This window comes from Labrus bergylta, chromosome 10 (assembly GCF_963930695.1).
Source record: "Labrus bergylta chromosome 10, fLabBer1.1, whole genome shotgun sequence".
Classification (NCBI taxonomy): Eukaryota; Metazoa; Chordata; class Actinopteri; order Labriformes; family Labridae; genus Labrus; species Labrus bergylta.
The window spans coordinates 20,275,633-20,561,273 of NC_089204.1; the positions used below are offsets into that span (position 1 = coordinate 20,275,633).

The window sequence follows — 285,641 nt, forward strand, 5'->3', positions numbered from 1 at the left end:
AGCCATCCTCAAAAGGTTTCATATCTTTAAACGAATGGGCTGAGACTAAGGTTTAAATAAAAACGAGAGACAGTCGCTTATGAAAGCAGCCATCTTGGCCCTGTCAAAGCAGGGGAAAGGGGTCTGTGTGGTATGGGAACCAATGTGGGTGAAATACAGTGATTCACAGTTGTAATTCTGCCCTCTACAGGAATCTGGATAAATCAAAGAGGTCAAGCTGCCACTGATATGATGTAGTAAGGAAGCATTAGAGATGGGTTATGCTGCTATGTGTGTGTACTAGTATGTGTGTTACTGAGACCTGCAGCTATGAAATGGAAAAGACAGATCAACAGTAGTGCAACTAGTCCCTGAATATTACAGGCAAGTTTTCATTGTCCCTCAACCTTTTGCATTCAGTGAACCTGAAGCCCCCCATGTGCCCCCTATAAATACTCACATTAACCTGCACAAGAAATGTAGTGGGGGCCTCTTTTTGCAGCTTTAAGGGGTCCCCTAGTAAAGACTACAAGGTCTCCACCTGGTCAAGGTGAGCTTGAATGAAACCAACCAATTGTCAGCACAAAAGCCACCCAGATCAATATGGTTGGAGGAGGAGGGGGTTAGTTGGGAAAGATGAGGACCGTCCTGTTTAATAGAAACAAATTGCTCTCCACTTCCCGGTGACACAGATAGCGGACCATTTGTACCTGCTGGCCTTTGTTGAGAACAACAGAAAGGAAATGTACTCATCCTGGCCAGGGATAAAGTTCGGGGGCTTTTTGTTACACGCCAGTCACCTTAGCCTCCATGCCCACCCCCTCGAACAAGCACAGCGGTTAAGTAGTTCAGGTGCCTGCTACATTCTGTTAGATTAAAGGTCCCTGCTTCTGGTCTGAGTTGAATTGCCTCAGCTGCAGTTGAAGGGAGAGGAGGGGGAGGGGGTAGGTGGGGAGGGGCGAAGTTGTAGGACCATGGGGCATGAATGGACGTCTTGTGCATGCTCACAGAGGCGAAACGCTTTTGGACAGCGGAGCGGCATCTCTCTACACCGAGAACCTGAAAGAAAGTCTGTCTGGTGGGTTAGTGAGTTGGAGTGTGTGCGGGGGGGGGGGGGGGGGGGGGGTTACCCCATCCCCTATTCAACCTGTCTTCTTTTGCTCCCTCTATATGTTCGCCGACATTTCCCCCAGGTTAGTGGAAAGCTGTACATTTGTCTGCACCAAGGACTTGTGCAGGTGGGTAGTGGGTAGGATCTCAAAGGCCCTTTTGAAACACGCTGTTGCCCCAATGGAACATAGCCCTAAAGAAAATGGACACAATGCACATACAGGACATGAGGGAGGGGGTCTATGTAACTGTGCGCCAGTGTGCACCTGTGCAACCCTTTCACTTACACAGAGCAGCAGTGGGTGCAGGGGTCTTAGAGAAGAGGGTAAAAGCCCTGAGGACAAAGAACAAAGGGTGATTGACATCTGACACATAGCAAGTGTAACTTACTTGCCAATTATTGATTGACAGTTGTGTGTTCGATTACTTTAAATTCAGCTGTGTTTACAGACAGCCCTTTGGAGGTGAATGTTCCACTATCAATTGCAGAATCATATCTGCTGTGGACTGACTCAATCATATAATGTGTGCTGTTAGGGTGTTTCCCTGTTGTCAGTTATTAAATCTATATTACTCCATCACACACTTCTACTACCATCTCTCTCCAGCCAGGTCCAACAGATCAACCTGAGATCGGTCAAGCAGAGAGGCATAACAGAGGTTGAGCATGTCTGACTTGGACAAGCTCATTCCCAAGGTATGGGGTCAAGTACAAGAGTCAAAGGTGAAGGATTGGGTTACAGTCTGTTGAGAAGTACTACACACATTTTTCAGTGAGTACATCGGCAGAAGAAGGATTAATCCCACCGGTCCAAGGTTCTATGTCGAGATATACAGTACAAGCTTACAAGTTGGATAACTAGTAAATTGTTTGATTTATAGACATTGTCATAGTCATTGATAAATATGTAATGCTTTCTCAACTAATTGGTGAAAAGCTGCACCAAGCAATTCTGCTTTCAATACAGATCTAAAAAGACAATAACATCCCAATCAAAAGAATGACAAGTGCATCCCTTCCCTTTGGAGAGTTCTATCGTGTGTCTGGGCTAAAAGAAGATCAGGGTGCTGTATCACTTAATAGAACAAACCACATGCCTCCATCTGTGTGACATGAAGTAAATGTTCAGTAATCCACATCGTAATCTTGTGCCGTGCTCAGCGCAGCTTAAAGAAACCGATACTCCTGTGACTACTTTAGCGGCTGATTGTGTTACCTTTACAATTCGGCTTCTTCTCCTTCCTGTTTTGTACCCTTGGAATGCCCGATAAAAGTATCCCCACTGTGGCTTTCCACCTGCATAAGAGAGGATATGCCAATGGTCTGGGGTCAGAATTAATATGCAGCCCCATGGGGAATCTACACAGTTTTACCCTCTAACGAGGATTGGAGTACTTGTCATTGAAGCTTTGGGTAGACTGTAACATTAAATAGGTTGCACAGATATAATTATAACTAAAATATATGTGACTGGCATAAACAAGTACAATGAAAAATAATGCTCCAGTATTAGTATAGTATTAGTATAAGTGGTCCTTTGTATATGTGGACTTCAGATTTATAAACATATCATTTTAAATAAATCAAACAAAACAAGTGTTGTGGCATCTGACACATTTTGTACACAATTCTAGAAAACATAAATCGAGGAAACATTAAAAACAAATCACTTTTTTGTTGTGATGTGCAGTACATGTCTTGTGTTACTTTCTATACAATGACAAGTATTCATATGCAAAGACTGTGGTTGTGGTTGTCAGCAGACGGTAACATATTTCTTTTCTTCCTCTAAATTCTGTTTCATTCTGTGCAGGGGGGAGGCAATTTATCTGTCATGGCTTCCAAAAGAGGCAGATCACTTAGCCCCCCTCCTCCCATTTATACTGACAGCAGTCTTATTAGCCACAAGGGAAACCGGCCGCCACATGAATTCAGCCACTGTTCACCTCAGGGGCCAGGGCAAGCCTCTTTTTACAATAGTGCCAATGACGCTGAGATTTTCTTTTCAGTTATTAATTTGATAAATATATTAATTATGACCTGGGGATGACAGTCCAATCAGATCGTTGGGCGCCCAGTCGTGACCCCCACCCCCCACTTTGGTGATAAGTTCTCTCAGGTTTCTAGAGCTGTCATCCACTGGGCTTGGACTTCTTATCAGCACTGGGCCCATTCTAGGGATAATTTCCTGTGTCATAATTAAATGGTGGGTCTTTGATGGCCAGGGGCGCCACTTTTAAAGAAGGAAACCTCTTAACTTTTGTTTCTGTGGGGATGAGTAAGGATCGGGCAAACCTTTGATGGGGTCAACATGATGAAAGTTTTATGTGTGAACAAACCCCTAAAAGATTGTTGAGAATCAGTCCTTTGTGAGATATGTGCCTTTGAAATCTGTTTGGTAGTATTTTATTGGTATTAATATCATTATTATTATTATTATTATTATTATTGGTTTAGAATTGTTCTTCCAAATAAGAAGACTACTGTTGGATCTATTGATAAAGAAGATGTTTGTTTACTGTTGAATATTGACAGGCAGTAATGCAAATGTAACTTTTCAAAGGGAGTTTCCAAACATGTCCTCACACAGAATAACATACAAGCAACAGAGTATTGGCATCACTAAGAGGGAAAATCCCTGCAAAGAGTTGTGCAAGTCAGTGTGACTAAACATTAACAGGCAGAAAACCCTAGGAGAGTGTTTAAGAAGGATGAACATATTTATTGAGGGCTCCAAAAATGGGTGGGACATTTACCCTTTAAGATGATAACCCAAAGTGACTTGGTGACAAGCCATTAAAGCTTTCCCAACAGATTCACTGGGGGTGTGGAGGTCAAGTCATTGTTTAGACACCAAGGAATAGGAATCAAGAATCTAAATTGAATCTGGATGCAAGACTGCATGCAACTCTGGTTAGCGGTCCAGAGAGAAGATTGAGGGGATGCTACTAATAAGCTCTAGTAGGAGCATGACAGCAGGAAATGCCCAAAAAACCCAAATGCAGACTCACAATGGTAATAACGAAATCCCTTTTCACACATGTAAAACAACTGGAAAATTTCCCTAACATTTTTGGGATGGGCTTCATACAATATATGAACCAAAATTAACACATTTTTATCACAACATATTCATATTTTCCCCCAATCCCAATGTTAAATGCTGCAAGTAGTCGATGATGACTGGTGTAATTGTAGTGAAACTGCTGCATTCTCTGCTATTCTGCAGGCCAGCATGTTCTTTTCCACTCATTTCTTGATACTAGGTCCAATTACATGTAGTATTAATATAAAGGCAAAAACTGTCATGATAGCGTCGGGCCCTGTTGCTTCATCCGCCCCCTCCCGTCCAATCAGACAGGGAATATGGCTGGCCCGCTGCAAGGAGGAACGTGTGTAAAAAAGCAACTCAGGAAGATTTCAGGATTAGGCTCCGTGAAACTGAGCCCTTTTTTACTTTTTCAGTACATGTATAAAAGGGCTAAACAGAGAAACACTTGCAAAGGGTGCAAATGAAGGCAGATGAAGACAGTTCATACAAAATCAGAAACACTCCAAAGTACACTAGGACTTTAAAAAAAGAAAGGGAAGTGAAAATGATGTGTTGTAGGCATAACCATGACATAAACCAGACTTTGAATTGCCTTTTTGCTTAAATGTGCTTTATAAATAAACTTGACTTGCCGTGCATGGTGACCAGATATTCTGGTTGTCCAGAAAATTAGTTAGGTTAATGCAAAGCATCAGTCAAATATAAAACATTCCTGATGCAGGTAGCAGGTTTGTGATGCTGTGCAGTACTAGGGGAGATGTGAGACTGAGCTTTTCATATTTAGTAGCCCCTTGCTGGAACCATCTTCCCTGTGCCACTGGACCTTGTCTGACAGCCGTCTGGACTTTAAAAAGGGGTGATAACTTAATTTCTACTCATGTCAACACTACCTCAGGGGCCAAGGGGAAACTGTGGGCCTATTGTGTGTCAGTCATATCATGCTGCATTTTGTGGCCCCAAGAATGAAAAATATTTAAGTGGCTTTGATGTTCTGTACGTATCTTGTTGAACTGCTCTGATGGTTTGAAAGCATCGGGGTCCTGTTTTCCTTGGTGCTCATCTCCCTTGTATCTTATCCTTTATTCACAAAATTATCAAAAATGTTTGTGGTCACTCTTTGCATGTTGTTTATGCAACTTCAGCTCAGCATGGAGATATTTGCACACAGCCAGCAATACTTCCATGTAGCCTCGCTGAGGCTAACACAAGTGCAGGGCTTATACTGGAACAACCCTGAGCTTAAGGGCGTTGACAGCAGTGTCTATCTGCCAATCTCCCTGTGGATATTGTTGCAGTACTGGCAGACAGACAGCCAGGGCTTGTGGGCCGACAGATCCCCTCTGTCAGCAGGTTATCATTTCCAATTAAACCCTTTCATCTAAACGTACAGTCAACTCCTTGGCAAGCCAAAAAATGACCCAAATAAGACATTATTAGTCTATTTCATCAGGTACTCTTTTTTTTTCAACCTCCGCCCTGTAACAGGAGGGGGTTGGGCAATCTTTTAAAGCATTACGGTTCTAGATTCTTCAGCTATCTTGATCCAAATAGCTCTGAACTTCAGCCGTCTGCGGTGGTCACTTTGTGTTAAGAGATAAACTTTCAAAATTGCATTGGATTGACACACCGGCATGTCCTCTCTAACATGTGTACCAGCACAAGGGCCTTTTTGTTTAGCTTTGTTCTGTGGGGACCCACTGTGGACAGCGCTGTCCACCATGCAGGATACACAAAGGAATGCATGCAGAGCTCAGTGACTGTCTGTTGAAAAAGGACTCACAACGTCTCATTTCCTTTAATAAGATGGCCTCTAAGGCATCCGGATGGGCCGACTAAATACAGATTAACCTTCAGCATCATCAGCAGTTACTCAATCAACATGACCGACTCACTCACGCATGTGTGTGTAAAACATGCATACAACATACACTCATATATACATTCAATAAGAGATTTTCTATTTGGTTGACTTTAAAACACAACATAGGCTTTTTTCTAGTGTCCCAAAGTACACATTATGTTAATTACTCAACAGTAAGTTGGATGTTTTATAAAAACTCTTGAGACATCTAATATTCTTCACCTGAAGAGTGTAGTTTAGGTGAGATGCATGTTTCACCCATTATTTGCGAGTCTTTTAAGTATTCCTACCGCCCAATAAAGCCACACTGTGACAAAGAAGAACCCTAACCCTAACCCATCAAGAGGTCAACTAAAAAATAATATGATGATTTTTTAAAAACCAATGCCACTGTTTATAAAGTTCTAGCTTTGCACAATAAGGGTGTATAAGGTTAGGGGGAGATCATGGTTAACGCTAATGATCATCATACATGTCTGTACAAGTCTTGAGGTCTCACACTCTACAAGGGAAGTGTGTAAATAGCAGACTAAATGATTAAACATAATCAACGATTTATAATTGTATCAATTCAGACCCGCAATCGAGGTTAAATGTTGTGTGTAAGCAGCTGCCAGCCCAGGGCAGTAGTTCCTGTTAATGGCTCACACGATACTGCCATAATGCTCTACTACCTGGATGTAAACCAGCACAGTGGATGGATGGCATATCGCAGAGCAGTTTGGTATTATTATTATTATTTTATTTTTTAAACTGAGATAAAAATGCATGTAGGCTGTGTTAGGTTAAACTAGTGTATAACCACTCGATGGGAGCATGACCTAGTCAGCACAGGCATGTTGACGTCAACTTGCAAGGAGGACCGAATACTGGCTGTGCTAGCACTGCTAACGTTAGCCACACTTGACAAACCAATTTGACATTGTTTACCGACAGTCGCTGAGATCCGCTGTTTTGAATAAATTGTTTTTAATTTTTGAGTGTTTTCTTTACCTTTAGATCAGTTCACTAGTCATAATTTGAATTTGTGTGAAATTAGTCATTAGGAACATCCCTACGCTCTACACTTGCATTCCCTCACTCCAACCTCCTGCTTATTAATTCCTGCTACTATATATCATAGCTTTGCCATGTGTTGTATTCTAGTGTGATGCAAATACAACAAATATGGACGTTATTCCTAGAGCAATAAAAAGGCTGTTTATATATACACAGTACCGTTACCATTCACACCCCCTTGTGAAAAATGTAAATATCCATTCATACAATTTCAACCGATTCTCAAAATCAGAATTGGCTGATTTTTACCTTTAAGATTTGACCCCTGTTGGTTTGCTGATTTAAGCAAGTAAAAATGTGCCCTCCTAAAGCTTCAGGGCAAAACAAGCTTCAGTACAGCTTTGTTGTAACCCCTACACCTACCTGTAGATCCTAGCCAAGTCTGCTGGCATGAGGGTCTGCTTTGCGCTTCGTCTAGTTTTACAAAGAGGGGTTTTAAGTGCAATTCAATTCACAATTTCCTCTTTTTAGCTCTATAGTAAGGTACACTTACAATGCGAAATGTAGCCCTCTAACCCACACCAACTTCCTGCTCAGAGACACAGAAGTGTACACTTTGACCGCAGTCAAGAATTCAGATAAGTGCCGAATTAAACTCAATTTCAGATTGACTCCCTTTCCATCTGCTTAAGCTGCTTTAATCGGACAATAATACTTTATTTATCCAGAGTGGGAGATAGAGTTGTCCATTTGAGAGATGGAGTGGTTTCAATTTTAAGAATTAAGATAACATAGAAAGTAATCCTTGAAGAGACACAAGGTTGAGGAAGGGGAATATACTGTTGAGAAAATAGGATAAAGAAAGTGAAAAAACCAAGTGGGAAAGACAGAGACTGAGAAGAAGGGGGAGAGAAAGAGAGCGGGGAAAAGAGGTAGAGTGTTATCAGGGCACCTGTATCTGAGGTAAAGAAACACTCTCAGAAATACTAGGATAATCCTCTTGGTTTTAATGGTTTTGAAATGCTATGAAAGATTAGGTAAACAGTGCATTTCATTAATGGGAAAAGAAGTCAATTGGCCATGGAGCGTGAAGCTGCACACAAAGCTCCTTTTATATCCCCGGTGCTTCAGAGAGCAGAGATGGTCACAGGGCTGTCTTGGCATGGACATGATTTTGTAAATACCTTTCTTGGAAAGACTACAGTCTCACACGTTTTCAAGTTTTGGAAACTTGAGTGAGCATGAGGAAGGAGTGATGTTTAACACACACAAACGGAGAAGTTTAAGTGGATAAGGAAATGAACCTGGAGTGATTAGGGATGATACCATTCCGGTTCTGATGACAGGATTTCTTGCAATGCTAAATGATTCACTTACTGATCCCTGAAGTTTTGAAACAGACTCCTGACAAACTGGATCTCTGTGCCACCACCCCCCCCCCCCCCCCCAAAAAAAAAACCCTCACCCCCACCGCCCCTGATCCCTCTCCGTTTCCTCTCTCCAGGTAAAGGTCAGCTACCCCAGGTGCTTGCCCTCCACTTGACTCCTTTCCAGCAGACTGTGGCTAAAGCAGATTCTGCAGTGACCCATTCCAACTCAATGTCATCTATGCATGATCAAATCCCCCCAAAACAGCTTAGCTGGGCCCAGCCTACGCCTCGGGTCGGGGGCATTAGTCATATGGTAGTTCAAACTGATCAGGAGGGGAAGATAGAGGAACATGTAAGTGTAGTTATATAAAAGACTTTGTTTAAATCTTAAAATTAATACAAAGAAACAGATATTTTTGTACGGAAGCCTTCAGCAGACATGCATCAAAACATTTTATTTTCTCTTTTTTTCCACGTGATAATGTGAAAGAAATTACTATTATCACAGGAAAATTGAGTGAATTAAAAGTATGGATGCATGTTTGCCTATGGACTTCTGTATTCTGCAAGTCAGGGGTGGGATGAAAATGAACAAGCACAGTTGTCAAAGTCAGCCAGGCACAAGAAAAAGACAAAATCATTTATTTTCTTCACCAACTGCTCTTGTTCCCTGTAAAGCACTTTGGTCAGCTGTTGCTGTTTTTAAATGTGCTTACAGAGAAGCTAAGTGACCTGTTGGTCTTTGTATTATTTCATCTTTACCCTCTTCTCTCTTTCCTTTTGTCTGTGTTACCTTCTTCATAATTTCTATATCACATTCACTCACTTCCTAAATTCCCTTTGGTGAAGCTTAGGGACGCCACGCTTTAACGTCACTTAAAGTGCCTATTTAAAATGTTTTAGAGATAATTGCTGCAAACAGTAAACAGTTAGACTTGTTTGGTTTGTTAGAACTCTTGACCTTAACCTGAGGCACATTCTTCACTGATGAGATCTGAAGGAGGAAAAAGCTGCTGATGCATTAACCACTGAATGACCTTGACCACTTGTTTTTTTAAGTTTGTACATTTAGAAGACAGGAGGGCTCCATATTATGGGACAAACAACCTCATCATAGCTCATTTTAGAGGCTAAGTTGTTGTTTTTTACACATATTTTGATATGAAAAGAGTTAAACAGCTATGACACAACATGCTTTTGGATACCAGAGAGGCCAATAGCCACTAATCCTCTCATCCATAGCCAGAGGCAGCACAAGGCAGCATAAGCTCTCCTGTCTTCCCTGCTATCACCTGCCTATTTTACTGCCATGCCATCCCTGCGGCGCTTTCAGCCACTCTCCTTCTCTTTCTCCTTTCCTCTATTTCCACACGCTAATCCTCTTTAAGGACATTACCTGCTAATATATCCAGTCACAAGGTATAAAAGCCCCGGCTATCTCTTTACTGCCATCGGCGGTACGCTAAATAGGCCATTAATGGAGGGAGGCAAATGGGGGATATTGTGGTTTTGACCCCAAATACCATTCAGATCCTGGTCTATCTGAGTGGCTGTCTGTGGTGCAGCATGTGTTGGGTCATAAGGAGCTCAGGGAGAGGAAGGGACAGTGGTATAAAAGCTAAAGTGATGTTGGCCTTCAGTATTTGAGACATTTCAGACGTTTAAAGGTTTTCTGTGTCAAACATGGGGGTTATTTAAAAGCACTCAGAATCTATAGTAACTAGCCATAACAGCATTTTTTGTTATAAATATATATATATATATATATGTGTGTGTGTATTTTTTTTTTTTTTTACCAATGCTTACATATTATATGTTTGAGCCACATCTTGCGTCATTGCACACTTGTGCCCCCAGATGGCAGACAGAGGTAACTGCTTGAAACGTTTGGACTACATATACGTAGATTTCATGTAAACTAACTAATGTGAGTAAGTTGCACACAGCACCAATTCATTTGTAGTTCATCCTTGTCTTAAATAAAAAGTGGCTCATTCAGTTCAAATATTTGTGATATCATCTCTTTCCTAATCAAATACTGTATATTTTGTATTCTTTGCCCAAATAATACCATTCATAAAAGTAATTAAAACCTGCAACATGGAATCAAATTGATCTTTTTTGAGGTTTATAAGGAACATCTTGCCTTTGCTTGGTTTGATACTTTAATTGCTGTCTTGTATCCGTCTGTATAATACATCATCCTGCTTGAACACTTGAAACAAGAACACAAAAGGTGTTTTACTGTTTGCCGTGATATTGGACCAATAGTAGAGGGACAGCATGAGTCTCAAATGTCTAACTTTACTAAATCTTTGATCTTGGTGCCCCCTGTGGACAAAGTGGGGCCTCTTTGCTGATCCTGTCTTGTACATGCATAAGTAGTGATTTCTAATTATAATGTTACTCTGTTGTCTGTTCTTTACCTTTTGCAACATTTTTCTCCTGAATCCATAATAACTAATCTGAGGGTAGCTGATAGACAGCTTCAGCTTCACCTGACTGCATCAACATGCTGTGAAAACACGGCCATTGTACCCAGCTCTCCTTCCTGTTGGTAAAAAGAATGCATGCTGATGGAAAAAGCATTGCTCGTTTATGTAAAATATGTTGTTGTTTTTTTATCGGGATGAATTACAGATGGTAACTAATGCTCATATTTCAATGACAATGAAATTGTGATTTATTTTTTGGTCAGAAGTATCCTGAGTCTTAGTCATGGTAAATGTAAACAAAGGTTGTTTTGTGATTCACTGATAATCATCCTGGCCTATGGCCCAAACCTGGTGGAGCATGCACAATTATTTAATAGAAATAGTCTTGTAGCTGATGGTCTGATTTATAAAGGGTGTTGTACAGAAACATCAGTATCATTTTTAGTCTGTTTCATAAACTCCTCACAGGACCTTGAAGTAAAATGACCTAAATTTGAGTTTATTCCTTATTAAAGTCATGATTTAAGAGTTTGATTTGACCTACAGCTTAACAGCTTTGCAGACCTGATAGAAAATAAAAATTAGAGTATTTTCTTCTTATTTTTCTGACAGCAGTCTAACCTGCACACCTCCCTCACTAACAAACCAACAAAGTCCACTTGTTGACTGTGCAGAGCAGCTGCTGATTTTACTGCTAATGCCTCGCCACTGACATCTCTTTAATGAAACGGCACAAATGAGCGCTGACAGCTCTCACTGCACCGCACCAGCTCACCTCCTCCAGGTTCAGCAGGGACAGTGATCAGAGGGCAGAGAGCGCCCTCTTTTGGCCAAATCAGGAAATGACAACCACGAAGGCCAGAGGTGCTCTAACAAATAGGTCCCCCTGTCATTTCCCGTCTCTGTCACCTGTTGATGTGAAAACCATAAAATGTGTTACTCGGTGTATGTAGCCTAGTCCGTAATATTAAGAAGTATTGAACATGAAAACCGATTTGTTTAATGACTAAAACAAAAACCAATCAAGTGACTATAACCTTACAGATAAATACAATCTTTAGCTCACATTTACAATAACAAATAACCCTAAAGAATTGTATGAATTAAATCATAATACTGAAAGGTCTCAAATAATAACAACAGCAAGGCCCCTTTAGAAGCAATATGTTTTTTTATGATTTAATGATTTCCTGACCACTAGAGGGAGGCACTGTATCAGTGTTCATAAAGCGGGATAAAGACTTTGCAAGGTCACTTTTTTCAGTAACTATCTAATATTCAAATTAAATCAATTACTTCAGTTTATGATCTTGTCATTTTTCTTTTGAAAAGTGACTCCTCAAGTGCTACCTTATTATATTTACAAATATGTCAAAAACCCAGCATCAGGGTGTGCTCAAACAGCTGTACTGTATGGTGAGTGTAGTGATTTGTAGCAGAAGCAGTCAGGGAGGAGCAGTGGACAAACACGAGCACATCCATCCACCCACCCACCCATCCAACCACCCACACCACAGACAGGACGGTGGTAATGATCGCTGCCACTGCTGCATGACAAAAGAGGCTTCTTATCAAAGCGAAAACGCAAAGAAACACGACAGATCCCACTTTCATCTTTACCCACAAAGGATCTCAGTATCTTCCTCTGAACACCACACTGAGGCTTTTTAACTTTTTTGTTACTGATCTGATATCAGTCATAGCAGCGTCATTCAGACAGCCAATCATACAGCCAATCAGACAGCTCCCTTTACTCCTCTTAACTAAAGCTTTTAAGGTCAGAGGAAAAGATAATGAGTTATATATCAATGTATCAATGTTTCGACAGCCTGCAAAAGAAACGTAACCAAGGTTCAGATTTGTATTCCTTGATTTTTTTTATTTGTCAATCTACCTGTATACAGCTAAATAAACATTCTGCATATAAATAATTTTCCTTCCCATTTTCATCACTTACTTCTGATGCTGTGTACACTGCATATATTAAGTAGAGAACATATATTATTATCTAGCATCAGCTCAAACAAAGATCTAACACAGAATATATGCCTCTCAAAAGACTTGCCCTGTCATGTGAGAAAGAGAAATATCCTTTCACTTTAGGCCTTTAAAATGTAAAATCTTTGGAAGGAGGTAGTAACAAGTAAATAAAGGACAAGACTTTGATTGTTCTGATCGCTGAAAGTAAGTGCTTATCAACTATAACACCTTACACCTTGTTATCAGAGATCGCAGCTCCTGTGGAGATGGAGCCGGCTTAGACAGAGAAGGAAAGGTTGTTGTTTTTTATTACCGGTAACTTAAGGCTCAGGAGCCTGCCAGTCCTTCAATGTAGAGGTGTTTGTCTTTTATGTAACAAGTGTGAAATGAACAATGCTATTCTAACAGTGTTACAGCCCAGGAGCTTTAAAGAAAGGAACGGTGCAATGATCAAATTAGGCTAAGACAAGCTAAATTATAATTCAGAAAAAAATAACGTTCAGCAAAACTACTTATCAGCCAATTAAGAATTGAGTGTGGCAAAAAGGATGTGATGAATGTGAAAAACTAACATTTTATCTCATCTTCCTCAAATGTATTGGTTGTTTTATTGATTAACTGATAGGTTTCTTTGTGTATAAATTGTTCAAATGTCTTACTTGGTCAGTTTTTTCAGTGTGGAATGAAAAAAAAACAGGAGAATATTAACTTGATAAAGGCTAGAACAGGCAAATTTTTACATAAAGGCTTTATATGCGATTTTTTTGATCCAGCAGATGTCGCCCTTGAGCACCAGCATGAAACCAAAACAACTCGCACTGTATCGTTGTGTAAGCATGCTAATGCTAGCGATCTTTATTATGCTCGTATCTTCACACTTCATGTAAATTTACCCGAAATGACCGTGATTTAGAAACGCTTACATGACATTCAATTAAGCAGTGAGTACAGTATGTTATTCTTCTTTTTTCTAGTCCCTCAATTAAATAACTTTTATATGCGAGGGGATGAGCCGGCCGGCAGTCCCGGCGATGTAAACAAACTGAAGATAGGACTCGGAAAACTCGGAAAAAAACTTCACAGACAGTGGGACTCTGGTGTTACACCCATTGTAGACAGTCATGACTCACAGAGTTATTTTCAGAGGATATACTTGTTTCTATTATATTTAAGTGTGAAAAATTGCATATAAAGCCTTCAAATTGACATTTTAAAAAAAAGTTCTAGATATTTGTGCAGTTCTTGGATGTAAGATACTACATAACAGACCCTGCATATAGCCCTTCATTTTTGTTTTTTTAATTACTCAGCACATCCAATTAATCAAAATATTTGCAACCAGTTATTAGAAATACTTTGCTTGCTAACTCGAGTTTTTGACCTTCATGGATTGTGCATGTACAACCGAAGCATCCCCTCCAGAGAATGCACATTCACAAACATACTTGCACACTTATGATTTAGCTGTTGCTCTTCTGAGTCACCAAACCGGCGTATGATTATGATAGTATGAATCATGACAGGGACAAGCAGTCTGGCCGTGCATGTGGATGTGAATCGCACTCCACAGAAGTGAGACAGCTGTCCAAGCACAAACAAACAGAATAATATGAAAAGACAGCTTCGAATATTTTTGCACGAGCCAGTTGGGGCTGCAGCCAGGCGTATGTTTATTCTGCCACAGGCATTGTCATCTACTGCTCTGCATCATGCATACTGTAAGGCACGTGTTTTTCTATGCTTATGAGGACATTTCAATATCTAACTTGTTAGCCGATGGGCATCTTTGAAGAAAATATTAATATGTCTATCCTGGAAACTTGTAATTCCCACAATAATTGAAGGTGAGGCGCACACACACATTTACACAGATCTGTAGCTAGCAGCAGCTGACAGAAAAGCCTGGAATACAGCGCAAAGTATAATGTGTCACACACACAATTAAAGATGAACCATACACCTAGTGCATGAAGGTTCTGACATGCACCATCATGACCTCTCATTAAGCATTCTTGCTTCATTTTTTTTTTTTTTAAACTGGGTGCTGAATCCTGTCATGCTCGCATGCAGCAATGTCACACTCATTACCAGAGAAAAGACATCAAAGCAGATGGGCGAGCACGATTAACTGAGCCTGGAAAGGCTGTGAGAATGTATGTACAGCCAAGATACAACCCGCCAACTGAGGTTCAGTGAGAAGAAAAAAACAGAACACAGCTTTCAGAGCGACAGGAAATTCAAAATAAACATGATCCAATAGGAGGAGAGCACTGAGTGTATACAGGAAGCTATGTTTACAGTGACTCTCTTAAATGCCGATGAGAGATACAAACTGTCGACTCGAGCACCTTTCACACATGAACTTCACTCCTGAAGTTTTGCCGAGATTGTCTGGCTGGGGTGCATGTCAGAACCCATTCGATTAAATCTGCTCACCCAACTAAGTGCTAACTTTTTCCCTTCCTGGCCACCAGTGTAATGTCAGCACAAAGTCAGGATGAGCTGGTGTGTGAATGCAGCAGGTAATGGTCTAAAACATTCACAACAAGTGAGTGAACTGGGTGATTCATTCATGTTGAGTGGAGTTTAACTGCTTTATATTTGTTACTGCTCATGTCAGTTGTCCATATTATGTTTTCTATTATTATGTTTGTATTACGGAAATTTACTTTAACTTGTTGTAGTCCTATTAACCCAGAAACAGTCCCCATTATAGAAGACTGCTCCAACTTATGCATGAGTTTCATAGGCATGTTAGTCAGCCAGAGTATTTTGTGATGTGGGAGAGAATCTGAGAAATCCCTTGGAGGAACATATGTGAAAGTTGGTTCCAGAAAATCTAGAAAATATTAAGAGTTGAGTTTTTTCCCCACAGGATGACTGTATACCTGTTGCAGGGATGGTGGTGTTAGGTGACATAAGACATACCATCAGGCATCTCTCTGTGCCTTTGATACCTGTAGAGCATGTGTCCCTCGAGCAGCTTCTGAAACGTCTATAATAGAGGAGAGATCATTTGCTAGTTTACAGATGGTGATCATATATGGATAAAAATAGGAAAAATGCTAAGACAGTCAGCAGATATACCTGGACAGCCTGCTCTGGTAACGTCTATCTCAGGAAAAAACTGTAGTGCATGTATGAAATACATCATACATACAGTATAAAATACATATTGGGCTCAGTTGGTAGAGTCGTCGTCTCTCAACCGGAAGGTCGAGGGTCAATCCCTGGCTCCTGCAGCCACATGACCGATGTGTCCTTGGGCAAGACACTTAACCCTAAATTACTCCCGTGGCGTATGAATACCTATGAATGGATTAGTTACTTCTGATGGTCTCACTACACAGCAACCTCTATCATCAGTATGTGAATGTTTGTGAATGGGTAGGTGTGACATGTGGTGTAAAACCGCTTTGAGTAGTCAACTACGATGGCGAAGGAGACACTAGTCTGAGTCGTCTTTTCAAACGAACAGTTTCAAGGTCTTGAGGTGCTGCTAATACCAGGACATGACTCCTTTACATTGGAGTCAATGTTAAGCACACAGAGCTCCCTAAAACCCACCTAACTGACATTACAGAGGAAGCGTACTTTCATAACCTATCAACAATAAGCGCTGGTGAGAAGTGTTCTGTAATGGAGGTTGTGTGCGCTGTCAGTGTAAAAAGTGCTGTCTGTGGACACAGGCCCTAATATTGCTTTATTTTTATTTCTTATTTTAACAATTGCATCTTTCAAATTACATTTTGATTGTAAATCAAATGTATTTACTTCGTAAATTTGTGAAATTCAAGTGTTACGTTGAGCCCATTAGTTGGTGTTAACTAGGCTCATCACTTGTGCTACAGACAGTCTTTCTGAGCTGTATGTTGTACATGATATACCTTTAAAATCACACACACAGGCTTTAACAGCAAAAACAAAAAATTATATTTCAAATGAATATTTAAAAAATTAAATGAAAGCAAGAATGGTTAATTGAATAGAAGTTACTTTTGCCTTGCAGAAGTAATGTTCTTTAGTTATGATACTGATTATGATGATACTGCCATGAAGAAGAGTTTTGAGAAATAGGATGATGGATATTCATTTTCAGTTACTTCTGGGTTTGATCATTTCAAATATATGATATATTTGTAAAATGTAGAGAAAAGAAATATAACGGTCTGCAGAAATGTATTGAGAATTCTGTTAATGGCCTAATGTAGTAGTTACCTTTCACCTCATTTACTCATACACTGAGGAAAGTGAGAATGACTTTAGGGGAGCACTGCAGAGACTTGATTCAGTGACAAACCAGCCAATGTAGTTTCACCATCTGTTCCTTCACTAGGTGGAAATTGCAGGAGTGAAAAACTTCTCTCTCCATGGAATTAATTAGAAACTCTGCACAGACACTTTTGTCAATTTGTCATTACAGATTATTTATGGGATGGCTGGACAGCTGCACGTGTGTGTGTGAGCTGTTATAATACATAGACGAGATTCTCTTATCCTTGTATCCAGATACAAGAGAAATCTCTTTCAATTAAACACTATAGATCACTTTCATGCTTTAAATTCTGCTCCTGGAACTAATATGTGGAAATAATTTTCTGTTAATGAGTAATTTGAACTTTAATCATTACTAAGGCTGCCTCAGTGAGCTTGTTAATTTAGATTTTCAACAGGCTCAGATGTATGGTGGTCTGTGACAGATGTAAATGAAGAAGAGTTGAAAAGTATAAACTGCTGTATGATTCATATTCATATTATAGAATTTATCATTATCATTTATCATCTCATTCTATTGGTTCTTTTTAGTTTACGTTGTATATCCCACCATGAACTACCATAAAACTTAAAACAGTGACAACAGAATGATGGGGGTCAGTACAACCCTTGTTGTCTCGCCTTTCTGCTACTAAATCAAAGTTTGTTCTGATCTAGTGGTGGTTCAATACATTTAAAATGTTCAGATTATGGCTTTGAAATAAAATCCTATTACAGCATCAAATGCTTTCTTTACAATGTAGAAACTTTCTGGCAGAATCTGTAAGTCTCACACTGCTTGCATACTTGTTTACAGGCTATTAAATTCCCTTGAGAAACTTTGGCTTGAGACTGCTTCTACACACCCCTAAATCTGTCTGGTCCCTCGTGGAATGAGACTGAAATCCATTATCTGAAGGACAATTGGCAAAAGGAGGGGACAACAAATCTCCTCCAAAACACAGTTTGGGGGAAAAAGCTGAAAAACTCTATGGAACAATGCTCTTGTTCTGTTGTTAAAAGAATTTCCCCCCAAACTTGTTATTTACAGAAGCCCTGTACAGATAAGTAACCAAGCATTTCCGATTGTTTTATCAACATCTTCCCTTACGTATCTCGTTTCCCCAGAGCTGCAAACACAAATGTAGAATTAGGCTTATCTTACCTTACCATGTCAGCATGGCATGTCGGGGTCTGGCCGTATTTTGTTTTCTAGATCCCCAGAAAATGATCCTGCCATCAAAAACTTGTGAAATGGAGATAATGACATACATTAATCCTTCATAATGAGAGAATCCCTCTGCACCTTTAAGAAAAAGCTAAAGACCCATCTCTTTCATGAATACCTACTAACTTAATGATGATGGTCTCGATATTATTGATGATGATGATGGTTGTGACGATGGTTTTTGTTTGATAGCTACGACTTATAAGATGGTTTCTATTAGAGCTCTCAAGAACTGCCGTCAATGTTGTGCTTTGCCTCTGTGCAATGCCTGTCAGCACCTGTGTGTCCAATCGGACTCAAAGCTGATCGTCTGCTCTTACTGACATTGTTCCCTTTTTTCTAGATCCTTGCTTGTGTTGTACTTACTCTCTGATGTACGTCGCTTTGGATAAAAGCGTCTGCTAAGTGAATTGTAGATTGTAGAATAAGCTAAGTCAAGATAATGAGGAAATAACTTAAATTAACAGACTATCACAGGAAAACAAGAGTTGTTATTTCGAGACATTAAGATAAGTATGCGGAGGCCTCCAGAAAAGAACTGGAAATTACTCGTTATCGCAGGACAGTATAGTCAATCAAATGTTTGTGCACATATCAACCCAATTCTTCCATAGTTATTAATAATATGTTGAGAAAAGTCTTTTCTACAGGTATTCACTGCTAGGGTTAGCAATAGCATTGTCTATTACAAGATGTAGAGACTCCAGCTGAATATCACCTCTGGCAGTTTGCACTTTTGTAATTTGTGCTAAACAGAATTTTCTCATTACAGGAAACAATTAAAATATCTTTCATCTTAAAGCTCCTGTGAGGAGTTTCAAAGTGGTTATGGAAAAGACTGAAAATCATTCTGATAACACTTTATGACCTACAAAAGCAAAAGAGCTCATCAGGGACAAAAGTGATTATTATTTAGTTTCTTTAAATATCATTAACTGCTGCCATGGGGTAGGTGCTACAGCTTTTTATTTACACTATTCACAGAAAGTATGCACAATGTAAGAAATGTTTTAATGGTAAAAGGAATGAAGGCAAGATGTTTCTTCAGGAATCACATCTTTAACAATTGCACAGAGCTGAGTTCTCTTTATAAAGCAGATCAGTATGAAGTCTGTTTAAAGCATCCTGAACCACATCTGACTTATCAGCAAAATTACACTGAAGGGTATGAAACATTGAAGTTCAATTAAAGCCACTCTTGTTGATGGATGTAACATTTTTAAAAAAATTAAAAAGAATACATTTCCTCTTTTCCTCCTACCTGCGTTTTCAACCCTGATTAAAAAAAAAGGCACAACTCTCAAACCGGCATGTTTACATTAAACTCCAAGTTTGTTTCCTCAAAAGGTGTGGGTGAAAGCCAGGTATAGAGTCCCATCAGGTAAAGAAATCCAGGGGACAGGCAGAGAATCATCAGTCTGTGGTTCAGGCAGAGGGTCAGACAGGCAGAATAAAAGCTTGAGAGCCCAATGGATGCACACATTGTAGCACGAAGGTCGAGTCATCACTAGATTTTTGGATTTTTGATTGTATTCACCTATCCTTAAACAGTACTCAGCATCACCTGTTGAATGATGATAAATCGTTTTAAGTGCACTTTGTGTTCTCCAGGTGAAGTACATAAATCGGGCCGGACAGGAGACGCATCGCCTGAGGTTGATTTTGAAGGTCATTCACGACAACACTGCCTTCCTGATATTCTCTGCTTTTAATCAGTTCACATAAGGAGAAGTCAAGTTTTAGGCAACATCCTCCTGACGGAAAAGGACTCCAACGTCCTTACTGATGTTGATAGACAAACAAATACATTTTACACTAATGTCAACCTCACATTTGTAAGTAGTGATACTTTTATTTTAATAGTGAGCCATGATTTGTCTGTAAATGCATCAGGATTTTCTGCATGCTGATAATCTGCTTTATGTAGCTGATGGTATGTTTTTGTTCCTGCCTGATCTGAGTGAATTTTACAATGTAGAATACAACAGATGACAGGATGATCAAATATCAAATATTTTCTTCTAACTTCATTGACGTCAACAATTTGCACTTATCCGGTTATGGATACTATTCTAGTTTATTGAGTGCAGATATTCATGCAGTCCAGTCCAGACAACTTAGAAATAATCAATATTTCTAAGTATAGTTGAAGTAAAAACGAATTCCTGGCTAAAGCACATAATGCTCTCTCTGCAAAGTTGGAGGCTTTGGAGGCTCATCATGTCCCAAAAAATGTGCTACTGCTGTACTATGGAATAACTCTCTGTATATATTATGTAGTTATAAACTGCATATAAATGCATATAAATCGACATAAAGCGCCATACTTTAAGCATTGAACTGATGATCTGGGTTTTCATCTATCGCAATGATGTCTGGAGATGTGCGAAACTGTGTGCTGCTGAGAAATCCTTAATGAGTTACTATGGTGATGTGATTCAATTTTTCCAGACACTGACTTAGAGCAAAAAACGTATAACATAATTTCTATTTTGATCTTCACGAACTGGATCTACGTCTCTATTAGCACAGCACATCTCATTAGCGGGACTGCTGTGGTCAACGTGATGCTCATGACATCAGCCTCACCAACAGCCACGCAATCGTGCGTCGTGCTTCTATTTTTACACCTGAAAGCTATTTATGAACAGGGGGTGTACACGTGCTTTAGAGATGGATGATAATTCAATATAAGAAGCTGCAGAGATTGACAACTTGAATTATTTTAATATCCTCTTCAAAGCTGACAGCATGTCAGCGCGCAATTGCGCAGCCAGGAAAGCCTGAGCGGAGACCTACTGGGCTGCTTGAAAACTACCGCAGCGCGTCACCAGAAGAAACCTCCTGTTGTCACTACATTCCCATGAAACGGAATCCCAAATGTACGCATGCTTATCTGGGGAAGGTTCTCTCTATGATTTCGCTTTGACCTAATCGAGGACGCCGTTCGAGCTAGGTTCATGGAAAACATTTGATTCTAGGAGAAAGTGTGCGTTGCAGTATATGGGAATGTACTGGCTGCAACTCACGATGACAGTTTGCATCAGGACTGCGGATGCACTCGTCAAAAGTGTGGATATTTAAGACGGGGCACCATGGACGCAGCAGACGTAGCCGCTTCCGTGTTGGTTTTGGGAATTATAATCGTGTCGCTGCTGTCCAACGTTGTGGTGCTGATCTGCTTTCTGTACAACCCGGAGATCCGCAAACAGGTACCCGGTCTTTTCATCCTCAACTTGACATTTTGCAACTTGTTGCTAAGCGTGTCCAACATGCCTCTAACTCTCGTCGGGCTCATCACCACGGGCCACCCTGGAGGCAGCGTCTTTTGTCAGATAGTGGGATTCCTCGACACTTTTCTCACCACAAACTCAATGCTCAGCATGGCAGCTCTCAGCATCGATAGGTGGGTGGCGGTGGTGTTCCCGCTGAGCTACCACTCCAGGATTCGGCACCGGGATGCAGTGATCGCGCTCGGATACACGTGGATACACTCTCTTTGCTTCTCAGTGGTGGCCACCTGCCGCTCCTGGGTCGGGTACCACCACCTTTACGCATCGTGCACCCTCTGCAATGTGAGGGCGAAGGGAGCAGGGATGCAGTTTATCCTTTTCACCGTGGCTCTGCACTCTCTCACTTTCCTCCTCACGCTCATCGTGTTGTGTGTAACCTATCTTAAAGTGTTGAAAGTTGCGAGGTTTCACTGTAAACGCATCGACGTGATCACGATGCAGACGTTGGTGCTGCTTGTGGATATTCACCCCAGGTAAACAACCATTACAGATAGCTTACGTTTATTTCGAGCCATTTGTCCTTAATTGCAATTTCTGTGTCTGTTCCGTTTGTTTGTTTTTTTCTCTTAAAGTAGTTTAGTGGGAGCATTTTGATCATTTGACAAAGCATTGAAGGTTAAAACGTTCTGTGTGGAAAGATGATATAATACCTGCTCATCACATCTTTATCATCATTTATAGAGGATCAACAGGAGATTATGGGGGATTTTCTGTTCTTCGCATTGCCCAAACAGTGCTGAATCAATGAGATGATGTCAAACCATTTTCTGGCATTTGCTGCTGTTATTTGTTTTGTGTCATTTAACATTTACTATTTGAGGACAGGATTGAACAAGTACAACAATATAAAAAATTTGAAAACACTTTAAAAATATGAACTTGGATAATGGCCTATGATTCATATTTTTTTACAATTCATTTTCAAGTTATTCAGTTAATTGAGAAAAATGGATTTTAAGATCAAATGGAAGTTGTTAGAAACATGTTCAACTTTAATTTAAAAACATACAAAACACAAAGTTTTGGGGCATCCCTCTAAATGATTACAGGTGACTGGGAAGTCATAATGTTTGATCTCTCATCAGGGCAAGAGAGGCCTTTTAAAATGCTTCTTTAAATTAGTTTTCTGTCTTCATTGAGACAAATAATAAGCCCTAACTTTCAATTTCTGTCAATTTACAATACTAACATTTGTTCACGAAAAAACCTGCATATTAATCCTCAGAGTTTTGGCGCACAGTTCACTGCTTCCTCTACATCCAATCCACATGTTTTCTCTGTGGGCCGCTCCATATTGTCTGCGTGCCTGTGATGCTGCCTCCAGGGTAGATAACGCTACCTGTGTGCTTTGGCAGTGTGCGGCAGAAATGCTTGGATGAACAGAAGCGGAGGAGGCTGAGGGCCACCAAGAAGATCAGCACGTTCATCGGCACATTTGTGGTGTGCTTCAGCCCTTATGTCATTACAAGGTGAGAAGACGATAATGGTAATGTATATAGTTTTGTTTGTGTGTGTGGGGGTGGGGGGTATTTGTGAAATATTTAACAACATATATTATCAAAACATGTGAAAAATGGGTGCTTTGTTTTTAAAGTCTTTTAGTTTGAATCCTACAGCGATATTTCAGTTTAATTCTGCACATCTAGTCTCTGCCATGCACAAAAAAAGGTGACATCTTCCTCGTTCAGATGAACAGGTAGAGCTGCTCTGCCAACACTATTTGACAGAGTTATTCTGGGCTTTCACTTACCTTCCTGTGGCTGCTAATGCGGTTTGTCTTAGCTTATCGCCCCTCATATCGACAACAATCTTTTTTTTCTACAATGCTGCCTTGGCAGGCTACACATTCATACTGTAGATGTTTAACCGCTCCCTTCTCCTGTGTCATAACTAATTGTTTCTACACACAGCTGTAATCCTTGTCACTGAGCCTCAACGACTCGGGTGAAGAGAGTGAGAGGGACAGAGACGGAGGGAGATAACAAATGAGTCAGTGATGCTATCACTGGCTCTCATTAGTATAAGCCCCAGTATTAGTGGTGGCATCCTGTCAGAAGCTGTTAGAATAGGGGGTTTGGAAATGGAAAGAAAGCACAGTAGGAGCTGTGTGGTGTGGAGACCTGTTGGAATTAAGGATTTCACATTCATTATATCATGAACAGCAAAAGAATGCCGTCTCTTTGTCTTTGATTCAATTTGATGTAAAGAAAAATGATTTGTCTTAAAACTAAAAAAAGGCCTGAAGCAAAAAAAGAATGCCACCCATGAGTTCACATTCAGCAGCACAGTGGTGACATTTCAGTGAAGTGAAATGATGACATTTTTACAGTATAACAGCACTGGGGGAGGGCCGCTTGCTTTACATTTCTTCTACTCTAATTACACCGATCTAAGAATTGGCTCTTTTTCTTTTTTTCATGCAATGTGTGTGACTTTTTGTTCTCCTTTTTGCTTTATTTGAGGTAGAATCGTCGAGCTCTTTGCTCCAGGGCCCATAAGCCCTCACTGGTGCGTGCTGTCCAAATGCTTGGCCTACAGCAAGGCAGCAAGCGACCCATTTGTCTACTCGCTGCTCCGTCACCAGTACAGGAAGACGTGCAGCCTGCTGGCTAACAAAGTCCTCAAGAGGAGTCAGCTCAACTCATCCTCCCTCAGGATTGAGAGCAACGCAGGGAGGAGCAGCAACAACGCAAACACAACCAACAACATCCAACCGCCCACCAACAAGCCAGCCGGACAGTGAAGGATGCTTTAAGAGACAATCAGGGTAATTTCTCTGCTGAAAGTTCTGATTTTACATCTGACGCTCATGAGAAAAGGGGTGTGCTATACGTAAACTCTGTTTGATGGCGTCACATCAGGGTGAACAAGCCTAATTGTTGAAGGACAAGACTGGCAATATCCTGTATTTTTTTTACTGTAAAAACAAAAACCATGAAAGACCAAAACCAAAATCCTAACATATTCCCTTCCTGCCCGTGGCACTCATGCCCAAGAATAGCTGATCCTACTGTGGGGACATAAAAGAACAAATATCAACACTCATTAAAAATAGGTAAAAAAAAAATGTTATAACAGCTGGGTACTGTAGTTTATTTACAAACGTTTCTTACAAAGTAGAATAGGTGAATTTTTCAGCTGCAGATCTGGTACATCAGGGTTCATGGGATTAGCTTAAAAAAACATGGCCGTGTTCATAGTGATAAAGGAACATGTCACCCATTCAAACAGTGTGTGACTTATAGATGTCATTTTCATCTTTTGCGATGAACACTGAGGAATATCATACATTCAGTTGTATACATTCAATGAGAGATAGACTATCAACAGCCTTATTTTAAATTGAATTGTATAGGTTTTGTGTGTATTTTGAAGTATGCTACAGTTTTTTTTATCTGTAAAGACAGATATGCTCTAATGAAGGTTTTTGTAGCAGACTGGTTTGGTTCAATTTGGTTCAATTGTTTCATCAGTGTCTGAAATTCCAATGAAGACTAAAACAATATATTAAAACAATGTAATAAAACAAACCCCTGCTCCAAAAATGAGAACCCAGGAGCCTTTTATGACGACACTCTCTGCACCGAATATGCGACCACACAGGTCGGCTGTGCATTGATTTATTATGACCCCTAATTTAGAGTTACATGCCATTTTATGTGGGCCATAATAGTTAAGACGTGAGAAAAAATCCAAAGTAATTGGGTTTAACTTGTATAGCGTTTTTCTAGTCTACTACTAGACTACTCCAGCCCTTTTTGCACCACAGATCACACTTACCCACAGATCACACTTACCCATTAACACCACATTCACACACTGAAGGCAGAGGCTGCTGTGGAAGTCAGGTGACATTTAAAAGTGATACAGTGATAAAGTCCATCAGATTTAGCGGTCAGAGGAATGGAAGTGTAATCAAACACAAGATTTACACCCAAGGGTCCAGTTACATGTCTTTTTTCTGTGTGACAGTTTTCCAAAAACTTGCCTAACAAAATGTAAGGTAGACTGGACTCTCTTTATATTTGTACAGTGCATCCCGATAGACAGACACTAATTAAGCACTATTTTGTTTTCACTGAGACTCTGCAGGGTTATTTTTCAATAACTGCCAAGAATTTAAGTTGTGCCACTAAACCATTCACTGAAATGTCCCACCAGAACCAAACAGTTATAATTCTATATCAATATTCAATCATAACTTCTGACCTCAATATTAATGTGTTGGCCTTTAAAAAACAGTATAAGTGTTATGTAGGGAAATAAATGATTTGGATAGTCATATTGTATCAAGAGAAGTGCACTGCACTGATGTTGTAGCTATGAGGCCAGAGTTCTTAAGTGCCTTTTACACTTTGAGCTCTCTGATTCAATCAACACTCATCAGAGGAAACGACTGACATCATGTTCATTTCTTGGTAATCTGTGTTGTGGTTGAGCGTGACGATAGAGCCTTTTCATGCAGTGAGGTAAAACTTAGGAGTAGTGTTTATTGTGTGATATCACAGAGTATTGTTGCATAGGGAAAAACAGGTTGAACTATAATTTGAATGTGGTAGCAACTGTTCTATGATGTGTTGTTAACACTCCAGGCCATGTGAGCACGGCTGTGTGTTTTATGGGTTGTACAACTTATTCATTTGGAAATCTTTTCTATTTACTTTATTGTGAAAGTATGCAGCCTTTAAAAGGCATACAAAGTATTTATTTTTGTCAGAACTGTATTTGATTTTTGCTAACAATGTTTGTGATTTTATTGCAATAAATGCTGTGCATTTTGACATTTTAAGAACTTACAAGGTATCTTCTCAAACACTTTTTAATGTCTGTATGCATTGTTATATCATTTTAAAGGATACATGAACAGAACATTTATGCCTGAACAATCTTCTACCAAAAGACAAGCCTGCCAAATCTTAACACCTTTATTCTCCCACGCTAATTAAGTCAAAGAGAAGGAATAATTAATTTGAGAAATCATTTTAGATGTGATCCACCCACCACTGCTGCTGTTGTTGTGGCAGCAGAACAAAGAATTTTTACAAAAGCATCAGGGCTGAGAGTTAAAGGCTTACTTAATTGCAGAGCTTCTAGAAGGAGTGGGAAAAGAAGAAGAGGAGGTGAGAAACAGAGAAGGAAGTAGGCACTAAGTCACCAAGTTGAGGCAGCTGTGGCAGTGCAAAGAGATTCTGCAACACTGCACCCTCCATCCTCCTAACCCTATCAAACCTGGCAAACTCTGTGTGCTAAAAAAAATTCCATTCTGTCTCTGATAAAAATAATTGTGCTTTCAATGGGTTTTATTTCTCCAATCATCACAAGGCCAAAATCTCCGTTTATTGGATCCATGCATTCACAGCTCACCAACCAAGGCCAATTAGTTAAATCTATTCTGAAAGTTTGGAAGAATCCCCAGTCTGGAGGTGTGTGTAATCTCCCTGGGAGACTTAGTGAGTGGGTGAGAGGCAGACACAATTCTGCCATAAACGAAACCCTATGTGCAGACCTTGTGATTATTCCTCAGCATGTAGGAAGTACAAGAGAATGAAGCAGGAAGGCAGGGGAGATGAGCGCGGTGGCTGACCTCAAACAAACATCAAAGACATGAGTTGTTCTCCCAGTCTTACAAAGCAGAAGTCCTCTGCATAAAATATGATCAAACACCGTTTAAGGTATAATTTCTCATTGGAAATGCATTTTTTGACGCCTCAAAATAACACAAAGATACACAAGGTACCCTTCTGGGAAACACCGGGCTCTATACAAACTGTAATGTAACCCTTTCATGAAAATATTAGACACTCAAGCTGCTAATAGAAATGAAGTAGAAATACAGGTAAAACCATCTCACTGCAGAGGAGATGGACAATGAACGGGCCAATCATCACTGAGCTTCTGACCAGAAATAGGGATCAAGCCCTGTCTGAAATGTTGTTTTTTTTAAACACATTTCAAAATGTTTGCCCTAACCTTGACGGTGTTTTGTTTTTAAATGTTACCAAATGCACTTTTGTTATGTATGGGAAATGACAGACCCTTCCTTGAGAGTCCGTAGGTGCTGTAAAACGATACATGGTACGTCTGAATGGTACACCAAAGGCTTTGATATTTGACGATCTGGCAATCGAGCGTATTTGACCAGTGAATAGACAGTGGTGAATTTTCCCTTGTTTTAAACAAATTTTTTAAAGCATGTGCCTAATAAATCAGGACCAATCATTTATGAAGCAAAGAGAAATGGAGATTAATTAATTGGCAGTTTACTGAAGTAAAGAAACAACTGCCATATTGTCCTGATAGTCAACAATTTCTGATGTCACCCATCCATAATTGCTTCATATGGTCAGAAGCAGAAACACTGAGTTACATGAGAAATGAATGATTTATCACACTGAGAAAGCTTAACTGAGTGTCTAATTTTCCATTTGCCATCAAGAGAGCGAAACGTGTTTACTGAATCACCCTTGTTAGCTCATTAATCATAATGATGGATAGTAGGTGAATCTTGATCACAGGCAAAAACATGACAGACCTCGATACTTATGTACTGCATAGTAGGCTTAATGTTGTTTTTTTATCGTCTCATTTAATCTCAACCCGTTTCTTTAACAGCAGCCAGACAGGCTTGTTCCAGCTTTTCAACACAGGGAGCACAGTAAAGAACTCTCTACTGGTATTGATGTTCTGTGAATCATGGGAAAGTTTGGACTACATGTCATGGTATTCCCCATGCCCTCAAGCAAACAGCCTACACTGGGCGGGGGGGGGGGGGGGGGGGTGAAAAAAGACCATCTATTTCTGTCCAGGAATGCTGTGTTTTTTAAACTCTGAACTAAAAAAAAAAAATTTCAGCACAGTCTTAAGAAAGGAAATCTTGTCCCTCTAATAGAGAGGTTAGTGGACCTTTAAGGACTTGAGTCTGGACTAAAGTATTTTAATTGCATACAATGGTTTCAAGGGCAAAAATACTAATGAAGACGAACAGTCAGCAGTCCAATTCTCACCGAATGTCCAGACAGTCAGGTCCTGTTATTTTTTAGACTTCCCATTTAACTTTATGTCCCCCTAGAGATTTGTGTAGGACATGTAACTATTGGAAATACTCAGTTTTGGCTGGGAGAGGCTTGGAGGAGCTTAAAGGAGGAGGAGGAGGAGTCTCTCATGATGGTCGCTCTTTCTGGGTCAATATCAATGTGGTATGTGAAAGCACAGCAATACAAACCCACAGCAGTAAACATTACACAGACAGTAAAAAGTATAAAGCAGAGAAACTCCACTCTTTGTGAACAACGTTATCAACACACCAAGCTTGATGTGAAAGAAGTACCTGGTGAGTTCTCACACCCGCTAACCCAGACTTAATGTGAACTTGTACTAGTGTGCTGGCAGGAAAAGTCCAGAGAAACAATTTGTCGTTTTGTTTTGTGACATGCAGCCCAACGTCGCAATGTCAGGAAATATTCAAGAATGCATTGTGTATGAGAAAGTAGCTTCTGACCTTTTTCACTACCAATATCTTGGGGAGAAAAAACAACGTGTAACCATAAAAACTTGTGAAAAGCTCAATGTCTCTAAAGAAGGAGTCAGTAGCTTTCTCCTCAAAGATAAAATATAGACTTCTACAAAATGAAAGCCCGCTTGGGGGACTTCATCCTCCATACATGGGGCGTGCGCCCTAACCAATGCGCCACCAGCGCCCCTGTCTCATTATTGATTTAGATTTTTTGTTTGACTCTGCTACTCAAGCTGGCAAATATAATGAATGTGGACCTAGTGGCAAAGAAGAGAAAATATCATCATAGTGTGGCAAAACGCCATGCAGATAAAGCATGTTCCAAAAAAGGGTGGACCTTGGGTTGGCTTTCACCCAAGCAGCTTGCCTTCCCTCTGTTGGACTGGCAGGTGCTAAACACCAGCAGATAGCTTGCTAAACTATAAGCATTTCCATTACAACAAATGTAACAACCTCAGGTAGCTTGCAGTGTAGGTACAGTCAATGTACACGCTAAGTCCATGCTAAGAGGGCGATTAAACAAACGTTAAGGTTGGGCTGCACATTTCGGATTATCACATGTTCTATTGTGTTGCAGATGAGTAAAGGAAATGTCAGTCCAAATATGATCAGCCATGCCTCCACAGTCTTGAGAAAAGGTTTAAGAAGCAAAAGTAGCTCTTTTTGGACCGGTTATTCTCCTTGTTATAAATGACTTGGATCATCTTTTTGTAAATGTTTGACAGGCCTTTCAGCTTTGACATTATATAGGCCTCTGCATTTTACAATTTAATATCCTTAAAGTCTGCAGTTAAAAAAATGTACCTTTTGTAATATGTTGCATTTTATGTATGGTACTATGTGAAGGTTGCTTTTTTTCAATTCCACTTTTGGCAATCCATTAATTTGAATCTATTCATATGCCATTTAGAGATGAAATGAAATCAGATTCCTCCCATTCTCCATCCACGCACCAATCATCACGTGCTGGTTTTCACCTCAGCAAAAATAGATAATCACCTGGCTGCACTCTGCGCATGTCATTGTTCACCGCTCAAAGCAATAAAAGGTACTTATTACTTAACCCAATCTGACCTTTACCTGAATAGATTACACAGATGTTCAGCTATACGATCTGAAGAGAAACCACTCCAGCATTAGCTGCAGAATAATAAACAGATGGGTTTAAATATATGTATGTGAAATGACATGTTCTGTCGTGATGACACCTTTCACACATTTCACATTGTGCCTCCATGTTAAAGATTGTCTTCTTCATATTTAGGCAACTTTTCTGTACATGTCTGATATATTATGCATGAATGCGGTATAAAGAGAAAAAAAGACAGATATTTTAATAGTAAAGAAAAGATCAGGCTTATTTGGGAGATATAAAAAATGATTCTTGCATTACTCCTGCAGCTGCATCATATCTTTCAGTAAGCAGAAACCCAGGCTTCTCCTCGCTGCGTGTGTGAGTCACATCCACAGCTGAGTAATGCTGCCCTGAATCAAACAACAGCATAACTTCAGGGCAGGGAATGCTGCTTCACTTTGTGCTTAAAAATAGATCAGAGGATCATCAAAATTCAGGAACAGAAAGCAGGCACATTAAGGTGTACCCACAAGGCTTTTATTAGCATTTGAATACAAAGTAAAACGGCTTTTTATCATCAGGAATCAGGAGTATTTTCAAAAGTGTTGTCAATAGTATCCTCCACTGCCTCACTTACTATGCCTGGTGTGGATGCAGCAATGTTTTGGTGACTTGGCTCCTAAAGCTGCTCTGCATGCTGACAGTGAGTGTGAAACGTGACTGGCTTCAGTCTTCAGAGTGCGTCATTCAACCTGCAGCTGTTGTAGTGATCAGATTACTACAGCTGGAGATAGTGTGGAATTTAAGGTGAGATGGTTCAAAGGGAAACTCTTAGTTGATTTTAAAAATCATTAAAACACCATGAGAGAAAGTCAGGATTTTTTAAAATGAATGTTTATTTCAGTGTATTTTTCAGTGAATATGATGGGTTTCAAGAACAGAGTAAACAATAGACTGCTGAAGTGAAATTTAGATCCCATGTAGAAAATAAGCCGTAGGATTTGATTTATCTAAGTTGATTTTGCAGGGCTTGTGTGGGAGGCAGTGAGATAAATATTCTGCTGCAGCATGTCATATACAGGGAGACAGATAACTGTACTTTAGATTCAAATATGGTTTGGTAAAGTGTGAGAAATGCCTGTTCAAACAAGATCTGTTTGTGTAAGACCAGTTCTAAAACAACTAAAACCAAACAGAAAATGCAGCCCAGAAATTTAATAAGAACTGGTCTAAAGAGTCCTGATATATCACCAATAAGGCCAAACAGATATTTGCAATTGAAGTGCACCAAATGATGTCTGGTGTTGTCAGAGTCTTTTTCTACCTTCTTGTCTCCAGTTAGCATGCAGTCCATGTTTAAGAGTGCTGCACAAGGCACATATTCACACAGCTGCCTCCCACTTCATTGATGGAGCCATGCACGCAGAATACCAACTTAAAGAAAAAAATCGATGAGCTGGACTCGACAGTGTTTCAATTTAAATGAATCACTGCTGAGTCATTTCTTTCGCCTTGTTTGAGCATACAAATGTGTTTTTTTCTATAAGAATTGTTTTTGATCTCCAATCCATTTACAGCTACTTTGCTTAGTTCCCCAATATCAAGCGAACAGTGTGCGCCTTTGCCCTGGGTCATTTTGCAATCAAACCCTGAGATAAACCTCAGGCTATAGTGCTGATGCTTTGAAATACATCTGACAGGTGATTCCACCTTTTTCATTACCCTGCTGTCAGCCACAGTGAAGGCCATGTGTGATAAAAGAAAATGTGCCAAAAAGATCCCCTCTGACATGAGATACCATTAGAAATCCCATCGGACAATAACTGAGAACGGTCACATATAAACTGACACTTTCTTTTTAAAGGTGTGTTTGAGTTAAGAGAAGAGGAAAGGTAAAGACTCCTCTCAGGGTTGTGTTTTATTCTAAAGGATGTTGTGCAGAGTTTAGTGACCAGGGAGAAAAAGACAGAATATCTGCTAATGCTGAGCGGCACAATGTGTTGAGGAAAGGATGCACCAGGATGTGACAGATTATGTTCAACTCATTCAATACTTTCAGCCACAGAGGAAATCTAACAGAGAAATGCAGGGTGATTGTCATTATAGAACATGGAGAAAATCCAATGGGAGGGATTGGGAATCTATCAAAAGGATAGAGAACACAAATGATCCTCGCAATTATTGTTTCAGCCAGATAAGAGCCTGTGGCTTAGGCAAAAAAAAATCCATCAAGTTATTTCATTGGAAGAGAAAAGAGTTGCGGACAAAGGAGCCACTTTTGTGGAGAACGATGGTTACACGTGAATAAGCCGTTCTTACAGAGGTCAAATGAGCAAGACAGCTCCTGTCCTGTGAATATAATTACTGTCAAAAGAAAACGCAGATAACAATTACAAAGAGGGATCTATTATTGCAGATTCCTCTCTTGTAATATCACTGATGTAAGAGCTTTAAGAAAAATATCAAACCAAAAAGAGAGAGGACCTGAATTTTAGACAACTCAGTTTAAAAGACACTATTTTAGAATACATTATAGTCACGTTGTTATTGCTCAATTTAGTGAAGAAATGATGCTAAGAGCCTGTTGATGTAGCTGCTGAGTGCAACTTTTAATGTTGTCAACACTGGTGGAGCGGTGCAGTAATAAGCGATGTCACTGCCCCCTGAGTGTCTGCAGGATTCTGTCTGAGTGCCCCGGCTTCCGCTCACAGCTCAAACACATGTGGGTCAGAAGAACTGAAAACGGTGGGTGTGATTGCGTTGTCTATGTGTCACACTTATTAGACTGCTGACAGGTTCAGAGTAAACACTGCCTCGACCCTGACCAGGGTAAGTGGGCACAAATAATAGGAAAATGGAACCACTTCAGAGTTTGAAAATGTCACCCTTTGCCTTTATCTGTGCGTTTTGGCCTTTCATACACACGCAAACTGCATTTGAGATCACAATGCTGTCACTTTTTGTTTACTTGAGATTAGGGTATTTGCAGACGCAACCAAACTAGTGCTAATGTTAACGTTGCTAACTGGACTTTTTACAAGCCTATGAATACATGACACAGATGCTCTCCAGCTGTGTTGACAAGCAGAGGCGCCTGAATGGACAACTTTGTAAAAAAAAAAAAAAAAAAAGGTCATTGCAGAGGAACGGTGAGAAAATGTTCGCATGTCATCGTTTTTGACTTGGCATTTTTATGACAGCTGTAACAGTGGGTTTTGTGTTTTCATGGGAAAAGATGTTTTTGAGATCTTAGCATGCGTGGATGGGATTATTTTTTTTAAACGGAGGAAAAATACCTGCCTTCATGTGGACTTGGTGTAAGAGAAGGAGGATAACCTAAATTCTTCTGGAGTTCCATACAAAATTGTACATATTTGTTTTTTAGAAAATGATGTTGGCATCTATTGTATTTGGTAACAAATATTCATCGTCATCAGAGGGGGAATTTGGACAGCATTGATGGTCAGTTTTACTTTAGTGCCACGGGTAGATAAAATCATCCTGCATGATTTCTAGACTGTTTATCCCTTCACGTTGTCTCCAGTATCACCACAAGGCTGACACTGGTTTTTGAAAATAATGTTTCAACAACTTTGGGATGAATTGTCTTAAAATATCATGTGTATATGAAGTGTTCATTTTCATCCTGAAGTCGGAAATTCAGAGTTGCCAGTCAAATACGTCATCACGAACAAACCCCTGATCCGGAATTCTGGCTCCAAAACTCGGAGGAACTTCAGTTCAAATTCATCATGGCTGCTATGTGTATCCCCAGACTTTCGACCACCAACTATCATATGTGTGATGTTAAAACAGATACTCATGAGGCGATCATGGAAAAACACAAAATACTGCATGTATGTCTTCACAAGATTTTTTTTTGAGTACTAGATCTTTAAAGTCCTGCAGCATTTTAATCCACATTGTTTTGAAGTCAGAAGTCAGATATCTTTGCAAGAGCAAAATGTAAAAATCTGAATGCAACAGTGACTTAATAAAAACATCTATTAAGAAATTAATTATTTCACACAACTTTTACAAAAAAATGATCAATATTATTGCAGCTTACATAATCCACTTTCAATGCATTATAAATTTGATTTGATTATAATTTGGGACAATCTAGATGATTGAGTCAGAGATGATAAAAGCAGATACGATCCTTACACACACACAGTGCTATGGTGAAAAGGCTGACTGTGGCTCAGGAGGTAGAGCGAGTCTTCCTCTGCTCTCACAGAAAGTAGTTTGATCCGGTTTCCTCATGTCCACGAGAGAAAGTGCAAAACAAAGAACCCCAGTAGCTGCTCACCGATACCAATGTCTGTTTGCAAAATGTGTAACAAATACGTATTTGGCCTTTTACACAAAGGTAAAGTGTGCTGTCCTGCACAACCTAAGAATAAAACATAACCTGAGTTGCCATGGTTACCCATGGTGACATGTAGGTGTACCAAAGGAGAGGTGCAAATTTGAATAACTACTGTTGTGTTAGAAATCAGAGTAAAAAAAACGACGCCAAATCTTTAAAGAAAATGTGAGAAGCAGCCAGGCAACTGTATGAGTTTGAGATATGATTCATATTGTTCGGTATTTTTTAACCGAGAAATCATTTTTAGAAAGGACAGCAAGGATTCAGAGCTTGTTACCTGGTGTACTTCTTATGCTTAGCACATTGATGAAGAAGAGTGACTATGAGGAAAGTGAAAGTGACAAATCAAAAGTTAATCACACTGACACATCTTACAAAACTTAATTCCACATAGTTGTGATTTTAGGATTTCTTAATGAAAATGTTCCGTTCTGTTAGTGTGCAACATTGTGGATATTGTGTTGCTCACTATATGGTGGACACATGTAGCTTTTAGCACATCAGTATTTACAAAGAGGAGGACGTATTTCTTTGTAACACTGAAAGGGAAAATGTTCCTACACAAAAAGTAGAACTTCTAAATGTTTCCAGGATGAAATAAACAACAGTGTTTCTCTCGATTGTGCATTCAAATGAGGCAGCAGGATGAGTTTCCTCTTGTTAAAATTGAAGTCATAGCACAGTTGAACCATGACTGATTGTGTTTGCTCATGCCCAGTTGTACACCGACATCACATTATCTCCATCACACTTTAACTTTGTGTGTCCCTGCTGGTTTAGAACCAGACATGACACCTCTTGATGTCGCTAACTGTTGCTGCTGAGGGGAGGGGATGTGGAAAGACATCCAAGTAGAGTCAGGCCTCTGCTAAAAAAAAAAAAAAAAAAAAAAAAAAAAAAAAAAGGCTGCTTCAACCGAGCACTAGATGTTTGTGTTTTTTTCGGAGTGAAAAAAACAAACAACTTGACATGTTATAAGTATAGCATGATTTTTAATTTTCAAACTCATGATAATCTCTTATTATGAAGAACAGAGAGAAACAATGTATGAATCCTTTTTCTGAATCAGGTTTAACCACTCCTTCACACTTTGACAGCACCATTATGAGATTTTCACTTAATCAATTGTAAATGTTAAATGTAATACTGGGATTAGTGTAAATCATATGTATCTCTTTACAGACAGTCCTTTCCTTTACTCCCCTTTTATGTGGACTAATATGTTAAAATCATCTACACTCAGACATTTCAGATACATCATGCAGCAACGTTTTCAAATTCAAGATGTGTGTATTTGATGTTCTGGCTATACTATCTAAGTCAAATATATAGAAGTTCAAACTGGCTGGATGGCTTTAATGAGTGTTCACTAGCAGGCTGCTGCTTGTTGAGTCAAAGAAAATAAAATGGACTTTAGTTAGCCTCTGGAGTCAGTTTGTAATGAAGAATGAATTAACAAAGGCTAAAATACATGCAGCATGAACATCATCATTTTATGTCTTAAAGCTTTAACTCCCACCAATATATTTTACCTGTATTTCCTTTTTCCTTTTTTTGGGTGGAAAGGACTAGACTATGTCTGGTATGTTGTAGGTTCAAGTGGATGGACACTAACTGTTTTTTTTCTCATCCAGAAAACCTCTATTTGTTTTGCGAATCTAAACTTATATGAAAAAGCTAATTTACAAACATAACCAACTTACATATTCATCCAAACTATTTTCCAGAATCTAACCAAGTCATGTGTCTCAACCCTCCTTAATTGTATCAAACAGTGATGTCACCAACTGGTGTTATGAGGCCCAACAATGGTGGTGGCGTTATTTATTTATTTATCTATTTATTTGTTTATTTGACATGAACATACAGTAACATTGGTGCTGTAACATTTAATGCACAAGTCCTAGATGCACTGGTGTTTTTATCAAAATGCCTATTTTGCAACACTTGTCCACGGGAGGCTTATAGGAATAACTAAAAGTATGAGATAAGTATAATGATAAGATTAAATCTCCACAAAACTTTCAATCAATCCTGTAACAAACAAAGAGGTGCAGTTTCTTCAAGCCCTTAGCCTCCTGGCAACCAGCTCACCTGTCAGTTAACTCAGCCACGCACCCCTTGTTATTTAAATGTGTAAATCCTAGCATTATTATAATCAAAACATGTGAGTAATAGAAGTGTACAGTTAAACCAATAAAGAAGTTAGCTATATGGACTAAACCAGTTGTTGTACCAGACTGTGAACAGCTTCTTTTTCTTTTTTTTTAAATTGACATTTTCATATGGCTCTTAGAGATCCCTTGAGTGGAGGTACAGAAGCATTTGGCACCCATGCTTCTTTTTTCAATACAAGAGGTTTCTGCTTTTCTCTACATATGTTATTCTGAAAAAAAATATCTTTTGAGAGTTATGACAGTTGAGCTAACCTGTCAAATAGATGAAGGACCAATCTATGACACAATTAGGCAGAATATGAACTTGAAACAAACTTTGCTACAAATTTAAATTGAATAAATAACACTTCAAAACTCTCTCTTAAGAATGGACCCATCCATTCAAAAACAACTCAGAGTGTTTGTGGCATAACAATAATGAGAGTGATTCAGAATCAGGGCTAATTCTGTCTGGTTAGAGTACAGGTGAATAGTCATATAATTGATTAATTGGCATGAGCGCTGAATCATAATTCCAGATGTCTGCAATTTACTGTTCCCAGTAGAGCTTCTGTTGTTGTGAAATTGCAGATGCTGCATGCAGGACATAAAGTGCTTGCTAAAATATGACCTTATTGCACATCATAATTGTGGTTAGAAATGTCTTAATTACTTTCTATTTTTATCATAATGCACATCGTTATTGTTCCCTTGCTGAAACAAGACTTGGTTTTCTTGGTATTTTGTGCACGCCAACAGCTGCTGCAGTAAACTTATGAAAATGGCGTAACAATTTTTCCGTGAAGAGCAAACATTGTAGCTTGCAGCGGCAACACGTCACATAAAAACATAACAGAGTAAGACATGACAATAGTTAGGATGGTTTCCTGTGTGTGTGTGTGTGTGTGTGTGTGTGTGTGTGAAATTTTTCCCTTTTCATTTCTATTACAGTTTGCTCTTGTCATACCCTCAAGGCCAGCCAGTTTTAATTAATCTTTGCTCTTATTTTGACCATGTGTCGTCGGTGTACTTCCGAGGAGAATAATTGGAAATAACGTTAATTGGCATTAAATTAATATCAACACTGAAGCTCACTGAAGTAATTCAAAACTGCTTTAATGTCCGGGCATTGAAACTTTCAAATCACTCGTCTAGCTGAACCTTTTGACAGTGCAACCCCTTGCTTCAAGAAGAAAGTCTGGAAGGGAACTAATTGTGAATTATGTTTATAATGAATACAGTGATTTAATTTTCTAGATATGTGTCAGGCCAGTTCAAAAAATGACTTATTTGTGAAGGGTTAAATCCTTGTTTAATAATAAAAACACAACCCTGCTGGGAAATCTGTGCACCTCAAGTTGTTGCATGAAGACAATATTCAACATGACTGTGAGAGAAAGCATCAAGGTTTTTACTTTTCTTATAATATCTTTAAAGATGCTCCTTCTCCCTCGTCTTCCATTATGTCTTTGTCTCCGTCTGTAGCTTTAAGCTTTTGGGGGCCAAAGTTAACGATTTTGATTCATTGTGTTCTATATTGATTCACTAATCAATGATCTTAAGATGCTCCGAAGCTTCAATTGTTTTTTTATTTTCCAGCAATTTCACAAGGATAATCTCATGAGCCACACAGAATGCTAAACACAATCCAGTAGGGAAATTCTCAAATCGTCACATAATTCCCGGGAAATGTCAATTTCCACCTTTCAAAGTTCCTATAAATTTCCCCCCAAAAAAACCCCTAATTTAAAAATTAAAACAATTTTAAAAGACTTTCCCGAAAAGAGTGATAAAAGCTACTTAAAACGCTTTGAGAAACACTAAAAGAGTTTAGCATCCGAATCAAATGAATTCTCTGTTGACCCCTTTTCAGTATTGACTCAGTGTTTCCAGAAAACTTGAGTTCAGAATCGAACACTGTTCCCATGTATTTATATGAGATGCTGATGATGATGATGATGAAGTTGATGATGATGATTGCAAAGATTATGATGACAGTTCCCAGGTGTTAGTTAAAACTGTGAGACAGTGTGTGAAGAGGAATGATGCCGCTCAAAGGTATGTGTGGGTGCTCAGTTAACTGATCAGTCAAGCTTCTTTTACCCATCCCCACACACATGCACATTCACACACTCTTAAACACGCACAATATGTCCTTGCCAATCAGAGGAATGTCAACCTGTAAAACCTGCACAAGATTACAGGATTACCATTGATATCACATGAAGAGGGCAATCAGCTCATCCTGACTACCTTTCTATTACAGCCTGCTGCTCATGGAGCTTTGTCAAGAGACCAATCACATTGTAAATGAATATAATCAAAACAGCTAAACGAGGAGATATCTGTCGCAAGCCCTCTTTGATCTCCTGTCTCTGATTGTTTGTTGACAATAAATCTGTGTATGTGTAATGGCATAGGAAAAACGTCACCTGTTTGAACTGGATCAAAAAGAATCAGTAGCCATGAAATGGTGAGCACTTTATTTTATTTAAAATAATTACATGATTGAAGAAAATATTTTATCTGTGAAACACGCCATGTAAGGTTTCAGTTTAGGCACAAGGTCTGATGAGGTTTCCTACGCTTAATGGAACAAAATGAAATATCACCTTTGTTACAAACTGAAGGCAAAGAAGTCCCTGAATCAATTTAATGTAGATTAATATAAACCATTATATTTTATTTTTCTGATTTAAACTGATGGGGATCACAAAAAGATTAACCTAAAAGTTTCCATTTCTCCCCTTTTTTCAGCACTTCTTTGTATCTTCTTTGCAACTCTATAACTCTTTGTGACATTTTCAACCCAGTCTGTTGGTATTTGAATCAACGTGTTTTTTTTTATGCAGGGCCTGGGGCCGGTACTCAGAGAAGATATAAAAGTCCCAGAATCCACTCCTCCTCTTCTCAGCCTGCAACGGTGACCTCTCTTTATCTTTGTTAAGCTTTTCCTTTAAACTGCAATAAAAACTAATACCTGCAAACTTCTTTATTTTCTTTTTTTTAAGAAACTATTAGAGATTTTGAGCTTTTGCAAATATTATTCCTGATATTTTTCTGTTGTGACGGTACCAAAGGGTACGTTTTAGTTTCTATTTATTACAAATCTCAGTTTAATGTGTTTCATCTTATATAATACAAACATATATCATCACATCACGTTCGATTAAAACAATGTAATGTTTTTTTTATATTTCACCAGTTAGTTAAAACACTTAAACATATCCAAAAGGGAAATCCCTTAACAAAAGAAAATCAGTTTAGTTCAAGGGATCCCACACATACAAATAACAAATGGTTATTCAGTGCATTATTGCACATTTATACCCTCATCTGATACAGGTTCATGTTGTAGTGGACATATTGTTGTTTTACTGTTCAACCTCATCCAGAAGGATTTTTAATTTCTCAGTTTGGTGAATTGAAAATGTAAACAGTAGACATCATTTTATTCAAAGATATGACGGGAGTGCTGATTACTCAGAGGTTAGTTTATAATTTATATTTGTGTTATTTTCCATGTTAATACTTGCGACTGATTAGAGAAACATATCACGATCACTGAGAGGAATGTGATTGTGGGGGTTAGAGACAGGTCAGCAGGGACTTCATCATCTGGTCTGATTGTAACCTTTTATGTTTATGATGTCACCATTAGGGTTTGGTTTTGAAGTTCTTGTTATGTTGAACCATAAAAACATTCTAAGTTTTATTTTTGCAATGATTGAGAATTTTAAAGACATTATGTGTCCCAATCAGCCTTTAATCACAGCCATATGAGTCAGTACAGGATGCTTTAAAATATAATGCTATCTATCTGTGACCGTACTGTATCTCTTTAATATTAATGTTAATTTATCACAGAAACAGCAGCTGGAGTGGGTGGTTAGATGCTGAGTTAGTTAAGATGGGTTCTAGTGCCCTCTTGTGGTTTACTCTCCACATGAGCACGGCGTCACTCAAACTCCTGAGACTTGTATAAAAACCTCTTATATGTCTTAGTTTTATTAATTTGTAGTCAACTCCTGATCATCCAGTTTCTTCTACAGTTTCCACTCATGTATCTTTAACTATTTTGTCATCTTGATTCCACGGCAAAGGAAAATCATGAACTTTGTATTCTTCATATTTCCAGAATCAATTGAAGCTATTAGTAAATGTTTACTTAAGAGACCATATATTTATGACTACTTTTCACTAAAAGCATGGCTATACTTTAAATCTACGTGTAACTATAGCCCCTTAACCTTCTAACTGAGCATGACATTACTGGTATCATTTAGAACCTTTGACGCAGAACTTTTTTTAACTACCAATAATTTGGATTGCTTTTATTTTGAGGTGTTTTACTTTTCCTGCAAACATTTTGATTTTAATTTAATTTTACATAATGTTTTAATCCCTGAGGGATATTCTGGTTTACACTATTCTGGTTATTGAGAGACATGCTTCTCACAGGCCCGAAATACACACATGCACAAACGAGACCTGTGGACATGCATTAGTTCAGAGATTTCAGAGTGGGGCTGCTTCACAGGGAGCGCACCAGAGCTGTTGGGGGTTCAGTGCCTTGCTCAAGGGCACCTCGACAGAACCGAGGGAGTGCCCTGGCATCTCTCCAGCTATCAGGCCAACTTCCATATTTTGGTCCGCAACCGGACATAAACCAGAGACCCTCCAATTCCCAACCCGAGTCCCAACAGAATGAGCTCCTGCCACTTTTGTGGACAAAGTAAGATTTTCATAACTCAACAATTGGCATAAATATATATGAAATATTTTACTGTACAAATGGGATGTTTGTGCTTACAAACCAAGTTCATATTATATTATAACCACAATAAATTCAAGCCAAATGAAAGCAAATGAAAATGTATGAAGAAATGTAGTTCTGAAGTTGTGTGGTCCTTAATACAGCAGCACAGGAATCACTTTAGAACACTGGAGAAGCATCAGAAACACAAACTCAGTATATTTTAATATCATCTCAACTTGATCATTCTTCCACATCACTGCAAAAGCAAATAAATATCACAGTCAAAACCAAAAATGTCCTCAGATTCATATAATTCCACAGTTAATATACATCTGGAAATAAGTTCTCCCACTGTAAATGAATGATATCAGTAGGCATTCCTGCTTTAGCTTCCTGCTCTGGTTGTTCATCCACATTGTGTCCATGCTCATGTCCCATCAGGAGCTGCTCCAGAGAAAGGCCTTGTTGTCCAGCACACTGGCCAGTTTCTGGTTTAAAGGCTGGTGAAATTCCCTGAGGAGGTCTCTGGTTGCTGGACGCATCGGGCCCAGGTTTCTGTCGGCCGCCCGCCGGGTGTTAGACATGGCTCGTTTGGTCAGTGCTGCCTCCAGCTGCTCCGACAGAGGACCTGCAGGAGGGGGAGGTTGATTTTACCTTTAATACTGACATGAAGGCCGAAGAAAGAAATAACCACACAAAGACACGGCCAAACAGATATCAATAGTGTTTTTAGATACGTACCTAAACTGAGAAAATCAAAGACTTGCTTTATTGTCACTTTCAGGTTAGCTGCGTAGTCCTCAAGTCGGAGAACAAGAATCTGCTCCCTTTGGAAAACTGTCAGCCAGTCCAATAAGAAGATGATGTACATCCCCAAGTTTAGCCTTACCTGTGTGGAAAAATAATTAAACACACACAAGACGTCCTGATAGTGAGTGAGTGAATATATTTTTTGAAGGATAACAATGGCCTAACAAATATATTAACCAAAAGAAAGGAAGGTATTGCACAACAATTGTCTGTAAATGCAAATCCTGCTGACCCACATTGTTGCCCAGGGTGATACTTGAGTTCATTTGCAGTCAACACTCTAACGTTGAGGTAAAAGAGATGCTAAAAAACATGTGTGTGCTCTCCTTCAGTGTAATGGCAGAACAAATATTTATAGAAGCTCATTACCTGCATAAAAAAAAAAGTTGTGTTTTTTTTGTTTAAGCAAGTGCACGGTCAAAAGTGTTAAAAAAACATAACTAATAAAATTAATAGAATAATTGCTTAGATTTATAAAGCGCCTTTCAAGGGAACCCTGTACACTTTACATGAGAACAAAACGATGAACATACAAAGAGAAGATACAACAATGGTAAATAGATCGAAGAAATAAAGAGTGGTAGTGATGTTTGCAGGGGATAAGTGTCAGCCATACTGGTTTTTTTTTTCAATAACAGAAATCATAAGTTAAGACAAAACAACAAGAAACATTTGTGTGAAGAAAAAGTTATGTAACCCTGATTTTATAGCCATTTGGGGACATTTCTGTTTGAATCCATCATGAGCAAAGTGTTTCAACTGCAGTTTCCTTAATGGTGAAATAATTATCAGTTTTAATCCAGATGCACTGACATGTTATGTCCTCAGGGGGGCAGCAATGTCTAACACCACCAGCTAACACTAATCTATTGAACCTGTGTTCACAACCTCCTCAAACTTCAACAGACTTGAAAGTGAAAACCTTCATCACATCTATAATCACACATCACATCTGTTATTTGAGATGGGTTGTGTTCAATCAATCAATCAATCAATCAATTTTTATTTGTATAGCGTCAACTCATAACAAGTGTTATCTCGAGACACTTTACAAAAAGCAGGTAAAATACCTTTCTCTTTGTCTTTTAACATTACAAAAGAGCAGGTAATAAGACCATACTCATTGTTATGTTACAAAAAGCAGGTAAAATACCTGTTCCTGTTCCAGTTGCTCACTTTTGATACTTGAGGTTTTGCTGTTGTACTGAATATCAGCACTCTAAGACCGAATCAAAGCCGTGCTCATATTAAAGTACAACAGCACTGCCACCTCCCATGTGTTATTGCTTTGACAACCCCTTTAAAGGTAGGAGGAAGTTCTGAAAGAAGAAGTTAGATATCTGTTGTTACATTTACTCATTTGAACTAATAATCCTTCAAATGTAAGACGACCATGTCAGCCTACCGGCATTGCGTTGGACAGGCTGGTGTTGTAGACGCAGGACCGAAGCGTCCCCTCAGACAAACAGGACTGAAATAAGTGAACAGAGTCGATGACCTTCTGATGGAAGTCTTCTGCTGATTTGTTGGCCATCTTAAAGTACAGGTAGTCAGAATAGAGCCTGGGAAGAGACAGAAACAGTCAGTTGGAACTATTACAAGGTATGTTGCTGGATGTTATATCAAGTCACTCCATGATTTCATTTACTACTGTACCTCTCTACTGGATCTCTCAGCATGATGATGATTTTGGCACCAGGCTGAACTGTGTGGATGAAATCCTGGACCAAGAACGGAGGCTCTGTCACCTCCTTCTCTCCGTCAAGATAGCTCCACGCTTGGTTGTCCCACATAGTCGATGCACTGGCTTCACCTGTCAAGACATTCACAATCACAGCGACACCATGGGTGACTACTTTAATGGAGGGAGTCGTGCAGACAGTTAGGAAAAATGAGCCACAATACAAACACCTTTATGAACTTTATACATAATGCCTCTCCGGAAATTGTTTGCCTGCAGAGCTGCAAAATATTTTGATTAGAAAATGAACTTTTACATTTTATTGGTGACTATGCAAAATTCAAATACGTGAGGTTACTTTTGTCTCCATAAAAGCAGCAAAGTAAGCTTCATCGCCCTGTCCAGACATTAAAGCTTACTTACAAGACCAGGATACTTTTAATACATAAGATTCATACACAAATGTTTCTTTAATTCATCATTTATTGCATGATGATTTGCTTTCATAGGGCGGCAAGGTTTCGGTCAACTTTGTTTTTAACCTCAGAGATACACACAGAACAAGAAAAGTCAGATGTGATGGCAAACAGAGGCATTTGAGGTTCCTTGTTTACTTTTAAATGCCGCTGTAGTTGTCCTGAGGTCAGAGCCACTTGACTAACAGCATAACAATAAAGGATAAAAGAGAGCTGGATTTTGAATCATAGTCAGGATTCCATTGTCCAGCTGTTCATAGGAACCTCACAAAACACTGCGCATAAAAGCAAAAGGAAGAGAAATTCTTCCATGTGACGCACAATGGACGCTAACAATACCAAATCCTTTACGCAGCCACATCACACAAACACTTTCACATGTGCTCACCTGTTATGAGCTGGAGTGCTCGGTGGTCTCCAGATGAATTTCCACTGATTACTTCTTGGAGTTTGTGGGCTGCCAAGTCAAACAGATCCAGGTAATCTTCCACAGGAAAATTTTCCTGGAAGCCATCTTTGAAACGTATATAACCTGCACCCGGAGGAACACCCAAAGACAACTCATTATTAACTCTTCTATCGACTTCTGCGCCATTAAAGTCATTTATTGGGTTTCTAAGCTTGAATCTGGTTGAGCAGTTTCAACAAAAAAATACTGTAGTCTTTTGCAGGCAAACATGCGGACAACAAACACATGGTGCAAGATAGCACAATACATCATTTTTCTTTTTGGACAACAACTATTGGTGCTGTTGATTAAAGCACTTCCTGCAAGAGGATGATAATTAATAAAGCATTTGATGATCATGTACTGCACTAGTTTGTCTCCAGATTTGGACATTCACATAAAATTTGATAAAAATTGAAAGAGAAGTCTAGCAGGGGAAAAAACTGACCCAGAGACAAATGAAATATGGACATATCAATATATAGACTTTTCACTGTCTGGAGATTTCACATCCCCAAAACCCTAAAGATCCCTGTTAACAGACACTTGACACTTTTTTCAATTAAATTGTCCAGGATTGTTTTAACTTGAAGTAAAACTTTAAAAATTGATGAGCAACAGAGATGCTGCGATTAGTTTTCTTTTGTTCCAGTAATTAGTTAATAAATAAAAAGAAGGGGCTCTTTTCAATATCAGAGTATGTTCATCCACCTGTTCATTTTCTTTGGATTGAGAAACTCATTTATATCTGTCAATCATCAAGTTTCCCCAAACTTTTTCCTCAACCATTACAAACGTTAAGAAAACACCATCCAACACCTGGTGACTCACCAAAGCGTTTCCTGGTCCACCAGTGAGGCTCCTTCATGGTGTTGAACTTGACCTCTGGATGCAGCAGCAGCCTGTGGAACAAGTCGGTCGTTCCGCACTTTGGTTGGCCGATGATGTAAAAGAACGGCAGGCAACGTAGACGAAACAGTTTGCCGTCTCTGTGGTGTAAGTGCTGTTGAAAGTTTGTCCTCAGGTGGTCGCAGATGGTTTTGAAGCTCTTTGAGCGCAGGGTGAAGAGGTTCCTCCTGTATGGATCAGAGCTGAGTTCACCCGAAAACTCCTCGTACCAGCAAGGGCTTTTCATGTTGGGAAGGAAATGGCGAGGAATCACAGAGAACAGCTGCAACAAAAAAAAAAAAAGAACACAGACAACATGAAGCAATATAGAGGGGGGACAGAATGACAGAAAAAAATGTATGGGGCAGCACAGGCCTCTGGAACGTTGTGATGACAATGACGAATTATCTTTTGTTGTTAGTTTGTGATGTGAGTACAGCGGAAGTCCTTCTGCAATGTGCACTGTGAACATACAGCATCTGGAGCTGGAAATAGAGTGAAAGAATATGCAAGGTTCTACTTTCACAGAGAACAGCTGCAACTTTACATGATACATACTAGATGGTTGCAAATTCTAATGACATAAAAATGATCTCAAGATCTATTTTAGGGGCTTCTTATGCCTTTTATTTTAGAGATAGGACAGTGGATTGAGTCAGAAACAGGGGCGAAAGAGAGAGTGGGGAATATGTGCTGGACAGGAGATACAGGTCAGATTTGAACCCGGGATGCCCGCCCTCGAGGACTTGAGCCTCTGTACATGGGGGGCGCGCAATAACAGTCAAGCTACTGACGCGGTGCCCCAACATGAAAAGTATTAAAACATCTATACTGGGGCACATGACATTATTTTTTAGCTTAGCAACTAATACATCCCCACATACAATTTTGGCCACTTTCTACAGATGTCAGTGGAATGATGTTGCTTAATAACCTGCATGGCTGCAGCTCAGAGAAAGAGATGGTTATCTATTAGAAGAGATTGGTGGTGTAGCTTTTGTGTATGCATTTGCATGAATGTTAACTGAAATAAGACCCCTTTTATTTTGCTGGAGCCTGACCGATTAATCGGCCAGCTGCTAATGTCTTTGGTGCAGCAGTGTAGGAATGCGTGAGAGGCTGAATGCTTTCTGGAACCCATCACCTAAAGTCTGACAACAATTTGACTTCTGGGACCAACGGCAAACTTCTTAGGGCTTCCGTAGTATCGAACAGTTAGATAAATGACTTCCTACCAAGACTTCCTTTTCTCAGAATTTGTAAATCCAGATAAGCGTTAGTGTGACATGTAGTGTACAGCTCTTTTTTCCTTTTTACCATTCATATTTTTAACACACACCACTAATGGATATTCACCTTACTGAGCTCATGGTGCCGCATCTGTAATTATAGAATTTAAAGTAAAACGGTCAGAACCACCAGGTGTGTAACTCTTCAAAATGACATTGGGTAAGGTAAAGATGACAACAAACACCAACCACAAGAATATTTAGTACATTATCAAATTGTAAGAGCAGTCAGTAGGGCCTTAACAACACATAGCAAGACATGTAACCTGCTATTAACTGAACAGCCTTACAAACATGGTGTTGAATCATCACCTATGTCAGCCTCTATACAAACACCAGTTATTATGAGCTTCAGTAAACAGGCATTTACTGTAGCTGTGCCAGTAATGAGTTTGTTGTTTGTCAGCTTCTACAAATCCCTTTTGTCATAAAAAATATATAGGAACCATAGTGGTCATTTGCAACCCTGTTTTTGTTATTGCTGGGTCAAAACATTGCATTATTGCAGCCTGAAAGTGTAACAACAACAACCTATATCTTTGCTGGTCAATTGATGTACATAAAAAATGAGTCAGAGTGTCTTTGTTATTTTCAAAGACTTACATGGGAGTCTCTTTCAATGACATCCTTTTCATCCGGCACCTTCCTGGGTGTGTATTCCAGTTTGGAGCGGATGCTCTTCACCAGCAGTTTTATGTCCTTTGAGGTGTTTTCAGAGGAAACGTCAGCGACTGCCGTGCATGTCGGAACAAACACAGGTCTGATCTGATCGGGTGAGGGGGTCAACAGAAGTCCTTTCTTGTCCCATGTCAGGGTGTAGGAAGCCATGATGAGGAACATAAGCGTCAGGCCCATCAGGAAGCTCACCACTTTGACTTTTGAGATGCTCCGCAGGTTAGTCAGCAACACCAGAGGAGACCACTTTGTATCGAGATTTTCAGGCGGGTTAGTGTGCCGAAAGTCAAAAAAAGTTCTGACAGGTCTTTTCCCATAGTTCTCACCGATGAGCAAGGTGTGAATGTGATTATAGTCCGTTTGTGTTATGTTCCTATATTTGTAGTCTGATAGTGACATACTGGAGGCATGTAGAAAAAGGACGCAGGAAACTATTTTTCTGTCAAAGCAGCACCCATAGGAGTGTGTGTGTCCTGATGTGTCCATCCGTCATAGTTTTTCAAACTGCAAGTCATCATTTGTCTTCAGCTAGCTGCCTTGTCTTCAGCAGGGCCTCCTGCGAATGAGAAACAGTTGTTAAAACACGTTACATGTTTTTCTTGTCACCAAAAAAATAAGTTTTTCTCTCCTCTTTGAAGTATTTCAGGCCCATGATTCCAAGAGAGGTGCTGAGAACACTTTTAATATCAGGGTATTTTAGGAAGCTTTATTCCCCATCTCGGGCTTCACTATATGAATTTTAACTCTACAACCCTTAATAGCACATTTCACCTCTAAAATGTTTGAGGTCAGCTGCAGAGTGTGTGTGGCCTGCTCGGTGGAGATCCTCACTTTATGATGAGGGCCTTAAAGCACACGCAAAGACAAGCTCCCCCAAGAGACTCTCAAGGTCAGAATAATAGTTACTCTGTAATTCAAAACCAAAAACACACCATTAACCCCCGTTTGAGAAAAGCCCACTGAGAGCTCTGTTTTGTTAACCTGGAAATAGTATTTTCAAGTTCGAGTTTTCACTCAGAAAACCAAGTTAGGTATTGATACAGGTGGACACTCAGTGTGGCGAGAGCACGCATTTTGTTTTCTTTTACCGCCACATGTATAATAAGAGTCATTATTATTTCAGGTCCAGTGATCAGAATTTCCAGCTTTGTAACTGTGAAACGTTCTATAAACACTCTGACACTTCCTCAGCCAGTAGTGTATTTCTTATCGTTTGTTGCAGAGTGTTTGATTTAAAGTCCCACTGGAGCAGGAAATGAAATGCTGCACCAGTCTTTTAGGGAACTACATGAAGCACTCTCTTATTTTACAGCGTTTAATGCACAACAGGGGCCTGTTAAAGAACAAGCACAAAACAAGATGTGTCTCCACAGGCGGCAACTAAAATCTTTAGAGGTGCAATTTACAGAATATGATATCAATAAATGTCCCTTAAGCTCAGATAAGTGAGGCTGCATTACTTGATTTTGTTCCATGAAAAAAAATAAACAAATTCTTCAATAGACATAAAAAAAAAGATTTCAAAAACCATGCAGCCACCCACAGAAGTAACTGGCAGGATGCCAACATAACTCAAAGACAAACCTATCCTACTGCAGCTTTAACTGAGAGCACATTCTTATTTTATTGGACAATGCTGTGAACTAGAGAGGAGTCTAGGGTTGATGTTTTTTTTTTAAGAATACTGGATGAGTTGATGGAGAGCATCTCTTGGATAGCGTGGCCTAAACTCAGATTTATTATGGTACCTAACTGTCTCTTTTTTAAAGTACAAGAAGAGTAATTAAATGTGTGCAATAGAGCACAAGAAGAAAACAATGAAATGTTGTCCAGTCAGATTAAAGGGGCCCTGCAGAGATTTTATACATCAAGTTTTGTTATTATAAGGATTGAATAAGTCGAATCATATTATGTAGACTACACCTAATCTCTGCAGTAAAGTTGTAACAGGTGTGTACATTTTTGGTTATTCAAACAAAGTTTTCATCAGTATGGACTTGCTGAATGTATCAGGCTGGCCTCAGCAAGTCCAAGAAAAAAACTCTCAGACAAACGTATAAAGACTGCGTTTATTGACACTGTCTCCTTTTAGAGGAGTTACTGGCCTCATATAATAAATATCAGTATACATACTTTGTTTTTTAAATGCTAATGATGCATATTGTTAAATGAAATCCATCCACAGAAATTGAAGTTGACAGAAGTTTGGGTTAAAGGGATTTTTTTTCCTGTTTCTGCAAGAAATCCTTCTCCTCGCCTCACCTCTAAATGTCTTAAACGTCTATGTTTTATGTTTATAACCCTTTTAATGATGTGAATGTTTGAATCCCTTTCAAGCTCTTTTTTGGAAAAAGCATATCAATGAACACTACTGTTATCCAGTCTTATTTTATTCATGCCTCTGCATATCTATATTTCGACAAATCTCTGTAATTGCTATCCCCTCTGATCTCTGTAACTAGCCATTTTTTTTCTCCCCTTTAAAGATTCATGTGTGGTTCGTGCAAAATTCAAAATGTGGCAGAAAAGAGATCCAGAATGTGACAGAGTACAAAGAGGACAGTGAGAGAGTCAAGGGTAAAGTACAGAGTGGAGAAGTAAAGCAGCGAAGATGAGCAACAGCAGCGTGAGGAAGAGCATGAGAGACAGCTTTTAGACCCCTTCGGTGTAAAAATCGATTCGTGGCAGAAAGCAAACAGCAGGTGGGATCGACTGAGGTGAAAACACATCATCGAAATCCTGCTGACTCAAAATAAAAGGCAGAATCAATTTTAACATCAGATGCTTTTGTTGTCAAAAGAGCACAAATGTCAAGTCTGATCTGTTATGAAAGCCCAAATAGTGCAGGGTTGTTTACACCATGAATCTGTGTATTTAAAATCGGGTAGACTTAAGATTGCATTCTGACATCATTTTCACCCAAGAGAGCTTACACAGTACAGTAAATACAAACAACATATATCTGATATATTACAGGTTCTGCATATCTGTGCAGCTGTTCAGGAGACAGTAATCATATAATATCGTGGGACAGCCAACGATTCCCAGCCCTAATTGAGACGCTTAACCCAGATGCCAAAATGTTCATTCTTTTAGAGATCTAGAGAGTAAAGTTCAGGGGATTGTGGTGTAATTAATATTTATACAAAAGATCATAAAAATAATATTTGCCATTCATAATACAGCTGTTGCGATATTTCAGTTTGGACCCACTGACAGACTGGTAATACCATCAGTGCAACCAACAAGGCTTAAACCCCACAAAGTTATCCTCATATGCAGGCACATTTGTTTTTCTTTTCTGCAGTAAAATGAGATCCAGCTGATAGTGGCGTGTAATGATGCTGATGTTGTTGAGACAGTTGTTCAGTCCGTCAACACAGATCGATATCTGCATGCTGGATTTGAGTTGAATTGGTCTCCAGAGAATAAGTTCTGATCTCTTTGCTAAGCCCCTGACCTTCGCATGAGTGTGCCATGATCAGGCCAAGATTCCCTATTTGTAGAGAAATGTTGAAATTAAATGGCAGACAGCCATGGAATTCAGAGAGCATAGCTATGCTCTCACGGGATTTTCAACACAGAGTATTCCTCTTTCCTCATCTGCAAGGTCAAAATATCAACTTGAAATAATTTGCTGCCTACCGTGAGATGTGGTGAATCAAACCAGGCTGTGTGAGTAAAACCATTTGGTTAAAACCAACTATCGGGTCAAGAACGCAAGAGCTGCAATTATTTTAAACTAAGGTCTCAACTCTCTAAAAAACAACAACTAATATGCTATTTCATCCCAATCTGCTTTTGTTTACATAAACTGTCGAGCCCTGATTTTCTTTTAACCAAAGAACTCCAACTGAACATCAAACCCAGTATGTCTGGACTCCTCTACAGACTAAACCTCTGAGCTCCAGCTAAATGGATAAAATACAAGTTTAAGTAAGATGTTATTGAAACGTTATACTCTTCAGGGAGTAAAATGCTTTACTCTTCAAAAATCAGTGATAAGAACACAAAAATACACCAACTATGAGAATGTTATAAGTTTTGCAGTTCCGGCACCTGATGAGGGCACTAAGTGAAAGACAAGGCAGTTGAAGGGACGATGATGTTTCTCCTCAAGTCAACCAATCGTTGGCACGATATTTTACAGTATAAATGTAAATGTATGTGAATGTATGTGCGTGGAAATCACTTTGATCAACCACTATTCATTGTGTTAGGTACTCTGTATATATGAAAGTGTTAAAAATAGATTCTCGAGGTTATCTCAAAGCAACAATATGTAACTTTTCAACCTTAAAATATTTGCTTGTAAGTCCGTCTAACAGCGTAATCACGTTCAACAGGAATAATGATGTCTCTCCCAACGTCCGCACAGCAGCTCGCTGCCTCAATACTCCACTATGTAACTTTCGCGCTCATCTCACGAGAGGTACATACTGCTTTACGGCACTAGTTTACAAGTCTTCGGAGTTAGCCGAGACTTTAAATATTAGGAGTAAGCCCGTCTCTGTACTGCTTGATGCAGGCTAAGAGGAAAAGCATGTTGACGGATGAAGCTAGGAATAAAATAAAGAATAAAGAGAGAGTGACCGAAAAAGAGACCGGACTAGAGTAAATATTGGAGAGGCTTTTACACGTTGGAGAGCTTCGGGGAACGATGGGCTGCAAGTCCGATACCGAGCTGGCACTGCTGCTGTTGAACTGGTGAGTAATTTCTTTGCATCATGGTTATCAGTTGTTTCAACACAAACCCATTCAGTTTATATCATATAACTACCAGAATGTCAGAATAACGTTACTGTCCCCTGATGATGAGTTAGCGAGGCATGCTAACCTAATATGTCAGACTTTGACTGATGCACGGCGAGAAAAGTTGTCGACACATTAGCGGGTGGTTGAAAGCCAAGTCAGCTCATTTCTGCAGAAGTTTAGCCCGTAGCATGTTAATATAGACAGCATATTGTCCCGGGTTCAGGTTACGATAGTTCCGGCTGCTAATTATCTGAGCAGCGCGTATGCAAAGTTGAAACCAACATTACTAAAAATACTCTGCACAGTTGTATCAAGCAGCATAATGACTTCGAACTTTATTCCAGCTTTCTAAAAAGGCGATCAGTAGCATCTCCAGCAACAAATGCAGCCTACAACCCTGCCAGAGTCTTACAGTCAGACCGCAACAGGTATGTTTTCATGGAGTAACGTTATCTAAAAAAATACTGTCATTGAATGGTAAGATGTAAGATTCTACTTGTCTTTTGATTCGGGAATGATGTGTTTGCTGTCAAAGGTGTTAAGCTACTGAATAAGGAAGAGGAGGAGGCTGATGTCTTGTAATCCAGGCAAATTTTACTTACATCTCAAACACACAAATATATATTTTGCAGATCACCTTCCAGTAATGCCTTCCCAACTTGTATCTAAGAAAGGCTGAGCCCCCCCTCCCAAGGACCCACACAATAATATCAATACATATAATCACAACAATCAAACTATTGGCCCGTGTGCTTAACCTTCCAGTCCTACCTGATTCAGACAAAAGACATGGTGAGAATATATTAAAACTTGATTGCATTTCAGTGTTCAAATTAGCATGTATTCACCTCCTTGATTCATTCACTGACATTCCTTTTTAGGGTTTTAAAGACTTGATCCTTACACACCATCTTCCTGTCTAACACCCTCTAATTTTTCCCTCACTACTTATTTGTGAGATAATGATGCCAATCAGCCGCAACCAAATCTGTGCCTCGTGTGCGAGGATATCAACTAAACAGCGAATGAAAATCTGCCTCCCTGCAAAGCTCTTCCAGAAAGGGAATAATACATGTTGTATGCACTCTGTTCAGTGCCAAAATTACAAAATATTAGCATGAAATAGCTAAGATCACCTTGAAATTAGTCAGTTCAGTTCTAAGAACCAGTGCTTGGTACACACACATGTTCTTGCCTCTCCTTTAACATATTTAATCATGTCTTCATGTTTAGTACTGTGTAAACACATCCTGACCTTGTACAGAGCACTTTGTGACTGAGACTTGGCTTAATCCCAATGGGAGGCACAAAACAAACCAATGCCACAAAAGGAAATAGGAAAGCCTCCCTGTTGATGAGAGAGTCAAGCAAAGACAGATGAGATACCAAACTGAAGAAATAATGACACTTTCTCTCCCTAAATGAAAAAGAAATCAGAAGTCAGAGCAATTTGAAGGACAGAAAACAACAAATACACCCTACTAGGAGAAACTAAGAAATATATTTATTTTTTCCCCTGGCCATTTTCACAGTCAGATAAAACCCTGACAGGAAATCCAACAGCTCCCAGAGAGCACAAATGTCTCAGGAAGGGGACTTCATCGCTCTCTTCATCATGAATTAGTCCTCCCTTTCCTTTTCACTTTCCGCTAAGAGTACAGATGAACTGGCCGATTTGCTGTCACTGATGAACGATGTTTGCCTTCACAGGAATCTGAATCCTTAATCTGTTAAACAAGCAGGCTCCTGAAGAAATAGTACAGTCTAAACAAAGCAAGCGCCTGAAGAAAAGCACGTCAAATGTTAAACCTCTTGTTAAACAGTGTCTGACTTGATCAGCCAGTTCACCACAGTCCATCTTGACATCTGGAGTGCAGATGTGGTCCTCAGCTAAACTAAGTGTTTGCCCATGCATGCAAGTGTATATATTAGCATGCATGTGTTTTTTTTCTCAAAGCAGCAGGCTGTTTGCTTAAGCAGCACATTCAAACCAATGTGACGTTAATAAGCAGAGAACACCTGAAACATCTGTCCTACTGTTTATTGAGTTTTGAGGAAGAAGGAGTGAGGAGTCCCGAAGACAAAAGGTAGATCTAAGGTCAACCTATATGTAGATGGGCAGTGCAGCCTTTGTCACTTGGAAGGTTATTTATTGTGAAATTTGGGACTTATTTTCAGAGCTACGCCCACTGTTCTTTCCAGTGTGCTTAATTAGAACGATTGATTGGATCAGGAGTCCTTGAAAGTGGACAGGTCAAGAAACAGATTTTCTGACCATTGAACAACGCTTTTGTAATCTCACTTAAAGCATTTCTCTATTTGGTTGGGATTGAACCCAAAATGCTCTAATGTACACTTGAACAGGACATCCGACATGGCAATATTAAGAGAACTTGACATAACCATCCATTTCAATGAATGTGCCCAGGCAAAAAAGTATCCCTCAAACTTCTGCATTTTTTAAAACTATAACCTGTATATAAATATGGACAGCTTGTCTCCATCTCCTTATTTTGTACACCGCGATGGTTACTGACACAATGCGCTGGAGATGTCTTTTGAGATAAGACATGCACAGAAAAGATCTCGCAGGTGAGGAAGTGACGGCAAAGATCCCTGAGATCAGCACACGCTAACAGCAGAACATTTTCTTGTGTCTGTTTGAAGCAGACACTCATGGCTATAGAAAGTTCAATGACTCTTGGGTTGTGGGATTACATTTCCTCTCTTTCCTTCTTAGAGAACGCTGCAGGATTGGCGTTTGGCAACAGAGTTGTAAGTCATGTCATTACAGCCACTGTTTTTCACATCAAATAACTCATTCAAACTAAACTTCTCAGACAAGTGAAAACTTGGACATGTATTAGCATGTTAAGAACTATTATGACAGCAACCATGTCAAAGAAAAAATTATTGGACATGTGTTTTAATTTTAAAATACACGTCAAATGTGTTGACATGGACAAGGTGGGGTTTATGACCTATACTGCAGCCAGGCAGCAGGTGGTGCTCCAATGTTTTTTGGCTTCACTTCTGCCCTGCTGTTATGCTGTCCATTCTTTATACAGTCTATGTTTTTAACTCACAGAGTTTGCACATCAAAGATCTGAGCTGAGTCACTTCCTGTACATACACATATTAATCCCACTTTGGAATAATTGACGCGTATCGGTATTCAAGACTTGGAACTAATTGTGATAAAATAAAGAATCCCTTCCAACTTTCTGATGAATAGTCTTTTTTTAGACAGATGGGTTGGGCTTGGCAATAAAACAATCTCCATCCAAGGTTGTGATCAAATGAATGTCTTTAACGATGAAAAACTCTGAAGTTTTGTAGTGTAGTGTAGCAGTAGGCCTACTGAGATACAATAAATATGTTTCTGGTTCCATATAACATGCCATGACCCATAGCAGATATGATTCAGAAGCAAACACTTAACCAATGACTTTATTTTATACTGATGCAATAGCTGAATAATCTTGGTTGTTACTCAATATTCCAACATGATGTCCCTCTGTCAATTTTTAGTAGACTTTCCCAAATGAGATTTAAAGTTGTACTTGGTCTGATCAGGTCATATTGAAATGAGTCTGAATGTAAGAGGGGACGAGATGTATCTGCCAAAGAAAATAAAAGATAACAGATTTGTTCCAATACAAAAAGAAACCAAGTCCAAAATACTAAACAATAACTCCTACCTGACACTTGTATCTTCATTTATTGGAACCAGGAGTGCTTTGGGCTGCCAATGGAACACTGATGGAAAACGCTTTAAGACAGATCCTGTCAGTACTGTTCAACTGCCGCAGCTTTTGATTTTGTGTGTGACTACCCACTATAGTAAATCCTATTTGCACATACAAAACATTGCCACACAACATGTAGCGGCTTGATCGTGCTCATTATAGCTCTTGCGAACCCAAAGCTTCTCACACTTTCAATGTGCATTTCAAAGGCTGGGAGTGGTGAAACTAGACTTGTACCTGTGAAATAAATCACTCCAGATCCAATCTATGAAACTCTTCTTGATTTGGCATGTACATATTCATTAACTTAATAATCACTAATGACTTCTATACCTTTCACTTTGAGTACTGCCCAGATTATAATGCTTTATTCATTCAGGGAAAATATTTGTCTTGGCTGGTGACCAAGACTGGATCTGATTAAGGGCTACAGCATGTAAGCAGCTTAATAAAGCCATTTCTGGTCTGTTGCATTTCATGAACTTTTACTGTTGATTTTAGCTATTTGAAGATGGAAGGCGGTTGGTGGGTTTAAAATTAAATACATTATGGGCTTGTGTAATTTTATATTGTATGGCCTTAGATTTTGACATTGAACATAAAACAGTGCATGTTATAGCTTTAAGTCCTAAAGAACCAGTAAGGAGTCTTGAAGTCTGCCAGCAAGTGACCAGTCAACACTATTTAATGCCCTCCCAATTAAAGCAGTGAACCATGCCTGATGTACAATATGACCATGTACATCGGAATGGATCCATTTATTAATTATTTCATGCTGAAAGAAAGTTTCTGTTGCTGTGTGAATGTAAATTCAATCAAAAGCTTTATCTTCAAAGAGAAAGCTTTCTGGTACAACTGTAAAAAATGTTAAAACAACACTTCATCGGAAAGGAAAGAGAAACAAAAGAAGACAAGTTCCAGTGAATAACATCATTTATCTTGAAAATTACTCAGCAGGACAGCTCAAGCAGAAAAAACAAGGGAGTGACAGATGCAGATCAGAGTTTGACTACATTGACTCATCCTTTCTCCTCCAACTGAATTCATGTTTGATATAATACAAAGCCAATCGTGCATTACTGAGAATTGTTGTCATCTCGAGCTTAAAACTACCAGCGCCTGAAATAGAAAGTGGGAGCTGTTGCCAGAGCACTTAAGGATCATGCAATCCTCCCACATTCCTAATGTGATCTGTTACAGAATCGTTTCCTTCCATTTGTGTTGGACCCCCAGAGTCCAGTCTAAACAATCTGATACAGTGCAACTCTCTCCCTCTCCCCTCTCATACTTGCAGCATTACCTAAGACGTTCAACATTAGTCCTTGCCAAAAGAGACATGGCTCTGACATCTTGGAGGCTACACACATTTGTTCCACAAACTCAGGGGGCAACCTAAAACCTTCCTGTGCAGTTGACCTGACAGACAGCAGGGCTGGGAGCAGAAACCAGTGAGGTTTAGTTTGAGTGTGTGCAGAATTATGGGGTGTGAAGAGGTGCTTCAACCAACTTTATCCTCCTTCGCTCACACTCAACTCCCACTCCTTCTGCCTAATTAACAACAAAATACAACTGCAGTGATTTAGAACTGCTCTGTCCACTGAGGCGGGTTTGTCCAAAGGTCATCTGCCTACCTGTCAGGACCTCCGCTCTGCGCTCTGAGCAGAGCAGCAGCCCCTTCAATACACAAGAATAGAGAAAATGTCAAGCAGCTGGATGTAGTTTATATATTTTACATTTCATTTTAATAGAGATATTTTTCTAGCCTGCTGCCAATTCTGATACTTATAGAGTTGAGTATTGGCAGATAGCCTATATCCCTATAATACCACGTGATAGCCTAAATAACTTTTTTAAATGTAGGACTATATTACTTTTTAACAGCTTTGTCAAACTTACTCAATGATGGAATTGCAATCAATTTTGTTTTGCCTGGCCCAGTATATTGAAGGAATAATAGTCTAAAATGTGGCAATCTACAAACCAGCTTGTGGCCACTCGGCTAGCAGCATCTAATGACTTCATGTGTCTGATAAAGAGTGTCAAAGAAACTCTGTTTTAAAAGCTAAAACTGTTGTCTTTTGTTTTTAAAATTGAATACTTTTCGTACTTTTAATTTAAAAAAAAAAAAATCTTAAAATGCATTTGTGGGAAACATTGCTAATAAATTGCTAGCTAACTCAACTTTTCACAAAATGCAGCGAATACTTTCAATGTTGTATAATGTTAGGCTAATATTTTATGTATCGTATTTAAGCGGCAACCTCCGGTGTTGAAAATGAAGCCGGTGCGGAAGTGCAAAAACCTGAGCAACGAAAGTCATGAAGTAGAGATAGAGAGTAGAGAAGTAGGTTACAGCCTGGTTTGAAAATCTTCGAGAGCTGGTTTCCTTGAATGTTTTTAAAGGTCGTCTTAATGATCTGGAGGCAGAAATATCTGACTGTAGATGTTTTAGCTAACTCGTTTTGCCCTTTTTGATCGCTTTTTTGCTGATGACTTATGACAGATTCTGATGAATGGTTCTTTTTGTGATTCCTGTATTTATGTTAATTATTGTTAAGTGTTTTATGTCTGAAACCCTGTAATTGTGCTGCTGCCTGTCTTGGCCAGGACGCTCTTGTAAAAGAGATTTTTAATCTCAATGAGACTTTTTCCTGGTTAAATAAAGGTTAAATAAAAAATTTAAAAAAAACGAAACAGGTCTGATTAGCTCATTTCTCGATCGGCACACACTGTACGAGGTTGAATTTTTTGATAACATCTGTTTTGATTTTATGAAGCATAAGCGTTATTCAGAATAAGATGCGTAGCTGACCCAATTTTCAAGAGGGCTTAAAATCCACCTCAGCTCCAGCACTTAGCCTGTCGTTAAATTGACTGAAAGATTGAGGAAACATTTCCTGCATGGCAACCGCCATCGATGGGACTCCAAAGACCCCTGCAGTAACAGATGGTTGACGCATCTCAGGCTTCTTCCATTATTGTTCATAGTCTATGATTGTATTTTATGTTAGTATGCTGCATTGAGTGGAGTAGCCTATTGCCGATAGTGCTCTTTAAGTTTTTCTTGTTTGTTTGTTTTTTTTCTTTACTCATGTCAGAATAAATCTTTCCAACACATCACCACCTAGCACTATAATCAAAGCCAATAATGAACATGAGTCATTTTATAGCTTGTTTGTCATGAAGCGTGAGAGAAACCATTGAAGCATGATGAAAGGAATTAATCAGGAGAAAACTGACAAACAACTTGATGTAGGCAGAACGCTCCAGTTTGTTATGTTACAGTAAACACAGACAAATAATTACAAGGCAAGTGAACATCATGGGGAGCACGTGTACAAATGTTTACTGCAGTTTATCTTTGCCTCATAACGCTTTTCTGTTTGTGGTTCAGACTCAAAAAAGAAAAAAGGACCAGTCTATAACCCCCAGTGACATGACACTGAGATGTTCTGCAGCTGTTCAGCAAAGGAGGAAATAGAACCAGGAGGATAATAGTTTGAACTTTAACAAAACCTGTGGGGGACTTTTTATTTCATTTTGGGATATTTATTGTTTTAAAGTAGCTTTTATTCCCCAGCCCCATATTTAAGATACATTCCGTCTCCTACTAATGTTACTTCCGTCCATTGAAAGACACATCTATAGTACTGTAAACTACTCGGCTCCAAAATAACCAAAACGTTTCCTTTAACATTGATGGGTCATGATGAGGGGAACTTTTGCAATCTCTAAATCTCTATTTTGCCCTTCCCCTTTCCCAAATCAGAATCTGATCATCAAGATACTCACACTGGAGTTGAGTCGGCTTCACGCGCCTCTCGTGAAGCCGCTCACGAGCCACGACGACCACCAATCAAGCTGATGAATCAAACGAGTTGACAGGTGTCTGTGGGGGTCTTTTGGTGAAATAAGTGCGTGTGTATCCTCAGCATCTCTCGTGCTCATGTTGACAGACACCGGCTGGGTTTTGTCGAGGAAATGAGCGACTTTCCGGAGTCTCCATCTGACTGAGCTCCCCCGCGCGCAACAGCGAGTGAAGAGGAGGGAGAGGAGAGGAGAGGAGAGGAGAGGAGGGGAGAGGAAGGGAGGGGAGGGGAGAGGATGGGAGAGGAGAGGAGGGGGAGGAGGGAGAGGAGGGGAGAGGAAGGGAGGGGAGGGGACATTACATTGTGATGAATGAATTACAATTTAAAAAGCAGATCATAGTAAGTTTCTCCTACAAATGTACCTGATTTTGATGCGCCGAGGGGAAAAGAGTTCACCTGTTACCTTATTAAAAGTTATTCTTACACACTCATCTGTAAAATGAGCCGTATTAACTGAGCTATTATTTCACGCACTGATTTATTGTTATAGGACATTAGCTCAATACATTGTTTTCGATTGGGCCTGATTTTAATTAAAAGAACTAACTATATGATCATGTTTTATATCCACGTAATAATCCGGAAGTTTAACTCTAAGTTTAACAGCTGTTAGCTAGCAGGAGTTTGCTCTTTTCCCATAGCGATGAAAAATGATTTTACTTTACCGTAGAGTTTTTGCTTTTAGTCCAAGTGTTTTGTGCATCAGCAGGTGATTTTGGTTGTCCTTGGCATTTTGAATGTTACTTTCTTGGCACCTTTGTTTTGTTCAGTATTAATGTGTTGAGGTAGGCCTACTTGTGCCTGCTTTGTATGTTACGTAAAGAACATGTTAGTTTTAAACACAAGATAATTGAAGTACCTGCTACAAACAATTCCCAATCCTCATTTCTCCCCAAGAAACATTTTAAGCACCTCATTGCCCCTGACTGAAGTTTTCTGCTTTTTAAAATTGTAAAGCCCTTTCAGTTACATTTTATGTAAGAATGTGCTATGAAGGATATTAATAGAGTCAAAATTCTGTTCACAATGCCCCAGTGAGCTCATGAAATCGGTAACATACAATAAGATGTGCACAATCTTCTTCAAATGGTGCCTTTTATTTACTTTGGCTAAAATATAAAAGGTTCATTTCTATGAACAAACCAGACTGTTTGAATGCAGCGTAGCACTTCAAGCCTTGAAATAATCCCCACTTCATTATTTAATCTCTGTGTGGATGTTCAGCCTTTGTCCACCTGGAAAAAGAGATGAAAAGGTATTGAAGCAAAGCACAGTATGGCCTTGAGCTAAATAGTGAATAGGTGTCTTTGAAGCTAACTCTCTATAGTCCTTGTGATACTTTAATTCATTAAAGGTCCCATATTATGCTTTTTCTGGTTTTATATGCCCTTCAGTGTGTTTTCCAAGTGTCCTGTGCATGTTTAGGCAAATTTATGTGCAAAAGTTCAAAGTCTGCGGAAACGCGGCTTCTCCTACGACCTCCTGTTAGCTGTAGCATTAGCCGCATGTAACGCTCGGTTCTAGCCCCCCTCGATAAAAATGTGTCAGTCCGACGTCATTGTCAGTGTGAGATCACTGATCTAAGCCCATTGGCTCGTTGTGGCAAGCCCAGCAGCTCATGTTTAAATTTCCGAGAAGCGTGCTGAGCAACTGACCAATAACGACAGAGCGGATCGGCAGACCAATCAGAGCAGACTTGGCCCACGTGGGGTCTAACAGTGTGGGCTCAACAGAGTGCAGCTGACGGACTCAGAGCAGAGAGGGAGCAAGGAGGAGCAGTACATGAAAACAGACACTTTTTTCGGACTTTAGCTATTGTGAACGTACAAAAGTAGGTACATAGATTAAATATACGAACCCCAAAAAGGGCAGAATATGGGCTCTTTAAGACATTGTGTTTGGTAGCTGACAAATGCAGGTGTTTGTTTTAAACAATATAATGTAATCAAGGTTATGCAATGTTTACAGTTAGTATGACTGTAACAGCTGTGCATGCACGTGCAGGTGAATATCACTAGCTTTTGATTGAGGTTGTGTTGTTTCAAGCTAATGGAGAATGTTTTCTTCATTAGTTGTTATGACTCATTCAGTGAGTGGGAGTCAGCAGGGGTGTTTCACAACCTCATGCTAAGAGTAATGATAACAAACTACAAGTTCTGCTGAGCAAAGACTGAAGTGCCAGTCCACAATAATATGGCAGAGTGGTATTCATTCTTTTATTTACTGAATAAAGGCAAGTCTTTTTTTTTTCTTCAATTTAATTAATGATGAACACCTGTGACAGTTAATGTTTTTCTATCTCAGGAAGAGGAATCATGTATGTGGTGCTCAGAATAACCTGGAAGTTATCAGGTTATTCTTGACCATCTGTTATCAGTTAAGATGTGCAAGCAGCAAGCCAACCAATCATATTCTGTATGGTGTCTGTCTGGAATCACCTCATTGTGCATAAACATAATATACATGTCTCATATGTTATTATCATTTGAAACACTATTTGTTAAAAGGACCGGTATCGACACTGGCAACAGGTTTATTTTTCCTCTCCAGTTGATGCCTGTGACTCACGCCAGGTTCACAATGTCCTGTCTCGTCAGCAGTCAGACATTTATTGAATGATTTTTATATACTTGAAATGTTTTTACTCTTTTAAACTGCATTGAAAAAGCTCTGTAAATTTGAAATGTGACATCACATATACAGTATATACCTATTTTGCAAACGCTGCTGTATAGGATTGCTGCAAACAAAGTTTTGTTGTGTTCTTTTTACAATGACGATAATGAGTCTGCCTATCTGTCACTTTGGGAAAATTGTTATTAAATTCAAACAAGACAACTCAACACAAAAACACCATGTCCAAAAACGTAAAGTTTATTGTCAGTAACAGTCCAAATTGACATGGATGGGTTCACCATGATGAATCATGAAGTAATAATATACAGTACTTAGAGCATATACAGTAAATAATAGAGCATTCTCTATAAACCCTGCCCCCCGACATGTTTCCTCCTCCTTACAGGAAGGACTTTCACTATGTTGTTGAGAGCGATCTCCCTCGACATTCGTCATGACATCTGTTTCTTGCAGGAAATAAACACACAAAGAGTAAGAGAAATGAAATAAAATGTTGAGGGCTGCCATGATGTTCATCTTTGGGGCTCCCACCGGTAGCAACTTATACAACGTGAGATGGTTCATTTCTGACAAGTGAAAGAGGCAGCCTGTGGAAACTGATGCTGCTGTATAAAGATAAAGTCTCATTTGAATAACCTGCCTTCCCTTCAGAGCATTTCCATATGCATGAGACTCTGAGTCTAATTGCGGATAATTCCTGTTAAATTGTTTGTGATTTATTCACATCTCTCAGAGAAGCATGAGCTGTGTGTGAGCGTCTAACAAAATGATTTCCCCACTGAGTCACCTGAACCAGTTCTCATCAGTTCAAGTATAACAAATGTGTATGTTAATCAATGTACTCACGTTCATAAAACTAACTTTTAAAAACTTTAGGTCATTTTCTCGGGGTAGCAATTTAATTCTATTCAATTCAATTTATTTTGTATAGCGTCAACTCAAGTGTTATCTCAAGACACTTTACAAAAAGCAGGTAAAATACCTTACTCTTTGTCTGTTAACATTACAAAAATGCCAGTTTGTCATGCCTGCATAATTACCAACCAAATACCTGCATAAGATATCCACTACATCCTCAGCTTTACTTGTTGAGTGCTGACTTACACTAACGTGTCACTTTCAGCAGTGAACAAGGGGACTATTACAGTACACCATCACAGTACAGTAATGTTGTCATTTTGACCATGTTAGCATAATCATGTTTGACAATAGTTTTCTTAAATGCACAAAATATCACTTGTTTAAGAGAATTCACACAATATTTCCTCTACTGCACTAGCACTGGTTTAGCAGAGGAAAGTTTCCTTTTAGTTTCTTTATTTAGATTTTCACAATGACACTGTTTTGACTTAAATGTCAACGTGAAAGGAGTAGTATTCTCTAATATGAAGCTCATCATAGCCAAGGAGAGCTTAATTAAGGTGATAATACTTCCAGCTCAACCTGTTTTCTTAACAGGTTTGACTGCCAGGCCACTGCAGCTAGTGTCTGATCCCCCAGCACCTCTCTTCACACCCCCACCTCCCCTGACGACAACACCACCCATACTGCCACCAGGACAAAGACAACACCTCCCCCTCCCTCCACACTCAGGGACTGTTCACCACCTTTAACCCCCTCCCTCCCACCATTACCAAGGAGCAGGTGAGCAGAGAGCTGAAAAGACTCCGTCCCAGCAAGGCAGCAGGCCCGGGCAGGGTGTGTCCAAGGATGCTCAAGGCTTGTTCTGCCGAACTGGGGGAGCCGCTTCAGCATGTCTTCAACATGAGCTTGCGGCTTGGGAAGGTCCCTGTGCTCTGGAAGACTTCGTGCCTCACCCCGGTCCCCAAGAAAAAAAACACCCGGTGAGCCAGGCGACTTCAGGCCAATTGCACTGACATCCCACGTCATGAAGACCTTTGAGCGGCTGCTGCTCCATCTCCTCAGACCCCAGATCCGTGATAGTTGGTTGTGTCAGGGATGGACAGGAGGAGGAGTACAGGAGCCTGGTAGGGGACTTTGTGACGTGGTGCAGTTCAAACCACCTGCAGCTGAACACCTCCTAGACCAAGGAGATGGTGGTGGACTTCCGAAGGAAGAAGCCACATCCCTTACTTGTTTCCATCGGGGGGGTCGACGTGGAGGTGGTCAGGACCTACGGGTACCCGGGGCTGCAGTTGGACGACAGGCTGGACTGGGACAGAGCCGTCTGTACTTCCTGAGAAGGCTGGGGTCCTTCAACATCTGTAAAAAGCTGCTGCAGATGTTTTACCAGTCTGTGGTGGCCAGTGTCCTCTTCTATGCTGTGGTGTGCTGGGGAGGAAGCAGCAAGAAGAGGGATGCAGCACGGCTGGACAGACTGGTGAGGAAGGCTGGCTCTGTGGTGGGCGCAGAGCTGGACACTCTAGTGACGGTGGCAGAGAGAAGGACCCTGAACAGAATGCTCTCCATCATGGACAACACCCACCACCCTCTGCACAGCACCTTCAGCAGGCAGAGGAGTGTGTTCAGTGGCAGACTGCTGTCACAATCTTGTTCCACAGACAGACTCAAGAACTCTTTTGTCCCCCTGGCCATACGTCTGTACAACACCTCACTTGGACTAAATCTTCCTTTTTCCATTTCCCATCTGCACAGCTGTCCCAAGAGTCAGCCTCTAGTTGGACACTTTAATGAGCCCCTCAATTACTTAAATAGCACCTTTAATTTAATGTTTGCACTGCCTGTTATTTAATATCTGTTTTTGATAACTCTTTTTGATAACTCAGCACTATCTGCTTTTTAAAACATTGCTGTACATATATAAACAACACAACTCAGAAGGTCAACACTTCTAATTACAGATTTCTTCCTCAACTGTTTATAGGTTCTTGTTTAAATTGCACATATATTTTTATCCCTGCACGGGTTGTGTACATTTCTTGTATAATCTATTTTTAATTGCACAGATTAAGTTTGTTTCATCTAGGGGTATTCTTTAAATCTTTTTACGGGTTAATATATATGTATGGGAGGGGGGGCATCGGCTTTGCGGTTTAATTTGTAACAAATGTTTCATGTCATGTACGTCTTTGTAACCTGCTACTGGATGCTTTGAATTTCCCTCGGGAACAATAAAGTATCTATCTATCTCTATCTATTTGGTAGCTTTATCAATACACTACAAAGTTTGGTTAGACTGGAAGAAAGCTTCTGCCAAGATGTCCCCCAAAAATGAAAATGAAATATTATTAGCTTTCTGCCTGCTCAGTTGGGACCTCATTTCACTTTAACCTTTTTAAAAGTTGTTAATAAACATGAAACTATAGTATATGGTACCTAACTTAAATTATACCTCTTTAAATTATCTCTCTTATAAGGCCATGTTTGACTACAGGAAGTTTTTTCTTACCACTTTAACTTTGCTAAATGTTATCAAGTGCTATGATGGATTGATGTTGGGTCTTTGTAATATAACAATGAGTAAGGTCTTTTACCTGTTCTTTGGTAAACTGTCTTGAAATAACACTTGTTATGAATTGGCGCTCTCTATACAAATACAGATTGATTGATTGATTGATTGATTGATTGATTGATTGATTGATTGATTGATTGATTGATTGATTGATTGATTGATTGATTGATTGATTGATTGATTGATTGAAAAAACTGGACACATCACTGCACAGGTCTTTAGCAACAAAAAAAAGAGCTCTAAAATGCCCCCTGTACGCGTCTTGTTAAGCACCAAACAGCTAAACTAGCTGGAACACAGTGGAGTATTTACTGTGTCTGTTAAAAAGCCAGATATGATATTCTAGGGTTGGTGGCAAAAAAGAGCTAATAAAGTAAATATTTGACGAAATGTTTACAGAGTGAACACAAACAGGACTCCAAATGAATTCTTATTTATCTTTCTCTGTAACTGCTGTTTGTGTAAATGTACTGTTCAACCATTTCTCCATCTTACCTCAAAAAGAGACATGTCAGTGAGATATGTCAAACTTGTTTCTCTAAAGGAACACAGCATTCAGTTATTGAAGCATCAACTTTCACCTTTTAAACTATAAATCACGACTTGACCTTTTTTGTTGTTGCTTTAAGTGTTTTACATGTGGCTGTTTTTACAGTCTATGGTTTAAACTAAGACTCATTCTGTGCTTGTTCTTAGGTCCACTTGAGGACAAATACTCCTCAGCGGCTAATGAAGCAGATGCAAAGACATGCATTTCTTATCTTGTGAACTACAACCAAACAACAAAGGCCCGGAAGCCTCCTCTGTCATCCCTGGAAAATGACACCTCTCCTGAAAAGCCTAAAGAAGTAATCCACAAGGTAAAACATCGTTTCTAATACTGTTATGTCATTGGAGATGCTTGAGGGAAACATGGCTCGTTAAGAAATCAGACATTTTGCTCTCTGCACACTGCACCTCTACTTCTCAAGCATTAAGTTTCTGATGTCAGCTCACCGAGATATACAGGTTTCAACACTTAACCTCTGGTAAGAAGTTGTGCTTTTCAGTATGAGTGCATGCATGAGAGGTATAAGAGGCGGACAATCTGTTGGAACTCTTTTTAAAATCTAACAGCAACAACAGAGTGCATTACTCTGTCGTTAGTTCACTCTGCAGCCATACAGAGATAATACCGTCTAATGAGCGTGTTGGCTGTGTTTGTGTGTGTGTTTGTTTGTGTGTGTGTGAGGGAGGATGAGCTCTCTTGCAGCACTGCGGTCTTTGACTTTGAGACAGGCTGTAATTAACAGCGCGCTTCACTCTTCTGTGTTATTAGCACTGCTGACCTTTGAATGCATCAGATGAGTGAAACGACACATCTGGTGAAGCCGCAGTGTTTGGGGAGCAGCGAGGTGAAGAGAATTTTAAACAGAGATCTTCAATGAAAACAAGTTTTGGAAATGATTTCAGCACAAACTATTGTTGCACCTTCTTTTCAGGTCTCATCAGTACCCAGAGTTTGCTCGAGCATCATTTTTTTTTTTTTAGAATCTTCATCATTAATCCTCATTGAAATCCATTATATAAGAGCTCATACACAATTTATCACAGAACTTTTTTTATACAGCGCGGATTCACCAGAGGATTTACTTAATGATGTCTCTGTCACAGGCCCAAGCTGATCACACAGTAGGATGGTTTTGTGCGAAAAGGCCGATGTTATGAAGAGCAGCCGGTTTTAGGAGTGACGATTGGAAACACACTCCTGTCCAAACTGCTTGGGATCAGCCCAGAGTTCGAGTTGATTCAAGGGTCTGGAATCCCCCCTCATTTTGACTCGTGATTAAATCACATAACGCTCATTTCCCAAGCCACAAATCCTTTTACTTGGAAAATCTTTTTTCCTCCAGCCCTTGGCTTCCGTGCCAATGGTCTTGTAATCACATCAGCGGCCCAGTGCGCAAAGATTAGAACTTGTAGTGAGAAGATTTTTTTAAGGGGGGGGGGAAAGATGGTCCAGATGAGATTCATCGACGTACCCCTGCCAGAGATTTAGCCAAGACATCGCTCACACACTGGCATGCCATTTCCGGACTGTTTCGAGCAAAAATCCAAACTGGGAAGTTCTCCAAAATGTTCCCCAGAAGTCAGGTCTGAAGTCTTGCTCTAAATCGTGATTGCTGCTGTTTTAGCTCAGTGGGGTTGCTTTAATTGTTTCGCCACACACAGCTTTTTCTGTTTTTCGAAGTCCTCCTGTATAGAAATTCCTTAATCAAAACCAGCATGTTCACCATAGCAAGGACAAATCAATGATTATGAGAGGAAAAACAATCTGCAGGAGACAAAATACTGACTTTCTCTGAAAATCTGAATGCACCACACTTCCTCGGACTATCCCAAAGACAACAAAAGGAAACTCTGATTTAATGTCGAATATGGAAAAGAGAATACTTACTGGCTCTAAACACTTGGAAATTTATTTTCATCACAATATTTCCTTCTGGTGGTTAACAGCTGGAGAAAGCAGAATTAATGACCTCAGACTTGAAGCAGACAGAAGGAAGTGTTTGGATTGTCAAGCATTTGGCTGTTTCTCTTTCAAACAGAAGCTGTCTGACGTCTGGGTATTTTGTGTTGAGGATTTAGACAGACATACAGCTGGTGTGACAAACAGAATGTAAATATTCTGGCATGTGGTGTAAAATCGTTTTGCAAAGAAGTTTTAACGGGATTTATTCTTGGTAATGGTGCTGTTTAAGTTTTTATGACTTTCAAGGTTAGGCATTGAAATCCAAAGAAGGTAGCAAGCCCTCAACCTCTACTGACTCCCCCCCCCCCCCCCCCCCCCCCCGCCCCCCCCTCCCCCCACACTTATTTAAACCTTCACCTGACTTTCACTTGCTACAGCTGATTAAAAGACCATTATTAAAAGTTGGCTGCTTTTGCCACCCGACTGCCGTTCGGTGCTGAAGAAATCAGTTTTTATCTCTTTCTGCCTTTGCCCGTGTCCCTGCTGTGCTGAATGATGCAGCTGAAATACAAAATAATATCTCTGAGAGATGTCGAGCAGAACTCTTCCAACTCAAGCACAACTCTCCAGGACCGGCTTATTTTTCTGCTTATCCTCATTATTTCTTGGCGTGCATAATATGCACTGCTAAGCAGTGATGCTCCCATCAGGTTGAGAGATACAGTTACAGTTTGTAAAGGTACTTGATTCTACTGTATGACACTCCTCGATATATAATGTTGGTGAAGTTGGTTTTTAAATTAATTTTACAAAAGCCAGAGAGGTAGAGTTTGAGTGACGATCCGCTGCCAGCACCGAGGGGAGAGACAGTTAAATATTGATCGTTAAATAGCAGTTAAATATTGATAACAAAAAACAAGGGCAGTGTTCAAAAGTTGATTCTAACTCGGATTCTTGAAAGTTTATTTTTTTACAGGCACACTCCTCAGATTTTACAGAAATGAGCTCGGATCAGGTTTGATCAGATTTTCTATCTGTTGAATTGACTTCCCTAATTTATTCTGAGGCACATTGAGGAAAATACTTTAAAAAATATATATTCTCAGAGCAGTATACGGCCCACATGCTTTCCTCAGAACACCCCGCTGTAATAAAAATGTAAGATGTTCATAGAAGAAGAAGCAGAGTTTTGAAAATGTGGTGTTTTTATGTGTAGGTTGCAAATTTGATCTGCTGCCATATTGGCTTATAAATAAACCAGCTTTTGGATTCTCACTACCACTGAAGAAGCTGCTCTGCATATTGACAGAAAGATAGCCTACAAGAATACACTGCTGTGTTGCTTAAATGATGCCAAGCATTTGTAATGCTTTAAATGTACAACGTAGGTTTCTCATACTATTTCTTTGTTAAATAGTAAACCATCTTCAATGTTAAAAAAAAATGTACTAAGAGGGATGTAAGTCGTTTCTATGACAACCTATTAAAATGAATCTGCTCCATTAAAACACCAGAAAAAAGCTGGTCAGAGGACATGGAGGTTTATCTGTGTGTGGGTTAAGTGGGTTTGTGTGTGTGTGTGTGTGTGTGTGCGTGTGTGTGTGTGTGTGTGTGTGTGTGTGTGTGTGTGCGTGCGTGTGTGTGTGTGCGTGCGTGCGTGCGTGTGTGTGTGTGTGTGTGTGTGTGTGTGTGTGTGTGTGTGTGTGTGGGTGGGTGGGGGGGGGGTTAGTTAATCCTAAATCTTTTGATGTCTAGTTTTTGAGCATGTTTTGTTTTGGTTTCACTGCGAGGGACTTAAATATACTGTAAGATTTAGTCTCACTGCTATTATGAGGATTGTTTTTTTGGAAGAAGTTTTCAGTGAAAAACTCTAATAAAACCTCTAAACCTACCCAGCTAGTGGACAAAGTTGAGCATTTAACTATCATGTATTTGCACTACTTTGTGGAGGCCAAAAACACAAAACTCAAACTTTAACCAAGATCTTGCTCTTTGTTTGGTGGATGGATAAAAAGGCAGCTCTTTGCACAATAGTTCACCATATTTACTTTTAATCTAGATAAGCTTGTGTTAATGCTGATTTAAGATTTGAAATGCAAATAAGCAATCAAGGCATATTGCTAATAAACGTCTAATATAAGTAAGCAATTATTAATAAATATAACTTCTGGAATGTTCCTCCTTGAATCCTCTTCTTTCTGTGTTGCTGTGTCTCTTTTTACCACCCAGCCCACAGCCGGCTCATCCCATCTGACCTGTGAACCTCAGTGAGAACGATACCAGTCCCTGTGGGCCACCATAGCTGAAGATAACACACACACACACACACACACACACACTTTCTCTCTCTCACACACACACACTTTCTCTCTCACACACACACACACTTTCTCTCTCACACACACACACACACACACATACCAGGAAATCCTCAGCAGCATTTTATTTATTCAAGCCTCCTACTCCTTTCTCTGCAAAAGATAAGTAGAGCGAACAGGGGCTGTAGATGGAATTTTCTCCCCATATCACACCTCACACACACACACACTTGCACACACATGCACACATGCATACAGACATGAAAGCAATGCTGTTACTATTAACATCTGACCTTGCCCCAAAGCATTTCCTAACATGAATTTTAAACATGCGTCCTCTTTCCCTGGACATAAATGACCCTCTCAGATACCTTGCAAAATTATTCATCACATTGTCATATAACTTTCGCCTCAAGCCAAAATACGGAATGGGCTCCTTATGCCGGATTTTCCTGAGTATTGATCAAAACTGTCAAATTCTTCCGCTGCATGCTAGGCCTTGTTGGAATGAAAAATATCTCTGAACCAAAGTGCGGGACATTCATATACGCCAGTCAGAACAAACAAATCCAAAAGCACATATTCCAGCATGTGCGTATGTGGGTGGGGGGGGGGGGGAAGGGGGTAGAATGCTAAAAACAACAGTTGCAGCTACACAAGGACTGCAGCGACAGGTTGGCATTAGCTGGGGTTTGACAGCAGCAAGAAAATACCATCTAATTGAAGGATGCTTGTCAGCCCTTGAGCCGTCAAACTTATGTCAGGAGAAAATTGCCAACCAGTCATTCTCAGGCTGCTCCTCTCCTGTCTCTTCCTACAGCTGCACACTGTCTGCAGATATACAGCCGGAAGCTGCTTATATACCTGGACACTGTATGTCTAAGTAAAGCATAACACGCTCCTGTGAGATGTCAATTAATGAAATTGGCTTAGCAGTGTTTCAATGACTTCTATTCCAGTATGGTGTTGTACCAAATCTAAATTTTTTCTTCTTCTTTCTGCTGGCTGGTTACTACTTTGGCTTTGATTAGCTAGCGTAGCATGACACTTCTAATCAGTCATGCACACCTGTTGCACATGGAAGCAGAAATTGATGTTAATGAAGAAGAATGGAAGAATGTATTCTCCATCCTACAGGAGTCACGACAATGGTGCATTGATGTGACAGCAGGACTGCAATGAACTGTGACTGTACATTCATGTTGGTATAAGTTCTCTCTGTATGTTTTGTCTCTGCACAAAATGTCTAACTAATTTTAATATATTTGCCATTTCTTCTTCATGTAATTAGTTTAACTTACATGCAGAAATTAAAGAATATTTTATATTTTACCCCAAGTCAGCAGGGACAGGCCTCACCAATTAAATATTTGGAGAATTATTTTAATAAAGCAAAAACAGTTGAGTCAGTTTTAACAGGTGACATTATTATGTGCCTCAGACAGTAAGTGTGCAATACAAATCCTCAAATATCTTTCTGCATGTAAACTTAAAGTATGTCGAAATAAAGGAAACAGTGACACTTAGTGGATGTCTTGTGTAAGTGAAGATAAATACAGAATAACCATGCTGGAGGAAGCTTATTGAGTGTTAAGCACTCCATTTAAGTCTTTTATTTAAACGTTTACTCAAATTTAGAAAATACATTTAAAGTGAATTTTCATAAAGACTCTTTATACTAATACATTGATTTGTTCCATTTTAAATACAATACTTAAATACCTTACTTAACCTTATAAAATAGTCATGAATTGATGACTAATGCCTAATACAACTATTATTAACCATCAGTTGGTCAAACTTTTGGCTGCCAGCTTGTGAATCATCCTGCAGCCAGAAACGTTTTCACTTGTGAACTTTTGCTTTTCACTTTTTGTTAAGTTCAGTTACAAATGTTTTCAAGTCATTAGTACATGTTGTCTCAATTTCTCAGACACGAGTGGAAGTTAGTAGGTGCCCTACAATCAAGTCTACATATTTAAATCTGTTAATAAATCACTGGTTTACTCCTTCTCCATGCAAAATGCTGTTGAACGGGTTGTCCTTGGGTCACCCCTCCAGCCCCACCCACACCCCAAGACAAAGTAATAAACTAGCTGTGAATATGTGTGCTACTTAAGTAACTAGGAGATGTGTATTGGACTCATCCGATGTACACAGTCACAACCGGTAATGAAGTGAATGTTCTTTGTCTGCTTGATAAATTCATCAGCGGCTCATAACTGATTCATTAACTTTGGGTAATTGTTTTGTTACTCATTGTCAGATGTATTTTTTAAAGCTTACAAACCTTAAAAACAGTGTATGTATTATAAAGTGCCATGGCTAGCGTAACACTGTGCATTGTACAAAATCAAAGTGTAAAGTAACTTCAGTTGGAAATACTCATGTTTTCAAGCTGCTCAGACTTCAAATTTCAATCGCTAACTGAATTTGTTGCTGTGCAAAAGTTGAATAATATATACTTGATGTCTTGTGTCTCTTTGCGCTATAAGCTCAGCTTTGTTGCCAGAAGTTAATGGCACTTGAGTCTCATTTACTGGTCCCATTAACAGGAACATTATCTATCACGATTACAAACCTATTACTGATGTCACCATTAGCCACGTTAATGTTAAGAGGAATGCAAAATGTCTCGCAATCCATCCTCATTGAAGTGCTTTTGCTTTATAATACAGGAGCCACACACAGATGTTTTATGTTTTTTTAATTAACTTACACTGGTAATATTGTATAAATGGCAACAGACATAAGCTGTGCAGAAGCACAGTTGGCTGCTGGATGGTTGCACACAGTTTGAGGTGTAGAATCCATACACAGAGGCAGATAATGATACAGTATGAGCTGTCAAACACACAATGTGAGCAGGTGTTTCAACCAACATGATGATCAGTGCATAGGGGTGCAGTCTCTGACAAATTGTAAATAGTTATTTGGCTCGGTCACATTTGGCCTTTAGTTACGGGGTTCAAGTTCCGGATGACTTGGTTCCATGACAAAACATTGAACACTGACAACCTCCAACCTGGAAGTTTTAAACTCCTTTATTGTACTGCCATCTTTTCTTCTCAGTTTGAGGAACATGATGTATCGTTAAAGCAACAGTTACAATAAATCTGGATGGTAAAGTTTGAATTGTTTGTTTGCCGTAAAGATCTGTCCAGATGTATCACCAGCTGCACAATTCAGTCTTGGCTTCTTTCATAGATGTGGATTAAAATAAGTTGGCTGGATGAAACCACTGGATATAAAGGGATGCAGGAGCCCTCCAGTGGATGAAAGTGGAACTGCACCGGCTGTGTGGAAGATCACATTCCCAGAACTGAAGTTGGGGAAAGTTTGATGATAGCTGGATGGGCTTGACACACATGTGGGCGGGTTTGGACTGAGGTTGACCAGAGGGTTGGATCCGCCGGGCTGCAAGGTGCTGTCCGCCCCGGGGTTCTGTTTTTTCCATTTGGTTCTCCTGTTCTGAAACCAAATTTTCACCTGCGTCTCGGTCAGACTCAGAGACAGCGCCAGGTTGAGTCTCTCGCACACGGACAGGTACCGAGTTGTGCGGAATTTGTTTTCCAGGGCAACAAGTTGCTCGTAGGTGAAGGCGGTTCTGGCGCGCCTGGGTTTGGCACAGGCCTGGTCCTGTCGCCGTCGTTTGTGTGGGGGAGGGTCCTGCAGGGTGACCACTGACTCCTCATCGTCCTGATCCCCCGGGAGACAGGACTCTGGTTCAGCTTGTGTTGAGAGCAGAAGGGGGTTGGTGACAACAGCATGATGCCTTGAGGCTGGAGAGGGTTCATCTCCTTGTTCTTCCCCTGTGAAGAAAAAAGAAGAATTAGGTCAGATCCAGCAAAACTCTTCAGCAAACCCAGCTCCAAAGGGAAATTTTAGGGAATCTCTAGGTTTGAATAAAATTAATGTTTCATTCGAGCACTGAATATTAAGTTGCTAAGACACTTATGAGCTATTTAGAGTGAGATTCAAAGCAACATCAACACGATCCTTCTTGGATCTCAAATTGTAAATGAAAAATGAACTGAATATCCAATAGACTGAAGTGTAAATACAGGCTACATAACAACTACTGTATACAATGGAAGAGGGAGCTTTTGACATTGATGTGTCTGTGTTTTCACTATTAAGCAAAAGGCCTCAAAAATCCTGACTGAGTTTCTGTGGTGCTGAAAAGACAGCTCCTGACAAGACAAGTCAATATCATCTCTCGAATCTGAAAGCGCACACCTGTCTAAGAAATGCATCTTCATTGTTCAGGGTTGTTTCTCTTTGTCCTGTTGTGGCTGCAGTTTAAATAGCAAACACAGGAGGCCTGAAGTTGACATCTGTAAAGTGTTTGATTAGGATCCTGAGGTCGCTCGAGCGGATCGGAGCATAGATTCAGAGCAGAGAGGGGAGACTCGGTCACTAATCCTTAAATAATTTATAAAGCACACAGCGCCTCAAATGTCATGTTGCGGAAAAGAAATCCCGTCTAAATCCAGCTCCGCCACCTCAGCCGTGACGTGCTAATGGAGTTTCATATTTGCGGGCGGGTCGATAAATGTCATCTATTTAAAGGGAAGTTTTAATCGAACGATATTTAGGATCAGACATGGATGGGGTGTGAAGTTTGTACCTGCAAGGTGCTGGAGGGAGATATGCAGGATGCAGTAATGGGATATCGATCAAAGCGCGCGGAGGCATCCTCAATGGGACGATTTAAACAATTATCTGGCCTGCCTGTCCCAGTGCCAATCACACACCGGGGCTCTGGGAGCACAAGCCTTTGTGGCTTTCTTGAAAGGAAACGCAGCCTTGGAAATTAAAGGAAGGTCATACAGAGATGACAATAACTATGATAGGAAATCGCGTCCTTCTTGCTGTTTTTTTTTTTTGTTTGTTTGTTTGTTTTTTCAACTAAAAGAAGAAAGTTGTATTTAATATTATAATAAATACTTTTACTCTTGATTCATGTTCTATTTTTACAACATTTTGATGTGGCAGCAGACTAGGATATATGGGTACACATTTGTTATTGACTCCCCATGTTTAAAAAAAAAAACATTGCAGGATATATCATACGTAAATGTTTCACCCATTGTCTGAATAATACACAAACATTGTCTGATTTCTTTACCTGCTTTCGTGCGCTCAGCTCTCAAGTCTCCGCCTGCTCCGCTGTTGTCCGACTCCACACTTGCTCCCTCTGTATTTTGCGCAGGAAACTTCTCCTCCACGAGGGAAAGTTCGTTTACGCGTTTGCTGTTGAATTTGTTCGGATCCAATATATCGATAATAGAAAAGGAAATCTTATGAGTGGACGTCATTGTCACTCCACAGTCCTTGGGGTCCAGCATCCTTTTTACAGAGCGTTAGAGATGAAACAGGGACGTGCGTAATTACGCGCGTGGAGAGGAACTTCTCATCGTTAAACCTACTTCTTGTTTTCAAGCCTCATCTCACCGGATAAGCGGTGCAGATCCCTCCGAGTGTAGACTCTGCTCCTCTGCTTCAGTCTGTTTTGTCGGCGTGAATGACATGACCAGCGCGCGCTCTTTAAATCGTCTGTCCGCCCCGTCTCTCAACCAGACACGTGACACAAACACTATTAGTGTTTCACACGACCACCTAATGGGCTCAACGCATTCGTCGATAATCACCCATATCATTAAATTCAATAATCCAACGAGCTGAAAGGAAATTGGGCACAGATGGCACTTGGTCTGTATCAGAGATCACCCTGTCTCCCCAAATCGGACTCTTTTAAAAGAGGTACAGTGAAGAGCTGCAGGAAAACTTTTTCTTTGTCTCAACCAAACTAACTTTGTGTTTAAACTAACGCCTTTTCATAAATGTTTGAATTCCAACTCATTATGGTGCATTAATCAGAAGAAAAAGTGCCTTTTGTAATAAATTGTTAAAATATGAACACATCTAAATTTGACTTTCTCTTTCACTAACGAAGGCAACAGTGATCATTGGGCCGATTTTAGCAATCGACAAATCTGATATTTACTTGTTTACTTAAATATTTAAGCGCACACATATTGTGATTACTTCAGGTATTTTTGATATGTAGTGTTTGATTAATCTTTAGACTTAGTGACAACTCAAACTTTCATCAAATAAAGACTAAACTGTTAATGCAACTCCTAGAATCACTCGTATTTATAGGACAGAGGACTCCATTCTTTGGAATTATTGTATATTCATAATTTCAGGCACCTTGTGTTATGATTTCACATGGTAGCAAAACACTGAAAACTGGCTTAAATTCCTAAAAGCATGTCAAGCAGCCTTTGTTTTACCTCCCTTTCCCCTGCAGGGATGAGCATGCACTTTAATGACAGAAAATACCCCTTGAATAAAACGCTTTGTGTTGTAGAAAATGGCTTATGCCCTATTTGCTTGTATTTGTATGTTAAGAATCTATACCAAATGACACACTCTAAAATAACACTAAATGAGAATGTGTGTTTAGTACAGACTCTAAGAATCCATTTAGAATCACTATTTCTCCTCTTTAAAGCTTTTAAAACTAAATTGCAGTCCTACAATGAACACGGCTGATTGTTTTCTCACCTAAGCTGATAGATTTATATTCACAATCAGTCGTCTCCCTGGTCTTGGCTATTAGTATTCAATATATAGTGACATGAGGTTGTTTAAAGCTTGATGCCGGCTGATGGCTAAAATGGTGAAACCAGCACCGGATCAATATTCTCAGCAGGTGTCCAATACAGATAAAACCTGATGGCTACAGACAGTCGGTTTGGATACTGGAAGGCCAAACCAGTAACTGAAGCAGCTCACGGGGGCTTCTTTGAGTTTCTTTTAAGCCTTCAGTCCTTGAATGACCTAAATGTTTCCTCTTAAAGTTACTCCTCCTGTTTTATTTCTTCAAATGAATCTTTTTACAGAATCAGAATTTGTGTTAAAAGCGGCATTTTCTCCTTCACCTTTGCTGAAGTATCTGTTTTTATGTTTTCTTCTTGTTCGCTCCATACGTTTTTTGCATTAACATATTTTCACATGTAAGCCTGTGAGGTCTGCATTGTGTGCAGATGAGACAGAAGGCACAAGGGCCGGACCTCTGTCTGTACTTCAGTCTGGTGTGAGTGACGTGGGGGGATCTGGTCATGTTTACACACTGTTTCCTCTCTACACAATTTCCTGTGTTACTCCTACAGTTCAGGGTGATTACTTGGCTACATGGAGGTTTCATTGCTGCCTCTGTCATAGTCTGGCAGACTGACATGGTCCACAGAAGTTACATAGTCAAACATTTGTTAAAGCCGCCCCTACAGGGTGTCTGCGTGTCGGCATTTGCATGTGTATAGCACTTGCACAGCCATTACTGTAGTCCCTCCATATGAATAGAGCCCGCTGCACACTGGAGGTTTACAACTTCCTACGAGAAGGCCCAGTGGCTGCACATCTGTTTGTGTGTGACAGGAGGACAAAAGGGACAAGCCCTGAGGACAAAGACGGCCTCAGGTGGATCTTAGAGAGCGGGAAGAGTCTGTACGGAACCAGAGCAAGGACTCGGAGAGGAGGAGAGTTCCCTGTTAGACACAGCAGGGGGGCCAGAGAGACACACTTCCATTCAAGACCCCCCTCCAGGGTCAATAAAGTCATCACTTCACGGGGAGGCTGCCCCCAGTCTGCTAAGCGTCAGATAATTTGTCTAATGGCAGGAGCAGCATTATGAGCTGCAGCGCCACTCAAAGACTGTAGTGTCTATTGTTTTCTCTAAAGTCCTCCACTGCCTCCCAAACGCTCCTGTAAAGACACACTCATACAAAAGAACAGCAAGTGTCCGGTGAACCATTAAGTGAGGCCGTTAGATCCTCTGTGACAGATTCCTCAACTGTTTAGTTCACTTGGTTTCTAAGATACAGAATAACTAAGTCACAAAGCAGCAGCAGTGAAACAGTCTGAAAATTTGACCCGTAGGATTTGTGTACAAACATGAGCTCTCCATTTTTTGTTCCTGGAAGTTGCACGAATCCTTCAGGGTGTTTTTTCAGAAGGTTCTCCCTTTCTCACATTAGACCATTTTTTGTCTTCCGTGAACCAGAAGTCAACTTTGAAACATTATTTTGGCTCAAACTAGATTGTTTCCCCACAAACTGAACCCAGGAGTTTTTGGGCCTGTTACGTTTTCTTTTCACAACTTTAACTTCACATAAGCACTTCTGAAAATGTCGAGAGAATTTCAGGAGTACCAGAAAATATATATTTATTTAGAGATCCCAAAAGTCCCATGCATACAGTTTATGACTAAACTCATTGTTTAGGTTTAGAGAAAGATCAGGGTTTCAGTTGAAATAAGCTACTGTAAAGTGAAGTCAAGCTCTGTTTAAAGTGGTTATTGCTGATTTTAAAAAGTCTACTTTGACTTATGTTGTCACACAGGACACGGGTACTGGACACCTGGTTTCTGTCTGCCTTTATGGTTTGACTTTCAGAAGGAAAACTTGATGCAGGCATGGAATAAACTCTTAAACTACTACCTACCTTATGACTAGTTTACACATTTGTGAAACTTCGTTTTACAGATACATCTAGATCGCTGAAGAACACACTGATGGTTCTCCTGTTTTAGCCCATTTCTGTTTGTTGGTTCATAATAGAACTGGATTCCTGTTTCTGACACCTCACCCTCCATGTTTTTATTGTAGTAGTTTTTTACTCTTTATAATCTGCCGTTGATTAGGATGTTGTGCATGATTGACAGCTGATTTGCGATTCCTGAGCATTTCACTTGTAACTAATCAATGTTCTTGACCAAAACAGAGACCACTAAATGAAGTTAATATGATTCCTACAAAGTTTTGGTCCCTGGTTGATTTTCTGTGTTGATATGTAATCAACCGTTTTAAACTACAGTTTCCGTTTGTTTCTCAGAATTTGTCAGCAGTAACACGTATGAAATTTGTCCTCAATGGTTTCATCACCTCCAGTTTAGACATCTGTATGCTGTGTTTAACAAGTAAGGCTATTCTTTTTGTATACTAAGCAGAACTATATGCCTTCTAATTTTGCGCTCAGATGCAGTTTGAATTGATGTTTGCTGGTTTAGATTAATACAGAACGATCTTACTTCAAGATTCCCTCGTTTTGCCAAGACTCCAGGACGTGGGTTCAGCTTCCAGGCCGCTTTTCAGTCAGACCTCTGTGTTTGTTTGACTCTCTCTAACAACAAGGTCAGTGGCATTGCCCAGTAATTGTCCTAACGGCCTGTATACCTGTTGGGTGGAGGCGAGTAATGAGAGTTTTTCATTATGGGCGGGACGGGTGAGTGCGCCTGGCAGATGCTGACAGGCAGCAGATGTGTAAAGTTGGGGGGTGATTTGTAAAGGGGTCAACTGCAGCACAGAGGAGATGCGGGGCGATGTGGTGCGGATGTGGGGGGAGTAACCAGGGGGGTAAATTATGCTGAGGGACGTTGTCTGTCATACTGAGCCCCTGTCACAACAAGGTAAAGGTCAGTTCATACGTTGATGTCGTCAACTCACAGCAAAGTGTGGTCATGTCTGCAAACTTTCTACCACCGTTCTGACCAGGGATGTTTCACTTAGAGGTTGTTGAATTCTTAAAGCCTTTGTTTTGCAATTTCTGCGTATAATAATCCTCTTTTTAGCATGATGAACATGTTAAAAACTTTAGCGTTCAATTTTATTTATACATTAAAGAGTAAAAGCAAGTTACTTTTGCAGCCCCTGTGGACAAAACAGCACATCCTATCTCTGTGTGATCCTTTCCTTTACATGCATGTATACAATTATCTGGCTAAAAACATCCTCCTACTCTCTCTCTCTAATGTATTATTCACTGTGTAATTGTGACACATGAAATATAAAGACAATTGATTTGACGGACCACAACATGGACAACAAAAGTCTTGATCCCCGGTTGTGGGTGACGGAGCAAGAATCAGAAATCGTAAATTTCCCTTCTAAAAGGCCCTCTCTTTTGAATGTATACCAGCACAGATCAATGATTCAAAGCAGGTCAAACCATAAATAGTAATAGTTCAGATCACTCTTTCCTATACAGTAACGTGACGCAGCATCATTTTGTCTTCCAGGAGAAGCAAGCTAAACTACCTTGGCCAAACACCCTGGTTAAGCCTTCCAGATTTACAATCTGTAATTTCAGCTACACAGACGTCTTGGCTGGCTTTTTCCTCTCTACACAAAACTGCAAAGCAGCCAGAGTGTTGTGGTGTCTTAAGGAGAGTGTACAAATTGGTAAACACCAAGAGAAAACAGACTGAAGTGCTGTAGATTTCCATTTTCTGCAGCCACGAGGCCTGCTAGTAATGGTTCGGTGGTCCCTGGCATGTGCACGGAGCGCACTGTCACTCAACGTGAGCATTGATTAGCTATTGTTCTGAGAAGGTCACATCATAATTCATTAACAATAATTAGTCCCGCAATGCCACCTGCACTCCTTCTCCGGATTGGCCTGTTAAATTACGAGCGGCCATCACTGTTCACACGTGGAACAATGAAGATGTATCCACAACGTAAAGGCAAGAGCTATTAGTTACATTATTTAAATGGACCCGTTTAAACCTGGGAGCTGTCTTTATGAAGGGCAATTAGGCTCTAACCGTAATTGATAATTCGTGCTAATTACGATTAGGAAATATAAATAGTGGGTGTGGAATTTATCATCATTGGCGTCGCGGTGCAGGCGGCAGGGTAGGTGTGATGGAAGGCAATGGATTATGCCCCATTCATCTCCATCTAGTGCAGAAACAGCTTGTGTTTGTCCCTTTATATTTCTCCATTGACCATTATCTCCTTTTTGTTTCTGTGCCCTTGCCAAATAGTCCATGAGGCAGTGAGAGTGCGAGGCTGTAGTTAGTGGGAAGCAGAGTGAGGGCGCAGTGGGTCTGGAACAGTAGATGTTACTGGGAGTACTGGTGTCTTTTCATGCATCCCCAGCCTGAAAATAATGACAGCAAAGGCAAACACAGGAGCTCGGCTAGATAATGAGAAAGGCCCTTGCAGAATTGTATTTCCAAATTTGAAATATTCTTTATTCTTTATTTCTACATGTTTATTAGTTCAGTATGCATTTGGTTGTTTTGATTTAACATGAATTGTAATTTTTTTCCTTTGTACTTCACACATTTGATTAAGGAATAGATTCTGATAACATTTTGTATAATTGATCCTAAATATCCCAAATTGGAAATGTCGTTGTAAATATGATAATGGCTCTTGAGTTGCTCTCCGTTTGGACGGGAGTGAGTGGTGATCATACAAGACACAAACATACCGAGAGAAAAGAGCCAGAATGTCTTCTCCCAATTATTTAATATTTGTTTTGTTGCCTTTATTAATTAGGACAGCTGAAGAGAGACAGAAAATATTTTGAGGAGAGAGAGTGGGGAATGACATGCAGCAAATGGCCGAGGTCACTGTGACAAGGACTATAGCCTCTGTACATGGGATGTGTGACATAACCACGATAGGCTGTCTGGCACTCCAACTTTATATATATGACTCTTTATTCTTAATTGTTTTGATTTGCTTCTTCCGTAATGATTTGTATTTCATATATTTCAAACTCATTGCAATGAAATAATGTGCATCTTTGTTTTTGTTGAGTTCCTTGTTTTTCGGCGCAGTCTAATAACAGATTCAGACAATACTTTGTGAACCCCAGGTCACTTCTCAGATGAAATCGCTGCCCTTCACCTCTTAGATGGAGGTTTTCCCAAGGTCACCTCATACGACCTTTCCCCTTGATATTTCAACCACAGGGATGAAAATGTACTCTGTAATCCAGAGTATTCACTCCCAATGCCTGACGTGATGAGAGGTTACCATTTATCTCTCCTTAAGACTTTCAGGTTACATTTTGTATTTTCGGTATGCAGCTGTTACATTTAAACTACATACAGTGTACCACCATAGAGCATGTAAAGCCACCCACGCATGTGACAGTCTACTGCATTGATCAATCAACCTACATATCAGTTGCCTTACAGCGTCTTTGATCTGAGCAGAGACAGCAGTGTGATTTAAATATAAATACTGAGCTGTCTTAGCTGAGCAAACAGACCAATGGAACAATCAAACCAGCCTCCGTGGTAGGTGTGTGTGTGTGGGCATGTTGACTCAGATGTGCCCCCATTAGACTTTATTGCTTTATTCACCAGGGATTTGAATTAATCATTGTTGTGTGTGTGTGTGTGTGTGTGTGTGTGTGTGTGTGTGTGTGTGTGTGTGTGTGTGTGTTTGCCATTGACAAAAAGAGAAAGATTTCTTTTTATCCTACACAGTCATATGCTGATCCCAGGGTGCTTTGCTGCATGTTTAGCTGTGAGGCCAGAAGTTTTCTAGTGAAACAAATGAAATAGATATATACAAGCAAATCCAACCCAAATTAGTGATGATTAGTTCTTTTGCTTACTTTTAATATAAGAATAGCCAAAGGCTAACACTCTTGCTTGTTCGTTTGTCAAATAAAGTGCTGAAATGTTTCCCGAGCTCCCGTCTTTCACATTGAGGTCTTCAAACCGAGAAGCCCCCACCGGCTGGAGGTAATTGCTACAGTGAGGGTTTGATCGCTGGAGCTGCTCTAATCAATAAAGTCTTCATCAGCCATTTCCCCTGATGATTCTCCCTCATTTCTCCCTTAATTGTTCTTTTTCATCAAACAACGTCTGTGCCGTGACTGTGTGTTAATGTGTGTGTCTTTGTGTGTGTGTGTCTTTGTATGTTTGTGTGCTCCCGGGAGCTAGAGCTCTCTCTCGATGGACTGCAGCTAACAGATTGCTAATGGAAGTTTTGCTGAAAACATGCAGGGGGGAACCTTTGCCTTCTTTAACTAGACTGTGACCTCCATGGGAGGAGGATTACTGTTGATCCAGGCTCAGGCTTCCCCAGAGCAGCTCCAGGCCTGACACTGAGCAGGACCACTGACTGAAATAAAGACCTCAGTATGCTGAGGCTACAGCTCAGCTTGATTGTCACCACATATAGATTTGAAGTGCTTTCTGAAACATACTTTAACACAGAGCCTCTCACGTGTTATTTCTTCATTTAAAAAATAGAATTTCAATTTTGTTCTATTTATTCTATTATTATAAAAGAAAAAACTTATGTCCTGTCTTTTATTTGGCTGGCCTGTATGAAGCACTTTGAAAGTCAGACTTTAAAAGGTGAATGTTTTAATCATATTATATTTATAAATATACACTGGCATAAGTGTTATCTGATGTTGATTACTATTAACCTCAAAGTTCAGTAACATTAATCCCTTAAAGAAGCAAATTTAACAATGGGGTTTTACTTAAGAACTAAAAAAGAGATTTAAAAAATGTGATTAGCCGTTTTCACATATGCACTCCGGATAATATCCAGATAATTACAGGAGGACCGCTCCGGAGATTCTCCTGAACTAGCCGTTCACATATGCTCCTCACAGCGGGGGACTTTCCCTGTCAGATGTGACGTAAATAAACAACGCGGAAGTAGCGGCCAAAGCAACAGAGTCCGCTACACAATGTTATAATGAGAATATTTGCCTTTGTATCAATGATATGTGTAATCCAATGCATGACAACATCCACAAAAGAGTGGAGAACAACATACTGACGAACAGAAAACATAATGCAGCCGTTTAATTACATGCACGGAGATCGTAGAGGTCGCGGACAGACCCTTTAGGCAGTCACTGTATATACACATCATTCTCTTTCTATTATTATTATATTATTATTATCTATTTCTCGAATTGAAAATATCCGGAGTATATTCGGCCGCGTTCAGACATCAGCTCCTCTGGATTATCTGCGGAAAAAATACTAGGGGTCTGGCAGGATAAACTCCGGGTAATATCGGAGTAAAGAATTTGGCTGTTGCGTTCACACACCTCCTGGAAATCTCCGGAGTTTTTCAGGAGATTTCCGTATGTGTGAAAAGGGTTTATGAAACGTCCTCAATGCGTCTGCTGCCCTGTAGCCTTCATCCTCCTCTCTTTTTCTCCCCCCATGACGGCCAAAGAATCAGGGAAAGATTGGGGTATAATTGTTGTCCTTTAGCATTTATTGCCCTTCTGTGCCATAACCATGCAGCTCCTCTCCAACCCCGGGGGGAGGAGTCGGTGTCTTTCATTAGGCGTCCTTCCATCCTGAATATCAGGCTGTGCAGGCTTTGCTGCCCATGTGGCGCATCGAGCCGTTAAAGCACTGGCCCTGGTTCAGAAGAGAGGGGGGGGTTCTCAGTTGAAATGGCACTTGTGTGTCTTTCAGGTAAATGAAGATAATTGCAATGACACTGACTTCTTACATTATGAAATCTTTTTTTTTTTTTTTGCTGTATTGTAAAAACTTTAATCCAGATTTCAACAGTACAATTTGTCCTTTATGTTATTACTAAATTGAACCGAGAAGCTGATGAGCTACTAGAAACGAGTGAGGAGTTTTCTTATTTTTAAAGTCAATTCTCATTAAGAATTCCTCACTAAATATTCAAATTAGCTGTCACAGATAAACAATTCTTGCGAGTTGAAATGGGAATCGGCATCTGCAGGGGAGAGGGGGAGGGGGAGGCTGCAGGTCATTAAGTGCTCATTATAAGATAAAATCAGACATTTTCTCAAAATTAAACCCAACTGCCATCTCTTTAACCTTATTGATTTCACATTTTCAGCAAAGAAAATAGAATAAAGCTTCAAGTTCACAAGTCTCTTTTTGTGTGTCATTTTATGCAATAGATTCTGAATCATTATTAATTCCACATATTTACCCTCAAAGATCAGTCCCTGAGTTGTTTTTTTTAAATATTGTGTTATTGTTTCAGTTCTTATAAATCTGACACGTATCCACTCAACACTTAAACACATCAGCTAATTAAGGGATCACATGGTTTAAAAAAAAAAAAAAAAACACTTTAAATACAAATAGATTCCTTATATTTTTTAACATCAATTATTTTCCTGTCAGTTTTTTTTTAATCTGTTTTCTCTTTTACAGTAAAAAACAACAATTTTAAGTAAAACTACCCAAGCCTTCATTAAAACCAGATCATAGTTTATTGGACTTTAAATTAACTGTGACACTGTTTTCAAATTAAAATGTGAATAGAAATGGACATCTTGGGGTGCCTGATAGCTTAGTGGTTATGTCATGCGGCAAATGTACGGAGGTTGTAGTCCTTGTTGCAGTGGTTGTGGGAATTCAAATCCGACCATGTCACTTTGCTGCATGTCATCCCCATCTCTTCAGCTGTCCTATCTAATAACAGTAAAAGGCTCAAAAATGTAACTTAAAAAAAAAGAAACTTGACGTCTTAATTAAGTGCAGAGTTAGAATATCTTAATATGTGTATGAGACGATGTACATGACTTGAGAAAACAGCTTATTTGCTCATTAGAACAAACATAGTGAAAGAATTAGTGCTCTCTTGGCGCTCTGCCGTAGCAATAAATACAGTCCTGATGAATCTGTCTGTATTATGACTTATGGAGCCTTTAGGGTCGTTGACTTACAGGCCTTTATGTAGAAAATTAGATTTGAGTTGTCTAACAGCCGGGCCACTCATCTCCTCAGTAAACTGCTGTAGATTGTGCCGCCGAGGGTTTTATCGACATTTCCCATTACTGAACTCTTCAAGTTTTATCACCATTTCCATAAATCCAGCCTGGGACAATCTCCGCTCTCGGTGGGGCTGATGGAAAGACCATCTCAGGGGCTGTCGTTTGACGCTTCAGCACCCTCACATACACACACTCACACACTGGTTTATATGTAATATGAGCTGTGGGTCTCTATCTCAAGATCAGAGATGCCCCGCTCGCTCTGTGATGGAAATCATTCAGACTCTCCCAGACATCAGGGCAGAGGACGCACCGAGTGTTGAATGAGTTTACAGATGATGAGAGTCTAAGTTCAGGTCAATCTGTATTTACAGCTCAATCACTTAACAGAGCGGGCCTCTCTATTAGACCTCTATCTATCTGCCAGGGTGACACTCAGCAGTGAACAGGGCAGTAAAAGGACCAGGAGGGCAACTGATAAGACCTCAGGGAGTCAGAGAGCACTCTCAGGGGGGTTTCACTCCGCTCTCCTCCCATCCCCACTCCACTGTTAATCCATTTATGGCCAACATTAGGTTGATGATCAATTATAGGCAATGGCTTTAATTAAAAAGGATGGCTTGGTATGGCTCAATTGTCCTTTTAGCCAAAAAAGTTTAGAAAAAACTGCCAAATGATATCCCGGCTGGGTCCAGTAATCTCTGTTAATTCAACATAATAAAATATTGACACATACATATGGACTTTTATGGTATAATGTTGGTTCACTTGAACCAAACCTTGTAAATCAGTACAGCATTTTTTTAAAGAGAAAATTAAAAACATCTAAAAACGTCTAAAATATACACATGGAAACTACAAAAAATAAATCAGTCCAGATCCTTGTTATGGTTTGAATCAGCCCCCTGATCCGAACATCAAACATTTTATTTCCTTCTTGTTCTTTGTTTCCAATGGTTTCTATGCAGATTGTTGGCTCCACCGTGGAGGTCCTGTTTTCTATGACATTTGTTTGTTTGGATAGCAGAACAACTACAGGCCTGAATTTCATAAAAATGTGTTGGAGAATGTATCATGGGAAGAATAGGCAAGCTCTAAACAGACTTATACTGTGAATTGAAATACAGTTTTTTTGTACTTCCTACAAAAGAATAGAAACTCATCTCAAATATTTCTAATTTGGAATTCCTTGATAGATTGATAGAAAAGATTCTGATGCCTCAGAAAGAGATATAAATATTCATATAATCTTAAGGTGCATGACAGGTAACTAGAAGCTTCTTCTAATTTGGTCATTGTTATTGTGGTAAATCATTAATTTAGTTGCTTTGCAATGAAAATAATTGTTAAAAAATATGCCATATTGAGCTAAGGTTATCTCCAAGAAAACAGATCTTAGACCCTGAGTAAAAAAAAAAAAAAAACAGTTTCAAAACTATCTGGGAGGCTAGATACATCAAGATGTCATTGGGAAGAGGTATCAGTGGATGAAAGATTGAACTCTTAAGGTCATATATCTCTTTTCTTCAGATGATCGATTGTTTGAATCCTGAAGTGCTGAGGCTCCACTGCAGAAAATAACAGAATGTAAAGACACTAGTTGTGCTAATGCGAATGCTTCACTGTCCTGCACAGTCCTAGTATTGATAAATGTGAGCATTTGGTTCAAATCTGAATTGATCTGCTTTTGTTAAAGGCATACAGCAGAGTAAAATCACACTCATATCAAATATTTTATTTCTGACCCTACTCTCAATGTTGCTCTTATTGACTTGAATTCTCAACTTTTATTTTTATCCCAGCCAATTTGATATATATTTCTTACAAAAAAGGCACATCCTCCGTGTCACATTATTAACTTCTCCATCAGTGCGAGTGAACTGCAATATGTTCTGTGTCAGAAGAGGGAGCAGTGAACTCAGAAAACGGCACCATGAGCTTTCATCACAGGAGTTTCTCTGGAAGTCTGCATGCATGTGTTTAATGAGGAATAAGGAACAGGACTGATTCATTAATACATTATGGTGACATTATGTTTATGATTGTAACATTAAGCAAGCCAAGATAAAATTCTATTCAAAACAACAACAAAACTCTCACTTTTAAGATAGCTGTATAAAGTCACTAATTTCAGACACAGTCACTCTGCTAAATAATCTTATTAGGAATCTGTTTTTACATAAAACTGCTGAATCGAATTGTGTATTTAATTTAAATTCTTTGGACAGAACCATGAATCCAATATCTCTGCACATGTTATAGTGAAATGGTGCCACCTGCTGGCTATGCACTGTAATGACATGCAGGTGTGTTGGCTGATGTTTGTTCCAGCCAACAGGTTCACGTGATTTTTGTGATTGCCTTTAATTATTCTGGTCATTGGATTTAGCCTGAACATGTTCTGTGTTACTCACTCTCTTTAAACTATCCAAGCCCTAAAAATGCCAGAACACGAAGTGGTTTGTACACTCATGTTTGCGTGTGTGTGTGTGTGTGTGTGTGTGTGTGTGTGCGTGCGTGCGTGCGTGCGTGCGTGTGTGTGTGTGTGTGTGTGTGTGTGTGTGTGTGTGTGTGTCCATTTGTGTGTGTGCATCTTTCTAGCCCTTGATAACCTCATCCTGACCTTTCTATCAGAGGCTCATCTAATAGTCCTTGTCAGGGGCCGGTAATCATTTCACACATTGTTACTTTTACACACACGCACGCACACACACACACACACACACACAAATACACACACACACACACACACACACACACACACACACACACACACACACACACACACACACACACACACACACACACACACACATACACACACACACTAACACCCTGTCAGCTGTGTTTGTTTACATCTGCAGCATTATTCTGGGTCATTTAGAATTCACACACATACCTTCCTACATCACCAACAGAGGACAATCACTTGACCAGGGAGCTGTATTGAAGGCCATTTTGTTTAAACAAAAGGAGAATAGAAACATTTCCTTTTCATGTCTTTTTTCATCATTCTACTGCAAGACTTCATTGTTTATCCCATAAAAAGGATAATTTAGCATTAACGATATAAACATATAATATAATAATAATATAATCACATTGAATGATAAATAATAATACACTTCACTTTTTCTGCAAATCAGCAGGAACTTGGGATTTATTTCATATTTCCTTTAGTTGTACCAAAATATAATTTTATTTTTTCTGTGTTGTTGGTGGTAACTTTAAGCATAACACACACACACACACACACACACACACACACACACACACACACACACACACACACACACACACACACAGCTGCCATGATGAAGTCGGAGCCATGTTGCTCCATCTATTTGCTCCCACGAAGGCCCCGCTCAGGTTCAAAGCCACAAGGATCGTTCCACTGCATATCCCTGACAGCTGCCTCTCGCCCGGCGTGTTGAATAATCATCTCTGGGCTTATTGGTTTGGTTATGGCTTCTCAAATTTCCTGTCCTTCTGCTTGATAGACATCTAGTCTAGATGGCTTTCCCTGGAGCACAGTGTAATAGGGTGACATTCCAGGTACAGCTTTTATATTAGTTGTAAATATGGTGTGCCTCTCTATTGCATTAACATTGTACTAGAGGTGAGTTTTTTTGTTGGTTAAAGGCCAGATTCAAAAGCTTTGGAGTACAGCATGATTAGTTTTGTGCTGCCTAACCCAAACCTGTTTTTGCCCCGTTGTAGTTTTCCAGCTGTGAACTGCTCTCTCAATTACCATCAGTGTGTGTACCAACCCTGCAGGGCCAGAGCCACTGATTAGTGTGCAGTATTTCACTAAATCAGGAATTTAAAAGCAACCTCAGTTGTCTCCCTATTTGCAGAATGTATTTGCTTGTTTTAGAGTATCAAATGGTGTAACCACTTTCCAAAGTGAAAGCAAATCATGGGGGATTATGAGGGAGATCTTAAGGTGGACAAATTTGCTGAACCATCTCTGTATTTGATTACCTGATGATCAGGGGGCTTTGGGATGGACTGACCTCAATCTTTTAGTTGTTCTGAGTTAAAGCCTTGTCCATATGTGAATTTCAGGGGCAAACAGTTCATTTTGGGGGTGTTGCTGCTCCAGTATTGTTTGACATGTGTGACCTGTTAACTCTCTCTCTCTCAATATTTTTCTTATTTGTGCTTGAACATCAGCCATACTGGGACCTTGTGATTTGTAACTCTTTGGCTCAAGTAAGTGAAACTGGAAAAACAAGGAATTGTTGGATTGACAGCTGTACACAGAGATGAAATCGAAAAGTTAAAAGAGAATACAACTTCCAAAATATGTCACAAGGATCATCAGCATGACTGTTTTCCCCGGTGGAGTGACTTCAAGTTTATCCATCTGTCGCTGGATGTTTACCAGAGTTATTTTTTAAAAAGTTGCAAAAGACGAAGCAAATTTAACAGATTGTATTATCCCAGAGGAGCTCAGATGGAGTTCAGATTTATTCAAGATTTCCTAAGGAGGTTTTCTGAGCAAGATAAACAGCTTGAAACATTTTTGTTTTCACTTCAATTTCTGAGTTTTTATTTGACAACAAATTTTTTCCTTCTTATACCCAAACTTGAGTTTCATACAAATTGCTTTAACAACCAAGCATAATATCCGTCTGGTGTGTGCCCTAATTTATCATTGCAGTATGATTCTACAATTCTAAAATTCACTTAGTAGACGCTTTTATCCAAAGCGACGTACATTAGAGAGTAAATGCAACACAAGCAAGAGTCTAGAAAGGAGACAACAACGTTAGTAAATGCAAAGGAAAAGCTTTAAGTCTGATCGGACACACAGGTGCTGAGAGGCAGTGCACAGAGGCAAAGCACAACTGTTCTTGAGATTTCCAATCAAATTATCGAACAAAGCCATCATCAAAATCATCACCATCAATATTATTAAGTGCGTAGGTGTTCATAAAAGAGCTGGGTCTTTAGCTTTTTCTTAAAGGCGCAAAGGGACTGCAGATCGGGAGTGTTTGGTAGTTTGTGACACCACCAGGGGGCGACAGAGGAGAGGAGTCTAGTAAGAGACTTTGGGCCCTGTTGTGAAGGTTGGATCAGACTCCGTTTTGCAGTAATGATTGTTATATTCTAGCTTAATCCTCTTCACATAACTTCATCAGCATTACACTACCAGAATTATTAACGACAGAGGAGTTACACTTATTTTAACAAACCAGCAGACTTCAAGATTTTATTTTTGTGACTGTCTCTCTGTTGGAAAATTAAATCTGTTATAAAACTTCATATTTAGATGCAATCCTTAAACAGTGGAAAACTACTGCTACTGCTTAAATGTGTTACTTTCACAATATGTGGATGTTTATGTGTAACCTCGGGGTTAATTTAACATGAAATATTCTGTGGTGAAGCATTTGTGTGTTTTGTTACAGGAAAGGCAGACACTGAAGCACGAATTACAGTAAACTTGTGTTGTGTTTTTTTTTTTTTTCAGTTGTCTCATTAGATTTAGCTGTACTCTGGATGATACTCATCAGCAACCCCTCTTGCATGGCATCATCAGGAAAACAGCCAACCAACAGTCAGTATAAACGCCAACATCCTCTGGACCTTGACACCCTCACCCTGCAGACTGCATCCATCACAGTTTCCCACATGTCCTGCACCAAGACTGTTTTCAGTTCTTTTGATTTGTAATTGCACAATGATGACATTTATTTGAAAAGTTTTATGAAAAAAACCTGCATGGTTCTGAACTCTGTGCCCTTGTCCTCCTCCTCAGATACATGCTGGCTTCTTATAATGTTTTGCCTGCCTTCCAGGGTCACTCTGTCAATTAGACCGCACACAAGCAACCACATGAATACAGAAACACAGAGTGAGGGATGTTGAGAGCCAGACAGTAAAAATATGGTAGTATGTTTTTGTATTCTTCCACCAACATCATCACCAAAAAAAAAAAGATTTAAACCTCTGCCTTAGGTGTGGGACAAAATATCACTGTAACAATATATCATCATCCTTAATCTTTTGATACAATTATTGAGTTGCTGGTGTCACCTTTTTGACATTTTCATTAAAAAAAACCACTGTGCTCAACAGATTTCTCTGCCAGTTTAACTCACCACGTCATCACATGATGACTCCTCACCGAGGAACTTGTGAAATTAATGAGGCAAATGTGAATGGAAGTTAACTGCCTAAAGAAGAACTTGAAGAAGAAGAGTGATAAGAGGTGAAACTGACACCGACTGACCAGGGAATTTTTATTATTATTTAGTAAGTCAGATATCATGATGCATCATGATATGATTTTCATATAATATAAATATCATCGCAGAACTACTGTAATAACATTACGGGGGGCAGTAATTTCATATATTGTATTGTACTGGCAGTGTTTCAGGTATCATATGGTATTGTAGCGGTTGTATCGTATCGAGTTCTTTGTATAGTATTGTAATGTATCGTATTGTAGCCGTTTTATTGTATTCTAAGCTTGATCCAAAGATTTTAAAGACGTTTCACCTCTCCTCAGAAAGGCTTCTTCAGTTCTAAACTATGGAACCTACAAATATAAGCCTCTGTGTATCATTAGCATGCTAATGATTAAGGGTAACTCACATCATTCAAGATCTTCAACCAGCCCAGTTGCCTTTGGATCAAGCTTCAAATTTACCATGACCTGGATGACTGAGAACCTACACAGACATTTGTATCGTGTTGTATTGTTTGTATGGTATCATATCGCATTGCGTTGCATCACATCGTTTCCCATCACAATGCATCGCATCGCAACGCAACGTATCATTTCTTAAGCTGCAATCACCAGCCTTACTTTGCATGCCATGAATTATTTCAATACACGTAATCAGGGAAGATTATACACACAGTGTGTCTACAACAGTAACTCTGAAGGTAAGCTTGAGAGTGAAAATGTTATTTTGTATCCATTTAGATGGAAACTTTCTGTGCCATTCTTTTATTTATTCTCCATCTGAACTGTTTTATGTTTTCATATATGTGTCAATCTGCCTAATTATGTTCACATTACAGCTCACAATCGGTCTATGAAAAGAAAAGTTGCCTGCATACACATACTTGTCATCAGTTGCCTGTTAAGACAGGGGTTTGTCTGGTTGATAATGACAGCCCTGTGGCTGCAGGGAACACAGACAGCCAGACAGACAGTGGCAGAACTAGATTCTGTGGCGTTGTTTCTCAATGGCTGTTATGGGCGCCTGCCAAAAGTGAAGCATGTGAACACAAAGTGATGGAAAAAACACAATCTCAGGCTAACACGATCATAGCTGTGTGTAATATCACAGCACATGATATACACACAGTAAACATTCTCAGGCGAAGGTCATACATATGCACACACACACGTATACGCACACATCTACTGTACACAAAGATGTGCAGTGAACATGATGTTACCACAGGGATTTACATGTCATGTGTCGTCTCTGTCAGTCTTTGTTTTGTTAGCAGAGGCCAAGTTATTCCCTTCAGGGAACAGGACGTGAGTTCAGTTTGTCAAAGCATGAAAACCTGACTTTAGGAAACTTCACCTTTGAACACAACTTACATCAATGCTAGACTTTCTTCATTCCTTAAAACTCCCTTATGTTCAGCAGAATTATACCGAGGTTTCATCCTTTGTATCGACTCGTTCTCATTGCGTAACTCATCCCTGTGACCCCTTCAAGTCTCGCCTATAACCCCTTTATCTCATTTCTTCACCCCTTCTCCCACAGTCAGACCTTGACTCATGCATCCCAGGGGCCACCCAATGTCAAAAGGCAGACGGCCCATCCCCACATCTACTCGCTCATGACCCCTTAAGACCACAACAGGAACCACATTCTTTCCTTTGTGGCTGGTCTTTCATCCTTCTCCACCACCGGAGCACCAGGAATAAACTGCAAGGAGCATTGTATGGTCAAAAAACGGGAACCTTTTGTTCAGGCCGCGCCACAACATGCTGATAGAGTAAACACACCACGCTCCTGCTTTCTTTGTGTGTCTCTAAATACATAAGTGTGTTTGCTAAAATGCCTTTTATTGCTCATGTGTGGGAGTGACAGCTGAAGCTGGAATACTTTCGCCAAGGATATGCCCTTTAAGAAATGTTATACTGATTTATAGGTATGTGTGCGTAGGGAGTGTCAGTGTGTCTTTCTGTTACCTTGAAACGAAGATAATTGTGTGTATTAAGCACACATAGTCTCATAGTTTCTCTGCAGTTTGCATGTGGCTGAAACATGAAAGAGTGCTGCAACAGATAGGATTCGTTCAAGACAATTAAAGCTAATCCTGTTAGCGATTTCAAAAGTCAGGTATGCCTCTCTTGTTGATCCAGAGGCAGCAGCAGCAGCAGTCAGGCAGAGTGAGACAGGATCTGACAGGAGAAGACAGTACGAGGTGCGGTGTGTTTATCTTTTAGGCTTCCTTCATTACGCACGCACTTCCTGCATTACAGATAATGGAAGTGTGGTAAACAGAGTCCTATTTTTGCTCTGTGGTTTGTATCACGGTGTACCCTTTAAAGTTGCCATTTGAACAGATACAAAGTTTGACATTTAGAAAAATTATTCTTTGCTTTCTAGCAAATTGATAGATGAAAAGATCAATGGAACACTCATATTGGTCAATTGAGTATGGCTACATCCCAATCTCCACTTTAAAGACTTTAATGACGTCATGCATGCAGTCAGTGAGGAATTGGGATGGTGTTAAATGGGACACACTATCAATACATCATACATGCCCAACATTTATGTTTCTTCCAAATTTATTGAAAACCATCAAAGGTCAGAAAATCATCAACCACAAAAGTGATCCATTACATGCCACCATTATTTTAACTTATTTTCAGTTTACCCTTCATATCCATGCCTTTTCTGGTTATATGTATTTTTTTTTTTTTTGTAAACTTTTTTAATAGTACTGCAATACACAAAACTCTGTTCACATTTATTGGGGAAGCTGAACAATGACATCCTTCACTTCATAGAGCTCACAATTAATTCTGAATTAGTCTCAAAGGAAAGTGGAAAGTCTACAAAAATGCAGACCCATGAAAAGTGGGCAATAAAGTCTGCATCAGCACCCTCACACACTTGATGATTTGACAATTGGATAGCCCTAAATACTCGCAAAATTACCGGGAACCTGAGTCCCTGAGTCCTTCAGATCTGACTTTTGGATTGGGCCTGTGAGGCTACAGCTAGAGGGCAGTTAGCTTAACTTAGCAGAAAGACTTGACACAGTGAAACGGCTTGCTAGAGATCGCAAAATCCCTCTGCCTCCTGCGCTTTATAGAGCACATTCTTTTGGTTAAATCTATACAAAACATACTTATTTATTTATTTATTGAAAAATGACCAATTTATAATGTTGTCTATGTTAAAATATGTCTTGTAGTTACGATACATACTTAACCTATTTGTGACAAACTTAACCTATCTGTGACCCTTTCCAACATCATGCAAAAGATTTGATTCTTTGTCACATCCTCTTTGAGTGACATTGTTTCTGTGGTGCCCATGACAGACTGCTATTTGGCGTAGGGAAGTCATGGTCATTCCAACTCTGAGATCAGGTTGACTTTGTTAAAACTGAAGAGGTCTATTGGAGGTGAAAAAGCTTCCAAAAATGTAACTAAGTCCAGTTCTGTTTTGGATCAAGCTTTGACTCGACCTTTGACTGATTCCAAACAGTACATCTCAGAATTGGAAAGTCAGACGTAATTGTGCTTGTCATTATAACGTTTGGGCTTTATTCTAATAGAATTATGACCTTTTGCATTTAAATTACATTAAATAACTGAGACTCCTCTAAAAATCTCGTGTTTAATGCAAATCATCATTTGAAATAATAGGAGATTAGAGTCATGCATTCCAGCAGAGGGATGGCAGAAACTTAACTCCAGTCTGAAAACAAGTACAAGAAGAGTAGAATTCATCTGACCAATTTGATCCAGCATGTTACTTTTAATCTGTCCTCATCAGCTCTGTATTCATGAGGAAGATACGGTTATGATTGCCTTGCTGCAATCTTTCACCGACACATGACGGTTGAAAGTTATGCAGATGGAACCTTCCCCTCAGGATTTCACAAATGAAGGAAGACTGATGTTTGTTTTGCATGTCAGATCACTCCCTCTTTCATAAACCCACAATTTCCATGTCAGCCCTGAGTGTCTTTCTCTGTCTGACACTCTCTGTTGGACAAACACTTTGAGTAATCCAGCAGGCTTGGTGCCAGTATTAAACAGTGTTCAGGTTATTCCAAATAAAACATACAGCACAGGGTTAGCAGCAGGCCTACAAGGAAAGTATCCATGTAAGAACAAACAACTGTGTCACAAGCCTGGAGTCCATCTAGTCTGGGAATCATTGACAAAATCCGACAAATCCAATCATAAAAACAGATTTTTTTTTTTTTCAATAATTTAATCAAGATGAAATTCAGCTCTGGATTTATTTTGTTAGCTTTAACGCAGAGAGTAGTGTGCGCCATACAAACCTTCACTAAATATCCCCCGACACAACAGTGTGAGGCGTCACTAAGTGTTGACACAGTGAGTCAAATTGGTAGGAACATCTGTTAACAGCGCAGTACTTTTAATTTATGGAAATACTGGTATTTGGCACCAGCAATATGAATATTCTATCATACGAGTCAGGACAATAATTTATATAACATTATCGATATTTTGTCCTTTTACCTACTCATAAACTAAAAAGCCTGATGAATTTGAAATAAAAGTCATATTGGAGCATTTTGCAGCAAGAGTGGAGACATTTGATTGAAAAATATTACAAAACATCCATCAGATGTATAGACTTGGATCCTTAAACTAATGCTAATGCTGCTACTTGTCTGCTGGGCGTGTAAGTAAGAAACTGTATGCTAACATGTTCTCTAAAACAACCTAGAAAGTTAATAACATATTAACATTGAGTACATTTTTTCTGTCAGCTAATGACCAAAAAAAAAAAAAGATTGCAAATTTAAAAGTCATGTGTTATACTCCTTTTCAACAAGTTTAAATGAGTCTCAGAGCTCCCCAAAATATGTCTGAGAAGTTTCTTATTAGAAGTCCACTCTGATCCTGTATTTGATCATGCCTATAAACCTCCTTATTTTAAAGAACAGGCTTTAAATGCAAATGAGCTAGGGCTCTCTCGCTCCATGCCCCATTGTTTTACTGTGGAAAGGTGGACTCAGAGGATAGAATGAACGCCTAGCTGTGGGAGTGTCACTTACATAGTGGAGGGAAATTTGGAAATTTCCAAATGGCCCGTTTGAGAACACGTTTTCTAAAAAGGGGAGCAAGCAAAAGACTGACAGGCTACGAACACAAATTTGTTTTTTTCGAAAACCATGGTTGAGCGTTTCTTGCATAATATGTGACCTTTAAAGTTTGTTTCATTCCTTCATAAAAGCTACTGTAAGGAACTTTGAATCATTTGCTGATATTGGCGCCCCCTGTGGACAAACAGTTTCTTTGATCTCTTTGCTGATCCCATCCTGTACTACATTTTTAAAACAGAAAATGAAATTGTTTCCTCTACAGTCAAAGGTCAGTCATTGTAATTCTGTGCTGTGGAACATACTATATACAACGGTTGTTTCGATGGCACTGTAAATCCCCTCTTCTGTAAAAGCCATTAAAAATTGTTTTATAGAAATATTCAAGCTTGTCACTTATGGTCTGGTTTACTTTTTAGGTCATATAAGCCGTTTTCACAGAAGCACTCTTGAAAACATCTAGATAATTTCAGGAGGACTGCTACTGATATTCTCCTGCAAATCGTGGCGTCAAAAAAAACCATGCAGAAGTAGCAGACGAAGCAACAGGGTCCACTATACGATGCTTTAATGAGAATATTTGCCTTCAGCTCACTCGGAGTTGCTGCGGAAAAAATAAATACTAAGGGTCTGGCAGGAGAATCTCCGGGTGAAGTCCGAGCGATAAATTTGTCTTTTTTGCATTTCCACTTACAGTTCCTCACTTGAAAACTAGAAAACACTATAAAACTCCACACTAGAACTTTAAATAAAATACACAGAATGGTGACTAATAGCATCAACAGCCTGTATCTTAACATCGGCCTAGATGCAGCTTGATGGCTCACATCCTCACAGGATTACCTGCCACAATAATCGCTTCAATGATTGGCCGCCCTCCAAAATATGATGCATGGCCTTCTGTTCTGCCCATGATATCGTCTGAATTGGAGGAAGCTTTTAGTAAATATTTAGACACAGCTAAATTACAAATATGTTAAGATCAGAAACAGATTAATAGTGTTTATATGTTCATCTGTCAAAAAAAAAAAGTGCATGTTGTTGAAAATCCAGTGTCATTCTGCCTTCATGTTACTGTGGTTGTAGTTTTTTAAGTGGTGAGACAGACCATATGACACAGATTTTAAAGCACTTTGTGGCCGCTTTGGCAGCTGGAAATGCCACTATAGCTTCCATGGTATGCACCAGGGGAAAGATAAAATGGAAGAAAGACGGAAATTGCTTTAAATGAAACCTCCCTTTTTTTCTGCAGGGAGTCTTTGAGTCCACACAGAGCTGTAGATGGCTCCATGTTGGCTTAGATTGGTGAATTTATGTTTGCAATTCGTCCCAAGCAGAGTTAATTAGAGACCTGGAAAACAGAACCAGATAATCTCACTCCACAAAGATAAAGCAGGATCTCTGGGTTAGTGGAGAAGGATGTAAAAACCCAAAATTCTAATGTTGACTAATTTGACTGCCTTATGAATCTTCAAACAATGTATTTTTCTCTTCCTGCTGCACAGCTATTACTTACACTCAATCAACACGTGAGATTTTCCTTTTTTTCTTTCTTAGATTTATAACAAGAGAAAGAAGAGAGGTTAGTGGGAAACAGAAAGAAGTAATAGTGACTAATGCTGAAAAAAGAAAGTGGGGCTCAAAGCTCATAAAGCTCCTTCCTCCCACCCTCCTGACACCCAATCAATCTGCTCCTGACGTCCTGCTCTCTGCACAGGTCCACCCATGAATACAAGCCTTTGCACATGGTAACCATTTTGTTCTGTCCAGGTTACGTAACAGTTTGCTATAACACAGGGACTGGATGTCACAAGAACTTTGATGGTTAACATTGTGCACATATAGCAACGTCAGTGTGATTTGACGTCAGTGTAATTAGCTAGTATGGAAGTTTTATCCGAGGCCGTATGACCACTATAATCAGCATAGTCAGCATTGAACAGCTGTTACCCTTTCTTTTTCATTCCCATTTATTATTATGAGTGGAAAACTCAATGTGAAAAGGCCTTCAGGCTGTAGTTTTATGCCATGCACTACATCAAAAAACATCATGCCAGTGCTTTAAAGTATGTATTCATTCAACAGATATTTACAACAGGAGCCCTAGTAATTGTAAATTGATTTCCTACCTTACACACAAATGTGACCTATACTGCATGCCGAAAATTCACGTGAATTGTCTCACATATATTTAGCCTTACACTGAGGTTGGTTAAAAAAATGTCTTCTTCGTGTTTATTGTTGTGTTTTCATTGGCTTAAAGTGTGAATTGAAGCAGGGACCACTTTAGGATGTCATCCTTTTTAATACAAGATACATTATATCCAGAATGTCAGGGAAAGTAAAGTTTGATGCTAAGATGTTAGTTTTTGCCTTTACATGAACGCTATATGTTATTGGAAGTATCAACAGGTAGAACTAAAAAGTGTCTGAAGAGTATGAAGATGCTGCATTATGTGTACAATGCTTGCACAGTTCACTCGCTGGTTGCATGATGTAAACATCATCACCCCTCATGCGGTGACATTTCCTGACTTTAACATGCTGCCTTCACACAGAAACTGAACCTGGGGGTTGGCAGGAAAAAGTCGAGGTGAAAGCTTTGGTTTGAGTTAACACATGCAGCTCATCCTCAAATTTTTTAGATTTTTTTTGACTGTCTTCAATAAACCTTCAAAACCAAAAGTCAATCCTAATAAATCACTTAAAATGTCCTTATTTACAAATAAAAGGGTCATAGGTTACTGTGACTGTTCTTCCCGCCCACTCATACAACAAAATGATCCTTTTTTTAGTTCTCATAGTTTTGATGAGATAAACACCAAAGTGTCCACAGTCATTTTAAAGTTCAATCTGAGTTCTTGGCTTCCTGCTCTGTGTAGCTCTCTGCAGTGGCCCTGCATCGTTTGATCAAAAGTTCAATAATAACAGATAAAAATATCAGAAATGATATGGCATTTTCTCTTTTTACAGTAGGAAACTGAACAGTGCAGTAGAGTTTGTCATGGGATATTAACATTCAGGTAGAAATCTGTTAAAAGCAGTCATCTTTTTAATACTGAGCATGTTATTATAACCTAATGGGCAGAATAATGCAACTGCATCATTTCCTAAAGTCCTCCTTAACTTGTCTGCTTGCAAGCCCATAAAACAAATGTCCTCCTACTTGTGACATGTCACGACACATACAGAGGCCAATTCAACATAACCCATTTTTCCTTTCAGAGTTGTTTGAATCCTTCTATTTATTTTATTTTTTTTGAGTAAGGTTTTTTGGCACAACTTCATAAACTAGGGTGAATGGAGAGTGAAGCATGGAAATGGAAATCAACTTTATTAACTTCATTAGACCGACAAGTTTTGGCGTGTGGCCTTCACCGGGGTCTTTCAAATTGTACCTGAACTGGTTAAAATACACATTCACAAGAAAACGTGAAGACTGCTGAAGCTGTATTTTGTGCAGCAGAAACTATTTTTGCACGATTTTCTTGGACTGTGACACTGAAGTTTATCTTGTGACTTTTTTTTATTGGGGTCTGACTTACAGGCTTCAAACTCACTAACCTCTAAATTAATAAATTCAGAAATGTCTTCTCTGCAGCTGTCGTGCAGTTTAAATGAATGTGTGCTTAAAGTCAGTCAAAGTCTTCATGCGTGCCCATGTGTCTGGAAACTAGCCTTTGTCGCCTGCATGTGTTTTCTGTCTGCATGTCTGGCAGCAGCACCAATAATCGAGCCTGTGACTTGTCTCTCACGCCTTGTGCCAAGATATGTTTTGCCTGCTGACTGTTTTCCTCTTCCCTCCTTCGCCTCCTCTATTGCGCCTGTGTTTTTCTTCTTTCATGTCTCTGTTTGTTTACATTCTCAGTGGATGAAAATCACAGACACAGAAAGATGCAGCCAGGAACAAGGCCGCTCTCTCCCTTTCTATGTCCTTTTTCTTCCTCGCTGAAAAAGCAGGCGATCTCACTAGCTCGAGGTTTCAAAACAAGCGTCTGCGTTTGAGGGGGATCCCTGGAGAGGAGCCCCGCTATAATAGCCGGGTGGAGTGGCCTGGTGAGGGCACGGGGAGGGAAAATTAGTGCTATGGGGCTTTCCAAACGCTAAACTCCCTACAAGGCCTTTGTGAATGACACTGTGCTGAATGTATCCGTATTTCACAAACCATGTGATGAAAGAAAAAGGTTGAAAAATGTTTTGTGGCCAGTTTGGCTTTCTCACACTCATGTTTAGAAGAAAAAAGCTGCAGTCAGGCTCGTAACACTGTGAATTTGCAGAAGAGAGCTTGTTTAAATCTGTGCTGTTTGTGCCTCTTTACTATATTTCACAACTCATACCCTGTTTCCTCTTTTCTCACTTTCTGTAAGAACATAAATGCTGACATGATTTGAGCGCCTGTAGTATGTGTGCATGTCATTGCTTATGCGTTTCTGCACTTAACGTGTGTGCATTACTCTTCAGAGCAGCCTGTGGATTCTCATGCAGAGGAGTCGACCGTGCTACGGCTGAAAATCTTAAAAGGAAGCAGATAAATTGGAGCACCCAGTGACAGCTCTGACTTCCTTCCCCTCAGAACCGACTTTGCTCCTTAACCTTGAAGAAAGAACTGCCACGTGCTCCACAGAGGAGGGATCAGACAACTCTGTGATGGAGCACAGTGAAGAAGAAGGAAAAAAACAGAGGAAGAAGAAGACCCCCCTGGCTTTTCTCCCTCCTTTGACACTCCTCCCTCCTCTTCATCTCCCTGATTATGAGTGTGTATCAAAGGAAGGGAGAAGTGATAAAAAAAAAGAGCCAAAACAGGAGGAAACTTCCAGAGCTCATCCACTGACTCATCCTGTACGATACACACTAAAACACAGACTGACGTCTACGCAGACAACCGCATTGTTTGATCGCCCAAAGACATACACAGACATGTACACAAACAGGGCAGAAGTAGGGTACACACTTGGAAAACACACACAGTGCAAACATGGGAAGGCCTTCCTCTTTTGTCACGGACATGCAAGCCTCCAGGGAGACAGAACAACAGACATCAGCCCTGCCTTTGCTTGGAGCATTGTCTCTCTGTCTTTCCCATTTACTCATATCTCTAGAAGTATAAAGACACCAACCGTTTGCACTTGGTCACCCTGCAGGGCTTTTTACACAATGGCTTGCTCTAAGGCCGGGATTGTAAGGGGAAGTGAAATCACAGGGATGCAGACACAACGAGTTTCTACAAAGAAAGTCAAAGCCATCCACAGAAAAAAAGCTTCTTAAGGATGACTGTATACATACAGTAATCCTACCTATCTTGCTCTTTTGTCAAGTACAGGTGTAGCCTTTCATAGATTAAAAGAGCCACTTCCGTTTTATCCTCTGCATCCTGGAACAAAAGTCAAATGAGCATGATACACGATGTACTTCTTCAGCAGCGATAACACAGAGCTGCTGACGTTTTACCAAGGATTTTTCTCCTATTCTCTCTCTTCCCTGCTAGATCAAACAGTTCTATCCATGGCCATCCTTGACAGAGACCCACACCATAGCAACAACAACGGAATCGCACAGATTGGTAATCTGTCAGCACTCTGTGGGAACGCTGAAACGCTGAAAGCAGCAGCACCAAGCATCAGCGTCAAGCGTATCTTCTCCCACAGGGTTTGATGGCACTCCAAGATCCTGTTTTTGTTCCTCCTCCCTTCAGATTTTAGGGGGAAAAATTCAGACATTAGTCAAATTGAATCCATTCATCCCACAGCAGATACAGTGGCTTATTGAGCAATTTGAACCAAGAATGTTATCCTTACCTTTTTTAAAAAAGTAGTTAATATAGTGTGTGGCAAAAAAAAAAAAACTCCCTATTTTATTTACTGTTTATTTTGATCTTTGTTTGATTCTCATTTAAGCTTTTCATAAGAGTTCACTGTCTTTGACGGTATGCAACTTTAGTTGTAGGCTAACCATTGTGTGATGTAGATGCATGCATGCCAAATATACAAATGCCATGTTCTAAAAAAAAAAAAATCTATCAAAACAATCAAGTTGAGGGGACCTACAGAGAAAATGTAGTTCCTGAAATTTTAACATTAGAAATTAAACGATAAATCTAAGAAACGACACAGAAGAAAGGAGATAAATGTCAGAAGAAGCCAGGAGGAACGTTCAAGTTTTATTAGCACAATAGCACTCTTTGTACTAACATGGCTAAAAGAAGGTCCCTTTTGAGTTGTTATTATTAGAGAAAGTGTAGAGTATTTAAGTGCAAAACCATCAAAGTGGATGTTTCCTTTGGCGACTTTAAATTAGAGGATCAAACTCACAGTATCTCTACTTCTCTTTAAGTGTCTTCTTGTTGTGTTTCTCAATCAGCCTGAACCCTACCGACCAGTTTATCTGGGGACTTTTTCTGAAGCTGATTAGCATTTTCATGTTCAGTTGTTTTCTGCCCTGCAGCTAATGTCTGCGGTGATAACATCAGCGACTGCTGCCTACCCGTCTGCCCATGTTTACAGATGTGTGAGGGTGGCAGGCGCCTTTCCGGTGTGCACCCACAGGACCCAGCTGAATGCTGGTGGAGTAGTATCTGATGGACGTCAGACTAATTATTCTCTCTAGTTGTGTAATCAGCGACAGAGACTTCTGAAACGCTTTAGCCCATGGGTTATTTGTAACAAGTTCATTCCAAGTCGAGTACACAAAAGCTTTATGAGGCGGCCCTTTTGTTTGTTCTGGACTGCCTGTCTGCAGACAGCAGTTGAATGAACCAACTAAGTAAAGAACTGATATTGTGTTTGCATGTTTGTAAGTTAACATGCAAGCTGTTTTTCTGCAATGTTTTGATGCTGTAAAACACATGTTTTTAAAGATACATCAAGTAGTTAAAACAGTGAAAAAGATGTATTACAGCTTACACCATTCAGAGGTGTTGTGTTGCACGAAGGGCTACATATCTAATTTAGATTAAGGACAGTGGATAGAGTCAGAAATCGGAGAGAGAGATTTGAACACGGGCTGTCCGCACTTGAGGAAATTAGCCTCTATACATGGTGGCGCGCACTAACCACTAGGCTACCAGTACCATCCTAATAATGTCTCTTGTGTTATTGATTGCAATTTTATGGAAGAATTATTTCTTAAAGATTGCATACCAACTCCCCATTATTAATTCAAAGGGGGGCATCATCCTTCTACATAAATATTTATGTTTAGCATTTCAGTACAAGGTGGCATTAATGACATGAACGCAGATATACAAAAGTACAAGCTGTGCTACATCTACATTATCTGTAGTTGTTGATTCTTTATGTGTCTCCTCTCATCTCTCTCTTTCTGTCTTTCCTCTATCCCACTTTCTAAGCCCAACACAGTCGATCCAATGCACGCAGAAATATATGTAACAATTAATTGTACGCATTAACATAAAACGTACCAAGGTAGCGTTCCCATGTCATTTTTTCAGATATGCTTGTGTGTTATATTTTGCTTATCACCACACTCAGAGTTCAAAAGTCCTCAAGCAGCAGGTGCAGGTTGTTAAGGTCAAAGGTTATTTGTCCGTGTCAGGTCTTAAATTGTGACAATAACCAGGTAACCGTCCTCTTTGAAGCTTGTTACTGATTAACACTGACATGATCATGGTTCTGTTTTTATTCATTTTGAATCTATTAAAACTGTTTACTATACCTAACAGAAACAATACCATGTTCACCCCATGGTGATCTTGCCTCTACATTTTTAACTTTAAACAAATTTCAGTTTCATCTTACAAATGCATGGGAACAATTTATTTTTAACTAAATGATGATGTTAAAGCAAAGGTCATTTCACATCCATTATCACCCCAGGTGGTTGTCTCACCAATTCAGGCTCTATTAACCATGACCAGGCCAGACTCCCAAAATACCTAACACCCCCTCTCCCTCCCCTAACTACCTTTATAACCGAGGTCAAAGGTAAGCAGGCAGGCTGCAGCTGTGGGGGGCTGTGCTCTCATCCTGAAGCAGTTTCTGATTGTCATCCCTGAGTAATAGCTCCATGTGTCCTGATTCAACCTTGTCTGCTTTGGTCTCATACATCACAGGCTGAAGCTGGAAAACAAACATCAGCAGTTTAAACTGACAGGGCTGCAGACGTAAAGCTGGATTATTAATTTTGCATGAACCAGTGATTTGCTCTTTTGTTTAGTGCTGCATTTTTTGGAAAGGGTTTGGGTTGCTCCATCAAGATGAACATGTTGCGTAAGAGCAATTCACCATATTCACAAAGACTTGCGCTCAGGATTGGAAGCTGATAAAGTGCTGTACTGATGTGTGTTCCAGGTTTACAAATCAAAATAAATTAGGCAATCTGAAAAAGGATAATCAATCTCAGTTTCCCATCATTAGCATTGAAAAGACAAAGGAGTCTGAAAAGGTGAATAAGACCATATTTCTAACTATCACTTTATATGTCATCTGGTACTTTATTCAGGGATGTAACTTAATTTTAACAGTACTCTGCAATGAACTGAAGAGAGAATGATAAACTGTATGCCAATTCTGGGATAATAAATCAATGGGTAACATATTTTTATTGATTTATAGATAAAATAGAAGGTTTGATAATCCAGTAGGTAAAAAAAAGCTGAGTCATAAAAGCTAGCAAAAGCATTCAACTACTTTCTAGCTAGTACTACTGTTAGCTAGCTAATGCTATGTTTAGCTTTCTCATGTTACCTGTAGCTAGTTACATTTCTGTTTACTAAAATAATACAACTTCCCATTAATATCTAGTGAAACTTGGGGAAATAAATATTTGCTAGGAAGTGGTCAAATGCTAATGTCAGTTTTTGTACATCGGTTGAAAACGTTGTTTGTTGCTTATTGTTTGTTTCTTGTAAATCCACAACTTGTTAGGTTTGTTGTATAATTTGTAAATCTGAAATACGACAATAAAATATTATTAAAGCACTTGATCTTCTGACCCTGTGCACGAGGTCAGAGGAAAATAACCGCTGTGAATATGGTGGATTAAGTATTCATTATTTGTTGACATAAAGATGAAAGCCATAATTGTCACACAGACCCTCTGTTTATTTGTTCTAAGTTTTCCATCAGGAACTGTTCATTATTTCTGCGGATATTCACCATCAACATGGTTACTACTTTGTCTTGATTCATGAAATACAGCTGAGCCACCATGAATTGGTCAAGCAGCACAGGCAGCACTAGTCGACCCAGATGTGACTGGTGTGATGGATGGATGTGGACCAGCCGTTGCAAAAACATGTCTATTTCGGGCCCCCCATTGTTTGGCTCTCAGTCATCACAGTGTATGTGGCAAGTCAACAACGAGTCTCCTGTGTGAACTATGCTTGAGCCCACAAAAGAAAAGGGATTCATAAAAAAGAGAAGCATGTGTTTCCTCTCTCTCAGCACATGTCCTTCCACTGAGCAAACTCCCACTTTCCTCTCTTTCAGACTCAAAAACACAGAAGTGGACATGTTTGGGTGGCATGGCAACATATTTCCAAAATGGAATAAATGCTTGGCAGCGTATGTGTTGTCAAATAGCCTGTGCTCCTGTGGCGCTCCTTTCCAGCGTAACAGGAGTGTTTTCAACAGGACTGGCAGCATCAGTCTGTTGAGAAACACTCGATTTGAACGAGTTGCTGCACATCAACACCAAATAATGTTGCCATCTGCTCCCCATAAACAGACCCAGATTTACAAGCAGAGTTACAACGTGACTTTTTTTTTTTTTTTTTTTTCAGGGTTTATCTCGGTCAAGTCAACAACACATCGAGCTCAGCTGCCCGTCACTATCTCCCTGACCCTTCCTTTAACTGACAGCTGCAAGGAAAGGCTGTGCTTGTTTTAGATACATTGCATAAGACTGTTAATGTTGATACAAATGGAAAGCAACGGCCAAATAACACCTCCCCAAAGAAAATGTTTTGACGTGTTTATAGCTTAACTAACAGCATTAATGACTGTTGTAGTTTTTGGCTATTCGTTGGCTGCTTAAGAAAACAAACCATGACTCACAATTATCCTTACCTATGCAATTAACTAAACCTGTTAACCCTAATGGTATTTTAGTAATAATCCAATTGAAAACTTTTTGTGAGATTTCAACTCATTTAATGATGTCTGATTTCTGCAGGAATATGTCTTTATAAAGGCTGTTCCTAAATCTGACAGTAGTGGTTTTTACATGTGTGAATCCAGGCACATAATACTGGGAATTCAAGCTTTTCTTAGATGGCTGACACATCACAAAACCAGTCATTACAGCGCATTATGTGGATGTAAATCAACTGTGATGCATAGGTGGAGGGGAGGGCTCAGCATTCATCGGAAAGGTGGTGACAAAGTGTTGGGTTGCACTCCTTCACCTTTAAGGCAAGAAAAAGTCAATCGGTGACATGTGACACTGCCAGCCACCTGTCTAAATATGATAGGTGTCGCCTAACACACGACACACACGCTTACAAGTAAACATTCACCCAAACACATGCACAGATTACGCTGTCCTGGACAGGAAGATTAATTTGAACGTCTAAAGAACATCGTGTACCTTCAGTTAACTGGAGGAGGGATACGCAGCATTTTTGTTTCATCATTCATAAATGAAGAAAATAAATGTTGAAATGAGAGCATCTTTCATACAACTAGCTGATTCTTCTTAATCTCAATTGCAGATTATTCTAAAATCTTTGTTTTAAATGTGTTAATTTCGTGATAGCTTTGAGCAAATCTGGTTTCCAGGCAAGTTACACCAGCTAAAACTATCCAGGCATTCATATATAGGCTGCTTTAGGTTACGTAAATAAATGAGTGGTTTAATGAGTGCATGCATGCACACTTTAGCAGGAGACCTGTAAATATTACATGCACTAAGGAATGTTTCCATGTGGACCAGAGTGCTCTCATAGGAGACACCGTAGATCTTTCTTTGGTAAAAAAAAAAAAAAAAGCACAGTCAGCTTCTGCTACAGCTTGTGTTAATTTTTTTTACACTACAGCTATTATCTTATGTATAACATGAACTTTAAACTATTTTTTGTCTCTACATTTTCAGTCTTTGTGCTTTTCCTTAGCTTACTTACAGTCTTCAAACCAAATCACACAACTTCATCTAGAAGAGGATATCTAGAATGTATCAATATTTCACAAGAACATATGAAGATCTTCTACTAATACTTTCCTGCAAGCACAATTCCCACTCAGCTGGACATGAACTTCAGATTAAGCCTATAAAAATGATGTGTTCATTCTGACCCTCCTCTGAAGTTCTCAAAGGATAGCTCAAGTGAATTTGCTGACAGTGTAAAAAAAACAGCTCTCTTTGAAAACACAGCCAATGTTTTCTCGCATGTAATCGAGGCGGCGTGGACCTGGGTGCTGTAAATTTGTGTAACGCAGCTTTTCCTGTCTCCCTCTCTCAAGTGTCTACACTCGCCAGCCACAACTACAATGCTCTCTATTTATAGTGCTTTTAGCTCAGATATTAACTCTCTCCCCCGCTTAGCCTGCCACTTCCTGCTGGAGAGGAAACGTGTGTGTGTGCTTATGTGTGTGGGGTTTACTGACCTTTAGTTGCAGCAAGCAAGCAGAGTATAGTCGATGGCAACGGGAATTTACGTTTCCAGCCTTTTGTGTCAAGTGAAAGAAGGGAAGTGTGAACAAATGCCTGTTTTTTCTGTGTTTCATCCACTTAATCTGCACCCTGTCGTTTTCATCAATTCATTTTGATCTGTGCAACATCTGGAGACAGAGTCGAACTCTCACCCACTGGGGAATGAAAAGTAGGAACATTTACAGCAAATGTATTTTTCCAACCCAGATTTCAAAGCATTTAGGGCCTGTTTGTGTTTGTGTAAGCCAACACCACCTCAGGGTTCAGATGTCTGAGTTCACCTTTCTTCAAGGCCATGATTGAAGGAAAAAGCTGCGACTGGCTGGAACATCCTGTTATGGACGTAAACACTGTTATGCAGCCAGGGCTTTCATCCCAGTTTCAGAAAAACAATATGTCCTATCACTTTATTTCATCCCTCAGCCCCCCTGGTCGCTAATAACACTAGAGAGGTTGGCTTTAAATGCAGATTAAAGAGAGAGATCCCTACCAAAGTGAGGATTATAAAAGCAGCAGGTGTTTAGAGGTTGTTTTCAGCCACTTGGACAGACATAAGAGATGCATGATAGGAAATCCCAGGGAGGAACAGACTTGCCCGGCTGACGTGTCTGTCTGTCTGCCTCACAGGTCTCTGGACATATTCTCCTGACATCACTTCCTCTGGTCACTGCTGGGTTACCGACCAGGGTTATTCCCTGTCTAGACTTCCTGCCTTTTTTTTTGTTTGGGGCTGGTGGGCAACATGAGGGCATTAGACAGATGATTACTAAACCTGCTGTATTCAAGTAAAGCTGAAAATAAACGTTGGTAGCTACTGTGAAAAGAAAAAAGTTCCATGCCGGGAAATAGTTTTGATTTCTGAATGTAGCTGGAAACTTTGCAGCTTTCCAGACCTTTGAGGTGTCAGAGTTAAATCAGTATTAGACATCAACTGTGTATCGAGTGCAAGTCATCAATAAATCGGCGGAAATTAAAGCAGACATACTGTATGAGTGCAGGTTGTACATTTATTTCATGTCCATTCTGTTAGAAGAAAGGCCTTGCATTCTTGCTCCTTCACAAACAGCTCATAAAAAAACAGTTACTTAGAAAAATATACATTGATATTAGGACTGAAAACTTGAGATTCAGTGTTGAATTCAAATATACAATTTGCATATTAAGAAACTACAAAAAAGGTCAGAAAAAGGTGGCTTCCATTGAGGCTGGTTTCTTGAAGGGCAAGCGAGCATCGAAAAGAAGGCACTGTCATTTTCTGAACACCTTATAAAGCTTATCGAGCCTACATTCAGCATAAAAGTCAGGTTTTTATGTGTGCACAAACAGATGTGGAGGACAGCAAAGGGTGCTGTTATCCATCCCTGGATCAGCGCCTATCCTTGATGCCTCTTTCTCTTAAAAACGAAACAAAAATCAAGCTAAATACAGGAGAGCCCAGCTACTGCTACAGTACTACAAATCTAAGGTTAGCTGGAAAGATCATCAGGTTGACAAGCGAGTGTGGGAGCTGTTTTTTTTTTTTTTTAAGACGAAACCCTCACTTTCTTTCTCCTGAGTTAAGCTGAATACCCAATAAAAACAACAACTAAGGTCACTGCTTTTTGATTCAAACAGTGAGAATGTTCAAGGCAAATGTGTCATTAAGAAGCCAGCAGTTAACAACATACTAAATCCTTCTTCATCTCCATCCCTTTCCTCATCTTTTCCTTTCAAACTTAAAAAAAAACACTTCCTCCATTCCTTCAATCAGTCTGTCTTAATAAACATCTCTTGGTACAACCTCAAAGTCCAATTACATTCTACGAAAGCCTGAACATGGTCTTCTTTCAAAGACCTCTATAAAAGTGTTCAGTTTCTTTCAATCTGGTCAAGGTCCAACTCTCCTCCAAGCTGGAAAATGTCCCTCTGTGTCCCACAATCACCCTTCCAGAGGGGACGTTTATCGCCCAGTGTGTCTACTGGAGACCCGGGCCGCGAGTCAACGCTACAAGCCGAGTCGCTGTCCAGCTCCTCGTAGGACGAATCCTCCTCGTCGTCGTCTTTGCATTTTTCCTGCCGTGACTCCAGTCCCAGCTCGGAAACAGCAGCGAAGTCTGAGTCTAGATGAGTGAAGGTCTCTGTGGTGGGAGGGGGCAGGTTGGACCGGCAGCTGTCTGTGGCTGAGAATCCAGGCCAGCTCAAGCTCTGAAAAGTCTGTAGTTTCTGTAAAGGAGGAGACAAAAAGGAAAAATAGAAGTTGGTTACTTTGTGCCCGTTGGCGCATTCTGGCTTCATTCAGACTATAGGCTATAAACGTAGACGGGATTGTCAGGGAAGAATCAAGCTCAGGGGTTTTTCCAGAATGTCAGTCCGAGATCAGGTTACAGTCTAAGGCAGGCAAAAGCTGGCTTTCCCTTTCATCGACAGCATGTGAGCGTGTAAACACGAGTACAAACACAAGCCATAGAAGAAAAACATAATTTCTAAACCTTCTGGGTTGAAAAAACACTGGGATGGGTTGTAAACCACTAAAAGGTATCTTGTTGCACACTATGCTCTGGGCCTATTTATCACCGTGAACAAAACACACCGCTTGACTGGAAACCCAAACTTGGAAAGTGAAGGACTTTTATTGTTTAAGCTTTTGTTATTCACAGTTGTTTTGTACGTCTGCACTAAAAGGAGAGCCTGGGGGAGAATCCGTATGAGTTTTTTTGCTCCCACTGATTGACCTTAAAGAGATTTAATTCACCCAAAAGTTGTCTCCCAGTTTGCTTTCATGCTCTCTCTTTCAATCTGAATTTCTCCCTGCAACAAAGAGAGGCAGCCTTCTAGCGCAGTGAAGGGGTTAATGATCTCGGGAGAGCCCCAGCAGCAGATGTTGTAGCCATGGAGGTGAATAGAGATGAGGTTTTCTCTATAGAGCCTCAGCTTACATGACAGACACCTCCTAATGTTTCCCTCTGTGTTAGGACATTGCTTTTCCTGTTACAATGAGCTGGGAGTCTCCCTTCCTTAACTCTAACATTTGTAGGCTCAATATATTCCCCAACCCTGATTTACCACGGTCCAGAAGAAAACTTAAATGTAGGATTTCGCTGTCTGATTTTTTTCTTTCGGGATTAACTTAACATGTAAGCTGCTCAAACACAAGACAGTCCATCTGCAAACGCTTTAGGTGATTGTGCGTGGAGTGAGGGGCCTTTGCTGTAGTTACCCCACTGGTGTGGAAAAGGGGATTTCTAAGTCCTCTCTCTCTCTCTGCCTCAACTCAGAGTGTTACCCCCCTACCAACTATCACAGCAGAGGAGGAGGAGGAGACGAAAGAAGGAGACGAAGGAGGTGGAGAGGCAGCTTTTTTACTCAATATGCTTCCTATAAAATTACCAAGTTTGGCTGGGATTTGGATGGGTGTGGTGGTAGGGGTTTGGGTTTTTTTTTTTTTTTTGGGGGGGGGGGGCAGGGTAAGATTTCTGCTGTGTACCAAGCTCTGCCTGAGTGTTTTTTTTTCCGTTCACTACAGCAAACCCCCCCCAGATGGAAGAAATACAAACCATATTCACACAACACAAATTCAGATGTAGGTTCTCTGACCTCATGCTGCCATAAAGCCCTTACAACTAGGTACCTTTCTTAATCCTATTAAAACCAGAACTTTAAGGGAGTCACTTTTTAAGCGGCACTACAGAAACATAGTTATGGGACTCAAAATATTTTAATCAGAATAGTCAAAGTCAAAGCAAACAGAGGCAGAGATATCCTGACTAGTTGTCAAACGTATCAAGTACTACAGCTGTAATGAAGGCTTTCTGTAAAAAAAATGAAAATCTTGGCAACATTAAAATGACTGATAATGACTGATAATGTGTAGATCCCGTGGTTCGGTCCTTGAGGCAAAGAAACAGGATAAATACCAGAGCACAAACCAGAGAAGACTGTAATGTACCGAGACGTAGAACTAAATTTAGTCAAAAAGTAGTGTCTGTTAGAGGCACACATTCCTGGAACAAATTACCATCACATGTCAGCGATAGTGAGAACTACTTAACCTTTAAAATAAAACTCAAACTTTGGTTTAAAACAAATCAGTCATTCACTCATATAATATCTGTCCCTCCCTTCTGGTTTCTTTTCCCGGGGGCCTCTGGCTCATGCTGCAATTTTAATGAGCTAATTTTATGTAGGACAGTTATTTTTTTATGTGACAATTGTGTCCAATGTGTTTGTAAAATTGCCTGTGAGTTCTTTTGCATGATGTTCTGTAGACTGTCCTTTGAGGTGTCCTGTTATTGTTCATTTGTTTTGTTTTTTTTTGTTAGTAGCTGCCTTTTAGGATTACGGATGGAATTCAGCTTTTGTGCTAATTCCAGTAGATTTACAAAGATGCTTTTTGTTGAGTTGATTAAAGTGCACTGTCCTAAATCAACAAATGAATAAATACATAAAATATAAAAAAAGCTTTTGCCTATGCACTTCATTAGTACATGTTGCGTCCCACAGCGGAGAGCAAACAGGCCATAAATACAGAAGAAGAAGAAGAAGAGAAACTGTGTTGCTCATTTAAAAACAATAATACAAAACACTGTGGACTGAGACTATTTCAGTAAAAACAAATTAGAAATCAACAAATTCCTCTGACAAGGTGATATTTAACTTATGAATGTATGTTGTCCTTCATATAATTGAAATGCACATCCCATTCAGTATAATTTTCATGTCCTTGGAATCAGGTAGTAAAAGGTAACAATTTGCATTTAGCCACTTCCTAGCTAACATCACAACGGTTGGTGATAAATTCTTAGCTAACATTAGGTTACAGATAAGATTAGAACAATATTAGCCTACCACTGCTTCCAAGCCAACAGTAGTATTTGAAAGGAAGTGGCTAAATGCTAACATTAGTTGTTGTCTGATTGGTGAGTTATCAAATATGTTGTTTGAACTTGAAACATGGCCCAAATGTCCCTTCAGACTTTCCACAACCCCACTGTCTTCTCAGATAATGATGAGTTGAGAAGCTGTGAAAATGTATTGTTTTTTTTCCAATCCTCTATTTTTAGTGTTTTGTAACTTTCATCATTGATCACAGCAGAATGACGATATAGATTAACAGCATTTCAACTTATTGTGATGGAAAATGGCCACTGTGTGAAATGGTCAATTACAGTTAAATAGTATAAAAAAAACAGAATTTCAATATTCGGAATTTTAACTATTTCCATAACTGAGATCCACTGGATTTGTAACTTGTCTTTTTTTTTTTTTTTTTAAGTATTTACTCCTCCTAACACTGATATACATACACAGCTGCTGCAGGTGAAGCACAAGCCCATAGGTTAGGCAAATATTCTACTGATAATTAGACCAAACAACAAACAACAAACTGCTAACAACTGTGTCAAACGTCCTACTGTGAACTTGACTAGAAACCACACACACACACACACACACACACACACACACACACACACACACACACACACACACACACACACACACACACACACACACACACACACACACACACACACACACACACACACACACACACACACACACACACACACACACACACACACACACACACACACACACCTTTACTGCACATTATGTACAAATTTAAATTTTTGAGTATAGTTATTTGGCTTTGCTCTGAGCTGAAATGAGGTCAGCAAACAACACTGAGCGGTACACTGCTCTGAGGGAGAGGCAAACAGAACTCCAACAGTAAACAAGTGAAAAACAAAAGAGAGGGCAGAGAAGAGCAAGAAAGAACAAGAGAACTTAACTCATTCCTGACAGCTAGACGACATGCTTGCACACCTCTGCAACAGTTATCTTTGTTTCTGTCTGTGTTCAAACACCTTTGCTTTTTTCCATGTGTGTGTGTGTGTGTGTGTGTGTTGCTGGTATTCACTGTTCCACACAGAGAGAGTGCATGGCAGATTTGCATCGAAGAAAGATGAAAAGGATAAATATGTCAAGCTGGAGCAAAGTTTCATCAAGAAAAGTTCACGTGTAAAGGCACATTGGCATTTAGTGACGCTTTACAGAGTACCTTTGGAACAAGTCTCAACATGTCCTTATACACGCAGAGCACCACACCTTGGACGCCCACCTGGGTGTTCCCAAAGCCCACAAGGCTCGATGCTCAACTATGATCACCATGCCTGCCATCCCAGGAATGGAGAGAGATGGGGAGAGGAGGGGAGGAGCAAAGGAGTTTGAACTTGGGGCAGGGAGAAGGTATTAATAGAGAGGAGAGAGGGGTTTGTCTGCCAGCTTTTCTGCAGAAATAATACCCTCCAATCTCCACCCTGCTATTTCTCTTCTGTGTGCACAAGCATTCACTTAGACAGGGTCAAGAATTTGCTTTACGCAACCCTTTTTGGTCACCTCTACTGCTAACACATCTGAGCAATAGATAGCCTGCGACTTGAGAGACAACACATACATAAAACATCCCTATAAGACTGGGCAGGCTGACAAAGTGTAAAACAAAGTGTATCTCCATTAACAATCATTCAGCAACTGGCCCAGAATCAAGAGATAACATTCTGAGTCTGACAGCTCGTTACACCAGCTAAACAATGAATGGTCTGAGGTGAAAGGGCACACAGGGATAAATATGAAACAGCAGACGGAAGATGGAACAGATATCCAAGGCTGATAGGGGAGGATATTCAAGGAATTTTGGGGGTAGTCACGTCTTAATCCCTGCAGTGGTCTAGCTATAGCTGATTAGCACGACATGCATCCCCAGAATTCACACCCGCCTTCATTGACGTGGTCGGGGAATCTAGAGGCCAAATCACACCATGTTTCACTGACAACACACACCGGGGACTTGTTAGATGTTGACCCTCACAATCTTTATCCCCCCAGCTGACTTTTAAACAACCATATGTCCAGAAAATCTAGGAAATTCTGTAAAGGGAAGAGAAGAAGACTGCTTTTGTTTTCCTTTACCTGTTTTTTTTGGGACCGTATTACTTCTACACATCTATGAGGGTCGCATTAGCAACGTGGTCGTCCTATCTTTTGTATAATGTGTTTTTGACTGATCTTGTGCATTATGAGTAATGTGCAATATGCTGTATGTTGTTTTCAATGGTAAGTGCTTCTTTGTTTACATGTGGATTGTTGTTTGCATATAAACTTTATATTTACTAATACTACAGTGAAGACAGCTAAATGTATGCAGCACTTGGACTCCAAGCCAAATTACCCCAAGGGGCAGTAAAGTGTGTCATATCGTATTGTTTCTTATCATATAGCATCCTATCGTATCTTATTGTTCCATATCTTGTTTGATCATAAAATGGAGGAAGCACAGAGATACGTGTGTGTAGGTGTGAGAAGAAGTTTTAACTATAATTACACCCTAAGCCTACACCCTATTCAGATTTGTAAGTGGGAGTTAAAAGAGTGCGCACAGCCAGGAAAGAAAGAACAAAGAGTGTCAAGTCAGCGTGAAGTTTGCATATAAGGTTTGACCAAGAACAGCTGAAGTAAAAAAAAAAGTCAAATGCCAGAAATGTGGTGTGATTCTGACATTCATAACCGCAGGTACAAATCACAAAATTTCCAACAGAGGCGTGAAAATGTCATCTGGTCCCAACCCTGACGTTAATTCCTATGTTCTGTCTTCACCAGAGCAGATGCAGGTTGTAACCAGTTCAGTGTTTCCACATTATCACTTCCTTTTCCAGACAGTTTGCCAGCTTCTAGCTTTCCCTTGGCTCTCACTGAGACAACCACCACTTTGATTTAGCTCGACATAGTACAACCGGATTGTTTAGGTTCCTGGACACACTAATTGCAGCCTTTGAACAAGAGAAAGAGTAGTTTTGTGTTCTAAATGATACTGTAATTTGCCTCTTTTTACTGCTTTATTCCCTCACTGCCTGCAAGCAAGAGAGGAATACAATAACAGTAGATCTGAAATGACCCATCTGACCTGCAAAACCTGACTCCTTTTAACATCACTAAGCACATGCAATCATGCAAGTCTATTCAACAACCATAAAAAGCCAATTCAAAATTGAGGTTGGAACTACAAGATCTGCCTGTAAATTGCTGAGAGGTGAGAATCATCTGCAGAGGTGTGGTCCTGCATCCAAGCATAGCTGCAACCAGAGGGAACATAAAACCGACTCCATGTGCGTGTTTGTATATCTGTGTGATCATCATGCTTGATTTTCCCCCATCTTTTTGCTGCTGGCATGACTAGAGGAAACACACTCGCTAGGCTCCATTACCAAAGCCTTGTTTATCCAACCCTGGCTATGTCCTGAGGGCAACTGGCTGGGAACACAAATCGTTGGGAAAAGGAAAGGGAGGGTGGTGGAATAAACTGATGAAGACGAAGGGAACAGGAAAAAGTACATGACAACCATGACAGGAGGTATGATGAAGGAAGATTTTACTGCGTCATTTGAAAATCTTGAGTCATGCCATCATGACTACAGTTTGGCTTTGGTTGGAGCTTTAGCTTCTCCGCAGAATTTGAAGAGTTTCCCAGTGAATAATGGAGCAGGATGTGATGTGCAGAATCAAATCTTTCAAGGCTCCATAAAAACATTGGAGCACTGCCAAGCAACAAAAATTACAAGTCATTAAAATACTTCTATGGTTCTATTTTGGGTTTCGGTTTTGTCCAGGGGTCATTTATACTCTCTGGCTGTACCACTCTGTCTGGCCCCACAACAGAATAAACAAACTCTTGTCATGGGGAAAGAAAAAATGATTTCGGTGGATCCACATATTCCATTATTAATCCCCTTTGGTTGCTCAAACTTCCTGATCATAAAAGGGGAGAATTGCGCGATGAAGCCATACAGGAAATGAAGGATAGGGTAGAAGTTGCGGAAAGGAAGCAAATGAAAGGTGAGGGGTCAAACCTTTGGACTGGATGTTTACTCAACAGAGTGAATGAATGATAAACCGGTGCTGGGTTTGCTACAGCTTGGCCAAACATGAGGAATGCTTCTTTAGTAAGCCACTCTCTGAGATTTAGGGAGGGAGAGAGGCCTGAGATCACCTGGCCCTAAGAGCCTTGGACCCACGACCCAGAAATCTTGATTAAACCTCAACCCAGAGAGAGTCATGTTTAAGGATCTTTTAAAATGTCCCCTAGGCCTCAAAAGTATTTGTTTTGGTCGAGGATTAAATTAAATGCACTAGAGGACAATTTGCGACATTAAAAGAGGGTTGGATTTAAAGCCGACGCTGATTAATGTTTGATCACTTAACAACAGTGAAACTAAACTCTGTGAAATTAGTCAATTTATTACACACATCAATAGGAATGTGAGAGTGGGTGCTTGTCTGAGCGTGTAAACATGCGTTGAGTATTTCCAGCTAACCTGAGTCATCTTTGCCAAGTCCAGAGAAGGCCGCTGCTCCTGGGCATCTTCTGGCCTCCTGCGCTTCATACCAATCTTTTTGTCGTTTAACACGCAGGGCTGGGACTTGCTCCGAGAAAGACACCCCCTTATTCCAGCTCTCTGGCTCGCCCGCCGCCCAAATTCTGGGGTGGAGTCAGGAGAGCTGGCCTCTGATGCCTCCTCCCCCTGGAGCTCTGGCAAGCTGATCTGCTCATGGGAAAGGGAAAGGAAGTGATGATGATGCGAGGAAGGAGAGGTAGGGGTGACCGGAGAGGCGGTGAATTGAGGGTGCAGAGGCAGGCGCTGGTTGAAGAACGTCAGATCCAAAGCCCTGTCCGAAGGGATGCTGGGGCGTGAGGGCAAACTGAAGCTGGAGCTTCGCTGCATTGTGGGAAAATTGCTGCTGGAGAAACCCCCTCCTCCTCCTCCTCGTACACTACCTCCACTGTGGCACCTACGTTTCTCCACTGTTGTCCACACTCTGGAGCCTTGGGGCCTCCAAGATGAGCGGGACCCACTGAAATCATCAGAGAAGGACAGGGAGCGACACTGACGTTTGCTCGGGGGTGCAGCAGGAGCTTGGGTAATGGCTGTAGTGGGGTGGTGCGCAGGGGTAGAGGTTGGGAGGGAGAGGGGGCTGCTCGTGCTGCCGTCACCAAGGCTGAGATCTCTTATCAGACTGGTGATTGCTGTGCCTGGCTTCTTGGCCCAGTGCCAGTTCCCCGGCTCAGGCATCACATCCCACAGGCTCTCCAGACTGGCACCAGACTGGCAGGGAGCTCTCTGCTGGATGCCACAGCTCTGCTCCCGGTCCAGCCACCGATCTGCATCTGCAACATTCAAAACACACAAAAAGTATGAAATTGTGTAATCTGCAAATTATGTTGATTACACTATCAGATAAATGTTGTGGAAAAAACACATGATAAGTCTTCAGTTTACTTAAGTTCAAAATTTGGCTTAAATGTGAACCTTAAATTTTTAAATATACTTTTTTAAATAGTAAGATTCTCCCAACACTTAAAGCAAGAGGTTTGGTTGATGTAAAGAGAAGCTGTTTGGGAGAAATAACGGACATAACTGTTTTGTAACTGGGATGATACTTCACATTTACCTTAGTGAATTACAAACCACTAAGCACAGACACTGGAAAATCATGAGCTTTGGTGCAAAAATATGTCATCAATCTTAAAGATGGAAGTCAGCCTAAAAGGAAACAACTGCAGCTGCAACTTTCAAACTAGTGCCAACATCAAGATGTAGTTTTATTAAAGTTATAGGTCTCATTTTAAAACTACCCTACAACTCACAGTGCATTATTGTTGTTTGTAAGGCTGTAGAAGATGTTCCTTTTTATGCAGAATTGTATTTTTCTCATAATGACACACTGTCTGGTTTTACTAGATATAATTATGTGCTATATCAGTGTATAACATGTTCGAGATAAAAGTACATTTAAATGGTCTGAAGTGGAATTCCTAAATCACCTATGAGTTCTAGTCTACCAAAATGTAGGGATGTTTTTACAATTATATAGTATACAGATGAAAAACGAATGACACCCTCATTCCTGACTCTTAAACTGGGAGTGGGCAAGAATACAGAGCCCCAAAGCATGAACCATATTCAGTATATGTTACAATCAGCCAGTGAGAGAATTGGTAAGTCACTCCCCTTAGTCAAGTGGGTGACAAAATATGCTTCGAAAAGCAGTTTTAATTGCAAGCTGTCTCACACTCTGCACAAAAGAATCTATCCTGCAGCTGGAACATAACTAACCTACAGTAAAGTGACTGAAACTTGCTAAGTTAAGAGGTCAAATTGTAAATCTATTGAAGCTTTTTGGCAGAAAGGGACCGCTTGCTGATCCAAGTCCTGTCCTTTTTGGATGCTTTTCTCTAATATTGGCATGCTCGCGCTCAGCCTGCTGGACGAAAATCATTGTTTGGGGCGGACAAACAATGCACGGGGGCTACAGTGACGACCTGACAGGAATGTTAGGAAAACATCTTGACAAAAGGGAGAAAGGGATGAACTTCAAAAGGCCACCCTTTGAAAGCCAGAGACAACGAGCTGGTTAAACTAAAGAGAAAGCTAGACAATGTTTAAGTCAACATTAACGGTGGAAACATTGAGCCGCGCTCCTCCCTGTGACGTCTCTCCATCAGAAGAAAGAGCAGCTACTGACTGATAGTGGAGTCGTGTGTTTATAGCAGCATGTCTTTTAGCACCTGGGACAATTACTGCAACACTAACAGAGCTGAAGGGAAATTGTTGACATAGGCAACAGAATATTCAATTACAGTTCGTTCCCATGAGAGCCGTGTGCAACGTTCTGTGGAGGCAGGTGCACCCTGATCATGAGAGGGGGATGAGTGACAGATGGGGAAAGGGAGAAGTGAGACAGAGGAGATAAACAATGAGACGGTTATAGTTTGGGTCCCTGACCTTGACTGGTTCAAACTTATCAAGTGTTTAAAGAGACAAAAAACCATCAGGCTAGCAAATGTGTAAAATGTGTCATGACCAAAGTATCCAACCTAATCTACTGTCCAGATCTGGAGTTAATACAGAAGATATAGCGGAAGAGACAAGAAGAAGCAAAGACGCAAAGAGTGGAGATAAAGTGATTACTCGCCAGAGGTTGTGTCATTTTGACGGGGTAACATGTTATTAACCATCATTTTAATGTTCTTTTCTTAATCAAACTTGAACTGGGTGCTTGCTTGATCAAGCATAACAGGGGAGACTCTGCAAAGGCGATTTCTTGATGTTTAACATCTTTGCCTCAGACAGATTTCTTCATGTGGCTGTTTTTATTTTGTTCTGAAGGCTGAACCTCAGCCCTGCTGCCACACTGGAGACTGGAATTACCAGCGCTTCTTCAAATAAAGTTTTTATCACTCAAAGTTTGAATATTTCACCGATCCTGCAAGCCCTCGTTTCAGTGGGAGGAAATCCTGCAGCCAGAAGGGCAGCTTCAGCCCCCTGTGATGGACCGGTAGTGGTCACAGATGCCCTCAGAGGCCTATACTCCAGATGCCAGATAACACTGTAGGCTAGTGATAATGCCCACATACTCTGAGGGGAATCTTTTTTATAATAGATGTCCTTTTATGTCTTTATTTGAGAGTCTGGAAAGTGGACAGCAGAAAATCAGGGAGAGAGAAACTGGGAAATGACATGCAGGAAAGAAGCCACAGGTTCAGATTTGAATTGGTCACCTGCTTCGAGGACAAGCCTTTGCACATGGGGCGTGTGACTAGGACACCGGCGCATATTTCTGATAGATTTAATCACCTCTGCAATTTACTTTGTGTGAAAACTGAAAAAGGTCTGACCCCCTGTGTGAGTGTGATGCAGCACTGGATAACCATTAATATTCTAATTGGTCAAAATGACAGACAGCCTTCAAAATGTTCTGTCATTGTTCCATTTTCTTGTCTAGGCGGAAAACACTTGATGCAACCTCTGTCACTCACCCACAGTTCCACAGGAGAAGAGGGTGGTCCCTCTACTCATGGTGTGGAGGTCACACTGTGGAGGAGAGGCAAAAAACAAAGCATAATGTGAGGATCAGAAGCCAAACATGTTGGCCCTTCAAACCACAATCATTTGAGACAATGGATATCAATATGATCCATGTCTGTTTAGTACACCAGTAAAACCACAACATGTTTTTAACCAGTGATGGAACGCAAATAAATAAATTGACTTTGGTGCAATTCAAATACATTCAGAATAAATTAAATAAACTGAAAAATAATTCCCCATCTTGACTCTCGTACCAGATGTGGCTTAGTTCCAACTTTATCATTTTAGTTTAGCCCCTTGTGATTTCTTTAAGTCCAATTAATATTATCATTGTTTGGGCCCCAGTTTAGCCTTGTGGTTAGGGCATGCGCCACATGTACAGAGGCTATAGTCCGAAAAGGAATGAATCTGTCGTCCCGATTTCATTCTGACCCTTAGTATTTGTCGCATGTCATCTCCCGCTCTCGTCCCTCTCATAACCAAAACCGCCCAAAAATATATATTGGACAAAACAAAATGTATATTACAATCATCAATTACAGAGATGGGTAAATGTTTTTCGTAAGAACTTTGGATAAACCCCCAATCCCCCTGCTCAAAACTAAGCGGCAAATCAATGAAGTTGGAAAATGCTAGCTAAAATAGCAATTTAGCTGTATAAGAGTCATACATTTCCCTAAATAGTTGGAAGCTAGCTAGCAAACTAAGCTAAAAGAGACAGAATACTGGGCCAGTTTTGCTGGCAAGACAACCTAGAATAAAAACTAACCAAAAGAATAGATAAATAATAGATAAGAAAAGATAAAATTATGAACACAAGAATCATGTAGTAATAATTGAGTATTATTTTGGTTTATTTTGTGTTTTTGCCATTCTTAAGGACACAGTCTTCTGTTTAGCTTGGACTAGCTTAGCAAAAAGGCTAACAATAAATACAACTTATACAATTTCTAGCTCTTTAAAAAGTCAAATGGAAGTCATAAACTTCAAAATACACCTGTTTTACGCTGAAGTTTTAGCACAAAGAACAAACGTAATTATGGGATTATAAAACCATTTGTCAACACACACCCATCTTCTAATAAGAGACCTCTCTCTGTGTTCACATCTAAAACAGGGTGGTGGCTGTGTGCACAAAGGACAAACACACAATGCTTTAATACATTGCTTTGACTCACCTTGAGGTTATTACAACAACAACAACAACAAAATGTTTTCTAAGATACCAGGCATTACCAAAATTAAAGGCTATTTTGTTGTGAGAGGTTTATATGCAACAATTAGTATGGCTAAACCTCAGGCCTTTTATTAAAAAGATTAACTGATAAAGGTAAAAGTTATATAAAGCTGGGTAAACAGACAACTGTTTAAATAGCCTTCATACTGACAAACTTATTTAACAGCCAAGACACCAGTATCGGGTAGTTGACAAAACCAAATTATTATTTTTAAAGACACAAAAAGGCACGAGAGTATTCACGAGGACCCATTGACAAAACTCATAACTGCATGGTTGAAACAACCAGCTAATGACTCCTGGACGTTTCACTTGGATGCATGTTAATGTTAATATATTTTGTTTTTTTAATCATTTTACTTCAAATATTTAAAATATGGCTCAAACTGTCACAGTTACATATTTACATAGGCTACTGTTTTCCAACACTGTCAAATCTAGCTTTGTCGCTGGACAAGACTGTGTTAAAATATGCTTTTCAGCTAGCGAAAAACTTTGTGTAAGCTAGCTTCCTGTAAAGCTACAGTATATAACTTAATCTTCAGTTCAACAAATTAAAAACACATCTTAAAAACCTGTTCGAAATGTGTTCTGATTTTTGTTCATGACCAGCAAGCTAGTTTTTTTCCCTGCATCTTTTGGTCTCTGTTGTAAGCTATAGGCATATCCTGCACCTTCTAAAAACTGGTACGGATCTACTCATCTGGCTGGAGATAAGACAGAAAATAAAGTTTAAAAAGTTAAGTTTTTACTGCACTGCAACATTCGTGAAAGCTTAAAACAGCTAAAGATAATATATTCATTGTTTGCCGTTTACAAACAGGCTACTAAATTGTGGTATGGTATGCTAGCTCGCAATATTTAAGTTAGCTAACATCGCAAGTTGCATCTACGCCATGTGGTCGTGCACTGAAATTGTGTAATTCGATTTGTTTAGTTGATTTATTTGTCTCTTAAGAGGTGAGGTCCCTTGTATTTGCCTGTTGGCTTCTTGACCTCTCCTGACACACCTTTTATGTTTTTGTTAATCCTATTTTGATGTATTCTTATATGTGTGCTAATAAAGTAATTAATTAATTAATGTAAAACTATCTCTGATCACTTCATTTTGTTGTCTACTGTGTTAAATATGAAACTCTGAGAACAAATTTTCAAACCAGTTTGCTTTGTGTGAAACTCAAAAGGTTTCATTTCTCTCACCAGCCGTCTCTCGGTGCTCGTGGGCCTTACATCATTGACACCCTTCCTCTTTTCCAGTGTTTTCAAGAAAATGATCACCATGGTAGAACACAGCAGTACTCCGGTCTTATCAGGTGCAGAACAAGGCCATAGGCAGCCATCTTAGATGAGGGTTGAAGGCAGACAGTGCATTTGGGCGAAATAGACGAGCGGTTTAGAGACCTCCCATCAGCAGAACAGCCCTCAAGGTGATTTGTGAGGTAGGAGGGCCAATCCCTGAGGCAGAAATGGGAGACAGAAAAAGGAATGATTATTCATTTGATTCTCATTTAACATGATATAAAAAATACTTTATTTTGCTACACAGGTCCACACAAAAAAAAAAACATTAAAGGACAAACAAATAGCTTTTGTATGAGTGGCTTGCGTATAAGATGATGAAAGACATGGTCCTAAACACATCTCCAAGTTTTGCACAGCATAGTGCCATTGCCAGAAACTTGTAAAAGGGTGAGCAGCATGTGTAAACCCAAACAACAGAATCTTTCATCCTGATTTCACCTTGACTTTTTTCTCCTGGCAACCCCCTTAAAAATATCTGCATGAAGTTGGGATCTAAGTGTGAATGCAGCAGGTAAAGTCAGGAAAATTCACTATGGGCCAGCAGTGGCGCTGATGACGTTTATATCACGTAAGCTGTTTTAACTGTGTTTACAATTTAAAACTTTGCAATAAAAAAACATATATGCCTGCATTTTCAAAGCCAGCCCATTGCTGAATCAACTTGTGGACACCAATATTTCACCACTGAGTAGGCATAGTTTCACAGCTGATATAGTTGCGAAAAAAGGAGTGCTGACTAGTGTTTTTCCATTCACCACCCTGACACACAACTAAACCTCTGGGCTCTCCATATAGGTTCAAGCCTATAAAGCTACTGTCTCGGTAAACACAACATGCTGCCATATGCTAAATTGCTTCCTTGTCCCTTTGAATAATGGAACATAATCCACAGACCATATGGGAATGTAAACATGCAGTAATAGAAAGCCAAGTGAAGCTTATCCAGGAAAAGACATCACTCACATCTCATGACTACAGATGTGGCTAAGAAACCCACATGCCCTGTAAAGCACTGCCAGTAGCTGCTGCAGTAAACACAAACCTCTTTCATACGAAGGAACTTAAAGGAAAGGCAGATGGTCCATATACCTTTTTGTTTTTTTCTAACATGCCTTGTCATGTCTGCTCTAGTCAGCGTTTCCTGATGCATGGCAAAGATTAAGGTTAATGGTGGCAGCTTCAGTTATGTTTTCTTTGGTATGGGAAAAAAAAAAGGAGTAGCTGCAGTGACCTCCGCTCCTTCATTAGCCAACCACAAAACACACGACAGCATCCAATTAGAGAGTACGAGCATGGTTCAGATCCCCCAATCGACTGCGATCTTATAACAGCCTTCTGCTTTCTGTGGAGTGACACACGAGGCTAATGGATCTTCCAGGCTTACTATGTTATCCTGCTCGTGTAACATGTGGTTTCAAGTTAAGTAAGGGTTATTGCACTTACATAACATGCCTCAGAGAGAACGTGAAAGGGCTCACTGAGTATTAAATGAGTTTTGTGGGGCAGTGAGGAAAAAAAACCTGACATCTGAAAGAAAAAGATAAGCAGGTTGTTCACGCAAGGATTATATATAGCAATTTTGATACCAGTCTAGTCATGTCATCTCTATCTTTTTCTCGCTTCTTCTTCTTCAGCCCCATGACTACATACAGACTATAAATGTTTCATGTAGGCCTGCCCCAAACCAACTGCTACCATATGACTCCCATTATCTCCATTTATCCCGGAGAGTCAGTGGAGCACAACCGGGCCTCCGGAGGCGAGAGGGGCTGGTGCTGGTGGTGGGAGTCAGACGAGAAGGGAATGTTCTTCTTGATCAGTTTTACAGATTACTTGACTGATTAGGACTGACACTGAGTAATGAGCGCATTGATGTTGCAGGGTTTTGGTGTGATATATTAGATGGAGCAGGAGTTGATGAAGATGACCGTCATGATGCTAACTGCAGTTTGTTACATCAGAGCTGAAACATCACCTGGGACAGTTAAAAAAAAATGTGTCTGGACATGCATGTCTGTTTATGCTAACCAGCATTCGTGTTTGTTTGGTATAGTGATTGGCAAGTGGGGTCATGGGAGAGGGCAGAGAGAGTGTGAATTCAGACCTGGAGCCATGCTTACTTAATGAAGCGACTCCTCGTGATGGGGAAACCAGAACATAATGGAGAGAGAACTGTAGAGCACTTGTTGGCAGGTTGCACTGATTAAATAGCATTTTTACTGCTTAAAGTAAGTCTTGGCTGATGTTTCTCTTCTTTCAAAACGTTGATTGTTTTTGACTTTCTGCCATACTCAAGAAAACACGGAAACAAACCGTTCATTTCTGGCTAGCAATTACAATTGTGTCACAACCCAAGTTGCACACCCTTCACAAGCGCTTAAAGCAAGCAAAACAAGTCCGAAGCACTATGGGTGGGAATAATAGAAAATGGTCAGCAATGGCAAATACTGGAAGTCAATCTAACCAAACCAATGCTAGAAACTACCCAAGAAGATAGATATGCTCAACTGCTTGTAAGGTAGAAAGTGTAGTGTGTAACTGTAACGTCATTGAAAATAATGATTTCACATTCTTGATACAACCTCACATCGTAAATAATAATTGTAAAAAGCCCCTGTTGATATCACATGAAGTAGAGATGTTCTGATACAATTTTTCCCTTCCCACTACTGATTGCCATGCCACGACTTTAGTACTGGACGATACAGAGTACCAAAATATCCATATTATTGTTGGAAAAACATCTCTACTTGCACTAAAGTCTTGTAATTTGTTATAGTCAAAACGTTGGAGGAGCTTATACCTGATTGGCATATTTGTCATATTTGATACAGTATCGGGGGCCGATACTGACATTGGTATTGGTAAAGCTGTCATATAGGTAGCCATACAATACTGGTTTCAATAATGGAATCACTCTTAAATTAAGCATAACTCAACAGGTGGATGAGCTAGATTTCCCTTCACATTCGTTTAATTGGAGGTCATTTGCATTTTTAGCAAAACGACTATTCAAGCAACCCTAGTCGTGATCAGAAGTAAGATGATCTCTTATAGTCTTCTACATGGCTGTCATACTTCTTACTTGCAATAAAAGTCTATTGAACCCTACGAGTAAGAGCAAGCTTTTATACTAAATGGAAAGCACAACTTTTTGGACCTATAAAACATTTTAGGTTCATTTAACAAAATTTGACCTCCACAGTCTGCTAAACTCGATGGTAATTCTAGTCAGATTTGTGTATGCCGGAGTGCAGACAGCAGCTCTTGGCTCACAATAGTCAGTGACTCAGGAGGGCACTAGAAAGGGCAGCTAAGATAATATGGCTCCTTGCCCAGGCTGTGATTTGTACAGGCAGATGAATAGAAGCCTATTTGGGGCCCCCTGAAGTTCTGTGACGGGGTGTTTGGTGTCCATCACCAATTGGCTCTGGTTGCTGCATACTTGTGCGGAGCGCGTCTGGTGTCAAGACTTTGATCGGTGGCTGCAGCTGAAGGAAACCAACTCTTATCAAAATAATGATTTAGACCCAAAAAAACGACATGGTTGACGAGCGCAAAATGCACAACACATTACTTGAAAACGGTTTAATGTCACGGCAAATTTAACAGTTTTCACTAATCGGATGGCGTTGCTACGATAAAGTTTATAGTGCACAAGATGGTTGTTGACGTCTGTTTTACCTCGAGGATATAACCATGGCAAACAAAATCAAAACACCAAAAAGAAAGCTTTTGCCCTCTCAGTCTTTCTTGTTGTCTGGGGTGGAAAAAAAAGTAAGAGACAATCTTTTGTGAAAGTCTGCAGTGTGGACTGTTAATTCAGGGTGAACACACAGCCACCCCTCTCTCATATAAAATGGCCAAGGTCGTAAAAATGGTCCTAGGGAGGTCAAGACATACCACTGAATACTCTGGCCATCACCCTAGCACCCACTGGCACAGCAACACGGGCCAAAAACAACAAGCCATCACACAACTAGATCTTAAGAAGTGCATAACAATGAAGAACTCATTCATTCCAACTTTATGCCTCGTCAGTAGTCAGAATCTGGACTCCCTCTGCAGATTTCTTGAATGTTTCTCAAACAAAGGCATCCATCAACCTCTATATAAATAAAGCACTTAAACCCCATTCTAAAAAAGGATCATATACTTTGTTGTTACTTTGATAAAAGGAGTGGTAAACCATGACTACTGCTCTAAAATGAAAACAAAAGCAGCAATCATAACTCAAATCATTTCTGGAGAATTTCAATTCTCAAAGCAGCAGCCTGAATGTCCAGTTATTGCAGGCATACCTCGTACTGCTTAGTTTGCATAAATATATTACACACAAGTACACTTCACTTCCCTTTGCAGTACACAGGTTGTGCTTCCCTTGTGATCACATGTTACTGCTACTGCTGAATTGGGTGTGGAACGCAGTGGCTCATTACAAAACAAATGGAGAGACAACAAAAGTAAAAACCACAGAGCATTGTGACAGAGGGAGACAAATGTTTTTCTGACATATCCGCTACTACTACTACTACTTTCAAAGAAGAACAGGACCTCCAAACTCCAGGATGGGAAAGTTTTGTTCCTAGCTCCTCATCCTTATTTTCTTCTTTAGTGGTCATTTCTATAATGAATTACCCCCTCCCTTATGTACAATGCCCCTCTGTAAGAGTTATGTGTATAATTTATTTAGCCCAATTTATTATCCTAATTTTGCCCTGAATCTGGGCTGTTGTGTTTTATACTGTTATTGGAAATGAGCTGTAGCGGGAAGTAGCACTAACATGGAGACTCTGTTTCACAACGTGTTTGTCACAGTATCTTTCCTTCCAACCAGGAAAACACAAAAAATCAACAGGATGGGTCATACACTGTGAGCTCTCAGGTCAAGCCAGACAATCGGGTCATACAGCATGAGCTCGTAAGTCGTGAGCTTTGGTCGTGCGACGTAAACGATACAGTCGTACGGTGTGAGCTGACATTCCACCACAACTTTTCCTACTACAGCACAGTGTATGCCATGCTTAGATATTTCATTTTCCTGGGACTTGACTAGCCATAGCAACCAAACACAAAACAGAGGATAACAGTGACAATCGGTCATGAACATGTAAGAGCAAAAAAAAAAAAAAGAACAGCTCATCGTTTCTGTATGAGTGATTGTGTTTACTGGAATACTGAAAAGGCCAGAGGCTGCCGCACAGAGATATGCAACCTGCAAACACCACACAACCTTTATATGTAGCCTGAAATGTATTAAGGGTCGACCCCTGTGTCCCAGAGCTAGACTTAGTTAGCTAAAGTCATAAGAAGCTTGACAGGCGTAGGATCAGGTGTTTCAGTTCAAGTAGAGGAAGGTATGGGGCCTCTTGCCCCCTGGAGTGACCCTCGCATGCCTCGGCTCTCCATACATCAGGTACCCCACTAATTACACTGCAACCCCCCCCCCCCCCCCCCCCCGTCAATCCTTGCCTTTCTGTCTGTGGTTTCTTCCATTATCCATGAGGGCCTGGTCTGCTGTGTGCACACTAACCAGAGTCCTAATCCATCAGGGATACATTACATGGAGCCTCCAGTGCTGCTAGCAATCCCCTGCAATTGCTTAGCTCTATAAGGGCGACCACTCCTATGCTGTACAAGCAAATGATGTTATGCAAAGTGTCACTACCAATCAGCAAAAAAAAAAAGGTGATATTACTGCAGTTACATAATGCAATAGTCATGTTGTGGGGGTGTATGAAGTGATCTGAGAGTGTGTATTAGGGGGTGAAAAAAAAACTAAAACATATAGCATTCCATCGGTCCATTCATTCATCCATTCATGAGGGGGCTCAGGTCACCATATGGACCCTCTGAATGCTCAACAGAGTGAGTTGTAGAGGCTTTAAGACAAGATTGACATTTCTAAGTTGACTCAATTTTTTTTTTTTTTTTAACCACACCCAAAAAAGAAGGTACAGCAAAACATTTTTCACATCAGTCATAAATTGTTACCAGGCTATAAATTACACGACTTCTGTTAGATCTCCACAACCTCCTACCCTATTTCCTGCAGTGAATCAGCTGCCGGTAAGCTGCTTGCTGGTGTTCAGGCTCATGCTGTTGACTGAAATTACCTGCAGGTGTATATAAAACATGCTGACAAACTCAAACCCAACTAATGACAACCACTTAGAACATACAGTGGAGGCCAACATCCTTGAGTTATGACACTTGTGACATTAATAATGGGCGTCTTTTTGCAAGCAGGATTGTCAGGTCACATTGGCTCTGTTCTCAATCTCAGTCTTGTACAACAAGCTACTTTTGTAGGATGTAACACATTCAGTGTCAGGCTTGTGGATAAGCTGTTGGAGATAACTGTAGAAATTAAACAGGGGGTTGGGTTATGTCACAGCTGCAAAAGAAGGAAAAAGCAGCTTCTAATAATACATAAATACGGCTGTCTGTGCCAATAACCAAATCTTTCGTTTCTCCTTTTTCAAGAGACGCAAACAAAGTATACAAATGTTTGTTTGTTTTTAAACATACTAGGTCTACAGACAAAGCTATCTCCACGCTGCATGATTCACACAGGAGCTATGTGATGGCTGACATTTTTTTTTTTTTTGGCTTTTTCTGCCTTTAATGGAGCGATAGGACAGTGGATAGAATTGGAAATCAGGGAGAGAGAGAGTGGGGAATGACATGCAGGAAAGGAGCCACAGGCTGGATTCGAACCTGGGCTGCCCGCTTGGAAGACTACAGCCTCCATGCATGGGGCGCATGCCGTTTTAAGGAGAAGCCAATCCAAAGTAGCAGAGGAAAATAAACAGAACAATGCCAATCACTGTCACTCATGAAAGCGGTGTTATGATGACACGAGGCAACAACAGACAAAACATGCGCTCATCCAGACTATAGGTCTGTGCACATGTACACACACACACACACACACTGACAATTTCTGTATGCAAAACTTTGATACCATCAGACGCTGGAGATGCAAACAAACGCAGACTTCCATATCAGTAAAGTTCTCTCCAGGGGATGTAAAAATCACTCACTGGAAAGACAATAAAAAAAACGGAACTTGTTTGGTAAAACTAAAAATATGATTCTTCACTTTCAAAAAGCAGAAACACCCAATTGGGTTATGTTGATTGGAGCATTCCTACTGCATCCCAGAATGCTTTTCATCTCTAAGTAGGGTCTGGTGGCTGTCTTTGGGGGGTTGGGGGAGTGCTTCTCTGGTGTATGTGAGAATGCCTCTTTTCTTTTCTTTTCAGCTGCAGGTCTTTGGCTCTGTGGGCGTCGAGACGCCAGACTTACAAATCTATCATGTTAATGAGGAAAGAATATACATAAGAGAAATAAGAGCATTCATGAAAATATACTGAAGCAAGATATAACCTATGTATATGTTTTTAACTTCTTGAAGATTAAAGGAACGAGGTTTCTGAAGCGGCAGCAGTTATGACTGCAGGTCAGGGAGAAGAAAGGGAAGCGTTTGAGATGAATAGAGAGTAGCATGGAGGCACAGACAGGCATGGCTAACAATCCTTTTCTGGAAGCTTTGCATAATGCCTCAGGCCAAAGAACAGGAGAAAGAAAGAGAGACAACATTAGAAGACCAGAAAGACAAATAACAGCAAAAACACCACGCAAAGTGCGTTTAATAAAGAGAAAGTTTAAAAGGGAGAATCTGACAGCGGGTTGAAAGTGGCTGAGTGTGTGTCTGTGTGTGCAACGAGAGCGAGAGTTGTACACACAGAGGGAGAAAGGACCAGTGGCTTGCTCAGCACACAGGCACACAGCTGCCCACTGACAGAATGGGGCTCTAATAGGGCCTTTTGCCTGCAACACAAAGAGGCTGCAAATGTGTGCGTCTTGAGCACACACTGGAGTGCAGAGTGATCCCCTTTAAAACCCACAGGCCTTAATTGCATCCATAAATTATGTCTATAGTGTGTGCAAGACAAGTCCACAGACCCACAATGCCAAAGTTGTTGTTGAGAACAATTGCAGGGCATCAAGTTGTGCTTCACCAAAAATAATAAAAGTGCTTATTAGCAACTGTGATGAGAATGTGTTACTTGCTTCCTCGTCTTTCATCAGCTATTGGGCAGCGTTTCAAAGATGTTTTGAGTAAAAAAAACAAATGTTTGAATGACGCATTCAGGTCCTGGCTTTTTTAAGTAAAAAAAAAAAAAAGAGTTTGAAGGCTAAACATGTGTATTTATAAAAGTTTAGGATGAAAAGATAGAACTTTTTTTTTTACACCCCTTAAGAGATAGAAATCAGAAGGTACACCAAGCAACATATTTGCTGGTTCACATCATGAAAGATTAAAAAAAGGGCTTGTTTTAACTAACATTCCTGCTGTGGTTTATTGCGAAAATCAAAGCAAGGTGTAATCATCATAATCTCCTCGTAACTGGAAAGGCAAAACTCTCTCAACATGCTTTCTCTGGGCCTAACCAGTATTTTTGGAGTCACACTTATCAGCATCCTTTGTAATCAGACAATAGTGCTGATATATAATTAAATCTTTGCCCAGCTCATTGCTTCACCTGCAACCTGAACTTCAGCTTCAATTTGTGAGCGCACTTTCTGAGCAGGATTCCTGCGAAATGATGTCCTGTTTAAACTATAGCCAGCCAACCCTGCAATTCAAGGACGAAGACCGCTATGGTGGCAGCATAAAACATTTCCAGGTATTCTCAATTACAGTGCCCTGGTGGCAAACGGGTTCCTCATGGTATTGTGTTTATAGTGTCCACAAAGATAAACCACCTGTCGTGCAATATTAGAGAGGGCAAAACATAAGCAAAACAGTTACTTCCGAACACCCACAGGAAGGAAACAACACTGACGAATAAGCAGGTTAGAGCTTTGGCTGCCACTGTGCTCCATATTCAGATTCAGAGGGTTAATTGTCTTCCATTTTGAGCTAAGGAGGTAATAAAGTAGTTTCAAAATGACTATGAACCCTGTCCTGTGATTAAGAAACAAAGCCACAAACTGATCAACGGTTGAATATATATCATAAAGAGATTTCATTTATTCCTTTATTCCCTTGACAATAACTTTTCTAAGGTTAGGTTTTTAGGGTGGAACGCTTTACCTTATCAGTTCTTATCACCCAGATTGAGCTCAGTTTCAGTTTCGTTCGTGTGCAATAACACAAGTTTAGCAAACGTGCCAGTTGTCATGACCAAGGCACAATAGCTAAGTGTATAGCCAACATTTTGATTGGACCACAGGGAGGTACCACTAACAAAAGTGGTTTAAAGTTTTGAACTTCGTCAGAATAAAAATTACTCAACTTCTGATGTGAGATACCCTGAAAAGCTCTGAAATGAATGATACCCATATCACTATGCAAACCAAACTAGACGGGAGGGGTGGGGGGGGGGGGGGGTTGCAACTAGGCCTCATGACTCAAAGCACAGCATTTCTCTCAGTCTCTCCTCATTACCTGTGGTGAGAAGATGTATGTCAATATGAGAAACACAGTTACCAGAATCATGTATACCCCCCTACAGATACTCTAACAACAGCCTCAGCTTGATTTATTATTATGGCTGTTATATGGGAGGGGATTTCTAGCTTTGTTAATGTGTGCACCTTAACCAAAACAGGTTATTTAGCAATAACTTTTTTTTAATGCCAGCATCGGGCTGGTCAGGTTAAATAAGCAAACACAGCACAGATTTAATTGTATTGGTCAAAAAAAGGTTAATAAGGTTTAATAAGCAAGCTGGAGTCAATATTGAAATATAGCTACAAAGACCTAACAAGTTAAACTTTTGTTCCAAATGTAGTTCAAAGGTTTTGGAGATTAATTGGCATTGTGCCTGTTTAAGTAAATCAACCAAAATGACGAATAACCTTACTATGTTGTCATCTAACGTTTCAGTCAAAGAGGAAACCCAGGAGCACGAGCAGCAGACAAAGTAAACTTCACAGCAGCCAAAGAAGAAACATTACGCCTTAACATAGTTATAACAATTTTGTATCTAGACAAATAACCCTACTACCTGGCCAGCAGAGGCTCTCTTTCGAAGTTAGGTCATCGTCAACAAAGGGGAAGGCAGAAATTAACAAAAAAAATAAAAGTTTCTCGCAGTTGCAGACCGCCAGTTCAGCGTTGCCAGCGCAGGACTGAGCAGGACTGCGAGCAGCTGAGAGCTTGCTGCTGCTTTCAGCTTTCAGCAGTGATTGTAACAATATCCGCGTTTGGACGCAACCATGACGACAGAGGGGGGGGGGGACACGGAAAAATGACAGACAAATAAACTTACGTGTCCGCGAAGGTAGAGGGCTCAGCACACAACTAAACCCTCCAAATTAACATTTTTAATAACAGCGTTGAAATGTCTTCATACGTGCTTATACACAGCTCGAAATAATTGCATTTCAGTAAAACCGAACACACCCCTTCAAAGTTGGTATGCTCCTTTGCAGTCCTCCCTCAGGCATTTACGATTCTCATGTGCTACTTTGTGTTACTGTGCTTCATTGATGCTAATCAAGGAAATAAGTGTGTGGCATCTCGATATTATATAACTACAAAACTACATTTAAACTTTGAAAAATGAACTAACCAAAAGAAAAGTTACCTTTATTTTAGGTCGTCCTCTGTTCTGTTGTTTGTCTTGCAATAACCCAGACTTGATTAAAAAAAAGTTAACAATCGATAAAAATGAACTTAAAAAGGTCTTCGTGAGTCATGTTATACTGTAGCCATGTTAGGCGTGCCTCAAAGGCGGAGTGTGAAATAGTCAGAAATGCTTTAAAGAGGAATTTTTCCCACTTCCACTTTGGCTCACCTCTCCTACTATGGAAACTTCACTGCTACATGGTGGAGTAGCCTAATTCAATCAAACCAAGAAAATCCTATTACCTTCAAACGTGTTTCCATGGAGATGGGGTGAAAAAAAAACCCCATAAATATTTAAAGTATCACACTTGAGAGGTTAAAATGAAAGCATAGTATTCATGCTGGCAGGAGGGCAGCCAGTGGACTATGGCATCAAGTCTAAACTCTTATAGGTCAGTGTTATGAGTGGAATAAAAGTGTAACTTCACACATGTGCCAATCCAAAAACCATGGAAGTGCTGACAGGGGTACATTTACGGTTTAGCTCATTTGAACACAGCAGGAACTAGAGTTTCATGTTTTTAAATTACTTCATGATGAATGGTTATAAAATCGTTTGAAAGATGGCATACAGAAAATGTTCCATCTCTTCATTTGAATGAAATATTGAGGCCAGTTTCAATTACTAAATGAGTGTTACAAACATATATCTGTCAGCACATGGTGTTTGGACTTATTGTGTATAAATATATACACACACACACACACACACACACTTTTTGAAGACTTTTTCTGAATTTACTTATTGGTACAGTGCAGGTTTCACAAACAGGACTTAAAAAGCTAATGACTGTATTCTTCCTGTGGCGTAGTGTTTTCTCAGCAACAGGAAACGAGTGAGCTGCAGTTCAATCAAAGACATACTTAACCTCAAGTAGGTACATATTAAAAATTGAACAACACATTGTGACACACTGAAAAATATTTTAAGACCTGCCTAGTGACATATTTCAATACAGTGACAGTAAATGTCATGCAAAAGTAGAGGAGCAGTTAGGCTTTATAGTTAATGCCTTACAGAGGAGGTCTCACTTCATGGGAAAATGTCTGAGAGCGCTGTAACGTGGGTATAATATGCACATCCAGGCAGGATATCCAGAGCCTTGTAAAATTCCAGGCAGTAATTCTTGTAAAGCGTGTGTGTTTACTCAACGGCATGCCTCAACATCCACGCTCCCCATTGGACAGCTGGCTCAGCTTGCAATTAGCATCCAGAGCTTGGCAGTTATTAATGATGCAATTTAGAAAGGAAATGGCAGAAAGGCCTCTCCTCCAACAGACGCCGCGGCCTCCTGTTTATTCAGTATGTCAGAAATCCTTAATCATGCTCCTCAAGGACCCCAAGCTCTGCTGGTTTCCAGTTTAACCAATTAGGTCCATGCTATGTTTCACATGGCATGAAAGATGGATGCAATTAATGACCATGTTAGACAGAACAGTGGTTTTCAAACTGGGGGTCAAGACTCTCAACAGGGTCCTTACAATGTAATTTGAGGGGCTATGAGATGATTTATGGAATGGGGAGAAAAGGTGTACAATTATGGTGTCTCCCCTTTGCTCTTGAAACTCTCTTAAAAGTATACAAAGAACATTTGAACCTCTACAACTTAAAATTATTTAAAAAAAAGAGAAAAATTGTCCGGCAGAACTACAACACACCGCCTCTTGAAAAATATGACAGTTTAATAAATGTATGTGGGTGCATGAGGGTGAAGAGTTCACATATGACAGGCTCTTGAGGCTACAACACATGGGAACCAACATTATATCAAAGGCAAGAGGAAAGTCATGTTATTCAGAGGTAAAAGGTTTCATGTGAAGACATTTAACATTATCTTAAATCTAATTGTTGTTACCTTTCATTGACCAGTTTATGTATTCAATGTTGTAACCTAATGCACATTTATAATTTAAAAAAAAGTGCAAGATCAATATTATTGTGAAAGATTGGATTTCTTTGGGGGAAAAAGATTATTCTATGTATGCATTGACAGACAGGAAGTCTAATGGAAACAGCTTCAGCATGAAATAATAATATATATATTTTTTTTTAATCATAAAAACCTGTTGAAGAGTCTGGGTAAATGCGTTACAACAGTTTAAGATAAAAACCACATATGAACAACAGCAACAAAACAAAAACTGATTTATTCGGTTTAAAAGAACTCACAGTAGTTTCACAGTACATGAAATCCATTACACATTGTCTTAAAAATGAATCAGATATTATTTATTTTTTTATTTTACAAAATAACTTCTGAGAAAATCACCACAGAAGCGATGGGGCGTGCAAAAGACACAAGATGGAGACATGTGATTTATTGTACTCGCTTGAAGATGAGTGCTGTCACACTGTTTCCTGTCTTGCCTCCAAACTGGAACTTGGGTGTAGGCAACTCCTGAACATACTCAAATCCTGTTAGGCGACACAAAGAAAATGTGCAGGTTGAGAAATCTGCATTATTCAAACTAACAGAACGTCAACATGCTGACTTAAACACAGATGCCAAGAATTCTTTCCTGCTGACAGTGGCTACAGAGAGGTTAGGAGAAGCACTGTGAGTCTAGAACTAGCCATCAACCATCTGTGGTGCTTCCTGGGGCCCGAGTAAAGACAGGCTGTCAGTGTGACAGATGAGCTCTCCAGGACCCTTTGGCCCCCTGCAGGCTCTCCGGAGTGACTACACTAAGAGGAGTGACAGCTTCTGGAGGAGTGCCGAAAGTCTGACTTTAAAAGGCTGTTGTTGCCTGCAGCTCTACAACCTGCCAGGTAACTGTCACTTATGTTGAAATAAGCCCATGTTTTGACTGAGGGTCAGACAACAATGCACCCAAATATAGATGATAGAAGACGTAACAGGCCAGGTTGACACAAGTGTAAATCACACAGATGCACACCTAAAAGATGAACATATTTTATCTCTGAATGAAAATATGCAACATGTACAATGTATCATAGATTTATATATACATATATATGTTACATATATGAATAATAGTTAACAGTCTTCTTCTTTACTGTCTTTTAAGGGGCAATGGAACTTCTGTTTTAGTACCCCCACCTGCTGATCAGTGAAGCCTTTGGTATAAATTATTATTGTTAGATTATTATAGACCTTCCTTTGTGTTACATATGAATTCATATAAATAAATGACTGATTTTTTGGAAAATTAAAAAAAAAAAAAAAAAGAGACATTAACTGCTGTAAGCAGCCAGAAAGTAATGCCCTCACAAGCACAATGGCCAGGTTCCAATTTGCATGAAGCACTTAACATCATTTACAATCTTAATGTCTGGTCAAAGTTCCCGTTCACATTATCTGTATGATTTGGATGATTATTGGAGAGAATATCAGCCCGATGTGATTGTTGGAGTTGCTGACTTATCTGCCAAGCAAGACTCAAGGAGCTATTTCATGAAGACATGTGAGAGATTCAGCAGACTCCTTCTACTTTAATAATCAAACATGCAATCATTAATTTAAAGGTTTTGCATTACCTGCACTAAATCTGTCCAGCAGCTGCTCCTTCGTCCAGTTACAGGAAGTGACGACAAAGAAACCGTTGTTCTTTAGAGCGTCTTTTAGGGCTTTGACATACAATATTTTGCCCTCCTTGGTGTTGTCTGGGTTCAAGCTTATAGCATCAAATGTTCCTTTGTCGATGCAGACATCAAAGTCCTTTAGCTCCCCTTGGCAGTTTAAGAAGTCCAACTCCTAAAATTACAGAGAAATCGAGAAGTTAGTCAAGAAAGTTAGTGTGTTTTTCAACTGTACGGCAAAGGTAAAACAGCAAACCCCTTATGTCTGGTCTTCTGTCACCTGCAGCAGAAATCTGTCAGCATCAAGCAACAAGTGTTTCACCTTAGTGGTTAACTTTCATACTAAATTGCAAATGTTTACTTTTACAGCAAAATGCTGCTGAGGTTACTGAACAACATCAATGAGTAAAAAGGACCCTGAACAGCGCACAGAACAATATACCTTATGGGAGAGCTCGACAGCCTCGTAACTTTCTTTCTTTCTTTCACTCAAACACACACACACACACACAAGGGCAGAAAAGTGTGATTTATGAAGGAGGCTAAAATGTCTACATTTTGTTGCAAACGACCTGAGTTCAAATTGAAAGGGAACCTGTCAGATGGAAAAACTGTGATGATGCTGAAGGAATGCATGAAGGTGACGTGCCAAAGCAGCAGCAGACAGTAACTAATGTAAATGGAGACAGGCCTGACATAGATTTGGGGAGCTTTGATGTGAGACTTGACGAGGAAGCTCTATTCCACCGGCTTAAGAACAACTGGAGACTCCACTCAGGTCTACAATTGCACACCAACACAAGCAAACTCGCACAAATTATTCAGACATTCTGCAGTCCTGAAGCGATGAACAGGATGCCAACATACCACTTCTCACACACACACATACACAGCGCTCCCCCTGTCCAGCTAAGGTCAATATTGACTCTATTTGAAAGCTTTCTGCCCCTGCAGAGCACACACCATAACAGTGGTGATATACATATGACATATATGCCCCTTTATTGTACACACAGGAAAGGAAAAGTCACTCATCATCACATCACAAATACAGCCGCATATAAAGTGTTTTGTTTTTTTGCAGACACGTGTTAGTAAAAGTGTTAGACCCTGCCAATGCTTTGCGGTTTTAGGCAGTTTCATCTGAATGGTGGGCAGACTTCCATCCCCTCTCAGTGCCTCCTTCTGATCCAACTCTCCCACATGGTAAACACAGGAGAGTTACCTCTAATACTCCCAGGCCCAGTTTGACTTTACAGTTTGCTGAAAGCTATACTGTACCGGAAATCAGGATTGAATGGGAGTTTCAGTAGGTAATATGTACATAGGTCTGACAAATACACCAACATTTTTACATTTCAGCATATAAGTAGAGTGAATTTCACAAAGATTTTACACTTACTCTATACAAGATAAGTTACCCTTCAAAAGTATAAATTAAATTAAAAAATTACCTTCGCAGTAGCCATTACAGTAACTTTTTGAGCTGCAATGAAAAATGCTACTTTTCCACATAGAAAGCTTTTTATGCTTTCATTTAGAGACAGGACAGTGGATAGAGTCAGAAAATGAGGAAGGGGAATGATGTGCAGGAAAGGAGCCTCAGATTGGATTTGAACCCGGGCCGCCTGCTTGGAGGACTATAGCCACCGTACATGGGGCGTGTGCACTAACCACTAGGCTATCTGCGCTACTCCACATAGATAGTTGCCCGAAGTTACACAGATTGACCAGGGAAACTCAGAAGGCAGCTTTCTTGAACAAATACTGAAAAATATTGAATATTATTAAACCCTGTTTGTCAATTCCAGTGCAGACTGCTGTCTTTGAAGCTGTGACGCTCTGTTACATCTGCTGCAGACAGTGCTCGGAGTTTCGGAGTTGGATCGTGATCAGCTGGACGAAAACTATGTGATACAATTTTTACTAAAATTGCATGCATTATTATTGCATTATATATTCTTAGGTTCTGTATACAAAAGTTTATATGTGGCGCATTTCAGACAAACTGTACACTGTTTCCAGTAAAGCTGCGATAGACTTATATCTGCCTGATAATACATGCCAAACAAAATGTTGGTCAGGCTATAAAAAAAAAGTGCACAAACATTCTTTTTAAGTCAGCTGATATGTGAATGCCCCAATGCTAACGTCACATCCTAATAAATCTGCTGTAAACCCCCCAAAACTGGTCAAATATCAATTAGAAACCACATCCATTACAAAAACCTGAGAATTTAGGTTGTTTGTGGTTCTTTTGGTTGTTGTAGTTTGTGACACCAGCGTATGTTTAAAATGTAGATTTTATGTCATACATAGCAAACCCACCTTCACAGGGACATCAGTCAAGTCCTCCGCCTTCAAAACATTTCTGGACAATTCGACAGATGCTGGGGAATAATCCACACCAGTCAGATTCCTGTATCCATGTTTAGCCTTTGCATGAAAAAGGGAAAAAAAGATCAGAAGAACAGAGCTCTCAAACATGAGTTACAATAGTCTGCTAACACGTTCAGCTCAGTAAAACTGGATGTCATTCACTTTCTATCTGGGCCACATCACCTTTGTTACACCTTTGCCAGGATCTTTACTCACCAGTTCAACTAGAAATGCTCCATTTCCTGTGCCTATGTCCAGAATGGAAGCATCCTCTGGAATCTTAGCTGTTTCCATCCATCGCAGCACTCGGCTCATGCTTTCCTCACCAAACCTTACAAGAAGAAGCAGGGGAAACAGTCAGCAAAAAAAAAAAAACAAGACAAAACTGTTACAAGATAAGTTGCAACAATGTCCACTTTGAATTTGAATGATTACCATATCTCACCAACATCCCCAATTTCTCTGAATGTCTCCAGTTCTTGTTGATATGCATCTTCCCAGCTGAGGAAAAAGACATTCTTTTAGCACAGACAGCATTGTGTTTTATTAGCTAACTACACAGTGTACAGCAAAAACACAATTAAAAGAATAAGTAGGCCCACTCCGACCGTAGGTATACAAAAGCTTTCAGTGAAACTCTCTTTATAACATTATATTATATAACTGCACTCTGCATTACTGTGGTGCAACACTGCCTCTCTTCTCTGCTGTTTTACATTACTTGCTGCTATTTTATCATACCAAGTCACTTTAATCATCACCTGTCACTTTATTTTGTCGCTCTCTGCAAATACTGTCTCAATTCCCCCCAGTTAACTTCACCATTCATTTTGTACTGCATACACCCCCGTTTTTATTTTTATTTATTTATTCTGTTTAATGTGTATTTTGAGCTTTCTTGTCTGTGCTGCTGTAACGCCCGAATTTCAATAATAAAGTATTATCCTATACTATCCTTGTTCAGTATTACAGCTAAAACTACTATAAGACCAAACAGGCTAAGTAACAACATGCTACACTGTTGTGTTAGTATGAGCTGTTATTGTGGGTACGATGTATAGTGCTGACTTCAAACTTTGCAGAAAAAAACCAAAACCAAAATATGTTGACAAGGTTTTAGCGTTTAGATAGTGAAATGTTTTGTAGCTGTGATGCTCATAAATGAGACTATGGCGGAGTCTGAACCAACCATTCCCAAATTGCTGTTAGCATCGGAGCTAATAACATCAAACACTTACTATTCTTTCGTCCCGAGTTTCGAGGGTCCAAAGTCGCTATCTGAGCATCTGTCGTCCTCTGGGTCCGAGTTATTTCCACCACCACAGCAGCCACGTGTGTTTTCAGGGTCTTCTTCCATTCTGGAAGAGAGGAAGGTTCTGTCAACTCGCCGCCTACATTTCCCACAATGCCTCGGGTTAGAGGAGAGAGCGCGTGCAACCCGCAACCGCAGGGGGCGTCATCGGGATTGATGGGGATGTTTCCATCATGGCGGCATCCATTTCAGGTTACACTTTTAGTTCTGTGTGTTATCACAGCGCAAACAGCAACTCAGATCACGTAAGTAGTTTTTAATTATGTTGACAAGGTAGCGCGCGATAGGTGTTTAAGTGTCCGCAGTTTGTCAGATTGTTCATGAGCGCCATTAGTTTGTGTTGTTTTCCAGTGTCATCATCCTGTTGCAGGCTAGCTAGTGCTGGTTCCGTCTATTCACCGGCAGGTACTCAGGAGCTAAAAGATAAAAGGTTATATGGCATTTTAAGGTGGTTTATTGTATCGTGGGTGCACATGTGTTAAGTACTAGGCTGTGACAACAACTACAGGGAGTAACAAACTTTAAATATAGGACATGTTCTCTGGAAAGTTTCAGGAAATACTCAGTAGTTAGCTTCTTAGCATGTTAGCAAATCCTTCAAAGCGAGTGACTTCCGTGTTTCGGTCCTGCAAAAAAAAAAAATCTGCAGCCACTTCGAGGTGTTATCTGAAAGCAGTGTTGTGTGTCATCTAAATATGAAGAAAAAAAAAGACTCAGTAACTATCCAACAAGGTGCAATAGGACCTGCTTGTTTTTGTTTTTTCCTGATCTGCTGTATTAGCTTGTTAGTCCTCATGCATTTTCACTCAACACTGTCAAACAAAAAAAAAGCATATTTCTTAGTATTCGCTTTTTGCTTCGAAGTGGGAATCAATCAGGGACACAGTGTGTTGTTGTCATCGTGTAGGAAAGACGCAATTTACTTGAAATGTTGAGGCGAGAAGAAGGTAACACAGGGGCGCTGTTTACATCCCAGTTCCTCCTGTCAGTAGTTTAAAGAGTGTGCTGAGCAGGTGGGTCGCTGCTGAATACAGGTTTGCTCGCATTCCTGACATAAGTAGAAGGAACAATCCAGCACGGTTGTTTTCATTTATAGTAATGCCTTTAGACAGATTTGAGCAGCTCGATTGACTCCCATAACAAAACCTTGATTTGTTATTTTATGTCACATAAGTGTAGTTATGAGTCACTCTGATACTTTTTAAATACATAAAGTTTGCTTGAACATAATTTAATCAACCTCCTGGTCACAATTTGTTCTGTATATTAATTTTAAGATAAGTATTTTTTTATTGTTTGATCAATTAATGTGTAGAATCTTATAAAGAGAGAAAAGTTAAAGCAAGAGTATTTTCAATGTGTCAGTATAATAAAAAAAATCCAATCTTTACATGATGTGTGAGCTGTAACAAGAATATCTGTCTTTTTTGTTGTTGTTGTTGTTGTTGCTTTGATTAACAATAAATGGTAAATGGACTTGAGCTTTTCTCGTCTTCCGACTACTCAAAGCACTTTTACACCACATGTCACACCCACCCATTCACACCCTTTCACACACTGATGGTAGTGGTTGCTGTAGTATCATCCATCAGGAGTAACTAATGCCATTCATACACTGCCACCGAAGCAGCGGGAGCAATTCGGGGTTTAAGTGTCTTGCCCAAGGACACATCGGACATGTTGCCCAGCTGGGGCTCGAACCCTTGACCTTCCGGTTGAGAGGCGACGACTCAACCAACTGAGCCACAGCCGCCCAAACAACCATTCATGTTTCATGTCTAAATCCATAGTTTTTGTGTATTTGCACAGGAGGGCTTCCTATTAGGAGAAGTAAGGCAAGAAGAGACGGTCAGCATCAGTGACACACAGATCAGCACGGCAGAATTGATCCAGGTAGTAGGTAAGCTCTAAATCACACAAAACAGTAACTTAATGTGACAGGCTTGTTCGCCAGCTACACTTGCGCTTGGTTTAACGACATGGCCCCATAAGTTCAGAGGTATCTGACCTTTGCCGATGGCATGCCACCAGGGGGCAAATGTCACGTACAACTCGTCTGTCACTCCAGAATCACCCATCTTCCAACACCATGATACATTTGAAAATTGTTACCATGGGACTTGCTTTTCAACATTTACTGCCGTAAATGTGTGCTTTTTTAAATTATTGACAATGTGATTATAACGTAGTGATGTTATTAAAATATGGTATACCTTTACCTTATTGTTTGGTATCACCGAGATGAGAGTACCGTAGTTTCATATCATTGCATATGATACCAGTAAGCTCGTAGCAGAGCTGATCCCAGGTAACAAGGTTAGGGGGGGTGGGGGGGGGTGTCTGTCAGTATAGAGACTTCCGTGAAGTCTGTTCCCCTGGATCCTGGCTCATTGCTCCTCAGATCAACCTCCTCTCTGCTCTCTGAGCAGTTTTAGTGCCTTTTGGACACTCCTGAACATGGCAGGTCCAGAACCACTTCTGAATCGAGAGAGGAACGAGGAGACGGCCTTTAAGAAACATGAGATGCACCTTATATGTACATACATGTTGATGACATCTTAGGTTAGATGCTGAACATACTATTGCATGTGCAAAAGCTATATGAATTAGGCAGCACAATGAAGCACTGGAAACAATGGGCAAAAAGTACACAAGCTACTTCATTTATATGTTTAGAAAGCTACATATTAACAGAGCCATCACAAGTACAGGTTTCCTGTTGTCGTGTCGCTTTAAAAGGAAGAATGACATTTTTTGGTCTAATTAGTTATTGTAAGGGTTACAGATTAGGCTTCCTCTTTTACTAACTTGTTACTCCTTTAACATGTTGTATAAATAATGCTATCCAAATTAAATATCTGACCTTGTGTTTTTCCAACAGAAATCCATAACCATGATCCTTGTGCACAGTTGTTTAGGTAAGACAAAATGTTTTTCATCACAAACAGTTGCTATCCTTATTAGTTAGCAAAGATGTAATGGTAATGCTAGAATAATCTAAGTTATAGAAAAAAAACTGAAAATCAAGAGATTTGTTGTCCGATTGGGTGTCGAGAACCGGCTGTTATTGAGACAGCCAAGGCAGAGGAGGTGTAGGAATGATGATGAATCCGTTTTGACTAACTGTACTTTTTTGCCCTCTCATCAGCTTTTATGACTACGCAGGCAAAATCAATGAAGAAAGTCTCAACAGTATTCTTAAAGATAGACGGAAAGTAAGTCAAATTATTTGCTACATTTTAAACAAAAATCTTTAATGGAGCGCTCTAATCACTTTGAATCAGTGGGTACACTGAGATAGTATTTTTTTGGGCTGTACCGATCTCAAAATGAATCGTGAAACATTTTCATAGAAACTTTATGGTATTTAAGTTGAATTAACCACAAGTTCTTGGATAAAACTCCAAAACAATTGTCTGTGTGTGTGCGTAGAACGTCATCGGTTGGTACCGGTTCAGGAGGAACACGCAGCAGCAGATGTCGTTCAGGGAACAGATCATCCACAAACAGCTGACTCAGCTGCTTGGTGTACCCGACCTCGTCTTCCTTCTTTTCAGCTTCATCTCAACCGCAAACAGCTCAACACACGCGCTGGAGTATGTGCTCTTCAGACCTAACCGCAGGTAATGACAGTATGTAGACCTGCAGGAGCAAAAATCCACACACACACACACACACTCACACACTCGTGATGTCTTGCCAGACTACAGTCTGATCCATATATATCCACCATTAAACAATCCTATGTTTAAGTAAAAGTGTTCCAGAACTGTCTGTTTTTCCTCATATCTAAGTTCCTTTGTGCATTCAAAGAAACAGGACTGACAATGTGGGGTACTAGGAGAACAATTAACAATTAAACACATATCTTTACCATTAAAAGCAGGTCATGGGTTACAATCCGTATTTTAAAAATGTCAGTGTTTTCTCCATAAGTAACATCAATGAAGTCCCTTGCCATATGTTACCACATACAATAATGTAAATGGTAAATGGACATGAGCTGATATAGCGCTTTTCTGGTAAATACGCATTCCTACGCCACCAATGAAGCAGTGGGAGCAATTCAGGGTTAAGTGTCTTGCCCAAGGACACATCAGACATGTTGCTGCAGGAGCTGGGGATCGAACCCTCGACCTTCTGGTTGAGATGTGCCCCATGCCATGTGGTATACAGATTTAAAGTTTGGAAGAATTTTGGGCCAGAATAGGAACCGGTGTTCAATTTGTATTATCAGGAAGGAATAATATAAAATTGTCCTGTTTTTATCCTAATATGTATAAAAGGTTAAACCCAGAATCTTTCATGTTTGTGTTGGTAACAGTTGCATGTGGAATAATTGTATGGCAGCGTTAATTTCCCTGTGAAGTAGGCCATGTTTTAACAGTGCTTATTTGTCATATCTACTCAGTAGGTACAACCAGAGGATCACCCTGACGATCCCAAACCTCGGCAACACGAGCCAGCAGGAATACAAAGTCTCCTCAGTGCCCAACACCTCACTAAACTACACCCAGGTCATTAAAGAGCATGGGTAAGATTTTATTGTTTTTTTACTACTACTACTTATTTTTTTACTGGTTTGAGTTGACAGCTATGTCTTCTCTGATATTCATGGAGTTGCAGCAGCCACTTTTTTTTTTTTTTACTAGGGCCCGACCGATATGGGACCGATATCAATATTGGGGAGAAACAAAATCGAAAATACCGATATATCGTCTGATATCTTTCTTAGACCTATGTTTCATCCGTAGAGATAGATATAAACATTTATTGCATTGATCCCTCAAATGCAGTTATCAAACACTCGTGGAAAAGATATATAACGTTAGACCATCGTGCATCACCGCTTGACATTCTCAAGGGTGATAATGCCTGTCGTAATCCAAATAGCGCTCTCTGCTGGTGAAAGAGAACTGCTAGTGTACTACTATGAAACTCGAATTAATATGCTATTTGACTTGTGAATAAATCAAGTAGTATGGGCACATATCTGTGATCAAATCAGCCAATACTGATAGTCACTGGATATGCCAATATTGGCTGATTAATTGGTCGGGCTCTAGTTTTTACTTATCGGCTTATTACATCTTAACCTTCTGGGCACATAGTGTGGAACATCCAGCTCCCCCCTACTGGTGCATCAGTCAGTGGGAGATGCTTCTCTTTATTAGCTTAATGAAATGCCCTTCTCACAAAGGTATGTTCAGCAGTGTGGGTCACCAACATTCAGTGTGTTGTGTGTGTGTGTGTGTGTAACACATTACACTGTGTGTAAGTTGTTTTGGCATACGTTTGAATGTGACTGACTGCAGTTGAAAGCTAGTGTGCTTATATTTCTGTCTGTCTAAACATAGAGCCAATCATTGTGTGTCAGTGTCAGCTATACTGAAGGGCGTTTTTGCAGGGCTTGTCTATGAATTATCTGAGAACATAATAATTTCCTCTCTTTATCACATTTAGCTGATTTTTGGGAGTGACTGAAGTGGGATATGTCATGTGCAACATGTTGTTACTGCGCTGATATCTTGTGATCTTAAATCTTGATTGACAACAGTGGTGGGTATCTACTATTAAGTCTTATCCATATCTTAAATTATGTTATTTATATACATGATGGTGAATGTATTTTCAGGGCTGAATTCTTTGACAAAGATGGTGTGATGAAGGATATCCGAACAATATTCCAAGTATACAGCGCACTACAAGATAAAGTGCAGGTGAGTAGAATCACAGATAACCTGGAACAAAGAAACATGAAGTCAATTGAAAATGATTAAAAGTTTTAAAGTTTTTTTTTTTTTACTTGTTTTTCTTGTTTTCAGGCTGTGTGTGGGGAGGTAGAACAAAGCGAGCGAGTGAGGGAGAAAATCCAAGAGGATGTGAACAAACTCAAACAACAAATTGCTCTCAGGAAACGCAAGACTGCAGAAGAAGAGAGAAGTCAGTGCCTGTTCTTTATTTCTTTGTTTATTTTGGGGCTATTTATCCCTTTTTATATAGAGATAAGACAGTGGATAGAGTCAGTAATCAGGAAGAGAGAGAGTGGGGAGAGGAGCCACAGGTCAGACTCTAACCCAGGCCGCCCGCTTGGAGTACTACAGCCTCTGTACATGGGGCAAGAGCACTACCAACTAGGCCACCAGCTCCCCTGTTCTTTATTTAGTACACTGGCATTATGTGACTGATTTGAATTTGTGCGGTGTAAATCAAACTGGCTTCGTATCAATCACAAACAGCAAAAAAGATAAATATTAATCAGAGTTTTATAGCATTTCATTCCTTCGGAGTTGATACTTCCTTTTCCGGCCCATTTTAAATATTCGATCAGCCAACTGATTTTATGTGCTCTTTTTTTAATATATTTTTTCATGTTCCACAGAGCTCCGTGAGTCCGAAAATGCAGACTCCCATCCTACTTCAGAGGAGAACACAGACCCGTCTGAGGCTTCTTCTCAGTCCAGGATAAATTTCCACACACCCCCTGCCCCCGAGCGGCCCAGTACCTCACCTAACCCCCCATCTTATGCTGACCTCTTGACCCAGGATGACTCTCTGCTCTCCTCTTCTTCCCCACCCACGAGCGCCGCTCTTCTGCCTCGGCCCCAAGCTGTGGGCTCTCCAGGACACCCCACCCCAGGCCCACTGGGGATTGGCCTGGGCCTTGGCCTGGGCCTCGGCGCCAGCTCTAATCCTGTTACCACTCCCAGCAGCCCGTACCTTGGCAATGGTGATGGATCAAGCTCTGACTCGTTAGACAGACAAGCTGCAGGGCAGGAGGATGATGAAGAGGATGACGATGATGAAGAAGATGAGGACAGTAGCGAATACGAGAACTTATTGAGTGAAGCCCCACACCTGCCCTTGGTCTCTGCTAGTGTTTTAGCGCAAGGTCGACCAGCTGCGCTAAGTCCTGATGGGGACGCTCGTGGCTCACAGACCACATAGAATTATGCCACAGGGTGTGTACAGGACACAAATTAGTGACACACCTTGAGAGGTTGGCATCTCAAGCAATCAAAGATAGACAAAAGAAGTGCCAGTCCTGAAAGTGAACGGCATGCACAGGTGGTGTCCCGCTGTGAGTATTTCTCCTCGTCTTAGTCTGTTCTCCCTTTCAAGGGGAAACTTTGCTAGGCTTTGCAGGCTCAACTGGTGTGTTTCTCACAAGGGGAAAAGGCATCTGATTTCATTGTTTTCTTTTTGAAATGGGGCCAGTCTTGGTATTCCAGTGTGGATGTGTATGGTTTCAGAAATAGATTTTACAGAGACATTTATGCCAACAGGTTGGCAAGCTGGCTCTCTTAAAGACAGGCCCCACTCCGCTCTCTCTGTATCTTTATTATTCTTTTTAGTTTCACATTGGCATCACCAACTCCGAGCACTCAATCTTCTATTACCTCTTGCACATTTATTTTGGCCTCCCTTTAATCAATCTTAGAAAATTAATGGGACAACATTTTGTAGCCTTCACGTAATTTTTAAAATCAAAATAGGCAAATGGTCATTAAGGTTTTATTTTTTTATTTTGAAAAAAGAGATATATTTGTAATTAGAATTTATTTTACATGCACATTTTTAAATTTTATGTTGGACTTACGTTCTTTTCAATGTTCCACAGTTTTTCGTTAATCATACAGTTGCCTATTTAAATGATAAAGATTAGATTTCAAACTAAATTTACTCTGCCACTTCTTTAATGGGTGCTTTATATATACATATATACTATATATATATATTTTGTTGATTAACGGTTAATCAAATTTGATTGACAAGAATGTCAATGTCTTGTTCCTCTTGGATAACACTGAAACTGTATGCGCTTTGCTGCACTTAACAACATTTAAGATTTCTTTATAATCGTGCTTTACCAATGCTGAGATGTTGTGCCACTTGAGTCGTCCTCTTTCACCACCCTGAGCCAAACTGAGCTCAGCTATTTGTGTGTTGTATGGGGTTCACAGGGCAAACACAATGTACTGTAGCTTTACTAACTAGATGCTTAAGGTTCCCTTTCTGCTGCTGCAACCCAGAGAGCTACCACTAAAAAAAAAAAAACTGCATCGGTCTGTCTCTTCTTCTTTACATAAAAACTTGGCTGCTACTTCCATTTCACAGTGCTGGTTGTCTCCAAAACTACTGACAGTGACCGTATAACCACTTTAAGTTCACTTCTGACTCTTTCTCTGTTCAAGTCAATAATGGAAGGCTGATAGCAGACCTCATGTATCCTGGCCTGGTCGGGTCATTGTTACGTGCACGGACCTGGATAATGTGACGAAACATTGTAACCTTGCTTCAGTATACAGTGCCTTCCACTCAGGGCAGTTTCTGTCTGCACATGGAACACATTCACAGATCTCTTTTTATTTAAGGGTTAAAATTATAACAAATGTGTTGTGTTTGAAATAATCCACTTCTAGCTTTTTTTTTAAAATTTTCACTTGTATGTCTCCTTTCTCGCTTTGTTCTCTTTTGTCTACCTGAAACGATCCTTCCTAAAGCTATTTCTTCCTTTATTTACTTTCACCGATAACTTCTAAGCGGACCTGATTGCAGCTGTGGCTTTGCTTGCTTTATCATTTGAAACTGGAATTTGAACTATAAAGTCAAAAGGAATCTGCTATCAACTGATACTTCCAGCAAGGCAGAGTGGGTAATAATGAGCATGACGGACATGCAGATGTTTTTTATTTTTTATTTTATTTTTTTAAATTCTGGCCCGTTTGAAAACAAATGAATTAAAAGATGTTGAGAGATTGAGTGCTGGATGCAGGACGCCCTCCTTGCATGAACTGGTCAGCTCTCTACACCGTTATATTCAGCATGGACAGACATCTGCACTGCACATGCAGGATGTCTCACATCCGCAGGTTTCACTCAGTTTTGGAAAGGAGGGCATTTTTGTGGTGAGAGAAGGTTTTTGCCTTGTGAACAAGCTCTGCTTTATATACACAGTGTGTTTGTATGTAATATTTTCTGCCTTTGGGTCATTAAATTTGCCCTGATGTGTTATGCCAATGCATCACTTCAGGAACTGGCACTCAAAATGTTACTAAATAATCACCAACAGTAACACAATCACACACTGTTTAAAGAAATGACTAAATCAGTTTGTTAGGAGTATGGTTTCCTTTGAGTACTGGAATATAGTAAGGAAAAGTTTAATGAATGTATATTAGGGGGTGGGGGGGTAGCATTTAAACAGCACTTACTGTATACGCTTGTTTCAGATGTTGTGGTGGTATAGAGCAGAAGTTCTCAATGTTTCTCCTCACTTTTTATCCTGGTCCTCAGTCCCTGGATGTCTTTATTTCTTGTTATCCCCAGGTGTAACTCTGAATTTGTGGACGGACTAAAAACCAGCAGAGTTCTGGTACTGAGGACCACTGGCATACGCATGAGAGGATTTACATTGTAAGGATCCTTTACCTTCCAATTTCCAACTTAATAGAAATATACACTCGCGTACTCTCACTGTATGGGTTGACCCTTCCCTTTGTTCCCTTAATGGGCCATTGCAAAATCAACACCTGCCTGAAAGCACAAAGTCCAGTGCACAGCTTAGATCTTCTCAGCTTTTATCTGGATATGTGAACTTGACAAAAGCAGACCAAGGACTTGCTTGGAAGAGCACAGAGAAATATGGTTCTTAAATGGAGGACAATAAATGAGACATGCATATGTGATATATGTGCCTTTGTTTTCTTATTTTAGTGAATGCTGTCACAATTTTAAACCTTTTTTTTTTTTTCAACAAAATGTGTTTTGCAGGTCAATTATGTCACTAAAAATCTAAAATAAGAAGTTTCTTACACAGACTTGGGCAAAACCAAAACTAACACATTTTGTACTGTGTCTGTATTTCTATGCGCAAAACCTACTGGTGCTTGTGTCAATGACATCACATCAGAGTGGGACGGGCTGTGATGTAAACAAGAGTTGCATCCACCATATAAATGTTTTTTTTTTCCCAGTAAACCAGAGGCTTTGTAAAATGAGAAGTATAATTTAATGTCGTCCTCGAATGGTGTGTAGATGACCAATAATAATTCAGCGCCGGGAACTGTTGTTCAAGCTGTCATGCATTACTGCAGAGTGCTTGCTGCAGTATTTTTACGATGACATCATCCTCTTATCCCTTTTTGAGGTGATACCACGTGGTTGCTTGCCAGACATGAAACATGATTACGATGCACGAATTAAAAACCAAACACGTTTACTTTAAATAACTGAGCCTGTCGTAGAGTAAAATAATACGTGTCTCATCGGTAAAAAAAAAAAAAAAAAGATTATTACTGTGACAGCCGAGCCTGTTTTGCTTTAACTGAGCCTTTTAACAGTTGGAATGAGAGACGTAGAATGTGATTGGTTCTCGCCAAGGGATACACAAACATTGGCCAATCCGGTTGCTCGGCACATTCAGGTGGTAAATCCTGATCCTGCCCCCTGACTGTGACACGGCCCAGAGAGCTCTCTCCTCGTAGTGTATTTTTTTTTTTTTTTTTTTTTTTAGAGCCCTGCCTCGGTTGCTTTCCTTCCCCTGTGCCGCCATTAAAGCCCGTCAGTTTTGTGGTGGGAATCGGGAAGAGGATAAAAATGATTTAAAAGCGTAAAAGCAAACGGCTTGGGATTGGGGGGGGGGGTTTTCTTACTCAGCGGTATGTATGGACATTCAACTGTCAACTAAACGGCGCCCCGAAGAAGTAAATATGCGGGTTAGTATCGGTCAAGTAACAGCCTGAGTTCGGATTGGAGTTTTCTGGAGGAAGCTCCCGTTTGTTTTGGCTCCGAGGAGTGTAAACACAAGCAAAGCAAAGGTAAGCGCTTCATCGTTATCTTGTGATGAGTTGATAAGGGCCTCTTAAAAAAAAAAAAAAAAAACGGCTACATAATCCCGTAATGTTAGCGAGCAGCCTGCTAGCTTGGCTTTAATTCCTGGCTGGCAACAAGAACGAGTGTTGCCTGGTTGTCATGAAAAGGATAACTACTAGAGAGCTCCCACTGTGGGCTCTGTTAACACGACATACACAGTGTTTATAATGAAGTATAACTGCACACGTAACTCTTTTTCTTCTCATTTGGAAGAACACCTTAGTTTGTTGTTTATTTACAACTGAACTCCCTTTTGTTGTCATTCACTTGACAAGTCGCTAGTCACTGGTGAACAGGTTGAACCACCTTTTGTCCAAGTGTTAAACATGAAAGCGTTCCTGTTTTTGCTACTCGCAAATAAAATGTTTGTCAACTTGGGAGGCGTGGTGTAAACACACAACCTACTATTTTTTTTTTTTTTTTTTTTTTGCCTTTGCGACCCCCCCCCCCCCCCACCAAGCAAGGTTAGCGTTAATTTAATTATTGTGATCTCTTTTTTTCTGTCTCGTAAATATGGTTTAAAACAAGGGCACATGTGGTCTTTAATAGTTTTGTTTTGCTTTGGGGGCGAATTGAATTTCAGTGCATCTGTAAGTGTCTTAACCAGTCACGCGCTTCCCCTGCTGGGTATCTGGTTTCATTATGTCCTTGTCTCTTGTTACCCAGCTCTGTTAGGACCCATTTGCCTGGTCCGAGTAATTTTACTGTACGTGTTACAAGCCAGCGTTAGGTTTTGAGAAGTGTCACCTTCGCATCTTCGCCCTCGGTGTTTGTCTTGTGGGTCTCTTTTAAACGTCACTTACTTTGAATGTTTGAGGCTGCAGATGAGTGCCAGATGAAGAGCAGACCGCACTGTAGTCTTCTGCAAGTGTTGGTCAGTAAATGATCAGGGACACACAGGTGTCTGTAATGACAGCAAGAGGTTCACCTATGAATACCTCAAAAGTGTAACACTTTTTTTTTATCATTGCAGAAATGTTAATTAAAGTGAATCCATAAACATTTTAACTATTTCAGAGTGTTTGTCTTTTTAACTTATGTGGCATTCATTGTTTTTATTTAGCATGACATAATTTATTTTCTTGTAAAATTCTCCTCGCTTTTTTTTTTATTTCTGTTACACCCCAGTGGACTGCTTGCTGTGTGATCTCCTTAAGAGTGGATCTGCCGAGCTGAGAACCCCTCTGAACGGCAGGAAGCCCCCCTTAGCGGTGGTGCGACGATGACCGAGCCGCTTGCCAAGTGGGCCTGTGAATACTGCACATACGAGAACTGGCCGTCAGCCATAAAGTGCACCATGTGCCGCGCTCAGAGGCCCAGCGGGAGTGCCATCATTACCGAGGAGCCCTTCAAGAGCAGTCCTGCTCTGGATGCCGGTCTGCACCAGTGGGACCCTGCAGGCCTCAGCAACAGCCCGTCCCAAGGGGGCTCCAGCTTACTTATTTGTCCAGACTCGAGCGCTCGACCCCGTGTCCGCATTGCTGACGTACCTGAGACTAGTAGCAAGTGGTCATGCCACATGTGCACCTACCTGAACTGGCCTCGAGCCATCCGTTGCACTCAGTGCCTGTGCCATAGGCAACAGGCTCAACAACAGCAGCATCGACAACATGCAGCCCATCAAGGACTTCATACCCAGCAGCCCCGCAGCTCCTTGGAATCACCCCAGACCTCAAGCTCTGGATGCCGCCCTGCTCCCCCAGCCACAACTACAGACCCATGTGAGGAATACAATGACCGTAACAGGCTCAACACTCACACACAACACTGGACCTGCACTGCCTGCACTTACGAGAACTGGGTCAAGGCACTGAAGTGTGTGGTTTGTGACCACCCGAGGCCAAATAGTCTGCTAGCTGAACCCATCGAACTAGCGTCAGAGCCCGAGAGTCAACAACCTTCCTCCAAACTTAATGAACAGGACAGAGACAACAGGAGGGGTGTTGTTGGACATGTGGTTGGGCAAGGAGTAGGGAGTGTGGTAGGTGGGCTGGGGGGTTGTAGTAGCAGCCAAAGGAGGTCACCCCCGACAACAAAAAAGGAGTCAGAAGTGAACATGGACTTTCAGAGGATTGAAGTGGCATCAGGGGCTGGGATTGGAAGCAGAGAGGAGCTGGAGGTGGATTTCAAAAAACTGAAGCAGATAAAGAACAGGATGAGAAGGACTGATTGGCTGTTCCTCAATGCCTGTGTCGGTGAGTTCAAAGAACATGTGCTTCATCAACTTCATTGTTTTTTGTTTCACTGTGTACTGGGTAATGAGTCAACTGAATGATGTAAGGCAGGCTATAAGGGGAAAGGGGGCCATAGAGGGATTTTTCCAAATAATTCGTTTAGCGCATTTGTTTCTCAAACATCTGCAAGGAAATTCATTGCAATCCAGTTATATAGTCCATGAGTCAGATTTCATATTTACTTAGAAATCCCCTGCATTCAGCTTTTGTAAAACTTCACTACAGAAACTCCATGTATCTGGCCACCCACACTGTAGACGGGTATTGAATGTGGAGTAGGAGGGAGAATGAACATTTAAAGAACAAGTAGTGATTGGTTTTTCCCATCTCTCTCAAACACTATCTCACTCTTTCGCCGGCCTCCGCCATTGCCTACATAGTTTGTTCTGCACACCCACACAACCTCCAGTCCTTTCTCAGTCTTTTTTGTTGACTGCTGTGTCTGACAGCCAAAAATTGAAAGCCACATTTATTTTTTAAATCCCAGTTAAGCAAGCATGTGGTATGGTAAATTGGTGTATCATTTTTTAAGTGTCCTTAGAGCAAAGGAATCATGTGGTGAAAATGTCACAGAAGCATCAGTGTAGTTTTATTGCTTCTGGTCTGACACTGGGTCTCTAACTGCATGTGACATATTGAATTCCCTCATGTCTGAGCTGTGTGTCCCCTTAGGACTACGTCTCGCGCAGTCTGAAATCCTGACATGAGTGGGTGTGATTTTTATTCTAGCCTATTAAATTTAAAATGTTCGCTCTTCATATCTTATCGGAAGTGTCCCTTTAAGGAAATCTCTCATCGTTTTGGTTGTGCCAAATGTCTAACCCCTCTGCCACCAAATTCCTAATTTTTATTTCCTTGATTTATCCATTACTCACTTGGTCTTGGGAAAATACCCTCAACTGTTTGTTTCCCAGAGTGCCAGTAGACAAGTATGCACATTGTTTGGTTTGTATTGCCAACAATCCTTAACCCAAAAATATTTATTTAACTACCATAGAACACAAAAAAAACAAGCAAGCAAATATTCCCAGTTGAATAGCAGGACTAAAAACTGTATTACGCAGATAAACTACTTGAACAATATGTTAAAACTATTTGAAATTGTTGTCTTTTGATTTTTGGGAGTTCTAGAAATGTAACTAGTCTGGATTCTTGGCCCCAATACAACAAACAAAATGATGCTGATGACTCACTAGTGTTTGATATCAGGGAGCAGTGAGTGAGTGAGTGAGTGAATAAGGTGTGACCCAGCTACAGTCTCAGAGGAGGGAGGGAGAGTGTAGCCCAGTTGGGTTGAGTACAGGCCAGTGAGCCTGTCCTCTGTTGCCAGGGAGGTTTCCCTGTCATTGACGTACAGCCCGGCCGTGGTGTTTGTAAATAGTGGGCTCACAGCTCTGATAGATGCCCTAGTTCCCAAAGGGACCCGCTCAACTAAAAATGGCACAACCATGCAATGAAAGTAAAAAATAAATACGTCTTTGGCTGTTTGAATGACCCAAGACAAACTCCTTTAACTCAACTCGTACATGTTTGGTTACACCTATGCAGGAAAGCATGATGATGATGATTATTGATATTTAGTCTATTTGGTTGTCTTCAATTAGAAATGTCAGATAACAAACACAAATACACAACTTGATAACTAAGATAACTAGGGTTTGCATTTGAATCATTTGTGTTCCTGCTATTTTAAGGAACTGGAGGATTGTTTTCCCTGTTTGATTTGCTGTCTATCAGGTCTGGGTTGACACTGGGTCCAAAACTTTTATCCTCACAACTAATGATGAATCAGATTCAGACAGAATACTTGTTTTCTTTATCAGTCATCCTACTTTACTTCTTTCTGTGCCGGTGAGTCAGTAAAGCCTATTACTACATGTCTTATCTGATGTCTCAAATCACAAGAGCGAAATCTCGAAATGATGAAATGATGAAATTGACTGCATCTTAGGCAGCATTTGGTGTCACATATTAACTGGCTAAATCAGATAGCCGAGTGAAAATACATTAAGAATCAAATATTTTGCAGAGCCTTAAGATCGTGTCGGGGGATAATGCAACTACCATTAAAATACAGACTTCGAAATAATGTTAAAAGTGCAGTATAAGTGCAATTAAACCAAATGGCAGAAAAGCTGCAATTTCTTTGCTCAATTTGAAGTAAGTGACAAAACAATTATTTAATGTTCTTCCATAGTGGTTTAGAAATTCCCCACTGTCCATAAATCTTCGCCTCACGATGTAGAAACACAAGTTTGTTTGGTTCTGATTGCAACAAGGACTATATCATCGTGATTTGAATCATTTTACAACTGAAAATATTTATAGTGATGCAAAAATTAACTCCTTAACTAATGGCAAAATATGTTATAATCATGTGATCTGTATAAATAATAAGGTTTTATTTTTCAATATCCTGAAACCATTACTTACCATATGACAGAAACAAAACTGCTATTATTGTTCAATTAATTTTGCACCTTATTTTGCTTGCTCCAAGATAAAGGTCAAATGCCTCATCATTAACGTTTAGCGCAGAGATAAAAAAGAAGAGAAAGAGGCAGAGGGTTTTTTTCTGAAAAGGATGAAGGAAGCAGTGTGGTTAATTTATGCCAATGTTAATCCTTAAATGTGAGTAAGAGAGAACTTCACATGGTGGTGTATAACTCACTGGTGAGTGACTGGTGTAGCAGGCTAGAAGTTACCAATCACAAGCCTTAAATAATGAACATTTGTCTGACGGCTGTTTTTTTTTCCCTCTGAAATGAAAGGACATGTAGTGTGTGGAAGAATACACCAGCCTGATCCGTGCCGTCTCATCAGCCTGTCTTTAAGTGTGAACCTTTTGGTGTATTTGCACCTTTTGTGCTCTCTAAAGGAGTACAGTACTGACTGCAGGGCTGCAGGCACACCCACACTAATGGAGTGTCTTTTTGGAAAGTGATTGTGATCCCTCTCTATCACACTGCGCTGCTATTGTGTGTAGTTTCTCTCCTCATCTCGTACAATGCCAGCCAACTTTACATGGCACAGTGAGTCCTTCCACCCACTCCATGTCTCTCTCGCTCTCGGTCTTACTCACACACAGATTATGCAGCTGAGCATTGTGTGTGGTCCTTTGACGTGAGAACAAAAGCACGGCAGTGTTTTAATGCTGTCAAATGTACGAGAGAATACTGCATAGACGGCTTTCCTGTAAATGCTAGAAATGGAAAGAGATTTTGTGTGGAAATAAAATTATTGAGGTTCGGTCATTTTGATTCTGTCGTTATAGCTCACTTGTCCAAATCGTTTGCTCCCCTTTATCAGAAAATAAAAGTCTCTCGCTGAGTTAGTGGTGTGAATATATTTCCTAACACATCTCCTCACCTTTTCTAATATCAGATTCTATTTAATCTTGGATATGGCCAAAAATTGGTTCAGAGCATCCAATGTGAATGAGTTTACCCCTGAATAAGTAGTTGAATCCCAGTATTCAGTCTGTGTTTAAGGGTAAGGTTTTTCGATGGATCCCTGTGAAAATAACTTACTTAGCATCCTAACCTCAGAGCAAAAAGACTGTTGAGTGTGTGTTCTGCACGCTGGTTAGTTTGTAACTTGATTGTTTTGGGAGATAAGTTAGCAAATTTGGTTTGTGTGCAAGTGGTTGATTTAATGTGACGCTGTCAGACAGAAAACACTTTTTTTAAGTAATCACCTGCATCGGACTGAACAAATAATCCTTCAGACTTCAGCCCTCTTGCTAAGAAATCTTAGACTTAAGATTAATAGGGTAAAAAATAACTGACAGCCTACAATGTGGCCCCCCTATTGTCGTCTCCCCCTGACTTCAAAGTCAGTGAAGTCTTGAAGCTGTTACAGCTGTGACATACTGATCTGTATTATTTTATACTGTTTGGTAGAGCACAGAATGTCCTCTGCACAGATTCAGTTTGTTGATAAATATGATTTGTATCTGTTTTATACGGTCAAGTTGATATTTTAACTACTTTTGTGAAGTAACCCATGAACTCTTTTAGTGTTCTTATAAAATCCTTTGATTGATAATAATCCTCACACTGTTAATTCTGTGTTTGATGTCTTGATTCAATGTTCCATACAAACTGTTAACTTGAATCTGTTTTAATTGGTTCCAGGATCTTAAATGTCTCATGTAAAAGTATAAACAGATAAAGTCTTTAGGCACTATTTTTAAATGTTATTCATACATGTGACTTTTTCTGTGTCTCCATATCTGACTGAAAGGTGTTGTGGAAGGTGACCTGGCAGCTGTGGAGGCCTACAAGTCATCGGGTGGTGACATCGCACGACAGCTTACATCAGACGAGGTGCGTCTATTAAACCGGTCCTCAGCGTTTGACGACGGCTTCACGCTGGTTCACCTCGCCATCCGCTTCCAGAGGCAGGACATGTTGGCTGTGTTACTTACTGAGGTCAGTACAGACAGCCAATAAGATTACATGAATCACCTGTAATCACAGTATTTACTGATGAAGGGAATTTTCTTTACACTGTGACCAGACATTAGACTTTACCACTTACAACACCAGTTGGTTGATCAAAAGTGTTGGTCCGTATGTCAATCACACATTTTATCACTCACATCTGTTTGTCATGCTTCCACTCCACCTGCATTTTGATGTGATAACTATATGCAGTATATTGCCCCATCACTGGATACAAAGACCCAATTCAGGCCACTCCTCAGCCATGCTCTTGGACAGGCAGCATTTGAAAGGATAGCAGGTTCAACCTATATTTCTACCAATACATCATCAGTTCAAATGGCAACAGCCCCTGATGAACAGGCCTCCTCCTCAGTCTCTGAAGACAGTGTTCTTAAAGGGATCAAGCTCAGTCCCATCAAGAGAGATTTTGAGTCAAAGCTTAAGATAAAAAAAAAAAAACAACAACTGCCACATAAATAATAAAAATTCTGACAAAAATAAAATTATCATAAGAAAAGAAACTGTGAAGTGGTACCCTGTTTGACCTTCCTGGACTGTAACAATCCAATCGTACCTGAAGTCTGGTTTAGGTTGGCAGCATTATTGTTATTGCCATGCTATAAATATTTATGGTCATTTGACATTTTACTAATTGATTCTGATCATGAATATGATTATTATAGATAGCCCTCTCCTTTTTTTTCTTTATTTCTCTCAAACCTCAAAGATCCTGCTCCTACATAGCCCTCACCACAAGAGAGCCAATCACAACACACACACACACACACACACACACACACACACACACACACACACACACACACACAGTCAAACGTTCACTTAGTTTTGAAAATTGTTGTCTTCACTGGCCTGTTCTCATTGTAATTGTTTTTTCTGGTGTTTTTTCTGTGTTTTGATTGTTTTCTTGCAATAAAAAAAAACATAATGATATTATCATGGGAAGGTTTGATTTATATTTTAAATATAGGGTTTAAAGCAAATAATAGAAATTTGAGGCTATCTTAAATTATAGCATAATTACAGAAATGTTTGAGAGATGTTTCAGCTTTTTCTTCATCTTGGCATCAGATGAGATCAACCCAAGTGGCAACCTCAAGTGTGGAAAAGGAAGTCCACTTGAAAGTGCACAAACCTGCAGTGTTCACTAAAGGCTGGCTTCAAAAGCCCAGAAGTCACATACACACCATTTCTAACAAAGCCATGTTTACAGCATAAATAAACATGCTTAAAGCCTGGTGCAAAAAAAAGTTTGCTTCAGCAACCAATGGGTGATGTCACAGAGACTGAGCGTCCATGTTTTATACAGAGTATGAATCAACCAGGAGGAACAATCACAGGGGCTGACGAGTTTGTGGGAGTAAAGAGGCTGGAATTCAGCTGCACACCGAGAAGTCAACATACAACAAATCACCACCCTGTCTCCATTTGATAGCTGTTCAAATATTTTATATAGAATCTGTTTTTTACATCCAGTTTGTTGATATAACACAAAGGCTTACTAAGCTTATACGTGTGTCTTCAGTTTACATGTACATGAGATGTACTGCAGCTTGCTTGCCATCAGCACTATGATGCCAGATTATCTGTACACACACACACACCTCACCACCCACTCTCAGCCTCTGTCCTAGTTTCTCTTCCAAGGAGGGTCAGTGAGTAACCACTGGATCATACCCCAAAACGAGCCCTATCTGATTGAACATCTTACACAGGAACATTTCTTAACCTGCACTTATCCTTCAGGTCATTTGAATTAGAGTAATGAAAGTTAATTTGTCTTAGGTCACAAAGTCATCTCCCTCCAAGACAAAACATTTGAAGGCCTTTTGAAGTGGTCAGTCTGTAACCATGATAGAGAAATAAATTCACTAAGAAGCCATTATGTTCTCACTGTATGCCTAAAACCCAAATTAATGTTCAGCAGCCATTTCTCGCCTTAAACGGTCACTTCTGCAACAAAGCATTTCCCCTAGAACTTACTCACTGTTGAAATCTTTTTTTTTTATATGGCATCCGGATTAATTTTCTTGATTTGAGATAATTTTTTTAACTGCAGAATATCTGAGATTACGTTGAGATTATGGTCCTTTTCTAACATTTTAAACATTCATTGGTTCAAACTCTACCTCCTCATCTACCACAGCCTTTTCCATAATGTTTTAGAATAAGAGGGTTCTTCACCGATGCTTTCTGTATCTCAAAGAACATCTTTGATCTGATCTTAGAAACCTACTTTTTTTTAAGTGGTAAGTGAAAAGGTCCCAGGCAGCTGAAGCCCTTGGCTGTTTGAATGCATATTCTGCATGTCAACACTTTTATTGTGCAGTTGCCAGTGAAATTCTCAGCTTGTCTCATATGAATTCTGTTTGTTTAGATTATGCTTCCTTCCCATTATCCTCCCGTCTCTGCAGGTTTCTCAGCAGGCAGCCAAGTGTATCCCTGCCATGGTTTGTCCTGAGCTTACAGAGCAGATCCGGCGTGAGGTAGCAGCCTCTCTTCACCAACGCAAGGGAGACTTCACCTGTTATTTCCTCACTGACTTGGTGACCTTCACCCTGCCAGCAGGTCAGCACCTCATCAATTAACTAAAAGTGACCGAAACAAGAACCCTTTATGGGCTTGAAAGAATTCCTGTTTGTACTCCTGTAATGTAAAAATACATTTCAGACGGTGTGTATTTTCTGTGTTTGGTGTCAGAGAAACAAAAAACTCTGTAGCTGCAGAAGCCAAGTCTAGCCGTCCTCTCTGCTTGCCAAATGTGTGATAGAATGCTTGTTTTGTTTACTTGTGGCATATGAAATTGCTTGTTGTTCGAATACTGAGGGGACATAATGCTACGGTTGTCTGTTTCCAACTGCCAGAAGACGGAGGCCACCTCTGGCTAACTGTTTGAGTATTGTTCATGCATACTGAGTATATCAGCGCGCCAACGATGCATGTCTCCTGTTCATTACAAAGATATATTTTGATTTTTTTCTGCTCTGTAAAATTACATGCACTTGATGCTTTTTCTGTTGAATTTCTTTGTGTGAAATTGCTTTTGTGTCTTGGTTTGTAGCTTGTAGCTAAGCTAAGGATTTTTGTTAGGCAGTGTTTTCAGGACGATGCAGACATTGGCTTCTGGCCACTATAGAAAGCCATTCTGTTCAGCTCCACAAAGTCAATGCATTCATTTATTTTAGCTAAAGAATAAGCTACTGTGTGGACAAGAGCTCAGAGCATGCAGAGAAAGCCAGTGGCCATTGTGGAAAACACAAAACATTATGATGGCTTGAGTCTAGAAAAAAACATCTCGTTGGCCTCGTCAGTGGATTCAGCTTTTCTGCTGCTGCTTATTTATTCAAGGAGATATCAATGCATCCATTTTATAAGGTGCAAAAAAGTAAGGCTGAACTTACCCTGCAACCGAGTCACCTCAAACAACCTCCCTCTTCTGGTGTATATCATTCACCTTCCTTTCTTTTTTCAGACATAGAGGACTTGCCCCCAGCAGTTCAGGAAAAACTGTTTGATGAGGTGTTGGATCGAGACGTACAAAAAGGTGACTTGTCTACTCTTCATAATTTGCAGTAATCACATCCCATCACATCCTGTGCTTATTTGTTAGCTTACTACAGCTATATGCAGTTGCTTTGGGTGAGAGAGAAAACTGATCCAAGATGAAAGATGGATGTTACGAGAAGGCCTTTGTGTTTTACCCTCTTGCACACACAAGTGTTTTGCTTATCTGTGTGACACTCAGCAAGGCAACCTGTCTTTATCTTGTCTAGCAGTTGCTGCTACCCTAATCAGCCTAATTGAGTTTCGGGGTTTCGCTGATCTGTATTTGATGATTGTACTTTGTCTCAGCTCAATTATTTGTGTCTATTTGAACCAGCCTTAAGTCAAGTATTTTGCACTGCAGTATAGGTACAGCGAGACAGAGACCCTTGATTTCACCTTCAAGATCCTGTCTAAGTGTGTGGGTGTGCTTGCACTTCATTAATGAGTTTTAGCACAATACCTTATCCTAATATACCCTACTGAGCCGAAAACCTTTAATCTTTTGTCAGATTTAGGGATTACAAAAGGCCTGTTAACACTGCTTTAAAATCGAATTACCTGGCCCTGTAAACCCTTTCCCCAATTTATGCAGAGTGATCGGTGAGTGTGCAATTTCAGAAAAATCCCAAGGCAAGTATGACCGGTGAAATTTTGCTCAATTAAATGAATATTTGTGTTTTTTACTACTACACTACCTGCGAGTGTTTTGTGCATAACTACAAAATAAATCAGTTTACCGTCCAACAAAAGGACGTCTTCACTTTGACAATTTTCACACTCTCACTCAACAATCAATTCGATTTTTTTAAGCACTCAACCATCACAGACTCTGCTCGAGTGTTGAAAGCAGCATGCTGTTCTCATGATGGGCTGTGACTCTGTACTAAAGAGCTGAAAGAGACTGAGCTTCATAAAGCAAATCAGCATGCTAAGTGTTGTGTTTTATGGTTAACCCCAGAAACAACAACAACCGTGTATTTAGGCCTTACTTTCTGAAACTTTTTTAAATTTTTACCATATGGACACTCAACAACCACAATCCCACACTCTGACAATCTTAGTACAATGTGTCAATGCGATCTCCCTTCTCTTTCAGAACTTGAGGAGGAGTCTCCCATCATAAACTGGTCCCTGGAGCTTGGAACGAGGTTAGACAGTCGACTGTACGCGCTGTGGAACCGCACGGCCGGGGACTGTCTCCTCGACTCTGTGCTGCAGGCAACGTGGGGCATCTATGACAAGGACTCTGTGCTGCGCAAGACCCTCCACGACAGCCTTCACGACTGTTCTCACTGGTGAGGCCTGCAGACCAGGAACTTAGGAATGCTGATAAATATTTTCGGGAATGTGATTTGAATAGTGCCGTAAATCTTAAATATCTATATTGAAGACGAGTTAATGAACAGGTGTGTTTTTCATCAAATTCTTGTTGCATTAGGTTACACCAAACATCCATTGATACTTGCTTTATCAAAAGTTTTTAGAAAAAGTGAGTATATTAAGTTTTGTCAGGGACACAAAAAAAAAAGATGAAGCTTTAAATTCTCAAGTTGTGTTTTGTTTTTGTTTTGCTGATGTTTGAAATAGAGCTCAGGTTAAGAAGTCGGGATAAACTCTTAAATTCCACAGTCTCAAGATTGGAGTTGTCTGGTTTAAGGAGACACATATTAGAGAGATTTAAATAGAACATGAACATAGAAGCTCAATGTGTCTTTTCTAAGATGCTGTTCTCATTTCAGTGAGAAAATTACGATTCAAATATAATGAGTAATCGCCATGGTAGCTTAACCACAGCAGTTAAGGAGCAATGCAGTGACTGTCAGTCACCATCCGTCGTCACAGAGAGGTCAAATGATGTCACAGACCTAATAGCAGGTGTCTTCATGTGTGTGTGTGTGTGGTCGGCAGGTTTTACACACGCTGGAAGGAGTGGGAGTCGTGGTATTCCCAAAGCTTTGGCCTACATTTTTCACTACAGGAGGAACAGTGGCAGGAGGATTGGGCCTTCATCCTCTCCCTGGCCAGTCAGGTACAGTACATGCACGAAAGCACACACACATGCACAGAGGCAAGGAGCTGGATGTGCTTAGAATGTGACACACTACTGCTGTATGAATTATGCAAGGAGCTTTACTGCTCTTACTGCAGTATACTTAATCTGTAATGCCCTGTGAAAGTGCATCCTGTCTGTCATCAGCACTTCTCTGCCGCTCACTGCTCCGCGTTACCTAATAGACCAAGTATTTGGGAGGGTTGTTATTACATCTGGGCGTGAAGGCGCAGTAATTGTGTGTGTTATAATGTTTTAACCCTTGGCAGAGAGAAAGCACTGTGTGCAAGACTCCTTTCTTTGTAGTTTCACCGACTCAGTAACGGTTTCCCTCCCCTCTTTGTGTTTTCTTTCACAGCCGGGATCCAGCCTGGAGCAGACCCACATTTTCGTACTTGCACACATACTTCGTAGGCCCATTATTGTTTACGGTGTGAAGTATTACAAAAGTTTCCGTGGCGAAACGCTTGGATACACCCGATTTCAAGGTGAGAGCAGAGAACCAACTGCGTGTTGTTTTGGTGATAAAATGTCGAGGGCAGAGCTCCAGTCCTGTGGGAGTAGAAGCACTAGAACTTCCTCTGTGAAATAGATCCAGCCTACATGTGTCTGCATAGCTAACATAGCTGGAATAACTGCCCCTCTGATCTGTTGGTAATTGCTATTTACATCATGTATCTGTGTTATGTCTGTCGTTTAAGGGGTATTTTTGAACAGTGCTGCTCAAAATAACAGCAGCAACATAACAAAATACACTCGCTGTCATAGGAGCACATTTAGAACTGTTTTGGGATACCATGCAGTGTTAAACACACACACACACACACACACACACACACACACACACACACACACACACAAAGAGGTACACTTCAACATGTGTGAACCATCAGAACTGCAGTCAAACAATCCTGTGAGGAGATTGTAGAGCCGGGTCGACGTTTATGGCGAGTAGTTAAAACAGCCTGGACTCAGTTTGCTTGCTGAGCGATGCTGTACTGGGGGTTGATGAAAGTGCTCTGTAATGGCCACGCTTGTGGTAAAGTCTGATGGATCTGTGATTTACTGTTGCCAGGAGCCAATGTAAAACGCACAGAGGGAGGCGTGCATATGGGCGCCTATAGGGAGGGGAGGGGAGGGCAGCTGAGTGTAAAGTGGGGACCAAGTGAACCCAGTAAAACCACAGTGGTTACTGGGAGAGCAGAGTAGCTAAACACAGGTTTTCTCCCAACTGTGGTTTCAGTTACACAGGTATTCATTCTTTGTTTGTAATACAACTGAAGAAAAATAACACCCTTTGTGTCATCATTTCTGCACTGTTCTGTTTATAACCAGCATGTCAGACTCACCATGGTAGGAAATCTCTGGTGGTGGGTATTCATAGACATACATTTACTGTACTCTGCTACAGTATTCTACTTTATGCTGCAGTACTTTTATTGACTTAATGCTTCTGCTCTATCGCATCACTGCATACTTTTTAAATTAACTTATTTATTAGATTAAGTTACTGTTCAGGTTTTCACAACAATAGAACTGTTGATAAAATATGACTCATCAATACGTATTCGACTTTTTTTATTGCTCAAGTTAACTTTTTTCTTTCACTAAAATGTTCAAGGTCCAACATGTAAGATATCGTCTGAATTAAATCATAAATGACCTTATTATATCTTAAGACATTAAGGAAACATGCTTTGTTAAAGGTCTGGCTTTTCTGTGAACAGTGTAGTAGCCAGTGTGTCCTCCTTTTAAGTTTTGATTCCAGTGCAGAATGGTTTGTTTTTGACCAGAGAAGCAGGCAGTTATAAGGCACCCCCACAAACCGTTTTGCCCATTGCCCCTCATTTTAATAACAATGATAATACATTTTATTTGTATCACACTTGACATTTTTGTGAAAAATCTCAAAGTTTGTCAGGCAAACCATCAAGAGCTGCAGCAATGGAAGCAGCCAATCGAACTGGTTCAGATATAACTAATTGTAAAAGCATCCTCATTTTTCTAATAAAAGCTCTATGGCTAGAAACGTGGTAAAACTAGGATACATTTTGGAGATGCTTTTGAAAAATGGAGAGAGGTTAGAATGCAGAAAGGTTTCAAGACAGATGCAGAGCTGGATTAACACTGAAGCTTGAGTGTCTGCGACATGGCAACCTGTACAACCGTAGACTGTAAATAATAAGGTACGCACATAGACTCGATGAGGAGGGGGCAGAGGGAGACGGCACTCTAAAATGGTTTAAATTGGACTGCAGTACCTATTTGAAACGCTAGGTGTCAGAGTTATATATTGCTCCTTGAAGGCAACAAAACCACCAGACCAAGAATAATGAAATGGTATGAAAAGATAAGAGATTTACACCAGTGAGGCTCATATTAGACGTCCCACTATGAAAGAGATAAACCAAGATTAATTATTCTTAAATAAACTGAAACACTCATGATGTAGGCAGTCATTAAAATGAAGACATCAATCTGAAAAGTCAGAAGACGATAAAAAAATTACATGGGTTTTTTAAATACAACAGTAATAAGTCAAATTGATGTAACTCAATCCTTTTGTACACTTAGAATAGCTTCTCATATGTCAGCACCACACTCCATGGCATTACACCCATTGTGATGGCTCTTAAATTTAAAAGTAATGACACTTAAATTTGTTGTTCAGCAAAGATATTCACATAGCATTTAACAAAATAAATGTGCACATTATCAGTGGACAAAGTCTCTAATCTTTTCCACCTCTGCTCTTTAGAATATCATGGACAAAGCGTTCTTGTGTAATGATAAAAACAAACTCTCTCCTCTCCTTCCAGGTGTGTACTTGCCCCTTTTGTGGGAACAGAGTTTCTGCTGGAAGAGCCCGATCGCTCTGGGCTACACGCGGGGCCACTTCTCAGCACTGGTGGCCATGGAGAACGACGGCTTTGACAATCGCGGCGCAGGCGCCAACCTCAACACGGACGACGACGTGACAGTCACGTTTCTTCCACTGGTGGACAGCGAGAGGAAGCTGCTTCACATACACTTCCTCTCAGCCCAGGAAGTAAGAAGCCCTCCTTTTAAATTAAAGTTATGATTGATGTTTAGTCAGAAGCTTGACAGGTTTTTAAAAAGAACATTTTGTGGAAAATGTATCTCATTTTAAATGTGATAAATGCTTTAGCAGAAATATATGTTAGCCTGAATTAAGACAACTGATATGACTCCCTCTGATGGCTGTATTTGTTTCTGCTTGTCCTTCAGATGGGTAATGAAGAGCAGCAGGAGAAGCTTCTGCGAGAGTGGTTGGACTGCTGTGTGACGGAGGGCGGCGTCCTGGTGGCTCTCCAGAAAAGCTCCCGCCGACGCAACCACCCGCTCGTCACCCAGATGGTGGAGAAGTGGCTCGATGGCTACCGGCAGATCCGCCCTTGCGCCTCTTTGTCTGACGGCGAGGAGGACGAAGATGACGATGATGAGTGACAAAACTGAAGTGGAGGGAGGGGCAGGACTCCTCTCCCTCCTCTCTCCTACAGTTTTTTTTTTTTTTTCCTTTTCCTGACACGGACAAACTGTGAAAGCCTTCAGGAGAGGACCAGGAACCAAAAGCTCCCCCAAACCCCGCTCCACCTCCGACAGAAGTCACTGGCTACTCTTTTAGCACTGACAGGCATAACACTTAATGACAAACATGAAACTGACAGACTCCACTGCTGCACAGCACAGATCTGGGGAGAGAATAAAGGTTCTCAAATGCAAATGACCATTGATTTGTTTTGATTTTCAGATGTAAAGGAAAAAAAGGAATCTTTATCCATAGATGTAAATGCATGTGGTTGTTGAAAAGATTATAAGGAAATATACCAGCAATGATTAAACTCAACACTTTATATCCGTTCAGTGTGGGCACTGACTAAAGCACACTTCCAATTTGATCTTTCTGATGTTTTTTTTCCAGTTGATTAAGAGTTGGCTTCTTTGGCATTTTGTTTTTTTGAATGGGCAGGGACAAAGCCAATAAAAATCATCTTTAGACAACCAGAGATTGTGTAATATTAAATGACTTAAATCCTTATTACTAAGCACTGCACATTTATTAAAACATTTCTATATAAGTACAGTTATTGCTTGAATCAAAGTCGTATATGAAGCTCTTGAAAAGGGAGGTTTTTCTCTTTTACAAGTCAGAACTACACTCATTAAGGTTTAGCACACAAACATTCATGTTGGATCTTTGGTTTACCTTTTTTTCAGGCTGATTGAGCTGAGAAATTTTTGTGTGTGTGTGTTTGTGTGCGTGTTTGGTTTTTCCTCTCTGAACTTACTCGACATATTTATTGTTTGGAAAAATATTTTGAGCTAATAAGAGCTTTCTGTATATTTTATTTTTCTCCTTTTTGTGGTTTTGTTAATTATTCTCTTGATCTTGATGAAGACATGTTGCACAGAAACACTGTTGCTGTGAGGAAAGAACCAACAATGACCATCAGTGAAAAGTTTACTTGCGTTGTTGGGTGCGATTTAGTACCTCATCTGATTGCCTAAAATCTGGTGCTTTTGTTTTTATGGGCAGACCAGTGTAGGAATGAGACCAAGAGTACACTTGTCTTCTTTGTCCTGTTTGTTCCTCATAGCATTTGTTGTCAAGGTCACCCTCATGGTACACATCTGTCCACCTCCTCTGTAACCCCTGTTTGTCATCAAGTCAAAGCATCTTTTAAGTTTTTCAATAAGGTCGTTGTGAGACTGCAACATATTAAACCAAAGCTGACAGAAAAAACAAACGAAAAAACATGAGATGTTTCTTTTTTGCTGTGAATGTTTGCATTTAGTTTTTTCCCCTCTGGCCATTGTGTACTGTAACCCTCTTCTGTGTATCATTCAAGTCATACACGTTTCTGCGCGCATCACCTGTATGTTGCTTTGTATTTATGCAATAGTTGCAGTTGTGACCATGATGGTTTGTGGATTTAGGCCTGACTTCACTATACAGAGTGTAACGCAAAGAACAGGCAAAATAAGGAAAAAAAAATAAAGGAAAACCTTTTTGAATGTCCAACTAAAATGTTTACTGTCTTGACATTATTTTTTACACACTTTCACATCAAATTATTTGCAATTTGTGGTCTTTTAACTTTTATCTGTTATTCTAACCACAAATTCTAATTTTATTGAAGTCAATCCCTTACGTGTTTCTCTAGCACCTCCTAGTGGATTACAAATATATTACATGTTCGTACAAGCGAGTCAGTTGATGGTCATAAAATATTAAAATAATTAACACTTCTTTTTGACCAAACATGTATTTTTCTAAATGTAAAGAAAAGGTTTGAGTACTTTTTATGTAGTATGGTGACTTGGGGGATGTACTGAAAGAGGTCACCTGGATAATCACTTCAAGTGATTAACAGCAGTGACGTTTGTCTGAGCTTCTTTAATACACTTAAATCTACGGCAGGCACCAAACTATATTTATATAGTATATTATGTATATTTATATATTTTTAGCCTCGTGCATAGAGGCTATAGTCCTAATTGCAGCCATCGTGGGTTTGAATCTGACCTCGCTTTGCTACCCGCATCCCCAACTCTATCCTGTCTCTCTTCAGCTGTCCTATCTAAAAAATGCCAATAATTGTGAAATAAAATGACGTGCTTACCTTTCAGATTCACTGACGATTTAGTTTAAAATCGTATTTCTGTACTCGAGGGATGTCGCTCTGGAATATGACTGTGGCTTACTGGCAAAAGTCTTGACGTGAAATAAACTTTGATCGGTATCCTACAGTCTGTTAAAAAACCTTCTGTAGAACATCTTCATTATGAGTCAATGGTTATGTGTTCCATTCTAAATTCTCCCCTGATTCCAGACCGGTTCATGCTGTTTACTGATGAACAGTGGTGGAAAGGAACTCTATACATAACTTGTGTACTTTGTATTGAGTACTTCTTTACCTCATCAGTAACATAACATTTATTAGATAAGGCATAAAATATGTATAAAAAAGTGTTAGCATTTATAATAAGGTACACAGAATTCAAAATATGTTAATCAGCATATTCATTAAAAATATCTCTAGACAGAGTCTGCATGTCTTTCAACTTGAACTGTGTGCTTGCTTCTTTTGGTTGCTTGTTGGTCACTGTTGACCACTTGAAAAAGGAAGTCTTGGCTGAATGTCCTTTGTATCCTACTGGCTACAGGAAGCATCCAATATGCCTGTTCCCCCCGGAGGCTTTAAAGATGACAGAGATGAAAGTGCATCAATATATAAATTATGGATTAATACCTTATTTGGCATGGATCTTTTGGATCATCTGCTATAAATTATCCTTTAATAAATCTGTAAACTCTCTGACACCTGGCTGCTGTAACACCACAATAGAGTCTGTCCATCTATCCATCCAAACGTACCTCTATTTACTGCTTTTGGAAAGAAAGTGAGGAAGTTGTTGTAGGTCTGGTTGAATTACAAAGTATTATATTACTGACATAGACTATGGAGCTAAAAAAACAAACATTTTTAAAGGTCTTAAAGCAGTTAGAAATATCACAAACATTTCACAGAGATAGTAACCAATCATCAATCAGAACAGTAAACTTTATTTATTGTTTCCAGCTGCACTGTATGCTATATGTTCACCTTGTACAAGAAACAAATACAAATACTCACACTAAAAACCAAACAATCTGCTAGCAGCCGTCTCTTGCTAACGTCACGGGGCTAAATGGGATGGATGTGGCTGCTGTTGTCCCCAGAGGGTTCGATGCCTCCAAGAGCCACAGCTGGCTTCCATTAGAGCGGAAAAACAAAGAAACTACGTGGAGGAGAGGGTGGAGTCCTTCACATAAGACTATGGTTTTACGAACTTTGAACGGGGAAAAATACAAATCTAACAGGACTGAAAACCTTGAACATCAAAAACATACATTTGATATAGAAAAAAAAATCCACAATGGAGAAAGATTGAGGGACATGAAACTCAAAACTCCAGAATTTTCTTCATTGTTCAGTTTTGGACTTATTTGATGGTAATTTTTTTCCTGAGACATTTATAGTTTTTTTTTTTTTTTTCCTACCTCTTTAGCTGGTGCTGTGGGTCCTTTGGGTGCAACAGATATTTGGGACACTTACCAAATACGTTAGGTACCTCAGTTCACCAGAGTTGGAAAAGTTACAACAGCAATATTTCATCTAGGCTCAATGTACATTACCTAACCACAAATGGTAGATGCTCTTTCTTCTTCTTCTTTCCTCTTTTTGTTGGTTTAAAATGTAGTGGGTTTTTTTTTTTTAAACCACACAAGCCTTAATATTCTTCCTGGAACTGGAAACCACATTTACTGCCCCACATCTTGTCTTTACATTCAGGGGCCACCAGTATGATGATTAGAAAAGAGCTAAGGTGGCGTCCATATATGGGAGGGAGACGGCAGATGTTCACTTTTTCTCGTCTGCTTAACATACATGTAAGTGTAAATCCATTCATTTTAACACACTCCAAGAACAAAAAAAAAAACAGATATTCACTTGAAACAGAAACACATAACATAAGAGAAACAGAAGATAAAAATAGAAAAATAACACAAGACATATTTGCACTGGAATGGGTGACACTGATAAAGAAGGGGAGAGTTGACGGATAGTTAATGAAGTCCTTATCCCTTCAAGTTCTTCCTCTAAACAGGGGAGGGATGGTCAGATTTCCATCCTGCACGTGGAACTGTCAACATGTCCCAGAGCGCGAGGAGTCATCTCCCTGAAATATACCCAAAAATAAAGATCAAAACATAAATGAAGAAGAAAAAAAAAAACAGATATGGAGGAGGAAAGGAGTCTGAGTTTGACGGTCAGTCCCATCTCAGTGTGGCAGCTCATGTGTGTGTGTTAACATCCGCTGTCCTCACTTGGGCTTCATAGTTTCATACAAAAAGAAACTGTGTGAAACGTTGCCCTGCAGGCAGTCTGCTGGTGGGTTCAGATGGCTGAAGTCAAAGTCGGATGCTTTTGATGGTAAAGTTTCTGAGATTTTCTTATTTTGTTGTAGTTTACATTGTTTGAGTCTGTCCCCGCTGCTCGCTCACAGCTGCAGTCCTACGGCTCGCTCATGTGCTCTCTCAACGGGTCGCCATGTTTGGAGGGTTGGTTGGGGGAGATGGCCTGTGACGGATGGGTACCAGGGGGCAGGGTGTGGGCAATGGGCACTCCCCCAGGAACCAATCCCTCCATAGGTCCAGGAATCCCACCGGGGGCGACACCCATCACACCAGGAGGGAATCTGAAGGAGGACAGGAGGTGATGAGCACGCACGACAACTAGCAGAGGAAGATGACTCAACATTTTATACATATCAGAAATTATTTGTTTTTTCTTTTCAAAGCTGAACTTAAATGTGTGTCTCCCATGCACAATTGTCTGGAGAAACTACTGCTCGAAAGTTTTTAAAAAATCCAGAATTAACACTTGAAATTGAAAAAATCAGAAATTTCAAACAACTTCATATGATAATGTTCTTTTCAATATAGTAATGACTACTTAACATATTAGTGCTGGTGGAATTTTAAAGCATAATGACCTCTATGAAACAACAAGAAATGACGGAGGTTAGCGTGGCGAGCTTTAATGTAATACATGGGAATGGTAGGGTCTTAATTCAGGGAAGGGGACGGACTTTAAAATGTCATACACTCAAATTACCTAAACAAAAGAACATCTCACTTTCCTTTCCATACGTTATTTCTCAACAGATACCCCTCTATACTTTTAGCACACTTCAGGTAATGTAGATTTAAACTGTAATCATGCAGATATAGCCTCAGTTTGCACCCAATAATAAAGTGAGAAAGTAAACACATGTTTACAGACATGTAGTACAAGTAGAAAACAAAAAGGGACTCCTCAATGAATTCTGACGGAACAAGAATTAAAACAATTAAAGTAAGTTAACTAGTAAACTAACTAAGTAACCTAATCCTTTATTAAAGGGAGGCAGAAGGGAAAATGTCTGTGTGTCTCATTGAAAATAAACAGCTGATAATGAACCAGGTTTGTCTGTAAAGGTCTGACTGAAAGGTCGACCCCATTATGCATCACCACAGAGCAGCGGTGCTTTTCTCCTGGTGACACCACTTTGTGTCCTTTCACGCTACTTCTCACTTAAGAGCTCCTTCACTCAAACATTGCTGCTCTCTTTCATACTCAGCTATTTCATTATTTAAATCCATTGACTTCTTATGAAAGACTACTAATTGTGTATTGATTTCCAATGTGTCAAATTGTAACTTTAAATGTAGAAACCAGTCACCACCAGTAGAGTGGTCCTTAGAGTTAGGGTTTGGAGTCAGGGGGAGGTTTAGGGAATTGATGACATGAGATTGGCAGAGTTGGTTCAGTTACAGGACAAGGGAGTTAGGAGTGTGTGAAGCAGGAAAAAGCCTCTCAAGATTTCAATGGGATTTGGTTTCATAAATGATGTTCATTTGCTCTGGCCTGTGGGCCAGCAGTGGTAGTATTCATTTACCTGGTTGAGAATTAGGAATATAATTTGTCCTGCATTCCCCCCGATGCTATGGCCTGTACCATGGTTTGGTTCACTCGGCTGTGTGAGAGAAGCAGTTCATTCTGGTTGAGACAAAACTGAGAAATGAAGAGCCTAAGCTTAACATGGGATCAATTCATTTGTTCTACGTAAATACGCCAGGAAAAAAAAAAAAAAAAAAAAAAAACTAGGACCCAACCTAATATTCATATTAACAAAGTCAGAATTTGTGACAAGTATACATTTGAACATCTAAGCTAACCCTCCCCCAGTGTGTTTTCATCCTCATCTCCTGCAGGTGTTGAGATGACACAGGTGTTATCTGTGCAGTGAGAGTAGACCTGCAGGGGGTCACATAATTCCACCTCCTACCTGTAGGCAGCACCATTCATCTCAGGGTGAACTTGAGGCTGTTGCTGCTCCATCATCCCCCAGGGCGCCGCCGTGATGAAGAACTCTTTGTTGACACAGTTTCGGAGGCTGTCCGGAATACGGCCTGTGTCAGGAGGAAAGAAATTGCACATTGGTGAGATGAGACCAAAAAAAAAAAAAAAAACTTGGTGTGCTTCATCATCCTCAGGTTAGGAAACTCAAATGCTGTTATAATGCCATATTGCTTTGCTTTAGGAATATAGAATAAACTGAGGGATTCTGACAAATCATTATCAAAGTGATCAGCAGCTGAAATGACAATTGAAAAAAACATCAGGCCAAGTGAAATCACATATTGTAACATGCTTAGCTCCCATTTTGATAGGGCCACCAATTTAAACAGCCTTTAAGATGTTGGCTACATTTTAGGAACAACAGCGTGTGCATGCACTCAGCCAATTAGCAGCTAAATTCACCGTAAGCCAGGAATGCCTACTATTCGATGATTCAATGTCATTCAAAGCTTTCACACGCTTAGCTTGGTAGTGGTTAAATGATGTTAGCTAAAGGACAGCAGCTAAAGGATGGTCAAGTGTGCCATTTTCCCTGAAATGTGGCCTGATGTCTCTCCTGATGTTCACTATCGATTATCTTTTCAGTTGCTGCTATTAATGAGATACTCTACATTTCCATGGCCTCCCACCTGGACCTCAGTAGTGTGACATTAAAGTAGCATCAGAAAACCTTGACGGAGGGAAACATTTATGAATCTATGTCATACAGATCCAAGCTACCCCAGTTTTACTTCAAGCTACTTTAAACAAGCTGTAATACATGTTTCTGTATTGTAAGTGTTATTTTTTTTTTTAGAATTTTTCACATCACTGGGGGACACAACCTTTTTGACACCACACCACTTATAAAAATGTAAAATATTGTCATCTTTATGTTGAATATAAAATATGTGTACTGTACGTTAAGACATGATGACAATAAAAAGTAACAAAGTAGCGTCACAGCTTCCCACTATGAGCGTAACTTTACGTTGATTCGCTGCCATGTTCATGTAGGTATTTAAACATGTCTTTATACCAGTGATGGCTCGGCGTATCTCTGTGGCGGCGGCCTCTCTCATCTCCAGGGAAGCCTGCTCGCTGTACCAGGCTGTGTGGGGGGTGCAGATCAAGTTGGGGGCGTCTTTCAGAGGACCTTGGGAAAAACTGTTCCAACAAACAGAAAGAAAAGAAGACCGTGAATTGAAGGGATTTTAACTCCCTCACTTATTCTGCTGCATTAGCAGTTTAAAAACACTTGAGATTCTTTGCTGAACCAACAAATAAAAACGTATGGTTAAAATGTCTTGAATAAGAAACTGAAAGTGTGAACCTGAAAGGCTCCGATTCGTGGACATCCAAGGCGGCTCCCCGTATCCTGCCTTCTTTCAGGGCCTGAGCCAATGCTTTCTCATCAACCAGACCCCCTCGTGCAGAGTTGACCAGGAAAGCACCTTGACGCATCTAAGGACACACACAGCAGCACAGCCATAAAGTGTATATTTTCTCAATATTCTCAGCGATACAACATCGAGATGCGTGTGTTTGAAGTGCTGTCACAAGTGCTGTCATTGAACCATTGCTGCGTGGGAAGACATTTCTATAAAACCCAAACAAATCCTTTTCAAATCAAGAATGACGAGTAAACAAAAGGCTTTTCAAAGAAAGGGCAACATTCAAACGACACTAATCCCTTCAGATTCTCAGAAAAGAATATGGCTTTACATAAAACAAGAAAGTAGGTGATGATCAAGAAGGACATGCACTCCATTGGAAGGCTAAAAAGCATCGCACAATTTCAAGAGGAGGAAATAGTTTACATGTCATCAGCCATCGAATTTAACACAACTTGCAGTTTGTGTCATATCCTGCAGATGGCAGCAGAGACAACGAAGACTAAGTGGATAACTGAAGTGTTTCTTGTGATAAGCATGTTAGGGGAACAAAAATCTTCTGACTCAGCGTTATTTCGGGCAGGAAAAAAAAGCAGTTTCAAGTTGTGTGAAACCTTAAATGTAACACTGTAATGATAAAATACACCCAGGTGTTAGATTAGCGGCTAATTCACTGAGGCTGGTTAACTTGGTTGGCACAGTGAGTTGGATTGTCAGTGGCATTCCTTGCCTGGTCATTATATGTGTGTGTGTGTGTGTGTGTGTGTGTGTGTGTGTGTGTGTGTGTGTATATATATATATACATACTAATATATGAAGTATGATGGATTACATGGCAGAGAAGATTTACATTCATACCATCTGAACCCTAAGATGGCTTATATCATAACATACATTTGCCAGAGAACAGGCACAATAAATTATGCTTCTTTCAACTTCAAAGCCAGCATGTTTGGTTCATATCCGGTGAGGAACATACAGAATGTCCCACTATGACGGCATGTGATCCTCGGTTGTTACGCAGACACGCATTTGGCATTGCTTGGGTCACAGTGACCTCAGAGTGATGCATATTAATCTTAACCCATAAAGAACAACAATAATTACAGTAGATAATGCAAATATGTCCCAACCACCCCCCATATGTACATCCCTCTTATAATGGATCATAGAGATGCTTTGCATGTTTTTGATTTGAGTATCTTCACACCTTTGAAAAGGTTGTTTAACAGACTGAAAGTAGGAAGTTGCCAAAGGAGTGCTTGCTGCCAAATCGGTTAACAGTCACCGGGTACAAGCTGTGCTACCAACCTTCAGGGATCATTAGCCTACCCAGAAGAATGTGCAGCCTGCTTTGGAGCAAAACATGAGCTACTTCCAGGCTGATTCTTTTTTTTTTTTTTTTTTAAGTTAAAGGCACTTTGAGCTCCTCAGATGATCTTGTCCTCCGTACCTGTTTGATGGTGAAGTCGTTGATGAGGTGGTGGTTGTGTTCATTAAGGTTGCAGTGCAGGGACACGCAGTCACTCTGGTAGAGCAGGTCCTGCAGCGTGTAGACTCGCTGAACGCCCAGCGAGCGCTCCAAGCCGTCCTGGAGGTAGGGGTCGTAGAAGATCACGTTAAAGCCGAACGCCTTGGCCCGCATCGCAACCGCCTGGCCGGAGCGACCTGAGGGGGGGGCATGAGAGGGGAGAAAAACTCTTTAGAGAGACACTAAGGAGGTAAGCTGGAACATAAATCCAAACCTTCTCTCGAAAGCAAAAACAATAATATGTTTTGTTTCTTTTTTTTGTTTCTCTTAATGCCGTCATTTTTAACAAGCTGAAGTTTCAGTTACTAATGTGTCAAAGAAGCAGCTAACCAAATCCAATGAGGCCCAGCGTCTCTCCTCGGATCCTGGCCGCCCCAGACGCCACCTCTCGGATCTGCTCTACGCTCTGGACCCGCGTGCCCTCCCGGAGAGCCTGGTACAGCCAGGTGTTTCGCCGGTACAGGTTGAGGATGTGACAGATTGTTGAGTCTGCTGTTTCTTCTACAGCCGCTGAGGGAATATTACACACTGCGATGCCTGGAAAAGGTAAGACGGGAGAGACAGTTGGAGCTGATATCACAGCGATAACATCAATACTTCATATGAAAAGTAAAATTAGCATAGTAGAAGTTATTAAATAATGAATGCAGCTGTTTTGAAGATATATACATGTGCAGTTCTATAAAAAAAAAACATAAAGATAATTTATTTCTTTATGATTGTGCCGTGTATAAAACTAAATTTAAAAGGAATATAACTACTGATCATGAATGAAAAAAGTCCATGTCAGTGAGCTGAAATGTTTTACAGCAAACAACAATAATGAGGATATCACACTAAATCCTGCTTTCAAACCAAACATATGCTGAAGGGGCCAAATGGGAATCTGAGGGAGAGTTTCATATCTGTTGGAGCATCTGTTCTGCATATTATGCAAACAGTTCCATTACTTATTCTGTTTACAGTGGCTCATCCTTCCTGTTACATATGTTGTTTATGTTCAGGCAATAGAGTGAGCTGTTTCATGTGGCAGCCTTTCAAATGTACAACATCTTCACACAAAATCAACAACTTCTATTTTCTTCTTCTTTTCTCTCTTGATAGTATTAATGACAGGTACAGCCGCCTCCTTGCTTATTTTCATTTTCATCCTCATGTGATGGGGGTCGATCCGTTCCCTCAGTCTCACCCAGCTCCCCTGCAGCCTTGATGTCGATGTTGTCGTAGCCACTGCCGATGCGGATGATGATGCGCAGCGCCTTGAACTTCTCTAGGTCTTCTCTGGTCAGGGTGATGGTGTGGTACATCATGGCCCCCACGGCTTCATTCAGCACCTAAAGGAGATGAGAAAAAAAATACTCAGTGTTAACTACCTTAATACAGCAGTATTTTTACTTACATCACATTTATGTGCAACAAATGTTAGACCATATAAATCTGTGTTAATGTAATAAATAAAGTAATAGTATTGTTTAATCAATAACATCCCTGCATTCATATTGAGACAGTTTTTCCAAGACCGAGCGTTACGAGAGCACCGACATGGAGCCAACATGAACGAGAAAGCCTCTAAAAACTTTTTTGAACCTAAGTTATGTCCGCTGCTCTTCATCTAAATGCAAATTGATTGTTTATTTGTTCTCTAAAATATGAGTGGTTGACTGTGTGTTTATAATGAGTGTTTGCCAAAGCTGGTTTCAGTCACACTGTCACTCAAGCTGATTGCAAACAAGGTTGGAGTGATTGCAGGCAAGGCTGTAAAGTAGACTGACAGCTCCTGAGAAGCTCTGCCAGCCACAGCTGCAAAAGAACAGGTTTAAATCCACAATTCCCTAACTGAATTAAAGTAATCCAGCCAGATTAGTATAGCCACGAATTTCCATACACTTCCTTTTTTTTTCTTTATTGGAGCTAGCTGTAGTAAGAAGTAGAAGAAAGCTAAATCCAAGGTTAGAGCTCTCCTGTTGTGTTAATCTCATTACTTTAGAGAAACAGGCCAGCAGCAGACTTTGCTGGAGAAGATGCTGTAAAATGACACAGAATGAATCAACAGCAGACTGTTGATCCAGAGAAGAGAGAAAGGTTACATGAAGCAGAAAAGAGTGAGCAAATGGGTTATTTGAATTGAGTTAATTAGTTAAAAAAAATTAAAATCTCTCTGCAGTGAGCTGGCATGTCACGACGTGTGCACCTCCAAGTATGGAATCATGAATATTGCAAAGGTCAAAAAGCCCGTTATGAAAGAAACACACTGCACTTAGTCCACCGAGTGAAATTTTACAGACTTTTAAAGAAGTACCCTAAAACAACATGGCCATTCATTTATTATTCAAGAGGGAGTTTCATATGAGGAACTTAGAACAAGAACTAGTGTTGTAGTGCTCAGAATCTGTCTTGGTCACAAGACCACTTTTTGAAGGTCTTGGTCTCGTCTTGGAATCAAAAGCATTTTTACTCGGTCCTGTCTCTGTCTCAGACTTGGCAGACTCTGGATTTGAAATCAAAGACTGGTCAAGACCACCACTGATAGGCTATTTTCCCACGCCACTACTGTCATTAAAAGGAAAATGCCCCTTTCTAGACAACAAATGACTTCAATTAATTTGAAGTTTTTGTGGATGGAGACTACAGGAGGAGCAACACCTGAAAAATCTTAAATTTTAGCAAGCCTATTCACTATTTAATGAAGTCACATGAACCTGACGAATCCAAAGAAACATGTTATTTTTAGATATACATAATGTATATAAACATTTTTTTATCAACACTAGTCAGGTTAATGTGGCTTTCAATAAGTTTAATAACATATTATTCACCAAAAGTTAGAGGAACAAACTTGGAGTTTTTTTTGCATAATAGTGCTTTGAAAACGAAAGTGAAATCTTGTTGTGATTTTTTTTATTGATATTTATGAAATTGGTCTTGACTCTGTCTCGATCCAGTTGGCTAAATGGTGCTGTTAAAGGCTCGGAAAGCCAAACAAAGTGTGGGATTAACATTTTGAAACAGTTACAGGTTTGGTTTGGTTTAGGAAAGATAACTGTTTTGGAAGAAAAAAAAATGTATATGTAAAATGTACATTGATTTTTACAGTCCACGTATATGAGGCTCATGTTTTCTTAGCTGAAATAAGAACGTGGCTCTGGAGAGAAATAGCCTCTGAGCTAAAGTCATGAAGTTAAATTCAGGGGAAATGTCTCCTAGCCAATCACAGCATGGGAAAAAAAACATGACACGGTCGATTAGTGACTGTTAAAGGTGTTAGAAGACGTAAATGTTATGAAAATTAATGAGGCAAGCTGTCTACCGCTACTACTGTCTTTAAAGGATAATTATTCTTCCTAACCAACACTTGGTGACCTCGTCAAAAACAGTACCCAGCTATTCCTTTAGATAGATAGATATATAGATACTTTTATGATCACCAAATATGTGTATATAATATAAAACATTGTTTGATAAACTAACAAACCATGAGCACATCATTTAACAGAGTCCTGTTGAACTTTATGCACCTTTCTGTGTGGGGATCAGTTGATGCCGTGTTGTGCCGTGGATTAATCAAGGTTAACACTTCAATAAAATGGTCTACAGCGGGATATCTGAAAAGTCATGAGGAAACAATGACTGATTTCAGCCTCAGTCATTTGTTAAATATTTCCTGTCAATCACTTTGCCCCCGACTATCAGAAGGAGTCCTGAATGCCTCAATATTCACAACAATGCCTTTCTTCTCTGACGAACATGACATGCTCCATTTGACATCTTGACACCTTCTTTTAGGGAGAAACTGTTTCTTTCCTAAATCATATTCTCAACAGGGTTTGACACTTCTAGAACAATTTTTGCTCGTCACTAAAACAGCAGCACTCAAAAAAAATTAAACGGTGGATAATGATTTAGCGTTTAAAGACACTTGAAAAAAACACACCACTTTTTATCATCCTGCAAATCAACAACACTTGCATGACTTTCCCATGACTTTCCTTTTGTTTAGTTAATACACCACAAGTCTTTTCTAATAAGTGTCTTTGAGAGCACAATAAAACACTAATCACAGCAATTTTGCAGGTCCCTACTGGCTCTGTGATTCCTTAAATAACAAACCCACATCCACACAGTAAATATAAAAAGACAGCAGAGTGTTTGTGTTTGCTTGTTTGGTGTTTATTGTTTGTTTAGTTATGTGTGTGTGCAGTCCTTCACTTCTAAAAACCTGCAGCACGTCGGTTGGGAAGTGTGTAAAGTGTGTGTGTGCTGTTTGCCCCATCTGTACCCTGTGCTGTGCTCTTATAGTTGTGGGAATGCTGCCAACATCGATCCTCCCAGATGGGTCCTCAGTATGTGTAATGTGTAACTACGAGAGCATCTTTTTAGATGGAGACTGATTGTGTTGTGTGTGTGTGTGTGTGTGTGTGTGTGTGTGTGTGTTTGACATGAATTCATAACTGACAGCGGTTTTCAGAATAAGAGGAAAGGGGGGATTTTCAATTGTTTCAAGCAGAGCCTTTCCTTTTCTTGATTTGAGTCTTAAGACACCAAACCTCCATCCCAGATTGTTAAATTGCTGCAGCTTGGCTCTGGCGTTAAAAGGCAGTAAAAGAAGACAAATGTTTCACCCACTCTGGCTGGGAACAATTACACTGCATTTCTATTAGCAGCCTCCTCCTCCTCCTTATTTAACAAAGCAGCACTTCAGCACCCAGCGGGATTAGAGTCAGTGATGAAACCATTAGAGGTGAACTGGGAGACAGTAAGAAGCCAGTGGGCTGAAATATTATTAAAACATCACAGAGGAAGAGACACAGTAAGAGGAAATAGAGGATTCTTTTTCACTCAAGTGAAGGCAAATTATTCCACACACACTTTCAAAAATCATGTTGAGTCAGTGTTACAGAGTGTGTGGGCCTGCTTTTAAGTCCATGTAGACACTTCCAGTATTTCCACCACAACTATTGTTGCAGCAGACAGACTACAAAACAATGTGCTCTGGCTTTTCTGACCCTTTCTCCATTTGTATGCTGCTTGCACATCAATACAAACTATGATATGTGAGAGTGAACCAGGACTGTAAAACAGCAAAAGCAGTAGTGGCTTATTGTTGAAAATGTCTAGTAAAAATGTTTTTGGCATCACAGTTCATTTTGGTTCTTTGATGTCAATTCAATTCACATTTTATTGATTACATTCACAGTTATATATAGAACAACGCATAATGAAATGATCTTGGTACCAGTCCAGCCAAGGAAATATAAACACTCATTCTATTCATTTGTGTCTATTTTAGTTGTTTCTTTAACTTACTTCCACTTATATGAAGTTGCATTATATTTAGCATTATCTATTTTTCTTACTGATACAAACCGGGGCTTCTGAACGGCTGTTTTCATACCTTTTCATGTATCTCCTGTGTGGACTGGGCATCACAGAAAGCCACGGTTGCCAGGTCTTTGAGGATTGGCATCTCCACGGTGCAGTCGCGGCCATCCAGCAGCGCCACCAGGGGGCGCGGGTGCATAGGCCCATTCATAATCTGGGGCCGAATACCTGCAGAGACAGAGAAAGAGAGGAGTGTGAGTTAATTATTTATGTCTGGCACACACACACACACACACACACACACACACACACACACACACACAGAGTCAAAGTGAGCTGCAGAAGCGGCTCTAACATTGTAAGAAAATTCCTCCCAGCAGCAGGAAGTGTTTACCCAAGCTAAAACTGTGTGTTTTGTTTGTGTGCGACACACACACACCTATACACACACACCTGAGGATGTGTAGCTCTCTACTTTTTAGTACCATCATCATCTCCCTTACCTGGCAACACTGGTCGATACCACACACACATGCACACTCAAAGACACACTACGATGATATGCATGCCCCCCCCCCCCCCCCCTTCTTTCTCACTGCTATCCACACTGTTACCAGGCAACAGGTCCTTTCACCCCATGAGGTCATCACCTCCATTATCCTATCATCGTAAAGCTGGCAGGCCTTCAGTGTGTGCCACTGTATCTGTGTAAGTGTGTGTATGCACAGTTTAAAACCCTTAACAGACCCGGCTTTGTTCGGACCAACAAATGAGGAGGATCAGCAAGTATTCAGTGACCACATCACATTTGTCCTTCCGATGTGAGTTTTTTATTTATCTTTCCGTCTTTCTCCTCACCTCCTTATTGGGTTGTAATTATTGACTTTGTGGGCTATAATGACAGCTGGAAACTAGAAATGCTCCAGTATTGATGAGTCCTGAGTGTCATGCTTGACTGATTCCTCTGACTCTCCTCAGACTGTGTGAAATGTATTTCCTTAAAATCAATGTGAAGCTCTCATAAAGTTGATGTAAAAAAAAAAAACGGTGTGATCGTGAGGGACAAACTCTGACAGCGAGGAGCCAAATTCCACTAAAAAAAAAAAAAAAAAAAAAAAAAAGGAAAAAGGAGAGAGGGAGTAGAAAAGCAGAAAGCGGGGGTCCAGACTCCACCACTCTCTGGCTCCCTGCTGCCTGTTGTCATGGTGATTAGAGGATTTGGGCAGGATTATGAAATATTTTATTTAGTGACATCTGCGCTGCTGGAGAGGACATCCAAAGCCTGCTCGCTCAGTGTCTGTCTTTGAAGTCTTCAGATTTTGGGAAGCAAGGACGGTGTTTGTGACCTACACAACGACAACATGCTAGCATATGCGCTTTAACAGGATCACAGGCCTTCGACGGAGAAAACAAATACAAAAGGAGGACGTAAATGTAGCAGAGTTTCAGTTAACTGTACTTCAATTCCGCAGCTGTAGGCTCTTTATTTTGTCCACTGAGTAAAATCACAAAGGTTGCATTGATTATCCAACTTTGATCTAAGTTTAAGGTGGTATTTACTGGTACAAGTCTACAATTTAAAGAGGAATTAAAAAATAAAATGAGACTGTTACTGAGAGTGAGGGGATTCTACATGGATGCAACAGTTCTGCAAAATGAAAGAGCAGTTTGCCATGACGGTGGCTTTAATAGCATTTGGGAAGAAGGGCAAGGTCAGGAAAAAAGAAGAGCTGAAACAAAAAATTGCTTTTCACAATCCGAATGAAGCAAGAGTAGAACTGTCGGTTAGAAATGCCGTCTGATGTTTCAAGCAGGATGTCAATAGAATCTGATCACACCGTGCCCACACAGGCTCGAAGAAGCAAATTGGATTCAATTTGGATTTTCTCATTCTTAACAAATGACAGCCATGTTGTCCTTTTCATTGAGTAAAACAAACAGTACCACTTGTGACAGCATCATGTTACATTTCATTTTTACATCCAAATGAATGTAGACTGAGGTTATACAAACTCGTCTAAACACAGCATGCCAGCTTTTCCGTTTGGCAGCACTACTACAACCATATGATCCCCATCTTAGTTCTGACCAGTTACACACTCCCTGGGCTATCACATCCTCTCGACATACACAGCGATACATGTAGAAATCATTATCTGGAAAGGATGCCGTTTAATTCTTTTATAGACTTGCACACACACACAAAAGCATCAATCATACATGAATAACTGACTTCCTGCATTAAAGCTGCAAGAGAAACAAGAGGTAACAGAGGAGAAGTTCAAAAAATGATTGTTGTGTCTGTGTGATTTACACATCCAGCTTTGACAATCACACAACCTTCATCGCCATCGGGATATGAGCATTTATTTAAGATAACCACATTGTAAAAGTTTGAATTCATCCCCTTAAATTAGAGGATTTATTAAATAGAAACAAGTAACACTCAGCATGGCATCATTGAACCTATTGGATGGAGGCCGGGGTATAATGAGCATGTTTCACACCGTTCTGAAGCAGTCAGATGTTAGCTAGCAGCTACGCTCAGTTGAGTTAAAAGCCAGTTTGGATGCAATTTTGAATCGCAAGTTGCATATATTTTCCCCGTCGTGCAGCCCTACTTAGTTAGTACCAATCTGGAAAGCTGTGTCAACATCTCTCGTCTTGCTCTCCGTTTCTTTCACGCGTGGTTAAACCACACTGAGACATTCTGGACACGAGAGATTGAGACGTGCGGCAAATAATCTCTGCAAGCAGTTTACCAATCAGGAAATGAAAAATGAAGAGCAGGAGAGGAGAGGAGAGACGCAGTAAGAAAAAGGAAGTGGAGAGAAGAACAGTCTAGTCTCAGTGGTTTGAAAGAAACCTTGAGTGTGTTTGAATCATCACATCCCTGAAGTGATTTCCCTTCAACTGAACTAAAAGACATTTCTCATCTTAAAACCTAGATGGGCTTTTGAAGGACCACACAAATGATTTCCCACTCGTCAGGAGGACAAACTGCTTATGGTACGTTTCTTTTGGTCTGAAGTTGGAAATTGCGGGTTGCCAGTCGAATATGTCATCAGGAACAACCTCCTCCCCCCCCCCCCCCCCCCCCGTTGTGTCTTCTTCTTTTTTTTTTGGGCTCTGTAGTAATACAGTTCTCCTTATGATGTCATACTGATGTAATCAGCGTTACCTCAGATCATGTTTAAGAATGCATATTGGCAAACAAAAAGCAAGGATTCAAAAAAAATAACTGTGGTGTGTAATTCAAAAAGTTCTGGACAGTAAGGAGACCGAGGATGAGAGTCACTTTCCAACTGTGATTAAAAAACTAATTATTATCTATTTTCTTATCACAGCCGTTAACAGTATTATTATATTGTGGCAGATATCGTAAAAAAAAGCATAACTTCATAAAAGCCTAAACTGCATATTAAAAAGAGAAAAGAACAAAGGTGCAGAAGAAGAAAAAGGTTAAAAGAAGACGTGACCTCAATTTTGTCGAGAGTATAAACTGAAATCGTTTATTAGTCTCATTGGGGGGACTCGTGTGTGTGTGTGTGTGTGTGTGTGTGTGTGTGTGTGTGTGTGTGTGTGTGTGTGTGTGTGTGTGTGTCTGTGTGTGTGTGTGTGTGTGTGTGTGGGGGGGGGATGTATCTTAAGTGTGTGTTAGCAATTAAAGGGGGGGGGGGAGGGTGGGCTGCTCGCCAAACACACCTGTGGCTCCTCAGCTCTCCTCATCACACTCCTGCAGAGTTCATTATCACAGCTCAGACTGACAGAGGAACAAACTACTTCCATCATCTCCAACAGTCGCACACCGAGGCAATGTATCGCCTCTCAAAACTGACACAGCCTCGTGTGCTCACATTTCAACACACACACACACACACACACACACACACACACACACAAACGAACACTCTGGACACAGAATGACTCGCTTGCACTGACCACACAAAGACAAGATGAAGCTGGTGGAAAAAGCAGCATCACTTGTAGGAAGTAGGTCAAAATGCTGTTGATTAATTATTTCCTGATGGCTAATAGCCTTCCCCCGCGCCTAATAAGGCAGAACGTGGCACCGCATTTAACACATGATGTATCAGCGGATAATTAACGCCTAACAAGGCTCTTAATGAGCCTCTTAATGACCGGGATACCTGGACGGTGATTAGTAGGAGCTCGTTGGGTTTTGGAGAGAGCGGTCTGAAGCTTTCCTCATTTAAAAAACATGAGAGCATGTTTGTCTTACATGAGACATTTGTTTGTTTTGTATCGAATCTAAATGGAGTGCATGTTTAAAGCATGAACGAACCACACTGTCTCTGAATAAAGATATAACGCACTGTGTAGAAAAGGTGTTGTTGACCCACCACCACCCCCCCCCCCCCTCCCCGCCCCTCGGGGACCGACTGTCTCATCAAAGTTAATGCGTTTGGGGGCTTTAGTGTCTCGCCTCAGACTTTAAGAAGGACACTTCACTACATTTCTTACTGCCAGAGCAGGTGGAGCAGTTAAGATAGAAGAGCTGATCTCCAGAGTACTAATAATCATGACACAAATGCTGCGTTCAAGTCAAGGTTGGTAGTAGGAATTTCCCAGTTTTTAAAATTCACCACAGAGACAACCAATCAGTTCTGCTATTATTAATATGTAATATGAAGTCTTCCACAATGTATGATGTCAGCGCAGGTCGACTGTATTATAAAGTCTATGTCTAATGACCACAGGGTTTATTTATTGACCTGTGTAGAATATTACCGAGAGAATGATCTTGCAGCTGCATCGATTGGTAATTATAAGTCATCTGTTGATGTTATGGCTGGGCACTGAAATAAATTGTTTCGGTTCCCTTGTGTCTGTCTCTTCCAGTTGATTAACTTAAGAAAACAAAGCACATTTCACATCCATCATTATCAAATGATGGATGTGAAGAAGGTTCTAAAACTATTATTCACCATTCCAAGAAAAAGTAATAGACTCCCAACAGCTTTCGATGAGTCAACGAGTCAACGAGTCGGCTGGTAAATTCTGGATATATTAACTGAAAAAGGGGCCCAACAGCTGCATCATAAGTGTGTGTCTTTGATCATGTATTTACATTTGGTGTGTCAGTCTATGACGACTCCAGTTGGAAGTAGTATTCTCTCACCAAATCCCTCACCCTACCTCATTTTAACTGTCTAACATACCCATTACTTTAAACCTTTGCTTTTGAAACTCTTTTACGTGTTTTTACGTATTTGAGTTGATAAGAGGACAATAAAGGGTATTAAATCACATCATATTAGAACGTGTTGTGTCAAATTGTATCAAATTTATCTCCATCTTAATTGGCTTTAAGACAGTTAAATACAGGATTAAAAACAAAGAAATAATCTAACGTCTATGTATAGAAACGATCACACTTCTTCCTGATGGTCACATCTGAAGATCATATACAGATGTCAGTATTAAATGTGTCACAACCAGTTTAAAATGTACTAATTCCCAGTACGGTTGACAATAAAAACTGATCATGCATTTTTCTTTAATCCACTTTTCTTTTTAGTTCAGTTGTCTTGCGGTTTTCTTTTTCTCTCCGTTTATATCCCCCCTTTTCCTCTCTCCCTGCTCTTGCCTGGTTTGGCACCAGCCCGGAGAGTTTGGCGGCAACTTGCAAGCTTTCCTGCTCGGCATGCAGACCCACCAAAGCCAGAACTTTCCCTGTCCAAACACAGACCCACCCAACACCAGGCAGAACAACCAGACTCACTTTTAATGCACCATGGAGCCATTTTTCAAGAGCCTCCTTGCTGTTACATAAACCTCTGTGAGCAGTAGAGTCAACATGACTAAAGATGGTTTACATTAGGCAGGAAAATACTTTGGCTTCAGTCCTTGGGATGAAAAAATGCAAATTGCGTGTGTCAATTTCCTGTTATTGTACCAAAAGTATTTATCAAAGCTCAACTCAGCATTGTCCGCGAGCCAGAAAATAATAAAGAAACAAAGCCAAACAGCTTGAGTCACAAAATCTTATCTGTGCTCAATGTGACAACAGACCCTCAAAGGGCATGAGCTGTTACAACCCTGAGGGGAAGTGTGATGGGACGAAAAGTTGATATCGTCCTTTAGCCAACGCTAATCGCTAACTTGATCAGTCTACAGGAAGTTTGAAAACTTTTGGCAGAGCTGGCAGGAGCGTACTTTCAACCACAAATGGATTACAGATGTTCTAAACTGAAAGGACTTTTTGGATTCTGACAACACAAATAGAAGTAATCTTTTAAAACAGTCGAGGAAAATAAATAAAAGGAGCACATAGGAAAGAGTCTCTCCTTGGCGAATGTGACCTGGCGTTTAATTCTCCCATTTGGAAGCGGCGATTCTGGAGGAGCGGCACAGAAAAATCGTAAGCCAGAAGCTGTGAGTCAGGATCTTTTTTCCTCAATAGAGCCCAAACAATCAATTAAACAAAAAAAAAAGAGCCTTAGCTCAAATCTGTGGTTTGGGAGACCTGTCTTTAAATTGGCACAGCTCTGTGTAGGTTATCTTTACTGCTCAGGCACTGCTTCAGTGTTTGTGGGTTTTGTGGTTTCATGGATCTCTGATGTGGCTTGGTTGGTTTACAAAGACTTTCCTTTGAAAGGTAGTACATTCCCTTTAGATTTACTTGTGGTTTGTTTGTGAGGCTTTTACACACTTTGTGTAAAAAGTGAAATGGTCCACTTTGGGACTGCAGAGTCGCATTGGCTTACCTGCACTATTGTGATTCCCTGAACAATTTCACTGTGTTCTCAGCCTATCTCTGATCTCTGTTAACAGCCTTCTGGGACACTTTAGAATCCTCAACTCACAGAGGAGTGTCACACTTTACAGACTCTTTTATGTCTTCATGTCTTTTGTCAACTGACTCTATATTTCAGGTGACTTCTTTAACAAAAATCCTCACCACCCACCAGCTCATTCTTTTCCCTCTGCTCATTTCCAGAGGTGATGAAATGCACCTCAATAACTCAAACTGGTGTGATATGTGCCATGGACGCTCCCACGCCGGTCCCTGCATCAGTGGAACAATAAAAATCTGCAAAAACAAAAGGAAGTGAGGAAGATTTTCCATGGCACGATGATGTCAGGGCCACGGCGGCGGTCGCTGAGTTCACAGTGAGCTTTCGGAGAAAAAAAAAAAACTACTCTGCCGTTGACGCGGAGCCAAGATGGGCTCAACGGGGCTTAGGACCAACAGCTGGTTCTGGTTACCTAGCAACTCCCAAGCTGGGGGGCCTCAGCGATGGGATGGTCAGAAAGTGAGAGGAGGAGGAGGAGGGGGGGTTGAGGTGATCTTTTTTTTTTTGTTGCCCAAAGTGAAGAGAGAAAGAGCTTAATTTTGTCCAATCATGCCCCCAAAAGGCAACATACCAAAGGGGCTGCCCAACCTGGCAACTGAAACATGGAGTCTAAGCACAAGTGGCACAATCAGTGTTTTTCTGCAGCATTTTCAAGGGAGGCATCAGGACTAGGCTCAGCTGCAAACACACACACACACACACAGAATTTGGCTGCACTTAGCTTCACACACACCCACAGATGATAGCCAGTAATGATCAGCAATTATTAGGGATGTCACACATTCTGTTGAGTAAAATGTTCAAGGGCATTCACAGCTTTCAATGCCAATGCACCCTTTTCTCACTTCTTTAGCTGCTGGTTGTGTATGTCCACCTGCATGCTACTTACAATATTAAAAAAAAAAAAAAAACAACAACTATGTTACAAGCTGAAGACATGTTAACAGAAATTCGGCGCCGTTATTCTTGGGAGTGTCTACTTTCTTGAGTGTGTTTACGATCCCCTGGCATCTGTAGAAAAAAAAAAAAGGGGGGAGGTGTAATCTTTTATTTGGCAGACTTGCCTTCTCCGAGCCCCCATCGGACCCTATCAGCGCACGACTACACCGCCGCCTACCCGGGCCTGTCTCTTGTTCCACTATGTGGACACACAAAGACCTTGTTTGTCCTCCCCCTGCCTGCCCTCCTCAAAAACTGATCACCACCCAAACGCCCAGCCAAGAGGGGCGAGGGAGGGGATTAGATAAAAGGTGGGGTTGGAGGATAAGAGAAGGGAGAAATTACATGTTGTAGTGTGAGAGAAGAGGAGATGGAGCGAGAGAGAGGAAGAAAGAAAGCGGGGGGGGGGGGGGGGACACACAAGCTGACATAAAGATATCACAGGTGGTGTCAGCTGTAAATACAACACAAAGTGAATGAGGGGAGCATCCATCCATCACCAGCTCCTCTTTAAACGTTGCCTTTTGTGCTTTGCCAGCACGGCCTAAAAGCAATTGGGGTCCTGAGACAAAAGCAGCTGTCAGAGCTGATGAACAGCGGACCCGGCTTTTACTTTGTGCACGCACACACGCACACACACACACACACACACACACACACACACACACACACACACACACACACACACACAAGTGAGTGTTTGAGGTCTGTAACATGTATACACACTAACATGGCAGAAAAGGGAGAAAAAGAGTCAGTCATTTTCAGTCACAACCATCCACAAAAACTGAGATTATGGACACGACATTTCAGGAAAAAAAAACAAAAAACAAACTTCTTAAAAATCAAATCCCACAGACAATATTATGAGAATTTTAGATCTGGCTGGGTGTTTTAAACCATTGTTGTCTGTATATTTATTTGTCCCAGAGAACATAAAAGTTATATTTTCAGCTCTGAAAGGAAACAACTCACGATTACAATTATTCTACAGCAAATGCAGTCATTTTGCGACTGCGACGCTAATAAAAAGTGCAATTACTAGTTGCTGATTATGATGACAACTCCCACTACAATTAAACTTCACTGTTATATTCCAAATTATATAGTCAAAGCAAATTCCCCCCCCCCAGTATATTGATGCTTCGTATTATCATTGTTTGTTGCTTTGCATTAAGCTGATAGATCCGCAAATAACAAACCAATCTTTTCTCATTTTAATGCCGGAAATCACATTCTGTGGCAGGCAGCGTTTACACCTGATAACAACCATTAACACTTTCACACACAGCCACTCGATGCCCATTCTTCTGAGACCTTTGACCCTTTAAATGACAACCCTTCCTCTCTCACCCTCCCCTCTGTGCAGCACAGCTCTGTGGCTTCAAACCGCAAAGGAAACACTGACACACACTCACATGGGTGCTCGCCCTCGTGCACACACACAGTTTTCATGACACACTCCATTGCAAAAACATAAGAGGCTCATTAGCCTTAAAGCCAAATCCAACTCTCACCCCCCCACCCCCCCAACAAACCTCCAACCCTCCTCCTCCACCCTCGACCTCTCGCCATGAAACACACCACAGCTTTTTGTTATTACCCTTGATGAATACATGCAGATAGAAAAACACGGATGCAAAAGACAATGTGAAGCGTGCTCCTTGCCTGGGAAATGCTGTCTCCACATTCTTCAAATCAGGAGCTGCACATGGTGGAGGAAATGTAGTGGAGAGGGATATAAAAAAAAAAAAAAAAGATATAAGAAGAAGTGGGGTAAGGATGGGGGAGATTCTCCCTCCCCCCGTCTTCTCTTACTCTCCCACACTGCTCGTTTCCAAATTTGTCCTCCTTCGTCACCTCACCCCCAAGACCTCCATTTCCCTTTTTTTTTTCAGACGACTGGTACTCTTTGAGAGGGGGAGGAAATAAATGGAAGGTGGCACAGGAGGGCAGTGGGTGAAGGGGAGGACTGGAGAGCGAGAACTACGATCGTCACTCCCCCCCTCTGCGCAGTGGAAGCGGTGCCTTCAACTACTTTAATCTCCAAAAGAGGGGGGAGGTAAAGAAATCTCTTTTTTTTTTTGGATCTCTACTCTTCTCGTGTGCGCTCTCCTTTTTCCCGCCTCTCCAGCCAGATCACTTGTATCTCCTCTCCTCAGCCTCTCCTCTTCTTCTTCTTCTTCTTTCTTGCTCCGTCACCCTCTTCTCTCCCTTCACGGCAGGTTTGGGCTATTCATTCAGACGTCAGGCTCACTCCGTCAGCCTTTTGTTGCGAGTCAGAGAAAGACAGAGAGAGAGAGAGAGAGAGAGAGAGAGAGAGAGAGAGAGAGAAGAAGGGGTGGGGGGAGAAAAACGGGAAAGACTGAAAAAAAAAAAAAGCCGCAAAAGCCACAGCTACGCAGGAGAAAGAAAAAGAGGGAGGCAAATAAAAGAGAAGAAGTAGAGATGGAGGGAAAAAAAAAAAACCTTGAAGAGCAGCAGTCACAGCGAGAGGTGCAGCGCGGCTGGCACACGTTCGACTCCTTCTTCCATTCTCTCCGACCTTCCCCTTCGCTCAACATATTTTCCTCCCTCTTTTTTTTTTTCCTTCCCCCTCCCTCGCTGCCTTTTTCTGTTTTATTATTTGTGATCTGGCCCTCACGATTCTTTTAGAGTGCCAGCCCCTTTCATTTTCTCTGCCCCCCCCCCCTCCCCTCCTCCTCCTCCTCCTCCTCCTCCTTTTCTCAGTCTCACTCTCTCTTGCTCCAAAACTCTCACTGCATGAGCCCAGTCTGTGATTTTGATCCGCGCTCTTTATCACAGGCACAAGTTGATCGGTTCATAACGTTCAAGGAGCCATTAGATGCCTCAATCCCAGGCTTTAACAGCGGAATGCAACATCAATACTTTTTTTTTTTTTTTTAAGGTTTTTTTTAAGGTTTTTTTTTTTTTTTTGATATTGGGGAAAGAGAGTGGGAAACAACATGCGGGGAAGGAGACACAGGCCGGATTCGAACCTGGGCCGCCCGCTCAGTGGACCACATCTTCCGCACCAACCACTAACCCAATGGCGCCCCAAACACATCAATACTTCTTATGCTTGCACAGAAGGACCAAAACTAGGTCATACAGGTGGTGCGACTCAGACCTGCACAATCTGCGAAAAATCTGCAACGTTGGATTACATTGCTTTCACATCGCCATAACAATATAATTTTGTTTAAATAAACAAATATTAAACAGTGTACCTTAGAACTCAGTTCATATCTCCATCTGCTGTTCTTCTAGTTTTACACAATACCTGCATTTCAACCTGTTTCTCCTGAGTCCAAAATAAATGCAGACAGCAGGGTTTTTTCATCACCTAATTAAAAGCAATTATTATGAGGGTAGTTGAAAGGTACCATGACCTTCCTCTAAATGCATCAAAATGGTCTGAAAGCATGGCCATTACAAAGGCTTCCATCCAATAGGATGCTGAGTGAGAAACATTGCTTGCTTATATAACAATATATTTTCAATTGCAAATTGTTTATAATGGGTAAGCGATGAAACTGTGATGTATCATGCAGCTCTAATGCTAATAAGAAAGCAAAGGATTGTGGGGCAGCTGCGGTTCAGTGGTAGAGTAAGTTGTCTCACAATTGGAAGGTATGCTGTTTGATCCCAGCCCTCGCTGTCCACATGTCAAATTGTTCTTGGACACTGAACCCCAAAATGCTCCCGATAGCAGAGCCAGTAATGGGCACTTTATATAGCATCCTCTGCCCTCTGCGTATAAATGGACGTGTGAATGGATGACTGTAATAGTAGTGCAAATGTGCTTTGAGTGGTAAAAGACTAGAAACGTGTTGTATAAGTACAAGTCCATTTACCAGAAACCAAAAAAAATAAGATAGAAATCTTGCAGTTGCCTGAATAAATCTGTTTTCCTCAGCTTCTAGTGACAATAACAAACAAAGAGTGTGTTCCTTCTCACATTCACTTGGAGTAGTTATTCTGTCTGTACTTACTGACACACACATGTTAATTTCCTCCATGTGAATTTATGGTGACACTTGGGAAAATCCACCCAAGGATCCCGAGAGCTCCGGCAGATTAACCTGTGTACTACTGCACCAGTTTGAGAGGGCAGCCCAACACTGAGCCTCTTTGACTCTGACAGACCCCTTAAAAAGGATTTTCATAAGAAGGTTAAGTCGTCTGCCCGCAGGCCGTCAGGTCAACATACCCAGACACAACACTGCTACTGCATTCACAGCATATTACCGCATGTCACTATCTATAAATCTTAGTTACCAACCACATATTTTCCTGGGAGCTCCTGACCTCTCATGTCTCGTAGGTTCCTCGGGATCATTGGTGGGGACAGCCTTCTTGCTGTGCCCCCCACCCTGTCTGTCCCTATCCTTCTTCCTGCATCTTATCCCGTCTCCCCCATCTATCCTATTTTTCAAACCCGGCGCAGCTTTGGCAGATGGCTGTTCATCATGAGTCTGGTTTAGCCCACGATCTCTGCCTCTTAAAAGGACGTTTTTTTCTTGCCACTGTTACTTTGCTAAATGTTGCTGAGTGCTGTGCTCATTGATTGGTTGAGACTGTATAGGGGAGAATGCATTCTGAATGGGAACAGTGCAGTATTTTTACTTTATAAAAGTCAAATAAGCAGGATGTTTATTGATTAGTGGATTGAGATAATTCACCTGCATCTATTTTAATAATGTTTAATCATATCATTAAATTTCATAGAACATAAAATGAAAAAAATGTAAATAAAAAATAAAATAAAAAATAAAAAATGTCATGCTTTATCAAGTGTGCAGATTTGATTTTGTTCCTTGTCTTGCATCACAGAAAAGCTGTGGACAAAAATAAATGATTGTCAAATGTTGAAGCCAAACAATTCATCAATAACCGTGAAAAGATCTACAAATTACTTTTTCTAAAGTTCCATCGGATCATCAACAATAAAACAACATTGTAAGTTGCAGCCTTCTTATTACTTAATAAATAAATGAATGAATAAGTACATGTGTAAGCTAGTAAGTTGTGTTCTACTCAGACCAATTGTGACTGGCCAGAATGATTTTTGATCTAATAAAGAAATATCCCGGTGTGATGTAGTCTTCTGTTTGTATTTACTGTAGTTCATAGTAGTGCACAGTGAGTTTAAAGAGCGCCATTGAGGATGTTTTGTTACAACACGTAACCGGAGCACTTGCACGAGGGCCTGGAGTGAAAAAAAGTCCATCATTAAAAAGAAAGCACAATATGACCTCTTATATTCACCATCCCATCTGTGATCACCATCCCACTTGTGATCTTCCCGACGTGCTGCTGCCAAATGATTGAGGTGCGAACAAGCTTGTTGGGAGCAGGGTGAGTGGAAGAAGAAGAGCAGTGAAACAAATGTGAGAGAAAGAGAGATGGCACAGCTGCAGGTGGATAACAGATGTTGATTTGGGTTTTTTGTTTTTTTTTAGGGAGGAGATTTCTTCACATAAATTCTCGTTCTGCCATTCAGAGCCCTTCTGTGCATCACTACACCTCTCAAACACCATCCCTCTCCCTTCTCCACCTTTTTCTTTCACTGTCAGTTGAGCCAACTGGCCTGATTAGAGAGAAAGAGAGAGAGAGAGAGATGTGAAGGGAATGAGAGCAAGCTGGAGCAGGAGGGTGTGTGTATGTGTGTGAGTGTGAGAGAGCGAGAGAGAGAGAGAGAGAGAGAGAGAGAGAGAGAGAGAGAGAGAGAGTGGACGGGGGTTGCCAGGGGGAAGGCGTTGCTTATTACACCCCTCATGTATTTTGCAGGCTTAGTCAAATAACATGTGAACAGGCAATAAAGACTGAAACAGTGAACTAAATTATGCGCATGCTCACGCACACACACACACACACACACACACACACACACACACACACACACACACACACACACACACACACACACACACACACACACACACACACACACACACACACACACACAGGTAATATTAAACTGAACAAATGTGGCTCACTTTTTTTAAGTCATTTAACAAAATTAAAATAATAGAACATTTACTTAACAGACCATTTATCAGTATTTTTTTATCAGTATTACTTCAAATGTGTTTAAAGATGCTGCCAAGGACAGACTTACTGAGAGAGAGACTGAAAAGAAGGGACCTTCTCTGTACAGTGTGGCGGGACAGATACTGATTAGAAATAAAACTGCCAACAAATCACAAGGACAACTAAGCCACTGTAACTTTGATAAATGAATGTTGCTTCATGCTTATAAAGGATTAATTTTAGGTCTTTATATATAATATAACAATGAGTAAGGCAGTGGCTTGGGACTAAATTTGTCCTGAATATACAAATAAAGATTGACTGATTGATAAGACACACTTTTTCCCCTTATTACCAAAAGGGGACCAAAAGACTACACAGACCGAAGATCAACATCTTTCTGACAATTTAAGGAACAAGTATAACAAAAAGTCTTAAGGTCTGTTACTTTAACATCATTTCAAATGTGTTTTTTTCCAGGAGGACTATCAGGCTTGAAGGTTGTCTGACTATCAAAGTGGGGACCTTCTTATCATACTGTACTGTAACTGTCCGTACCTGTTCATTCATTCTATGGACAAATTTGCACACACACACACACACACACACACATACACACACACCACCCACATATACATTAAGATATAGTCTTAAACAGTAAAAGGCTACCTTAACTCTAGCCTCCTCACAAAAGGTGTTGTTTTTTCAAATATTTATAAAAAAAAAAAAAAAAAAGTAGAACCACATACAGAGCAACACAAAAATGACTCTCCCAGTGTGACACCCAACACACTGTGAAACACAGTCCCATTTACAGCCTTGTGTGATCCTGAACACGCCTGACATGCCCACAGAGAAATTTATAATATTTTCCTCGGGTGCAAATGAGATTCATCTGCACCTCTAAACATATCTCCGCAGCGCTTTTATTAAAATACCGCCAGGAAAAGTGTCAAGTTGTGCAACGCCTGGTCGCCGACACATTAAAACACACACATACACCAATTAATTAACACAAGCACACATATTGCATTCAGGGAACATGGTCAGTCCTGCCTCCTTCACTCTGGTTTCACACCCGTGAAGATTTCATTTTCACAAAATGAATAATTCAGGGTAACTCCCTGGTTGGCACTGAGAGAAAGGGGGATGAAGGTAGAGGAAAGGAGAAAAAAGGAAAGAAAAGAAACAAAACAAGGGGACAGAAATGGGAAAGGAGTTCATAGGAGAGGAGAGGAAAGGGAAGGAAGAAAGACAACTAGAAAAGGAAATCAGTTTAAAGAAAAGAAAAGAAAGGCACTGAGAAAATGGTAAAAAGCAAAAAAAGGCTATAAAGGAAAAGGGAAAAATGGAGAGAAAGGAAAAGCGAGCTAGCGATTATGAAAGAAATGAAAGGAATGAGGGCTAGAAAGTAGGGGGGGAAGAGAGAAAATAAAGGAAATGTAAAAAGAACATAGAGAGAAGATGAGGAAGAAGGAAACAAAAAGGAAAATGGACAAGGGAGAGAGAAGAGAGAAAATTAAATGATAGGAGAAGAGGTACTCTGACTATTCATGAGGAAAGAAAGATTCAGGGTATTTCATCGTCTCATTTAATTGTTTTTCTTTAATTGAGCGTTAAATATTTAAGCGTGTAACTTCTTGTGGGACCTCTTATATGTGTCCATTCCTCACCTCTGCTCTCACCACCAGCAGTAAATCACTGCCAAGTCACTCTGAAAGGATCCAGCACGCTGACCACAAAGAGCTTTTGACCTCAATGCTCATAACCTCATCCCATCAAAGTCCAGTTTTTTCCATTTGATGGCACCTGAACTGTATGTTAACAACAGTACTCTGTGGCCGACACATCCACCAACACACAGACAAGCCAAAAAAAAACTAAACAAGGAAAAGTTCATTTAAAGACATTTCTTAAATAGCTGCTAGACAAAAAAAAAAAAAAAGAGATACAGTGGGTAACACTAGCTGGGAACAAATACTAACTAAATACCATGGATCTGACATTATGTAAATGATTCAACAAGGTGATAAACAGAAAATTTAAAAAAAGAAAACTGTCAAACATCTTCTTATTCAAGCTCATTAGATGTAAGAATCTGTAGATTTTAACAAAACTCACAAAAACATAATGATTTTTTTTTTTTTGCTGGTGGATGTCTCACTGTCCAATAAACTATTCAATCTGACAAATAAATAACAATCCACTGCAGCCCTATTATCAAGGATGGTAAGACTGATGGCTGGCAAGATCATGACAATTTGTCTTGAGTGTTGTGACAACCACTACATTAGAAGCACAGAAAGTTTTGTTGTACAAATGTGAAATGACAATAAAGGCATTCTTTTCTATTTAAGTTCTTATCTATTGTGACAGTTGAGTGCTACACGACCCTCAAGTTGCTCCAAGAACCAAAAAGTGTCTGCTATACTTTCCATCAACGGAGCATTTTATTGGATGCGACAGTGCAATTTGTAGTTTTTTTATTAATAATTCAAACTGAACCTAACTTTTTGTCAACCTCGTAACAGGCAAAGAGGTGGAGCTGAGGCGGAATTACTGGGTTCAATTCCCGAGAAACCCAGAAGCTACTCACTAAAAAAGCTTTTCGCTATGCTGAAGCTAATGGGGATCCAAATAAACAAACACGCCCCTAATTTTGCACGACTCTTATTTTTCATAAAAGCAAAACAGATATAAAAATAGTTGTAAAAAAAAAAAAAATCCTCCCCCGTACAGTATGTGTTGATAAAGACATGAACTATTCAGGCTGAATTCTTTCTTGTAACCAGGCTGTAAACATGTTAATTTCTGCTGTCTGCTGGCATTTTAACACGGGTGTGTATGTGATTTACAGGGCTTTTGCAGCCAGCCTCAAGTGGACTCCTGGGGTACTGCAGTTTTTTACACTTCTGCATGGGCTTCATTTTCCAGTGGAAGCACTGCAGGCCTTAACGCGGCATAGTAAGTATTAAACCTTGCAGTGTGAAGGCAGCCGTAGAGGCATCAGTATAAAACAGGAGCATAACCAGTTTCCTAACAGTACCTTTAAGATAGCCAGCAAAATAACTGGAAAACAATAGCAAATGATTTAATAAGCAGATATCTATAACAGTGTTTCAGAAGGCATGGTTGATCTCAGCCAGCTTTGACCACCCACTCTTGGAGGAACTTGTTCCTCTCCCTGCTGAGTGGAAACAGGTCTGACAGGGTAAAAAGCTCTACTTGTAAATTTCCCTTTGTAACACGTGTAATTTATGAGCATAGATTGAACAGAACCTTTTCAGCACTTTTCCAAATGGCTTGATACTTTTAACAACCAGATATCTATTGCACTGCTTTGTAATGCTTTCTTAAAGCATTAAGATTACAGTCACATGTTTCCCTTGTATGTTCTGTTTGTGTTTTTGCCCTTTAATGAAGATCAAATTTCCCCTATGGGGCAGTAAAGATATCATATGGACAGCATTAAAATGACTCAAGTATTCCTTCTGCTATAATCAGCTCCTTCACTTGCTTAAAGATGTTATAACATTATGTAATCTTCTGTCTGGCCTTCTCAAATCTAAAACTGTCTTACTGCTTCTACGGCGGTCTATCTAATCAAAAAGATCTCACCGCGCTATCTCTATTTCTTAGTCGGGTTGGTTGGGTTCAATCCCCTCCCATCTTCCCTTATTTTCCTGCAGGCGGGCTCTGTTAGCCACAACCGCGGTCATGAATGAATGTGCTGAGCGGAGTATGACGTTCATTTTGAAGCATATTTCTCCCATTACCTCCGACTTCTTCTTCTCCCCCCAAACACACACTCTGCTCTCTTGAGTGACGAGAGTGTCAAAGCCAAATCATTTCCTAGCAAAAAAGAAGTTTCTACAACGAGAAACAGAGAAACTGGGATACATTTACAAAAAAATGAAAAATGAAAAATAAAACGATTAGGAGAAAATAAGGGACTTTTTTCACTCATGAAGAAAAAGGAAATCGCTGTCTGATACTGAATCTCTGAAATGGGAACCAACCGACGCCACATGTGCCAAAAGAAAATTGCAGCCATACAGACACACAAACACACACTTTCCTAGACTCAGCTCGCTTTGATGTGTTAGGATATGCTGGTTTAAAGTTTTTTTGTCATTATATCCTTAGTACTACTCAACGCAGGAACTTGGATGACTCTTGGATACTTTGGGGAAGAGAGAATCATTCCAGTGTTTTAAAACATCTGATCATTCAATGATGCATGTATTTTTTTCTTATAGTTGCAATGCTTAACCGTGTCAGTATAGTCATGGCACAGAAGAAGAAAATGGTCCATAGCATGACAACATCGCAACACATCTAATACTATGGGCTGAATACCATAGTATCTCAAATTACTTCAAGTGTTACTGCTTCCTAACCATGCACCACAGCTGTTAGCAAGGGTCCATATCCTAATTCATTATAACATTAGCGCCACACATGCAGGCTAAGAGGATTATTTTCTTTGACAAGAAAATCTGAATGACATAAATGCTGTACAAATATCCCCTCATTAAACCTTTTTTAGATAATGACAGATTGATGCTACAGATAGATCAGGGGCTACTGCAAGCTCAACATGCTCACAAACAAGAAGGCATTTTATGAAGCATCTGACTGATTAGCAAATTAGGAATGGCGCGTGTATTAATTAAATACCATCAAATAATACCTGACCATATCCATGTGCCCATTGCACATTGCTATAGAGTAGTTATGCTTAACGGTACACCAAAGGTGGGAATAATAAAGGGTTGTATAAGGCTAAATCAGAGCTGTAGCAAATATCAAATACATGCTACTTATCTTACCTGTTCACAAAATCATCCATACTACAGAAAAGATGTTCAATCCATCCAAAACTGTACAAGGTTTGGAGCTGATTTAAAGCGATGGAAGCTTTACCAGGCCTCTTAAATTGAATATTTTAGCACAGTGACTGAATGTTTTTTTTTAATCTTGCAATCAGGTGCCTTTGTCTGTTTCTAACACAGTTGCTCATCTTTTGCAAAGATGATTCAACAAAAAATGATCCCCCCCCCCCCCCAAGTCTTTGGAAGTCCTCCAAATGAGAGCCTGCGGTTATTATCGATGCACAAAATTAACTTCTGCTTCAAGAAGGCGAACAACACAGGATTTCACAGATTGGAAAAGGAGAGGCTTTAAAAGTCAAAGGCGCATTTCATTTGATAATCATGTCTACCCCTTGCTGTTCTGTAAACATCACAATTGAATCCAATGGCAGTACAACTTTAGGTTGTGGCACTGGTTAGCCATCCTATGAAGTCAGAAGGAAATGATATATGTTTCACTGTGTGAGTGTCGAACAGAGTGACTAGCAGCATAACAACAAACAACCCTTTTACTGTCATCCCAGATTAAGGCCAAAGTTTGACCGTCAGTCTACGATGCAACACTGACTGCTTGTCTCATCTCCATGGACAGTCCAAGGTTGACAGACAGCTGTATCCACCCTGTTTCCACTCCCCCACCAGGAAAGCAATAATCATCATCCATCAGGAGCAGGAATGTCTCTTTCCCCTCTCTCTCTCTCTCTCTCTCTCTCCCTTCCGTAATCCCTCACTCAGTGTAACAACTGCCTGTAGCTTTGACCTGGTCCCGTTAATACATAATCTGCCATCTCCAGAACTAATATGCCATAACCTTCCCCCATCATCACGCTAGGCCTATAGCAAGGAAGGAAATTGCGGCTAGTGTGTCACGCAGGGTAAAAACTGACCTGAGCTGGCATCTCAACGCCTGGCCGGAGTCCACGAAAGGGAGCCAACAGCCTCTGCAGGGTGAAGGTAGAATAGTGGAGGTCTAACTGTAACATCTAGAGTGATTATGCTGGTGTGGGGGATGGGGAGTGAATCCTAGTTAGTCATATAGGCGGGGTCTTGCTCAAGGGTATTCCAGCAAGCATCAAATAGACTAAGGACTACCATCTAAATTTACTCACTGCTGTAACAAATGAATTATTTGAGGTTGTCAGACTTGGAGGAAGTAGCATAAGCTCAAAACAAATTGGATTTTAAGTAATGGAAAAGGGGCTTTTGTTGCTTTTACAATTTCATTCTTTCATCTGACAAAACACCAATGTGGAATTTTAATCATATTTTTATGTTTATAAAAGGCCTTGAATATTTTCCTTAAGCAAGAAAAGCCCCGAGATTTGTATTAATCCCATATGAAAATGAGTGAATAATTTATCACTCTGTCTTCCGGATTCATTAGATTTGCTAAACATTTTGTTAAAAAAAAAAGAGCTAGCATGTAAATATGCAGGCAGCATACTCTGACAACAGGCTGACCCTTTAACCAGAAGCAAATCTGCCTACCATCACCAAAAGCCATGTTGCCTAGCAACATACAATTTAGGAATATGCTTTCAGAGCAGCTTTACGCCTGTGTCCATTAACAGATGAAATTACCGAAGCAACAAATGTCAGCTCCATGCAAATAAGGTCTTCTCTGCTGACTGTGTGTGTTACAACAATGTGATGTGTAAATCTTTTCCAAAGCATGTGTCTGGAAGAGCAGCAGTGTGTTTTGGACAGACAAGCAATGGAGATATTTTAATGTCTTCTTTCTTGGGCTTTAAAATCATAGAGAGGACAACGCAACTATCTCTAAAAATTCGCTTCCGTCTGCATTGCCACCTTTAAAGTCTATTTGAACCTATACTGGCAGTACTCAGAGACTCACAGAGAGAGGAAGCTGGTGAGGATGTAATGAGAATATCTGTGGATTAGTGCAGCAGTGGAAATGGAGGATCTGATGGATTAACCCCCCTTCTCATTACAACCTGCACAGAAAATGACACAATCATACATCGGCCATCAGCACAGTAATTCGATTTTATCTGTCCAGTGAGACTGCTAGCCTGTTAGTAAGTCCTGTTGAACGAGTCTTGATGGAGAAATCTGTTGTTCTTTCCCAAAATGTCTGAGACATGCTTATGTCAGGTCAGGGTTGTAAAAAGGGTTTTAAATACAATGTATAACATCCACTTACTAAATGCATTTCATTTTAAACAGGAGCTGTAACATAAGTGTAGGACACAATCCAATTAAATTCAGCTTGCAAACTAAAATGTTCTGCAGTCACTAAAACAATACATTCATGTCCTTTAAAAAACAGTTCCAATGAAAGTATAATCCTACTGGGAAAATCTGTTATAGAAAAAACAAGGCAATGACAATTGCTATTTGATGCAGGTTAGTGGTCCACCTGGACTGCAGCACTATTGCGTGAAGGATGTGCAGCAGGAGTTGCTGTGAAGCCTTTCCAGGCTACTCTGATGCACCCTTATTATCATAATGCAATAAGACATCCATGTTTACAACAACAGGGGCTAGGGGGCTTCGGGGAGATGGTGTGTGGCAGAGCAGAAAGGACTTCATCAAAAACAGCTGCAGTTACAATGACACCACAGCTTAAAAGCTACATACAGCAAATGCTGCAATCACAATTAAGGGACTTAATGCATGCTGGGTTGTTAAGGCAGATTATGACTTTAAGAAGTGTCCAGCACATTATTTACTAAGGGGCATAACAAACAACCAATAAGAACTTAATAGGGAAAAATCTCCTCAGATAATGCAATCATGCATACTGTACACAGATGCACACCATTGCAACATACATTTATGCCTGGACACCTCATGTCCACAGGTATTACTGCTCACAATGAATCAAAAGATGTCAAAGGTCAAAGATGTCTTCATTTGAACTGTCTGCACATGAATACTGCGACTGGCAGACAGAAACAGGAAGAATGTGCACAGTTGTTTTCATTTCAAAATGTCTTTAAAAGGGTGCTGACAGCTATTATTCCCAAATCATCCATATTGCACCTCTTCAGTGCCATTTAATGTTGTCTTTAATGGGGTAATGTGTCATTCTGACAAGAGAACAACTTTGATTACTGAAATAATAAAAGACTTCAAAGTGTTTGGAATTCTGACAAATCTGGCTCTCAAAAATAAGCAGACAGGAAAGTGGAATGCAAGTATAATTTAAGGATCGAATGCAGAATCCAAAAGTAGGGCAGGTTTGGAAAGTTATCCTTCACGGTTTAATCATAATCCTAAAAACAGATTTGAAAAAGAGATCTGCTGCAGCATTTGGATTTCATTCAACTGTCCTAGATAAGCGGAAAACAAGTACATCATCTATCTATTGTTGATGTAACAAGATCCAACACAGACCAGCAAACAGCATGACAGCTCTGACCAGGTAAAATGGTTTCACTGAATACTCATAACATAATTATTATGCTTGGACTTTCTCTAGGTCAAGTATCATGCATCATAAATAAGTGACCACTTTAAGCTAAATATACCTTGAATATGCCTCAATTTATTGATGTCTGCACCAACCACAACATAACACAACTCTAATTACTTGACAAAAATGCTATGCAAATACCAATCATTCATCACAATTAAAGACAGACATGTTTAGTTCAAAGAAATGACTACAATCTCATTGACTAAAAATGTCTCTTTGACAACTTGTGAAAGGATGAAATGATTCTAAAAAAAAAAACCCAGCAGAACTGCTTTGAGGAGCTTGTCATCAAAATTAAAGAAATGGGAAGTGGTGACTTACATAATGTTTGCCAAAAATGCTCTGGCCCAAATCCTTTTCCTTATCTATTAAAAACATATGATTTATCCAAGAAAAAGCAAGAGCGAATGTATCAAAAAAGACAAAAAGCAGATGATGGGCATGAAAAGATAACAAAAAAGATTTACTTGTGTCTGGAGATGCCATAGTGGACACAATGACAGGTGGACCCGTGCGACGACTTAGCTTCTGGTTAGCAACCAGGGCACCTTGGCTGGTGCCAGGTGGTCCCATAGGGACAAGGGCGTTGTCAGATGAAGGTCCCCCACCCTTACGTATCATCTGAGGACTTGGGTGAGGGCTGTGCATGGGTGACAGTGGCAGTAAGTTCCTGTCCCTCTTCATCATGTCCATGGGCACTGTGTAGTTGGTAGAATATGCTTTTGGTACCTGCTGTGGTGGCTGTGGTAAAGATGGCATGGACACAGGCATCTGCTGGGGCATACCTGGCATGGAGTGCATAGACCCTGGCATTGCAGGCATTGACCCCGTCATCTGCTGTGGCATTATCTGCATCCCCTGCATGGGCATCCCAGGCATTGCCATCCCTGAAGAGTAGGCAGACATGGGTCTTTGTTGGATAGGCATAATGGCTCCAGCATATGGCCCTGGGGAGCGAGGCGGTTGGCCTGGGTAGCCACCAGAGGCTTCCAGGAGGTGCTGAGAAGGAGCACTGCTAGGCCTTCTTCCCATTGCCTCTCCCATCCTTGGGGAGATGGTGTGCATGGCCCCAGGGGTCTGCGGGGGCATCAGTTGTGGGTCAACTGTCAAAGCCTGTGAAGGGTGTGTATGATGGTGTTGTTGCTGCTGGTGATGGTAGACATCTGAGCGATGGCTGAAGCTATTAGAGCGGCCTCGCATGGGTGTTTGAGGTTGGGAGGGTGCTGGTGTAGCTTCAACAGGCCGTTTGCAGTTGTGCACCAAGCGAGATAGCACACGAGCTTGTCCGAGGTTTGGGGCAACGGTGCGAACATCGTTTTCCTCCATTACAGCTAGCATGCTAGTAGAGTCAAACCCTTGGTGGATAACAGAAGAGATGGTGCTCTCAGACAAGCCTTCATTTCGCAGTAGGGCAAGGAATTCTGGATCAACTGTTCTCTTGGGGTCCACAGGCAATGGCGTCTGTGGGGCAGTCGGAGGGAGAGCAGGAAGAGGAGCAGGAAGTGGAGTAACTGGGGGTGGAGGGACTGTAGTTGGGGCTGCCTGCACAGGTATAGGTGCAGCTGCAGCCACTGCTATAGTCTGCATTGGAGCAGGTGGAGCGGGAAGAGGAGCTACCATAGACAGGTTAGGGTCAGCAACTGGTATGGTAGGTGGAGGTTGCTGTTGCAGTTGAAGTTGCTGTTGCAACTGATCTTGTTGAAGCTGCTGTTGCTGTAGCTGCTGTTGTTGCAGTTGTTGTTGCTGTATCTGCTGTTGTTGCAGCTGCTGTTGTTGCAGCTGCTGTTGTTGCAATTGTTGCTGTTGAAGTTGCTGCTGTTGTATTTGTTGTTGCTGTAGTTGCTGTTGCTGTATCTGCTGCTGCTGTTGTAATTGTTGCTGCTGTTGTAATTGTTGTTGCTGTTGTATTTGCTGCTGATGTTGGGCAGTGTATGGTGAAGCTGTCTCTTGCCTCATTATCATTCCTTGACTGGCAGGATCTACTACTAGACAGGTAGCAGCCTGTTGTTGTGGATCCAGTGGGCGGCCGTTCACATCAGTATAGACAGACTGACTGGTCAGAGGTGGAGGCTCACTGGCATAGCGAGGAGACGCATGCTCCATACCATAATGAGCAGGAGATGGGTCTCGAGAGGGGATGCGCTGTTGGCCATCTGGTGTCATTTTGGCAGCAGTTACAGCACTAGGTTCCCTATAAGCCCGATTCAACTCATGAGCGGTCGGCGGAGGTGGAGCAGGTAGAGGTGATGAAGGGGGTTGTGGTCCAGCTCTCCCTCCCTGAGTTTGATCCCAAACAGCACGAGTCCCAGGAGTCATCCCAAAACGAGAACCTGACCTACTGAGTGGATGAGGATGAGTTGGCGGAGGCTGCTGTTCTGGCCGGTAAAAACCCTCAGGTGTCCGGGGAGTCATGGCTGGGTCATGGGAATAGTAGTCCGGGTGAGGAATGGATCCTCTGTGAGCCATGGATGCACGTTCGTAGTGGTTTAGATCAGGGACAGAGCTCTTTCTCAATGCCCGTGGATCGTGTCGCTCTGCGTAAAGAGAATCTTGGTAGGAATATGGGTCACGTTTTAAATCCAGTTCAGGGTGCTGCACTCCTGGTGGAGGCTCGTACCACCCTCCTCCCTCTCCGTATGACAGAGAGCTCCGTCGGCCAGCTACTCTCCCCTGCTGCTCGTAGACACTCTCAGACCTGTCCCACTGCCCCTCATTCCCCCCTAATGTGTCCCAACTGTGGGAGCGACCAAGACTCAACTGTTTGTTGGGGACAAGCATTGGCAAAAAAGGAATATGCCAAAGAAAGTGTTAACAGAAAAAAAGCACAAAACAAAGAAAACGCTCTGCTTGAAGTTTTGTTCTTAAAAGTTCTCTTAAGTCCTTGTGTATTGTAGCTGTGGAACAGAGAGAGGGAGGAGGAGAACAAGCAGAAAAGAAGATGAAGCAGGGTCTACTGTTCACCTGATATCAGGTTGTAATATTGTAAGTCCGTACTATCGGGTGACTCCTCCTTTGGCTTTGGTCCTTGAATAATTAATCTCTGGTCATGCTGGCTTGTTGTGCATGAGGAAAAAGGATACCACACACAAACACGTCACACCAAACTAAACCAACAGTGGACACAGCAGAGGCAGCACAGCTACTCCATGAAAGACATAGTAACAGGGAGCATGCTTGAGATTGCCACTAAATGAAAAAAAAAAAAAAAGACAAAAACGAAGGGAGGGGATAGGTTGGGTTGTAGGTTGGGATGGGCTTTTACTAATCCAACAGGGTTTATCTCTCTCCTTCTCCGGGACGTTTTACTCGCTCTGCCGATTGCTATGAAGGATTACAGCCAAATAAAGCCTGTTTAATTCCACTTCCCACTATGACGTCACGTGAACCAGATACAAGCAGATCTGGTGATGATGATGATGATGATGATGATTATGTTGCTGATGATGATGCCTACGAATAGAGTCCAAACCCCAAACCCCTTACCCTCGCATGCGCATGAAGAGTCACCTACCTGAGGCTGTTGGTGATGTATTGTCGTCAACAGGTTTCAATTTTTAGTTTGCCAGATTCACAGCGTGGGGAGGGGAGGCCAGGCAAGGCAAGGCAAGGCACAGAGCTTCATTGAATACAAATGAAATACAGTTCTCTCTGCTAAGTCCCATGTGCTGTCAGTAAACATCAAATCCACACTGATTGGACACTAATCCTCCAGGCCCCATGCCTGCAGCAGAGCCACCAAACAACTGCTGCCCAACTCACTGAAATGCCCTTGATGCGCCCCGCTCTCCTCAATTACAGATCACTACAACCTAACCGGCTGTGTCTATGTTGACTGGAGAACATTGAAAATTACAAGACATGGGTTGCATGGAGATTGCAAAATGCAATCCACCTACAAGTTTGTCCCATTTGCCCTCCCAATGAAAATCATTTCAAGCTATAATCCACAAAATGTTGATGTTACTGTCTGTCTTGTAGAATAAAAAATACAACAATGTAAAATGCATCACTCAATCTCAGTTGTTTGTATCTGTCTCTGTATGTTGCGACACAAAGTTAGCATTTTATGCATTTTGCTTTCAGAAAAAATGGTGCACCCCCCCCTCTTTTCTAAAGCTCCTCTGATCTCCTTCCCTTAGACAAGTGGCATAATCTGGATTTGCCCCTTTGCAAAGAAAAGTAAAACACAGGGGGAGTGGGGAGTTTGTGCATCTGTGTATGTGTGTGGAAAGGGAGGAGGGGTTCATTTTGTGATGACAGTTAATCCAAATCACCTACAACCTTTGCCTTACAACATGCTCGTTGAAAAACACAACACAACGAGAGCTCATCTTACTTTCTTTCACATTTGATAAAAGAAGGTCTGCTTGTATTTAAGATAATAAAACAACCAATAACAACTTTGTAAGACTCAATTAACTTCAACTTGTTCAGCTGTCAGGGGGCCATCATGGGGGAAAGAAACGTTTGATATAATTCTACATTATTATATTAACATGGAACCATGAATCGGTAAATTTACAATTAGTTATTTAGTTTAACCATGGTAATGTTCAACATATGCCTCTAAGGGTTAACCTAACTATGTAGCTGACTGCATGTTCTCATTTCATGTTACTCTGAAACCTGATCCCTTCTGCAGAGGATCCCTGATTATTAATGCATGGAAACAGCTGTAAAGTGAGGAAGTGTCCAAAATCTAATCTCAGAGCTAACCACAGTCGGGGTCAGCAGTACGCATTTTACTAGACTATGAAGCAATTCTTGTTAATATCAGCATATTAAAGTTCCTGTTTTCTAACGGAGGGCCTGTTGATACTGTGGGGGCATGACGCTGTCTGCACTATCTTGTTTAATCACAGTTGTGTAATTAGAGTGAGAAGAGATCAGAGAGGGAGAATAGTACTCTGCTGTTTTCACAAGATGACAGGGAAGAGCTGATGACGGTGGCTCCGAAAAACCAATTTTGAGATGACTTGAGAACTTTTTTCGCTTTGAGTGAGGTCAGAGGAACATTTAGTCAGCTATATGTAAAGCGGAAATTAAAATGGGAAGGAGAGGAGGCAAGTGCGAGCACTCGAAGTGATCTAATTCACCGTAAAAGATGAATTATTAAATCAAAGCTGCGTATTGAAAAAAAACAACAACATTTTTGTAGCCAAATAAAATTTTATTTTAAATGTTGCTTTTACAAAGTCAATCTAGTTTTACAGTCAATGCAAGTTTAGATGTCATTCATCACCTGGAGGCACATAGTAGCTCCTGTGTTTTTATTCTGAGTTTATGCATAAACCAACACTCCATACAGAAATGTATACCATTCCTAATTAAAAGGATCGGCCAATCAATGTAATTCCAAGGTTAACTGTCTCTTTTTGAGACTTCAGCGTAACCACTTGGAGTTAGGAGAAACTGTTCAGAGCCAATACACACACACACACACACAAACACACACAAACACACATATCTATGTCGAGAGCAACGGCCTGTAGAGTACATGTGATCCTCTGGCTTTTTTCCCCACATCCTCATCCACTCCTCTCATTACTACTTCTAGCCCAGCTCTCGAGAGACTCCGGCTCTCGCTGCAGCAGATCACTCATCCCCATGAAGTCAACTTCAAACACAGTGTCGGGGGCAGAGGTGTGTACTCAGAGTTTGCCGCTCTAATCCTGACAGGAAAGTAAATCGCAGAGTTCTGTTTGTCTCCAACTAAACAATGTTTGACTTTCAAATTCTAATGTTCCTCCATTTGCCATACTTGCCAGACTGTGCACACAACTCCAGCTTCACTGTAACAGAGGGATTTATGGAATTAAGCTGGGGATTTTGGAACAAATATAATACCACCCCAGCAGAGGCTTATAAAGACCTTACATTGAATAAGTCTTGACTGGTGGAAATTTCAAAATGGGGAAAGTATAGAAACCCTGATTTAGGAATGCGATTGTGTAATTCACACAGTAACACAAGAAGCTCGCGGCTGTATATTCTACATTGACTTTTCTCTCAGAGTTCTTTGCCTCCACATTGAAGTGATAAGTTGTGTCAGTCAGCATGTCCTTATGTGTAGAAACTGGCTGAGAAACAAACACAGAAGCTAGGTCATTTAGTCGTGTGAAGTTCAACAAAAAAGAAGAGTTGTGCAATTAACTGCAATTAATCGTTACCGCAATATATGCATTGTCAATAAGCATATTGCAAAAGTCTGAATTTATCGCAATAGATAAGGAGTTTCATGTCATCAAGCTATACTTTATTAATCAGCATGCATTTATTTGAGCAAATACATGATGGCCTCTGTATAATGGAAATGCTTTCATACCATTTTCATGCAGTCAGATGAAGATAGCTATAAGCTATCCACCAATGCAGTTGTTACTATGCCTTGATCTCTCTTTTTTATGACTGTACAGTGTCTTTGAGTTCTGTTTGAGTGCTTTAAAAGAAAATAACATTTCTTTATTGTTATAAAAAAAAAACGAGATTCAGAGTGGCTCAATAGCGGTGTATGCAGTATGCTGCACCACCCCTTTTTTATTTATTGAGTAAATTATTGGTAAAGCAGGGGTCGGTAACTTGCTCGCCAGCAATAACATCTGACCCGCAAGATTATTTTGATTGTGAATTTTATTCATCTTATTATTATTTTTAACAACAACGCCATGACAATCAGTGGCAGACACAAACATCGAAAGCAGCGCTGCAGACGGTAGACAGTGCCTGGTGCTGAAGCAGAGCACTGCCACTCTTAACTCTGCTCAGCTCTGTTGACAAATGCAGCTCCCGGGGTGCTGCGTTCAGCGGGTAAGCAGAGTAGAGAGGGAAGAGCGAGAAACGGAAACTAACACACAGGGTCATTGAACTTTCCATAACCACAAACTTCTGCTTCCAACCAACACAATAATCTGTTCGGCTGTGGACTGTTCCCACTTGAGTGATCTTTGCAGGATCATCACATAGTTAAATGTGTGTTTTGGTTAGCGGCAGGGGCGGGACTTAAATACCACAGCTTCACCAGCCAATCTCGGGAAGACTCTGGCTCCAAACTACCAAATGCAGCATGTCAGAGCTTGTCACAGGGGGGGGGGGTTGTTTTGGTTTCAACTTTGTACAACAAGAGGAGGTGAAGACGAATTGATAAGTACATCATTGAGCTATGTCAGAAAATACAAACTATCCCTTTAATATAACAAACCAGCAAGAGAACCAGAGGTGTGTAACTTCATTTTTCAAGTGCGTGCATGTTTTAAACTAAATGTTTGCAGGCTTAGCCAAATGTCAGAATCAGAGGAGTTCACATGCAACAAGCCCATTAAGAAAATGATCTGTCACTCACACTCGCTTCCCCATCCACCCGCCCACTCAGCCACTCACTCACACACACACACACACACACACACAGAGCACACACTCTTTCCTCGCATGTTCCCGACATCCCCACCAAGCCTCCTGACCCCGCTCTGCTCGTCTTCTTACGTGCAACAGAGACAGCAGCGGCCATGGAGCTTCGTTAATGTCCCTTTTCATTCACGCACGCTAAACCGCTGCTAAAGCCTTGGCCTCGCTCTGACGTGCATACATGAATATGAAATCGCACGCTAACCCAACGTGAATGCTGCACACTGCAACAGAAATAAAAACAACTGTCTCCTACAGTGTGACACGTCACGTACTTAAGGCATGAGTTGAATGTTAAACACACATTGACTTATGCATGAGCGAGGGGCAGGAGACACTAACTGGAGATGGGATTACAATGCTGAGGAGAACAACGCTGTCAGATGAATTGTAATGCACACTTAACAGACATTATGTACATGGCTGCCTTGAAGGGGATTCCAGTGGGATTATTTGTTTCTGAAAGCAGCTCCATGGGGACTAAATGGACTGTAAAATGGAGGTCGATGGCAATGAAGCTGGCACTTATCTTAATAACATCATACTTGGTTAGTGTAACATTCTGAATTGACACACAGCTTTTTATTTTCCAGGTTGCCAAGCATGCATAGAAGAAGGAAAAAGCACACATTTTTTTCTTTTTTTACCCCTCCCCCCTATCAGCTGTGTTTCAGAGACATCCCTCTACCTGTGATGATCCATCTCTTATGGGTTTATCCCGTCACCCCGCGTCTCTGACCCGTCTTCCATATTATCGACGTCATTATGACACTTTCTGCCATGGCTCAGGAGTTTCATTCTAAATTTGAATTTTCCAGAACTCCTACTGAACCTTCAACAGCCGCTAAGCTTCATGCCAGCTCACGCAAAGACAAATAAAGACACTAACAGTAAAAGCAAACCAGGTCATTTAAGGGTGCACAAAAAACCGTCCCGCCATAATGATAATAATAACACATAATAGCTACAAATGACCAAAAGAATGTCCTTCCAAAAACAACACTTTGTACCATTCTTTTTTTTTTTGTATCTGCTCTTTACCTCTATCCTCCCCCCCCCCCCCCTTCAAGTTCTCCCAGCCCCTCCCTGCCTCCCCACAAAGCCTATAAAGGGGTCGTGGGTTTTGGTGAGGAGCCTGGAACAAGCCTGAGGGGGGGTCAGACCCAGAGACCGCACGATGACTTCATACTGGAGCTGGATGCCAGAGGGTGAGGAGAGGAGAGGAGAGGAGAGGAGAGGAGAGGAGAGGAGAGGAGAGGGAGGGATGAAAGCAAAGAGGTGGAAGCAGCCGAATTCTAAGTCTGTGCAAAAAAAAAAAAAAAAAAAAAAAAAAGCTCAGGATACAAAGCCCCCACTTCCACCACCCTGCAGGGTAGGATGACATCAGGACTCACCCCCACCCCACCCCTTCCCTTTCCTTGTCATTCTTCTCTCTCTCTCTGTTAATATTAAGGATTTTGCTATAAAAATAAATAATAATAAAAAAAGCTCCAAGGTCCATTAAATGTGAGAATATGAATAATTCACACGGTAAGTTTTGTGCTATTTTAGCTTGACTGGGCACATTATTTACTGCTCAATGTTTAAACATTTCCTTATGTTTAACACATGACAAGACAAGATGCATTATCAAGCATTAACATATTTAGGGAACTGCCAACCACAACACTTGGAATGGCCATGACAAATTACACTACCCCACCTTGTGGTGTTTGCATCCAAGCACAGATTTACAACTTGTAAATCAACATTCAGGAACATGCTGTCGCTGCGACCTAGTTCAAGTCGCAGTGCCGCTCACATCCCATCTCTGCCCAGATCAGTCAGTTAGCTCTGGCTAAACGGCAATGGCAGCGACTGACGCTGCCGCCCAAGCCAATGCATGCTGGGTACACAGATGGAGCGGACAGAAGGAGAGAAGGAGAGGGAGAGGGAGAGTAAGAGAGTGAGGAAAGAGAGAGAGAGAGAGAGAGAGAAAGGGGGAGAGAGTAGGATGGAGTATGGGAACTGATGCTCACAACAGATGTTTGCCACAGTTCCCGTATTGCAGTAACACTCTTCTTGGCACTTTATCAAGCCCACAACAGAAGGAGCAGTTGTAGCAAGCACGTCCTGAAAGCTGATATCTATACTAAACAATGCGGTTAGAGTCCGTGGGGAAATAAGTGTAGCAGTTTGTATCAATTAAAGCAGACTTCATGTGTTTTTACAGTTTATTTAAAATCTTTCTGAGTGTTGACAAGTTTGAAATCTAGTAGTTGATTTATCATGAAGCACAAATAAACTCAAATACAATAAATGAGATTCTAACATACAGTAAGTCAGTTGTTAAAATAGAAGCATCTTGATGAGAAAATGTGTATATAAGTTAAAAGTATTGACACATTTATAGGGCTGCCTTACATAGGTTGATTTCCTCACTCAGAGTGTATATATAGTTTTAAAAAAAGAGTAAAACATAGTACAATTTAATTTAGCAGAGACACCATCCCTAAGACCCAAAGAGGAAAAGTTTAATATAACATATAAAATAATAAAATCCTCACATCTTACAAGCTAGATACCAGCTAATTCACTCTGTGTTGATTAATGAATTTTTTACTTACTGTCAAAAACACACACAAAGAATACTGAAAATAAAATAAAAATATCCATCACTCAATCATATAATCAAAAATAACTCAATCATTCTGCATATGTTTCTCAACAAAGCCCAACAGAAGTTACCTCAAAATGCTTAACACACAAAGCAGGACTAAACTCTTTATCATCGTATATAAAGAGACCCGACATTTATCCACCAATGAGAGAGCACTTGGCAAACAGTGGTAAGAAAAGCCTTCCTTTAAACAGGCAGACACTTTGAGCAGAACCAGACTCACTGGTTGACAGCCATCTACCCAGCCTGGCAGTAAAACATATTAACTTTTAAAGGAAAACAGCAGTAAATAGAAGAAGCAGTCCTTAAAGACATGCTGTGCCAACAAAATGAGCACAAGACATGATGAGTCCAGATCCGAGTGGTTCACAAGGTCGGCCAAAAGGAAGATCTGAGGAAAAAAAAAACCCTGATTCTCTGTTTCAAGCCTCCTTAAGCAGAGGATTCACTGCTGTTCTCGATTTCATGTCATTGTTATTCAGTATTCTTTGTGTGTTTTCTTTGACAGTAACTTGGACAATGTCAGGATGTTCGCCGCAGACTCCAAGAATCTGTGATAAGGGAGCGTCAACATTTTCTACTGGAAGATAGTAAAGCGAATGAAATTAGTTACAAGCTATAGTTTTAACTTGCGTGTCTAATATGAAAACCACAACAACAAAAAAAAGAAGATAAAAGCAGAGACTGTGACTCGGATCAGGAATCCTGAATGGTGAAACATGCAGGGTTCAAAGTGCGATCTACATTCCAGCATCGTGACTACTTCGGATGGGAGTAAAACAGCAACACTCGATCAGCCATTTCCAATTCAATTTGGGCCACGGGCGCAGTTCAGTTAGCCACTCATCACAATGAGCAAAGATGCAATCAATGCACGCCGCTGTGAAACAAGTATTGGATTGACACAGTTATCCCCAGAAGATAAATGGAGATTAGGGAAGCTCCTCTCGCAGTCTCGCCAAAGTGCAACCCACGACGGCAACGCAATCACAGCCACTCCATAACCTTCTTGTTTTAGTCGATACTCATGATTCAAACTTTGATTTCTATTTCACGCCTCGGTCCAAACACTCTGTTTATAGATAATAGTGGGTGGCTTCGACATTATGGTGCAGAACACGGCATGCCTCTGGTTTTTTGAAATACCATTTTTATACGGTTGAGCAGATTTAACGCTACCGTGAAAACAACATGATTCACCACCCTTTGATCTTTTAACTTCCTCGATGTGAATCATCCTCTTCTACACATTTTTAAGAGCAGCTGCGATGACTAAATGCATCAGGGGGGGGAAAAAAAAACTCCCCTTTCGTCTTCTTTTTTGCAGAATGACTTCATTGTTGATAAGCAGAGGAGACGGAGACGCTGTTTAAATCTGTGGGACTAATGGGGCTGCACCAGAAAAGATTGTGATTTGATGTTGAACACTTTGCCTCTTCAGAGAGTGCGCAGTCGTGTTTTAAAAAAAATTTTTTTTATTGTTAAATAAAAGGGAAAGGAAAAGTGTTTCCAAGAGAGCAGGACTGGTGGTTTTGGAGGAGTATGAGATTCCACATGTGGCTCTCATTGGGAGTGTGGAAACACACAGCATCATGACTTCATTTAGAAAGCTGTTATATTGTCTTTCTAAATCTCAATGGGATTTTTTCCTTAGACTTGAACGGAGAGGAATTTGGATACTTGATCGAGTTCTACTTTGTAGAGTTTGAATGTGATATATCTAAATCTGGCTTAGACAGTCTTCTGGTAACATTTATACAGTTGAGGTGAAACTGGAACGTCTATTTTCTTTTACAGAAGTTGGAATTTAAAACCCCACTGACATTTGATTTAACGCAAAGTACTACAAATAAAACCCTGCAATATGAACTTCTTCGCACAATTCCATCAATTTGGGATGTGAAATATTTTGGGATGTATATACTATTATTCACACAACTTACCATAAGCAGTAGAAATGGTGAAACTTGTTTAGTTTGACAGTGAGAGAGAGGCCGGGTGAAAGTCCTTGACAACAGACGGAGAAGGGCTGAATCAGTGTTAACACCTTTTTAGAAAATACAGACAGTGTTTGGTGTGATCACAACAGAAAAAGAGTGACCGTAGATATCATGGACATAAAGAAGAAACAGTTCAAGGAAAGGCTGACTTGTAAAGACAGGTTAAACTGTTAAGAGAGTAAAGAAAAGTCTGATATCAAACAAGACAATATTTCAGAAATGTTCAAAATGTGGAAAATGGTGCACTCATCGGTCTATACCAGAAGGCTTTCATTGTGTCACATTTGAATGTGAACACAAATATCAACCAAAGTAGATGTTGAGTTAAAAAGAAAAAGTGTATTTGGTTATATTATTGTATATCGACGAGACACTGTGACTGTCTGTGTCACAGTTGGTGCTGATTGTGGTGCTACTTGTGTTGTTGTGTATCTGACAAAAGCAAGTTCTCCCATTTTATGTGTAATTATTTATCATTTAACAGTTTCCATTAAAGAAAATCAGTAATGTTCCTTGAAGAACACACTTTTCCTGAGATGTTTTCTCTCTTAGATCTTACAGATAACCTGAGAGTGGTTTCACCCAAATGTCCACCATTATAATCTCAGAGGATAACTCAGTGATGATGTCATTAAGGGACCGTTTACATTTTGTAAAATTCTCAGTTTTTTTTTATTTATGGTAATGCACTTCCCTCTAATTGCTCTGTAAACGTTCTTTTCTTAACCCACGATGACCCGTGTGTGTTGTTGTTGTCTCACCACACATCTGTCAAAGTGCAGTGTTCAGGAGAGTGAAAAGAAAAACGTTGAATTCAGACACTGTTTCAACACGTGTGGAGCATCCTGACTAACCCTCATCCTCTACAATTACATAAAACTGATTCAACTTTGTTGGAGCTGTGATATCTTCAAAAGTCGTTTTGTTTTAGGGTTTTTTTTTGTAAAAGTAAATGTGCTAGCTTATTATATAAAACAGGCAGTAAACCCTTGAACACATTTCACTTGTATTAATAAATCTTCACACTGAATAAACATTCAGACTTTTAGTAGCTGTCAGTGCTGATGTTAAAAATTAGACAGGAAAAAGAGATGGAACAAATAAAAAAATTGCTTTGTCCTCCTCTCAAACAGACTCACACGCACACGCACACGCACACGCACACGCACACGAACACGCACACGCACACACACACACACACACATACATCAACCCCAGCTATCATAAATCCCAGGGCTCTGAGGAGTGCTTGACTTCTATACAAACTCCTTATTTCATCTCTCCAGCAATCTGGAAACATCGAACTCAAGTCTCATTCAGACAACTAACACTTCTCTTCAACACACAACCCCCCCCCCCCCGCAACACACACACACAGACACACACACACAAACCCCCACACATACCATTTCTCCCTCTAAGACAGCCTTCAAAGCCGGAGTTTGGAGTCTCTGCTGGTCCCAAGGCTCCTTTTTGACACTCACAAACACACTTATGCAAACGATCCCACTGGCTTTTCAATGAATTTGTAGCAGCAGGCTGAAAGGCTTAAGTACTGGTGGAAACTTCATTTCCATAAAACAGTGCAGGGAATCTTTTTCTTCAGCCACAGCATAAACCCACTTAAAATAATGCACACATTAACAGTGACATGCGCACACAACGCCAGAGAATCTCACAACCTAAATCGCAGCCCCCAGTGGCCTGCAAATGTACAACTCAAATATCAAATCCACATGTCCATAGAAAAGCAGAAAAGAAAGCGAGGAGAAGAAGAGTGTGTGTCACCTTCACAGATCTTGTCCAGCCGCTGACGTTTCACTTTATGTTTGTCAACCAGAGCCATCCCCTCACAGCTTGAAATGCCCTCTCCTCTCTCGATTTCGGTGTCCCCCTCTCCCCCTAAACGTCTTAAAGGCTGAAGTCCTCCAGAGGTTAGCTAGCCGGTGTGTTATACCTGAAATACAAGAAAGCAGAAAAAAGGAGCGTTTCTTAAGGTGAGACTGACAGTGACAACTTCAGAACTTCACATTTTTTTATTTCCTGGTTTTGGTGTCTTTGACACTTTTGTAAGGGATCGTTTATTTTAAGATTTATAGCAATGAAAGTTTAGTATTAGGACTATCTCAAAGCTCAAACAGTCCCTTTGGTAGGTCACAATTAAAAGACTCTGTACACACTAAATGACTAAAAAAAAAAAAAAAAAGATTAGGCACCAGAAAGTGATGCATGTAGAGTAAACTGATGGAAAGAGAATGTGTGCACACTTGTAAAATAATCAAAGGGCATTGATTGCATGGATGGGGGTCATGTTTAACTAAATCTTTAATTTGGATAGAGCTGTTACTATTTTCTAGCTTTATAATAATAATAATAATGTTAAGTAACTTTTCCCCCCAAATCGTTATCTTAATACCCTGTATAAGTGACAGTGCATCACAAACAAATAGAGGAATGTTATGACACCGATCACGCATGGTAATTTTTGTCTTGATATCTTACCAGGACCTTAGTTTCCCTTGCAAAAACAGTTATTCAACTCCAGACACTTAACTCTCCACTAGAGGGAGCTTATCATCACTCAGCAACCATTTATTTAATGTATTGAAGAGACATGACTTCTGTGACCAGAGCCCCTCAAACTGAGTGTAACCCAGCAGAAGCAGACAAACACAACACACAGTGAGTAAATGAGGCGTTTTTACCCCGACTATTTGCGTTCAGTGACTGATGCCCCTCTAAAGAGCAATCTTCTAATTGGCTCCTGCTGGAGCCTGAGGGACACACAGTTCTTGGTGGGGATAGGCACAAGCAGAGATAGACTCACACACACATACACGCACACACACACACACACACACACACACACAGACACACACCCACACAAACACACGTCAAGCTGAAGTGTAGGCTTGAGTGCACACAGACACACACATGCTGGCTCTAAGGGCAGCGAGTCACAGTGAGGAATTTGGGTCAGTTAGTCAGCAGACGGGAGGAGGTTGTATCAGCAAAAAAAAGAAAGAAAAAAAGACATAAAAGAGGGTTGTGGGAGGGTGAGAGAGGAAAGTACTAGAAAAACATTGTCTGACAGGATGAGTACAGTGTGACACCATCCTCCCCCATCCTGTATCTCTTTCAGCACTTTTGGCGTTTATAACGCTGCTTCTGTTTCTTTCTATATCCGCCTCTGGGCCCCCGATCCTTGAGTGCTGCTTTTTGAGAATGGCTTCCACTCGCCTATGTATTCAAAGCCGTGTTTTTTTTTTTTTGTTAACGTAGGATCAGGCTAAACAACAATATAGTTGGATAGGATGGATTGATTTTGTGGGACAAGAGGAAGGGGGTTGTTTACCGCAGCTATAGGTGAATTTAGAAGAAATACAAATCTCTCCTGCATTCAGGGCACTATAATCTCCCGTCTCTACTGCAGGCCTTTCTTAAACCAAACAAATCGTGGGCTTCGCCTCACCAGCTCTCCTCCTCCACAAGGTAAGCTTTCCTGCCAAAGAGCTCGAGACCCACATGTGAGGAGTCAGAGAAGTAATTGAGCAAGAAGGGAAAAGCAGGAAACAGCCAGTCAGAGGCAGGAGAGTCACATCACCTCGGCTATGAATAGACCGGTGGAGAGGAGACATGCACGGGCATCTTCTGCTCCGCGCTCCATGAGGTCAGGAGTGGATGTGGTCATTTTAGTCATAATAAACTCTGCTGATGTAGACTGCACTTCACTGACAGCTGCATCAGCGGGACAACTGTAACGCAGAGAGTGCTGAGAGAACAGGTGTCTGCAAATCATTTCTCAAAGTCATAAAGTCTAAAGAACATGAGGTGGTTATTCAAAATCATTACAATATAACACAGTGAACCTGAACTAGTACAACCAGCTTCCTAAAGTAAACGATTGTTGTAGTTTCTGCGTCTGAGATCAGTTCTCTGGCCATTCTTTTCTTCTATATATATATATATATATATATATAGTAAAATTTTAAATTCATCGACAGGTTTTGCAAATAATATTATTTTAGTGGAACTTTAATGTGAAGAACTGATCAAAGCATCTTCAACGTTGTTAAAAAATGGATTTATAGCCACAAAAAAGCCACTCAAACACAAACAAGATTACAAACACATTTACACAACAAATGCACTTTGATTGTATTTATATTTCAATATTTAAGAAGTATTGCTCATTTCACTGTTTATGAAGTGTTTTCAGAAATTCTTTCCTGTAGTTCTTGATGTTCAAGCACTCTGTTTCTGAGACTTTCAGATTCTGATTTGTGTTTTTAACGAGGAAAAATGTAAAGCTATTTTATTCAAGTATCTATCAATTTCATATCAAATATTCTAATTGACACATTTAAATAGTTAATGAATATATTATCATAGAGTCTAATTAATGAAATGTTGCACATTTAATCATTCTACCCATAATGGAAGACACATTTTGAGTCTTGGTCGATCTCGAATCAATGACTAAGCATACTGAATTATTCACAGAAATATTCAGCAATGCATGATTAAAAAACATATTTTTGATCCAGAAAAAAATACTTTTTCTTTAATTAATACAAGCCTAAGCTTTAAGCTGTACACGCCTTCATTTCCATAAATTAATTCCAGAGATTTGACCCTTAGGATCCACTCCTTTTCCAGAAAAAAAACCCCACTACTCCACCAGCCAGGTTGAAAAGTCAATAACAACATAGAGAAGAGCTCTCAGCCAGAGGAGTACTGGAGAGGAGGGGCAGTTCTCCTGCTCTGAGCACCGTCAAACTGGATTGTTACTTTGACTAAGTGTTGTTATCCAACTAAACAACCTGAGAGAAAATACACTCTGGAGGACAGAGATGGAAAGTAACACTGTACATGTACTTTTCTGATTGGACACAAGTCTATGGGTGTAACTAAGTCAGGTCTTGATCATTGCAATCTTGTAAAGACTCTGACTTAATTTATGCAAACATCAGCTTATTTACTGCAAGACATATTGTCATTGCAATATTGGGCAATGTCATTATAACTGAATGCTCATGGCAGATTTTTCGCACAACATGCATGCCAACCGCTGCTGTCATAAATAGTTAATGAAGAATTTTCATGGCATGCAAAAAGTGTCAAACTCGCTAAAGCAAAGCACTAAGTAAGAACGCTCAACTTGCCAGCTATGATTGAAACTGCACAAAAACATTTTCCCCACCACCACCACCACCAACAACAACATGTTCTATCGACGATTAAAAAAATCAATCATGTCAATGAGTGTGACAGATATTCATGTCATGTTGCAAGACTTTTCTGAGTAATGAAGGCTGTTCAAGTTGTTGCAAATTCACAGTTCTCACACAGTTGCATTCTGGTGCTGCAAATGTTGCAATGTATAGCATGCAACGTCTGTGTTCATCTCAACAGGAAAACTAATTCCCACGAACAGGGTGGACCCAGTAAATAAAGCTATAACAACATGGATAAATTACTGACGCAGAATTCAAAGCTTAGGCTTTATAAGGCCTGTGAATTGCGTGCAGATGTGCATCCCACATGTGCAGCCACAGCTTCTCTATCTTACAGATGCACAAAAACAGAAGTTACATTTCATCCAGATACCATAAAAAATTGAGGGCCAACTTCCAGGCTTTACATTGCAGTGCTGCAGCTGTTGCGTCACTCAAGAGAGGTTATGAATTTTTACAGTGCTTCTCCATCTGACACCTTCTGCAGTGAAACAAAAAAAAAAGCACGAGCAGAGAGAGCCAGTGTTACACTTGAGAAGCTCATCTTTCTTTCATCTTTTTCTACTACATCTTGTTCTTTTCTGTTCCTTTTTCAGATGACAAGTGCATATCGAGGCAGGCGGCCCAGGAGATCTTGTTTAGGTTGGTAATAGCACAGAAGACACAGAGGGAAGGGAGAGAAAGTGAAACCAAGAAAGAAAGAGAGAGAGAGAGAGAGCGAGAGAGAGAGAGAGAGAGAGAGAGAGAGAGAGAGAGAGGTCTTTTTCTGACTGAGGCCATCTCTCGGAGGAGCCATCGTACCAGATTAAGAAACCTGTGGGTTTGAGGGTGAAAAGGAAGCGCAGAATGAAGTAAAAGCCTGCTTTGACTTTGTCAGAACACGTGTTTCACTGAAATATCTGTGGAGGCGTTTACTACAAAGGGGGGAGGTTTTATCTTGACAAATGGCACGTCTGACTCTTTCTTCTTTTAGATCATCAACTGAGCTTCCAGCTCTTGACCTCAGTGAACTACTTTAACTATGTGAACTCTCTGACCACCAGCATACACACCCCTACACACACGCACGCACGCACACACACACACACACACACACACACACACAAGAGACTGAGCTATGCAAGTATGAGTCGGTAGTCAAAGATTCGAGCAAAAGGGAAACCCAGTGCCCTTTAGATAAACTGGAAATAACTTTTTTTACTTGAAAAGCGCAAATGAAAAATTCCAATTTCCCCCCTCTGGCACTAATCTAAAAATCTCTCAGTTTCTTTCTATTCCATCTTTTACTTTGAAATATCTTCTTTTTAAGTGCAGCTTTTTCTCCACATGTGACAGCCCTGCACTTCACAAATCATCCTTTTGAGGAAATAGTTTTGACATTTTGGGAAATACACTTATTCAATAGCTTTCTGGGTGTTAGATAAGAAGACTGAAACGACTCTCATGTCTTTACAGTCTGTATGATGATACAACCAGTAACCAGTTAATGTAGCCTGGCTGGGTCTAAAAATACAGCGTGGCTGATATTGGGTTTTTTCCCCGAGACTGATTCAGAAACTGATCAACTGATATCGCAGCAGGTATGTCAGCAGAAAAGGTTCATTCTTGAGCTAGCATGAAAAAAAAAAATCTGAAGGTTTTCCTTCTCAAACGAATACCTTTATCAAAGAATAAGTTACTTCAATAGATGGACGACCAATAGAAGCAGAGCCAAGTTTACACAGCTGTGAAGGTCGAATTAATCTGCTGCAGACAGTCCTAAGAGTAGTACAAATAGTGTTAGATCATTGAGTGCATAAACCATGGACGTAGCCTCAGTGACGTCACCTACTGCTTTCTGGAGAGGCGTTTTGAAGCCGAACAATGGTGGTTACCATAGAAGTTGCTATCTCCAGACAACTTTTAATCACTAACAGGAAAAAAGGTGAACCTGAGGCAAACTTAAGCCCCCTGGCAAACTGCTACAACATGCCCATCCTTCAGTCAACTCTGAGATACAGGGTCCCACGTCTTAATAAAGTCAGACTGAAGCACTCTTTTGTACACCAGTAAGTCCTGAAGATGTAATATGGAGCTGAGTCCAAAATCAAAGGACATGGAAGGCTTTGGAACGTTTGTTTGGCGTTTTAATATTGCGTCAAATCTTTGTATCTTGTCTTTAATTTCTATCTTGCAAATGTAGCGATGTGATGCAGGACAAATTTCAGCCCTAATATCATCAGAATTGATATGCAATAAAAAAAAATATCAGTCCCTGTTTGTACAAATAAAGAAATGAACTATAGAGTCCAAACTAGTTTTGAACCAGGCTGTAAATGTTTTAAAAATTGGCATTTTAACATGGACTCTAATGGAGTTTCTTTTGTGTGGACGCTCAAAAGATTTGCAGTTTTTTGCACTTCCACATCAGATCCATTTAAAACACTGGAGGCTGCCGCCTGATAATGAAATTTCTAAATGATCCCAAGCACCTCGGGGGAACTTTCTTTGGAAAAATGTTTTGCAACTGATATATCTGTTAATCTTGAAAGTATAACCATATCTGCCTACCAGCACCTCTAAACCTCAATAATTAACACATTATATTGTTTGTTTAACTTTGTACAAAACTGAAGTGTGAACACAATCAAGAAGAACAAAATGTAGACAATGTGTCTAGCCAAGAAATTGTCTGGCATACTACTTCCTGTATAATCTAATTTTTTTTAACTTATTTAATTACTTTTTAAAATAAAAAACATATGACATGTTTATTGGCAAATTTAAAGTTGCTGATTGGCAGATGTCTTTCCCTACATCCCCTTTCAGTTTTTTATGCTAAGCTAACCAGCTGCTGATTGTAGGTGTAATTAATGCAGTCCAACGGACACTTGGTGAAATCTTGTTAAGGCAGCATGTAAACCCCTCAGTCAACATTTTGAGAAAGAATTGTGTAGCTGCTACCTAAAGTGGCTGCTTAAGAGTCTATGATTTATGTCCGTTAAAGTGCAAGATAGCAGAAACAGCAGAGGCAGCGAGGGAGAGGTGGTTAAGGTTTCCCTTCTCTCATTAATCGGATAGTTGGGGCTCCGAGGGCCACGTAAAGCTGTCGCTCAGACCGATGATTTACACCTTCCTCCTCCCTGCCAGCCTCTTTCTTTCTCCAACCCTCCCTGTCTAAATACACCAGTTACTGACAATTACAGCTCCGCTCTTTCTACCTCTCCATCATCATCGCAATCCCCTAACTATGCCAGTCCATCTGCCCCTCACTGTGTATCCTTTTCCCTCCTTCTGGATGTCCTGTTAGCCTCTGGCAAACAGCATCCTTTTATCTCTCCTCTATGTCGCCTTTTCTCTGAACAATCCTCCCCTACCCTCCCTCCCTCCCTCCCTCCCTCCCTCCTCCTCCTCCTCCTCACATTCTCACCATCTTGCTCTCTTAACTCTAAACGAAATGAGACTGCAGCAGTTCTAACTGCTGACTTGGGCTAATGCACAATTTTTGTAATAATGCCTATTCGTTTAAGTCACCCAGGAAACGCATTATGGTGACATTATTGTGCACGGCAGCCTCTTAGCCTTACCCATCGAGGCTGTTGACATGGCCGGCATCCCTCTTCTCAGCTGCTTGCTACATCTACTGAACTGAAACAAAGTCTGGCATAAAATCTACACTTAAATAATTGGCAATTACGTTCACAACACAACACATCACAGATAACTAACAGAGCCCACATTTGACTAGATAAAAAACCTTTGTAACGCTCATTAAATATTATGCTGGTACAGAGCACACGTGCACGTAAAAGCAACATATGCACACACACACATACAGGCAATCACACCAAAACCTGTGGTACTTCTTCAGCTGAGGTAAAAGGCTGTTTCCAAGATGCTTTTATGCGGTAATAAACTGATTGTCCTTTTCACTTTCCTGATGACATCCAACATGCCAGAATTGACCTCAGACCTTTTTTTTTTCTCTGAGTGACAAAGAACAGCACTAAAGGCTTGAGCACAAAGCCAAACACCAATGAGAGCTGGACCAGCTTTGCCTCAGGGCACTCTGAAAATGTGGGATCAGACTAAATTCCTGGATGATAAAAGCTGGACACAAATGAAAGAAAATTAAAAGGTACATAATGATGTTTACTGCTAATTAGGATGTACACTTGAAATGACATTTTGTAGTGGACATCACAAGAAAGGAGTAAACACCAACTGAACCCAATGGTCTCTTACCCTGAACTTAATATCCATTTGTCCTTCTTTGAGATAAGGAAATTAACATAACATAAGTTGAATGTGTTGCAGAAACTCAGTTCTACACAAAATCAAATTGATTCTATCCAATAACAAACTGTAACAACTACCATTTTTGCAGGACAATGCAAGGCCTATTTTTTGGACTTGTGCTATTTGAGTATCATTAATGTAAGAGTACTGCAGTTTACTATCTTTTTCCATATTAAGACAAAATGTGTATGTTGGCAATAAACCTGAATCTGAATATCAAGACAGGCTGAAAAGATTCATCTCATCCAATTTCAACTGACCTTGTTCGATTACTTTTTCTTTCTTTTTTTAAGACAGTAAAGATGTGTTTTTTAGCATGAATTGAAAAGCTTAAAGATTACCAAGACCCGACAAACATTGGTTGAGACTCGTGACCTATACTGTTTTTGTCAGTTTGAAAGGCATACTTAGAGATTTAGGAAATCATCCCAAGCCCAACAAAAGGCTGAATGGCTAAAGGAATACATCACTATTAATAAAGTCATTATAAGATGATAATGAAATAACTAGATCTCTGCTTCTAACAAATCCATCGCTTGGCATCAATTGTCAACCTATTCTGTAAGCTATATTTATGCTAACCATGAGAATGTAAATCCACTTGTGAGACGATGAAATAGATAGCTTAACCAAATTCTTGGTAACAGCTCCTTTGGGGAAATAAATCACAACTTTAACCACAATATGATTTTATATTAATTCATCAGACATTGATATGACACTTGCTGCCGTCACAAAGTCTGCTCTGAAACTATTTTGATAATTGATTTCATTTTAAGTGGAATCTGATCAGTATCACATATAATCTGGGCCCATTTGACTAACTAGTTACATTTATATTAACGTACTAAATATTACAACAACAACAAAAAGAATCTATTAACACATTTCTACGGAACTCTTTCTGGTGTTTGAGTAAAGATAAATTAGATATTAATTGGTTCAAGATGACAATATGGATAGATGATTTTCTTAGTATTGACAATGGAACATTTTTGACAATCCAAACCATTTAAGAATCCACACTGATGTATTGTTACACCCTAAGCTTTGGTTTGTTGGTAAAAGCCAATGTGAAAGCCTCGTCTCTGTAAATCTTAAAAAGATATGCAGGTGACTTATTTTAATCTTTATTAATGGGAAACACCATTGATTCATATCGTATCAGTCTTCTAGTCTACAGCCTGTTTGACAGTGTAATCACCTGATGTCTTCTCCATCTCACCTTGTCTTTCAAAGCTCTTTGGCACCTTTCCATTCCTGCAGCTAACAGTTTATTAACATCATGCCAGAAGGAAAAAAAAACAAAACAAAAAAACCTGACACCACGTCATTTTAGCATGTCTAAACACTTTAGTTCCATTTACTCAAAATATCTAACCTTATGCTCGATGATTTCTTACACCTCTCCGGAGAGAAACGTTGGAAATCATTTAACTGTAACGTGATCGAAACCCCAAGGAGAGAGCAAAGATGAGCGACAAAAATGCAATTATATTTTAGGGCGATGGAATAATTATGCATCGGGGAGATGGACCTTAAAAAGAAATGAAATTAATGTGTTGGAACAGAGCCAATCTCTTAAAAAGTCCCTCAACCAATGCCTGATGGAGGAATGACAAAGCTATAGTACCATTTTCAGAGTCAATTCAGGATTTATAGAGAAACTCAGAGCATGACAAATGAGGAGCGAGAGAGAGAGAGAGAGAGAGAGAGAGAGAGAGAGAGAGAGAATAAAAGACTGATTTTGGATCTCAAGAGGAAAATGAGGGTTTAGAAAGGCAAACACATAAAAAAATACCTTCTTTTTCATGTCATTGTGATCCCTGTCAACGGTTAACTGTAATATCTATTTAAATAGGAAAATGTAGCCGCCGCTAATACTTTTCATTTTGAATCATTTCCACATTATCCCCTCAGAGTAGTGTTAGCCTAATTACATACACATTTTTGTGTGTTGAGGTTGGCGGGTGTCGCTGTTAATTGTTGAACTTGATGATCTGTCTTTTCCTCCCAATTAACTACCGAGCACCTGATGCATATGCAACAACTTTTAAAGCAATTAAACGGCAAATTAACTGTGGAGATGAGTTCAAGATGTGAGTGCAAACGTGCTGGTTTTGAATGAGCTTTGGTTCACTGTTTTACATGAGGAGATGATCCTACAGTGTGAGCCTTAGAGAGCTTCCTGAACCCTCGTTCATATGAAGTACCTCTTACTCATTACTGTTTAAGATAATGTAGCATCACGTCTGGTCTTTGTCATGTCAAAACATTAAAACAGAAAATTTGTTTTTGTTGTGTTCATTTACAGCAAAACTAAAATGAATGACTATTTCTTTAAAAATAGTTCTGAGAGCTCTGATGCAGTAGCAAAAAAATAACAAAATACATTCATTCGTCGGTAAAAACATGTCAGTTAAATAATCATTAAATTCCATACTAGTGAATTACTAAAACCATAAATATGTAATAGTTATGAAAAGTGATAAAACAGTGCAGGTACATCTACACATCTTCACACACACACTCACAACACCTCATACATGCACACATATACACACACATTACAGCTTAGGTACTTAGGTACTGAACCCCTAAAAGGTTCATGGGTAGAAACCTTTTTTGATTCAACTTTTGAAAATACTTTCACAGGATCTCAAAAAAGCTCTATTTCAAGTGACTTCCTACTTTAGTTCAGCACAGTGGAACATACATCAACAATGGAAGAAGACACACATCATTCATTGTAACATTAACTGAAGTAAGCCTAGAATATACAGAAAGTAAATCAGTGTTTACCAGTCAGCACAGTTTTTACACAAGTGACAGACTTCATGGGTCAATTATTCATCAGTCGAACTGATTTTTTACGAAGCCCTCTTTTCAATCACTGTAGACAGAGCTCCAGCCTGATTTCCATCAGTATGAGCCGTCCTCTGTGTCGCACAACATACATCTTGGGAACGCTACAGCCGACTGAGCTTTGAGTAAACATCTTGAGGTGTGTTATATAGGTTGTACGTGCTTCAAACTACACCTGTCAGGCTCTCTAACAATAGGTGAGTAGTGCAGTGAGTGAAGTTAGTGGAGTAAACGAGGTTGAGAAAAGGCCAAGCCGGCCCCAGAGGCCCACTCCCCTGGAGCGAAACGCCACTGACCTAGATTAATACCAACCGCAGCAGCGCCAGGACTATTAAACACACCCTGGTTTTCTGTATCCTGCCTTTCTGTCTGTGTGTGAAATGATTCCATCTGTCAGTCTCAGCTGGACTGTGAGAACACCACTGAACACTGCTGCCCACACACGCACAAACACTCACACATGCACATATATATGCCAACAGACACCAAAAAAAAAACACAGACATGACGGCTGAGAACAGGGGCCAAGGTGGGTGTCTGGCTGCATCCAGCCTCCAGGGAGGGTCTGAAAGAGTCTGCCCAGCATGAAAGCCTCAAAGATGGGGAGCGAGACAGGAGGTAGTGACTGTGGCCACGATGATGCAAAGCAAAACATCACATAAAAGCAGCATTCATTTACCAGGCTTTGAAAACCAGAGAACTAATTACACAGAACATTTTGTAACAATGAAGCTTTAAAATACCTCTATTCAATGACAGCAAGTTCTGTCTCTTACTCCACCTCTGATGAGCCCTGTAGTCTCTTTCAGCCTCTTTAATGAATTAATAGCTTGCTTATAATACACATTTACCACAGTGTGCATATCTTTGTGCCGTTTTTGTCCATGTGCAGTAATGTGTGTTTTTGCATATGTACATGTCTATCTGGCCGGTTTTATTAGCCTGGCATGCTTCCCTGACCAAGGACAGCGGCTAGTATTCAAAAGACACCAAACAGGAGAAACACGGACAGCCGGCAAAAAAAAAAAAGAGCTAGCACATCCTTCAGCCACCTGTGAGCGAGAACACAGAGATGAAGCTGTAGGAGAGAGAGAGAGAGAAAAAAGAGAGACAAGATCAGGGCACACACAGATTAGGAGGCACTACAGATATTCAGAGGAAAAATAAGGGAAGAAGAGCTTAGCGGCAGAAAAATGTGGAGAGAAAAGAAAGGTCAGGGATGAGGTTCAACCATGGGAGGAAAGACATGGACAAGATGGTGTAACGTGGAACAAAAGATGTTCTTTGAGTTGAGTGAAAATATTCAGAAGTTCAAACTTTCCCTGAGGCTCAAAGACAGGAGAGTACATAACCTCTGTTCAGGTTTATCATCATCATCATTTCAGCTTTCTGTGTACGGTGAAATGAAAGCACTTTTCTCATGGCATATTCTAGACTTGATTAAAACAAAGAGAAAGAACCCATAAAAGGGGGGAAAATGGAGCAGAAAGCCTTTACAAAAATGGGGAATGAAGTGACTGGTGCATGGGATTCATACACTTCCCTTGGTGCATCATTTGTCAGACTGTTCCAGGAGTGCCGCAATGTCTGAACGAGATAATAGGACTTCTCAATTTCTTCATTTTCAAAGTTGGCAGTGCTACTTTTTTTTTTTGTTTTTTTTTTTTAATAAAATGAGTTCAGTATGGCTGTAGGTAAAACACAAGAAGCTCAGGCATCAGCAAATCCCTGACAAGGCAATACCAATGAACTGTAGCGCTGTCTCCGGATGGCACTAAACTTCATTACACAAAAAAATGTTCACCTTAGGTCAAAAGATGTTGGAAGCTATAAATAAAAAGCAGCATGCACTTTTAGTCTGCAAAAAAAAAAATCCTGTTAAGTAAATTGTACACATTTATTATAGAGTAATGTCTTTGCTGTCAGTGTATGTGGTGTAAAGAATAAGACGATGTTGAATTATTGCAGCATGTATAATCATTTCCACATATTTCATTTGCCAAAGCTGTCTGAAAACCCCAGAGACACTAATTTCTAACCTCACACAGAGTCCCGAGGGGAGTATTCACAGAGGACTGAGTGGGAGGGACTGAGAGTCTGTGGCTTCTCTCTAGCTCAGTGAAACATTAACCCACAGTAAATCCTTTTTGTTCAGGATCAGGAATCAAACATCTTTGTGTGGCTGAAAATCAAACACGTCTTTGTGTGAACAAGATGACAAGGTAAAAAAAAAAAAAAAAAGCCAACCATCCCACTGAGCTCCTCAGCAGCTGAGAAATCAAAGAATTAGCCTCAGGCTCACCAAACATCGTTTCTATCCATATTCATAATAGAGATAGCTGAGGTGATAAAGACTCGATCGCTCAGCTCCATCACTCACTTTTGGCAACACGTTCCATAACTGCTAGCAACGAGCAGATATGACGCCACCTTCAACCACAGATGAGTGACGAAAAGCAAGATGACAGCTCTTCTCGTTGAGCTCTCTGTACAGCAACAAGTACATAACCGCTTTTGTGTGACATTGTGCAAGCAAGTGCGAGTGTGTGTGCGTGCGCAGAAACCATGTCGATGTCCACTGCTCGTTCAAATCAATGTGAAGTGCAGCCTCTCACTTAACAGCGTGGTTTAAGAGTCAAATGGTTTCATGGACATCTGCCAGGTTTCCCTGTTTGGACTCCTGCCAGTATTTATGCAAGCAAAGAGGCTGTTAGCTGCATGAAAGCGCTGTATGTAGGCAGTTTAAACCAGGACTGCAAGAATAAACCAAAGACATTAAAAAGAAACAATGGAAGGCTTTCCTTATTGGTAAGCATACGCATGCAAATTCACAATAGCAAGCCATGCTATCAGTGCTGATTTTTGATGGAACTGTGGCTAGTCCAAAATCCCTTGAACCTGAACAAACTTCCCCAAGAGGACAATCAAGTGTATGGTATGGTATGGTATGGTATGGTATGGTATGGTATGGTATGGTATGGTATGGCATCATATCAGAGAAAATGGTATCATAATTTGCCCTGTTCTTCCAGCCTCTTATATTGGAATAGAAACTCATCGGGGGCAAGCAGGACTGAGACCAAATCCTCAACAAGCAGGTCAAAGTCCAGGGAGATCCAGGGCACTTGTGGTCGGCTGCTGCTAACAAAACAGCTCAAAACACACACGCCTCACTACAGGGCTGCCCACCCAGAACCCCAGGGGCCAAGTCTGAGCCTGGAAGCCCTACTTTGCCAACAGCATCAGAAAGCTTGTAAAACAAGCTGTTAAACTTTATCTGCATCATAACCCTTGCGATAAAACACCACAGATGTTTCAAAAAAAGATTTCCATGAGGATTGTTTTTCAGAATTAAAAACCTGTTCTTCTTGATATGTGGCAAGACAATCTCAGAGCTGCCATATAAAGAATGTGATAATTTATATAGAAAGAAACTTCAGACTCCACATAATCAGCTCATAAAGTGAGCTGATGCACCTTCCAGAGCTATTAGAAGTAGCACTTAGACAGCGTGCCTGCATCCTGAAAGTGTACATACTGCACTACCCCAGACAGAAACATCCTATTAGCCTGCACATTCACAGGGCCATTAGCATTTAAATATGCAGGAGCTGTGCGCCTTTCAAAATGCCATTTTTACTCTGCTGCAAGGAGAGTTCTTCAGTTTTCATAAACAACTTCTTTTTTTTTTTTTATTCAAGGACCTTTTCAAATGTCAGGGCCAATCAAACACAACACGACAGGTCTCTGGGTGGGAAAAAAAAAAAAAAACAGCTCAGAGGGAAGACAAGAAGAACGGACTAATGTTGGATATTCATGTGGTTGAAAGGTTCAATGACTGCTATCTCAGAGAATTGTGAAGTACAAAAAAATAATGACTGTCCTGATAACAAACAAAGTTCGTAGTGTGGAAAGGCAATCTAAACTGAAAGTCTGAGGCACTCCGATGCGGTATAAAAATCATTTATTTAACAGGGATGTAAAAAGATACAGATAATCTTTTATTGACAGAGATAAACTGTATTTTATGGGGCTTTCATGAAACGTGGATTTTGTGAAAACAGTTGTCTTTTTTTTTTTTTCTGAAAGCAGGCCAAACAGATTGTGTCGTAAGAGACGCCTAAAAAAAAAAAGGTACGCTCTAAACTCTATTCTCCCCCACCTCACCATTTCTGAATGTCAATGTCACAGACCAACAATGGGCAAAGCTCTGTGTGCCCACAAGTGACTCCAAAAAAAAAAAAAAACCCAACTCCAACTCTTTTTTTTTTCACCCTCTTTCTCTCCGTCAGCACATTTGGAGAGAAAAGTTTTCTCTGCAAAGTGGTGCTCAGCAGAATGGCAAACAAACAGAGCCGTCTCTCCACTGGCCAGGGCACACTTCAGCATTTTAGACATCTCTTTCACTTTACAGCTTGCCTAACATCAGCAGGATGGATCCTCCTGACACAAGTCTATGTCAGCTGGACTGGAAAAGGGGCTCTGCCGACACACAATGGAACCCTTTCCTCCTCCTCCTTCTCCTCCTCCTTTTGCCACCTCCCTCCTGAGACAGGAGAGAGTGAGCAGGAAGGAAGGAACAAAAAAAAAAAAAAGAAGAGGAAATTAAACACAATACATATGCCTGTACTTTTAAGTTGTGTGTAATTCCTTTTTCTGGAAACTTCACCAGCCGCATGAGAGAAAACTTCACGCCCCACTGCTATCTCTGTCTCTATTTGTCTCTCTCTCTCTTTCTCCTTCACTTTCTTCCTCTCTTCATTTGTCTCTCTCTCTCTCTCTCTCGCCGACTACAGCAAAGCACAGTCATCCAGGGGGACATTATTAGCTGTCAGCATTAACAACCAGCGTAGTAGCAACAGCAGCAGCAGTGTCTGTTTCATAACAATGTTCACAGAAAGCCTCTTCTCTGGCCCAGCGAGAGGAGCAGGCAGTCAGGACAGCCTGCTGCGTGCAGATGGTGCTTTGTCTCTGCTAGTTCCTGCAAAAAGTGACACGCAGACACAAGCGCGAGCACACATGATGTACATGCACACAGAGTTGGAAGACGGAGCCACTATTCATTCCTTAATCCTCTGTGGTTTGCATGAAAGTTAATGGCAGCTCTGGCTATGCCAAGCGAAAAACGGGGAGGTGAGAGGGAGAGGATCAATGCTTTTTTTTTTTTTTTCATGCTGGCAAACACACACACACACACACACACACACACACACACACACACACACACACACACTTTTCCATGGAAGAGAGACAATGTTTAACATCCTTTTAGATCTCTAAACGAAGCATCTTCATCCACCCTCGTCCTCACTCACACACATCCATCTCTGGCATCAGGGCCATGCATGCAGTTGAGAGCAATTAAGACTTCTTTGGATGAAAATGCGCGGTCATTAAGGAGGAGCAGGGAATCCAAGTGTGATGCTTTACACCAGGTGGGAGGCTATTAGACAGCTAACTCCACTGGTCATAAATACGATGAACAGTAAACATCCTCCCCTGGTCCCCCACTGCTGCTCCTGCAATCATATGAGTTAATAATTTAGAGAAATCCTCATTATAGTATCCACCACATACTACACACACACTTACCATGAAGGCTATAGTCATTTCAATGATTGGCCTTGTTTACACTGGTGTACTAATTACATTAACAATGCTCCTAATATAAGAGTCCCAGTAAGACCCTGATTCACTTGGTTTTCATAAAGTGTTTAAAGTGATTAGAAAACCAGTGACACAAGACACAAAGCCACAAACATTTGCACGTGTTTCTATGGTGTATATCTTTAAAATGTCGAGGCCGAGCTCTTCTTTGACCATTCTTCATTTTAAACCAGCTTATTACCTAGAAAGCTGCAAAAATCGTTAACTGCTCTGTACGGCTGCAGCATTGATTATTACCATAAATAAATAACTAAATCGACTATTTGGATAGTGAAATGCACAATTGCTTAATGGGTCTTATTTAACTATCAGCTTTTAAATGTAAAGTTACTCGTGCCAGTCAACATGCCTTCTCTTGATAGGCATGTTCAACTACTTTCTGCCCAAAAAAATGATGAATAATCCAAAAAATACTGGATTTTTTTTATTTTTATGAATATTAAAGTAATATCTTAAAGGTTTATTTTTTTTAATTTTCTATGTCGTAATTATTTAGAGAGAGGACAGTGGATAGAGTCAGTAATCCCGAAGGAGAGAGAGTAGGGAATGACAGGCGGGAAAGGAGCCACAGGTTGGATTAAAAACCCAGCCCACCTGCTTGGAGGACCATGGCCTCCTGACATGGGGCACGTGCACTAACCACCAGGTCACAGTCGCCCCCTATTCAAGATTTATCTCTATTTGTCATTAGATATCTCTGTTGTATAAACTCAAAGAGAAAAAATCTCCTAAAGACCACAAGACCTTGAAGAATTGATATCAATGCTTGATCTTAATTTATCTATCACGCTGCAAAAACATCTAGCAGACTGCGTGTCATTTAACAAGTAAAGAAATACTCAGAAAGACTGTAAGCAGGGAAAGGGTGCAGCAGCAGCAGCAGCAGCAGCTGTAGTGATAATGTATTTTTTTCTTCTTTTTTTTAAGGAAAACTTTGTTTGTTATCTCTATGGATATGATGATATAGATTTGGGAACTTTTTGTGTTGGTTTGATTGACTCAATTAAATCCCTTGGACTATAATTTGATTGTCTGGTCGGCATGCCAACATAACCTCTTAAATACATAATTCAGGATTGACAAAGCTCACAAACAAGCTTGCCAAAGTGGAAGGCTATATGACTTTGACAGCTCTTAAGAAACAACTAAGGCAGTATCTACCTATATCTCCAAACTGTTTCCCTGTATATTATATCAAAGCAGACCGAGGAGTGGGAAGAAACAAGACACTTTATTGCGCCCTGTGTCTTTTTAGTGCAAACACGCCTTATCAGTGAAGACAATCAGACACCTGCTGCTGCACACATCCACTCTCCCAAAACTATCCTTCACAGCCACAGACACACAAAAAAAACGACAGACTCAGACGCAACTGAGACAAAACAAAGCAAGTCTGAACGAGCAAGAAACAGGTGCAGGGAACTTGTAAAGTGCCACAATTACACTAAACTAACCACTCAGTAGAGTTTAAAATGTCTGTTCTATTGAGACAAAACTATTGCCAGCAAGAAAGAGAGACACTCAAACAGATCTCAAAGAGTAAGTGAAGTACAAGTTTTCCTCCTATGTTGACATGCTCTGATGCACACATTTCTCTGTTTGCGGATTGCTATCAAATTCTCAATGCATTTTTTTGTTTGCAACATCAAAACGTGTTCTATCAATAAACTACAACAAAACTCCAAGTGAAGAGAAGTAAACAACTAAGAATTACTCAACAGGATATGGTTTGCAGCCAGACACGTGGTAGGTATCAATCCTTAATCCTCCTCCATGTAAATTCGCAAACCAGTATGTTTAAGTGACATCAGGCTGTGAGTTTCGGCCTATTGCAGATGGCACTGTGTAATTTCACACCCATTACCTCCTCTCCACAATGCACAGCACAATCACATGACAGTAAATTCCTCTCAAACCGACTCCTATGGGAACTCTTAGGAGACGTTAGCGGCCTGGCCATTATGGGAATTCTCAGAAGAGTTCAGAAGAGCTATTTCAGCAGCATCCAAATTACTGTGTTAAATGGAGTATTAGCTCTGAGAATATGATTAACCAAGTGTAATTACTTTGCTTCTCTGACTTCAAAACAGGCTGGCAGTGCTCAATTCAGGGTTTCTTTTTTTTTTTTTTTAAGTTGTTCTGCATCTTGTAAATCGTGTAAACAAATAAGACACACACGGCAGAAGTAGAAGAAAGTAGTCCCCGAGAATAAGTCCAACAAGTATTCTCTGGCTGAAGCGAGAGACAGCACCTGAGCTTTCAAAACCAATCATCTCTTCCTGCATCAGTGCACTCGCTCCCCAGCTCGCTTCTCGCAACTATCCAGCGTGTCATAAGACAGCAGAAACACACAAATGAGGCCCTTACACAAGCATGTTGCACAGCAGATCAGCCATGTACAAGCAGTGCTTCCTACAAGAACAAATCATGTTCGTAATCACAGCACAAGGACTCCACCAGTCACCAGGGAATATCTGTTGAGGCAAATGAGACCCCTTATTTCCAATAAAAACACGTGCGTAAACACTGATAACAACTACCATCAAGCACAAAACATATGCGCGACATCATAAATATCAAAGCGTCTGTTTTTTGCGTTTTCCTGGCATTTCTTCCTCCTCGGCGATAAATCAAAAGGGCCTGATAGGAGCGGTCGTGTACATTGTGGAGCGTCCTGCGATGCATTTGCCTTTGGAGGCTGGCTTTCATATCCAAACACATACGGGCCACAGAGACGCGAGGAGAAAGAAAGAAGTTCAACCCCCGGGGGAGTTGGAGGCACGAGATGAGAGAGTAAGAAGCAAACAGGGAGGGTGGTGTTGCAGATGGGCAAAAGGGAATCTAAGTAAGAAATGACCAACTAATAAGAAATGTATCAGTTGCATGATCAGGTACTTTTTTAGTATGTGGGTAAGGGTGGGGGTGGGGGTGGGGGTGGGGGCTTCATAATCTCAGTCTCAAAGCAAAACCTCTTGAGATGATCAGATATCCTAATAAACATGGCGTTTCAGGGTGAGGGCCAGGGCCTCCATGTCCTTCACAAAGGCCTTTTCTCTGCGGGCAAGCTCCACTCTAAGTTCCCCTGCCTGTTGTGACAATGCCCACGGGGGGAGAGCAGATGTCCGTTGCCAGCAGCACATCTGCATACAGCCTCAATCTCCACCCCTTCACTGGCCAGACAATGGAGCCGCCCTCCTCCTCCTCCTCCTCCTCCTCCTCCTCCACTTGAAGCTTTTCCTCCAAATGCAGAAGAAGAAAAAAAAGAAAGAAAGAGGGGAGAGGGATAGAATTGCATTTTTGATAAGCAATGCCCCTTCTGCCTGTCAAATCTGTGAATTAAAAGGATTATGTGCAGGTGTTCATAAGGAGGCCTGATTAGATCACTAATTAAACACTCATTAATTAGTAGGCTGCAGATGACAAGTGAAGTTCAAACTGGATGTGTTTGGTTGCACACATGCGAGCAAAAAAAAAAAAAAATGTTGCAGCTGCACGCACGAAAAAAAAACACGTGTGCCAAACTTTTGATCAAACTCTTTCAAGTGTATCCCACTTGGCTTTATGCTTTTCAATGCATTCATTACAATGACTCTATCAATATTTACAGAACAATACCCGTTGTTGATCTTCACTGCATCTTTTAAGATTTTTCACCACTATCTTATAACTCTAATCGTTACTTGATAAAAAAAAAAAAAAAAAACGTATTCCAACATCACTCATATGAAGTGAAGTATCGGCTGATGTCTACACCCATCGTCCCTTGTCCCTCCTTGCTGATGGCGCAGGGACACATGGACAGCGACGCGAGCAGAGCTTTCAAAAACTACACCCCGACGGAGCACACACTGAAACATTTTTTCACCACCTTTTTTTCAATAATCTTGTATCCTACCTCGACTGGATGTTTATAGAGAGTTCAAACGTCGGCTTTAGGGGCTCCAGACTTAGCATCGCAGGCTACGCATTTCAAATTCGCTTGTTATCTCGGATTTAGATAATGATCCACCTTTGGATGACATAAAAAAAAAAAAACTTAATCCTGAACGCAACGGGACAATCTCCGGCGCTGGGAAACGGTGCCTGCTGTCGGTTTTTTAAAAGGGGGAAGTAGCCGCAGCTCTCGGTGTGCCTGGTTATCCTGCTGTTTACTTATACGCTTCATAAACACTCCTATTCTTTTCCTCCTGCCAGAATTGAGAGGTGTGTATCAGTTTGCTTTCCCTTTTTTTCTCTCGCTTTTTGAGTGAGGCGGAGCCTTTGCCCACTTCTCCCTCACTCGCACACACACACACACACGCACACACACGCGCGCGCGCACACACACACGCACACGCACACGCACGCACACACATACACACACGCACACGCACACACGTAGCAAAGATGAGAGACACTTTGAAGATGGGACAGTCATAGGGAAATCTGAAGAAAAGCTTAGTTGCGTTAGTAATATCTAACACACACGCACACACACTCACACACACACACACACACACACACACACACACACACACACACACACACACACACACACACACACACACACATATATAGCCTGTATATACAGTGTGTGTCAGTGAGAATAGGTTATAAGCACACTTGTTGTTGCTGCTGCCTTTAATCAAAACATTTCAAAGGGTCATTTTTATTTTATTATTGCTCTCTATTCAAAGCACTCTGCTTTACTAACTTTATGCAAGCTTGTGCTTAAGCACTTCAAGCAACTCAAGCTGACCCCCCCCCCCCCCCCCCCTTATTATTTTTTAATGACAGTTAACTACCATTCAACCTACTCTGTATACAGGCCTATTATGTTTCATTCTTACACTGTCTAGGTTCACAAAATAGCCTACCATATATGTTTCACTAGCCTTTAACGCAGCTAACATAAACAGAAAACACACTGGTCATTTGAAAACAGCGTTTTAGGGAAACTTTTTTTTCTTCAATCCTGTTACTTCGCCGCCCCCCCCCCCCCCCAAAAAAAACAACCTTAACCAGTTTGCACCATTTATTTTAAGTTTAGTTAAGATTTGAGTAATCATTCTAACCATCTGAAATGTCATCGGGACAAAACACAAAGAGATGCTGAGATAAGCCTGTTGAGCGAGCTCATTTCTAAGACGGATCAACCAACATACCAAGCAACAACCTCCTTATTTAGGCTAGTCATTTTATTACATTGAACCTTCAGTTCTTTGTAAAAGAATAAAATACTTTACAGTCTGGATTAATACTGGAGTATCCCAAATAATCCCAAAATGTCACTAGTTTTAACACTAGTTACATGACACAGGTGTATTATGGACCAGTTACAATTCTACAAATGTATTGTCGAAACAATAGACAACTAAAAGACAGTAAACTAGGGGTGCTACGCCGCTTACTGATTGAGATTCTGCAGTGCTGTAATTAAGTTCTACCGTCAATACGCCTTTGGCCTTTGTACTTAGGCTACATATTGCATTTGCAACAGTGTAATATTGGCATCAAGTGTGGATTGCTTACAGCTTGCAGAAGTGCAGGATGCACAATGTGTAAACACAGAGAAAACTTCACACACACTCAGGCATGTGCACACACACACGCACACACACACGGCTCCAGCATTACATTATGCCTCTGTTAATACTAACAATGGCAGATCAGGGGCAGAACGACACCCCACCATTTCACTGTAGCGGTTACACATTGCATACAAGGCATAACAGGGTTGTATGTTTCTCATCTTCAACTGGCAATCTGAAAGCTCCATTGCTGCTCCTGTGTGTGTACAGTATATCATTTGTATATAACTTGTGTTTTTTATTTTACTTTTTGTATCTGTGTGCTGTTCTATCCTTTGGTGTTACCTGCTGCTAGAATCTGAATTTCCTGAGGGAACCTTCCCAAGGGATTAATAAAGTTCCTATCTATCTATCTATCTATCTATCTAGCGAAAAAGCTATTCCTGGATCAATTACGAAGCATATTTCTGTAGAATTCTACAGGTGAATAACTTTCTGTTTAGAAGTTCAGGTAAATCCATATATGCAAATCACACTTTAAAGATTTTTTTTTTTTACACATCTCTGAATCTCTGCTGTCTCACTGTGTACTGCATTTACATTTACTATATTTATCCACACATATCAAGCTAACTTTTCAACATACTATTGAGAGGGAAGACCTGTATTATTTGTTAAAGATGAAAGGTTCTCTTGGATCTGAAAACTGGAAATTCCTTTGTCTGAAGTATACACAGGTAAGGGCTTTTGCTACCATCTTTAGGGGGATCTCTACTTTTGAAAGTGGGCTAATACATCCTGTGTTTTTGCAAATGTATTCCTGTACTTGTAGGCTGCAGTTTAATTTGGTTACCTTTAGGCAAACAACTAAATGAATAAATGGTTGAATGATCTACTGATTTGGTCCTTGTTATGCTTGCAGTGCTGAAGAGACAAAAAATAATGAGACCTTCAGGGAAGTATAATTGTATACTCAAACAGTAAACTGAATAAATAAGTTATTTTTAAAGTTCCAACAAATGCACAGTGCAAAGACTTTCTTTTTGTTGTTTTGTCAAGCTTTGTAATGGTGTTATGATTGTGTTTTGGACTCTGGAGGCAACCTCTGCTTTTCTCAAATTCTGCCTATATGGCCCTGGCAGCAATATATCTTTAGAAACATGGAAGAAATAGATAGATAGAAATGATAGATGGGGTTTGAGCTCAACTGCATGTTTACTCGCTCGAAAGCCACAGGTGCACATCGCAGCAACTGCAGCTGTGCCTTGGTGTCATGCTTAAAGCATGCATCTATATTCTCCCCTTTTAATTCACACAGTAGTGCTGGCCAGATGGCAGAAAGCATCTTTGGATTTTCCGGTCACTTGAGTCTCTGCATACTTTTCTAGCAATTCCGGCAAATTATAGTCTTTGAATAGAGCTTTCCACGAGATAAAAAAATAAATCAATGTAAAGGATAGAAGAATCATTTCTTCTATACTGAGAGTCATGGTAGCTCCTGTACATGTTCCCTGTGTGTGTGTGGTCCCATGCCTGGGGGGGGGGGCTCTTGGCCCTGTCCACTGCGGTTTCCCCTGTGGTCATTTTGTCATCAGCACAATGTAACTACCGGGCATGAACCCAAACCCTCCAAAGACCAACACCAGGCAACAGGGGATACCAACTGAAGCATATGTTTGCAGTGGCAGCAGAGGGGACGGATGGCGGGAGGAGGGAAAGACACAAGACTTACTGCTGTGAGGTTGAAGCTCAAAAACTTCATTTGAAAGAAAGCATTCCAGTCTTCCAAATAAATGAAACACAACACACAGGCACTGACGTTACTCCCAAAACAAATCCATCTGAAGCTATAATGAGGAATCACAAAGTCAATGTTGCAGTTTAGTGATGAAAAATGACAGGTATGAGGAAGTATGTAACTTAGTTTATTAACCATTTGAGATAAAACTTAATTTTTGCGTCATAGTTTTTTTTTTAAAACCCTGCATTATAAATAGAGGTGTAATCACACAGAAGGCTGTTTTGAGTAATTATAAGATCATCCTCATCTGTGTTTACATTGAGTCAATCATGAAAGCGCCTTAGTAAGCATTATTTGCTCGAAAAAGCATCATGTTATTTGACTAACGCTGTGTTCTTTTTTTCCTTTATACCAAACCAACTACTAAAGGAATACTGCACAAAATCAATTTAAGACTGAAACAGTTTCAAGTATTCACTCCTTTAGGAAGTGAATACCTTAACCCCTTGTTTTTGTTTACACACTCGTTGTTGGAGGATGACGGTAAATGCACACACACACCTCTAATCTGTTCACTGTACACTGGGTATTTGAGAGGATCAGTAGTGTGCAACTGCATATTCCTGCAGAGACACATTATTTCTTCCCTCTATTCCTCCTGGCAGAGATCTGAGTGTTTGACCTTTTTAAAATGCAAAGCGATTCTTCTACTCCAGAGAGTGAACGGCAGGCTCATGATTGTGCCACTAAATTTGAGGGACTTAATGCAGTAACTCACAGAGAGGGAGAGCTGTTCCGCACCTGCTGAAGTCGAGACTTGGTTACGGGGATACAATAACATCTCTGAGGGTTATGTTAATCTTTAAAGACGGGTTATTCTTATGCTGCTACACTCTCTTTTTTTTTTCCCCTGCCTCATTTGAATGAATATTTCACTGCAACCTTGAATCATTCTCAAGCTTGAATTACCTTATTGCAAACATTTCCTTTCACTTCATCCTGAATGTGTGCCTTTGAGTCTTTCATTAAAATAAACCATTTATCTTTTCTTATTCCATCAGAAAATCCATTTCCATTCAAAATAACCTCAAATAAATCACGGTGGTTTGCCCACCTTCCTCTAATGTGACCTCACTTATGATTTCAGAATTACATTACACATCACTTCAATTATTTCCTTATTGGTGAGATAAGGAAATGCAACGGATGTTACTCACTTATGATCAGCAGCAGGTAAAAAAAAAACTGCGATCCAGTTAAATTGAGAATTTAACAAGTTACGACACACAGTACATGTGGGATATTGTAATGAGCAGCTCTTGGGAGTGTAATTTACATTTGATAATAATGTCAGACTGTTAACAGTGTTTTCTGTTGTACTGCATGTACCTCCTCCACTCGGTGCCTACAGTACAGCAGCAGAATTTCTTTCAACTTTGCATTTGAAACTGCATATTATGGTCCAAACAAAAGCCACACAATAATACCACTCTGACCACTCTCGCATCTAATTATACTCCAGCACATAAAGGGCTGTGACACATCCATAGCAGCTTTTAAAAAAAACATTCACTGGCTTGTATTTGTGCCTCCAATAGAATGCAAATGAGGCAGATTTACCCCCTTTGACTGGAGAATAAGTGTGAAAACAGTTAATTAGACTTGTTGTGAGGTCCCTGGATGTTTTTGCTTCCCCCTGTAGCTGGGAAATACCAAAAAAAAAAGAGCGTTTTTATTGCAGATGTGCAGTTTTCAAGGCTGACAACAACAAAAGCTGTACACGGTAATGGAGCTGAAATCAGGAAGTTCTGCCGTTACATCTCAAAACAAGAGCTGTCTCTACTCTCTCCACTGTGTGGGCACAGAGCATACAAACAGAGGGAAATCAAATTAAGCAAAAGTGTCACTTTGTTTTAGCTGCATTTGTCTTTTCCAATTAGGGGGCCAAGTCAAATGCAACTAACTTCACTTGTAGGCATATTTTTGCATCAGCCTCCTCCAGAAATAACAACCTCCTTCAGGTCAAGTTAAAAAGTGCGGAAAGAAGGAATTCTATTGGATGTGTGGTCCAACTCCTGATGCATAAATCAGAATAGATTGATCTCTTTTAACTAATTAGATTAAGATGCTGCAAAGCTCCGGTTATGAAGGATGAGGCTACATGAAACTAAAGAGGTGGAGCTGCTTAAGTAGTGATGAAATGTCTGGTAATCATGTGCAAATGTGGCAAGCCAAACCGAGCCACAGTCTGAGAGCTGAACTAAGAAAGTGTGTTGCCGATAGGAGACTTGAAGTGTCCGTTCTTGTTTGTTCACAAACTAATTGTTGCTCTTTTGAAAGTGCACACACACACAAAAACACAATGTAAGGAAATAAAACCGGAGTAAAAATGACATTAAGCAAATATGTAATACCAGAAACGAATACATTTTTAAGCCATTTAATCACATCTATAATAGCTTTGCTTGTGAACTAACACAGTCTGGAACACAATTATCTTTTTGGTAACTATGCATGATAAATCTATCCCTCCTTGTTCAAACTATTTTGTGGTTCTCTCGGGTGGGATACTTGAACAGACTGCTGCTTGTAGGTCTTTGTTTAGAACCAGCCTAATGTAATTATACTCACCACCTACACACAAATTAGCATGCAAACTGTGTCGGAGGTTTGAAAAACACTGGGAGGAATGTGATTTAGTGGGTCTGATCTTCTGAGGCAGTGTTTCTGCAGTATCCTGCACTCTCAATACCATGATGCCAGGCTGACATAATGAAGCACGCAGACATCAGCAGGACTCCATTTCAACACACATGTGCTGTGAAAAGACACCCAACTACAACCCCCCCCCCCCCCCCCCCCCCCCCCAAAAAAAAAGAGCTCCGTGTAGCTGAGCTTTGGGAGCTCTTATCTCCTCTGAACAAACTCCTCAAGTGATGGGGAATGTTCTCAGGATGTTATCTTGTCCTCTGTGGAAATGAGATAGCCAGCCACCTTTATCACCACGCTCAGACTCTGGAGGGGCCCTGACCATTACTGGAACAAGGACCACTCGGCTGCCAGGGGACATGAACCAACTGGCTGCCCGAAAGAAGAGAGACTTTCAGGGAATTAGAAGTACAGTATGACTGACAGGAGATTTGGAGGGGTCTCACAGTTGGGTAGTTTTAACCCAGGTACGCCTTCAAGGCAGTATTGGACACCCACAGTTGTTATTTGGATGCAGAAGATGTTAACTTAACAAAAATACTCAAGAGTGAAAAAAGTCATGCTGGGAGCCTTGACACCGTACGAGAAAGCATTTAAGAAGAGAGAAAAACAGAAACGAGGGATTCAGTTTTAATTGTCAAAAGAAAAAATCAGAAAGAAAAAAATGCTCAGATGTATATTTTAGCTAAAGCGTCACCATGGCAACTCTCTTTTCAAGTCACATCTTTAATGAATAGGTAATGGACAAATTGCAAGATGCACAACTTCATAACATCAGAACAAATGCTAAAAAAACTGACATGATGGGGGGGGGGAAGAACTGGTTGATTTGGTTTGACTAAAAGGGTGTTTTTGTGTTCACACAACAGAGTGTGTCATAAAAACACAGCAGCCCTTTGAAAGGAGAACACACGAACGCACACGAAACCAGGTAAATTCAATGTCGTACGGCAACACAAATCTTCCTTCTGTTGCTGTCATTTAGACTGTCTGGCAAATCCACCTCTTGTTTTCAAAGCATTTTTTCCCCCCTCTAACAGGTGCAAAAAACCTCTCAACATAACACATCAAAGAGACATGTGCACCTGCGAATAAATCACAGGAAACGGTAAGAATCCAGACTGAGGCCCCCTAACACCAAAGAGGTAGGATTCAAAGTGTCTGATTTAATATTCATGAAGTGCAGGGCTTTGGTGGTTGAATGCTTGTTTACTGAGATGTGTCTTTTGTCCTTGGGAGAAGGTTTGATATTCCACCAAGTGACCCCATTTACATATGCTTGTGGTTTTACCCCCACATGATATAACATAGGTATCTCGCTTCACATGGCACATAAAGTACGCACACACAAACTGGGGGATGATTGATGCAATATTATGTCAAATATCAAAAGCTGCATCGGATCTAACTGGAGTCGCTGTGAAGTGAAGTGTTGTTGCAGAGGAACATTTCAAGTTGAGTCAAGTCTTAAAGACAGCCCTGCAAACTGCATCCACAGGGACAGAGGTGGCAGACGAACAGTCCAGACCGGACAGAACCAACTGTCAAACACAATCAGAGGTGTTTTTCCGCTAATGAAAACCACTGTTCCACTCGTCAACACCCATGCACCTCTCTAAAATGTGTTTTGGGTTCATTTTGGTAGAAAAACGCATAAAAACAACAACATTTTTTATCAATAAAGCTTCTTTTTCAATGACCAGGCAAAGACAGGGTTAAAAACAAACAAATCAAAGCTATGGTTGTTGTTACAAACGCCCTCCCCCCTGCAGCCTGGGGTCAGCCGTGCACCTGCAGGCAGCAATGTGTGAGACAAGTGAAATCACAAAGGGCAGCCGCTCCAGATGCGTGTCTCACAGCTTTCTCATCTTGCCATATAAAAAAAAAAAAAAAAAACGGTGAGATGTACATCACCTTTTAAAAGTGAAGCAAACTCCTACAGGGTTAGTGCTGTATGTGGATCAGCTAATTACTTCAGCTGGAAGTAAAGCTTATGAGAAAAAAAAAATCTCTCCAGTGGGTACTTAAAGGAAGAAAGCAGCTGGTCAGAACATTCTCTTGAGAAATCGTCAGCTATTGGAGAGAGTGGTTGGGGATACTCCTCTCCTAAGTGCCTTTTCTTTGAGCAGTGTTCTCTATGATTCGCTCCCACGCTTTCTTCCTTCTCTTGTACAGACAGCACACACAACATACACACACACACACACACACACACACACACACACACACACACACACACACACACACACACACACACACACACACACACACACACACACATCTATCCCTTTCATCCCCAGGAGTAAAACAAATTCCCATGCTCTGACTCAGATTTTGCTTAATTTATTTATCATGCTCTAGTTTAATGTTGGTGTTGATATGCACTTCATAAAAATAGATTAATTCATTTTCTAATTATTTCACCCTTTTTTTTTTGGTCTAAACATGCGCATAACAAACTGATATTATTATATTATTATATTCTTTTTTTTTTATTTCTCACACAACTTGGCTGTTGTGTAACTCACTGTATCCTTAGCTGACTTCTAACTCATGCAGACCTGCTGCCCTCTGCTGGAAAAAACTATGAACTACTGTAGTCCCAACAGGGCTCATAAGCGTTTGACATAAATTCAAGTATTGCATTTTTGATGATTCTATTATCGACCATTTTATTTGGGATATTTTCACAACCTAAAAATATCCGACCCTGTGTAGACTTCCCTTGTAAAAATGCCTCTTATATGTAACTAACGACTTTATTGCACTCATTGTTAATGTGCTTAAAACATTTAATTTTGAATGTTCAAACATTCAAATTCAAAATTCCCTACACTACAGTACAGACAGTCAGTATTATTATTAACTCATTAGCCCATCTTAGGAGCACTTAGTTTTTTGGGTGTAAAAACACCTTTCCTAAATCTATTTCAAGTCCTTTCAGTTACAATTAGTTGTCGTATGTCACTTTAGTCCTTGTAGTTTGGTTCTTAACACAAGAAGTTTGAAAATGACACTTTTGGCAATAATTTAGTCAGAAGTAATCCTACCTGACTTTTGTGTTCCGCACTTCTTCTCAATTTGCCAAACTAGCATCACAACTACTAGTATTTCAGCCACTAGCATCAGTATCCATCTGAACTTTACCCAGTCGTGTTGCATTATGGGAAGTGCAGGTAACAGGTTTTGAAAATAAGTTGGGACGAATTGTGTTTGCCTGGCAAGATGGGCTTGACCCTTTTTCACACATTTTCATTTCTAATATTACAGTTTTCAGAAGTGCAGCAGGCTACTTAATCAATGTTCATGTAGTCTTTAAGTTTATTCAAGAACCCATGAATGCTACAACTTTACAATTGCACTTAGTGTGGATTTACATCACACGTAGCCTATTTATTTAATACAGTATTAATGCTCTTTGATTGACTTTTGAAGTTGTACACATTGTAGGATATAAGGCTCTAAGGGGGTTTTCTGAAGTTTGAATAATAGACTTATACTGCTTACCCAAGTCTCAAAATTGCATCCTATAGTGTTCTTTTCTGTGGCAAAATAACAAATCATAATAGCCTAATAAAATAAGATTTTCAAATTTAATATGGATGAATTAGTCTATTGTTCCTGTCTGGATACTCCTCTCAAAACTAGACAAAATTCTAACAGATGTTTCCAATTCAGTTTTTTATTTCCCTAAAGAATGTGGTTAGCCGTCCTAACAACTCCATCTAAAAGGTTGTGAATGAAGGAGTATCTTAAAGCTTAAAAGGTGCTCTGCAGGTGGCCTCTCCCAGCACTCAATGGGTCTCTGTGGGACGACAGTCATGCCTCCCGAACCACATGTACTGTTCCCCTGCCTGTGCCAAAGACTTCTGCTTGTGGTTTCTTGGGAACCTTCTGTAGGTTGTTGGACCATTATCCGCCTGCTCCAACAAAAAGTCAGTCTTGTAGACAGTATTGGTGTTCCTCCAAGTCTCTTCAGTGCTGCGGTCACCTCCATCATGGCACAGGCAGAAGTGGGAGTTGTACTGTCTTTCATTGTAAGGACACTTCCTGCGTCCCACACCCTGGAATATACCAAGACAACATGGACAAGTAATTATTTTGTTCAAGATGTGGTGATTGATCTGATTTAATAAAGCACTGAATATGTTTACATACTCACTTGATTGAAAACAGAGATGTCGTCTTTTAACGCATGCTTGTTGTCATGGTCTGAGTGTGGAAACTCTCTTAAATCCTGTAAAGAAACACATATTGTGAGACAGTACAGTCTGATACTGCTAAAGACAGTGGTGTGAGAGACAATGCACTTACAAGTAGTGCTTTGATTAGACGTTAAATTCGATATCACAGCCCTGGATCATGACTACACAGTGAAATAAAGGTAATTCCAAACACTGGATTATCTACTGTGCATACTCACCTGCTGAGTTTTCCATTTAGGAAAGCGCTCCAAGTTCAAAGCCTGAGGTAAAGCTGATTTGACCTGACTCAGCATGATCCCCGTGCTTGTACAAGTCTCACGATTCTCTGGCCCACTTTCTGGTAGAGCTGGATGAGCAAACTAAGAAGAAAATGAAAACCAAAAAAAGGCTGATGACTCTGCAAGATTTCAATGCTGTGATATTTAAAACTGAGATTATGAAAAATGTATATCTTACCCATTTGCCATCATTGCTCATTGAAGAATATCGCTTTCCACCTTTTACCATAATGATACACCTTTGGGAAGTTCACCGAGTTGTTTCACAAGTACACAACACACACTGTCAAAACCTAACAACTGAAACAAGGGTCACTATGGAAACTGTGCAACAAACAAAACAACTCCAAATGTGACCGCAATGTGGTTAGGAGGTGAGGAACTGGAATTCTTAAAGTTAAAGAAAAATAGTTTTAGTTCCAAACACTAATCAAACAAAAGCAAAATCAATCAAAAAATGCACATTTTGTTTCATATCAAATGACAGCCAACGATTAATGCCATTAAATTCATGTATTCCCATTAGTATTGTATTCTTAAATGCAGAAGACCACAAGGAAACGTGTTTTCAAACAAAATTAGCTTATGAGGGACTTTATTTTTCAGGGCAACACAGAAAAACATCAATACTATTCTACACAATAACATATATATCCATCTGACATATAGCTTTTTCCATTTTCAAAAGACATGTTAATTATCAAAGATGATTTAAAATGTGTTTTACAATAATTTTAACATAAATTCTGATTATTCATGTAAGTTTCTTCACAAAACCACAATTAAAGTTGAAAAAATAAAATAAAATCGCAAAATCCCTGACTGTACAAAAACACCAACTCGTCAAATGTAAGTGATAAGCGGGAAAGAGAAACCATTTGGAAGGATTATTAAAAAAACATTTTTTGCTTTTTGTCAATCAGGACAAAGTCCAGTGAGTAAGTAAGATGGAGTGTAATTGACCGTACATGGGACAAAGGAGGCTCAAATTCAGTTCAAGCACTAAGTGTAAAATTAGACATGTAAAGTAAACAATACATAGACAGTATATAGTGGTAGATCCATAAAAAAAATCAGGTTAAGATAATAAAAAAAAACATTTGTTACAACACTTCAAGTTAACAGGTTTGCTATATTGGTCATCATTCTGTCATCTCATCGAGCAATTTGTTGTTCTTCTACTTACACGTACCAAGAAAACGGTTCGAGAGGTAATCCTTGTGCTAAGAACTGACGTTCCCAGAATCCCAAGGGAGTATCAGACTTGTGTTACAGTTGAGACGTGCTCACTGTCTGAATGTGTCAGCCGGATCTCTGATGTATTGTTGATCCCTGAGGACAAGACAAGCATGCAAAAAGGGTGAACAACGTGTTTTAAGTTTCATTGTACACACAGCTGAAGGGTTACATCTTTTTCCTTCTAAAAAAAAAAAATACTAGTTTGAGCGTCTCCATTTGTTTTTGACAGAGGAACTAGCCAAGATCTAAGAAATACTGAGGTTAAAACCTTATACAAGCTGTAAAGTGAACTACTGAAATGGATCCATAGGTAAGGTAAGGGGGGGGTAAGGTGAGGTAAGGTAAGGTGAGGTGAGGTAAGTGAATCAGTAAAAACATGGTAGCATACAGTAGCAACAAGTCTCAAATATCTGGCACAAAATCATCTTGAACTTCAGGATGAATTACCAATATTTATTTCTTCAAAGGTCAAACTCACACACTGCATAAAACTGGACGTAGGATTAACCACTGGAGTATTAGAGGCCTTTTCTCAGGTTTGAGTTTGTCGTGTTTGTAAATATGTTTATTTTCGAGCCAGACCTGACCATAACTTGACAAGAGGCAAACACCAAGTAATCAGACCTTTAAAGTTTAAAGGCCCATTAGCTTGTGAATGAGCTACTTCACCGCCGTGTTCCCCACAGGACTAATGTTGGAAGTGGCTGTAGCTGACCAAAGTCGCTTTTTTTGTTTTTTGTTTTTGGAGTAGCGAGTGTGACAAATGTAGCTAACTAGCCTACTTCTTTCCCCACAGCTCCTTAGTGAGAGTGAGCATCAAGTGGACAGCTCAAACACATTAACATAAGCAACTGGTCCACTCATTACTATGATCTACTTCTCAGTTAGGAAAATCCGACAACAACTTCAAGACAAACACCTTGTCACCCTGCTTATTATTGCTAACAAAAAATGGAGCACAGAGTTTTTGATCAGCCTGTCAGAATGTTCTGATGTATGAAAAATCTCCCAAAGAAACCAACAACACAAACAGGCTGTGAGGTTGAGTTCAGTGACTGAATTAGCTGAGGTGATGAACAGCTTACACATCCAAGCTGATGCTCAAGCAGCCTCTACTGCATTACTTTAGAGGGGTATGTTTGATTAAATTCATAGTGTAAAGATAAATTGGCTTTAGAGTCCAAAAAACTCCTCAAGTAAATATTTGAGTAGTTGCACATTTTAAAACTTCTTCTTCTTAATTTCTCAGGCCTGGAGGTTACCACTGGGTCAAAAGTCAAGGATGTTGTGAACACAATCCTTCAGCAATGCCTGAAAAGGCTTCTTTTTATTTGTTCACAATTGCACTGATGAATGTAAATTGTAACTTCACTGACTGTCGGGGGCATAAACTGCCTCGTGGTAATTCTTTCTTATGAAGGCTAAATCGGCCATGATCAGTGCATTCAGTGCCTGGTTGATTATAATAACAATTCAGAAGACCTTTTGTCTCATAAACACAACTCTTTTTGGATTAAGGATGGTGTTGTTGAAGGCTACTGATGCCCACAAGGGTCAGTGGGTGCAGCATTAAAGGGAAGTAATAATGTTAAATGAAGAAGCAGCTATTTTTTTTGTTTTTTCAATGACTACATTCTGGATTCATATTTTGAAGAGATGCTTACAGTGAATGGCCGTAGGAAGCATTTCTGACTGACCATTCCAAGTGTTCGTCACTATGGGAGCATACTCCTTTCCAATTTCGATACGGAGTTGCTTCTTCAGCTGCTTTGCCAAACGTTGCCACCTGGTGAATCACATTAATCACCAGAAACTTTAATTGTGAGGACATTGTTGTGTCTTGGCGTTGTAAGTCACACTTTCACTTCTCTCACCTCTCCTGTGTGTCGTTGTACTTATTCAGTCGGTCTGCCTCCACCCTCTTCTCCACCATCCAACGTTGTAAGAGTTCTTCTTTCTCTCTCCGTGCCTCTGCCAGCGCTTTTTTAAGTCCTCTCACCTCTTCATGCAGATCTGCCAACTCTTTGGATTGGCACTCTAGGGTGTGCTCTAATTCTGAAAGGGACGCCCTTTGGGTGTTGCTTCTTCTAGCCAGAGAAAGAGCCTCTTGGCGGAAGAGGGACACGCTGAAAAAAGTCAAGTATAAAAGTGTGTTGATAGTACATGTTGCTGTTAGATGTTGGACTGTGTCAAGCTACTCATGTTCTGTTTATTATCTGAGAAGGTAGAACTACTGCAACACTAGATGTGCGTCACACTATAAAGAGTCATTTTGTTTCTTATAAGCCCAGAGCTGCAATATTATGATACTACAATTTGAGACAATTTATAACATACATTGATATTGTGTGATGGCTTTTCAGGTAAATAATGAAAAATACAGGCTAACATAAATGTCTCAGGATTGGGTGGATGTTTTCATTTAAATACAGCCAACTCGTATTTTTTAAATAAATAAATAAAGCCCTGATTATTTTTATAAATAGGTCTTTCACACGTTGTTGATTCCGTCCTCAGGCTCATATCCAGCTTTGTAGGATGAAGCAGAGAGTATTACTCAGAGGGCTATATTTTAACTTAAATTACCGTGCCTGCCTGTACTGCAGTTCAGCTTCTTTCAGATACAGGACGGTGGTCAGGTCAGAGACAGTCTGAGAGAGCTGGGGAGAAAAGAAAACACAAGGTAAGTGTTTGAATAGAGGACAGTGGGAGGAGCTCACAAGATGCTGCCAAATAGTTTTGATATCTTAAGAGGGTAACAGAGACCTAAAGCTTTATAATAATACAGGAGTGTTCATTATAAGCTCCAAAAAAAAAAAAAAAAAAACATCAGGGGAGGCTCAAAGAATGGAAGTGAGAAAAAATATTGTTAAAGTTTTAGGTTTTTGTTGTGAAAATGAGTTGAAAACTTCCCAATGCCTACAAACCGTTTCTTTTCTGGGTGTTTTGTACAGACTGAAGTTCTGGAAAAATTACTGTGTAGGCCTTTTTTGGTTCAATTTTTGAGAATTAAGAGCCTCAAATAACATAATCATAATCCTTTGAGCATGCAAGAACTGGGTATAAACCAATCAAGTGAACTTTGAGGCATCTAATTCCAAGAACTGTCTGAGGAACAGCCAATAGTCTCAACCTTTGAAAACCCCTGTATCAACAAATGTACTTATTATCAGGTTGTTTGTGCAAGTGCTGCTACTTCTAATTCAATGACAGCCTTTGTCTTCCAAAAAGTCGGAGCTTGATACTGTAATGTTTATCAAGGGATTTGTCCTGCAGCCTATTAACCCACCTTTTCTTGCATGTGTTCACTCTCTCTCAGTTGGAGTTGAAGGAGCCTTGAGTCTTTTCCCACGTCAACACCACCTCGCCCTAAACTGTTAATTAAAAACCAGTGTAAAGTTTTTTTGTTTTTTTTTAGAAATACAATGTCTAGTGTGCACGTTTAGTGAATTTCAGCATGTCTGACCTCTTACACAGAACATCGTCCAAAATGTGCTTGCGAATTTCATAACGCTCCTCCAGCTGAGACACTGAAAGCAAAGCAGACAAGACCTTTTACCTGGTGCATTCAAACTTCACCACTGCAAAATGTTAATACATTAAAAAAAAAAGCATTTATCTTACAGCACGTGAAAACGCCGGCGTATGGGATTTTCTCTTTTCTGTCTCTCTGTTGCAGACTTGTGCGCACGTGATTCCTCCAGCTTGACATTGTAGTAAACACTGATTCGTCTCGCGTTGATAATGGTTTCCAAAATGTCCCCAAGTCAACGCGTAAAAGCTTTCCTGCTCGCACTTGCTTGTTTACGCGTGGTCGAAGATGAAACCGTGAGAATGTTAACATCAGCAAAAGAACCAGCCTGTTAGAAACTTTCACAGCTCCTCCCTGTTCAGTCAGCTGCTGCAGTCTGCAGCTGAACAATAATACCTCCAAGCGTGATCCGATCCCCCGCATGTGCCAGCGCCCAGCACAATACAATACAATAATACAATACAATACAATACAATACAATACAATACAATAATACAATACAATACAATACAATACAATAATACAATACAATACAATACGATACAATAATACAATACAATACAATAATGCAACACAATACAATACAATACAATAATACAATACAGTACAATACAATACGATACAATAATACAATACAATACAATAATACAATACAATACGATACAATACAATAATACAATACTATACAATAATACAATACAATACAATACAATACAATACAATACAATAATACAATACAATACAAAACAATACAATAATACAATACAATACAATACAATACAATACAATACAATACAAAACAATACAATACAATACAATAATACAATACAATACAATACAATAATACAATACAATACAATACAATACGATACAATAATACAATACAATACAATACAATAATACAATACAATACGATACAATAATACAATACAATACAATACAATACAATAATACAATACAATACAATAATACAACACAATACAATACAATAATACAATACAATACAATACAATACAATACAATACAATACAATAATACAATATAATACAATACGATACGATACAATACAATACAATACGATACAATAATACAATACAATATAACATTATATAATATAACATAATATTAGTCAATATAATATAATATTATAATATGACATTTCCGTTTAATGTTAATTTAATAATGGTGTTTTGAAATAATTTATGATTTATTTAATTTATGGTATTATTCTATTATTGTATTTTTTCCCTGCCGTTATTTAACTGATGTACATATGTTTTATTTTTATTTTTATTTTTAATAATTTTATCCCTTTTTCCTGGTTTCTTGAGCTGCTGTAATACAAAAGATTTCCCCCATGGAGGATCAATAAAGTTTATCTTTATCTTTTAAATATTTGCAGGCCTTTAGCTACTAACCATAGACTGTAAATATAAACTGTAATAACCGAACAGTTTTTACCATAAATAGTCAGTGTCTTTATAATTTTCGAAATACTTATGACAAGTTGCTAAATTTCAGAATAAAATACACTGGAACAGAACAGAACCATAGAGAACCTACCAAATTTTTCTAGAAAGTTTATCTGCGTTCCTCAGAAAGTACTTCCGGTTTAAAGAAAATTATCTAAAAGTAGCTTTATCTGAAATATTTTGCGTTTTTAATTAGTTCATATTTGCGTAGAAAAATATTAATGCTCCTGATTACATTTTAACGCAATTCGTAGTAGTTCTGAAGGACGAAATAAAAAAAAATAAGACCAGTTTTAGAACTGGTTTTACCGTGAACCCGGAAGTTGTTGTACGTTTACTGCACGGACTAACGTGTGCTCTGACAACAACACACAGGCTTTCTGCTGATGTGAAGAGACGAAGGTGCACGCTATTTTACTACCTAAGTATTGACTTGACATTATTTTATACTTATAGAAAAGGCACGACCCTTAGAATGAGTTTTAGATTTAATTAAAAAAACGTCTTCCTGTTATATATTATTGTTTTTTTAACTCTACGAATAAGCGCTGAATTCCTGAGGTGTTAGCCAGTCAAGCTAGCAAACTAAATATATCTCTAACTTTATTGATGTAAACGACTTGCCTAGCTGATATATAGACAGAGCCAATGAGTTGTGGGTCATGGATTGGTAGTCTGGTTGTCAGCAAATTGCCAGTTCTAGTGGGTTGAAAGGTCTGGTGTCCAGTATGAGCGCATCAGCTGGGGACAGAGAGCCTGGGACCCTCTTGGATAATGCAATGGAGGATACCATTGGCCCTACCTGCACAGGAGAGAACAGCAAACATGTAAGTAATTAGACTGTTCAGAAACAACACAGTAACTATTGCACCGTCAGTAGCTTTACATGCATTGTTGTTTACAATATTTGTTGCTAGTTTCTTAGTTGTAGATAAAAAAAATGTAACATAACAGCTGCTGACTTAACTTCCCTAGAAGTAACAGTCCATAAAACAACTCCAAACCAAGCCACCGGTTCCTTGTCAGGATGACTTCAAATATGTTGCTTTAAATTGGTATATTCTTGCAGGACGCTGCAGTCTGCTCTGGAAACACTGAAATAAAGAGCCGTGCTGTAGTCAAGTACTCAGCCGCTCCACCACCTACCAGCTATGCCCTGCTGCAGGAGAAGACAGACCTGAAGCTGCCGCCCGCAAACTGGCTGAGAGAAAACCCCCAGCTGGGCAGCGCCGGAACCACCGTGTTAGGGTCCAGCAGCAAGAGCAAACCTTTTTCCAGGTATAGCATTATGAGAACTACAATTATCCGGAGTGTACCCACCTTTCCCGGCTCATAGTGGTGGGGAAAAATCATGAACTGTAAAACTACAGATCACCGTATTTTGTGAGTTTGAGGACACCTTGTGCAATCTGTTGCCAAATATAATTGGCAAAATGTCAACCGTATTGCGTCGTAAATGGTAATGTGCACAGTCAGGGTTTGGTAGAATATTAAAAAAAAAAAACTTGCAAAAAGTTTGCACAACTCCTTAAAGTGCCTTGATTTAAAGGAGCTTATTGGGTACAACAACCTAAAAGAATTGCACTCTAATCAGAGTTTTAATATGAACCATTTAGTTACTCTTTAATATTACAATCACCAAGCCATCAAGCTTTTTCCTACAATTCCACATTGTTCTAATTCCTTCATGCTAGCAAAAGGCTCCTGCTCTTGAACTTCTCAGGCAGGGAAATAGCCTGAGATGGCTTATTAAAAACACTTCTTCGGTAATTGGACACTGCTTACGTTTGTTCTGTTGATTTTTGATTGGAAGGGAAAACAATTCAATATTTTTTCTGACCACAGGTAATGTTTCACTACTGGTTACTCTGAGAGAGAGAGAGAGAGAGAGAGAGAGAGAGAGAGAGAGAAAGAGAGAGAGAGAGAGAGAGAGAGAGAGACTGTGAACTATGAGATTAAGAGACAATGTAGGTGTCTTGATGAAGTTCCCTTACCTTTTTTCTGCAGTTTTGGGATGGCGTATGACTTCATCGACTGCATCGGGGATGATGTTGACGTGGTATCAGACTCAGAGGTTTGTTGAGCTCTTCTAAAGCTTCAAAACATGTTTTTTTTTTTAAATCTCTGATATTATGTGCACTACAAAACTGACATAAACGTTGTTTTTTTTTTTGTCACATTCAGAACATCAAGAAGCTTCTGAAAATACCCTACAGCAAGTCACACGTCAGTATGGCTGTTCACCGTGTGGGGAGGACTCTGCTTTTGGATGAGCTGGACATTCAAGAGCTCTTCATGAGATCCTCTCAGGTACAGGAGGACTTTTACCCAGACTTGAATCATTGCAGTAACTTTCATGCATCATAAGTGTTACATTCTCTGTGCTGTTTTTGTGTGTTCTAGACAGGAGATTGGACATGGCTAAAAGAGTTTTACCAGCGGCTAATCGATCAGAAGTGGCAGAGGAAAAAGAAGAGTAAAGAGCACTGGTATCAGAAAGCAATCTTGTCGAAATTTCTCTACTACAGGTGAGTACTTAGTGTGGACCCTTCATGGGAGTTAAGGTGCGTCCTTTCTCACTTAACATCTTCTGTGTCGTTTCCAGTATTAATGGTGACGGAGCTGCGGAGCCTGTATCAGACAACCTGAATGAAGGGGAGGAGGAGAACAGGGCAGCGGAGTTCAGTTCTTCATGGCCGACTGCCTTCACCAGTACATCGTCTGATACCGAAGAATCAGACGCTCCGAAACAGGTGCAGCATTTCCTGAGACGATCACGCAGTTTGGTGTAATAGAATAAAAAGACAAGTTGAGATTTGCTTCTTATCGGAAATGTAGGAGGATGTTGGTTTGCACTGCATGCACTGACTGCTTCCATTACCCCCCCCCCCCCCCCCCGCAGGAAAGTGTTCCCATGGAAAGCAAGTTCGCGCTTGGCCAGGTGACATCTGTGCCCAAAGAGCAAAACCTGCCGATGCTCTTCAATGAAGGGGAGAATAGTCAGGTAAGACAACACTTCCTAAAATGTGAACTATTAAAATAAGGTGAGATGTTGACTTGGATGCACATTTTTACAAGATATCATTATATTTGACAGGGTTTAAGGAACGACTTTGTGCGAAACATCATGTGGACATTCGAGGATATCCACATGTTGGTTGGGTCCAACATGCCTATTTTTGGAGGAGGTCGCTATCCTGCCGTCAGTCTGAGACTCAGGTTGGGATTTTAAACCATTTGGTCCTATCCGGTACAAACTGTACTGTAAACCTGTGATTTAATTATAGTTGCCTTCTTTGTCTTCTTCTCATATTCAATGTCTGACAGATAATTCTACTTCATCTAATGTAATGACACGTGTAGTGACATAGACTGTGTGCTTGGACCACTCAAAGTTATAACAGGTTGTTTAAAAACACCCTCTGCAGCTCAGCTCTAAGTGAAGTTTAAGACCTCAGAATGTGAACCCAAGGTCTGACAACCTCATCAGTCAGACGCTGTTTCAGCTCCATTCTTCTGTTTCCTCGAAAAAAACCTAACTTTTTTTCTGTTCTGTACATTTTCAGGGACAACAACAAACCAATCAACATTCTGACGGGTATCGATTACTGGCTCGACAATCTCATGTGTAACGTCCCAGAGCTCGTCATGTGCTTTCACGTCAATGGTATAGTCCAGGTAACGTAAATCACCTTTGTACTTTATTCTAATAATTATTATAACCTGTTAACAATCATCTTAACAGGTTTCCATATTTTATATAGACGACGTATTGGATTCTATTTTTCAGTTGATGCATATTTTGCTTTTTTGCAGAAATACGAGATGATAAAAACGGAGGACATCCCTCATCTAGAGAACTCCACTTTCTCAACGAGGGTGGTGAAAGACATCGCTCAAAATATCCTCTCCTTCCTAAAGTCAAACTGCACCAAAGAGGGTCACACCTACTGGCTGTTCAAAGGTGAGAGATGAGTCAACAGGTGTTAAGTATTCTGTTTATTATGTCCGTTGATACCTGTTCTGTAAACTGTAAGCTTGTCTACATTTATAATGGTGTTTTTTTTTTCTCCCACAGCTAGTGGGAGTGACATTGTGAAGCTTTATGATCTTACTACTCTGTGTGAGGAGGCTGAGGAAGAGAAATGCCAGAATCCCTTTACTCTTCCTGTGGCTGTGTTACTATACAAGTGAGTATCTGGGAAATACTCATGAGAGGGGCCTGTTTGAGCTTTAACAATGATATGGCCGATGTAAGGATGCCAATGTGCTTCATTTAAGGATTTAAGTGCCAGGGCTAAATTTAGATTTAGTAAGATCCCTTTAAAATGTAAAAGTATCAAAGTAAATCCAAGTAGTTCTTTAAAATGTACTATGTTTTCAAATTTTCCATAATGACATTTATTTTTTATTGTCAGCCATGTTCAACTTGCTGTTATCTTTTTCTTTGAGTATTGTTGCTTACTTCAGACATTATGACAAAAGAGCAACTTGTAACATCTTTTTGTCTCCTTTTTGTCTCATGGTGCAGAGTTGCCAGCAACTTGATGCTGAAAGCGAGACAGAACCAAAAGCACTACGGCACAATCAGAACTCTGCTTTTAAACTGTGTCAAACTTCTGGACCAAGAGAGGCATCCCCAGGTAGGTCCAACTTACAGTTACATCATAGAGTAAGGGGGAGACATTAAAGAAAGGAGATGATGGGCAACAAAAACATAGACCTGGACAAAATCCAAGACTTACGATCAGATTGAATCCATCCTGACTCCAGTCATTCTCCCCTCTGTTCAGATCATCGCCTCGGCCCACTACATGCTCTCAGAGCTGTTCCAGCTTGATGAGCCTCCTCAAGAGGACGGAGGGGAGTCACTTCGGGCCGGGGGCTCCGAGGACAGCTACAGTGATGAAGACGGGGAGGAGGAGGGGGAGGCGGAGCTGACGGAGGACAGCGACGAGAACAGCTCCTACAGCTCTTGCTCCAGATCACAGGACGACAGTAAAGCTGTGGCCGTGATTCGCTCTGTCGGGGAGCTGTCGGTCCCAGAGAAATATAAATCTACTCACCAGATCAGAGTGAGTGCCTTGCTAGAAATGCTCTTCATTTACACAGACTTCAAGGCAAAATGTGGAAAATAAAGATACAAATGTGGTACGTGATCATGAAATAATCTTTTTTTTTTTTTTTTTTCTGTGTCCCTGCAGCCAAGTGGCCCTTTCCCTGTTTCTCAAAACAAGGAGGAGAGATGCAGACACGTCTTGAGCTATGTACTTAAGGTGAGTCCATGCGGAATGTTTTTTTAAGAGCAAAAACAATGCATTTTATTAGTTGTCATCTACTGTATTAACAATAGCTGTAATACACTACACAGGGGATCAAGGCAGTAGATGGCAGCATTAAGAAGGAGAGTGATCTCCCAGCTGCAGACCCAAACACACCCATTCCACTTAAGTATGAGGACAGAAGTGCAGCCGGAGCCTGCGCTGCCGAGACAGGCATCTCCCTGCTTCTTGAAAGAGGTCAGTCTGCAGTCCTTAATATGAAGGATGGACTATATAATAGCACATATTAAGTTTATTTCCACCAACAAACATTCTCCGTCTGTTAACTCTACCCGTGTCTCTCTTTGGTGGTCGTGCATGTCTGTCACCAGCCGGGCCGTTGCAGGCGGACCAGAAGCACCCGACACGCTCAGGGATGATCCCCGGCTCGTGGCAGCACCGTATGAAGCTCCAGCTCTTCCTCAAAGCCTCCAAGGCCTACTATGTCCTGTCTGATGCAGCCACTAACCTGCTCAAGTACGGGCGGGCCCTGCGCTACATCAAGTTATCTCTGCAAAGTTATGGTAAGTTTTTTCAACCCTGTTATACACCAGGAATATAGAGCTAATGTCAATTTGTTTATAGATATTGCCTCAATTTTGTTTTATTTTTTTATTTCTACCAGCTCAAATTGAAATTGTTTTTATGCCATAAACTACTGTTTTCTTTATTGAGCTATATCCTATTAAACTTGAAACTTTATTTTATACTTAATATAATTACTTAATTACTTAATATAATTATTACACTTTATGTAATAATAATAGTTTACTTTGATACAAATTACAAGTGTATAAAGCAACACAATGACTCAACACTTATTCCCCCCCCCCCCCTACCTTCAATTGTTTCTGCCAGATGCCTATTGTTCAGTGAGCGGAACGCTGCACCCACAGGTGCTTCAGTTTCACAGCCAGTGCCTGTCTCTGTGTGGGGACATCCAGCTGATGTTGGCCCAGAATGCTAACAACAGAGCTGCCTACCAGGAGGAGTACAGCTACCAGACCAAAGAGGACCAGGATATCCTGCACAGCCTGCACAGAGAGAGCAGCTGCCAGGGTCAGTCAGTAAAGAAAAACAATCATCCAAATCTCCAACACACAATGATGCTTTCTTGTCTGATATACAGAAATTAAGGGTGTTACAACTAATCCATAAAGGTGGCTTTTAATTACACCCCCTGAAAGGCTGGTAAAGAAACTAAAAGGTGTTCTGTTTAGGTTTTTGATCATGCTTTACCTCTCCACCCACTAGCCTTCAACATGGCGACAGACCTGGCCATGGACCCGGAGTACCAGCTGTTTGTTAGCAGTAAATGCTATGAGGCGGCGTATGAACTGCTCGTCTCTGAGGCTTTGACAGATCACGACTCTGATCAGCTGGCTCCGGTGCTCAAAAGGTTGGGAAACATCCGCAATGAGATGGGAGTCTTCTACATGAACCAGGCTGCAGCCATGCAGACTGAGAAAGAAGGTATGCTCAAATATTAAACAGATAGCCAGCCTTCTTTTGAAAACCATCTTTTTAATGAAGACAGCCTGATGTGCGTATTTATTTATGTGTTTAAAGACATGTTGAAATCTTGATGTTTTCCAGTGAAATAGTCAGAACAATATAACTGTCTCTTTGCAAATATAAAGTGAAAAACACTGCATTTTATTTAATTTAAATTCCCACTCTCTTCTTTCCTTCTAGTGAAAAAGTCTGTGTCAGTCGTGGAGCAGGAGATGTGGAAAAAGAGTTTTGCTTTCTTTGAGAAAGGCATGAAGGACTTTGAAGCCATTAGGGACAGAACCAACACGGCCTTGTTGCTGTGTAACACCGGCAGGCTGATGAGAATCTGTGCTCAGGCTCACTGTGCTGTCTCTGCCGACCAGAGCAGAGGAGAGTTCTCACCAGAGGAGGCGCTCTACTACAACAAGGTGACATGTCAAACTCTGTATGCCTTTTCAGAAATACACTGAAGTGCACAAAGAAGTTAGGTCATTCCCTAAATGTTCATCTCATTACATGAGCGTGAATATTCTTTCTACAAATAAACAATTTATGCAACTATCTTAGATGGCATATAAGTTGAGGGGGAAGAAAGGAAGAACATTTTTATATAAATAGTAGTTTCATAAAAAAAATGATTTTGAGTTACATTGCACTCTTACTCTTTATTCTCAAAAGTAAAAAAAAATACCCATTATAGGTTTCATGTATTTATTTATGTATGTGTGTATTATACTTAATCTAAATCTTGAATACTCAGTCTCTATAGTCTTTGAGGGAAAATTACAACATTTCCATAAAAATTAAAACACCCTGTCATCCACTTTTGCCCCCAGGCCATAGACTACTATTTGAGAGCCATAAAGGCCCTGACAAGCCGAGAGAGCCACCCAGCGGTGTGGGACAGTGTGAACTGGGAACTCTCCACCACTTATTTCACCCTGGCGACTCTCCTGCAGGACTACGCCCCGCTGTCCAGGAAGGCCCAGGAGCAGGTGAGTTTCACCAAATAATTAACTGTGAACTCCTTAGCATGTTTGCGTTATTTCTTTCTCCACTGGGTGGCATATTTTTTAGTTTAAAAGCGACCTTAATTTCTTTGATACTAACAATACCATTGACGTTTTGAACATTTCAGCCAAAAGCTAAACATGTTGTCTGTACATTATCAGTTTTTTGTGTCAGATAAGCTCAAAACTGCTCAAAACTTGTAAACGGACAGACCTTTCACTCCAAGTTTACCTGGAAGAAAAATATTCTATGCCTCTATATGTTCTGTCTGCTACGCGGGCAGCCCGGGTTCAAATCCAACCTCTGGCTCCACCCCACGTCATTCCACAGTCTCTCATCCTGATTTCTGACTCTATCCTTTCCTGTCTCAAAGTAATGCAATTAAGCCTATAAAATAAACCTACAAAAAAAACGTCATCATAGCATCAGAATCTGTATCCACCATTCTTGCATTACCCCCCCCCCCCCCCCCATTATGGTGCATATGCAAGTCGGCAAGATTTCAGGGCCAGCCTGCCAGAAATTTTCTGGAAGTTTTCAGGAGTGCATATGTAATAACCGCTTGTAACCCTTAGAAATGTCATCCATCTTTTAAACCATCCATCCCTGTGTCTGTTTTCCCCAGATCGAGCGTGAGGTTACCGAGGCGATGATGAAGTCCCTGAGATACTGTGACCTGCAGACTGAGTCAGCTCGTCAGCCACTCTACCAGTACAGAGCTGCCACCATCCACCACCGCCTGGCCTCCATGTATCACAGCTGCTTCCGCAACCAGGTACTAAACTATGTCCAAGTATATTATTATAATAATAATAATAATAATAATAATAGAAAACTGTTTATATATGACATAAAACAATTATTTCTTAGCTCAAACTTTTGACAAAAACATTCCTTTGGTTTTATTTGCTGTGAGAAGGGTGTCTGCATTTCCTACTTAGAGCATTATGTGTGTGTGTCTGTGGCTCTGATTGTGTGACAGGTGGGGGATGAACACTTGAGGAAGCAGCATCGCAGTCAGGCAGAGCTTCACTACAGTAAGGCTGTCTGTCTGTTCCTCAGCCTTAAAGACGCTCCCTGTGAGCTGCTCCGCACGCTGCTGGAGCGGGTGGCTTTTGCTGAGTTTACCATGGCAGGTGAGAAACAGTTTGTCAGGGTGAATAATGTGATGGTGTTGTCTTTAGTGAAAGACTGATTTAAAGAACATGCAATGATTCATGTTGTCCCTCCACAGGTCAGAGCAGCAGCGCAGCAAAGCTGAAGAGCCTTACCGGAGCGATGGAGATCATGACAGAAACTCGCTTTGCCTTCCAGATGATTCATAAAGAGCTGCTGGAGGAACAGCTAGAGGTGAGCTTTAGAAGAGCACAAGGCAACAATCTCTATGCCTCTTCAGATTTTCTCCATCTCCTTTTACACTTGAACAATTTTTTACTTGTTGTCCCGCAGTTGAGTGAACCACAACCTGCTGAATCAGCAGACTCTATCGATGTGACCAGCGGCCCGTCCTCTGGACTGAACCTCCAGGAAGTGATGAAGTTGATAGGCGTGTTTGAGCCGAGTTTCTCCTTCCTGCTGCTGCAGCTGATCAAACTGATGACGACAATGAAACGGAAACCAAGGTGAGCAAGAATCTTCAACCTTTATTGCAGACTTTTCTAACTGGTGGGTGGAGTGTGGCCTTTTTAATGACCTCAATCTGGCACTTTTGTCTACATGTAAGATGTTTGTCTCCTTGGCACTTCACCTTTGTCAACTCTGACCTTTCTAAAATAATGATTCAATTGGCCTGCTTTATGGTCAAATCCAATGAAACAGTATGTGTCCATAACTATAATAATTCTCCCTCCTGATCAACTTATTTGTATTATTACAGCAATAAGGACGAGGAGCTGTTGAAGACCTTCAAGAATGTGTACTCCAAGCTGCTGCGAGCTGAGAAAACTGCCCCTCTCCTGAGTCGTGTCTCGCTCTACATCGAGCTCCTGCAGCAGCTGACTCCACAAACCGAAAGTGACGACAGGGGGGCACATTCATGATGATATCATTAAACAATAGCAAGGAATACACGAAAGAACTTTAACTCAGCTCTCTGCACCCGCTCTTGGAAACACTTGGACGCCATCATTTCTGACAGGCACATGCTCAGGCGACACTGAATTACAGTTTCAAAGCTAATTCACCTCCTGCGCCTTTAAATAAACCAATCATTTTCTAACATTTGCATCACAGGTTTTCAATTGTACATTTTTGTTAAAAGACTTTTCAATTTAGAAGATGTTATTTAATTTTCAGTATTTCTTAAAAAAGTTCTTTGTCATGTGTAAAGCTCCTATGTGTAGGATTTGTTGTTTACCGTTCCGAACATCACCTGGGTTGCCTCACTTTTCTACAAACAGAAACACACGACAAACGCAAACGAGTACAATCACATTCAACTTCTACTCATAGGGGCTTTTCGAGAGATACAACATTTAGAAAATCATTTGACAAATGATTTAGTTGAGTTTTTTTCTGATTGGTGGTTTTTGATATTCAATAACACCAATGATGCCGTGGATTGAACTGAAGTTTTGGGCTGACGAGTCAAAATGAGCTTGAACACCGTGTTTGCTTTCCAAAACAGAAATGTGCAATAGTTCGGCAACATTCAATGCAAACTCTGAGGTTTGTGAGTCCACAATGCTGTTTATGTTGATGTGAGCTTATGTCAGCATGGTTTGCTGTGACATGAAAATAAAAGTTTTTTTTACATTTTGTGCAAAGTACTTTCTGGATGTTTCAGCATCACATTGATCACACACTTCTGTTATACATTGAGTTGAAAGTTATTTTAAAAACACTAATATTTGAATAACTTATGCTGTATGATGAAACACACTGGATTTATATTTTGTTATTAATCTCGACATTTAAACAGAATATTGTTGTTTAAACACGGTGGTGTAGTGGAAAAGTTCTGTTTCCTCACAGCAAGAAGGTTTCTAGTTCAAATCACTTCGGACTTTTGCCTGTGTGTGTTTGCATGTTGTAATGCATGTGTGGCTTCTCTCCAGGTACTCCGGTTTCCTCCCACACTGCAAAGACATGCTCATTAGGCTAATTGGTGACTCTAAATTTACCTTAGGTAGGAGTGTGAGGACTTGACTGTCTCTAAATGTCAGCCCTGTGATTGACAGGCGACCAGTCCGTGGGTGTACCCCGACTTCCGCCTAATGACAGGTCAGCTCCAGCCCTCCAGTGACCCTGAAGGGGATAAGCGGTAGAGACAATGGATGGAGGGTTCTCCCTAAAGGTCAATTCAAAGTAAAAGACTTAAAGTGTATAAACTGCTTGTTCCTGGAAGTGTACAAATCTGACCCTCTGGAAAGGATGGACACTTTAATAAATCTTTATAATGGAAAAATGACATTCTCTCTCATGGAGCAACCTTTTCCATTTAATGTGACAAATACAGTTAATCAACTACCTTCTAATGAAGCTCTGGAAGACAAAAAGGACACCATGTGTGGGTATATAAGCTTAAAACAGCATTATGAATGTCTCTCTTTTATACAGTTTTGACAAGAAGACAATACAAAATATATCAACTTTAAATCTAGAAAACCTTGATATGAAATGTCAAAGGTCTTTCACTTTGATTGACATGAAAATTTAGATAAAAGTACAAAAAGACAGAGTCAGGCAACTCTTCACTGTGTATCCTGAAATATGATCTTACTGCACTGTTCCGGTTGGTTACTGCAGAGGGAACACAATGTTTTCAACGTGGTGTCAGTGAAGTGGGTCAGCCAACTGTTACTGAACTGTATCCACGCCAGATGGAGCTGCAAGCAGCACAAACTGCACCTCATTAATCAGGCCGGACCTTCTGTGCTGCTGTGGGTGAGTGACTGTTCGACTGAGGTTAAGATGTGGGGTAAAAAAGAGGAGCAGAAGCCGCACATTTATTAAAATAGTCAGTGGAAAAAGTGACACTAAATAATACACTTAGTAGAATTCAAGGAGAGTATCTTTTTTTTCTCTCCAGATTTTAGTTTTTCTCTCAGAATTTTTTTTTTTTGTCCTAATCCTTTTCCGTAAAAAGAGTGCTTTGTAGACTTCAATGTGCTTTTTGGCTCTCTATATCACAAGAAAAACTCCAAGTCACTCTGTTTTTCTCTACATTGTCACATTATCTTTAGGAAGATTTGGCATTTTAAGCGTTAAAAGAGAGAATTGGACTTTTCTAAACCATACCTCTTTGTCGAGGAGGATTCAGTACAATCATAAATAATTGGACACTGAGAATCCACATTAGAACAACAATTCTTGTTTTTATTTTATACAGTAGTGCACTTTAATCAAATATAAATACAAGTTATATTGAGATTAATAAACGAGAAAAGACGGCCACAAATGAAAGAATAACATCTAAAAAAAAGCATGAAATGACATAATCAGTCTCACAACTATTCTGACAGTGTGCTGTGATGACATTTTGTGCAACGGCGGGGTCAGTGACTCAGTGAGTCATTGTACAACGCAGCGGTCATACGTCTCCTCCCGCGCTTCTTCTTTAGAGGTTTGATGTTTCTCCTCTGGGTACCCAGCTGCTCCGTGGTTCAAAATATTTTGCAGGATGTCTTTGCTCTCACTTGTTGGTAGATTGTAGAAGAAATACTGAGGAGCCATCTCAATGAACCTAGCAAGAGAACGGCCAATATAGTTGGTTATAAGCAGGAGAGGGAAAACAAGGAATTCATCTTGGAAGTAACTGATGCAAATCTAATATCCATTTGCAATCTCGTTTTCAATTTGGGTTGCTTTTGAGTGGCTGCCATTGTTGTTGAAAGAAGATTTACAGTATTTAAAAGGGGCTTACAGTATCTGCTGCTGACATTATTTGAGCTGTAATAAATGGAGTCTCACAGTTTAGCATGTGGAACCTAAGAGAGCATGACAAAGTCTGCAGAGCTTTCTCTTTCTCATTAATCTGCAGCTCCCACATTCCCAGGGATCTATGCAATCCATAATCCCCTTTCCAACCAGCTGATACTCGCAGACAGGATTATGATACCTCCCCTCTAAACCAGCATGAACTCTGAATTTACACATGGTCCAAATGGGAGATGGAATGTGTCTGTCTGATTACTTTCGACCTCAGTCTAGATGAAAAGACTCTGTATGGTCTGTTGTGTGAATACAATGTTAACAAGGCTTATTAGACTTACTGTTCGGGTGTTATGTGGGATACAGTGCGGAGACAGTTGTCCTCAGAGAATGAGTGCTCGTGGTACAGCACCCACTCCGGCAGGCCCAGTTTGGGACTCTTTGCTCCGTAGCCGGACAGAGGGTGCATCTGTGCCACATGCTTGTGGGTCAGAATGAAGTAGTTCCCTGATCCATCAACGTCCCGAGCCACCTGAACAATATCAGAGTCAGCTGTGTTCGCTTAAAACAAATAAAATAACAACCCCACGCCAAACATGTAACTTGTAGTTAGTAAAATAACTAATTTGGCTTAAAAATGCTTTAAAACAACCAACAAACACTAACAAACTAGGGGGCACCGGTAGCTTAGTGGTTAGTGCGCACGCTCCAGGTACAGAGGCTTTTAGTCCCCCAAGTGGGCGGCCCAGCTTCAAATCCAATCCATTTCTCCTTTCGCACATGTCATTCCCCACTCTCTCTCTCTCTCCCCAATTTCTGACTCTATCCACTCTAACTCTAATTCTAATTAAAGGCATACATCCTCAGATGAAAGTTTACTTCTGTTGTTCATCTGAAAACTTTTGGTTAAAACATTTGAAATAGTTAAAGGACAGAAACAGCTGCAAATGAAACAAGAGTCAAAACCAAAATCCTGAGGAGCTGATAATGTTTTAATCAATATTCTGCGATTGGTAACTGGGGAAACTAATATCAGAATGACATTACACAGCACATCCCACATTACTGCATTGGTGCTTCTGCTGGTGTTTGCTGCTATTATTTAAAAAAAAAAAGTATTTTCCGTTTATATTTGCTTTACTTTTGGTTGTCTTATAGAGTTATGGTTACTGACCTGCATGAAAAAACCTGCCAGCAGAGCTCTCTTAATGTTGAGGGTGTTGCTACGAGAACCAAAGGCCGGCACTGAGACAGGCAGCTCGATCCTCTTCAGAGTGTCTGAGAACTCAGTGCGAAGAGCGTCGGCCATCAGCAGAGCGGAGTGGTCCAGGTAGAAATCCTGACACCACTTTTCCACATCACAGTCTGACAAAGAGAGGTTTATTAGAGGACAAAATCAGTGATGAAGACAGAGACGTCCATAGCGTCTGCGTGTGTGTGTGTATGTGTGTGTGTGTGTGCAAATGTGTTTGTTTCATTGTACATGATTCTCTCTAAACTCACATGGATCCTCCTGGAACTGTTTGAAGGCCTTGTAGATATTGATCAGGGTGAAGTGGTCTCCTTCTGGGTGCTGGAACTTCATGTGACACTGGGTCGCCTCTGGCCTCAGGTCCACTGAGGGAACCAGGAAGCAAGTGGGTGCTAAAATGTCAACAACAAAAATACTGTCAACCCAATGAGACACACCAACAGAAAAAAACATTTTATTGGGAGAGGTTCACAGAGGGCTCATATGAACACATTTTCTGTAGACAGATTGACAAATGGCAAAATAGCTAAAAAAAATATATAAAAAAAATATATATATATATATATCTTGCTTTCTGTAGATGAATAGTGCTGTACTCAGTAAATCTTCAATCATGAGCGTAAATGTTGTTTTCATATGTTTAACCAACCTTTTTTTTCTTTCCTTTTTGAGTCTTATATTTTTTCTCTATCAAATTATTTTATCTACTCTAACCTATCTGTATGTATTGTTGTAGTGTTGTACACGTTACGTTACCTGTTAGCATGGCAGCTATGATGACCACCTCGCTGACACAGTCAAACTCACAGGACGCGAGCAGGGTTTTGGCCATCTGGGGCTCCAGAGGAAACTCGGACATGATGATGCCCATCTCAGACAGGTTCCCGTCGTTATCCAGAGCTGCCAGGTAGTCCATCTCCTCCAGAGCCTGCATGAGGCCTTCAGGGTCTGACGGGACAAAGGTTTATAGATTTCTACATTTTGAATAATAACCCTGGTTGTTAATTTGGGTGCAAAATTCAACATAAGTCTAGTATTTTTCCTCGACTATTAATTACATACATATACACTTTGACTAATCTATTTTGGACTATTCATAATCCCAAATGTTGACCCACTGGGACAATCCCTCTTACAGTATACTGGCACCCTGGTGGGCACGCTTTGAGTAAAAAGGCAGCAGAAGATTAGGATTAAAATCCTAACCAACATCTGCCATGCATCACTATGCTAAATGAAGAGCCGCTCGTGGTACAAATGACATTTTCTGTTCTGTCCTTTCAGCAAACATGTTTGTTTTTTTGTTGATGAACACAACAGGAAAACAAAGCCGAATGGACACTCCCACATGCCGACACTATGTCTACACTCTGATCAACTAATGGGAGGTTCAGAAAGTGTGAGTGTGTGTGTGTTTGGAAGTGGGGGTGAATAAATCCGGGGAAACAAAAGCACACGGAAGCAGGTCAGCCCTAAAAGGATGCTGGCAGAAGAGGAGCTGTCAGTTTAGCTGAGGCACGGCTCACTACCCTCCAATAAAAAAAATAAAAAAAAACCTCCTGTCTTTCTGAACACAAATGAATGGACTGAATGAACCATGAATTTATCTCATTATCACAGAGGACATGGCAAGTACAGGCTGCCTGGGAAATATAGTCTCTGTTTATTTTGTCACTTTTTTGTTGTTTTTTGTCACCTGGTCTGTCGATGAAGTCACACTGACGCAGTCCAGCGATCTCCATCCTCTTTAAGAAAAGTACGGTGGAGGTGATATCAGACTCCACAATATGAGGGCGGATCTCAGCAGGAAGCTGTCTGTCCTCTGGGTACAGACAAAAACACTTCCCTATCAAACAGAAAGATCGTTTTTGTTAGCATGGATGGCACAGAGGCAGGGATTTGTCAGCCTGGACATTTCCTTTAAAGTATTTTTTTTTTTTTTTTTTATCTTCTCACCTGTTGGACCTGCCAGCTGTCTGCGACTCAGGGCTTGACCTGTGCTGATTGGCTGAATGATGACAGAGTTTGTTCTGATTCTGGGGTTGTAAACCTGAAACAAAATCACAGTTACTTTGCACAGAAGGTTGAGCAGAACTCCAGCTGAACTAGCTTAATTAGAATACCAATTACATATTCATAAATCAAAAAGGTTAATAATGCATGAAATATGAGCTACTTTTCTGCTTATGCAAGAGTACTTTTTTTTTAATATCAAGCCCTTTCAGTAAACCACCTGAATATATATCTCTCCCTAGTTGTTGTTTATTATGATGACATACTCTATTCTGCAATACATTACATTCCATAAAAAGTGAATTAAAGGAAACTAACTGATACTGGTATTATAATAAAGTCGACTTTACATGGCTTGCAGTTCTGTCATTTTAAATTTGAAGAAGACCATCAAATCAACATTTCCACTTCTATATGGGCGTCTAGATCAGCAGCAACACTTACATATCTCTTCTCCAGCCCTGCATCAATGACAAAGCTTAACGAGTTAACAGCCCAGAAGAAGTCCTCGTTTGGACTGGATGTGAGGAACACTTGACGACTCCGTCTGGTACCCGCCTCCCCCGGGTTAGGTAGACTCCCGGGCTGACGGGGGTGCACAGCAACGGGCAGGAGCTCCCCCAGGTCAGGGGCCAAAGCGTGCGCCTCATGACACAGAATATCGTGGGCCAGATTTATCTCCTGACGAAAGGACAAGAAGAGAGCTCAGATGTGTGCGGTACAATACGATGCCTTGCTGTACACTACAATACGGTTTGATACAGTTGTAAATATTTCAGAATAAATTCAAAAATGATTTTATATGATACAAAACGAATTATTTTAGACTGTTTGTTTCATCGGTCATGTGATTCTTCTTTTACCTGCGTTGTCACCAGAAACACAACCACATCTCCGTCCTCTTCAGAGCGGTGGATCTCCAGCACCAGACGAAGCGCGGCGCAGAAGTATCCGTCACTGGTGCTGTTGTAAACCACCTCCCCAGCACCCGGGCTCTCCAGGCGGATCAGAGGCACCGCAGACCCGGTGAAGTGTTTCATCTGCTTTGGCACTGGTTCGACAGCTGTGAGGAGGACCACGCGGAGGTCCGCTCTCTGCAGGGCGATGTCTTTCAGGAGACCCTGGAGAACATCAGTGGCCACAGTCCTCTGGTGGGCCTGGTCCACGACCACGACCCCGTACCGCTCGAGCAATGGGTCCGACATTATCTCTCTCAGGAGCATGTCGTCTGTGCAGAACCTATGGATGGGGAAAAAAAAAAACATCCTTTAAAAGGTGATTCCCCTCCCACCACTTCACCTTCTCATCATCTGTAGTAGAGTTACAGCCTTAAAAACCAACTGGGGTTCCCAAATGCCCAACCTCGCCCAACCTGACCCCAACTCGACCACCTCCTCACCATTCTCCTTTCACTTTTTTTGTGCCCATTGATTTTTTTTCTCTGCTTTGACCATTTCCTCTTTGTTTTCTCTCCTTAGCTTTTGTGTTTTTTTTGTTTAATCTGTTAAGTTTCTACTTTCTCATTTTCTGCTTTTTGTTTTGAACATTTTTTTGCTTGTGTTTTGTATTTAATTGCACCTCCGATGTTTCCTCCCTGTTTCTTATTTCCTCTCTATCCCTCCAATTTTATTGAATTTTTATCAGCCTATGCTTCCCTTATTTTTCTGTTCGTTTGATGCTTTGTCAGTGCTGAGGTTGTCAAAAGTAGTAAAAGTTGCGGGGCGCCGGTAGCATAGTGGTTAAGTGTGTGCGCCTCATGTACAGAGGCTATAGTCCTCCAAGCGGGCGGCCCAGGCTCAAATCTGACCTGTGGCTCCTTTCCTGCATGTCGTGCCCCACTCTCTCTCTCTCTCCCTGATTTCCAACTCTAACCGCTGTCCTGTCTCTACAACAAAGGCATTAAAAGCCCAAAAATAAATCTAAAAAAAAAAAAAGTAGCGTTGCACTAAAACCCTGATAACCCACTTACTGGATAGTAAGTAACATACCAATGTTTGAAAACCAGCTTCTGTCATCAAATTCTCAAAAAAAAATAAAAAAATCAAATCACAATAGCCTGAAATAAATTCTCAGATTTCTTTCACAGTAAACCTCCAGGCTGAAAGAGTGGCACCTTAATGAAAAAACACTTTGTCCACACATCAGCTGTGTCCCCATTAGAGTAATTTACTCTAATAATTAGTGTGGGGAGTGGATCCTTGCCTACTTGCTGACTGCTGTTCATTTTATCTGCCTGCCCTCTGCATGCTGAGTTGTCTTTGTTCCCCAGCTGACTTATGAGGCACCCACATGAGGGAAGGAGACATATGGGCAGACAGGGAGCCGGGCAGCTGTGGAGGAGCCCCCTGAAAAGACCCTCCAGCCTATTGTTCACTTCTCTCTTGAGAGTGAAAAAAGGCGGGGTGATTTAGTATTGTGTGCCTTGGTGGTGCTTTATTAAAACCCCGTAGAAGTGACCAGCAGTTAGAGAAACACTCGTTTTATCCACAGCAGAAGTAGGAAGAAGTGCTTTGGTTTACCTGAGGACTGTATCGTTAGCGCAGCAGGTCTCCAAAGGGATGTTGTACCCAACTTCGTGGCCGATGTTGACATCCATCTCATCAGACACCCTTAAGGCGAGATCTACCGCCTGCTGTGAGTGAGTCTGGGTACAAACCACCATGCCGTGCTGGAACTGGACTGACAGGCAGAATTCAGCACACCACTGAGGAATCTGTTTAGAAATAAGAGCGGGATACGTTGTTTCATATCACAAATGTTGAAGAGGAGAGGGCTAACTGTGCGAAACCCAAGTAAGCAAGACAGTGATGCCTCTTGTACCTTCCATAACACAATACAGAAAAAGGTGGTAGAGCTCCAGTCACACTTTTTTTTTAAGTTACCAGCTCTGTTTATGTGTTTCTTTTGAGCAGAATATTAACTTTCATGACAAGAAAAGAAGGTAAGGTCTTCAGACTCTGATTTTCTTGGTTATTCTGGAAGCAAAGTTTTTGAACACAATTACTCAAAATCACCTCAAACTTCAATCTCTCACTTTAGTAAACAACAAAAAAAGTGTGACACTGCCAGACAGAACGAACAGAATGATTCCCTGAAACCACTCACTGACTTTCTTCCATTTTCTTTTTTACGTCTTTATTTTTTAATCTTGTTTTAACCATAAGTTCTTGTATCAGTTATAATCAACTTGTATTTGCTGTCTTTGTTTACTTTTCTTGAATGTTAAATACTCCTTTGTCCTTTGGGTTTAAGTATGTCTAAATGAACAGTTAAACATGTGATATTTCAAATGGTAGTGCAATGCTAATTGTCAAATCCCTCTCTGTACTCACCTGAGAACTTCTCCCAGTTTGTGCAGAGCCACTGACAACCACAAACTGTCCTTTGGCCAAAGTCTCCATGAACTCACATTTAGCTCTCCACACAGGCAGCTCTTTCCTTTCTCTTAGCAACTTGTAAAACCTGGAGGAATACGGCAGTCCATCAAACTGGTTAAGCTCCAAAATATCCTCATATTCTTTGTCTCCCTGGGTCAAAGCTTCTGAATCTGAACAGCAGGCTGCCTCAAAAAAGTCCTCTTCCGCTATGCTGGTAATGTCCTGCGCCATCTCAATTGAGCTTCCAGGCTGTCTGGTTTAGACTTCATTTACAGATCCACAAAAATAAAGTGTGCAAATCTCCAGCTCTCAGTAAACTGTTGGACAGCACACACACACACACACACACACACACTCACAGTGCCTCTGCAAGGGAAGCCAAATGAAAGGCTCACTCGCCAGGCAGCCAGCCCAGTGTTGTCATGTGGCCACTAATCCCATAGAAGTGCAGTCATCAACAGATGACTCACACACACACACACACACACACACACACACACACACACACACACACACACACACACACACACACACACACACACCCCCCACACTCAACCATGCTGATGTAAGAACAGAGATAGATGGGCAGACACTCAGAGGGGTCTGGTGTTTACTACAGAAACTGGTTCACACAAGCTGCACAAAATGTCAAATTCATTTTTCACCAACTGTTTTCTTTTTTTTTTTTAATGAAATTATATAGAAACTGATTGACTATATTGATAAACTGACTCATTTATTTCTAACACCAAAAACACAACCATGGTGCCAGAAACAATCATGTTGAGGTTTGCATTAAAGTGTTGTGTGATCTTCAGAGATAGGTACACCCGGACAAGCAAAAACATAGAGCTTTCAATCATAATATGGTCAGACGCCATTAAGTAGCCGACATAATTAACACAACATGTTATTTTGAAATGTGTTACCGGATTCATATGCTACAACTTTAAGTCAGGTTGCCTGGCAACAGGGCCCGGAACAAGCTACTTCCTCCCAAATTTCCCATTTCATCCTCATGCTTAGATAACTTAACAGAAGCTAAATTACTGGTGACAAGTCACGACGCTGGTGTAGCAGTACAGGTAAGACACGCAAAAACGAGTGAAACATATTTCGTAATAAAGGGAGGAGTGAGGGAGTTTTTGTGATGACCGGAGTTGTCCGCCAGGTGGCAGTGTTGAACAACCTTGAGAGGTGGCTGTGACGTTTTTTTGTTTCAACAGAAGAGCAGACCCTCTTGTGAAATTAGAAGATTTTAGGATCGGAAACGAGATAATTGACATACCCTACACATCCCACCTCACACAATTTATTTGTTAAAAACAATGTTACCAACCAGTTGTTGTTTTTGAGTAAAGTACGGGCCTTTTACTTTGATGTTTTTGACCCTGGTTTTCTTAACTTTCCTGCTTTCATCACACTTCTCATTATTACATATTTTTTTTTGTTATTTGACTGCAGTAGGATGATGATAAAAGCTGTTTCCAAATTAGAATATTTTAAATGATCAAAGTCCTTGTTTGGTGTCTCTGTTACAGGCGGAGTTATGTTTTGCAGATTGAGCTTTAGGCACACTCATATCAAAGGCCAGAAAACAACAAAGTGATTTATTTATTCAAATACATCACAGAGCTCAAAATGTGTATACTTGTGAACTCTTATTGACCTCTTTAACACCATGTGTTTTGATATTTTTTCTTCTGTTTTTGAAACTTTAGAAACTCAAAGTGAAACTGAAATGAAAACAACTTGTTATTAACAGTCAAAAAGGATCTTTTATTTGGCTCTGATGTCGTCCACAAAATCTCAGATTTAAATATTTCCCACAAACATTTGTCTCTGAATGTTTTAACCTACATGTTATGACAAGTTAACTTCCCCAACTAGTTTATTTGGGTTTTTACCGTCAAAGCCGTTCTAATGAGTTCTTACTGTGCTTGCAAAAAAGGACGAAACATGAGAAATCATGACTGACATACAATATTTACACTCAACAATGGCTTTAAACATGTTACAATAACGTAAATAAACACAGTACATTTTGGGTTTACAAATGGCATAAACATTGAACAACAAATTGACACAGAACTGACAAATATTTTCATCAGAGAGCAGTCAGTCAAACTGACGGACACATCCGACCACTTCCAAAACACATCCAAAAATTACTCACTCACTCTTGTACTTGAATGCAACGCAGAAGAGTAGAATCTCTCTGACTTCAGTCATTCTGCAGATGTGAGAGGACAACGGCTGCATTGGGAATCACTTTATAAAATACATTGTGACATTGTGAACAAAATGAAAACTGGCACGGGGGGAAAAAGAACTCTGCCTTTAAGTTGTTAACAGTTGAACCCCTCCTTGTATGACAGAAAGTCAACCACCATTAAATAAATGGAACTGAAATTGAACTGAGGATGCAACTCTGGATCTACAGAAACACCATCAATGTTTAAAAAAATTATAACAATAAAAAAGCAATACAAAATCCAAATGGAATGTTATGAAGGCAAAAACCCAAAGAGGACAGGAAAGATATGGTAAAACATCTTGTTAGACACACAGTCGAGGTGGAGCTTGGCAAAGCTCGCAGCGCTGAAGTCATTTCACTTGGCTTGCACAGTCAAGGGCAAAGTGAGCGTAATTGTAAAACATACAAACACCAGAGTTATTGTTGAATCATTTGGTGTTGATGTCATTCTCTGGAACACAATCAGTCTGTCAAAAATGTGGAGACTGCAGCGTCTGCCAGTTATCAGAGGCGCATGTTGAGCGTCCAACACGTGCCCAGAGCCTCAGAGGCTGTGTGTGTGTCAGAGCCAGGCTGACGTGTGAAAATAACTTTTCCTTTTTGTGCAGAAGTGAACTTATAAGGAAATAAAAGAGCCTGAGCGTGAGACCGTAAAATGAGCTGATCAGATGAATCCAGCAATAAAGACGTAGTCAAAGACTTTCAGACGAGTCCACTGTCTTTAAACAACAATAAAAAGCTCTAAATATATTTAGTTTGTAGAACCTTGGCAGCATGGATAGAAAAGAAGTATTTGGTATTGAATACCTACATGATACCAAGCCTCATTAACTCTAAAGCCAATAAGCTACACTGACAACTTGATGAGTTGTGCTCCACTTCCCTTTATCATAACCTTAGTCCAAAAACAAACTTTTGGTGCGTCAATGATTCAAGCAACTTGACCGGCTTTAAAAAAACGTACATTTCAGCATTTCATTTGAGTAAAGAAAAGATATAAAAATCACAAGAAATGCAAAAGAAATATTCTAAAACACAATGAGTCCTTCTTTTTCTCACTCGATCAGAGTGCTCTGTGCACAGATCGTCAGTATTGAAGTTAAATACTTAAATAGATAAATAGTTCATTGGTACCTGAGTGAGGACATCAAAGCACCTTTTAGAGGTGTAGCACCAAGGTGTGACGTTAGCCCCCTTCACCAGAGACTCTGTTCATCTTCTAACTGTCCAGAATGTCTTACAGAGTCTCAGTAATTAGTGCAAATCAAAAAGTCTCCGTCTGTTGGCAGGAGATCTACTCGTCCATGACGTCAGGAGCTCAGCAGTCCCTCTGAATCTTTGGTGGTCTGTAGGGCAACACCGGCACTGGTCTGAAAAGGAAACACAAGCATGAATTCTCATTAGCTGTCATGTGAATTATGAAGTGTAAAAGATGTATCCTGTTACTATGGAAACTTAGTAGGTCAATCATAACATGAATTTGATATGGAGTTCCGCAAGGTTTGGTGCTAGGACTGTTTCAATTCACATCAAATGTCCTCTCAGAAACATTTTGTGATATTGAATTGTGCTTGGTCAACGAGAAACAAAACATGAACCAAACTCAAAGCACGCCTTTAATGACTTGAAGACCTGCCAATTGTGCTACTTGACTCGGATTAAGCTAAATGTCATCATTGTAGCATCCACCAGCACAGTTAGGAGTGTTGGAGTTACAAATACAACTCACAAATAAAACAAATGTCACCGTCAATATAAGATTGCAAAAAGAAAAAAGAAAGAACATCCTACCTCAAAACGACAAAAACATGATTGAATTAATTAATTAAACTTTCATCTCTCATTCATGAATTAAATAACAGCAGTTTAGATGACAGAGTAATACAGAGAATCACCCATTTATGTTGCTGCAGGGGTTTTCTTTGGGCAGTCTAAAAGAGATATCTCCTGAAATTGGTTAAAAATAACTTAAATATTGAGATGGAAAAATGTATTTGTAGGATTCCCCAAAGAGAAGAGGGTGAAAGTGACCCTCAGGCTCACGATGATCATTAGTCAAGACTTCACCAGAAAAATAACTTGACATTAAAAGAAAGCGCTTGATTCTCTTCACAAGATGCCAAACATGGTGAAGGACTGATCAGCTCTTTCCAACAACCATACTTAGAAAAGGGTGATTCCTGTCACGTTCACCTACCTGCTGGGTAAAGGGATGGTGGGTGGGGGTCTGGGCACTGTGGGGATAGGAATGGGGAGGGGTCCATTTCCCGGAAAATGGACTCCTGCAGCTGAAGCACGGTAACCCAGCCGAGAGCTCCTCCCCAGTGGGTCTGCAGGTAGGGGTTTCTGGGGTGGACTGGGTTTCTCGAAGTCCTTAAGAAGAATAAAGGAAAGTCAGTCACTTCAAATGTGCACATTTGGATGTGTATATAAAGTGAGGTTTAGGCACTGTTGTTGTGTCATTCAGCCCTACATTTCAAGGAATTTTCTTTAAGGACATACACAAATCTCGAGAATAATCAGTCTTTAATCTCTTTTAGAATAAGATAACTACCTGAAATTATTTTTTGAAATGCCACACAGGACATTATTCTTATCTGAAGACACCTTGCACAGAAACGAGACCTTCTACATCCTTTTAAATATGCATCAGCTGTTTTTAAATATCTGTAGATGTTTCGCTAGAGGGCACTGTCTTATCAGTTTCTCCTCTGAATTCCCACAGCTGACATGAGATGAATCCCAAACCTCTTCCTCTTCCTCAGTGTCTCCATCATCTCTGCGGTAGAGCTGTGTGTGTGTGTGTGTGTGTGTGTGTGTGTGTGCGTGTGAGTGTGTAGAAGGTTATCTGAATGGAGGTGCCATCATGTGTTACTAATCTACAGTGAGAAGGAGGCAAGCAGTGATAAACATCTACTACCAGGAGCATTGCTACCACCACACACACACACACACACACACACACACACACACACGCACACACGCACACACGCACGCACGCACACACACAAGCTCAAAAACCTACCCCCACACACACACATGTTAAGACCACAACAAAACACTCAAGAGGTACAGTTGGACAAACTAAGTGCACTCAGAGGAAAAAGGCTTCCATATCATGCCTTGATAATACTAAGAGAGCAGGAACATTTAAAAATGTAGTCATGACGTGACTGAGTTGGTCACATTAACATACAGACTTAGTTATTTTCAGTGCCAGGAGACTGATGAATCATAGTTTAGGTTACAGTAAGCTATTTTACAGCCCAACACCACTGATGCTCTTTAAGGCGAAAGGAAGCACATTTTCACAGCCTGATACAAATCTAATTAAAAGGCTGCAATAACAGATATCACAAATTCAATAATCATATGAGGAAGAGGTTTCAGGTCTTTTTAAAAAAAAATTCACTCACGTGCAAATACTTTTGCCGATGTTGAGTATATTACATTGTGGTTGCTGTTTGAAGTAAGCAGAGGAACTCTACATTTAGAAGAGCAATAAGGCTAACACCTTCAAAGTACTTTATTTGTCTGACCAATCTCCCCAATCTAATATATGAAATTAACTATTATAGATGAAGAAAGCCAGTAAATGAGTTAAAGTAAAAGTAGTTGCCTTTTCTTGAAGCCATGAAGATGTTTTTTAAATAAATGCAACAATAACAGCTCATTTGCATTTAAAGCTACAGACACAGAAACAGCCTGTTCTGAGCAGGACTGATTTAGAGGGGTTTATAGGCATGATAAAATACAGGATTGGACTGGATATTTAACAAGAAACTTCACAGAAATGTTTTTGGGAGCGCTCAGACTTTTTTAAACTTCTTGAAAAGGAGAATAATATGTCACCTTTAATATTTTTTTAGCTAAGGAGAGTGAAGTTTAGCAAAGAATAAAACTGCCTCCCTAAAAACTCAAAATCTAAAAACTGTCTGCATAAAACAGCTCAGAGCGCTTCAGCTGCAGTGGAAACTAACGGTGCCCCACAGAGGTTCAATGTTATTATTTTTTAACCAAACTGAGCTCTGCAAACAGCACAGCAGGTTCTGATCTTACTAGTTAAATGTTTCGGATAATATAACGTACACAGTGGGGATCCTATCAAATGAGTTTGTGTGAATGTTAACTGAAACTAACACAGTATTTCACCAATCGGGTACTACCCACTGTTACCTTAAAGTACTATTATTTCCTTCCAGTCCTACATGGTTAAGCCATGGACAGTGTAGTTTAGAAGGAGAATAACTTCTAGAGAAATAGAAAATGAGGGCATTTTTCAAGGGAGTGCACTAAGGGAAACTAAGAAATAAATGGACAGATGCATCCACTCAAATGCAAGAATAATCCAGGACCCATGTGCATTCTAATGCCGCTCTTGGCAGGAAACCTCACACTGTAACCAGAGTCTTGGTGGTGTTCGCTTGTCTTAATTCAAAATGAAGGATTGCATCTTCCTCTGCGGCTTGAGAAAGATCTATGAGCCTCCAGTTTACGGGCACCTTTTTAAACCCACCGGGGAATTGAAAAATGTATCCTATAGTCCTGCCAAAAAAACTAAGTATATATCTGACTTCTTAAAAAGATGACATCTTTGAAAGCAGGATTTCTACTCCTCAGCAGTGTGATGCTGCAGTCTGATGTACGCCTGAGCACAGTCTGAGTTTATTTGCCCTTATATTTATTTGACTCAACAGGTATCTGATATGTTTTCATCAACTGAACAAAATTATAACAAGCAGGTTTGTTTGAAAAATCTGCTCCCTCACTGTCTCCCTTTCATGTATTGTCTCACTGTATGCAGAGTAGGCTTCATTCCCACACCTCAACATTAATGGGGTAGAGTCAGCACACAGGCATAAAAAAGGTCTTTTAAAAAGAGACATATTGGCACAGACAGCAGGGGAGGTTGTGTCAAGTATTACAATAAGCTTGTAATACACTTTGTATTTAAGGATTGATGTCCTGTACGTCCTCGCTGGCCTCTTATTAAATCCCAGCAGAATCCTCTCTGATGTTTCTGACCTACAGTCTGTGTGCCGTCTCTGCTCGCTCCATCTGTCGCATTACAGTGAAATGAGCTGGTGGATATTAGCAGGTAACAGGGTTTCATTGTTTTGGCAGGCTAGCGAGCAGCCTCTTTATAAAGCAAAACCAGGGCATTTCACTTTAAGTGCATTTCTAGTTTGGCACCCGTTCACATGAATCAAGGGTGATGTGCTGCAATGCCGGACATGATGGCAGGTATTTCTGCATACTCATGGGTCGATCAAGTATTCAGAATTTTCACTTTTACAAGTTTAAATGGAGTTCTAAAGAAGAAGTACACAAGTATCATCAGCAAAATGAACATGTCAGACGTTACCATTGTATGGGGAATTGTTGTAAACTATTTAATTTATGTATTAATGAAGATTCAGTGATTGAGCTTTCTTAAGCAGCCAATTGGTGCTCCAGTGGTTGACTATTAAATCTAAGGGCTTTTCAGGGGATTCCTGGGAGAGGACAGAATAACATTTGGGGGACTTAACTCTTAACTCTTTTATGCTTTTTGGCGAGATGCTGAAACTCTGACATCTTTGTTTATTTATATGAAACCATCTGATACATCAGAGGAGAAATGTCTCTTTAGAGGAGCTGCTGACAACTCATCGACATCAGAGACATCAGGCCTCGACTAGACCCTGCTTATTTGGCAAAGCCTCTGAAGCCAGAAATGTTGGGAAATAGTATTTGATAAGCACATCATTAATACTTTAAAGTAAAACATAATTCTGAAAGGTTAGGAGTAAATTTAGCCTTACAATAATTCATCTGGCGTAAAACAGCCAGTGTTTTCCTCCAAAATGTAGTGGAAGGAAGAGTAAATTGGAATAATAATAATATACAAGTAAATAAACCTAATAATATGATCTAGTTAAGTTAATGTACTTAAGTTACTTTAGCATTGCTGCTGATTTCTGTGCATCTCCTGCGAAATCCTTCATGCATTACATCAAGCAAGTCTCCCATCAGAGGTTTATGTCTCCTTTTTCTTAAATGTCATGCATCTACAGAGTCCCAAGCACCCTGCTGTGGTATTCCATGTGCTCACTTCCAACTTAACTGTTCCTTCTGCACTTGTTAGGGAGGGCATCACTATTTGGATCCAGCACTGAATCCACCGGTCAGATGGATTTACTATCTCCACTGCATTCGATACTGCTTGCTCAGCAGAAAGCAGCGCCTAACTCAGGATCACAGAAAGGCAGATGCATTGAACTTTACTGTCGTTACGTGGGCCAGCAAGCTAACTGCAGTGCAGGAAGGCAGTGAGTTCTGACATCTAACACTTTGGTGCAGCCTTCAAAAACATCTCCTACAGGCTGGCTGGATGACAAGCTATAGACTGTTAAAAACCTTTGACATTTATTTAACAATGTGCAGATCCACTTCCTTTGTCTTAATCTGTAGGTTTTTGCTCATTTTGGTACTGTATGACTATTATAAGAATGTTTCAAAGCCAACTCAAATCTCAGATGTGAGTGTGTCTGTAAATGCACCCCTAAGAATTCATTTCCATCCATGAATCTGTAACCCCTTTTAAGAGTTTCAGGTCCCAGCAGGTTTACGATCATACTTTATTTATATGAAATAAAATTGATGGTTGCCTAGAATATACCACCATAAAGACCCATGGTGTAGTTTATAAAATGGTAAAGAGTAATGTACAGTAAAATATACAAAACACAGATTTAATGGACTATGCTGCATATATGGTCCATTAGAGCTCCCATTTTAAAAGATAATTTACAACAAAGGCAAAGCTATAAACTTTCTGGAGTGTATGTATTCTTTGCACCCATACCACTGAGAACTAAATAAGTCTTAAAACTGCAAAAGTTAAGTGTTAAATAAGTCATTAAACAACATTTATGCAAACAAACCTGTTCTCCTCTGTATGACGGCTGATGGCGTGGCAGACTGAGAAAAGGTTGCACCCGAGGTGGTGAGAGAGACCTGTGTGCAGGCAGCAGCCTGTGGTGGGCTGGGAGAGGAGGGAGGGTGGGCTGGCCCACACTCAGAGA

General features: G+C 40.3%; 13 protein-coding genes across 19 annotated transcripts in view; 4 read left to right on the forward strand and 9 right to left on the reverse strand.

The window, feature by feature from the left end:
• Positions 1-20,871: 20,871 nt before the first annotated feature.
• On the forward strand, positions 20,872-39,652 carry LOC109987924 (G-protein coupled receptor 26-like). 2 transcript variants are annotated; one of them, XM_065959743.1, is made up of 4 exons: positions 20,872-22,035; positions 22,918-23,031; positions 24,029-24,329; positions 39,531-39,652. In XM_065959743.1, exons 1-3 carry the CDS (start codon positions 21,365-21,367, stop codon positions 24,303-24,305), a joined length of 1,062 nt encoding a protein of 353 aa, XP_065815815.1. In that variant the 5' UTR covers positions 20,872-21,364; the 3' UTR covers positions 24,306-24,329; positions 39,531-39,652. The 2 variants fall into 2 exon arrangements, with proteins under 2 accessions (XP_065815815.1, XP_020494858.1); XM_020639202.3 differs by lacking the exon at positions 39,531-39,652 and having other exon boundaries at positions 20,874-22,035; positions 24,029-26,630.
• A 1,981-nt stretch (positions 39,653-41,633) lies between these two features.
• On the reverse strand, positions 41,634-60,239 carry LOC109987917 (carbohydrate sulfotransferase 15-like). Its single transcript, XM_020639194.3, has 8 exons — positions 60,001-60,239; positions 47,633-48,260; positions 45,684-46,023; positions 44,793-44,936; positions 43,904-44,060; positions 43,653-43,809; positions 42,179-42,326; positions 41,634-42,065 (listed from the first exon to the last, which is right to left on the reverse strand). The coding sequence occupies exons 2-8, from the start codon at positions 48,188-48,190 to the stop codon at positions 41,875-41,877; spliced, it is 1,695 nt and encodes a 564-aa protein (XP_020494850.2). The 5' UTR covers positions 48,191-48,260; positions 60,001-60,239; the 3' UTR covers positions 41,634-41,874.
• Positions 60,240-73,132: 12,893 nt separating this feature from the next.
• On the reverse strand, positions 73,133-76,420 carry nkx1.2la (NK1 transcription factor related 2-like,a). Its single transcript, XM_020639160.2, has 2 exons — positions 76,049-76,420; positions 73,133-74,729 (listed from the first exon to the last, which is right to left on the reverse strand). Exons 1-2 carry the CDS (start codon positions 76,266-76,268, stop codon positions 74,119-74,121), a joined length of 831 nt encoding a protein of 276 aa, XP_020494816.1. The 5' UTR covers positions 76,269-76,420; the 3' UTR covers positions 73,133-74,118.
• A 33,962-nt stretch (positions 76,421-110,382) lies between these two features.
• On the reverse strand, positions 110,383-135,019 carry LOC109987925 (protein FAM53B). Its single transcript, XM_020639203.3, has 5 exons — positions 134,853-135,019; positions 124,729-124,983; positions 122,240-122,294; positions 118,737-119,587; positions 110,383-111,591 (listed from the first exon to the last, which is right to left on the reverse strand). The coding sequence occupies exons 2-5, from the start codon at positions 124,807-124,809 to the stop codon at positions 111,238-111,240; spliced, it is 1,341 nt and encodes a 446-aa protein (XP_020494859.1). The 5' UTR covers positions 124,810-124,983; positions 134,853-135,019; the 3' UTR covers positions 110,383-111,237.
• Positions 135,020-137,131: 2,112 nt separating this feature from the next.
• Positions 137,132-142,808, reverse strand: eef1akmt2 (EEF1A lysine methyltransferase 2). Its single transcript, XM_020639189.3, has 6 exons — positions 142,634-142,808; positions 141,831-141,896; positions 141,612-141,726; positions 141,345-141,452; positions 138,975-139,191; positions 137,132-137,891 (listed from the first exon to the last, which is right to left on the reverse strand). Exons 1-6 carry the CDS (start codon positions 142,750-142,752, stop codon positions 137,794-137,796), a joined length of 723 nt encoding a protein of 240 aa, XP_020494845.2. The 5' UTR covers positions 142,753-142,808; the 3' UTR covers positions 137,132-137,793.
• A 9-nt stretch (positions 142,809-142,817) lies between these two features.
• abraxas2 (abraxas 2, BRISC complex subunit) lies at positions 142,818-152,396 on the forward strand. The gene is made up of 9 exons (XM_020639195.3): positions 142,818-142,952; positions 144,517-144,607; positions 145,589-145,625; positions 145,856-145,922; positions 146,140-146,330; positions 147,119-147,241; positions 148,343-148,427; positions 148,533-148,650; positions 149,090-152,396. Exons 1-9 carry the CDS (start codon positions 142,881-142,883, stop codon positions 149,653-149,655), a joined length of 1,350 nt encoding a protein of 449 aa, XP_020494851.1. The 5' UTR covers positions 142,818-142,880; the 3' UTR covers positions 149,656-152,396.
• Positions 152,397-153,229: 833 nt separating this feature from the next.
• zranb1b (zinc finger, RAN-binding domain containing 1b) lies at positions 153,230-170,928 on the forward strand. The gene is made up of 10 exons (XM_020639177.3): positions 153,230-153,527; positions 154,711-155,777; positions 160,062-160,249; positions 162,697-162,850; positions 163,755-163,826; positions 164,925-165,123; positions 165,737-165,857; positions 166,237-166,366; positions 168,698-168,927; positions 169,128-170,928. The coding sequence occupies exons 2-10, from the start codon at positions 154,805-154,807 to the stop codon at positions 169,344-169,346; spliced, it is 2,286 nt and encodes a 761-aa protein (XP_020494833.1). The 5' UTR covers positions 153,230-153,527; positions 154,711-154,804; the 3' UTR covers positions 169,347-170,928.
• Positions 170,929-172,446: 1,518 nt separating this feature from the next.
• Positions 172,447-240,508, reverse strand: LOC109987906 (C-terminal-binding protein 2). 5 transcript variants are annotated; one of them, XM_065959430.1, is made up of 10 exons: positions 240,187-240,508; positions 220,033-220,201; positions 184,146-184,300; positions 179,943-180,087; positions 179,084-179,290; positions 178,676-178,890; positions 177,162-177,292; positions 176,868-176,995; positions 175,776-175,899; positions 172,447-174,143 (listed from the first exon to the last, which is right to left on the reverse strand). In XM_065959430.1, the coding sequence occupies exons 2-10, from the start codon at positions 220,088-220,090 to the stop codon at positions 173,960-173,962; spliced, it is 1,347 nt and encodes a 448-aa protein (XP_065815502.1). In that variant the 5' UTR covers positions 220,091-220,201; positions 240,187-240,508; the 3' UTR covers positions 172,447-173,959. The 5 variants fall into 5 exon arrangements, 3 of the variants coding, with proteins under 3 accessions (XP_065815502.1, XP_020494837.1, XP_065815501.1); XM_065959429.1 differs by lacking the exons at positions 220,033-220,201; positions 240,187-240,508 and adding exons at positions 175,386-175,463; positions 206,652-209,311 and having other exon boundaries at positions 174,006-174,143; XR_010667029.1 differs by lacking the exons at positions 220,033-220,201; positions 240,187-240,508 and adding exons at positions 175,386-175,501; positions 206,652-209,314 and having other exon boundaries at positions 174,073-174,143.
• An 8,992-nt stretch (positions 240,509-249,500) lies between these two features.
• tex36 (testis expressed 36) lies at positions 249,501-251,191 on the reverse strand. Its single transcript, XM_020639155.3, has 4 exons — positions 250,913-251,191; positions 250,675-250,815; positions 250,414-250,488; positions 249,501-250,315 (listed from the first exon to the last, which is right to left on the reverse strand). The coding sequence occupies exons 1-4, from the start codon at positions 250,961-250,963 to the stop codon at positions 250,046-250,048; spliced, it is 537 nt and encodes a 178-aa protein (XP_020494811.1). The 5' UTR covers positions 250,964-251,191; the 3' UTR covers positions 249,501-250,045.
• A 121-nt stretch (positions 251,192-251,312) lies between these two features.
• On the reverse strand, positions 251,313-255,890 carry si:ch1073-143l10.2 (uncharacterized protein LOC565165 homolog). 2 transcript variants are annotated; one of them, XM_020639218.3, is made up of 7 exons: positions 255,598-255,890; positions 255,440-255,503; positions 255,263-255,347; positions 254,560-254,633; positions 253,848-254,099; positions 253,671-253,759; positions 251,313-252,066 (listed from the first exon to the last, which is right to left on the reverse strand). In XM_020639218.3, the coding sequence occupies exons 1-7, from the start codon at positions 255,815-255,817 to the stop codon at positions 251,993-251,995; spliced, it is 858 nt and encodes a 285-aa protein (XP_020494874.1). In that variant the 5' UTR covers positions 255,818-255,890; the 3' UTR covers positions 251,313-251,992. The 2 variants fall into 2 exon arrangements, with proteins under 2 accessions (XP_020494874.1, XP_020494873.1); XM_020639217.3 differs by having other exon boundaries at positions 253,638-253,759.
• A 1,428-nt stretch (positions 255,891-257,318) lies between these two features.
• Positions 257,319-267,557, forward strand: edrf1 (erythroid differentiation regulatory factor 1). The gene is made up of 25 exons (XM_020639215.3): positions 257,319-257,804; positions 258,047-258,255; positions 258,985-259,051; positions 259,162-259,287; positions 259,381-259,505; positions 259,583-259,730; positions 259,880-259,981; positions 260,075-260,196; positions 260,544-260,655; positions 260,794-260,941; positions 261,056-261,167; positions 261,509-261,620; positions 261,771-262,052; positions 262,182-262,253; positions 262,349-262,496; positions 262,631-262,822; positions 263,157-263,357; positions 263,553-263,771; positions 263,994-264,220; positions 264,629-264,787; positions 265,429-265,578; positions 265,786-265,939; positions 266,038-266,153; positions 266,253-266,425; positions 266,680-267,557. Exons 1-25 carry the CDS (start codon positions 257,706-257,708, stop codon positions 266,840-266,842), a joined length of 3,738 nt encoding a protein of 1,245 aa, XP_020494871.2. The 5' UTR covers positions 257,319-257,705; the 3' UTR covers positions 266,843-267,557.
• Positions 267,558-269,085: 1,528 nt separating this feature from the next.
• dhx32b (DEAH (Asp-Glu-Ala-His) box polypeptide 32b) lies at positions 269,086-276,685 on the reverse strand. Its single transcript, XM_020639211.2, has 11 exons — positions 276,273-276,685; positions 275,460-275,653; positions 273,804-274,179; positions 273,385-273,621; positions 272,884-272,977; positions 272,624-272,773; positions 271,684-271,875; positions 271,179-271,319; positions 270,850-271,040; positions 270,017-270,207; positions 269,086-269,487 (listed from the first exon to the last, which is right to left on the reverse strand). Exons 1-11 carry the CDS (start codon positions 276,546-276,548, stop codon positions 269,316-269,318), a joined length of 2,214 nt encoding a protein of 737 aa, XP_020494867.2. The 5' UTR covers positions 276,549-276,685; the 3' UTR covers positions 269,086-269,315.
• A 179-nt stretch (positions 276,686-276,864) lies between these two features.
• The window catches only part of adam12b (ADAM metallopeptidase domain 12b), a 76,147-nt gene continuing 67,370 nt past the window's right edge, over positions 276,865-285,641 (reverse strand). Inside the window, exons 21-23 of the mRNA XM_020639209.2 lie at positions 285,501-285,641; positions 280,772-280,947; positions 276,865-279,944 (exon numbers count right to left, since the gene is read on the reverse strand). The exon at positions 285,501-285,641 is cut by the window's right edge and continues 111 nt beyond it. Of these exons, the coding sequence (XP_020494865.1) occupies positions 279,893-279,944; positions 280,772-280,947; positions 285,501-285,641 (369 nt within the window). The 3' untranslated portion in view covers positions 276,865-279,892. The remainder of the gene's footprint in view (positions 279,945-280,771; positions 280,948-285,500) is intronic.

Bases quoted from the DNA above. Each gene is read 5' to 3' on its own strand.
- LOC109987924 (XM_065959743.1), top strand. From the start codon at position 21,365: ATGGACGCAGCAGACGTAGCCGCTTCCGTGTTGGTTTTGGGAATTATA. The intron at 22,036-22,917 runs GTAAACAACCAT...GTGCTTTGGCAG, and splicing joins CTTGTGGATATTCACCCCAG to TGTGCGGCAGAAATGCTTGG. The intron at 23,032-24,028 runs GTGAGAAGACGA...TATTTGAGGTAG, and splicing joins AGCCCTTATGTCATTACAAG to AATCGTCGAGCTCTTTGCTC.
- LOC109987917 (XM_020639194.3), bottom strand. From the start codon at position 48,190: ATGGACACATCAGGACACACACACTCCTATGGGTGCTGCTTTGACAGA. The intron at 44,937-45,683 runs GTGAGTCACCAG...CTCCGGGTGCAG, and splicing joins GTGGACCAGGAAACGCTTTG to GTTATATACGTTTCAAAGAT. The intron at 42,327-43,652 runs GTAGGCTGACAT...TTTTCCACACAG, and splicing joins GCCTGTCCAACGCAATGCCG to GTAAGGCTAAACTTGGGGAT.
- nkx1.2la (XM_020639160.2), bottom strand. From the start codon at position 76,268: ATGCTGGACCCCAAGGACTGTGGAGTGACAATGACGTCCACTCATAAG. The intron at 74,730-76,048 runs GTAAAGAAATCA...TTTTCTTCACAG, and splicing joins AGCTGAGCGCACGAAAGCAG to GGGAAGAACAAGGAGATGAA.
- LOC109987925 (XM_020639203.3), bottom strand. From the start codon at position 124,809: ATGGTGATCATTTTCTTGAAAACACTGGAAAAGAGGAAGGGTGTCAAT. The intron at 122,295-124,728 runs GTGAGAGAAATG...TCTCCTCCACAG, and splicing joins CGAGCACCGAGAGACGGCTG to TGTGACCTCCACACCATGAG. The intron at 111,592-118,736 runs GTTAGCTGGAAA...CCTCCTTTACAG, and splicing joins ACTTGGCAAAGATGACTCAG to AAACTACAGACTTTTCAGAG.
- eef1akmt2 (XM_020639189.3), bottom strand. From the start codon at position 142,752: ATGGAAGAAGACCCTGAAAACACACGTGGCTGCTGTGGTGGTGGAAAT. The intron at 141,453-141,611 runs GTGAGTAAAGAT...TTTCATGCAAAG, and splicing joins GAGCATTTCTAGTTGAACTG to GCTAAACATGGATACAGGAA. The intron at 139,192-141,344 runs GTGGGTTTGCTA...CTGTAATTTTAG, and splicing joins TGACTGATGTCCCTGTGAAG to GAGTTGGACTTCTTAAACTG.
- abraxas2 (XM_020639195.3), top strand. From the start codon at position 142,881: ATGGCGGCATCCATTTCAGGTTACACTTTTAGTTCTGTGTGTTATCAC. The intron at 145,626-145,855 runs GTAAGACAAAAT...CCCTCTCATCAG, and splicing joins CCTTGTGCACAGTTGTTTAG to CTTTTATGACTACGCAGGCA. The intron at 148,651-149,089 runs GTCAGTGCCTGT...CATGTTCCACAG, and splicing joins GACTGCAGAAGAAGAGAGAA to AGCTCCGTGAGTCCGAAAAT.
- zranb1b (XM_020639177.3), top strand. From the start codon at position 154,805: ATGACCGAGCCGCTTGCCAAGTGGGCCTGTGAATACTGCACATACGAG. The intron at 155,778-160,061 runs GTGAGTTCAAAG...TCTGACTGAAAG, and splicing joins GTTCCTCAATGCCTGTGTCG to GTGTTGTGGAAGGTGACCTG. The intron at 163,827-164,924 runs GTGACTTGTCTA...CTTCTCTTTCAG, and splicing joins GGATCGAGACGTACAAAAAG to AACTTGAGGAGGAGTCTCCC.
- LOC109987906 (XM_020639181.3), bottom strand. From the start codon at position 208,962: ATGCTTGTCCCCAACAAACAGTTGAGTCTTGGTCGCTCCCACAGTTGG. The intron at 179,291-179,942 runs GTGAGACTGAGG...TACCTTTTCCAG, and splicing joins CAAGGCTGCAGGGGAGCTGG to GCATCGCAGTGTGTAATATT. The intron at 178,891-179,083 runs GTTAGCTGCTTC...CCCCCCCCTCAG, and splicing joins GCTGGGCCTCATTGGATTTG to GTCGCTCCGGCCAGGCGGTT.
- tex36 (XM_020639155.3), bottom strand. From the start codon at position 250,963: ATGGTAAAAGGTGGAAAGCGATATTCTTCAATGAGCAATGATGGCAAA. The intron at 250,816-250,912 runs GTAAGATATACA...TTTTCTTCTTAG, and splicing joins TGAGCAATGATGGCAAATGG to TTTGCTCATCCAGCTCTACC. The intron at 250,489-250,674 runs GTGAGTATGCAC...GTTTCTTTACAG, and splicing joins CTAAATGGAAAACTCAGCAG to GATTTAAGAGAGTTTCCACA.
- si:ch1073-143l10.2 (XM_020639217.3), bottom strand. From the start codon at position 255,817: ATGTTAACATTCTCACGGTTTCATCTTCGACCACGCGTAAACAAGCAA. The intron at 254,634-255,262 runs GTGGGTTAATAG...TTTTCTCCCCAG, and splicing joins GTGAACACATGCAAGAAAAG to CTCTCTCAGACTGTCTCTGA. The intron at 252,067-253,637 runs GTAAGCATCTCT...TCTTGTCCTCAG, and splicing joins GCTTCCTACGGCCATTCACT to GGATCAACAATACATCAGAG.
- edrf1 (XM_020639215.3), top strand. From the start codon at position 257,706: ATGAGCGCATCAGCTGGGGACAGAGAGCCTGGGACCCTCTTGGATAAT. The intron at 262,254-262,348 runs GTGAGTCCATGC...TACACTACACAG, and splicing joins TCTTGAGCTATGTACTTAAG to GGGATCAAGGCAGTAGATGG. The intron at 266,426-266,679 runs GTGAGCAAGAAT...GTATTATTACAG, and splicing joins ACAATGAAACGGAAACCAAG to CAATAAGGACGAGGAGCTGT.
- dhx32b (XM_020639211.2), bottom strand. From the start codon at position 276,548: ATGGCGCAGGACATTACCAGCATAGCGGAAGAGGACTTTTTTGAGGCA. The intron at 271,876-272,623 runs GTGACAAAAAAC...TTGTCCCGTCAG, and splicing joins TGACTTCATCGACAGACCAG to ACCCTGAAGGCCTCATGCAG. The intron at 269,488-270,016 runs GTAAGTCTAATA...TTCTCTTGCTAG, and splicing joins TCCCACATAACACCCGAACA to GTTCATTGAGATGGCTCCTC.